The 287395-nt window shown below is 42.8% G+C and overlaps 5 protein-coding genes and 1 long non-coding RNA gene across 15 annotated transcripts; 4 read left to right on the top strand and 2 right to left on the bottom strand.

The window, feature by feature from the left end:
* Positions 1-18876: 18876 nt before the first annotated feature.
* MANBAL (mannosidase beta like) lies at positions 18877-46222 on the bottom strand. 3 transcript variants are annotated; one of them, XM_047853812.1, is made up of 3 exons: positions 46182-46222; positions 35288-35500; positions 18877-19812 (listed from the first exon to the last, which is right to left on the bottom strand). In XM_047853812.1, exons 2-3 carry the CDS (start codon positions 35435-35437, stop codon positions 19705-19707), a joined length of 258 nt encoding a protein of 85 aa, XP_047709768.1. In that variant the 5' UTR covers positions 35438-35500; positions 46182-46222; the 3' UTR covers positions 18877-19704. The 3 variants fall into 3 exon arrangements, with proteins under 3 accessions (XP_047709768.1, XP_047709770.1, XP_047709769.1); XM_047853814.1 differs by having other exon boundaries at positions 35288-35497; positions 46182-46206; XM_047853813.1 differs by lacking the exon at positions 46182-46222 and adding an exon at positions 40087-40139.
* Positions 46223-46290: 68 nt separating this feature from the next.
* Positions 46291-52687, top strand: LOC125162591 (uncharacterized). Its single transcript, XR_007151090.1, has 3 exons — positions 46291-46406; positions 47138-47313; positions 50767-52687. It is a non-coding gene; the product is annotated as an uncharacterized LOC125162591 (long non-coding RNA).
* Positions 52688-67169: 14482 nt separating this feature from the next.
* On the top strand, positions 67170-75674 carry GHRH (growth hormone releasing hormone). The gene is made up of 5 exons (XM_047854575.1): positions 67170-67224; positions 71602-71702; positions 72031-72135; positions 73549-73668; positions 75611-75674. Exons 2-5 carry the CDS (start codon positions 71623-71625, stop codon positions 75624-75626), a joined length of 321 nt encoding a protein of 106 aa, XP_047710531.1. The 5' UTR covers positions 67170-67224; positions 71602-71622; the 3' UTR covers positions 75627-75674.
* Positions 75675-82390: 6716 nt separating this feature from the next.
* On the bottom strand, positions 82391-143410 carry RPN2 (ribophorin II). 2 transcript variants are annotated; one of them, XM_047852645.1, is made up of 18 exons: positions 143279-143410; positions 138737-138930; positions 127028-127123; positions 126303-126478; positions 121059-121134; positions 119698-119832; positions 117046-117222; positions 115349-115467; positions 113196-113301; positions 99169-99260; positions 97425-97539; positions 94198-94392; positions 92915-93001; positions 90830-90925; positions 88672-88747; positions 87021-87150; positions 85444-85491; positions 82391-82720 (listed from the first exon to the last, which is right to left on the bottom strand). In XM_047852645.1, exons 1-18 carry the CDS (start codon positions 143289-143291, stop codon positions 82708-82710), a joined length of 1944 nt encoding a protein of 647 aa, XP_047708601.1. In that variant the 5' UTR covers positions 143292-143410; the 3' UTR covers positions 82391-82707. The 2 variants fall into 2 exon arrangements, with proteins under 2 accessions (XP_047708601.1, XP_047708602.1); XM_047852646.1 differs by lacking the exon at positions 85444-85491.
* Positions 143102-202348, top strand: MROH8 (maestro heat like repeat family member 8). Of its 4 annotated transcripts, XM_047852643.1 has the most exons (24): positions 143102-143425; positions 146261-146382; positions 148927-149072; positions 153072-153194; positions 159724-159803; positions 160776-160920; positions 167539-167634; positions 169114-169218; positions 173607-173742; positions 175261-175379; positions 176692-176844; positions 178464-178624; positions 183013-183148; positions 185789-185979; positions 187317-187454; positions 187880-187994; positions 188525-188665; positions 189752-189916; positions 190575-190730; positions 192877-192999; positions 194478-194577; positions 194828-194893; positions 199365-199522; positions 202060-202348. In XM_047852643.1, the coding sequence occupies exons 1-23, from the start codon at positions 143139-143141 to the stop codon at positions 199511-199513; spliced, it is 3153 nt and encodes a 1050-aa protein (XP_047708599.1). In that variant the 5' UTR covers positions 143102-143138; the 3' UTR covers positions 199514-199522; positions 202060-202348. The 4 variants fall into 4 exon arrangements, 1 of the variants encoding a protein (XP_047708599.1); XR_007150887.1 differs by lacking the exon at positions 202060-202348 and having other exon boundaries at positions 194478-194573; positions 199365-199449; XR_007150888.1 differs by lacking the exons at positions 199365-199522; positions 202060-202348 and having other exon boundaries at positions 192877-192965.
* A 13108-nt stretch (positions 202349-215456) lies between these two features.
* On the top strand, positions 215457-276665 carry RBL1 (RB transcriptional corepressor like 1). 4 transcript variants are annotated; one of them, XR_007150812.1, is made up of 22 exons: positions 215457-215906; positions 220383-220516; positions 227313-227513; positions 227879-227943; positions 228045-228173; positions 228285-228445; positions 230298-230347; positions 231744-231930; positions 233017-233183; positions 237894-238006; positions 238197-238300; positions 243210-243347; positions 244830-244994; positions 247525-247672; positions 253743-254009; positions 254811-255022; positions 261955-262131; positions 263599-263670; positions 265579-265669; positions 270786-270845; positions 272575-272739; positions 275176-275313. XR_007150812.1 is itself a non-coding variant. In XM_047852235.1 (22 exons), the coding sequence occupies exons 1-22, from the start codon at positions 215751-215753 to the stop codon at positions 275344-275346; spliced, it is 3222 nt and encodes a 1073-aa protein (XP_047708191.1). In that variant the 5' UTR covers positions 215463-215750; the 3' UTR covers positions 275347-276665. The 4 variants fall into 4 exon arrangements, 3 of the variants coding, with proteins under 3 accessions (XP_047708191.1, XP_047708192.1, XP_047708193.1); XM_047852235.1 differs by having other exon boundaries at positions 215463-215906; positions 270786-270934; positions 275176-276665; XM_047852236.1 differs by having other exon boundaries at positions 215466-215906; positions 247525-247657; positions 270786-270934; positions 275176-276665.
* The last annotated feature ends 10730 nt before the right edge of the window (positions 276666-287395 follow it).

Genomic DNA, 287395 nt, shown 5'->3' on the forward strand with positions numbered 1-287395 from the left:
TGAGGGTGGCTGAACTTGTGCTCAGCTAATGGTAGCTCTTATGGTCGGTAAACTGAGGCCAGAGAGGGAAGTGGCTGCCCGAAGTCCCACAGTAGGCCAGCAGCAGAGCCAGCACCAGAAGCCAGCCCGGGCTGGTAAAATGGCTTGCACTTGTTTGCAGGGCTGGCTTAAAGATTAACCGCAATTTCCTGGGATTCTGGGCGGGCCCCTTGCTGGAGGAGCAAGTTTCTCAGCCCTTATTCACTCCTGAAGGCCTCTCCAGGCCCCACTGGGCCAGGGACAGGATATTCATCCAGTGGGTGCTGGAACCAACTCTTGGCACCCCTTGCAGGAGCTAAATGGGCTCATCTCTTTCCAACAGTTCAACGATGTCACCTTGGTAGCCTGATATTAGCCACGGTCGGTGGGAATAGTTTCACCTTGGAAATAAGCAAAAAAAAAAAAAAAAAAAAAGGCTTTTTTTTTCCCTGCCAGTGAGCTAATTGTTAAATATTTACAAGTACATCACATTCATCCCCAGGAGTTCAACTGAAAGTTCCGGGCCTCTTCTGGGCCTGGGATGACAGAGGGCTTTAAAAGCACAGACTTTGGACCCACATACCTGGTTTCAAGTCCCAACTCTGCCACTTCTTGTATATGTGATGTTTAGCATGCCATTTCTGTAAGCCTCGGTATGCCAATCTGCAATATGGGCTAAAGATAGTGCTCCTTTCAGAAGACTCTCATGAAAATGAAATAGGTGATATACACTTAGTATGTGAGAGCCCTCATTAGTCATACCCCTACCCACGCTCTTGGAGGAGTGGGGGACGACTGGGGCAAATGTTGGCTCTCAAGCACAGATGTGGCCTTCCACCTGGAGCCATCACTGGTTTTGAGGCTTGGCTCAGAGGCTGAGGTTCTCAGGAGGCCCTTCAGGAGGATGTGGCCAGCACAATGGTTTCATTATTGAGTGTTGGAAGTGTTTGTTATTTTCAAACCACCCCTCTGGGCCTTTGCTCAGGCTGTAAGCCAGCGGAGAATACTTGCCCCATATCTCCCGCTTCCCAACCCCTGCTGTTCATCAAGGTCCTGAAAAAGTGCCACCTCCTCCGGGACATGCTTCCTGACAAACCCCTGATGGAGGCACACTGCAAGTCCATCTAGGGTATGTCTGTCCCCACCCCGAGGGCAGGGACTATGGCCTGACCCGTGCCCAGCACAGAGCAGATACTGCCCAGTTGGCCGGAGAGATAGGGACATCCACAAAAGCTCAAGTTCCAACTCTCCATTGACTGCATGTCCCTGCCCTCTGAACCTCAATTTACTCCTCAATATACTGGGGGAAACAACCGTACCAACTTCCATGATTATGCAGATACAAGAGTCCCACTGGTCTAGCCTGGTGGATAAGTGGCTCTTTGTGCATTATTTTGTTTAAAACCTTGTTAGTAGAACAGCAACTCATTGCTTAATACCTGCAAAGTATTCATCATCGTTAACGGACAGCAAACGTTCATTGACCACCAACAGTATACAAAGCCCTGGGCCAGGCCTAGAAAGCCACGAGGACAATCTCCCAACCCAAAGCACCCAGCAAATGACAGATATTATGGATATCAACATGTTATGTCTCTGGAAACCTCCTCATCCCTCTGACACCCAACCTGAGTCAAAGCTACACAGAGGACAGGTTGGAAGGTGTGGGGCAAGGCCTGGCTCCGCACGACTGGCGACAGTCCCCTGGGTGAGACTGGTTTCCCCGCCACGTGGGATCTGAGGCACCACCCCCCACCAGTAACTCTGACTCAATGGCCTGTTTGCCACGCCCACCCCCAGCCCAGCTCACCCTCTGACAGCCACAGCGACAGCAGCGACTGGGAAGCTGACCCGTCACAGACTCTCAGCGGGAAATTCCAGACCAGCCCTGTCATTCCCCAGAAGATCTACTACAAATTGTCTGTTCAAAACCACTGGGCTCAGTGTGAAAGAATAGGGTGGAAGAGTAGGCAGGCTCTAGCTTGAGGCTCTGGAGTGGGCTTGGCACCTTCCGTGACACCGCACTTTACAGTTTACACAGAGATGCCCAGTTCTTCAGTGCCTCAGCCTGATCTGGCCCTTGCCAGCCACTCGGGCCTCCTACGCAGGTCCTGGTGGCCTTCCCTCCTTGTCAAGCCTGCCTCCCTGCAGCCACTCCGTCAGAGCCGATCATTCCACCCGGAGGCCTCGTACCTGCTGGCCCCTCTGCCAGCAATGCTCTCCATGCCCTAGTGCCTGGCCAAGCCTTACTCTTCCATCCTCTGGCCACTCAGTATTTACCAAGCATCTACCGAGCATCTAGGTGCTAGGGTCTGTGCTGGGGGCTGGGGATGCAGCGGGGAACAAACCAAGTCTGGTCTCTGCCTTGGAGTTGCTCACATCCTCGGGGAGAGGCGAGTGGGACCCGCACACTGGGCATGGTGATGGAGCAAGCACTGGGGGCTGGAGGGGCCCAGGGGAGCCCCCCAGCATGTGTAATGCTATACTCTTCTATGGAGAGTGTAGGAGCCTGAGGAGAGATGGTGTTCCAGGCGAAGGGAACAGCATGAACAAAGACACAGGCCCACACCACTGCTGTGTTTGGAACTATGGCCGCGGCAGCGCTAATGGAGCATGTGATGGGGGCTGGAGTTGGGGAAGTGAGGTGGGAAGTGTGGCTGGGGTGAGCCCCGAAGATCCCTGAATGCCAGGCTTGGCTTCTATCTATCTCAGAGGCCCCGGGGAGCCATGGAGGGTCGTGGGCAGAGAAGGGCTTGAGGAGATAAGCGATCACTGAGTGGGAGACAGATTGAGGGGTGGGGAGGAGCAGTCTGGAGGCCTCTGTGCTGACGGCAGCCACGGCTGAGCCAGTTAAAGCCAGGTCCCTGGCTCACCTGGTGTGTGTGCACCGGAGTTCCAGGGAGTCAGGCCAGACCAGCCTGAAGGCATAAACACGAGACACTAGAGAAGTGTGCCTCGCCCCAGGAGAGTCAGAAGGACTAGGAGCAGGTGAGCCTGTTCTCCCTCAGAGGCCAGCTGCCAGGAGTGTGGCCAATCTCCAGCATGTTCCTCCAGCATCCACCCACCTTCCAGCCAAGGGAAGCGGGTGGAGCCCAAGCAAACCAAGGTGTTAACCACTGAGTGCAGCCCCACACAATCAAAATCCTCTCAGCCCCACCTTCTGTGTGTGCACGGCCAATTCACAGACGGGAAGCCTGAGGTTCAAATGCTTCTCTGTCCAGCCCAGGGTCTGGTGACAGGACAGGGGATGTCACAGGCAGAAAAGACCTACCCATGTGAAGAGAAGGGAGGCACCTGGCCCCACCAGGCTCCTGTGAAGGCCAAGAGCCAAGAAACTCAGCCACACACCCCACCACTCTCTTCAGGCCACGGTGGAGGACCAGAGAAGGACAGACACTCTCCCAAGGTCACACGGGGCATCTCTGGCAGGCAGGCCCCACTCCAGCCCAGGCCTCCTTCCACCATGTCTCAGAATGTTTGGGAGAAAAGATGAAAAAGAGCCGGGCCCTTGATCCGCCTGGCCTGGCGGGAGGGCAGAGGGCAGGGAGGAAATCTGCAGCCAGAGCCGTGACCCCACAGATCAGAGGGGGTTAGGAGCCTGCTGAGCACACAGGAGACAGCCTGCAACAGGAGGGCTTCAAAGAATACTTGTAAAAATAATCATCATAGCACCAGCTCACCGTCACTGTGCACAGAGCTTCCTGCCCAGTGCTCCGTTCTGGGGCCCTGTGTGTACTTGTTTGTTCTTCACAGCACTATGGGGTAGGAGCTACTGTGATCCCCATTGTACGGATGAGGAAACTGAGGCTCAGTGAGGGGACATGCCACAGTGAGGGAGTGCAGGACCTCGAATGCAAACCCAGGCAGAATTCAAGCCCCTCTGAGAATGATACTCTGGCGGTTCTGTCCTGCCCAGACCTTCTGTGAGCCTTGGCCTTCACAGCCTTCACCTATTTCACATCCAGAAGGGAGAGGTGGGACACATGGAGCCTGGCCCAACTGCTGACCTCCACCCCAGTCCCCTCCCTGAGCCTCCATTTCCACCTCATCTCCAAAGGCTCCCAGGCTTGTTGGAAAGACGGACCGTAGCAATGTTTTGTGGGAGGGCTTTGAAAAGTAGATACCAAAGAAGCAAAAATGTTAATACCATACTCCGCCTTCAAGGAGGACAGCATGGAAGGTGGGGCGGGGAGGTAACTTTGCAGTAGAGAAACCCAACAAACATTGCCTCAGCCAGGTGGTCAAGGTTGACATCAACAGGGATAAATCATGGTGATAACATGTGCCCGTGATAAGATGTGATGAGAACAGCACTTCACCTCTGTGGTCTTCTTCCCAGGAATCCATAATCCCAATGTAACCATGAGAAAAACATCAGACACATGCCAGTAGAGAGATAATTCTACAAATATTAGCTCACCCGTTCTCCTTAAAACTGTCAAGGTCATCAAAAGCAAGGAAAGTCTGAGAAATTGTTACGGCCAAGCGGAGCCTAAGGAGGAGACACGATGATTAAATATACTGTGGCATCTGGGGCGCCTGGATGGCTTAGTAGGTTAAGCATCCGACTTTGGCTCAGGTCATGATCTCATAGTTCATGAGTTCAAGCCCCATATCAGGCTCTCTGGTGTTCCCCCTGCCCCCCCACCCCCACCGCCGCTCCCCTGCTGGCTCGTGTGCACACGTGCGCGCTCTCTCTCTCTCTCTCTCAAAATCAATAAACTTGAAAAAGAATGTTTTAAATAAATAAATTAATAAATAAATAAATAAATAAAATGGGGCATCCTGGATGGGATCCTAGAACAGAAAAGGGAAATTAGGGAAAAACTAAGGAACTCTGAGGGAAGTGTGGACATTAGTTAATAATAATATACCACTATTGTTTCATTAGTTGTAAGCAATGTACCATACCAAAGCAAGATGTTAACAATAGGGGTATATGCCACATTATGTTCTAGAGCCAGAAAAAAGAAAAAAAGGGGGTTTTAGGACAGGCAGGAAGCCAAGAAAGTGGTCTCTAAACACTTCCTTCTAAAGCTGGGGAAACTGAAGACTGAAGAACGGAAGGGACTTGCCCAAGGTCATACCGCAAGTTTATGACAGCCTGGACTAGGATAAAAGTTTCTTGATGTCACAAGAATTTATTAAATGTCTACTGTATACAGTGCACCAGCCTATGTCCTTATCATGGTGAAGGTGGGTTGAGAGGTTCAAAGATTTGTCCTTGGCTCAGTGACTTCTTTGGGCCAGGTGTCCAAGGACACAGACCCTGCCCCTTGGGGATTCTCAAATCAGAAGGGGAAACAGACGCTGAAACATCCTGAGCTAGAGGGCCAGGAGCCATGAACTTCCATGACCGAAGGATCCAGCCCCACCATCTGCAACCCGTGGGACTTTGCGAGGCCTCACTCTGCTGCTGGTGACGTCGAGCACCTGGTGATTGATTGTACCAACTACCAGTGACGCTGAGAGATTCCAATAAAGTGTCAAGGCTGAGAGGTAGCTAGCACGGTGCCTTGTGCACTGCACAGACTCAGTGAACGGTGATTCCTTCCGTCTATTTTTTTAATGTTTGTTTATTTTTGAGAGAGAGTGAGTGCAAGTGGGGGAGGGGCAGAGAGAGAGGGAGACAGAGGATCCAAAGCAGGCTCTGTGCTGACATCAGAGAGCCCGACGTGGGGCTCGAACTCACGAACCATGAGATCATGACCCGAGCCGAAGTCGGACACTCAACCGACTGAGCCACCCAGGCGCCCCGTTTCCATCTGTTTTTAAGTTCAGTCTGAGGGCTGGAGGAGCTGAGAGAGGTAGCCATTTCTCAGCTTGCCTAGATGGAGGTTTCTCCGGGAGGCGCCCAGATGAGGGACATTTAGGTTGGGTCTTGAAGGATAGGAAAGGGTTTGCCAGGCAAAGAGGAAGTGGAAACTGCGGCCCAGGCTTCCGGAATTCGCTGTCTGGTCTGGCAGAGAAAGAGACGTCAGGGCATTTCCACACGACAGGACTTCCTCTGGCCTCTCCCTGGGCTTTGGGGCTCACCACTACCTGAGCGGAGGGCAGAGGCAGCAGGGGATGGGCCAGGGTGGGGGCGGGCACCAGAGCCAAACGACTCCAGGACTCGGTCTGGAAACGAAACCAAGTCGTGCCTCCCACTCACCAGCTGAGTGTCGCTTATAGAACTTCCTCCTTCTGTTCCCGTTTAGGAATTACCAGGGCAGGCTCTGTGGTGGCTAGGGGATTGCCCCAAGGGCCAGGCCTGGAGCCTCTGGGTCCTCTCTGGCCCCTCAAAGACTCCCAGACCCTTTGTCTGGTCAGTCTCCTCCTTGTCCTATTCCTGCCCTTCAACACACCCTTTCTCCTTTCTGCCTCCACACATCTGCCTGTGCATAGGGTCCACCGTCTCCTCTCTCTCTGCTTGTCCAAACCCTGCTTGCCCCTGGACCCCTCCTGGAAGACTTCCACGGACACCCCTCCCCATCCTGGCCTCTGTATCCCATTCACAGGTCTCCTATATGGCAAGACTTGCGCCAGGACAGATGTAGCAGTGATGGTCCTTTGGAGCTTGGGCCTCTAACCCCTATGTCCTTGTCCGTCCATCCCGTACGCTTTGTTCACCCCCGGCGGACAGAATCGAAAACCAGGACCCCAGTCCAGTGCAATCTCTCCACAGTGCAGCCTTAGGCACGTCCCTTCCCCTTTCTGGCCAGCATTGTTTCCATAGCTGCAGAGGGAAGAGGTCAATGACACGTCCAGGATGCCATAAGAAATCGGCAGGAAGGATGACGAAGCCTGCCCTCACCCCGCCCTGCCAACCCCAATATAAAGCCTCCCCCTCCAAGTGGAACTCGGAAAATGCATGCACAAGGCTCCAATTCATGTGAATTTCTGGGTGGAAACAAATATGGGGGCCCAGGAAGGAGTACCAACCAGGCGGCCAAATATCATTGTTAAGAGCAGCTACAGACGCCTGGCTTTGAATCCTGCCTCAATAGCCCTGTGGCCTTGGGCAAGTCACTTGACCCCCCCCCCCACCCTCCCTTCTCTCATTTGTAAACTGAGGGGAAAGGACACATCTCCTGTGGCTCTTCAGTGATTAGCTCGACATGCGCATGTTAGATGTTTGGTAAACGGATATGTTGTTGTTGTTACTATTATTTCTGGTGCAGCTGGCCCAAGATTTCATTAATAAAGTGGACAACATAGCTCTGTCTCTCAAAAATGAATAAACATTAAAAAAAAATTTTTTTTTAAGGGGGGGCGGGTGCCTGGATGGCTCAGTGGGTTGTGTCCAACTTCAGCTCAGGTCATGATCTCACGGTTTGTGGATTCAAACCCCACGTTAGGCTCAGTGCTGACAACTGAGAGCTTGGAACCTGGTGCAGATTCTGTGTCTCCCTCTCTCTCTGCCCCTCCCCTGCTCATGCTCTGTCTCTGTCTCTTAAAGATGAACAAATGTTACAAAAAAATTTTTTAAATAAAATAAAGTGGACAACGTTGGCAGCCTTAAAATTAACAATGTAGATCTATATACTTTGCCATGGAAAGAGTTCATGCTGTATTAGTAAATTAAATTATGTTACAGTATTAACATATAATCCCATTTCTGTTAAAAAAAAAAAAAAAAGTGGGCATAGGAAAAAGAGACAAACATCAGTAGGTTTCTAGCAGTTGTCCCAGGGATAGAGGATCATACATGAGCTTAATCATTTTTTTCTTTTGTGCTTGTCCTTACTTCTTTAAAATTTTTTTCTTTAAAAAATTTTTGATGCTGTTTATTCATTTTTGAGGGAGACAGAGACAGTGAGAGGAAGACACAGAATCCAAAGCAGTATCCAGGCTCTGGGCTGTCAGCAGGGAGCAGGGAGCCCGACACAGGACTGGAACCCATGAACTGCAAGATCATGACCTGAGCTGAAGTCAGTTGCTTAGCCAATTGAGCCACCCAGGTGCCCCCATGCTTGTCTTTACTTTTTAAGTCTTCTACAGTAAGCTCATGTTCCTAGGGCAATAGGAAGTAATACAGGTTATTTGTGACTCTGACCACAGTGGGTCTTTGCTCCCCGACTGACCTGGACACGCAGTACAAGGCCTGGTCACAGAGCTCCACAGCTCAGGGCTCCTGGGAATCTAAGTCCTCAAGGGTGAACTGGTCGTGCGCTTGACCTCTCTCTGCCTCATGTGGGCTGGCCCCTGGAGGTGCATCTGTCTGGGATCTTGGTGCTCATTTTGCTCCTGGCTCCATCTGATGAGGAAGAGAGAAACTCCCAGGGGAAGTGCCCAGTTCTCTCCCAGGACGTCCCAGAACCCCCTCTTCCCCTTCCCCCTTCGCCTTGACTCACTCTGTTTACTTCCACAAATCCTTCCTGCGGGCGGAGGCAGTAATGAGTGGGGGGGCTCTTTGGCCCTAGGCCTAGGTTTAAGGCCAAGGACACAGCCAGTGCTAGCCCAAGAGGAGCCCACAGTCCCGAAGCTTCAACTAGACTTTACCTTAGCCCTCCCCGCCCGAAGCAGAGTGTGAGACAAGCACTCACTCGGGGAGGGATCTAAGAAGCTGCAGAACCTAGGAAGGAGAGAAACCAAGAGAAGATGTGCTCTCCAGGTCACTGCTACAGGCCACAGGAGCTTCAGTCCTCTGCGACGTCCAGTAGGTTTCCACATGCGTCCCAGAAATGTTTCATCCATCCTAAGCTGGGGGCTGGACCCTTTGTCCCCCACTCCCGTCTCCCTTGGCTTTGGGGTGCTCTTAGGGCCATTAGCTCCCTCACTTCCTAGCCAAGCCTGCTCCCTGCCTCCAGGGAGCCAGAAGGAGAAGATCTGAGAAGGGACACCACCCAGTTTTCCCCCCCACTCCCCAGCCCTCGTCTCCCCAATGTCCTGCAGACCGCTACACCCATCCATTCATCATTCTGCAGGCCTTTCCCTATGACCTCCCCAACCCCCACCCTGGTCTCCCAGGTATCCCTCTTTTCCTAAACAAACACATCCTCCACTCCCCGAAACTGGCCCCTCCTGTGCCCCCCAGTTAGAGATAGCTGCTCCGTCCTCCCAGGCACTTCAGCCAGAAACCAGGCATTCCAGCCTCCCCCCCCCCCGCCAACACACACACACTCAAGACCTGCTGCCTCTACGCCTCCAGCCACCCCTCCTTTGGCCCCCTCCCCTGTGCCCAGGAGGAGCCTGGCTCATCCACACACCATCCCGTCCTCTGAGCTCCTGGCCTCTGGTCTCCTGTTCCCGATTCATCCTATAACAGCCCTTATGCTCCTCTTTCCAAAACACAGCTCTGGTCCTTCACTGACACTCTGTGGCCTCTGGCCAGAGCCCATACTTAGGAAGCCACACAGGACCCCGCCAGCCTCTCCAGTCCCAGCTCCATCTTGGTCACCCCCGCACCTGTGCTACTGTCTCACCTCCAGGCTTTTCTCCTCTTTTCCCTTTCACTTGGGGTGTCCTCCCTGCCTCTCCTCCCTGGTTAATCCTGTTCATTCTCTGGTCCCTCCTCTGACCTTCCAGCCTAGGCCAAAGCTTCACAGACCCCATCTGTTCTTCCTACAAGGAATGCTCAGTTTAACCCTTCCACTCCCCACCCCCCCACCCCCCACCCCCACCTCTACCCACAGACCTAGAGCTCCAGGAGTTAAGAGTTGGGGCCTGGGTCATGCTTGTGCCCCAGCACTGCCCAGACCAGGGCTTGACACTGAATAGGCCCCATGCTTGTTGGGACAAGAACTTCAGGCCTGGATTGCCCCTGTCTGCTGGAACAGTGCCAGGCCTATCCCAGCCCCTGCCTGAGGCTAGCATATTAACACAGGCTTTCAGACCAGGAACGGAGCCAACCCTGCCCCAAGTCACGCCCTGAGTCTGGCCTCACCTTCTCCCCAGACCCATGCCAGCTCAGTGGGGTGGGGATCTCAGGAGGAGCCAGGAAGGATCCCAGCCCCCGTGTTGGCCCAGGCTTCGGCTCCCTGGGGCCACGGTCCCTGGCTAAGACCTCCCCCGTCCAGATGGCTGGATGGGGGAGGCCCGGAGCTGGCAGGGAGGCTTCTCCCCACAACACGAATTTGAACCAGGCCTCTTGCCGCTTGCGGTCTGTGCTCTACTTCCCACTACAGGTACTTCCCAATAATTAAGCATATTTAATCATCCAATAGTTAAATTAGCTCCCTGGGCCTTGAACTAGCTCCCCTGTAGGCTTCCCATTCCTAGAGGTGCTGGTATCTGTGTTTCCAGGGCCTTGGGGCAGGACTATTTGACTTGATTCAACTCAGCAAACACATACAGAGTGTTTTCTGTGTCAACAAGAGGAAATGTGCCCCGGGAAATATACAGCAGGTGAAACGGCCAGCCTGGGCGGCATCCCCACCCTGCTGCACCTTGCGCCAAGGCAAGGAGGAGTCCATCAGCAGCCAAGCCCCTCTATCTGCCAGACACTGGAAACTCAAGGCCCAGAGAGGGTGAGTAACTTCCCCAAGGTCACAGAGCCCAGGTCTGGATATCCACTTGAGGCCTTGAGAGTTGATGAAACATTGCCCGTCTGGTGGTTGCACACTGGCTGATAAAATACACACAGCTCCTGCCTTTAAGATCACAGGTTGAGATCTTGGGAAAAGTGAGAGGTAGTCAATAAGCCAGAGAGCAACCTGCTGATGCAGAAACACAGACTGTGCTGTGTGCCAGAGCAGGAGCCAGTGGGGGGAGGCGGGCAGGCTGGGGGGCAGGGGGCGTGAGGACAGGAGGACAGGAAGGGCTTCACCCAGGAGACGGATTTTGGTGAAAACTTGAAGGACAGAAAGAGTGGCCTTACAAAGATTGGTGGGGTTCAGGCAAAGGCCCTGGGGTGAGACTGACCTGCGTGGGGGATGCAGCTGGAACCTAGAGCCTCGTGGGCTGTGCTAAGGGCCAAGGAGGGAGGCACCATCCCGGGGATGTTTTTGAAAGATCTCACTGGCAGCTGCGTGGAGGGGGAGTGGAGGGGCAGAGAGGGGCCGGGCAGCCCTCTGGGAGGGGGTGAAGTGCTCAGCCCTGTCAGGAAGGTGAGCAAGGAGCACCTGATTCAAGTGCATGGAGGAAGCACCCAGGGTCCTCAGTTGGATGGGGAGTGTGGGCGCACAGAGAGGCCGAGTCAAGACCGGTCCCCAGGCTTTTAGTTTGAGTGGATGGAGTTGCCATTTACTGAGATGGGGAAGCCTGGGTAGGAGCCCGCTGAGGGGAAAAAGTCGAGTTCAGTTTTGGCCAAATTATGTTGGAGAAACCCTTTAGGTATCCATGGAGATTTTGAAAAATTAGTAATACTTCAGCCAACAGTTATTGAACACACTGCTTCAGGCACTAAGCGCCTTATTTGTGTTAACTCATTTGATCCCTGCATCATCCCCTTGGCAAAAGGTGCTTTTCTGTGTGCTCATTTCGCTGATGGGGAAACTGAGGCCCAGAGTAGGACATTGTGTATAGGGTGAGAAGAAAGCAGGCAGTGTCCCAAGGAGCCCTCGTGTTTAACAGGCTGAAGGGGGGGAAGGTGCCTGGGTGGCTCAGTAGGTTAAGTGTCCGACCTTGGCTCAGGTCATGATCTCATAGTTCGTGAGTTCAAGCCCCATGTCAGGCTCTGTGCTAATAGCTCAGGGTCTGGAGCCTGTTTCAGATTCTGTGCGTGTGTCTCTCTCTCTGCCCCTCATCCCACTCATGTCCTCTCTTGCTCTCAAAAATAAACATTAAAAAAAAATTTAAAAGGCTGCAGGAGGAGGCCTCTGAAGGGGTCAGATGTTGCCAGGAGGCCATAGGACTGAGGACAGGAACACAGGGTGTTCAGGGGATTGAGCCACAGGGCAGCTGTGGCTGCACCCCAGGGGAGCAGTGGCAGGGGGGTCGGGTGGAGGGGCAGAGAGAATGAGAGGAAGGGTGGAGAGCAAGTGGGCACTTTCCCGGGGGCTCAGCCTGGCTAGTAAGGGCAGGGGTGAGATGGGGAAGCTGACAGGACTGAGGATCCTGCCCACCTGGGGTCAGGGACTCCTGCCATTTGCCAGAGGGACAGACACTTCTGAATAACAATTTCCTTTTTGATATCATCCAGCCCACTGTGCGCCTAATCCCTTTGTCAGCCTTGAGAGCTCTCCCCCTCCACCCCCGGCCAGGGCAACTCTGCAATTCTCCCGTGGACTGAGGACAGGGCGCGGGGTCAGGGGAGGGAAGGGTGACTCACTCCAACCTCTCAGCTTGGGCTGTTCCCACATGAACTGGGACTTGGTCGGAGCTCAGAGGGTGGCAGGCGGCCCTGTGCTCCCTGAGGAGTGTGGGCCTAGAAGATGCGGAGGGCAGAGGCATTGAATGCCAGAAAAAGGCAGGTCTCTCCTGGCTGCTGGACAAAGCACTCTCCAAGCTCAAAACTATAATCGACACTTTCCCCACCTCAGAAAACCAGACTAGGGAGACCACGGCCATCAGAACAGTCAGCCACCCCCCACAAATGCATTCTAGGGAGGCTCAGGCCCAGAGTGGGAGAGGGGCTTTCCCAAGGTCTCATTCCGTCCCCTCCTTTCATCAAGGCCACCTGATGTTAATCCTCTGACTGTCACCTCCCTGGAGGCTTCCCCTGACTCTCCTCCAGGCTGAGGTCCTTCCTCTGCAGTCCCAAAGCCCCTCAGGAATGATATCACCAAGCTTGCCACAGTCTATTGTAATTGGCTATGTGTCCATGTGGCCCCACAGGTTGAAGGCAGGGGCCACATCTGACCCACTTTGGCGTCCCCAGTGTCCAGTTTAGGATCTGGAGAGAGTTGGGGCTTGGGTGTGTTTGTTGAACCAGGCTCAACTGAACTGAACCACTAGGTGCCTTATGAGGGCCACAGACCTTGACCCTTCTCTGGCTTTGGAGGCAGAACACCATATTTCAGGTTCAGCCTTTCTATCAGGTGGACGTTTAGATGCAGATGGCCCCCAGATGATAGAAAACCAAAAGGGATATCAGACTCCCTGCCCTCATTTTCCAGAGGAGGAAGCTGAAACTCAAAGCAATGAAGGCACAGTCCATGGGCCCACGACCAGTGGGAATGAATCATACTCAGATGGCCTTGGCCCTGCTCCACGGCTCCCCTTCTCTAAGTGCTAAAACCTAGGGTTCCTTGTCTGCAACACTGGGTTAGGCCCAGCAGTCTCTAAAAGCCCAGCCTCGTTCAGTTCTATGAACCCACAGGCCCCGGGGCCTGCAGTGAGGGGAGGAGAGATCATTCAAGAGGCTGTTTATCATCTTGTTGTACCCCCCCTCTGAGCTCTTGGAGCAAAACATTCCCAAGAAACAGGGTGATTCATTCACAGCACCATTTGCCAGTTCCAGAGAAAAGGCAGACCATGAAATACATTCTGCAACTTTGGAAGAGAAGACAAAATAATCTCAAGATGAAGTTTCTCTTTAGTGGACTCAGGCTGGGAGAACATATATATTTTATATATTTATAGACTGTAAATATTTATATATTTCTATTATACATTTATATATTTTTCCTCTCAGAGAGCCATACTTTGGGGGAAGGAAGTTGTCGTCGTTTAAGCCAAATTCCCCCCAAACACAAGGTACGGCCCTCTAAGAACACCAAAGACTGCATGGCTTTTAAAACACTCTTAACACCGATTGGATGTGAGTTAAGGCCAAGGGAGACGAGCTGTTTGGTTGTTCTTTTAGTTTGTTTGTGGGGTTTTTATGTGGTTTTTTCTTGTCATTGTTGTTGTTCTTGACGCTAATCCCTGTCTGAACTCCAACGGTCAAGGAGAAAGTGAGAAACTCATGCGTGCTCCTCTTAAATTAAGTAGACAGAAGCTTGCTGAATGTGTTGGAGGCCTTGGACATCTTGCAACCAAGAAGACACAGTGAGGGGGGCCTGGGAGGCTCAGTTGGTTAAACGTCTGACTTCAGCTCAGGTCATGATCTCACAATTCATGAGTTCGAGCCCTAAGTGCTGACAGCTCAGAGCCTGGAGCCTGCTTCATATCCTGTGTTTTCCCCTCTCTCTGCCCCTCCCCTACTCATGCTCTGTCTCTCTCTCTCAAAAGTAAACATTAAAAAATTTTTTTAATAAATAAATAAATAAAGAAGACACACAGAGCGGTAACAGGTGAGCCTGGTGATAGGGGGCGGTGTTTGGGGGTAGCATGTCTTAATTGCAGGGAGAGTGAATGGCATATGTCCACGAGTCACAGGAAACCTCTGGAACTATTCTAGCAGTACAAAGACAGATGGAAAATTCAGTCTCTCATTTTGAAGTCACAGTGCCCTGAGTTTGGGTCTCCCATAATATGAATGTTATACTCAACTCTTTAAAAATTGTACTTTCAGGGGCACCTGGTTGGCTCAGTGAGTTGAGAGTCCAACTTCTGCCTAGGTCATGATCTCGCCGTTCCCGAGTTCGAGCCCCGCGTCAGGCTCTGTGCTGACAGCTCAGAGCCTGGAGCCTATTTCAGATTCTGTCTCTCTCTCTCTCTCTCTCTCTCTCTCTCTCTCTTTCTCTCTCTCTCTCTGCCCCTCCCCCACTCATGCTCTGTCTCTCTCTCTCTCTCTCTCAAATAAATATTTAAAAAAATTGTACTTTTAGCTCCCGACCCTGAGCTGAGTAGGAGTGAGCTTGACCTCTTCAAAGCCCAAGTAAAGATGTGTGCTACTGTAAGGAAGCCCCAGAGATCTGGGTTCTAGTTCAACTCTGACTCCAAAGAGCACAGGTGGCATTGAGCGTGTCTCTGGTGCTCATATGTACCACACATAAAAGACATACATTTCACTAACGCACTTTGCACACGCAATTTCACAGCACATACACCACACAGACACGATAATGTCACCCCATCTTAAACATGTACTACAAACACACATACCACACATATGCCAATCATTACCAGACACATCACACAATTTCCCCATCTGTAAAATGTTAGGGAAGAAGATGGGTTGAGGGAAAAGTGGGAATCTTGGAGGCATGGGCTTTGGAATCATACTGCCTGAGTTCTAATCTAATTTTTTTTTAACTGTGTCCTGAAGCAGATTGCTTAAACTTTCTGAGCCTTGGTTTTCTCATTTGTAAAGCAGAGACAATAATATCCACTTCATGGGATTTGCTGACAAGGTAAACAACATAATGTATACAAAGCACATAACTTAGTGCATGGCCCACAGGAAAGTGTTTTAGTAAGGTGTAATTTACACATAATGAAATGCTCTAATCTTAAGCATTCAATGTAGGTAGCTGCGTATCAAGATGCAGAATATTTCCATCACCCTAGAAAATTTTTCTTGTGCCCCTTCCTAGTCAATCCTTCTCCTGGGAACCACCACCGATCTGATCAGTCTATTTTAGATTTCCATATGATCCAGACACCATTTATTGTACTTCTGTGTTTGTGGGTATATTGGCTTGTTTTATTCAGTATAATAGTTTTGAGAGTCATTCATATAATACTGTGTGTAGAGTAGATCATTTATTTATTGTGTGTAGTATTTCACTGTATAACACGCTACAATTTATCCATTCTACTGAAGGTGAGCATCTGGGCTATTTCCAGTTTTGGCCTTTTGTGAACAAAGTGGCTATGAATATTCTAGCTAGAATTTAGTGTAAGACTTTTATGGACGAATATTTTCTTTTCTCTCGGGTAAATTCCTAGGAGTGGAGTGCTGGGTCACAGAGCAGATATGTGGTGAACTTTTTCAAGAAACTCCCAAACGGTCTTCTAAAGTGGTTTTACCATGTTCCGTGTCCAGCGGCAAGGTACAAGAGTTAACTCCATGTCCCTCCCAACATGTGGTGTGGTCAGTCTTTTCCATTTGTCATTCCAGCATCACATTGTGGCCTTAATTTGCATTTCTCTGGTGACTAATGAACTCCCTCCATGTGCTCATTTAGAATTTCTTTCAAGGTAGCTCCTCTCCCCTTTGCTGCTCTGTAGCTTTCCACCTCCATCATTTGAAAAACGAGGAAGGGAAAAACTGATAGCAAAATCTACTAGAAATATGAAGAGCTCTGCAAATACAAACACAATTATGAGCTTAGCCTCAGAACCCTTCCCTTACCTCTGGTTTCCCAGGACTGAAAAGCTAAGGACCTGCTTGTCTTCCAAAGAAGCTAAGATCATGGCTAGCTGGAGGTCAGAATGTGTGTGTGTGTGTGTGTGTGTGTGTGTGTGTGTGTGCGTGTGTGTGTGTGTGTGTGTTTAATATTATTTATTTAAAGCAGGCTCTGTGCACAATGGGATACTCGAACTCAAACCCCAAGATCAAGCATCACATGCTCTACCAACTGAGCCAGCCAGACACTCTGAGGTCAGAATGTTTTCATGATACATTTATCTGATCGAATAATCATTTTTAGTCATTTTCATTTATAAACTACCCACTATGCTCTAGGCACCTCAGACACACACAGCATGTCTAATCTATTTTAAGACTTTTATTTTTAAGTAAAATAAAGTCCCAATGTGGGGCTCGAACTCACAAACCTGAGATCAGGAATCATACTCTCCACCGACTGAGCCAGCCAGGTGCCCCCAACATGTGTAATTTTTACAATAGCCCTGCAACATTATTGTACGATCTCCATTTGGTGGACTGAAAATCAGAGATGTAAATTCCTCGATAGCACCACACAGCTACATCTCCACCAGGTCTAGGTTAAATGCTGTGGGCACCTGTGCGCACGCCCACCTCAGTAATCCAGAACCATCCCCCCGTCTCAAGATCCTTAATTTAATCACATCTACAAAGTCCCTTTGCCATGTAAGGTAATATAGTCACGGGTTCCAGGGATTAGGGTATGGACATCTTTGGGGGGGCCCATTATTCTGTCTACCATATGAGACATAGTATCCAGAAGAAGTGGGGACAGCAAGTTCAAAGGCCCTGAGGCAGGGCTCTTCTGACATGCCTGAGGAAGATGGAGACCGGTGAGGATACAGTAGAGTGGGCAAGGGCAGCGTGACGTCTCACAAGGGCAGAAGGGTGAAGGAGGTAGCGTGGCTCTTGCAGGCCCTTGTGGGTCCCAGTGGGGCTTTGACCTTTCCATGAGTGAGATGGGAGAAAGGGAGGGACATGGTATTATAGGTTTTTCCAGGACCCCTCCAGCTGCTGTGTGGAGAGAGGACTACCCACAAGGAGGCTGCTACAGTATCCAGCTGAGAGGATGGTGGCTGGACTGAAGCAGCAGAGGGAAATGGTGAAACAGGTATCATTCTGGACTTCGAAGGTTGAGTCACAAGGAACCACTTAAGGGTCAGGAGTGGAGAGGAGCTGGAAGAGGGGAGACGTCCAAGGTTTTTGGCCTGAGCAACTGGAAGAATTAAGATGCTCTTAAAGCTGGGGAAATCTACAAAAAGCTCAGACTTGGGACTGCCCATGAGAAATCAGGAATTTACTCTGAGATGCGTGTTGGGAACCCGGATGGAGAGAGAAGTAGGAAGTCGGATATGGGAGTTCCGGAGCTCAAGGCCAGGAATCTGGAGGGACTTGTTTGGGAGACGTGAGCATGTATGTAGGTGGAATTTAAAGCCAAGAGCCTGGATGAGGTCTCTGAGGGATATTTGCAGAGGTGAGAGGACCAAGAACGGAGACCTAGGGCCCCTCCAATGAGGAGGACCAGTGATGCAGGAGGAAAACCACGTGAGGGGGCGGTTCTGGAAGTCAAGAGAGCAGAAGGCAACAAACTCTGTCCACAGTAAGCACAGCATGAGGGGCTGGTGGAGCACAGGATGACCCTTTTGCCTCCTAGGGCTGTTTTCTGGCAAAGAGCCTCCAAGGGAGACAATTTAAAGGAGTTTGGCCTACTGAGGCAGCCTTGTTCGTGCGGGCCAGAGGTGGCCTCCCCTGCAGGAGGCTCAGCACATCCGCCCCAGCGGTCTGGCCCCGTCTCCCAGCATGATCTCCTTCTGGTCTCACCTCCAGCCAGGCTTTAAGACTCAGTTCAGTCACCTCCCCTCTGCCAGGTGGCCGTACTGACCACCCGGACTGAGTTGGGTGCCCCTCTGCTCGGCTCCTGTAGGATCTGCTGCACAACACCCCCTTTGGACAACTCCCCACCCCAAGCCAGTTTCCACATCTGAGTCTCCCACTGGGCTAGGCGCACCTGGGTTTCTGGCAAGAAACCTGGTTCCTCCTTTCTGCAACCCTGGTGCCTCCCTGGTGCGAGGCACCCAAGAGACTCAGTGTCTGGCCACTCCCGGTCCTGTTACACGGAAGCTCCAGCCCCTAGACTTCCCAGACCTTAGTGGGGACATTTACGCACTGCGCCTACGGACATTCACTGAGTATTTGTTAAATACCAAGGAAAGGGCCGTGGACTCTGGTCCAAGCCTGACTTCTGGCACTTTCAATCACTTTGGACTTCATTCTCCCATCTCCAAAATGGAGGTGATACAGGCTCCTCACTGGTCATGACAACATTCGGGAAAGTGTTTGGCAAACTGAAAAGCAGTCTGGCAAATCGGAGTTACCGTAGCTCAGGGCTTTTCCTTGGCAGATGATTCAGGGCACGTGACTGGACCTGCATGACCCACTCCACGCCATGTGAGCCTTCTACTTGGTTTTTTTCAAGCCACTTGGAGGGCAAGCAGCGTCTTCCTCTGGCAATGGGAACTGGGGAGTGAGTGGGGCCCAGCCCCGAGGGAAACTCTCACACACGCATGGACGTTCACGACTGTTTCCAGTGACTAAGGACCACATGAAGCAGTTGGCTGGACCCTTCCTGAAACCTGTCCCAGAACGGCTTGGTCTAAAGCAATGCTCTGGCCATCCTCGGCCCCACTGTCCCACTTCTCTGGGGGAGCCCCTTCCCTATACCCAGGGCAGGGACCCAGCCTCCCCCTTTCCCTCAGCAGCAGGCAACACACAGGAGGTCCAGCGTGGGAGGCAGTTTATTGATGTTTATTTGCCCAGATGACTCTTCCTCACTGTTCTGGGGTTGAAAGAATTAGGGGAAGTGGAGACGTGTCAGATGGAAGCCAAAAGGCACACACTGAATGTACCATGATGGGCTAAAAAGAGGTCGGTCTGAGATTGACAAGCCCCCCATTTCAGAGGCTCAGAAAGACTGGGCCCAAGAACATGGGCCAAGTCCCTTCCATTTGCCAGAGAACCAGGCACAACCCTGGCCGGCTTTCCTGCAGGCTCTCACACCAGGCATCTTCGGGCCTGGCTGTTGTGCCTGTGGGACCACCAGCATCACAGTGGCCATGGTGTCTTGACCTAAACAAACAGGGAAGGCCTGGCTTGGCTCCTTCTGTACTAGGGGAGACAAAGGTGACTGATGAGCAGATCTGCGGTGCACGAGTAATGGGAGGGGCAGTGCTTGTCAGCGTGAGATCATGACTCTAGAATGTAGTGTAAATCCACAAGGTGGGTAAGTAAAGGCTGGTCACAATGATTAAGCATGGAAGTGTCACTCTGAGCCAGCCCAACTTCTGAACAGGCAGACTTCTTAGACAGCCTCTGCTCGTAGGGGGTTTCAGTCCCCTTGGCTCTAAACTGTCACGGAAGCAGAAGGAAGTGGAACTGCCCAGCTGGGGCCTGGGGACTGCCACGATTGTCCAGATCTCTGTGGTCAGAGAGCGGCCCAGCCACCTCAGCCCTGCCCCTGGGATGAAGGAGGGAACAGGACGTTGAGTCCCGGGAGGGCTGCCCCCTGGGCCCGCGCCCCGCCTGCCTGGCTCCGCAGGCCTCTTCTTCTACCGCTTCTTCTTGGCCTCCTTCTTGGGCCTCTTGCTGGCAGAAAGAGCAGCAGCCTTGGGCTTCCTCGTCACCTCCACACTTCTAGGCTCGGAGGGTTCTGCCTCCTGCATGGCAATAGAAAGGAGAGTCCCGTTTAGACGAGTCAAGCCTGACACCAGCAAAACGAGACTGTGTCTGAAGGGGGCTTCGCAAACTAAAGCACACTGCCACAGAAACACCAGGGACAGGAACCGTCAGCGCCGGGACCCCAGACCGCAGGTCTGCAGGGCTGCCCCTGGGGGAGCAGGGCGGTCCTCAGTGAAGAACAGAGGAAGAGGCCCCAAGGGAGGAGGCAGCCTCTGGAGTCTCAGGAGGCCTGGGTGGCGTTGAGGCTCCTCCGCGTACCAGCCAAGTGACCTTGTGAGCAACTCACTTCCCCTTCCTGTGTCTTTGGTTTACCCACCTCTGAGATGGAAATAGTGATACACGCCCCGGAGGGCTGAGGTGAGGAGGCAAAACGCATGGAAAGCGCCCCGGGGCCGGCTGGCTGCTGGCCCTGTGCTGGTCCCGGGCAGATGGCAGGTGGGGAGCCGGCTGGGGGACAGACCCACTGTGGCTTGCTCTCCTTCGGCCCTGCTGTTCTCCTTCTCCCGTTCAACCCACAGACTGCCAGGGCCGGGAGGGGTGGAGAGTGCCGGCCGGCAGGTGGGCAACCCCCACACTGTGTTCTGTGGGGCCTGGCAGAGGTGCCCTGTGGGGGAGGGCAGAGGCCAGCCTTGGGCGGAACTCCAGACTCTCCCTACAACTGGGGCAGCCCTGGTTTGTATCTGTCGGGACTCGTTCCCTGTAAGATCTGGTTTACACAGAGGTCCCGCTGCTAAAAAAAGGTTCAAACCCGCAGATCCAGCCCTGGCCTTCGTTGCACAGATGAAGACAGAGGACTCCAGGCGAGGCGCTCGGCTTGCCACAGCCACAGAAGCCTATGTCCAAGAATCTGGAGTGGATTCAGTCCTGTCAAGTGCTCCCTCCTCCCCTGGGTGATAAGTCACGCTGTGCCTCGGCCAGGCAGGATGCTAGCGAGGCAGGTCCAGCCCAGAGAACACTGACCACAGCCCCTGGGCCTCCTCCGGCCCACAGGCAGACTTCAGTTGGCCTGCAGTGTTTATTTCTAAGCATTTGAGCCAACTGGTAGACTTCCCATTCAATCTGGACTCCTAGCTTTTCTTGAAAACTTTAAACACCTAGTAACGCTGGCCCCTAATCCCCCGGTGGAAAAAAATGGGCTGGGCAGCGGCTGCCCCTTTATTCAGGTGCCCATGCTCCCCACACCCCCCACGGCCCGCTGTCCCCAGCACTACAGAAAGGAAATGTTTCTCAGTACCTGTGTCCTTTTATCAAAAACGGGAAAATAAAAAGCAGACTAAGAATACTAAGAAGGAGCACACTTCTGGAAGAGAAAAATATTTCCCCGTGTTTAACCGGCCGACTCCCAGCTTCCAGCTTGCTTTGCTCTCTGCCCTTCCCTGGCCCTGCACCTTAAGCTATGTGCTCACAGAAGCCGCGTGACCGTGGCTGGGAGAGGCAGTTCACACCTATGTACTGGCCTACTCCAGAGATCTGTCGGCTCCCTCTCATCAGCCATCACTGCCTCCTCTCCACCCTGCCAGCCTCCAGCAGAGACACCAGATATAAAGGCCCAGACCAGCCCCGGGTACCCGCGGGTGACCTTCCCAAGATAACGAGGGGGCTGGTCCCTCCCCTGGCCAGGTCTCCGACGGTGGCTCTGGACTTTCCCAGCCTATCTACTTGTGTGATACTGTTAATGTAACTTGGCTAAAAAAAAAAAAAAAAAAAAGGAAGAAAGAAAGAAAAAAAAAAGTTGGCCTGTTAGAAAGACAAACAAACAAAACAAAACCTCAGAGGAGCCAGTGTGTCAAGTGCAGGAGTTGCCGGCTGCAGAGCACAGCAGGAAGGCTACTGTTTAAGGCAAACCCCACAAGGCACGATGCCTTTGAAGACCTTGGGAGCTGGAAACCGTCCCCACTGCAGTACCTATGAGGCCAGAGGAAACCAGTCAGTCCCTGAGTGCCCCAGGCAAAGGCCCCATGAGACGATGGCTTATGCACAGGGAACTTGCCAAGCCCGCCAGGATCTCCACAGATGGAGCCCCCCTCCCCCGCCACTCGGAGCTCGAAGCTGGGTGCCTCCTCCACTTTCAGTAGGGCCCAGTTCAGAATCCACAGGGACGGTGACACCCGGCTGCCATCCCCAGTGCTTCCCTCAGATCCTCTCTTAGGCACCTTATCTTTATCTCTCCTGAGCAGACCTCGCTCCCGATCCAGCTGTCTGTCAGATGACTGGACTGGCACCTTCCAGGCACCTCCAACCCCACTGTCCCAGACCAAGCACGGCTCCTCCTCCAGCAGGCCGGGTCCTCCTCCCCACCCGAGGCAGAGCAACTGGAGTCCCAGTAACCCCAGCCCTCTCTCCTCCCAACTGTCCAGTCACCAGGTACCGGTGATTCAACAACCCCTTCCACCTCCTGACTTGGTCACCCTCTCTAGCACCAAAGTCCCTCCTTTGGTCCCTCCACTGCTAACTGACCTCTCTGCTCAGTGCCACAGATCCCCCCACCTTAAACCTTCCAGGGGGCTCTCTATCCCCCATGGTCCCATGCCCCACACACGGGATGGCATCTAAGGAGGCCACATCTCCAGCTTCTTCTGGGCTCTTCTCTAGACCTCACACTGGGACAGGTGTCGGGGCTTCTGCCAGTCACTCTTAACAAGAGGAGCACCCTTCCTGGCCACCCAGCAAAGCCCTCCCTGTGGCCCAGGACAAGAACACACTCCTACTCACCATCCAGCCTTCCTTCCCTGCTCCTCCACCTCCAGCAGTGTCCATCCCTCCCTCCACCCCTACCCCCTCCCACCCCCAGTACCGAGGAACTGTGCATTGCCACTGTTACCTTACCACAGTAACATATTCTCCTGTTTGTCTCCCCTACCAGCTGTGAGCTCCTTGGGACAGCTTCAATTGTGAAAGAAAAGAAAAGAAAAGAAAAAGGAAAAGGAAAAGGAAAAGGAAAAGGAAAAGGAAAAGGAAAAGAAAAGGAAAGAAAAGGAAAGAAAAAAGGGAAGGGAAGGGAAGGGAAGGGAAGGGAAGGGAAGGGAAAGGAAGGGAAAAGAAAAGAAATGGAAGATCAGGTAAGATCTCCCATAACCATGGGGACTTCACTCTTGTTTATCATCATGAAAACAGAACACACTCAAGGGTGCCTGGTTGGTTCAGTCAGTAGAGCATGTGACTCTTGATCTCGGGGTTGCTGAGTTCAAGCCCCACTTGGGGCATAGAGATAACTTCAGTAAATATTTACAAATATATGTACATAACGTTTAGTGCTGGGTCTCAGTTTTCCCATGGGCACAGAGGACATAAGCAGCTTTGAAACCCAATATACATTCCCAGAAGCATGGCCAGACATAGCCACCAGTAATAATAACAACAACAACAGCCACAACGGCTGCTGATACTACTGTTTACAGGAGGCCGGGCCCTGGGTTATATGGTGTGTACATACCTTATTTTAGCCTCACAAAGTGCCATAATGAGTCCCATTGTACAGATGAAAGAAACACTCAGATCGTGTGACTTGCCCAAGGTGTCACTTGGTGAGCAGCAGTGCCAGCATGTGAAGTGCGGTCTTTAACGGCTCTAGGATATCATCTGTCCCCGGTTTCCTCGGGACCTCAGGGCTGGAGACTGAGAACCAGAGTCAACTGTGAAATCTATTCTCTATTTAGTAGCGGCTGGAACCACAGGTTCCACAGGTGGCCGTGTGGAACGACAAGAATGGCTTGTTCCAGATTCTGTCGATGGGTCACTCGGACCCCTTGTTTGTGACTGAGGTTCCCACAGGAGTCAGGAGGGCGGGTGAGTGCTCCCCGCACCAGGCTGTTTCCCACAGCTGAAAGCAGCTCTCTGTGGGCGTATGTACATGTTACCGTCATCAAGTCATCTGGATGCATGATCTGTCTCCTCCTCACCCCAGACCTCCTCCTCTCCTCCCCATCAAAGATTCTGGCATCGTCACCCACCCAGTTACCCAAGCTAGTAACCTCCAAGCCGGTTCTGAGTTCTCGCCGCCCCCTCGTGCCCCCCCACATCCCATCGGCCCCAGGTCCTGCCCGCTCTACGTTCTGAGGGTCTCTCAAATCCACCCGGCCCCCCTGGACACACACTGCTGCACCAGGTCACAGCCCGCGGTCTGCCCCCTCACTGTGTCAGCCTCCCACACGCTCTCCTCGCCACCTACCTCACCGCTTTCAGTCTATTCTAGAACAACAGTCCCAACCGTGTCTGTTTTCCGCTTTAATATGTTTCTGGTTCCCTCTTCGTAGGAGACAAATTCCAAGACCTTCCTTGTGGCCTCCAGGGCCACTCCACTCCAGAGCCGGCCCTGCCCCCCGGCACGCCCCCTCACAGAGCCCACTCCGTCACCCCAGGCTGCCGGCCCGCCAGTATCGCCCACTGCTTTGTTCCCTTTCCTGCTCTGCCTAGGTCCCCCGCACCCCCACCTATCTATCCACACCCAATGGATGCAGGTTCCGTGCCAGGCACCACGGGGTAATGAAGAGAGCACATGCTTAGTGATGCGCACCAAGCGTCCGCTCACTGAGCCCCCATCACCCCAATGAGCCAGCCACTGTGAGCTCACTTGACAAGAAGGGAAACTGAGGCTGAGTCTCGGTGACGGGTCCAATGGGGCACAGCCACCTTCCCCCCCAAGCTATAGGGAAGAAAAGGCAGCTCTTATGCACATGATAAGACTCTGGGGTCCTAGCCACAAAGAGCTGTAGCTCCGGATTCTTAGCTAGTAAGGACGACTCTGCATGAATGACTGACTCGTAAATTCTCTTCAAACGCACGTTGCTGGTACAAGCGAGGCAGACTCCGAGTACCACAGCCCCACCTTTAAATCTGGGAACTCCGGGCCTCGCCTGAGGCAAGTTTTAAGTCTCCTCAGCGAGCATGCCATGCCCAGCCATGGCCACCACCACCGGGAGGATCAGGAAACCTCCCCTGCCAGGTGGCTCCAGGCTCTGCGGAGGCACCCGTCCTCTGTGGACACAGGCCTCATCAATAATGAAGCAGTTCCACAGCTGCTTACGAGGCCAGAAAATTGCTGCTATTCATCAGATTCAAATAATCGAATCTGTGCCACAATGCATCAAATCCCTTCCAGCAGGGAAGGCACTCAGGATTTTATGATTTCCACTATACAGTTCAGTGTGGATTGAGTCCGATAAATCAGGACAGAATGTCATTCCATACGGGCTGAAACCACTCTCTCCTCTCAAGTGGTCCCGGGAAGGAAAACCACTGTGCTATGCTCAGGCACCCTCACGCACCTTATCTCACTTGATCCCCAAGAACTCTGGCTTGGGTCTGCATGCCCTCCTTTTATAGCTCAGGACACAGGCTCAGGGACATGAAGGGCGTGCCCAGTGCCGATGCTCCTGTTGGTCCCGGTCTCTTGCCCCAGGCCTGGGTGGGGTGCCCCCCCCCCCCAGAAGACCTTGCAGGGGTAGAACTAGCACTGGCCTTGAGGGGGAGAGAGGACTGGCCGAAACAGGGCGTGGGGGAGGCCTTCCGTGGCGGCTCAACAAGGCGCACGAAGACGGAGTGTCCAGGATGCGCCTGGCAGGCAAGAACTGTGATTACAGAGAACAGCCTTGGAGCTCATTCCAGACACAATTCAGCACGACTGCAGGCCCGTCCCACCGGCTGGGCTGTGGCCCTTTGCGTCCGGCTGTCTCTCCCATGAGACGGCACACATCTCGAGACCATGTTTATACCGTCACCCTGCCCGCCACACAGCAATCTCTCCAGAAGGGCTCGTTAAGTAAAAAACACCCTGCTGCCCAATTCAACTGCAAACTGCTCCCAAGCTTAAAAAAAATACAGGGCAGAAGTGCAAAGTTAGTTCTACGAGGCTGTCTCCTAAGGTGTTGAGAGTAGGTATAATATACACTTGCCCAAGTTAATTATTTACTCTGGCAATCCCAGGCAGAATTTTCCAACAGGCTCCTGAACTTCCAGGCCACAGCCAGAGCTGGGAAGCCTCCCTCATTTTTAGGGCTCCAAATCTGCAGAGCTTTCTGGCTGACAGTGAAGTCTACGTGGGCATCACACTGAAAGCCACCACTCTTGCTATCAATTCTGGTGAGTTCTCCACTGGATCACAATGCTGGGCATCAGTTGTCTCTGTCTGCCCAACACCCCCTTTTGCACTGGGGCTCTGCCATTTCTCTATCCCGTACGGTTCTAGGGGGACTCTCAGTCACGGTGGCCACTCCTGTGGCCAGTTAAATGTGGCCTGGCCAGAAATGGTACCCACTGCCCCTTCCTATCGATGGAGCAAGGTGCAAGCACGTGGCCAAGCCAGAGCCAGGCAGAGGACTTCCATGAGACCTGGAAAGTGAGCACAGGCAGAGAGATGGCTTCTCTTGCTTATAAACCATGAGCAGTAAGGATGCAGACTGGGGCTGCTGCAGCCATCTTCCTGACTTGTGACAAGTGCCTAAGAATGAGGCCAACACTCACAGGAAAGCCAGGAGATGGAGACAGAGCCCTGAAGACCTTTTGAGCCTCTGAACCCAGATGTGCCTTGAAATTCCCAGTTCTGAGAACCAATACAATTTCTTTCTGGAAAAACTGCTGGAGCTGTTTCTGACTTTCAACACAGAGTCCCCATTACTGCAGGAAGAGACTGTGGCAATCCACACAAAGACAGCAGAGAGGGAGTTGAAGGTACTGGCTAGGGGCTGGCAGCCGGCTGGGGAGACATGAACCCAACACATGAAGAGATGGGAACAGTCAGCGTTCGAACTAGTAGGAGAGTCTGTGATTCACTGCCAGAGGAACCGTTCCTATCTGCTAGGTGAGTCGCTGAACTAAAAGTCAACACCCACTTGCTTAGGGTTAACCGGATCAACATTCTGTGTAGAAACTGATCCGAAAGAGGCTGGGAGTAAGTTCCAGCAGGCTTTTGGGGAAGGGGGAGGAGCGTGCTGCCTTTATTGCCTCACTACCTGCTCCTTAAACTCCTGGAATTTGGCTCCCACCTCATCAAACTGAGAACAGCTATAGCCTGTCTTCCCAGAAAATGTGCCTGAGCATAAAGATATCTAGCACATTTTTGTTCACAATTTCAGGGACCCTGTGAACTTCTGAAGCCTATTCAGGGACCCACAGGGACCCAGGAACTCTGTTAAGAACTTTGCTCCACTGAAGCCGAACTCTGGAGGAGAGCAGCCTTTCCTCGGTCGCTCAGGAGTTCTTGTTGTGCGGTCCCCATGGGGACTGGGTTGTACACGTACTCTCCTTGAACCACGGCGGTTTTCAGGGAGACCACAGTCCCCTCTGCCCGCCGCTCTGCCCTGTCTCTCCTGAGACAGCGACAGGAACGGAGACCCCAGCTTTGTCTGCATGGCACCCCTGTCCCTCCTGGGGCGGGACCCTCCCCTCCCGCCACACTGGCCATAGCTGTCCCAAGCTGGGTCAGCCACAGTTCCTTCCCTGGGGATTCTGGAACTGGGACCAAGCAGGAAGGCAGCCTCCAGATGCTGCAGCTGAAAGACATAAACTTTGGAAGCTGTCAGTGGCCATGTTTCATCTCACCACAGGGACAGTGAGCAGAGGAAGCAGGGCCCTGGTAAGATAAATGAAAGACAGGAGATGGACAGGGAGGGGATACAGAGGAGATGCAGATGGTGAGTGACAGAGTCCCTGGTTCTCACCCCTTCCAGAGGCCCAGCTGCACCCCCGCTCTGGGACAGCACCCGCTGTCTTTTCAGTACATCTTTTCAGTATACCCACACTGCACAGAAACCACTTCAAGCAGGTTGGGAATGCCCCAGGTTCAGGCCTTTTCTGAATCTTAATTTCTGTTGAAAAGCTCAGCAACACACTCTCAGGGTTTCAAGTAATAATGCCATATTGATAAAATAATTCCCAGGCCTCTATCCCCAACTTCTCACTGGCTGTTTCTTTCCCACTTGGACGTCTTGCTATTATTTCAATCTTAACACATGTAGAACTGAACACTTCCTACCCTCCCAAAATTGGTTTGTGCTTCAGGGAAATCGTCTAAAGATTGGACCAGTGGCTGCATAACAGAATCACCAGAACACTTCAAGAAAATACTGATCCAGGCTACAGTGAACAACAGAATCAGAATCTCTATGGGGGCAGTCCAGGCCTTTGAAAACTCCCCAGGCAGGCGCAGACAGATGGAAAGTAGTGGACCAGCCCGAGGACTCCCTAGGCCCTTACTCACAGCAGACATCAATGAGGCTTTACCTGGAGCCCAGAAGCAGCCCAGAAGCCTTTCACTATGGCCACCACAAAATCAATCAGAATGGCATGAGAGATGAAATGTACCTGCCAGCCTGGACTAGAGAGAAACGGTGTAAGGATCTACGATCTTATACTTTAGAATCCAACCTACAAGAAAATGCTTGGATTAAGTGTGGCCCAGGCCTCAATCATTCTCACACAAATGTTTATTTTCTCAGGTCTTAGTTTAATGAGGTGTTGACGAGAACAGTTCTCATTTGGCTTAGGACTGGAAGGACTTTAGTTTTGATTTTGCAAATTGGTTCTTACTCCCACTATGAAAAGGAAGGGGGTGGGGTGGGAAGCATTCGTATGTGTTCCTTCTTTCTTCCCTGATTACCCCCAAAAGAGCTTTCAAAATAATCTGCTAAGTATTGAAGTACTGAAGTCATAAACTAGTTGCAAAAAATCGGCTTACTGGAACAACAGGAAAGACATTCTTTCGCTTTTCAAAGGCTTTCCCATCATCTAGAGCCAAAAATATTATCTTCTGACCCAAAAAGCCACTAATAAACCTTGTTTCTATAGGCCAAGCAAGAGGGATGATTTTGCCCGAAGCAAACTGTCAAAAAGAGCGAGATTGTTCTCTGGGTCCTCCCACCCCCACTTCTGCCCTCTCCCACCTCCTGGCACCCTCCACTTCCCTCCTGCCCTCAGGCTGCCCGGGGTCCCCACCAGCTATTCTCACTCCACAGGTACCCTTCCTCCCTAAGAGCTCCCTGGCTCCAAGCAAAATCTTCTTTTCTCCATCCCCATTCAAATCCCACATCCCAGCTAGCTGCCAGGCTCAATCCCTGAACACAGGCTCAGCGCCCACCCTCCCTTCATGAGATGGCTTGTGCGCAGAGTGCCGTGTCCCCTTCTATCCATTTAGGAGTGTGGGGAGTCCGAGAAGGCTGCCCGATGGGGGCACCCTGAGGAAAGCTAGCAGCAGAGTCTCTGCATAACTGGGGGCCTGAGGCTCCAATAAAAAGTTTAATGACCAGTACTGTTATTTGTTGCTACTGATCCACTGAAAAGCTTTAAAAAGCTAAAACAGTAAGCTTCAGTCATGAAGACAGTTCACTTATGCGAGCCTTACTGCTCTAAACTGCAAGATAAATTAAAACGAGATGTTATGTACTCTATTTATATTTTAAAAGACGAAGCTGTTGTCCCAAATTAACCTCTAAATAGCAGAGTGGGGAAGTAGGCATATTGCTGAGCCCTTTGTCAACTCCCCGTCTCAAAAGACCGCCACCCACTGCGCCGCTAAGGACAGCAGAGAGAGGAGGGAAAGGCACCCCTTTTCCCTTGTTTGCTGAACTGACCCAGGCCTCTGTGGCTAGCCTGGAAGGGTTAAGAACATGACAGGAGGTGAGCAGCAGCTCTCCAAAAGGCCACACACCTCTGACTCTACATCTCTGCCTACAAAATAAAAACATTCATCACCTCCCTCCCTTAGGACTCTTGGCATTGGCTTCATCAGTGGCCAATGACAGTAAAAATGTTTGTTATTTATAATCGCCAATAGCATGCCGAGGCTGGGAGGACAGAGCCCCAGAGCACAGGGATTACGCTTTTAGAGTGTGATACAATTGTGGGTGGAAACACTCCAATCGTGACCTCCTTCTCCAAATACCAGAATAAGAAACAGAGATGGACAGAACCATCCGGAGGCCACGGGCCCATGTCCATGTTCACCAAAGTTCTCGATGCCCTCACTGGCTCTGCCTTCCCCCCGCCCGCCCTTTAAATGCTAAATCCTCGCAGCTGTAGCCTTGGACCTCTCCTCATCTCAGCCCATGTTCTCAGCCCGGAAACTTCGTCCTCGCCCCAACTTCAAGTACATCTCGACTCTCACGTGTCGATGGACACTCAGCCCAGACCCTCCTCCTGCTAGAGACCTTCTGCATACTTGGCAGAGCCACCCGGTATCTTTTCTTTCTTTTTTTATTTTATTTTTTAAGTTTACATCCAAATTAGTTAGCATATAGTGCAACAATGATTTCAGGAGTAGGTTCCTTAATGCCCCTTACTCATTTAGCTCATCCCCCCTCCCACAACCCCTCCAGCAAGTTCTCCATATTTAAGAGTCTCTTATGTTTTGTTTGTCCCCCTCCTGTTGTTATATTATTTTTGCTTCCTTTCCCTTATGTTCATCTGTTTTGTATCTTAAAGTCCTCATATGAATGAAGTCATATGATATTTGTCTTTCTCCGACTAATTTCGCTTAGCATCATAATACCCTCCAGTTCCATCCACGTAGTTGTAAATGGCAAGATTTCATTCTTTTTGATTGCTGAACAATACTCCATTGTGTGTGTATATATATATGTATATGTATATGTATATATATATATATATATATATGTATATATATATATATATATATATATATATATATATACACACACATCTTTATCCATTCATCCGTCGATGCACATTTGGGCTCTTTCCATACTTTGGCTATTGTTGATAGTGCTGCTATAAACATGGGGGTGCATGTGTCCCTTTGAAACAGCACACCTGTATCCCTTGGATAAATACCTAGTACTGCAATTGCTGGGTCGTAGAGTAGTTCTACTTTTAATTTTTTGAGGAACCTCCATACTGTTTTCCAGTGTGGCTGCACCAGTTTGCATTCCCACCAGCAATACAAAAGGGTTCCTGTTTCTCTGCATCTTCATCAACATCTGTTGTTGCCTGAGTTGTTAATATGAGCCATTCTGACAGGTGTCAGGTGGTATCTCATTGTGGTTTTGATTTGTATTTCCCTGATGATGAGTGATGTGGAGCATTTTTTCATGTGTTGGTTGGCCATCTGGATGTCTTCTTTGGAGAAGTGTCTATTCATGTCTTTGCCCATTTCTTCACTGGATTATTTGTTTTTTGGGTGTTGAGTTGGTAAGTTCGTTATAGACTTTGGATACTAACCCTTTATCTGAGATGTCGTTTGCAAATATCTTCTCCCATTCCATTGGTTGCCTTTTAGTTTTGCTGACTGTTTCCTTCGCTGTGCAGAAGCTTTTTATTTTGATGAGGTCCCAACAGTTCATTTTCACTTTTGTTTCCCTTGCCTCCGGAGACATGTCAAGTAAGAATTTGCTGCAGCCAAGGTCAAAGAGATTGTTGCCTGCTTTCTCCTCAAGGATTTTGATGGCTCCCTGTCTTACACTTGGGTCTTTTATCCATTTTGAGTTTATTTTTGTGTATGGTGTAAGAAAGTGGTCCAGGTTCATTCTTCTGCATGTCGCTGTCCAGTTTTCCCAGCACCACTTGCTGAAGAGACTGTCTTTATTCCATTGACTATTCTTTCCTGCTTTGTCAAAGATTAGTTGGCCATCTTTTCTTTTTTAATGTTTATTTTTGAGAGAAAGAGAGAGAGACAGAGAGAGAGAGAGAGACAGAGGCAGAGAGAGAGGGGGACAGAAAATCCGAAGCAGGCTCTGCACTGATAGCAGCGAGCTTGATGTGGGGCTCGAACCCACAAACCGCGAGATTGTGACCCCATCCAAAGTCAGGAGCTCAACCAACTGAGCCACCTAGGTGCCCCCCGAACCACCTGGATATCTTAAAGGCACCTGTTTAAAACTGAACTCAGCACGCTCTTTCCCCAGCTACACCCCAAGTGGCTCCTTTGCCTGGGCTCCCCACTGCATCAGTAAATGGCTATGACTCTCCCAGCTACGTGAGCAGGATCTCTGGGACAGAGTCATCTCCAAGAAAAATTGGTCTCCAGAATATCTTGTACGTTGTTTAGCGAAAAAAGAAACATGTAAAGCTGTATTTAATAGTATGCTATCTTTTACGTGTCAAAGGGGAGAATATTTATATATGTACGTATGTACATACACATCACACACACATATATACATTTGCTTATGTTTCCAAAAAGAAACAAAAGAAGAATAAATCAAAATAATAAAAATGGGGGTGCCCGGGTGGCTCAGTTGGTTAAGTGTCCAACTCTTAATAAATTGGCTCAGGTGATGATCTTGCAGTCAGATCAAGCCCTACATCAGGCTCCTCACTGAACACAGAGCCTACTTGGGATTCTCACTGTCTCCCTCTCTCTCTGCCCCTCTCCAACTTGTGTGCACACATGCACACGTGCTCGCTCTCTCAAAATAAATAAATACTTGGGGCGCCTGGGTGGCGCAGTCGGTTAAGCGTCCGACTTCAGCCAGGTCACGATCTCGCAGTCCGTGAGTTCGAGCCCCGCATCGGGCTCTGGGCTGATGGCTCAGAGCCTGGAGCCTGTTTCCGATTCTGTGTCTCCCTCTCTCTCTGCCCCTCCCCCGTTCATGCTCTGTCTCTCTCTGTTCCAAAAATAAATAAACGTTGAAAAAAAAAATAAATAAATAAATACTTATTTAAAATGCTTATTTATGGGGGGGGTGGGGAGGAAGAGAGAGAATCCCAAGAAGACTCCATGCTATTGGCATAGAGCCCGATGTAAGGCTCGAACTCAAAAATGGTGAGATCATGACCTGAGCCGAAATCAAGAGTCGGATGCTTGACTGACTGAGCCACCCAGGCACCCCAATAAACTTTTCTTTTTAATTTAAAAAAAATAGGGGCGCCTGGGTGGCGCAGTCGGTTAAGCGTCCGACTTCAGCCAGGTCACGATCTCACGCTCTGTGAGTTCGAGCCCCGCGTCAGGCTCTGGGCTGATGGCTCAGAGCCTGGAGCCTGTTTCTGATTCTGTGTCTCCCTCTCTCTCTGCCCCTCCCCCGTTCATGCTCTGTCTCACTCTATCCCAAAAATAAATAAACATTGAAAAAAAAAAATTTTAAAAAAATAATAAAAATGGTTACCTATGGAGGGAGGAAGGGAATAGGGTAGAGAATATTGATATTAAAGGAGACTTCTGTTTCTGAAGACAATTTTATCTTGTATCATTTTGATGTGGGAAAATGGTGTACGTACACATTTTATATCTTTTAATTAAATCAAAAAGGAAAAACATATAAAAGTTCAAAACAAGCTGAAGCAAATTAAGCTAAATTTGTATGACGATGGGAGTATAACTATATGAAAAAAAGAATTACTAAACACAGTACTCTGACCATACATCCCTACTGGGACATATTCTAAGGCCAAATAGAACCTCAGAAAAATCTTAAATTTCATTCTGAGTCTTACTGTTAGTAGTAGAAAACAATGCAGTTTTAAGTTATAATAAATATATTATAAGTGTGCAGAATAGAATCAACATTAAAAAAAAAAAAAACAAAAAAAAAAACCCTGCTTTCTTTAGAAAAGCTTACTTGCAAGGTTGGCCCTTGGAGGGCACCAGTGAAATTGGATTTTGGGTGGTTCCTACAATTCCCAGAACTGGTAAGGGTGACTCACTGTACCTAAACCAAACAATATGGTTTATGCTGAATACCTGCTTTCCTGCTATAAGTCTAGAATTTTGTCCATAAGCAGCTTATGTAACGTACACTCAATATTATTAAGTCCTAGGCAATGAGTCTCTAATGAACTTCCCTGGTAGACAATATTTCACACAACTTGATGAGGCTCCCATTGAGACCATCTGAGCATTAAAAAAACTAAAGGGGCACCTGAGTGGCTCAGTCAGTTAAGTGTCCGACTTTGGCTCAGGTCATGATCTCACAGTTCGTGGGTTCGAGCCCCGCATCGGGCCCTGTGCTGACCGCTCAGAGCCTAGAGCCTGGAGCCTGCTTTGGATTCCGTGTCTCCCTCTCTCTCTGACCCTCCCCCACTCATGCTCCGTCTCTTTCTCTCTCAAAAATAAACATTAAAAATTTTTGTAATTAAAAAAACTAAAAACGTGTCAAATGTATAAAAATATATGTTCAAAATGATACAAAAATCAAAGTTTCATTGGTCAAGATTGGAGGTTGCTGGAGTCCAAACTTACTGCTCTGAAAATTATAAAGGGAAAGAAGCAATAATTTATCCAGCCGTTACTATGAATAGCATTTCAGAATAACCATACAGGCAATGAAGAAAAGGTCTTCTTCACTGAAGAATTCCAGCTAGTAAAAGCAGAAGGAAATAATGGAACTTAGCAATGATCACCGAGGGATGCTAAAACGACTTAGGTGAAAGACTGGTGGGGATTTTTTTTTTTTTCAACGTTTTATTTATTTTTGGGACAGAGAGAGACAGAGCATGAACGGGGGAGGGGCAGAGAGAGAGGGAGACACAGAATCGGAAACAGGCTCCAGGCTCTGAGCCATCAGCCCAGAGCCCGACGCGGGGCTCGAACTCACGGACCGCGAGATCGTGACCTGGCTGAAGTCGGACGCCCAACCGACTGCGCCACCCAGGCGCCCCTGGTGGGGATTTTTTAATAGAGGGATCAGCTAACACCACCTGAATCCACCGATCAATCCTAGAATCTCTAAACGGGTGACAACCAGACACATGTCCATTGATGACATACAACAGGAAGTTCACAGCACCAGCTATGAGGTGTTCTTACCAAATAACCTGATCGGAGCTGACCCAAGCCTCTAGACTGAATTTCCAATTAATAGGAAGTATGGGGAACAGAGAAACATGTTAAATGACACCACACAGAGGCAATCAGCTAAATCCTGGATATGGATATCGTAGATGACAATGACCTGCTTTCTCCAACAGATCAATGTCATGAGCAAACAGAGGGTAGTAGAAGGAGTGTGAATGGCTACAGGATAAAGAGACCTATAGGAAAACGTCAAAACCACAAAAAGCCCATCTGATCCTGTCAGTCTCCTACTTAAAACCCTCTGGGCCCTGCCCGCTCTTCTGGCTGCACCTCTCATCATGACCCCTCTGTGCTCTGGCCACAGTTACCTTCATTCAGTTACTTGAACTAGAGTCCTTGCAAATGCAATTCCCTCTCCCTGGGGGAGGGGCAACAGGCGGGCCCCTGCCCCAGTAAAATCAGGCCCTTCCCCTCGATACACACCGGCACAAGTGCCCTGGACTTATGGCAACATGCACGCTTGTTCCATATCTGCCCTTCTCTCAAGGATTAGAAGCTCCGTGAAGACAGATACTACATCTCGAAGCAGGATGACAGGTAGTAGGCACTAAATAAAAACCTGCTTCACACATGTGAACAAAGAAAATACTGGTCACGTGGTTCGAGGCCACTGGGTGGGAATGTGACATCGTCCCAACCAATCTTCTCTGCTGTGCTGTTTTTAGTACCTAGAACCCCGTCTGAGGAGTGGAGGCTCACAGGGAAGAACTCACCACCTCGTGGGACTTGGGAACAGGTACGATGATGGCCAGCACACAGATGAGCTGGAAGATGGCTCCCAAGAAGAGTCCGTACCGTAGCAGGTTCTCCAGGAAAGTAGGCTCGGGCACCTCGGGGGGTGAGAAGTCCAGGTCGGAGGCCATGACCTCAGCCGCCTGCTGCCTTCGGTCGGTCTCCTCTGACTCACCACCCTCCAGAGCCAACTTCTAAACACAAAGGTTAAGTGTCATGTTTCTACAACTGACTTTTAAATAGTTCCACTTGCACAAACACACACAAACTTGCAAGAATACATAAAGCAATTATAGTGAAATGCTAACAATTCTTGAATCTAAGGAGAATACATATGGATAGTCGTTGGACTATTCTTTCAACTTTTTTGTGGGTCTGAAATTTTTCCAAGTTAGAGAAAATAAATAAGTAAATGCAAACACTTCAACACAAATCTCTAATCAACATACGTTTGAAGGCCAGCTATGTTTCAGGTTTTGTTCATTCGTTCACTTATTCATCCAATTATCCATTCAACAAACACTTACTGAACACCAAGTACTGAACAGAGGGCAAAAGAGACAAATCCCTGCTCTCTTGGGGCCTACATCTCAGGGCACAGGCAGGCAATGCATCCAGACATGCTACGTCAGCTAGTGACAACTGTTTTGAACAAAACTTGAGGGTACTATTTTAATCTGTACAGGGTGACAGACAGGAAGGGCTCTGAAAGAGACAGGAATCGAGTGGCAGAGACACAAAGTGTAAGCAAACCACTGGAACGCATGAGAGAAGCACATCGAGGCAGAGAGAAAGGCAAGTGTCGAGGCCCTGGGGTAGGGAAATGAGTCCAAAATGTCAGAGAAGAATGCTCGGGAAGGAAGAAAGATCAGAGAGGAGTGCAGGCTGACCCACTAGGACCCTGACACTTCCGAACTGACTGAAGCCACTGAAGGGTTCTGAGCAGACAAGTGACATGATCTGACTTACGTTTTTATATATATACATATTTTTTAAATTTAAATTTTAGTTAACATACAGTGTAATATTGGTTACAGATGTAGAATTCAGTGATTCATCACTTACATACAACACGCAGTGCTCATCACAAGTGCCCTCCTTAGTACCCACCACCCATCTAGCCCATCTCCCACCCACCTCCCTCCATCAACCCTCCTCGGTTTGTTCTCTATAGTTAAGAGTCTCTTGCAGTTTGTTTTACTCTCTCCTTCCCCCCATCTTCCCATATGTTCATCTGTTTGGTTTCTTAAATTCCACATGAGTGAAATCACATGGTATCTTTCTCTGATTGAAAAAGTATGCTATCTTATTTTGCTTAACATTATACATTCTAGCTCCATCCACGTCATAAATGGCAAGATTTCATTCTTTTTGATGGCTGAGTAATATTCCATTATGTACATACACTACATCTTCTTTATCCACTCATCAGTCGAAGGACACTTGGGCTCTCTCCATAGTTTGGTTATTGTTGATAATGCTACTATAAACATTGAGTTGTGCGTATTCCTTCAAATCTGTATTTTTGTATCCTGTGGGTAAATACCTAATACTGCAATTGCTAGATGGTAGGGCACTTCTATTTTTAGTTTTTTGAGGAACCTCCCCACTCTCCCCTAGAGTGACTTACATTTTATTTTTTATTTTTTTTAACTTTTTAAAAAATGCTTATTTATTGAGAAAAAGAGAGAGCAGGAGAGGAGCAGAGAGAGAGACAGACAGACAGACAGACAGACAGACAGAATCCCAAGCAGGCTCCACAGCACAAAGCCAGACACGGGGCTCAAACTCATGAACCGTGAGATCATGACCTGAGCCAAGAGTCAGACGCTTCATCAACTGAGCCACCCGGGCACCCCGAGTGTCTTACATTTTAAGTGGTGGGATGAGGGGGTACAGAGTAGACACAGGAGGCCAGTGAGAAGGCTACTGCCAGTAACCCAAATAAGAGATGCTGGGGACATGAATGACAGGGGGCACGGTGGTGGCCAGTGGTGACAGGTCCAGCCTCAGCCAGCTTCTGCTTTCAGCAGGGACCCCACTCCTAATACCCTGGTCAAGCCGAAAGAACTGCCTGTAGTTCTCCAAGAGCCCGGGCTCTTTCAAAATCCTGGGCCTCTTGGGGCACCTGGGTGGCTCAGTCAGTTAAGCGTCCGACTTCAGCTCAGGTCATGATCTCACAGTCCACTAGTTCGAGCCCCGCGTCAGCCTCTGTGCTGATACCTCAGAGCCTGGAGCCTGCTTTGGATTCTGTGTCTCCCTCCCTCTCTGCCCCTCCCCTGCTCATGCTCTGTCTCTCTCTGTCTCAAAAACAAAAATAAAAACAAAATCCTGGGCCTCTGCCCAGCTGCACACTCTGCCAAGAGTGCCCTTTTCTGTTCTGACTGCATGGTGAAGCCCCCACTGTACCTCCAAGGCTGAGCTCAAGGGTCACCTCTCCAGCATGCCCTCCTTATCGCCATCCTCTTACCCTGGTATGACTGAACTGTTTCCCCTCGACCACGGCACCTCCTGCCCACCCCAATGAGAAAGGGGCAAACTTACTTTGGAACCAGGCCCACCTGACTCCAAAGTCCTCTGTATTTTCAGAGATCTGTGCCACAATGCAACTTCATGCTAAAAGTGAGCTGTCCAATATGGTGGTCATGAGCCACATGTGGTTACTGAGAGCTGAAACAGAGCCGATCCAAACTGAGAGGGCTGTTAAATATATACTCCATTTAGGAGCTAGCAGGAACATAAAAATGTAAAATATCTCATTAACGAGATTTTTATATTGATTACATGTTGAAATGATATACTGGATTAAGTTGTATTATTTTCACCTGACCTTGAAAAAGAACAAAATTGGAGGATTTACTTTCTGAGTTTAAAACTTACTAGACAGCCACAGTAAGCAAAACAGGCACTGGGATAAGGATATAGACTAACGGAATAGGCAGCTGAGAAATACATCCTCACGTGTAGTCAGCTGATTTTCAAACAAGGGCGCCAACACCACTCAATGGGGAAGAACAGTCTTTTCCACACATGCTGCTGGGAAAACTGCATAGCAACATGCAAAATAATGAGGCCAGACTCTTATACCATATACAAAAACGAACTAAAAAATGAGTCAAAGATATGGGGCACCTGGGTGGCTCAGTTAGTTAAGCGTCCAATTCTTGATTTCGGCTCATGTCATGGTCTCAGTTTGTGGGATTGAGCCCCTCATCAGGCTTTGTGCTGACAGCATGGAGCCTGCTTGGGATTCTCTCTCTCCCCACCTCTCTCTGCCCCTCCTCTGCTCACGCTCTCTTCCTCTCTCAAAATAAATAAATGCGCTTAAAAAAAAAAAGAATCAAGGATCTAAACTTGAGAGCCAAAACTATGAAACTCACACAAGAAAACGTAGGGGAAAATCTTCATGAAACTGGACTTGGCAATGATTTCCTTGATGTGACACCCAAAGCACAGGCAACAAAATAGAAAATAAATTGGACTTCATCAGAATTTAAAAATTGGTGCATCAAAGAACACTATCAAAATACAAACTAGAGTGAAATTATACTAGAGTGAAAATAGAAACTAGAAAACAGTTTGGTTGCTTCTCAAAAAGTTAAACCTAGAACCACCACATGAAGGGGTGCCTAGGTGGCTCAATCAGTTAAGCATCCAACTCTTGATTTCTGCTCAAGTCATGACCTCACAGTTCATGGGTTCAAGCCCCATGTCAGGCTCTGTGCTGATACTCGGAGCCTGCTTGGGACTCTCTCTCTCTCCCTCTCTCTCTGTCCCTCCCCTGCTCACGTGCGCTCGCTCCTGCACACTCGGCTCACGCTCTCCCCAAAAATAAATAAACTCAAAAAAAAAAAAAAAAAAAAGAATTACCATATGATCCCGCAACTGCACTCCCAGGTATATGCCCAAAATAACTGAAAGCAGGAGCCCAAACTGATACTTGTACACCAGTGTTCACAGCTGCATTCACAACAGCCAGAAGATGGAAACAACCAAGAGCCTATCAACAGATGAATGGATAAACAAAACGAGGTACATACATACAAAGGAACACTATTCAACTATTAAAGGGACTGAAATTCTGATACACGCTATAACATGGATGAAGCTTGAAAACATGATGCATGATACTCAGTGCAACAAGCCAGACACAAAAGGACAAATATTGTATGATTCTACTTCTAAAAGGTACCTAGAATAGGCAAATTCTAGAGACAGACACAAATTCTAGAGGCAAAGCCTAGAGACAGAAACTAGACTATAGGTTAGCAGGAGCTGGGGGAGGAGGAATGGGGAGTTATTGTTTAATGGATAGAGTTTCGGTTTGGGATGATGAAAAAGTTCTGGAAATAGATAGTGATGATGGTTAGACACCACTGTGAATGCTACTGAACTATATAGTTAAAAATGGTTAAAATGAGGGGCGTTGGGTGGCTCAGTTGGTTAAGTGTCCGACTTCTGCTAAGGTCATGATCTCACAGTTCACAAGTTCGAGCCCCGCGTCGGGCTCTGTGCTGACAGCTCAGAGCCTGGAGCCTGCTTTGGATTCTGTGTCTCCCTCCCTCTCTGCCCCTCCCCTGCTCATGCTGTCTCCTCTCTCTCTCTTTCTCTTTCTCTCTCTTTCTCTCTCTCTCTCTCACACACACACACACACAAATAAGCATTAAAAAAAACCTGTTTAACAAAAAATAATTTAAAATGGTTAAAATGAAAGAAAAAAGGTTAAAATGGTAAATTTTATGTTATATATATATGTTACCACAATAAAAACATTTTTTACCTTTTTCTTTTTACTTTTTTAAGTAGGCTTCACACCCAGCAGGGAGCCTGGCATGGGGCTTGAACTCATGACCCTGAGATGAAAACCTGAACGGAAATCAAGAGTCAAGACTTGGACACTTTAGGGGACTAAGCCACCCAGGTGCCCCTGTTTTTACTGTTTAAGTGTAGCTACTAGAAAATGTAAAATGACCCCAAGTGGCCTGCACTGTGTTCCTGTGGCATAGCTCTGGGCTAAAGAAAACGTTCTGCTCCGGGCTGAAGAAAAGGTTCTAAGACCTTCCTCCACTTTGGCTCTGCAGCATCACTGCTTTGCACGACTGTCCCAACGCCAGGGAGTGACTAAAGGATGACAAAACCACCTTCTCAGTAAACAGAGTGGGACCTATGCAAATTCACACTGTCCTGCACACACAGGAAGGTCACGTGCCTGAGCCAACAGGGTGGCCACTCTCCCATCACTTCTGCTCTCTTTGGGAGCTGCCTTCAAAGCCCAAGGCCCCTCTTAAAAAAAAAAAAAAAAATCCTCAGAGCTGGCAGATCTTCCTCCTCCCAGGAAGGATTTGACTTCTGGAAAGAACCCAACCTCATCTGGATCCAAGTGTGGTGAATCAGGTGGGGCCTCGAGCTCAGGAATACCATTTTTGGTCAAATACAAGGTATGCCGCTCAGACACCAGGCAGCTTGTTTGGGGTGGCTCATGAACTGGCCCCGAAGTGAATTCCAGGGTGGCCACGAGAACAGCTTCTCTGGAGGAAACACGCGGCTCTGCCAGGGCACCACCACGTGAACACCAAGGTGTAAGAAAAAGCTCACATTCCTTCACAGTGGCAGCTCATAAAGTATACATTTTTAAAAATGCCCTTGGTCCCAAAGCTGTAACAAGCCTATTGAACTTATCGATACTTAGATGAACTATGCTGAACAGCAACACTGTTAATGAATATTTGGAATATCATAAAAAGATGGGGCCCGGGGGTGGAGGCAAAAAGCCAGACTCTATCAGCAATTAGCTACACTTTGGGCCCATCTCTTGACCTCCTGGGGACTCGATGTTCTCAGGAGCCAAACGACAATCATCTCTATTCTGAGCTATAATGCATTTAGGATTCTTTTTTTTTTTTTAATGGCAGTAAGACAACCTATAACAAGAGCCATAAAAGTGATTATATCCTTTGACTGAATAACTCACTTCCTAGAATTTACAGCAAGGAAACAATTCAAACCAAGAAAAAAGGCTTCAGGTACAAAAAAGTTCATGGCAATGCTATTCATTATGCTGCAAAACAGGAAGCAACCAAAATGTCCAACAGTAAAGCAGTTAACCCGATTATGGCGCATCCCGGCCCAGTCCGCCTTCACTACAATGGCAAATATAAACAACACGTATCAGGCCAGCATAAAGTCTTTGAGAATAACATGAGCTGAAAAAAGAAAACAATTATATAAACCCTGTGGCCGTGACCACGTATAAAGTGATTTCACCGGCCAGAGATCAGAAGAGACTAGGAAAATGTAAATCGCTGCTGTTCAAGCGAGGACTCCTATACTGGACAGCACAGGTGTCACGGGAGGGTGGCTGTAAAAGGGTCCTGGGAAACGTCAAACGCTCTACACATGTAGCGTATGCTTTAGAACGCTTCCCTAGCTTTCTCTGCACCCCTGTGCTTGACCTCCCGGCCTTCCTGCCAGTCCTCTGGGTCTTCCTTTCCTGAGTACAGAAGTCCCATGAGTCCGACTCATCCTTCACATCTCAAGCGGGAGGCGGCTGCCCTCAGGCTGCCTGGTGCCCAGTGGTTCCCCGGGCCACTGTTGCGGTAGCAGCAACAGCAAGGAGCGAATCACTTGCCGGATACGCACGACACTTCCCAGTCAGTATCTCATTCGCTTCCCAACCAGTGGGGAGGTGGGTATTACTGCTGATGAGGATGAGGAAACTGAGGCTTCAAGAGGTTACATGGCCTGCCCAGGGATTACTTGGTGGATGAGTGGTAAAGTCAGGGTTCAAACTGGCTGGCTCCTCCAGAGCCTGAGCTTTCCCCACCAGGTCGACGGCTTTCCAGCTGCAGGCTGTGACCCATTAGGTGAGCTATGGAAACCACTTAGGGGGCTTTATCCAGCACGGTTTCCCTTTCCCTTCGTTAGCTAGCACTTTAATTAAATAAATAACAACAGAAAATACCGTAATAGTAAGGATCAATATTGTCTCCTGAAGCTTTATTTCAGTTGTAGCCATTTACATCCAAGTATGTGTGCCCTAGGCCAAAATTCAAAACCTATTGCTTGTTATCTGAGAAGTAAGGAGTCTGGAGTCTTAATGTTTTTCACTTGCTCACTATAAGGCCCTGGTCCGGACCTGACTCAAATATTTGGTAAATGACGATGCCTATGCCTGTCTCCCACCATGAAAGCAAGAGCAGATGCCTCAACCAAATGCCTCATTGAACAATGAGAAGTAGGAGTTGAGAAGCCTGGGGCCTGCTTAGGCTTTCCCGGTGAGTCAGGGCAGAGCTGACTATCCTCCGGTGTGACTCTAGCCAGAGTCACTTTAAGAGCAGAGGTTTTCACACGTTGTGGAAATCTCTTACCCCTACCAGAATTTAATAAAAACTACTTACTCATCTATTACCAAACATGGCAAATAATTTCATAAGCTACTAGAACCCTTGAGGCTCATCCCTGAATGCCAGACTCTAGTGGTCTCAGATAGTCGTTCATTGGATACATATTTATTCAGCGCCTATTATGTGTCGATATTATTCTGACTCCTGCCAGGGAGTTTTCATCCAAATGAAATTTCATCCAATCACACACACACACACACACACACACACACACACACACACACACACGTAATACAATGTCAAAGGTATTAGGAGAAAATATAGAGGGAGTGCTGTTTTATGTGAGGCGGTGAGGGAAGGACCTCTCTGAGAAGGTGACATTTCAGCAGAGGCAAAAAAAAAAAAAAAAAGGCACAGGAATGAGTCATTTAAATGTCTGCTGGACTACCCCAGGTTGGAGGAACAGCGAGGATAAGGTCCTGAGTCAGGAATGAAACTTGATGATCCAGGAGAACAGTAGAGTGAGCAAGCTGTGTAGGGCTAGCAGGCCATTATAAGACCTTTGGCTTCTCCCCTTAATAAAAGGGGAGCCACTCGAAGCTACTTAGCAAAGAAGATGATAGGGTCTGACTTATTTTAAAATGGTCCCTCTGGCTGCTGTGTTGAGAACAGACTGCAGAGGGGTAAGAGTGGAAAAGAAACACGGAGACCACTTAGGAGGCTGCTGTAACAGTCAAAAAGACCTGCTTGCACCCGGTTGTAAAGTGGAGATGGTAAATTCTGGGGTTATGGACATATTTTGAAGAGAGAGCTACTGGCATTGCTGAGGTGAAATCTGAAAGAAGTTAAAAATTGGGGCGCCTGGGTGGCTCAGTCGGTTGAGCGTCCGACTTCAGCCAGGTCACGATCTCGCGGTCCGGGAGTTCGAGCCCCGCGTCGGGCTCTGGGCTGATGGCTCAGAGCCTGGAGCCTGCTTCCGATTCTGTGTCTCCCTCTCTCTCTGCCCCTCCCCCATTCATGCTCTGTCTCTCTGTCTCAAAAATAAATAAACATTAAAAAAAAAAGAAAAAAATTAAAAAAAAAAAAAAAAAGAAGTTAAAAATAATCCCTGAAGGTGAAGCTATTCTGTATGATATTGTAATGGTGAATATAAGGATTTGTCAACATGCATAGAACTTTATAGCACAATGAGTAAACTTTAATGGATGCAAATGTTTAAAAAAAAATCATTTAGGAGGTCAAGGTATCCCAGTAGGGAACACAAAATGTGACATTCTGAATTGAAATGTTTTACAAATGTATGGGGCGCCTGGGTGGCTCAGTCAGTTAAGCATCTGACTTCGGCTCAGGTCATGATCTTGCGGTTTGTGAGTTTGAGCCCCGCGTCGGGCTCTGTGCTGACAGCTTGGAGCCTGGAGCCTGCTTTGGATTCTGTGTCTCCCTCTCTCTCTGCCCCTTCTCTGCTCGCATTCTGTCTCTCTCTCAAAAATATATATATATATATTAAAAAATATTAAAAAAAAAAAAAAAGAAATGTTTGACAACTGTATTAAACAACTTCACTGAAAGGGCAGGGGGAGTCAGGTGTTGACCTCAGTAACTTTGGAAATGAGTGGAGTCTGTGGGACTAAAGATAAAAGGAATTGCACTTGCACAAGTCTAGTTGGTAACATTATTTCCCAAAGGGGATAGAGGTTAACAATTCTGAAACCATTACATAGGTATACTGAAACTGAATTGGGTAAATGGATGGTAGATGGTGGGAGCTAAGATTAGTCACAGATAAGCCAGAGGAGGAGGCTAGAATGATCCACGTGGAATGGATGAGAGTTGCAGATATCAGTATGAACCCCTATTTAGCTTAATATAGATACAGGTGACTCCACAGAGAAATATTTATAGATATGCGTGTATATATACAAGTTAGTACACACACATCTGTCTCTGGCACCAAAGGCCTGGAAACATGGGCATAATGATCACACCTAGCACCGAGGTCTTGGCATTTAATACTTTCTCCAATAAAAGGAACCAAGCTCCTTGGAGAAATGGTTGATTCTGGGACTGAGGCATGAAATGTACAAGATGAACCTGGAACAGAAGGTGTTCACAAAATAAAACAAAAAACGCATGTGCCGGGGTACATCAAAGGGATAAAGGAGTGCCCAACCGCCGAAGCTGGGACAATCTGAGCAATAAAATAGAGCAGCACTGGATTGTAATCCAAAGTATGAAAATAAATATGAGACCACACTGATATAAACTGAATAAGTTAATAAATAAATAGGGCAGAGTTGACAAATTTCCTATGGAGAATTCCCAAAAATTTACATAGATTTATCTGACTTCAAGCGTGAAGCATGATTCCACACTCAAGTATGGGTTCCATGTAATGACTTTCTTCCAAGAGTACAATATGGAAGAGGGAAGGGAGTAATTTTACTGGAAAAACCTGACTGCCTCAAGCTAGTGATCCAGGTTAACACCAACAGTGACCATTTATATTGATAGTACGTACCCTTGATATGATGTCATGAGAATGGCCCTTTACCTCTGTGGTTTTCCTCCCCAATCCCAGTAACTTCAATTTAGTCATGAGAAAAACATCAGACAAACCTCAGCTGAGGATCACTGTACAAAATATCTGACCAGTAATACTCAAAACTGTCAAGCTGACGAGGAAGTCTGGGAAACTGTCACAGCCAAGAGGAGACAAGCAGACGTGACTACTAAACATAACAGAGTATCCTGGATACGATCCAGAAAAAGGACATTAGGCGGAAACTGAGCAACTGTGAATAAAGCATGGACTTTAGTTAACACTAACTTATCAATATTGGTTCATTATGACACATGCACTACCCTAAGGTAAGATCTTAAGAACAGGGGCAATTCTCAGGGCGCCTCCCTGGCTCAGTCGGAAGAGCAGGGGCTCTTGATCTCGCGGTGGTGAGTTCCAGCCCCAGGTTGGGTGTAGAGATTTAAAATAAATAAATAAATAAATTTTTAAAAGAATTCACCCAACACACACGCACTGTGCACCTACTAAGCGCTCTGCACTCGCCAGCTCATTTGATTCTCAGATCAAGCTATGCGCCCATTTTACAGAGAAGGAAACTGAGGACCAGAGGGGCAACACACAGCAATATGGGGCCCACTCAGCAGTCGAATTCTGGCCGGACTGATTCCGGCGCCCGAGCGCTTCCCATGCTCCACGGATGGAAGGAAAGGCCAGGTCCCGGCAGCGAGCGCTGGGGTCGGGCCCGGGCTCGGAACAACGCTCGGGGCGGCAGAGGCGAAGCCGTCCATCTCCCAGGGACTCAAACTCCCCTCTGCAAGCAACTTCCTGAGGGGCGCCCCGGGAAGTTATTCTCGCCGCGCGCCGAGCGTGCCCGGGACCGGCGGAGCAGCGCCGCCGCCGGGAGCAGCAGGGCCGCGGGCGCCGGAGTCCAACCCCCTCAACGTTCCCGCCACCCCGGCGACTCCGCCCCGCCCCGAAGCCCGAGCCCGGCCGCCGCGCCGCCGCACTTACCTCCCGCGCCGCCGGGCCGCTCCCCCGGAAGTGGTTCCCCGCGGCGGATCCCGGAAGTGACGCGTGGAGCAACCGGCGGGCTCCGCTCCGCCCGCGCTGCTGGGGTTCCGGTCTTTGTCCCCGCTTTGTGGGTTTGATCCCAAGGGAGAGCCCTGGGGAAGCGCGGTACAGACGTCCTCGGTTCTCTAAGCCCGTTTGTCCTCGGCCCATTTCGGCAGATGTTTTGTACGTCTATAACTTTATCGCTTCTCGGCCTTTTGGCTAAGATCAAGTGTACGTCTATAACTTTAATTCTATACTGGATCCTGAAGCTAGGAGCCTACAATGCAGAGGCGAGACAAGAATTCTTATCATTCAAACAGAAGCATGTTATAGAATTCGTTCAAAACTTTCACCCAGGGGCGCCTGGCTGGCTCAGTCAGTGGAGCATGCAACTCTTAATCTCGGGGGTCGTGAGTTCGAGCCCCACGTTGGGTGTAGAACCTACTTTTAAAAAGCGAAAAATTTTGCTGAACACGTACTCTATGCCCTGTGCTGGTTTTTGGAGATGAAATGAAATTGTGAGATAATACATGTTACTGCTTTGAGCTACGGAGTTTCAGAATAATTTGTTACACAGCATAGATAACTAATAAAAGTTAGTAGACTTTTATTAGTCTATTCTATTAGTCTATAGACTGTCAAAGAGAAGGGATTGGATGGTAGAGATCCAAAAAAGAATTGAGACCTAACCTGGGGTGCCTGGGTGGCTCAGTCAGTTGAGCTTCTGACTTCAGCTCAGGTCATGATCTCACAGTTCATGCGTTCCAGCCCTGCATCTGTCTCTCTGCCATCATCTCAGAGCCTGCTTCAGATCCTCTGTCTCCCTCTCTCTGTGCTCTCTTTCTCTAAAAAATAAGTAAACGTTTGAAGGGAAAAAAAAACAAAAAGAATTGAGACCTAATCTTACCTTCAAGGAGCTCACTCTTAGAGGACACGAAAATAATGATAATTCAGTCAACATCCACCAACTCCATGCTTTATGAGGTGATACAGAGGCTACAAAACTGTAGCATTCATTTATTCATTCAACAAATATTTATGGAGTTTCTACGCTGGATCGTGTACCATGGAACTGGGAAGACAATGGCAGGTAGGTGGGTTCCCAGCCTCACTGTGCTTACAGAGTAGGGGTTAATGTCTGACACCCCCATTAATCACACAGAGAAATGTATATGAATCAGGAGATCTGTTGGGAGGAAAGGGAAACCACAAGAGAATAAATGACATGGGAGATACAATCAAGACAGGGTGATCAGGGAAGGCCTGTCTGGGGACGTAACATTTAAGCTAAGAAATGAGGAATGCGTAGGAATTTTCCAGGCAAAGAGAGGAAGGAAAGAGCATGGCAGGAGGTTGAAAGGCTGTGGGAAAGACTTGGAGCATAAGAAGGGGGAGAAGCTGAGCTTGAAGGGTACAGATATATAGGACAAGACTTGGTATTTGCCCTTAAAGGGACTCACTGCGGGATGTGGATGAGGAGGGTCATAGGAGACGGAGATGTTTTATGTGTTGAAATGTATTCCCTACCCCACACCCCACCCAAAAAAATCTATGTTGGAGTCCCAACCCCCAGTACCTCGAATGTAATCATACATGGAGGTAGCGTCTTGACAGAGGTAATCAAGTTAAAATGAGGTGATTAAGATGGGCGTTAATCCAATATGACTGGTGTCCTTATTCAAGGGGGAAATTTGGACACAGATGCACACACAGGGAGCATGCCATGTGAAGATGAAGGAAGATCAAGGATGATGCTTCGGGGCAGCTGGGTGGCTCAGTCGGTTAAGCGTCTGACTTCAGCTCAGGTCATGATCTCGCGGTTTGTGAGTTTGAGTCCTGCGTCGGGCTCTGGGCTGACAGCTCCGAGCCTGGCGCCTGCTTTGGATTTGTGTCTCCCTCTCTCTCTGCCCCACCCTTGCTTGCCCTCTGTCTCTCTTTCAAAAATAAATAAACATTAAAAAAATAAAAATAAATAAAAAGGATGATGCTTCTGCGAGCCAAGAAGTGACAAAGATTGCCAGCAAACCACTGGGAGCCAGGGGAAAGCAATGGAACAGATTCTTCCTCCCAGCCCTCAGCTTTGATTTCAGATTCCTAGACTCCAGAGCTGTGAGAAAATAAATATTTGTTGTTTAAGCCACCCAGTTTGTGGTACTTTTTTCGGGCAGCCCTAGCAGACTAATATGGATGTGCAGGTGCTTTGAGACCTGCCACTCCATCTCCAAATGTAAAAGATATCCAATGTGGCTGCTGTAGACATAGCTACTGTTGCACTCTCTGGAAGCTCCTGGAAAAGGCTCCGGCTGAGTCTTGCTCATCCCTGTGCCCTGCATGGCTCCATCAGCACCGCAGCACGGTGAAGAACTCTGTGCCATGCTTGCTCCTATCCATAATACCCAGGCAAGGCACACTGCTCGCACCGTGAAAGAAAAAGTTGAAAAAGATATGGTTTCTGCTCTGAAAACAATTTCTAAACTAGATGAACACATGACAGCATAAACTGGTTTATAATTACCTTTATTCCATGTTCACTAAGTGCCAAGCACTTGCCATATATCAATATTCTCCTGCCAGCAAGCCTTATAAGGCAGCTGTAATTATTCTCGTTTGCAAGACACCTAGGGATGGAGAAGTTACGCAACCTCCCAAGGTCCCACAGAGACTCTGTGCATAACCAATGCACACCCGGCCAACCTGTGCAAGCCAGATAGGTGCTCCAGGAAGAAAGGAAGGATCCACAGGGACTGAGGTATCTGAGAAGGCTTCTCGAAGGAAGCAGCTCAATGTGGGTCCCAGATAATGGGTTGGATTGAATATGGGAAAAGGGAAGTCGAGGTGCCAGATTTGCTACTTCTGAGCTCTTGGTTTTGTTGGTCTCTTTGCCTGGAATGCTCTCCTCTCTTGGCTTTTCACAAGACAGGCTCTTTTTCATCCCTTAGGGCTCAGCCCAAATACAACATTTACCGAAAAGGCTTCCCTGACCACCCATTCTAGCTGGTGGTTGTTTTAAAACATGGCTCCAGCGTATTACCCATCCCACAAGCTCTTCTGGCCCGTAACTGCTTCGGCCAATAGCCTACTCTGGAAGAGACTGTGTCAGCCTCAGGCATGGCACTTACCTGGCCTGGGAGTCAGCCACGTAAGAAGCGTGACTAGCCTGAGGTCAGTGAGCTGTGAGAAGTTCAAGCCACATGGGAGGGAGAGATTCCGAGGAGCATCAGACACCAGGTCAGGGAGTCAAGAGCCATCTTGGAGAGGTGAAGAGATGGATAGATACGAGATAAAGGGAAGATGGTAGAATGTTAAGTGTACGACCCAGGTGGTAAGTATAATGTTGCCTGTACAATCCTTTTGATTTCTTTATATGCCTGAATGTTTCACTACAAAGTTCGGGGCAAAGAGAAGCCATCTTGGAGGTGGATTCTCCAGCCCCGGATACCTCAGCTGATACCACACGGAGCAGAGATGAAGCTCCCAGTCCAGCCTTTTCCAAATTCCTGACCCGCATTATCATGAGCTAAACAAATGAGTACTTTAAGCCACTAATTTTGGAGTTACAGAAAACGGAAACTAAGTAGACTTCTCTTACTCTCCATCACAGCTCCCTGCCCCTTTCCTTTATAGCATTACCACAGTTTGAGATTGTCTCGTTTCCTTGATTATTCATCATCAGCCTCTCCCCCACTAGAGTGTAACTTCTGTTTCCTCTGCTCACTCCTTCTGCCAACACCTAGCACATTGCCTGGTGCGTGGAGGTACAAGTGAATGTTTGTTGAGTGACTAACTGTGCCCGGGAGATGGAACCCTTCTGTAGAGTAATGGGGGAGAATATAGAGTTCGTGGATGGGGGAAAAGCTGGAATTTGTCAGTTGGGCTGCCCAACCCCCATGGGTACAAATCTCAAGAAGCAGAAAGAGGCAGCCCCCTCTCCCACTACGGCAGATGCATGGGGTAAACACACCCTTACCTCAATTCCTGTTAGAGCATGGATGCTGGATGTACTCATGATGTGTCAGAGTCCCCCATCCCAGACCAAGTCCGGAGGCAGAAATTCCAGCCGTAAAGGTCAGCCAGAGACAGAGGCGAGTCCAGAGTTGGGGGCCTTGTTTGGAGCAGGCGGCTCCAGGGGCAGGATCTTAGCCACTTGGCTTTGGGTGGTTCCTGCCCGAGCCCAGTTCTGCAGTGTCCCATCACCTCCTTCTGTCTTAGGTTCAGCTCAGGTGTGAAACCCAGAATGCTGAGTGTGGCAGATCCTGATAAATCTAGGACACAGGGCTGAAACAGGTGATCTGGACATCTTCTACGTGCCAGAGAGGCCAGGGACGTTTTCCCCTCTGAGGCAGCAAGGCCCAAACAGCCATGGAGACTCGTCACATCCTGGTCTCTTGCTCTGGGCCTCCAGGAGCCTCATAGCAGGTAACCAACTTTGATTGACAAGGCCTGTTCTCTTGCTTTCTGCCACGTATGAAATGGACTCAGGGCTGGATTCCACGCTCAGATGTCTATAAACACAAGGTACCCAAGTCCTATTCCTATGCTCTAGGATCTTCCAGGAGCAGAGCTGCTATAAGGAGGGGAGGTTCACATTCCAGCGTGGAGCTCATGAGATTGGTCAGCAAAGAGAATTTCCATCAGAAGAGAGATTACATGTCAACACCAGCCTGCCTTCCCAGGAAAATCCAAACACTCCAACTTGTTCTTGAGACCCAGGATCTCCCACAGTCCTGAGACCTGAAAAGCTTTACTCAGCAGACATTCTTTGAGTGCCAACCGTATGTCAGGTAACCACTGGGGACAAGATCTTGGGCTCTGGTGGGGGAGAGACATAGAAACAATACAATAGGATATTTTGAGTTCTCCAAAAGAAGTGTGTGCAAAGGGACATAATAACCCAGGAGAAGCCTCAGATTTCTGCCTTTGGCAATCATGGAAGGCGTCCCAGAATAGGTGATATTCACTCTCCAGAAGGAGATTACAGCAGAAGCAAAGGACCAGGCCAGGGCTCGCACCTCTAGCTCTCCCCTCAGGGAGCGAGTCCAGAACTTTCTATCTCTGAAATGCTTCAGTCATAGGAGCAGCACAGACGTCACATGCACCTAGCATCTGGGTGATATTAATTACCGCCATGTTTATTAAGTGCCCCATTAAACTTGATTCTCGCCAACAGCATGGTTGGCTCCCTGGGCTAAATCCATGCTAAATATTCAATTACACACAGCACAAGCAGAATCGTATTTGGCAGGGATTAGTTCACTTGTCCTGCGAAGGCACTTTTCCAGCTGAATAATAATGGTGTCTTTTAATTGTGTGGTTTCCTCATCTTGAGGGACTTTAAGCCAGAACATCTCCTCAGAGGGAGACAGAACCTGGGTGTCATCATCTCCATTTTGTACTTGGATGAACTCGGTAAAGAGATCTGGCGCTAGCCACATAAAGCTCCAATCTTTCTTCTCTTTCGGGGCCCAGCTCAAATGACCTCTTCTCTGAAGGTTTTTCAGCTCCCTCATCAGAATTTCTCTGAAGTACACGACACTGAAAGAAGCTGAGAGCATCGGCAGAGCCTTCACTGTGTCCAGGGCCCTGTGATGGATGCTTGGCCTGCATTCACTCACTTGGTCGTCCCCTCCCCCCACCAACCCTGAGAGAGTGCTTCCATTGCATAGCGGGGGAAACTGAGACATAAAGAAGTTGAGAGATGGGTCTTGGATTGTGCAGCTAATAAGTGTCAGAAGTCAGGATTCAAACCCAGGCCTCTAAGCCCATTGTCTTAACCACACACAATCCTGGCCCACTTGTTCTTTCATTCAACAAGTATTTATTGAGCGCCTACTGTATACCCAGTCTTGCTAGGAGTATAGTACTTGGTAGGGATGCAGTGGTGAGGAAAACATCATCATATCCTAACAAAGATTATTGTCTAGAAGGGAAGACAGATTTAAAATCCTTCCACAAACAATTATTTAATTAGACACATCGATCATCAGCCAGTGTTAACAGAATGTAACTCAACTGGATAAGACACTTAGCAGGGTGAGAAAAGAAATCAGGTGCCTGGATGGCTCCTTGTTTTCTATAATTCAGGGTCAGTCAATTCGTCCTTTCTTCTTAGACTCTGTGGCTGAGCAATGCCTACCGATTCCCACATTTGCTTTGGGAATATCCACAAATCAGTTCCCTCTCTAAATCACAGTTTTCCCAGCTATAAAATGGGAATGGAAATAACAAAAGACTGGAAGCAACCCAAATACCCATCGACAGGGACTGTTTACATAAATGATGGTACATTTACACCATGGAATATGCAGCTATTAAAAAGCATGAGACAACCCGAAATGCTAGAGAAGGATTGCTAAGACATCAGTGAGTGAAAGAACAAGGTCAAGGATGGTGGGTATGGAATGTTCCCAGCTGCTTACATAAAAAAGGAGAAAGGATGAGGCGCCTGGGTGGCTCAGTTGGTTAAGCGGCCGACTTCAGCTCAGGTCACAATCTCGCGGTCCGTGAGTTCGAGCCCCGCGTCAGGCTCTGGAGCCTGGAGCCTGCTTCCGATTCTGTGTCTCCCTCTCTCTCTGCCCCTCCCCCGTTCATGCTCTGTCTCTCTCTCTCTCTCAAAAATAAATAAAAAACGTTAAAAAAATATTTTAAAAAAAAAGGAGAAAGGAGATAAAGGAACATGTTTATCTATACATGGGCTATCCCAGGAAAGATGCACAAGAAACAGGTAATAGGACATGCCCCCCCCCCCCCCCGGAGGGGACCTGGACACCAGGGGTTATGGGGAGACTTGCTCTTTTTTTTTTTAATTTTAGAGAGAGAGAGCACACTCAAGCGGGAGAGAGGGGCAGAGGGGGAGACAGAATCTTAAGTGGGCTCCATGAGCCTGGGATCATGACCCGAGCCAAAATCAAAAGTTGGACGCTCAAGCAACTGAGCCACCCAGACGCCCTGACACTTCCTCTTACTGTGTGCCATTTTGTACCTTTTGGATCTTGCACTCTGTGCGTGTAATGTCTTGAAAGATAAACTAATCGATTCTTTAAAATTTTTTATGGGAATACAAATGCAGTCAAATAGGGCTGCTCACATCCACCCCACCTTACGGTGTTATTGTTGGTTTCAAAGGAGAGGTCAGATTTGGCAACCCTTGGAAAACAGAAAACAATTAGAACACATGTTGCTCCTAATGAGACGAGGTAGGAATAAGGGCCAAACAGAGAAGAAAGGAGAAGAAGGAGGAAAAGCAGAGAGAAACAAAGAGGCCGTGCCTAAAGAGATTGACCCCAGCAGAGAGAAAATCACAGTTACTTTAGTGCCACTGAGACCCCAAGGCTGTGTGCTACCTGCTTCTTTCTAGCCAGCTGCCAGGTTGCCATGGTAATGTAATAGCCTGTGAAAAGCTTATTTATGAGTCTGAAAACATTAAAAAAAAAAAAAAGCCAACAACAGCAAGCTGCAGATAGGCAGCAATGAGCAGAGAAGGAGCCTGTGTGAAAGGAAGCATCAGGGTGACCTTCCTGGGGCTTGAGATCCCCCCTTAAAAATTGTCCGAGAGGGGCGCCTGGGTGGCTCAGTCGGTTAAGCGTCCGACTTCAGCTCAGGTCACGATCTCGCGGTCCGTGAGTTCGAGCCCTACAGGTCATGATCTCACGATCTCGGGGTCCTGCGGGGCTCTGGGCTGATGGCTCAGAGCCTGGAGCCTGCTTCCGATTCTGCGTCTCCCTCTCTCTCTGCCCCTCCCCCGTTCATGCTCTGTGTCTCTCTGTCTCAAAAATAAAAAAAACAAAACAAACAAACAAAAAACAAAAAAATTGTCCGAGAGCAGAGGGTTGCAAACTGGAGCACATATCCAAATCACCTGGAAGGCTAGTTAAAACACAGACTTCTATGTTTTAACCAACCCCAGAGACTGGTTGGAGGTCTGGAGTGGGGCACTTCTTTTTTTTTTTTTTTAATTTTTTTAATGTGTATTTATTTTTTGAGAGAGACAGACAGACAGAGCACGGGTGGGGGAGGGGCAGAGAGAGAGGGAGACGCAGAACCCCAAGCGGGCTCCAGGCTTCCAGCCGTCAGCACAGACCCCGATGCGGGGCTCGAACTCAAGAACTGTGAGATCATGACCTGAGCCGAGTGCACCACCCAGGCACCCCTGGAGTGGGCACTTCTAACAAGTTCCCAGGAGGTGCGAATACTGTGGTTTGGGGCCATATTTAGAGAACCACTGTCCTAAAAGAGCTCTAAAGGCCTCTCCAACTCGGGGATTCCGTGAGCCATGTGCTCCAGCTCCCGTTCTCCCTGAGCACATCCATTCCCTCCATCAGCTCCTCTGTTAACTAAGCAGCTACACCATCTCAAAGGATGGCCCAACACAGGTCTCAAGGTAGCTCAAAGCAAGTAGCGGGCCAAGAGCTTACAGGGCAGTTTCCGAGGCAGAGGCCAACACCTCATACGAGCAATTGCATGGAAAGATTGGCTGGCATTCCAGCTGCCTTTGCCAGAACTCTCTCATGGGGCTAATTAACTGGGTGCAATAGCCAACAGGTGCTGCTGGGCCAGAGGAAGGGTGGCTGCCAGTTAAGACTGAGGCTGAGCAAGGGCCAGGGCTGGTTGGAGAGGATTTGAAAAATGACAGAAGCCAAATCTTCAGGCATTATAATTTACCACAGTGGGCTTCCCGTTCCCCATAGAAATGGAAACAGGCAGACAAATCCAAACCCCCAACCCCATCCAACACACAGAACGTGCTCAGCGAGAAAGTTCATGGCTAGGGTAGAATGCAACCCTTGAGGACAAGTCCTTCCCTATTCAGGTTTCTAGCACATTCAACAAATATTGAGAGAGTGCCAGACATGTCAGGTGACCCACACGTGGGTGATGAGCCAGGGTAGCCCCTGCCCTCATGGAGTCTACATTTAAGTGAAAGGAGACAGACATTACTCAAAGAATCATACGATTTAATTGTGCTGCGGTTATGCAAATGAGTGATCTGGTTCTTAGGAAATAATCCTTAAAGATGTAGGGGTAAAGGACCAGAAGCCTGCAAGGTTTTCTCAAGTAGTTCAAAAAAATAACAATCATGTATATAGTGTATTAGCTATACATGTATGAATGTAGATATAAACTATATAATCGATCATGCACAGAGAGAGAAACAAAATAATAAAGCAAATGTGACAAAACATTAACAATTGTTGAATCCGGACCAAGAATGTGGGAGATCTTTGTACTACTCTTGCAACTTTTCTGAAAGCTTAGTAACAGTACGAAGCCTTGAAGATTCTCTCTCAGGTCTTCAAATGAATATACAGTTATCTCCCTGGGTTGAAGAGGTACCACTGAACTACAACGTATATCCAGAAAAGCATATTGACAGAGAAGCTCTTGAACAAATTCATCTGTATAAGATTCTGTAACATTAAAATGGTCCCATCTAGTGTCATGTTTTCTTGTGTGTATTACAAATTGATTTTTTAAAAAGCATCACCTCCCCTCCAAAAAAAGAATCACATAAATACTTACAGATTGTAACAGTGACGGGTGCTTTTTTTTTTTTTTTTTTTTTCAGTACAGAATGATGTAAGGACCTAAAACTGGAGTGGTTCGTCTTAGGTAGGGAGGCCAAGGAAGGCTTTGTTGTAGTGGCAGGTTTGACCTCAGGTCTGAGCAGAAGTTGACCGGGAGAAGAGAGCCAGCTGCCTTCCAGGCAGAGGACAGGGCTCCGGCAAAAACCCTTTCACGGGAAACAAAAGCACATTGGAGGAACCGAAAAAAAAATGAAACCTGGGCCCTTGGGGCTGAGAGCTGCCACACCCTCGCCTTCTAGCTCAGCATGTTGGTGAGGAGCTGGGGCACGGGGCAGGGTTTCAGGAGAGGGCCGCTCTTCTGGCCCGGGGAGGAGTCCGCATTGTTTCTCCCCTGCCCCTTTCGATCCACTTTCTTGTGTGTCTTCCTCTGGCTCCCCTCTGCCCTTAGTTCTTAAAGACTCTGCTCGAATGCAGCTCCCCAGGTGCCACTGGGCCAGAATGCCACAACATACGGCACCATATGGCCACCACTGGCCTTTAGCTCCATTTCAGCCCCAAATCCCTGGCTGCAGTTCACCAACCTCTTTACCTGCCATAGAAAGAACATCGGGCTGTCCTTTACACTTATTTCTACCGTTTGCTTCCAGGGCCTCAGGCCACCGGCTCCATCTGTGGGTGGCTTGTGCGGTTTCCAGCTGCTCTTCAGCCACCACTGGTTTCCCAAGAGTGGCACATGGAGCCACCTCCTAGATTTCCTCTGGGGGGTCAGCCAAGTGCGACCCTGGGTGATTTGGAAGCACGAGCCTGCATAATAAACACGTGGCGTCTCCACGGCATCTTTCATCCAAGCTATCCAAGCGTTTTGCTGACATGGGGTAACATCAAACCAAATCCTGAAACTCAGGGGATGAGCGACATTTCACTAGGTGTTCTTTGGATCAGAGAATTCAGAACTTTTAAGAAATATTTTATTTATTTTTAATGTTTATTTTTGAGAGAGAGAAGAGGGGCGGGAGCACAAATAGGGAAGAGGCAGAGAGAAGGAGACAGAGGATCTGAAGAATCGAGCTCTGTGCTGACAGCGGAAAACCTGGTGTGGGGCTCAACCTCAGGAACCGGGAGATCATGACCTGAGCCGAAGTCAGATGCTTAACCGACTGAACCACCCTGAGTTCAGTCCCTCTGAATTCAGAACTTAAAGGGAACTTTGAGATCTTGTGGTCTAGCACCCTCACGCTGCAGATCAGCTCAGAGAAGTGAAAGAACTTGTCCAAGGTCACATTGCAAGTCTGTAGAGGAGCTGGACCCAGAATCCAGGTTTCCTGACGCCTAGCAGAAGGGCAGAGCCCAATTACTAAACCATATACAGGACCTCCCAGGAAGCTAGCATTCTGAACGGCCGCAGGAAGCAGAGCAGTCGTTAGCTAGGAAGTGAGCAGTCTGGGGAGCCTTGGTGGGAAATGAGCCCCAGAAATCTGTCCCGTTGCATTCAGCAACTACTCCTCGTGCTATTTTTATTCTGTTTGGTTTCACTTTAGACCCGGTTCCTATTTCACATTTATGACTAGAGGCCTCTGAGTGAGGAAAAGGGAAGTCAGAAAGAAGGATCTCTTCTTTTGTACTCTGCAAATCTTTCCAGACTTTTTTTTTTTTTTTTTCCCTTTATAACATTTCCTTCCCAGGGCCCCGACAAGCTTCGCAAATCTGCATTGCCAATCCCCTGTTCCCTTCTCTGTAATTATCTTGGGAAAATTTAAATTCCTTATCATGGCTTTGTGACAATACCGGCTCAAGATAAGCAAGCCAGGCTTCCATTCTGAGGTCTTGTCAAATTGCCCTCAGTAGGTTCGCTTAATAAGAATTATTGTTAGAGGGTTTTTTTTTTCGAGTGTGATAATGACATTGTGACTATGTCAAAGAAAGCGTCCTTATCTTTTTTGTGTTACATACTTAAATATTTATGGATGAAATGATAAGAGGTCTGGGATTTGCTTCAAAATACACCAGTGGGGAAAGGTAAAGAAAAATACGCTCCTTAATACGCTGTTTTCTACCCCGTTCCTCTTGTAAGCTCTTTTTGCAACATCTTCCCCCAGCCTCCCACCCCCAATCTATGAATCTGGTTATTTTGTATCTGGGGATGGGCTTTGCCCCTTGGAGTCTCAGCAGAGAAGACAGTGTGGATGCTGGAGCCAAAGAGGCTCAGATTCAAAACCCTGGCTCCGCCCCGAGGAGCCCAGTGACCAAAGGCAAGACATTTATCCGTGACGTGGAAGTCATAAACTGACAGCAACCGGCCTCCTTTTCTGATTGTCTTCTTGCCCGCTGTTTCTCATTCTGCTGCCAGCTGCCCTGGGATGTGCATTCTAAGATCCCGCCGATGCCCCACAGCTTGGCTACCTTCTTCTCTGCACCGGCCCCTGGCCCAGAACCAAGCTCCAGACTGGGTCCAACTGACTGTTACCTGCTTCCTTCTGGACGTCCTTTGAGTCCTAAAAACTCACCGCATGGAAATCGGAGCTCACCGCAACCTGCTCCCCCAGAGTACCCATCACCCCTCAGGCCCCCAGCTGGAAACATCAGCTTATTCTCAACATCTCCCCCTCCTCCACTTCCCTTGTCCTTTCTACCCCAGGCCCAGCGGTCCCATCTCCCAGGGCCCTCTCGCATCCAGCCCCCTGTGCTCCCCGCCACCTCCTTGCTGGGCCTTGGCCCAGACCCTCAGAACCACAGGCCTGAACACCTGTAAAAGCTTCCCAGCCAGGCTCCCTCCCTGTGGCCACTCTGCTTTTCAGTACCCGCTCCGGGCTGCTGGCTTGAAAGCCTCCCATGGGGCTCTCTCCACTGAGAAGGGAAAAGGCCCAAATTCCCAAGCGTGGTGTTTGACACCCTGCACGCCTGGGTCTTCACATATCGTTCCAGAGTCGTTTTCTGTATTTCCTGCCAATGAAGTTGTAGGCCTGGGTTTCTCAGACTGTGGTCTCTCACACCTGCATCAGAATCACCTGAGGCCTTGGCTAAAACTGCAGAACCCCGGGCCCTACCCCAGACAACTGAACGTGGGGGTCCAGGCCCAACGCAAAGGCTTGAGGACCCTCACGGTAGCCACCCAAACGACTTGCCACGCGCTGACCGTGCAGCCCGGCCTCTGCTCATGCTGTAGTAGAGTTTCCCTTTTCTTCAAGGCCCAGCTTAAACGCCATCTCCTCTGCAGCTTTTGCTGAGCCCTCGCAGAGCAAACTCTCCACCCACCCTGCTCCTTTAGTACATGAAACACACCTCTGTTATAGACCATGTGTATCACACCATATCTAATTATCTGTTGGCCTGTCTGCCTTCCCAGCTGGAATGAAGTCTCCACCAAAGCAAGCCCACGGAATGCCTGGAGCCCCCAGCACAGCGAATGGCACACAGCAAGCACTGAATACATATCTATTCATTTGAATTGTATCTTACCACTCCTTGGTTCCCGGATGCCAAAACACAATGCTTAACACCCAGAGGGCAAAATTACAGAGAGGTCTGAGGGGTGAATTGTCAAAGGATGGATGAAACCCTGAATGAATGATGAAATATGCAAATGTATTGGTGATGAGTGTTCATCGTTCTGAAATGCTTGTGCCTGTCCGGGTCTATTTCGAACCTGAAGGATGTGTGAATTGGGTCAGATGTGAGGCTGGGACTTTTGGTTCCAGGTTCAACGGGGGAGATCACCAAAGTTCTGATGTTAATAAGAAATGTCACTGTCACCACATCAAATGCATGTGCAAAGTACAGTGCCACTTGGTCATCAGACATGGGAAATCCTCACTCTTTACACCTCACAGGGTCCACAGAGACCCTACTGATACTGCCCAAAGGGAAATCTGGTATCTGTTGTGAGGAGTCGGCAGAAATCAGCCTTAAGATGCTGAGGCTGGGGGCATTGGGGGCGCCTGGGTAGCTCAGTCGGTTAAGCATCCCACTTTGGCTCAGGTCACCATCTTGCTAGTCTGTGAGTTCAAGCCCTGCATTAGGCTCTGTGCTGACAATTCAGAGCCTAGAGCCTGCTTAGGATTCTGTGTCTCTGTCTCTCTCTGCCCCTCCCCACTTGCACTCCATCTCTCTCTCAAAAATAAACATTAAAAAAAAAATTTTTTTTTTAAAGATGCCAAGGCTGGGGCGGCAGTAGCACTGCTCCAGGGCACTAGGGCATGTCTGGAGGCAGACCTGTGCCACTTCTGGCCATGGCTTCCCCATTTACTGTCTGAGTGAGATTAGATGAGTTACCCAATGGCTCCAACACTCAGCTTCTTCCACAATAATTGGGGCGCCTGGGTGGCTCATTCGGTTGAGTGTCCAACTCTTAATTTCAGCTTAGGTCATGATCCCAGGGTCATGGGATAGAGCCCCACATCAGGCTCCGTGCTGAGTGTGGAGAGTGCTTGAGAGTCTCTCTCTCCCTATGCCCCACTCTCTCCCCCACCCCATCTTAAAAAAAAAAAAAAAAAAAAAAGCAACCACTTTGTGCTCCTAACCCTTAAATTTGTTGAATGAGATCATGCATGTTACATGACTGGTACATAGTAGGCATCAAAAGATATTATGGCTATACTGCTGTGCTGTGATCCAAGACAACTGGATTCCTATAAGGAGTTGGGTGGGGGTGAATGGGGCTGACCCTGGGGCTGGAGTGACAGGAGTTAAGCAGAAAGCCAGGTGTCAGCCGTGGATTAGGGGTGGATTGTGGGGTTTTTAGAGGAGAGTTCCAGCTCCAAGGGTGGGGCTGGGTGTGGAAGCTGAGCTTCATTCTGCTCTGTGGCCTGGGTGTTCAGGGACCAGATGACACGGGATGGGGGGAGGTCAGGAGGAGGTGGCTAGACTGGAAACTTGAGCTCTGGAGAGAAACTAGCAGCTCTACTTCCAGTCTGGAAGTGTCTGAGGGCACTTTGGCCCTACTCTGGAGCCCAGGTTTATGCATCCATGGCTAATGGAGCTCTGTTAACTGCCCTATCACCACCATGGGGAAGTGCAGCCATATCCTGGCCCCGACACTGGGCACCCAGTTCAGATGGGAACCAGAAACTGGAGTCCCAGGCAGGCTGCGGGGTTTTCCTGTAGACAGTCAAATAATGCGAAGTTCCTCTGGCTGTGTCTGCAGGTCCCGTTGTCACTAAGATCCTCCAACTCAGCTTCCAAGTGAGAAGGGGCCTCCCGACAGACAGATGTCCCCTCCTCTGCCGGGCCACATTGTTGCCTGATGAGCCAGGCTTGAAGAAGTCTCCTTATGCTGGGCTTTCTCCTCTGGGCTTTCTCCTGGGGATCCTGGGGCAGGAGCTGAGTTTGGGGAACACACAGCCTTCCCTAACTGGAAACACAACTGAGAACCCAAGGCAGGAAATGGGCAGAGAGAGATAGGCGGCCCAGGTGGCTGAGGAGGGGGTGGCCTGAATACATAACGGACCTGGACCCCTCGGTTCTCCTGGATTTCACAAGAAACAAAACCCGGCACTTGGGGCCTCTGGTGTTTGCAAGGAAGCCTGACATCTCCCAAAGACTGGAGAACAGCGACATCTCCCGGCTGTCTGTGGTCAAGGCCCTCCTCCCTGGTGAGAAAATCGCAAGGCCTTCAGAAACCATCTTAGGGACCTGATGCCTTTAAAATCCTAGAACAAAGAGGATTTGGCCTCTGATTCAGTCAATCTGGGGTGGAGCCCAAGATTCTGCATTTCCAACAAACTCCCAGGAGATACTGTTACTGTTGGTCTAGGAAACACACCTTCATTATCAAGCTTTATATATGCCAGTCACATCTTTTTAAAAAAATTTTTAATCTTTATTCTTGAGAGAGAGAGAGAGGGAGGGGGAGAGAGAGAGAGAGAGAGCACGTGCGAACAAGCAGGGGAGGGGCAGACAGAGAGGGAGACACAGAATCTGAAGCAGGTTCCAGGCTCCGAGCTGTCAGCACAGAGCCTGATGCGGGGCTCGAACTCACAAACTGTGAGATCATGACCTGAACCGAAGTCGATGCTTAACTGACTGAGCCACCCAGGTGCCCCTATGCCAGTCACATCTTAATAAAGCTGGGAAAAGAAAGAAGGCTTTAGGGGGCTCAAAAATTAATCAGAGGTGGGGCACCTGAGTGGCTCAGTCGGTTGGGCTTCTGACTCTTGATTTTGGCTCAGGTCATGACCTCACGGTTCATAGGATCGAGCCCCACTTTGGGCTCTGTGCTGACAACGTGGAGCCTGCTTGGGATTCTCTCTCCCTCTCCCACCCACCCCCTCACCCCCAGCTCATACACCTTCTCCCTCTCTCTCTCTCAAAATAAATCAATATATATTAAAAAATTTTTAATTAGGTCTGGTTGCAGACATCCCAAGTGTCTCAGGAAAGGAGACGCTTCCACATATAAAATCGGTCAACCGCCAGGCAAGGCCAGGAGGGAGGAGCAGGGTGTGAGAATGCTTCTTGGGGAGGTAGGGTCCAAAGAGGTCTTTATTTTTTATTTTATTTTTTTTTTCAATATATGAAGTTTATTGTCAGATTGGTTTCCATACAACACCCAGTGCTCATCCCAAAAGGTGCCCTCCTCAATACCCATCACCCACCCTCCCCTCCCTCCCACCCCCCATCAACCCTCAGTTTGTTCTCAGTTTTTAAGAGTCTCTTATGCTTTGGCTCTCTTCCACTCTACCCTCAAAGAGGTCTTTAAAGGCTGGTCAGATCTCCACCAGGGAGAGCTTGCCTACAGGATCAGCTGGGGACAGCCTTCCCGCACGGTACCTACCAACCCAGAAAACCAACCTGGTTAGCATTCATAACTGACTTGGGACAGGCCTAAAGATTCCATGCAAGGTGAGTATCTAAAACACTTATGAGAGTAACATTTCCAAGCAACCCAGAATTGCTTAATTGATTTGCTAAGTACAATCAACTTCACCTCTTTAAAAAAGCTCTCCTAATGATCTTCTCAAATGCAGACTTTTCCAGAAAGAGATGAACTTCTGATGGTTATTGGATCACCAACCAATCACGGGCACTTCTGCTTGGGTAGGATATGAAGTAGGGGGAAGGACCCCATCAGCCCCATTTTACAGAATGTGAAACTGAGGTTCAGGAAAGTCCCTTGACTTTGCCTGAGGCCCCCCAACTGGGCCAACCATGTGAACCTTGGTCCCTCGCCCTGACATAGCACTCATGAGTGCTCATGTGACATCTGCTGCTGCTGACTCCGTAAAAACAGGCCTAGAAGGCACACTAGGTGGGGGGGTGTCAAGGGAATCTGGGAGTCTAGGGTCCAGGCCTTCCCCTTCCCTGCACACTGGCCTCGGGCTGGGAACGCTGCCATCATCCAGGGAGGGCGATGAAAGCAGCTTTTATAAAGCAGGGTCTGAGGCCCTCAGACAGGCCCCCTTTGTCGACTTCCTCTGCCCTCCCCACCCGCAGGCCCACTGCCTTTAGCATCACCCTCCCTGAATGGCTGGCTTCAACACACTGGAAATTTGCAACACAAACGCGCGGCTTGTCTCTCTCCCAGCGGAGCCTCTCTGCCCCAGCCTTTTGGGGCTTTTTAAAGCCTGCCTTTCTCTGGGGCATTTTTTTCCACAGCTCAAGTCCCCAGCCCCTAGAGCAGGCACGATCGCTAATTAACTCTGGGTTAAAACCCGTCCTGGGAAGAAAGCCGGGTGGCAAGCGAGGCGTTCCCACCGCCTCTCAGAGGATAAGGACGAGGCGGCTGGCTGTGGGGATTGGTGGAGGGGGGGCTGCGCTCTCACTGTCAAGGCTGGTTCTGGCTTCTTCCCTCATCCTCCGCCTCAAGGGCTTTGAGAATACGCTGCAAATGAAGCCCCTTGTCCCAGATGGCTCCTGCTCTTCTGGCCACCACCCTGCCCAGCTTTCAGAGCTCCGCTCTGATCAGTAAGAGCTACAGTAACAGCTGCCTTTTGCCTGGTGCGTCAGACACTTTACAAGCATATTCCTGACCCTCACAACAACCTGAGGAGGTAGATGTCATCGCCCCCATTGTACAGATGCGGTAACTGAGGCTCCGAGAAGAATAAACCCCTCACCCAGAATCACACAGTTTGCAAGTGGCAGAGCTGAGTTTCAAATCTAAATCCGTGGGCCTCGTGCTTCTCTCTGCTTTAGGCTTTAGGCTTCTCTCTGCTCCTCCCTGAGGCTCTCCCAGCTTTAGCGTGACTTTCCCCTTCTCTCAATTCTTGGGACATTTAACCCACATAACCGTGTGCCTGTCTCCATCTCCTGCCTGAGGTAAGTCACTCAGCTCCTCACATGCCTGCCTCCTGCAGCTCTGAGTACAAGCACATGCCACTGTCTTCCTAGTGCTCAAGAAAATGCCATGCAGGGGGAAAGGCCCAGCCCACTCTCCTAAGAGGAGAATAGGACCGGGGCTTCAGAGACTGACAAACTCCTAATCCAGCGAGCTCTGTGTGGGCCTAATTCAGTGCTTCGGAGGTGTTTGCGGGGTAAAGAAAGGCTGGTTTAAGGACTTCCCTGGGGGACTCTCCATCACAGCTGGCAGAAATGGAATGGGGGTGCCACTTCAGAAAACAGCTTGGCCGCTTCTTAAAAAGCAAACCATTTACTTACCACATGACCCAGCAGTTCCTCTCCTAGGTAATCACCCAAGAGCAATAAAAGCACACGTTCGTACAAAGTCTTATACACGAATGTTCATAGCAGCGTTTTTTGTAACAGCCCCAAACTGAAATCTACCTAAATGTCCATCACGGTGAATGGGTCGACAAGCTGTCAGACTTTTGTACAACGGAACGCTACTGAGCAATAAAGTGGAACAGGCTGCTGATATGGATCCAACACAAATGAATCTCAAAAACAGGTGGATGAGTGAAGGAGACTGACAGCACAGAGTACATATTATGTGACTCCATAATTCACATGAATCCGTATGAACGTTCTAGCAGAGGAAACAGTATAGAGGCAAAAGGCAGATCAGTGGTTGTCGAAGGCTGGGGTTGGAGTGAGCGTTGATAGCAAATGGGACTGGAACTTTTGGGCTGACAGAGGTATTCTAAACGGGGTTGCGTGACAGTGACACAATTTTATAAACTTATGAGAACTTGTTGAACCATAGGCTTCAAACAGGTGCCTTTTATGTTGTATGAGTTATATATACGTCAATAAAACTGTTAAAGTGCTCGGGGCGCCTGGGTGGCTCAGTCGGTTAAGCGTCTGACACTTGGTTTCAGCTCAGGTCATGATCTCCCCGTGTCATGGGTTTGAGCCCCGCGTTGGGCTCTGTGCTGACAGCTCAGAGCCTGGAGCCTGCTTGAGATTCTGTGTCTCCCTCTCTCTCTGCCCCTCCCCCGCTCACACTCAAATAGAGTGTCTGTCTCTCAAAAATAAATAAATGTTGAAAACAAAAATTTTTTAAATTTTGTTTAAAAATAAAATAAAATAAAAGTAAAGTAAAGTAAAAAGCAAAACTGTTAAAGTTCTTTAAAAAAGAGTAGAAGACCCAGTGGGCCACGGAAGGGCCTTAGGAGAACATTAGCCTGGTGTGGGGCACTGGATTCGGGAGTCGGAAACCTTTGTTTGAGTCCTGGCTCTACCGCTGCCCAGGTGTGTGCCTGTGGATGAGTGGGTAACCTCTCTGTGCCTCTGTTCTCTCCCGCTTATTACAATAGTAGCAACGGTAAGTGAGAGCTATTTTTTTTTAATTTTTTGTTAACATTTATTCATTTTTGAAAGGCAGAGAGAGACAGAGCACAAATGGGGGAGGGGCAGAGAGAGAGGGAGACACAGAAACAGAAGCAGGCTCCAGGCTCTGAGCTATCAGCACAAAGCCCGACGCGGGGCTCGAACTCACGGACCAAGAGATCATGACCTGAGCCAAAGACAGCCACTTAACCGATTCAGCCACCCAGGTGCCCCTGTGAGAGCTAATTTTTGAGACTTACTCCATACCAGGCCTGTGCCTTAATCCTCACCCAGCAGCCTCATGAGTCGAGCCCTATCACTCTCCTCTTACAGATGAGAAAACTTGAGAAGAGGCATGAAGCCCTTAGCAACAGAACTTCAACTAAGGTTGCATTCTGATCCCCATGGCTTCTCCAGGCAATTCCATGTGTCCTACATCTGTACTCTGGCCTGGTGTCCATTGTGGGTACTCGAGCTGTAGGTGGTCCCCACCTTGCATTCCCTGAGATAACCTCACACCTCCTGACTGTATGAGAACCTATTGCCCGGGGGGCTCCCAAACGCTCCATCTGCCCACTCTCAGTCCCTAGGGACCTGGCCTGACCTGACCACTTTGTGTCCAGGCCGGCACGGTGACAAGCCACTCAGTCCCTGCTTCTATGGGAAACACCCCTTGTGTGCTCTGTGCCAAGAACATGGCTCGGTGCAGGCTAAGCAGAGGATCACAACATAACATTTGCTAAGAGGTTCATTCAGAAGCTACTGGTTCTGTTGCCCATGGAGGTACCCCAGGTGCAGCCAAAGGGAGTCTTCACTCCCCCCTTTTCAACCAGAGCAGTTTCCTGTTTTAAATCTGCTTTATATACTGCACTTCCATAGAAGATTTCCGAAGAAAGTTCTATGCCACCTTTTTTTTTTTTTTTTTTAAGTTTGAAAGCTGCTATTCTCTGGCAGCCCTCGCTTTTCCAAGTTTAGAAACTGAGATCTGGAGGGTAGAAGTAACTTGTTGAGGGTCACAGAGGTCATGACTAACAGACACAGGAGGGCTGGGCAGGGCTCTGGACTTGAAGCTTATGGCTCTTTCCACCCCTCCACAACAGCCTCGTGGAAAACTGGTGTTTCTGACTCACACGCTTTTAGACCATTCTCGAGGATTCTTTAGCTACAGGCTAGCAAAATCAGGAAACACAACAACCCTCCCAAGGTTTTCCATCTCCTTCCATGTTTGGCTGCCTTGACACATGAGAACAGGTGCTCCCCGGGCTAGCTGCCTACAGTGGCCTATGACTGCAGCAGATGTAGATCGAATAGGGGGAAATCGTGATAATTGGATGCTGCGCTAAGGAGAGAAAAACACTTATCTGTAATAAGTGGACTACCTGAAAGTGAGATAAAGTTGCACACGGACAAAAAAAATTATATCAACTTTTTAAAACGCACATTTAACTCAGAGAGTAAATGAACCTTTGTTGTTTCACTGTTATGATTACTCCAATTATTAGAGAAGCAGTATTATATTCTCTATTCCCCTCGGAATAATATCATAACTTTGCATTCTGTCCGTAAAGGGGAAGTTCCATACAGGTCTTCATCTGCAAGGGGAAAACCTCTTTCTCCTATTAGGGTTTGTCAGTATGATGCTAAAAACGGTCCTTTGGTTGACTTGTGGGTAATTGATTCTCTGACGCTGGCGACGCTTAGGAAAATGAAGGTATAAATGATGGAAGCGTCACGCAGTCACCGAACAAACGCTGAGCCCCAGGTCCAGGCAGCTGGAGCAGCGCCTCATAGCAGAGGGGACACCTGCCATATCGGAGGTGAGAGGGGGTGGTCCTGGGGGCTGGGCTGGATGGGGGCAAGACGGTTGACCTTCTCACCAACTCAGAGACACCGAGTCAAAGAGGCCCACCATCATCCTCGTCGCCTGTGGACTAGTGAGTACACTCAGGTACCTGGTTAGGGGCTCTGGAACACGCTTTTGATGGTTGGCTCCATGTTGAGGTTGTTTTGGATACATGGCACCTCAACCATGGAGAAGGGGCAGGCAGACGGATGTGTTCCAGGGGTTTGTCAGGGGGCGGATGAGATCTCAGCACTCCTTCTCCGGTGTGCAGGCAGGTGTCTGGGGCAAGACACAAGCTGGCTAGATTCTCCCATCAACAATGGGGGTCTGCCATGGATCGGAAAGGAGCCAAGTGGCTGTGCAAATCAATACATCCCATCTATCGCTCTGAACCCATTCAACATAATTGCCTGGAAATTGATAACATTTTGCTTTCTTGCTCAATTGCTGCTGCGCTCCTTACTCGAGGGTTCAGACACAATTATCTGCCCCTGGAGCACTCCATTACCCCCACGCTTGTTTCTTGATCCATGTTTTGATGGTCTCGTAGTATTTGTGTCTTTCACCATAAGCCGCCTCAAACTCTTTCAGGAAGGAGGTGGGGTGTCTCTCTTTTGAGTGACAATTCAAGATGCTTCCTCATTAAAAACTTAGATCTCTTTCAATTTGGAATGCTATTGCTGAAACAGTTTATAAACTAAATCAGGACGTCAGTGCCTCAGCGTTCTTAAATTACAAAGCAGAATGTTTGAGAAAGGTAAACAAGAAGCGCCTGGGTGGCTCTGTTGGTTAAGCATCTGACTCTTGGTTTTGGCTCAGGTCATGATCTCACGGTCCATGGAGTTTGAGCCCCAAATCGATCTCTGCGCTGTCAGTACAGGACCTGCTTGAGATTCTCTCTCTCCCTTTCTCTCTCTGCCCCTTCCCTGCTCGCACTTTCTCTCTCTCTCAAAGTAAATAAATAAACTTAAAATAAAAAAGAAAGGTAAAAGATTTTCTTCCTAGTTGTCCAAAAGTGGCCTTGCTAGGTTGGGCACATGAGACCTGACCTCTGTCATTAGCAAAAGGTGCATCTGGAGAATTCTCATAGCATTCTTGGCATAGAGGCTGGCAAGAGGTGCCAACTAATGTAGGTCAAGTGTCCATTTATCCTGAATCCTGATGACCTCAATTAGATCTAACCGCAGAATTCACTTGTCAACACTGCAGAAAGCTAATTGATACTCATGAGGATAGATGATAAACCTTAAAATACCTTTGGAGCTATCAAGGAGTTGTTGAGGATGCTGTTGAATTTGTACTACACTTAATTCAGTGGGATTCTGTCTCTGTAGATTGCTCGCGTGGAATACGTCTGTCAATAGCTACTTTATCCGTGGTGATACAACATCTAATTCTCATCGGACCGTAAGCAAGAGAATTCTTGTCGTTTCCCAAATTTGTCCAGTGGAATTTTGCAACCCCAAGGATCAGAGGTTGCAACCCCAAGCCTAGAGGTTGCAATGGTGTCTTGACTCACCCCTGGGGCACACAGTTTGTAGTAAATGTGCCTCTTGGTTGACCAGACTATACAGTTGCTCAACCTCGTTCCAAATAAGCTAGGGGTTACAGAATTTACTGTGACTTGCCCTCCAAAGTCTGCCCTCGTATCAGGTTATTTTCAACTTCCTTGGCTGCACATAGGAAGGCGCCAAGCAGGCAGGTGTTCCTGTGTGTGTCCCTTTTTTTTTTAATTTCCCTGGAGATCCAGTGACAAAGAGCAAAAGCTTTCTGTTTTTCAGAACGGCTTCCCATGTGCAGGTGATGAATCCTGCAGCACCTCCCATGAACGGGGAGCTGAATAGGGAGCTGTGAATAGGGTATTGTATCTGGGAGGCAGCCTCCACGGAGCGGGGGGGGGCCTGCTGGCCTGGGAACTTTGAGGCCCATTCTGAAGTGTCCAGTCAGAAACCAATGTGATGGAGGACCATGGAGAAAAGGTCCTTCTCCTCTCTGGGCTCGTTTCCTCAGCTGTAAGATGAAGACCCTGATACCTGCTCCAGAGGGCGAGTGTGAGGGTGGGCTGTGCAGGCCAGGGGAGCACAGGGGCTGCGAAACACACGAGAAGGGGCGGGAGGTGGGGAAGCCAAGGGAGAGCTTAGCCCAAGAGCAGGGGGTTGGGCTTTGCTCTGGAGAGAAACCAAGGGCCTCTGAGCAGGGGAATGAAGTGATTAGGGGCCTGGACGTGCCCAGGTCTTTCAAATATCCGCAGCGGGCACCTGGGTGGCTCAGTCAGTTGAACGTCTGACTCTTGGTTTCATCTCAGGTCATGATGTCACGGTTGGGGGGTTCGAACCCCGTGTCGGGCTCTGCGCTGCTGGTGTGGAGTCTGCTAAGGATTCTGTCTCCCTCTCTCTCTGCCCCTCCCCTGCTCGCTCTCTATCTCTCTCTCTCCCAAAATAAATAAATAAACATTTAAAAGAATTTTTTTAAAGATCAGCAGCACAGAAGGCAAGGAAGTCCAGCCAAGAGACAGAAAAAAAGAGGGCTCGTTACAAGGGGCCCTCCTTACCTCCAAAGAACTCCCTGCTTAGGAAACTCCATTGCTAGAGAGGCAGCCTGGAACCGGGCCGGGAGACGGGGGGCCAGATGTGATATGGTGTGACAAAGAGGCCAGATGTGATATGGTGTGACGAAGAGGACAGAAGACTGAGATCCTTGGTCTGGAGAGCAAAGGCCTAAGTCAGATCCACCTCATGTGGATGAGGGTGCAGAAGCTGTGGGTGGCACAGAGGGTGGATGTCAAAGCCGGGGAGAGGGAGGGGCAGGCAAATGCCATGTTCTCATCTTTCCTCCAGCCCCAGTCCTTCCCAGAAGAGTAGAAGCTTAACATGTCTTTTTGCACTTGACACAATGAGAAAAAAATCCTAACAAGAAGAGCTGCCTGGAGATAGCACGTCCTGGCTCCGGGGTAGTGAGCTCTCTGCCACTCGCTGGCAGAGAGCATTTGAGCAGGAACTGGAGGATTGTTGGGGAGACAGTGAGGCCTGGAGGGCTCCTCCCTTCTGCTCTGGAGATGCAGAGTCACAGGTTGCTCTGAGCCCAGCTCTGCAGATGCTCCCTGGCTTAGTCAAGACCCTGGTGTCTGGTAGAAGGGAGGGGTTGCCCTAAGAGGGCGGGCGAGACCAGAAAAGGAAGGTGGATTCTGTCAGTGCCGGCCCTGCTTGCTGGAGATCACTCTTCAACAGGACAGGAGAGAACACGGAAGACAGGGGGTGAAGTTGGGCTAGGATGGGTTCCTGCCCTTCTCTGGGCTGGCTGGGTCCCTGCATGGGCCTGTAGCCCCATGGAATGGATATTCTACTGAGGGGGGCATGAGAGTTGGGGAGACCCAATTCCTAGGTCTCCTAGCTGAGCCCCTGCTTCCACACTGGGCAGGTCTGGGTTGACCGTGGAGCCTCCTCCCTGAGCCCAGGCGGGCTCTTTCTCACGTTGCCTGTTCTTTCCCTGATTGCAGAGCACGGTGTCAGCAGGCCCCAATTAAGGGTAATTACATGATCTATTAGATGATTCTGCCACACTGGCTCCCCAGGCTCCCTGGTCTCTTCCAAGGCTAAAAGCCTTCAGCGAAATCGAAATGTCTGGAGCGAGAAGTAGAGCTTTCCCTTCCCTCTGACTTCACACAGAACCAAACAGGACGAGAGCCTGCCCCCTCGAGTGGGTCTGATCTGAGGTCGTCGCAGCAAAAGTGTTTGGGAGAATTCCTTATGCACCAAGCAACTCTCATCTCATCTCATCCTCACAAGGGCCCTATGCAGTCAGTATAGTCATAGACCCATTTCATGGATAGGGAAACTGAGGCCCAGAAAGGAGAAGCCACGTGTCCTGGGACACACAGCTGGTGACGGTGGAGCCCAGATAGGAACTGAGATTTGTCTGACTCAGAGCCTGAGCTATTGGCCCTGCTCACTGTTGTCAAGTGTCACAGTGGGCGGGGTGACTTAGGAGACTAGGAGAAGGTGTAGCCCCCAACCCTTGCTGAGGCCTGAATTCCACATATGATGCCTTACAGCAAGGGGCATTTTCACCAATGTCATTAATTTTCCATGCAACCCTATAGGGTCAGCAGGGTAGTTTATCAGGCCCATTTTATAGATGCAGAAAATGAGGTCAAAGCTTGTGACTGGCAAAAGCAGGACTTGAATCTAGGTCTGTTTGACTTCCAGAGTCTGGGTTCTTTTTCGTACCTCACCACCTCCAAATGACGAGGACTAGGGCTTGTATACAGCCAAGCCCAGAACTGGGCCCAGCCAATAAAAGGCATCCTTGTGGCTATGGCTGCAGTTGACCTTCTCCTTCTGTCGTTTTCCAGGAGCCACCGCAGGGGTGAAGGATGCTGCTCTGGGTGTTCTTCCTGGTGATCCTCACCCTCGACAGTGGCTCCCACTGCTCCCCGCCATCCCTGCCCCTCAGGTGAGCAGTCCCGCCGCCAGGGCCTAGATACCCAATGTCCCAGAACCATCCCTGCAGCCCAGCGGGGGATGATTTAGGGCGTGCAGAACAGAGCCCTAAGCAGGCCCCAGCCATCTCCTCAGGCAGCCCCCACTGCCTATCTTTGGGAGGGGGGCAGATCCTGAGTTCCAGAGAAGCCTCCCAGCCCTGGGTCCTACCTTCTCCGGGGATGAGTAGGGCAAAGGGCAGAAGGACGTTACGGGGACATGGTGAGTACCCCTCACCCCACCCCCGTTTCCTCACCTGGCCCTGCCACCCAGCCCTTTGACGTCTGACTCCTTCCATATAGAATGCCTCGGTATGCAGATGCCATCTTCACCAACAGCTACCGGAAGGTGCTGGGTCAGCTGTCTGCCCGCAAGCTACTGCAGGACATCATGAGCAGGCAGCAGGGGTAAGCAGGTCTAGTGGGTTTTTTCCCAGTCTTCCAAGCATCAGAGTTTGGAGGGACTTTTGGTCCCTTGCCTGGCACAGCATCTATTATTTCTGGATTTGCCACAGCAGAAAGGCCCTAACGCGAAGCCCCAGCTTACCTCTAATTATGCTATGATTGTTGAACACCAACGATGTGTTTCTCCCCATGTTAGGCTCCAACAGGAATGATACCAATGATAGTTACCATCTGATCATGATTCTGTGCTGGACACAGAGGCTGTGCCCTCAGACATTTCCATACATTCAGGACAGTGCTGGGCTCACAGGAAGCCCTTGGTAATATGAGCCATTACTCTTGGTTTCTTGCCTGTAACAACCCTACAAAGTAGGTACTGTTTACTCCCATCTTACGGGGCAGTTCATAGCTTCTAAAGGACGCATACCAGACAGCTAGCATCCAAAGAGCCTGACATCACAGCCTGTATATTTTTTATTTTGAAAAAGTTTGGCGCATACAGAAAAGCTGCAACAATAATACAATGGAATTCCACATCCCCTTTCCCTATCTTCAGCAATTGCTAATATTTTTATCATATTTGCTTATATACACACGCAAACACATGTGCACTTTGTCATTACTTTGTTGAACCATATGAGAGTAAACTGCGATCATCACAACCATTTACCCTTAAGGAGCTCTGCACGGTGTCTCCAAACAGCTAACAACAGGACATTCTCTGATATAATCACAGTGTAATTATCACTTAGTGTATACATTCACCTTTCACCAGTTTTCCCAACATGTCCTTTATGGCAATTTTTCATTTTCCTGATCCAGGATCCAAGCCAGGGTCATGGATTGCATTTAATTGCCATGTCTCTTTAGTTTCTTTTAATCTGGAACTGCTCTTTGGTCTTTCGGGACATTGACATTTTTTATTAGTAAAGTTCAGTTATTATTTATAGAACGTCCCTACGTTCCTCATACTGGATTTGCCTGATGCTTCCTCATGATTAGATTCAGGTTATGCATTCATAGCAGTGATATTGTTCCTTCTTGGTGCATTACATCAGGAGGCACATGATGTCAATTCATCCCCTTATTGGTGATGGTAACTTTAATCGCCTGGTTAACATGATGTCTGCCACGTTTCTCCTCTGTCCAGTTAACATTTCTCCTTTATCATTAACAAGTAATCTGTGGGGAGGTATTTTGTAAATCTATTTCGCAGCCTATGCTCTTCACTACTATATTGAGCACCTTCCTAAGTGTTGCTGAATCTAGTTCGATTGGGTGAAAGAGTCCACACCAGATATTGGAATAGGTATAAGGACATACCTGTTCTGCTTACTTGGCCCTGGCCTTTCCCAGGCTTCTCCACATCCTATCCAAATAGTCCCCTCCACTGCTGCTCTTTTTCTAATCTAACAGAGAGAGAAACCAGGAGCAAGGAGCAAAGGTACGGCTTGGCCGTCAGGTGGACAGCGTGTGGGCAGGTCAAAAGCAGATGGCGTTGGAGAGCATCCTGGTGGCCCTGCTGCAGAAGCACAGGTAGGAATATGTGTGTGCATGCACACGCGTGTGTGTGTGTAGTTAGGGACCTTGCAGGCTTCCTTCCGCGTGGGTTGCCAGGAAAAGGAAAGAATCTCCTCCTCTCCAAAGACATGGGTTCCTGCCAAGGAACAAGGTTCCTTCCTACACACATGAAGGACTGGAGGAAGGGGAGCAAATGCATAATAGAGACCAGATCTTATCTACTGCTGTATCTCCAGTGAGAAGCAAGAGGCCAGGCTCAGCGTCTGTGTACAAAAATGTTACCTCCTCAGTAGTTCTGGGATAGGAACCAGGCACCTGAATTTTAAAAAATGTCCAGGGGATTCTGATGCAGACGATGTGACAGGCACATCCTGGGTCCATTGGCAAGTTTCCAAAACTACAAGGCCAAGGAAAGGCCAGCCCCTCCCAACACCCTCGGGCAGACTAGCGTGGGCAGCACTCACGACCAGGAAAGTTGGGAAGGACAGTCACCCCTCCTCTCATGGCCCCTCATGTTCCCCTGGGTATCAGGGAAGATCAGGGAGTACTCTCGGCTTAGAGAGGAGGGAAACTGAAGGAAAGAGGGGCAGCAGCTGGCCCCAAGTCAGGGACTGGAAAGCCAGACCCAAGACCTGTTTTCTTCCCTTCTTCACACGGAGTTCCACTTCACAGACACAGCTCCCCAGGGATGACAGGACTGTTTGTGGAGAAACTGCTGTATTTTTGAGCCTGATTTTAACTGTGAGCACAAACATGTCCCAGCAGGGCTCTGCCAGTCACCTCTGGATGAGCCTTTTAAGCAAATCCATTCCCAGCAGAGCTCTCCATGTGCTCCCGCACCTTCCTCCCAACCTAATTAGACACCAAGAGCCCAGAGATCTCACCAACCACAGTCCTGTGGAGACACGAGCGGCAGGCAGATGGGCAGGCTGCAGGAGGGGCGAGAGCCAGCCTGGGAGGCACACACAGCAAGTTGCCTTCCTTGTCTCCTCCTTTGTGAAGGGAGGAGGGGCTCCAATCACCCCTAAGGATCCTAAGACTAGAATTCTAAAAATAATGCCTCCCCCGAGCAGCCCACGCTGGGATTAGGTCATCATTCACCTGCTTTAGGGCTCCCGCCAGGCCCTGGTGGGATAGGGTGTAGTGGCCCCAAGGAGGGCCAAGTGCTAAGAACACAGGCTGTGTTCCTGCAGGTTAAAAGCCAGAGACAGTTGCAGAGCTCAAGGTCACAGAGCGGGCAGGAAGGGGCCTGGAGGCTGCTCCAAACATTGTTCCCCCTCCAGCTTAAGGGTTGCAAATCCTAGGATCTCCTGGTGGGCCTGAGGACACATAACAGAAGAATGAATTCTTAGAGCTTAGAGTAGAATGATCTGGAAGACGGCACATCTGTGCACCCACCACACTTTATGTCCACCTAATGGCCCTGTGAGGAAACCGAGATTCAGAATTACCTGTCCTCCTCTCTCTGGAATATCGTCCCCTGACTACGACGTGCCAGGCCCTGGACTGAGGGTTACAGCAGTGAATAGGACAACAGTGGTCCTTGCTCCCGTGGAATTCACTGACGCACTGAGGCAGACAGAAATTAAGCAAGTCCCCGAACAGTGGATTATTTAATCTGTGATAAGTGGTAAGAGATGTAAGGGGTGTGGTTGAATGTACGTGCCGGAAGGAATAACCTAATCTAACCCTGTCTGGGGATTAGAGGTGGCTACTTCAAGAGGAAGTAACTGGCCCAGGATCTCCGTGGGAATAGGTGAGCAGAGCTGGGGCTGAGACTGATGTTCGCTGTGTTGGAACCCGTGAGATCCTTCCCTTCCTCCCATAGTCCCTCTTCTGGAAGCCAGACAGCTAGGCCTGACATTGGAGCACCTGTCACCCTAGTTCCGGGTGTCTTGCCCAAACTCACCCTTGCTTCGGTCTCCCTAGTTGAGCTTTATCTTTCTTTCCGAAACAGGAATTCCCAAGGATGAGGATTCCACCTGTGTCTCATGCCACCTGCAGCCAAAACACAACTGCATCCAGTTACTCCTATTTAATTTCTGACCTACCTTTTTCCTTCACAGATACAATAAAATTCCCCCATACTGTTCTGCATCTCAATTTCCTTTTATCTTCTGCCTAATTTTTTACGTGTCTTACACAGTTACATTTCCCAAAGAGGTATTACAAGGGATACTACAAAAATAGCTAACATTTACCAAGTACGTGGAGTGGTAGCCGGGAAGCTTCATGCATAGAATCTCATATGCTCCTCACACAGCCTAATGGGAGGTCTCGATATCCTTATCTCACAGACAAAACACTGAGGCACAGAAAGGGTAACTGAACTGCCAAGGCCACTGCTGACAAGTGAGAGTACAGGGATTCAAACCCAGGCGGGCTGGTTCAGAACCAGGCTCTTAATCATACCCATCCACTCTGGGCCAAAGTCATCCTTCATCCACCGGTGGCTTGTTCATCCACGAGCAATATCATTTATTCATTCAACAAATATTTATACAGTACCCATTATGTGCCAGGCACTGTTCTAGGCACTGGGAATACAACTGTGAGCAAACAGGCAAAGACCTTATATTCTAATAAGGGGGAAGAATAATAAAAACAAGTAAATACAGAAATGTTAGATGGCAGCAGTTGTAAAGGAGAAACATTTAAAGGGTTGAAGAGTGTGGGAGGGTATTTTTGTACCTAGAATCCATACTTGTGCTGTGCTGTGGCCAGGGAGGGCCTCCGTGACGGGGTGACCTTTGAGTAAAGGCCTGAGGGAGGAGAGGGGGGTTGGCTGTGTGAGTATCTGGGTAAAGAACATTCCAAGCAGAGTGAAAACCCAACACAAAGGCCCCGAGGCAAGAGCATGGAAGGAGAGGAATCAGAGCTGGTAGTTATAGACCTGGCTGTCCAATATGGTAGCCATTAGCCACATGTGGATACTGAACACTTGAAATGTGTCTAGTACAAGCCGGAATGTGCAGTAAATGTAAAATAGACATTGATTTCAAAGACAGTATGAAAAAAGAATACAAAATACCACAATGGTTTTTTTTATATTGGTTATGTAATAATATTTTAGATATACTGGTTTGAATAAGATATTAAAATTAATTTCACCTGTTTCTCTTTTACTTTTTAAAAAAATATCTTTCTTAAAAAAAAAAAGAAACCGGGGAGCCAGGGTGGCTCAGTTGGTTGAGTGGGTGTACAACTTCGGCTCAAGTCATGATCTCATGGTTCATGGGTTCGAGCCCTGCATCGGGCTCTGTGCTGACAGCTCAGAGCCTGGAGCCCACTTCAGATTCTGTGTCTCTCTCTCTCTGCCCCTCCCCTGCTGGTGCTCTGTTTCTTTCTCTCAAAAATAAATAAACATTAAAAAAAATGTTTTAAAGAAACTTATTCTTTAAAAGATTTTATTTATTTATTTATTTATTTACTTACTTACTTACTTAAGTAACATCTACACACACTGTGGGTCTTGAACTCACAACCCTGAGGTCAGGAGTCCCATGCTCCACCAAATGAGCCAGGTACCCCCCCCCTTTTTTTTTACATTTTTATGGTGGTTACTAGAAAATTTAAAAAGCACCCATGTGGCTTGCATTACATCTCTATGAAATAGTGCTGGTAGAGCTAATCCTTTTCAGTTAAAAAAATTTTTTTTAATGTTTATTCATTTTTAAGAGACAGAGAGAGAGAGAGAGAGAGAGAGAGAGAGAGAGAGAGACAGTGTGAATGGGGGAGGGGCAGAGAGCCAGGGAGACACAGAATCCAAAGCAGGCTCCGAGTTGTCAGCACAGAGCCCAATGTGGGGCTCAAACCCATGAACCTTGAGATCATTACCTGAGCCAATGTCAGACACTGAACTGACTGAGCCACCCAGCACACTGAGGTTTTGCTATAAGGGAAAGCAAAGAACTGAAGCCACTGACCACAGGTACCTAGGCCAGTGACTACTCAGCTTTTTCTATTGATGAACCATTTCTCACCTGGGCCAGATACCCTCGCGTATCATCTACCCTACACATGCCTCTTAGAATCCATCAGCTTCCCGGGGGGATAAATTATTCTATATTTTGCTTTGAGCAATGGTTACACCAGTGTAGTTAGATATAAACATTCATTGAGCTGTACACTTAAGATTTGTGTATTTTGCTGTAATTAAAAAAACAAAACAAAACAAAAAACCAACTATGAAAAGTCTGGGTGATGGGAAGTCTGTTTTGATTAAAAGTGTAAGAAGAATCACAGCATTTTGGAGTTGATGGGGACTCAGAGACAAGCAATCCCTACTCCCATTCTGCAGCCAGGGACACACAGCACTGACCTGGGGCCTGGCAGGCAGGTCTCCTGTCTCCCTGCACCAGAACTGTAAAGCCAGCTTGATTCTTCACAGGGTTTAGACCACCTGCTCTCCCTGGGAGTCCCCAGTTTACCCTCCAAGAAAGAATGTCAGGCGTGGGAAAGGCTCTGCAGGGGACCACTGTGGCGGCTCTGCCAAGGAGACCATACCAACAATGGGGGACAAAAGCCCTCTCCAGAGGAGAAGGCTGGCCATTGAGGGCTGGCAGTCCACTTCAACCAAGAGAGGCGGGCAGGCCGAGAACCTGCCAAGGAAGGAGAACAAAGGAGGAAGCTGCTGAATGGTGGGCTCGCCATGGCCAGCCCCGAGGCCCCCTCCTTCCCCCAGACCCACCTGCTCATCTCTTTCCTCCACCCCGACAGAAACAAACACTGAGGACTCTCCCAACTTCCAATTAGTTTTTCAAATGAAATAATGACCACTGGGACCCACTGCTACTTGTGGTTTTCAAGGCGAATACAATTATAAAGGAAAAAACCATGATGGCCACAATTCCGGTGCTTTATCACCATTAACTACAACACTAATGGTCTTAAAAGACTTTACCCCTCCCCTCAGAGGGGCTGGGAGCTTTCCATTCCCGTGGGGGTCCCACTTAAGACCCAGTGTTATTTTTTTCCCCCTAAGGAAATGCTCTAATCAATGGGGGACTTGTCGCTTTTAATAACAATCCCTTATGTTTGTATTAACTTAAAGTTCACAGAGAGGTTTCCCATCCATTACTGCATTTGCTCCCTCCCACAGCCCTCTGGAGAAAGGCAGGGAGGGGTGGCCTCACAGAGGTCAGGCGCCCTAGCCAGGTCCCACCCGCGCAGAGGGAGCAAAGCCGGGAACCGACTCCTCATTCCAGGGCAGCGCTCTTATGTGGTTTCACGATTCCAGGTCCCTCAGGAAATGCGAGCTGGGGAATCGAGTGAATTAAACAATCAGACAAATAAACACGTGGACCTGGTACAAACTGCTTTCTGTGATCCTACTAATGACACACGGGAAATAACGGTGATACTGATATCTGCGCTGACCAGAGCAAATACGGAGTCAATGCTAAGCGCCAGGCACTGTGGTATGTGTTTTGGCTGTGACCTCATTTAATCCTTCTAAAGCTCTCGGAGGTATTATCCCCATTTTTACTGATGGGAAACTAAGACCCTGAGGGGTAAAGAAGGGCACAGAGCTAATCAAGCAGGTCAGCTGGGCTCTAAATCACCATGTTTAATACTTCTTAGAGAAAGCCAGGCTCAGCACTACTACATTGTCAAAGAAAAACCAGAGCCACATAGTAAAAATAGTAAGATTTCATTCAGGACTACTGCAGTAGGGCGAAAGAGACCTCGGCATAGAACTGGGCTCAGTTCAGAATACGGCATCGGCAAGGGGGGATTTATAGCCAAGGAGTAGGGTGGGGATAGGTGGATGGCTTCTGACCAAACGGACCTTAACAAGATCCCTGCTGTAGACAGGCCAGGGTGCTCAGACACCACCTGGGGGTTGGTAGAGGATGAAGGACCTGATCAGATATCGAGGTGGGGGGTAGGTTCTGGTTAAACTGACTTAGCAGAATTCTTATTAAACTAGATTTTACAAGAAAGTGCAGAGATGGGTCCAGGAGAAGTTTCAGGAGCCTAAGAGACTCTTAAACACAGAGAACGAACTGAGGATTGCTGGTGGGGTGTTGGGTGGGAGGTTGGGCTAAATGGGCTAAGGAGGGCACTTGCTGGGATGAGCACTAGGGGTTATATGTTAAGCGATGAATCACTAAATTCTATTCCTGCAATCATTATTACACATTATTACACTCTGTTCTGTCCCAGCATAAAATTCAAGTTGCCTAAAATTTGCCATTGGTCCTAAAATAAAATCTGTGACCTTTACCACAGCCTTTAAAAGCTGTACTTGTTCTGGCTTCCAAGGATACTCTCCTCCTTGCTAACTACACCCTGGTTATACTGGCCTGCCTTCAGGTCGAACATGCCATGCCAAGCTCTTGCCTCAGCGTCTTTGCATATGTTGACCCTATGCCCAGAGTGCTCTCTCCCAGCTCTGCACAGGCTCCCTCTTGTCCTTCTGGTGTCAGCTTAGCCTTCCCAACCCCACTGGGTAAAAAGTGCTTCCTTGAAAGCCCTTCAGATTTGCAGTCTGTTTCCCCTGTCTCCTCCGATTTTAAGTGGATCAAGGGCAGGGAACTGTCCGTCTTGCTCCTGGCTACAGCTCGACACAGCACAGAGCGTGGCACATAGCAAGTCTGCTGTGCTTTACTCCCCAGCTCCTTTCTGGGTCCACAGGCCAACCCTCAACCAGCCTGGAAGCTGTTTTCTGACTTCCTTTCCTGCAGCCCCTATACTTCTGTTCTCAGGCTTTACCCTTTCTCTACACCTCTGTCCATCAGGTCTCATTGATCTGTCTTCCAGAACGGTACCCATCTGGTTCTAGGTGTAAGTCCCAGCTGGGTGGACTCCCCCTGCTGTCATCCCTCCCCCACCACGGAGCTGGTGTGGTGCCAGATTAAGTAGGGTCACTAGGAGCCACTCTAGAGCCCAATATTACCCTTTCCCCACAGAGTGGGATAAGAAACAAACACTTAAAAGCAAAGAAGGCTTCCAAAGTCATAGTCGACAGGAACCAGGCAGGTGAAATTGGCAGGTGGAACAGCAGAGGCGCCGTGCTGTGGTGAGAGGCACAGACACCTGTGGGGACGGAGCTCCGGCAAGCTGGAAAGAGCAGGCCCCACCGACAGGGAGTTGCTGCTGCTCGGCTCCAGCTGATTGTTGCCATGTAGCGATCAGGCCCAATGTCACAGGCTCAGATTTTCTTTTTTAAGAGAAACGAAAACCCAGGGAGCCTGGGTGGCTCAGTCAGTTGAGGGTCTGACTCTTGATTTCAGCTCAGGTCATGATCCCAGGGTCATGGGATTGAGCCCTCGTGTGGGGTTCTGTCCTGAGCATGGAGCCTGCTTTGAATTCCCTGCTCCCCCCCCCCCCGCCCCCCCCGTCCCTCTCCCTCACTTACATGCTCTCCCTCCCTAAAAACAAAAATAAAAAATGAAAAAAAAAAAAGAATCCAGCACCCCAAACCTGTATTTTTATTACTTTCTCAGTTAAGTTAGCAGCTTATTCAGTTTTTGAGAAAACATATGGATCAAATAAAACCTATCAATGGGCCACCTCTGGTTGCAGCCTCTGGGAAAGGTGAGGCCTTCTTCCCACCTTGGAAGCAACCCTGTAATTGCCCACATCACCCTCTCTCACCTGTAGAATCCCATTCAGAAGTAGTCCAAAGTTCCAGAATCTCTTTTCCCCAACCAAAAATCCCAATTTCCTCACTGTAGTGAAATCCAGCTTGCACTGGAATGCAATCTGATTCAAATCATTTCTGCCTCCCAAATTCAATAAATACCATGAGGATTACCTGCTTTTCAAAAGCAATCTAAATGTATTTATGATGTTTCAATTAATAGAATCAGAGGTGATGAGCGAAAGTATGTAACTAGGAGCTAATTGGGGAAGGTGCCAAGAGCTGAGCCAAGCACTTTATTTTTTTATTTTTTTTTTTTCAACGTTTATTTATTTTTGGGACAGAGAGAGACAGAGCATGAACGGGGGAGGGGCAGAGAGAGAGGGAGACACAGAATCGGAAACAGGCTCCAGGCTCTGAGCCATCAGCCCAGAGCCCGACGCGGGGCTCGAACTCCCGGACCGCAAGATCGTGACCTGGCTGAAGTCGGACGCTTAACCGACTGCGCCACCCAGGCGCCCCGAGCCAAGCACTTTAGATGCAGGAAAACTCCTTCAGTCATATGATGTAAGTACAGTCATTATCTCTCTTCTACAGAAGAAAAGGAGGCTTAGAAAACTTAAGCCACCGGCCCAACGTCCCTCACCCTAACAAGTGGTGACAGCAGGTTTGCTTAACACTGAAGTCTATACACTTAACCATATTATTCAATATTTCTTCTCTATGTGATAGTATATAACCTCCAGGTAATGGTGGTCCTGGACACAACTTCAAAAGGGACATCCTTGAGATATGTGTGTCCCTCTAAGAGCCTAAGAATACTCATGTGGCCCGCCTCCTTTTAAGACAATTCCTCCCCTTCCCCACTGCATGCCAAGCCCATACTTTGAAGGCAAAAGCAGAGGGGCCTTCAGATATCAACAGGGTTCCTTTGCAGACAGATGGTGCCCACTACTAGAGAAGAAAAAATGCCCACTTTTCCAGGCAATTCTCAGTCCTGTTAGGAAAGAGGCAAAAAGGACTAAAGTAAAAAGGCCTGGAGAAACACCCTGGCCAGCTTGTCAACAATACTTCCCAACTAAGTCCTCATGTTACGTGCCCCCGGGATCCCACCAGCCCCAAAGTACTAGAACAAACTCTCAATCGGGCCGTTGTTCCTGTTATTCTCTTTATTCCAAAACAGATTAATTACAAATTTCAACTTTTCAAATGCAACATCTGGCTAAGTTAGGAATATTCACAGCCTCTTGCTAAGGCGCCATGCCAAAGAAACAGGATATTTGGGCTCACAGGTGTGCGCTCTGTGTCGGGGAAATAGAAAAACAACAAGCAAACGTATAACCACAATTCTGACTTTTTTTTGTTTAAATAAAGTTCTTCATTCCTCTTTACGAACTGTGAATTGTTCTTGACTCCTTTTCTTGATATTCATCTCAGCTTGCAAAATTTCTTTCCTTCTTCTGGCACTAATGTGCTGTTCTGAAAGAAAATGGAGACAAACACCCAATTACTGAAGGTTTCAGTTCGCTGTTACAGTTCCTAACTGGTGACAACAGAGAGACCCAAGGTTCTCTGCCGTTTTAAGATCCTATTTATATATTCCTATTTATATAGGAATAATCATTAATCTATTAATTGTATTTATTTATCCCCCATCTCATTTCACAAGAGATTGTGAGACCACTAGTTCCAGCAAAAGCTGATGATAACATAAATACGAACAACAGCGCAAACCTGACGACTAGGAAAGAAAGTGGCATGTGGAGCTCTGACATGAGGTAATTCCAGGCACACCTCTCACAGTGCAAGGCCAGAAAGACAGTGTAAATTTCAACTAGGGGAAGAAAAAGGAAAGCCTAAAGAATGTCCATCTTCAATTTCCCACGCTCCGGGACCGCCAACCAGCACGGGCCCTCACGTAGCTTGGACGATGACATTCCGGCCACTCAGGACAGAAACCCGCACCATACTCCTGCCATGCAGGTCTCCAGTCGTGTTCTTGCCAATGGTCAGCCTCAGTGTCTAAACCTAAGAACGATTCTCAAAAATGGAACTCAGCTCACAGAAAAACTCTGAGACAAAAACCTCTCTATCTCTTATTCCTTCTTTCCCCATGGCTGCCCTACCCTCGACTCTACGAACTGAGGGGAAACGTGAGAACAGAAATGACAATCTAGACAGCTGCTGTGCAGGTAGGAGGGTGAAGCAGCAAACAGGTGTTTCGGGCAGCTCCGGCAGGCAGAGGCACCGCGCCGACACGCACACCGTCCTTAGCGGGCAGTTCTACCCAGTGGTGAGGGCTGACGCGATGGCGATGAAGTCTTGCAGAATGGTAGGCTCCAAACCGATTAATCCACAGTTCCAGGGGACACACACACAGGCACAGAACTAATCCTGAAGGCTGAAGTGAGTGCCCCTAATCCCCTGCCAACATGCAGAGGTTCCCAGGTGCACTAGAACGTGTGTGCTCCGGAACGACCATGAGGAGAGGAGAGCGTGAGTATGAAACAGGAGGAGCTGAAAGGGCAGCGGCCCACCAGCCTCCGTCTTGGCTAAGAAGGTACAGCCTCTATTGTGCCTCATCAAATCGATGTCTGTCCTCAGATCAAAAGCACTTAGCTACCACAGACTTTCCTTTAAAATACTAGGCCCCGACCTCTGAAGTCCCAAACGTCCACATGATCAAGCATCTTTCCTCTCTCTCAAGCAGTGTGATTTGGGGGTAGCAGCAGCATGAGGGTAGACTATCTAAATAGCAAGAAAAAAAAAATCAATCCAGAGTTATTTTCAAGAATTAAAGAGCTCAATATTTAGCAGAAAGGACTAGTTCTGAAAGTAAAATCTCAGAACAACTCTAATGCGGACAAAATCAACTGGGTATGTTAGGGAATGGGGGAGGACACAAGGGACTGACTACACAGGGGAACTTTCTGGAGTGTAGAAATAGTCTATACCTTGACTGAGGTGCTATTTACACGACTGTGTAATTTGTCAACATTCAGATTGTACTCAAAAAGGGCAACTTTTACTGGATATAAATTGTACCTCAATTAAACCCAAAACAACAAAACCAGGACAAACGCAGTCTTTGTGTTGAGGATTAGATGTGCCAGCTTATGCTCACACATCAGTGAAAAGGCTCTACATTCCATGCTTTTGTTGATCTCCCTGATCTGCAGAGGATTAAAAATTAGATGGTTCTGCTGCCTTGGCAGGGAAGCCACTTCCAAGGCAAGGGATCAGGGAACATGACTTGAAAATTCAAATACTTTCCTTCTCTATATGTTGGCCTAGTACAGGTGTCAGCAAATGATGCCCCATGGGCCAAATCCAGCCCACCACCTGTTTTTGTAAATAAAGTTTTACTGGAACACAGCCATGCTCATTTGTTTAGTCTACGGCTGCTTTCACATTATAGTGACAGAGTTGAGTAGCTGTGACGGAGACCATATGGTCTGCAAAGCCTAAAATACTATCTTTCCAGAGAACTTTTCCTGATCCCTAGTCTAGAGGAACTGATCAATGAAGCGCATACTTTCTCTCCTTCCCTCCCTTCACTTTGCTTTCACCTCCATCCTCATCCTAGGATTAATACCTAGGAAAATGGGTGATATTTCACTTGACATTTTAGTCACACAGGGATCAGCCCTGAACTACACCCTGACTTCTAGAAACCGGGGTTCTGATGCTGGCTTTGAGCTATGGCCATTAGTCCTTCGTAACAGAGAATCTCACCAAACCACACTGTTTGGCCCAACCAAAGATCAGTGTTACAAAAAGGCCTAGAAACAGTGACAAGGTGTGCCAGGATTTGCCATGGGACCATCATTTAATGAAGTGAGATGTTCTGAACGGGGTCCCCTTTCAAGAAGTCCAAGGTTGCATCTGTCTTATCCTCAACTCTGCTTTCCTCATCGAGAAAGGGGCTGCTGTCTATCAAGTACCCCATGGGCATAAGGGAGGATGGAGTCTAATGCAGCCAAAGCCAGGTCAAATTACCCTATCAGTTGGGCTCACTCAGGGAGTTTTGGTTTTTTGCCCTGGTCCACTAAGTTCAAAAATGGCCCCAGAATTCAGCTTTGGCTTGGGGAAGGTGGGGAGGAACGAGTGGGCTGAACATCAGATAAAAAACTGACATGCATGAGGTGGGCAAGATGGGAAAGGGGCCCTGCTTCTGGGATAAGTCCACCCTTCATCTTTACCGTAGTGTCCTATATTTTGCCAATCTACTGCTCTGCTCTGCAGCGATCCTGCCAAAGGAAAGAGGGTTTGAGAATCAAGAAAGGACAGTGGGAAGAGAAATAAGCTTGAGAAAAGAAATGGCAAACACCCAACCAGAGCTTCCATTAGGGTCCGTGACTCCCCCAGTGGCAGAGTTTGTTCTAGGACTCACAGCAGAACTTTCTGTATGAGGGTGCGTGCATGTCTGTGTGCACACATTCTGGAGAGGGGATGAGGACCATGGTCTCTCTCCCCAGAAAATGTACACAATTTTAGGATTTCAGATTAGGAACTCCTGCTAAACAGGATCTAAATCGAATGGTTTCCAGTCCACTACTCCCCTGATTTGTACATCTTGTGTGGGCAACTTCCAGAAAAGAGAGAACTCAACAGAGCACAGCCTTTTGGCTCCCTGGGGCCTGGACTGGCTGCTGCAAGGGAACAGGGCTCTGCTTAGAAAAAACAGCTGAGTCCCTGGCTCTTTCTCAGATGCGATGCATAGCTGCCAAGTTAAGGCTCCTGGAAGGGCAGAGAAATGAACCAGCTGCCACTGCCGGTGCTAAGGGAAGCTCTGGTGGAACGTGGATCACTACAGGGAAGTGAGGGAGCACCTCGGGGCCAGGTCTCCACGAGGCGAGGCACTCAGCGCACAATGGCGACTCAGGCAGGGATGAGACAGGTGGCTCTCCCGCCTACTAATGGTCTCTGAGAAAGCCTCTCTGATCTGCCCAACTTAATTGGCAGCCATGTTGGAGGGCACAACACTATTGAGTTACATTCTTACAGCAAAAGTCCTGGAGAGGAGAAAGCAGGGCACATCTGAAAATGTTAACTTCCAAAGGTGAAAGCAATTCTGACCTTTTCTTACCGACCTTTCCGTGGCTCAAATCACCCAAGTTCTAATAAAGTCAAATCAATGAGAAACACCTATGTGACATTTAAATTTGCTTCTAATCCAGGTTCGAAAATCAAGCTGCCAGCAAGCTGCTGCCGTGCTGAGATCTGACCGTTTGTGTGAACCTAAGGTTGTCTGGTTCTCAGGGACGTGGTACAGGCTACCGAGCAGGGCTCCCTGTTAGAGGCTTCTTAAAACCTGTGGCAGTTGGGGGTGGGGGTGGGATGGGATGGGAAGAGCGTGGACCTCACACTTAGGAGGAAACGCTCCGTGAGTCTGCCAGGGGTTACAGAGGATTAGCTCTGGGGCATGGGAGGAGGACAGAATAGGATTCCCCGTGGCGAGTAGAGAACATTTTTATACAGCCAGCACATTAACAACGATCTTCTGCCACACATGTTCTAATCCATTTTAATCTTCATAAAGCAATTATTTTCTTCCCTTGTTCTAATGTGTCAGGGCATAAATCACTGTGGTTTTAATACATTTAAAACTGATCACCAAGGCCCCTTTCGGACTTAAAAGGCTGGATTAAGGTGTCACACTTGCCCCTAAGGATACGAATCGTTCTGCCACATACCCTTGTTCAAAGAGCTGGGTGAGCAGAGCTGACAAAAATATTTCTAATCCCACTCTGAGTCCCTGGCCCATCCTCAGCCTTACCTCTTGATTGCCTGCTGGGCCAGCATCCGATTGCCAGCCAGGAACGTCACGCTGCCCAAGATGGCCAGGTACTTCAGGGTCTGGAACATGTTGAGCTGAGTCCAGTAGACATACATGAGCCCCAGCATGGCTACAGGAACAGATGTAATGAGAGCCAATTAAACTGCTGGACTCTGAAGAGGTCTCTATTTCTAGACCAGCTCATTTTATTCCTTTTATCTGGTGCCAGAAAATTAACTCAATATACTTACCTTGGCTACCGAGAAATTCAGAGGTAAAAATCAGATGTCAGCTACCTAAACTATCCGGTTCCATGTTCCAGCTTACATCTATTTCCTCTAACGTAGGTTTTTTATTTTTGTTGGGTTTTTTTTTAAAGCATTACTATGATACTATATTTGGCATTCATTTTATTTTTTAAATTCTGAATGAAAGCATGCAGGGTTATATAAATGAATAATTTCCTTTCTGTGAAAAAAAGATTATTAAGGGGATTTTGCCAGTGTGAGTAGGAAGGAAGCAGGAAGCACTGAGGAAGAAGGTTTAATGAAAAGGGCTCAGGCCTGGGCACTGGGAGCCCTGGGTTCTGGTCCAGGCTCTTCCTTGCCTAGCCGCTTCCATTTCTCTGAGCCTACATTCTCTCACTTGTTGAACAGGGAGGATCCTAACTCCTGCCCTGGGCACCCACATCACAGCTGTGATGAAAATCAAATGAGGGAATGTGCACAAAAAACACTCTGGCAAGAAAAGTCATGGCTCTAAACAAATTTATATTCAGGTTCTAGTCTCAGCTTCACTCAGGAGGACTATCATCAAACCCAGTAACTAGGCTGGTGAGAAAGGTCATCCTGTCAATTTTGCCCAGAAAGATGACGGATGAACTACGGCAGGGGTTCTTAACTGTTTCTGAGGTCACGGACCACTGTGAGAATCTGATCAAAGTTACAAACTCCCTCTTCCCTGAGAAAAACACAGACACACATTTGCCTAGAATTTTAACTGATTCATCTGTGGACCGCTACAGAATCACACACTATGGATGCACAGAGGGTGACTCCCCAAAGCGTCAACGAAATCAGAGAATACTGAAATCTCAGTGAAATGCAAGGCGCCACAGATCCAACAGGGTCAAACGTCTCAAACGCTTAGCTGGTTTGTGAATTTACCGTCTTGTTATGTTTAGGTCCTAAGTTCTCAAGAGAATAACACGGGACAGTGTGGCCAACTGTGGAAGAAACTGTTTTCTATTACTGTCCAGACCCAGCCGCCAACAAACGTGAAGATCGATATGGTGGGGAAAGATAACCTTTGGAAACTGCATTAATGCTCTTCAAACAGGAAGATGGCTCAATGTAAAGCTACGGCAAGTGAGTAATCTCTGGAAATGAACAGGGCTATTAAGTATGGGTAAATGGCCAGCCAACAGCAGCCTAGCACAATGAAACCCAATATAATGACAGCTGTTCTACGCTGATGGACCAAACAGGTTTATCATCATATTAACTGTCCTAAAAGGCCAGGAGGAAGAGGGAAATGTTATGCTATTAAGTCATTATAGTTAATAGGTTGTGGGTCTACTTAACAGGGCTTTTGCATGGGCAGGAAAAATGTCAGAGGAGGCTAAATGGAATTAGCAGCCTAGAGTGCTTACCAGCATGTCCCAGGTGAAAGATGATCGTGCTTGGAGCAAAAGTGAAGTTGGAGACATTGGCACCAATCCGGATCCACTGAACGATGGGGAGAGATAAATTAAAAAGACATTAGAACTTGAAAGGGAAGGCAACACATGCTACGTCAATGCTAATCCAATGAACAGCCCCAAGGGCTTAAAAGTTCATGTATACTTGAAGGACAGGAAATTTTTCCAAGTGACAGCCATCCTATTATAAGTCCTCAGGAAAAAAATTGTTCCCTTTTCTCTTTAGGAAGGCATTCCTACACCTGCTCTCAAATGTGCTCGAGTAACTCAAACCTGAACATCCTTTTTAATGACTGCAAACTCTTCTATTTCAAAGCAGGTGAAACCACAAAGCTGAAAGGTCACAGACCGAATTTATGATGAAGTAACTGGCACTCAGGCTAATTCCTCTAAGTACTGGTAAGATAAGACCCTTGGCAGCCGGTAGGGTGCACACTCCTGCTGTGGGTTCCATGCCTTTTGAAATTCTGATCACTCATGAGAACAGGTGCCCATACCCTCAGTCTGGTTTCTGAAAGATTGTGCCATGCCTTCCAGATTTAGACTGACCAATAATTCCTTTACTAAAATCAATGAATAAATTAGAAACACAGGCAGCTAACTTTCCAGAAGTAAGATCTAATGAGTTTTCCATACAGTTATCAAAATTCTCTGAACTTCGAGGATATGCTTCTTATATTTATAATTTGTAAAGAGACCAAAAGAAAATTATTAAAAAGAAATTCAAACAGTACATTGAAGTATAAAAATTTCCTTCCTTTATACTCCCTAAAAGGTCCTCTCCTTAGAGATGACCAACACTAACAGATAATGCCTTTTCAAGGTTTTTACAAAGAGGACCATACTAAATATACTCTTCTACCCCTGGCCTTCTTCACCCAGTACATCTTGGCAATCTTGTCAATACCAGCATACAAATCTATATATTCTTTTATTTTTATTTTATTTTTTTTTAAATTTTTTTTTCAACGTTTATTTTTATTTTTGGGACAGAGAGAGACAGAGCATGAACGGGGGAGGGGCAGAGAGAGAGGGAGACACAGAATCGGAAACAGGCTCCAGGCTCTGAGCCATCAGCCCAGAGCCCCACGCGGGGCTCGAACTCCCGGACCGCGAGATCGTGACCTGGCTGAAGTCGGACGCTTAACCGACTGCGCCACCCAGGCGCCCCTATATTCTTTTAATAAAGTGCATATTATTCCATCATATGGATGTACCATAATTTATTTAACACTTGCTTTTATGAGGGTTTTGGGTTGTTTATGGTTTTAGGTTCACTGAAAGGCACAGCCTCTGTTCTCTGTTGTTATCTTTAAAAAAAAAAATATTTATTTATTTATTTACTTACTTGTTTATTGAGAGAGAGAGAGAAACAGCAGGGGAGAGAGAGAGAATCCCAAGCGGGCTCCGAGCTACCAGCGCAGAGCCCGACACACAACGCAGAGTTCAATATCATGAACTGTGTTATCATGACCTGAGCTGAAATCAAGAGTCAGACACTAAACCGACTGAGCCACCCAGGTATCCCTCTGTACTCTTTTTTTTTTTTTTTTTTAATTTTTTTTTTTCAACGTTTATTTATTTTTGGGACAAAGAGAGACAGAGCATGAACGGGGGAGGGGCAGAGAGAGAGGGAGACACAGAATCGGAAACAGGCTCCAGGCTCTGAGCCATCAGCCCAGAGCCCGACGCGGGGCTCGAACTCACGGACTGCGAGATCGTGACCTGGCTGAAGTCGGACGCTCAACCGACTGCGCCACCCAGGCGCCCCTGTACTCTCTTTTTATATAGCTATCAGCATTGGGCCTTGCCTTCTTCACACTTGACCTCATCTGAACACTCCTGCAGACTATCCCAGTCCATACACTTTTATCATTTTTTAGTGGCTATAAGGTACTTTCTCATGCCTCTCGTTTATGGATCAGTTGGCTGTTCCCCACAGTGGGGAATTTCAGTTATTCTAAAATTTTTTGACCATCGGTTCAGGTCACAGCTGCTGGACCCCTTCAGAGCTGTGCGGAGGCCAGAGCACAAAGCCTCCTTTAGAACAGCTACATCTGCTGAGTCTGGCGCCAGACACACGCTGCCCATGCTAATTACAGCTACTCACCAGAGCAAAGAGCAGGAGCAAGGGCGAGAGGATCAGGGCTGTGAACGTATTGGACACCACGGTGGGGGGCCTCTTCTCAGGCTCTCGGAACAGGTGCTGCCAAAAGAGGACATACCAAGAGTATTTAAGAATGTGCTCTTCCCCAGAGGGGCTGCCATGTATACCAGGAACCAAAATGCCAATGACAGTCAAGAAGAAGAAATGCTTCCCAGAGGCTAAACCCTCCTGGAAGTGAGAGGACACTGGGCTTCTGCCTCTTCTCAGTGCTGGCTTCTAATCCCAGAGGCCTCTTTCCAAAGACACCAGTCCCAGCTCACTACTTGGGCAACCCTCTTTTTCTCGCAAAGACTCACTGCCGTTTAGAGGTTAGAAAATGCAACCCATTCAGTGGCATTTTGCTTAGTGTCAGAGAGGGTGCCCAGGTATATGGATGGTTTGGATGATATATCCAAGGCAGGACTCTGGCTTTCATAATGCTTCTGGGTTCCTAGGGTGGCACTATCATATATTACTGCCCCACTTAAGTTAGGTAACTGGTGGTAACCTCACTCACTGTAAAAGAGCTTCACTACTGATGGTTCCAACCATAACTCACCCCTTCTGCATCCAGCCCATGGCTCTAAGGAAGCCCTAAATGAACCTTCTCTCTTCCTTGTTCTGCCTGATTTCCAGAATTGGAACCAGAAAGCTGGGCAAGCACTGCTCTGGTATTTCTTTGTTTTGCTTTGTTCTGAGAACCTCTGTATGAAGATCTTTGGGAGGCTCATCTAGACAGTGTCACCCAGCAGGGTCAGTGATGGACTAGGGGTCCAGAAGACTTCTATTTGGGCCCAAGTAGAGGGGCAAGTTGCTTTACCAACTTTTTGCCTCAGTTTCTAACTGGAAAATCGGGCATGGGAGGGCAATGACCATCCTATTAGGTTTGCAAGGTGGCTGTAAAGACCAAATGCAATAGGGCATCTGACCGTGCTTTGTAAGCTCTAACATGTGCAAATTTAACTTCTTTTCAGTCTTTCTTCCAATGCACAGACTCATGTCTGTCTTTCCTTGCCAATGTCCAGCCAACCCAGCTCCAGGATGAGGCAACACCACCTGGGAGTCCTGTTCCCAAATTTTCACCTCAGTTCCTCTTTGCTGCCACTACCATTAAGGGATCTCTAACACCGTCTATGGCAGATCAGTCAGCACCCTTCATCCTCACAGTTGTACCTTCTATTTAACTGCATTTTACAATCTTAAACAATGCTGTATCAACATTAGGAGGATTTCAAAGAAGAATCCTACTACTTACACCCTTTGGACCCTTGTCCTTTTTTTAAATAGTGAAACAAGAGTAAGCAGTCTGCTTGGAACATCTCGACATTCATTCAGATGTGGTGTGAATAGTTTCCACATTACTACAGTATGATCATTTCTTAGGACTGCAAAATAGTCCACTGAGTGCGTCCACTTCAGTCTCCTTAACCAATGGCTCAAACTGCTTAACAATTACTATACTTATTTTGTTTATGTTTATTTTGTAAAATGTTTTAGAGACTTTTCAAAGCCTTCCTTCCTTGATCAGTTACTTATTTTGATTCTCACAACAGTCCTGTGGAGCTGAGCTGGGCTGGGCAGAGATTGCTAACTGTGTGCATGGAAGATGAATCCCTGGAGAGAGGATTGCCTGGGGGAGGAAAGCCCTATGCTCCCACCCAGTTGAGTTTTCCACCTATAGGCCCCAATAGCCCTGATTTCTGCAGGAGCAGAGAGGAAGAATGCCAAACCCATCGGTCCTGTAGCTGTCAACTGAAGGCTGAGCCTCCTGAATGTTTAGGAAAAACAGACTCTGATTCTGTGTCCAACTATCTGTTTTCAGGGAGCTGGTCACTGGGCTCTTTGAGCCTGTTTTTTCAAGTTCTAGGTTGGCGCTGATATTTGTCCCGTTTAATTTGCAGTGTGGTGAAGCCAAAACTATAAAATATCGTGTAAACAGGTTAAAGGAGATCCCAGAGCCACAGTTCAGGCATTCGCTGCCCTCTCTCGTTGTGCCCATTTTACATATCTCCTCCATGTTTAGTGGGAGAGCCCTTAGGCTCCCTATACCTGAATTTCCTGTTTGGGGGTGAAAAGGTTCTTGGACAGGACAGTCGATGGAGCATCTTCTTCAGGGAACTTGATGACCACATCAGCCTAAAAAAATAAGTTAGACAGCTTTTAAAGGCACAGGGTAGAGAAGGGGTTGAAACAGGGTAGCGTGCCCTAACTCACATGCAGGCCCATAACTGAAAACAGCTCCTAGCAGTCTAATCACTTCTGATCTATTAGCTGACAACTGAGGCAGTAAAAATGTCAAGAACAAAATAATAAGTATTTGTTGAAACTGCTTTTTAGAGCTAGAATTTCAATTTTCTACTGGTCTGGTGAGCCCCACAGAGCTGCTTAATACAAAAATCCCAGCTGGTATTCAGGCTGTTACAGTTGCAATCAGAAACTGCTGGTGTCCCTGGGAAGTGTGATTTAGTCACAGAAAAAAGAAATGAAAATGTGCTCTCGTACAAAAAGCAGCCCGAAGTCCAGGAGAAGAAAAAAGGCTCTGAATACAACGCAAAGAAATGCAGCCGCCCCTTTGTCTTGCAGAGGGAGCGACCGCCATTCAAGGCCTGGGGTTTGGCCTCTGCTACCTTTCCAACCTCACCACCCACTGCTCTTGACCAGATGCAGGGGCTCCAGCAAAATGGACCCACTCAGGCCTCACCGAAAACATCTTCTGCGGGTCATTCCCCAGCCCCCAGATACAATTCTGATAAACCCCTGCAATTCTTCCACCCCTCACTCGAATGCTGTCTTTTAAGAAGTATTTCGCTCATCACATCCATCAGATGTGAGATATGGAGGTGAAGAGCACTACGTAAACTATAACACAGTATGCAAATATTGGTTAATAGTTTATTAGCATCTTGCATATTCTAGAATTCATCTGAATTATTTTCAAAATTCAAATCTTACCCTTTCCCACCCCACCCTGTGACGCTATACCACATCTCAAAGACCAGGCTTTTATCTCTTACATCTATGTATCCCCCATAGTGCTTTGCTATAAAATGAAAACTTCCTTCGAGTGGAACTTTTATAGAAATTTGCTAGGACCCACGAGGGCAAATTCATGCTTCATTCATTCACTCAGTCACTATTTATCCAGCACCTACGATGTGCCAGGCCATGTGCATACCCCTAGGACCAGCACACGGCCCCTCACCTCACCATGCCTATTTATTGCCCTGCACAGGCAAGGCCAGGGTAAAGAGGCCATGTTCCTGAAAAAGAGCAGTCTCTGTCTGACTGTGGCACAGCCACTCTTGCCTAGGTCAAGGTGCATTAGGGCATACCACATTCCAAAGGATTGGGTTCTTCAAAGTGGCATCTCCGATGATCAAATAGAGAGTGTAGGTGCCGGATGCAGAGTCAAATTCGATCTTTCTCTCAGAAGTATCCAGTTCAAACTTGTACACGTTCTTGCTGTCTGGCTCAGCAACAAACACTACTTCCTGGCCAGTCTTCTGGTTATGGAGTCGGACAAATGTCTGGGTAGAACAATAATAATACAACCTTTCATCTGATAATTTCAAAGTTCCCTCCATACCCAACACCAAATCAACAAGGCAGCAGACTATTGGCTCTTTTGTCACAGTGGAAGCTCTGGGATGTGCCAGACCTGCCTAAGAGCGAGGAAGGAGTGGCCATCCCACTCTGGTTCCCAGCTCAGAGATTAGAGATCACTTTTTGTTAGTCTAAGATATTTAACTTAGGGGTCCAGCCAATTCTCAACTACATGGAGGCTGAATGCCCAGTTTGTGGAAGATTTAAGCCCTTTGCTGCTGCTACAGTTTCTTCTTCCTGCCAGCCTTTTGGCCACTTTGCTGCCCAATTAACTTCTTCACCAGAGGGTGAAAAGAAGGGAAATGAGGTGGAACTGTAAGAGGCCCATTTTCAATTTCCTAGTGCCTCTAGCTAAAGATTTAGTAGAAGAGGCTTGAGGATTGATAGCAAGGCAGAGTTCTAACCAAGCAGAGCAGCCTGGTGTCACAGAGAAAGCCCAGGCTCTGAAGACAGACACATTTGATTCCACTACTTTTTAGGTGAGCAGGTCACTTCACCCCCTCAGGCCTTGATTTCCTCATCTTTATGAGAGAACGATTAACCTCTATATGTGGTGTACCTGTGCAAAGATTCACAATGATAAATGCAAAGCATTTAGCGCAAGACCTGGTATATGCTAGCTAGTTGACAAATAGTAGCTGATACTGTCACCCATGTGATGGTACGAGTCCTTATCCCCCCAATGGCACAAGAAACTAAGGCTTCTGCATATTAGAACTGCAGCAAACTTAATATCCACTCTGAGCTTTCCTTTCAGGTGTTTCAAAATAAAGAATTGAACAAGGCTGGAAGGTTCCAAGGATTAAATGAGTTGCCATGTTCACACAATTCAGCCCTGGCTCCCAGAAAAAAATGTAAATCTCATTTGTCACTGTGCATCTGGGCAACGAGGAACCACCATCAAAGTATTTAGAGAAAAGGCCCAGAGATGTGAAGTATCCTGACTACAGCAGTCTTGGCCAAGAATGGGATTTAGGCCTGACCTTCCTCCCGTGACAGCCAAGGGCACGTGGCAGCCAGGTTCACCTGCACAACGCCATCTCTACCTGGGGGGGTTCTCTATGTCACGGTTCCAAAGCAGAATCTTAAATGAGACAAGTATTCAGTTAAAGTTACACTCCCTCACTAATTCCCTGCCTCAGCCCTAATCCCACCAGTTTAATCTTATTATCTCTTCTCTTCATATTCTTTCTTCCCTTGTGCTGTTTGGTTGGCAAACTTCATTCGGAAAAGGAGCTCGGAAATGTTGAGAGGCTGAAGTGCTTAAAGTCAGTTAGCCATGGCTAAGTGTCCTGACCGAGCTCTCTGAAGCATGGGGGTGGAGGGGAGAGGAGCATGAAGCATGGGGGTGGAGGGGAGAGGAGCAGAGAAGTGCCAGGGGTGGCGGTCTTGGGGGCAGCCACTCTGGAGCCTGGCCACATGTGCAGCAGTTGTAGCTACAAGAAGCAGAAAGCAGGAAGGTTTCCAAGTAAATCCACTCACCTCAGTCATCTGCTCTGAAGCTGTCCCTCGGCACAAACTCGACTCCGCCAGCTCTTGCTAAACTATCCCCACAAAACATCTCAACCAAGGCCCCTATGTCCCATGTTGTTTTCTTTCAGTAAAGTATTTACTGGAATTTCCCATTATAATACTATCATGGATGGGGAAGGCCCAAGAGCAGTTATTCTCAATCTAGGGGGATGATAGGGGCAGGGGAGAAGGTGTCTGAGAGGATAAGGGGCCATATCAGATTCTCTGGGGAAAGGGTATATGGTTTGAAAAAAAATTTTTTTTTAATGTTTATTTATTTTTGAGAGAGAGAGAAAGAGAGAGAGCACAAGCAGCAGGTAAGGGCAGAGAGAGAGGGAGACACAGAATCCGAAGCAGGCTCCCAGGCTCTAAGCTGTCAGCACAGAGCCCGACACGAGGCTTGAACCCACGAACCGGGAGATCATGACCTGAGCTGAAGTCGGATGCTTAACTGACTGAGTCACCCAGGCGCCCCTGAAAATCTTTTAAATAATAATTCTCATGATTTTATATATGGAAAACAAAAATGAAGGCTATTGTTTTCTAATACAAATTAAGCATGAGTTAAAAAGGGCTATTCTTCAGATTCCTAAAAAGAGGAACTCTGCTGTAGTCAGTACAAAACCCTTTGGGCCATGGGGCGCCTGGGTGGCACAGTCGGTTAAGCGTCCGACTTCAGCCAGGTCACGATCTCGCGGTCCGTGAGTTCGAGCCCTGCGTCAGGCTCTGGGCTGATGGCTCAGAGCCTGGAGCCTGTTTCCGATTCTGTGTCTCCCTCTCTCTCTGCCCCTCCCCCGTTCATGCTCTGTCTCTCTCTGTTCCAAAAATAAATAAACGTTGAAAAAAAAAAATTAAAAAAAAAAAAACCCTTTGGGCCTACCTAGGTTCTCCTTTTTCAAAATTATTTCAATCTGTTTTGTTGTTTTTTTTTTTTCCTCAGAAAGGAAAAAAACCTCAATTAAGCGCTAATTTGCCTTAAATTTATCTTCTCAATACCAGCTGATCTTTTAAAAACAACTGTGTTGGGGCACCTGGGTGGCTCAGTTGGTTAAGCAACTGACTTTGGCTCAGGTCATGATCTCCCAGTTTGTGGGTTCGAGCCCAGTGTCGGGCTCTGTGCTGACAGCTCAGAGCCTGGAGCCTACTTCGGATTCTAGGTCTCCCCCTCTCTCTACCCCTCCCCTGCTCATGCTCTGTGTCTCTCTGTCTCTCGATAATAAATAAACATTAAAAAATATAAAAATAAAAATAAAAAGAACTGTGTCCGCCACGTTCAGAGTTACAACCAGTATGAGTGGGGACAGTGCCATGTGGGAAAACGTGCCAGTCCATCAGGGTCCAGAGTGAAGACCTGAAAGGGAGTGTGGACTTTATACACCGTGCCGTACACTCTAGAGCATGGTAAGGCTGCAGGCCAGGAGGAACACCTGGGCTTTTTCCTGACCTGGTGAGGGGTGAGTTCAGCACCAGTGTTCACATCTACCAGCTGGAAGAACAAAGCGAAGTTCTGGTGGCTGTCCGCGATGAATGTGCCCTTGGCTTTTGCTGGGTAGGTCACCCTGAAAGAGACATGTATACAGTAAATCTTCGGAGAGGATCTGCAGGTCTCTGAGAACAGAATAAAAAAGACAAACTGAACTTCACTGCCTAATCCTCCCTCTCCCCACTGGAAAACTTCCCTGCTGCAGACAGACAGGAGTACAGTTGTCTGTGGCCAGAGGGCAAACCGGACTAGGAGAGCCAGGACTGAGAAAAGCACAGGATAAACTCTCATCGGGGTCTGGGGAAATGCTATGCACAGACGCTCCAGGCTGTCACTTCAAGGACCTAAGGATGTCAGCTCAACCAAGTCAGGTACCGGTGGGGCTCACGTGTCCCTCTGCAGCTACAGGGGGGAATAGAGAGTTGGGCTGGCAAGCGGGCAAGGAGAAATAATCACAGGATTGATGTCAGCAGCATGTGGGTGCATGGTTGGAAGATGAGGGGGTAGGGGATGCAAAGGAAAGACGGGTACTTATCACTTTTTCTTTTTTTAATGCTGTATTTTTTCATGGATACAGTTTCAATTTACTTTTCTGCCTCAAGTTGGGTTTTAAAGAGTTATTTTCTCAAAAGGCAGACTTGATGAGAAAACTATTCTTTTCCCAGCCATCTCCTGGGATGCGGTAAGATGGCCATGGGAAAAAACAAGCCAAATTGTTATAAAGTTCACACCTGACTATATTTTATACTTAGGCTTTATATTTACTTGTGAGGAATACCAACTCTTCATCTGTATAGAGTATTAAACTTTGCAAGGCACTCTTACATTATGTCCACGGACTCTCAACAGGGCTCTCATCTCCAGTGTCACTATGAAAATAACTAAGCCAGAAGCAGAAAGCCCAGCCTTTTCACATGACTTAAAAGGAGTGAATGTTTAGCTTCTAGGCCCTGGCTAACATCTCCTGTCTTCATAACAGCCTTGAGGGTTCACCTACTTTCTCTAGCAGCTATAGCCACCCAGTCAAGTTGAGGTCCAAACTATACCCAGAGGTCTAGATGGGCCCCCCCAAAACAAGAATCTGGAAGAGGGCTGACAGGCTTCATATAGTGCCCAGCCTGCTCTGATCAACTGCCAACGATGACCTTGAAGGTTGTGTTAGAAAAGATTCTGAGTTCAACAGGAACAAAAGCTATGACTGATTAGTGATGCCTTCCACAAACTTGAGAAAGGAATTCACAGCCCCAGTGCTAGGTATCTGCCATCTCAATTCTAAGGACCTCTGAGGCTTCCAACCAATTTCAGACCCACTGTGAGCCAAAGGGAGTAGTCATGAGGCCACTAAAAGCCAATTCAGGACTATGAAGATAAATTACCAAAATATAAACACACTGCTTCCTTCGTTGAGAAAGTCTTGCCTTTTTTAAGAAAAAGTCATCCGAACTAAATAATATACTTGGTGACATAGTTGATTCAGACTCAGATGCTCCCTATCCCATTGTGGACTAACTGCTGGTAGAGACAACCCCAAATCTGCTTGGATGCTGTGTGGCACGGTGCCAGCAAAATTGAAGCCTCTTTAATTTAGAGTGCAAGCTGGATTATTGCTGACCCAGAAATGGCATCCAGAGGGGATCAGTGCCTGGGCGTGCTCCTCTCAGCTCAAGCCTAGACTTCCCCGGTGCCCAGAAGGTACCCCACCTACCGGGTGGTTTTGGGTGCGATGCTCTGATCCTTATCCACAGTGGAGAGATCAACGTTCGTGATGCCAACTTCAGTGGAGATCTTAACTCTGAGCTAGAGTGAAACACAGAAGAAAATCACCAAGTCAGCTGATACATCAAGAATTACAGGCATACCCAAGTTTTCCTCATAAAGGTGAGCAAAGGCATGAAAAGATCCTAGGACAGGAGTTTTCAATGATTTTAATAAAGCTGACTCGGCCAGGTAGGATTTCCAGCTCTTTAATCTCAAGGCTTAAAAGCAACTCCGTGGGGCTCCCGGGGTGGCTCACTAGGTTGAGCGTCTGACTTGATTTTGGCTCAGGTCATGATCTCACAATTCATGAGATTCGTTTTCTCTTTCAAAATAAATAAATAAACTAAAAACAAACAAAAAAAGCAACTCCTTGATTCTTATCCCTTCTTCTCTTCTTTGGCATTGGTTGGATGGTACGTACTAAAAGAAGAAAACAAAGTAGGATTTTTCACGTGTCCTTTAAAATAAATAAGGGGGAGGGGCACCTGGGTGGCTCAGTTGAAACTTTGGCTCAGGTCGTGATCTCACGGTTTGTGAGTTCGAGCCCCACATCAGGCTCTCTGCTGACGGCATAGGGCTGGCTTAGTTAAGATTCTTTGTCTCCTTTCTCTGCCCCTCTCCTGCTCGTGTGCTCTCTCTCTCTCATTCAAAAATAAATAAACATTAAAAAAAGGATATGAAGGGGTGCCTGGATGGCTCGGTTGGTTAAGTGTCCGACTCTATTTCAGCTCAGGTCATGATCTCACGGTTTGTGAGTTTAGGCCCTGCACTGGGCTCTGCAATGACAGTATGGGGCCTGTTTGGGGTTTTCTCTCTCTTTCTCTCTCTCTCCCCCTCCCCTGCTCATGCTCTTTCTCTCACACACAAATAAATAAATAAACTTAAAAAAAAAAGAAATTAAAATACATAAGGGGGAAAATTTGTAAGCAGTAACCTTCAAATAATTTGAATCAACAAGTGCTTGATTCTAATGACAGCTATTGTTTGCTTTGTGAAAGACACTGACTTTAAAACGACAATTTCATGTAATCCTCACAACAATTCTCTAAGGTAGTGCTATTTCAGATAAGGAAATTAAAGATTAAAAAGATAAAGCCACTAGCTCAAGTTTTGATGGCTAGTAAGTGACAGAGCCAGTATTCAAGCTCAGGCATTCTGATTCAGTGTCCATACTCTTAGGCACCTGGTTATCCAACTTCCCAGCAACAACTTACTCTGTACCAAGCAGTATTTTAAGTCTGTCCATGAAGATGTAAGAAGCATGGCAGACATCTGCACCATTCACCAGGCACTTCTGCACACATGGTAGGGATGTGCTTCCCTGTTTCCCTGGAATCAGGTGTGGCCACATGACTAGCTTTGGCCAATGAAATGTGAGCCCCCAAATGGAAGCTTTAAGAGTCAGTGTGTGATTCTCTCCCCTCCTCTGCATGGACACAGACAATGCAGAGAGAGGCCAGCTCCTTCAGTCTGAGTCCCAGCCTAAGGACAGCATGAAGCTGAGCCTCCAGTTGATATGCTAAGATACCTAGCATGGGCAAAAAAGAAACTTTTGTTATTTTAAGCTACTGAGACTTGGAGTCTGGCAGAAGCACAAACCAGCCCATCTTGACTCTTAGGGTTTGAATTCTATATATTCCTTGTAAATATTTTCACAAAGAGGAGCTAGATAACACAATAAACACGAACTTTTTTTTTTTTAATTTTTTTTTCAACGTTTTTTATTTATTTTGGGGACAGAGAGAGACAGAGCATGAACGGGGGAGGGGCAGAGAGAGAGGGAGACACAGAATCGGAAACAGGCTCCAGGCTCAGAGCCATCAGCCCAGAGCCCAACGCGGGGCTCAAACTCACGGACCGCGAGATCGTGACCTGGCTGAAGTCGGACGCTTAACCGACTGTGCCACCCAGGCGCCCCTAAACACGAACTTTTTAAAAGATAGACTTAAAGTGTAAAATTCCAAGAGGCAGAAAACATTCTGAAAGTGTATTCATGGGAAATTTTTTAAAGTCCAAGTTTTGGGGTGCCCGGGTGGCTCAGTTGGTTAAGCGGCTGATTTCAGCTCAGGTCATGATCTCCCAGTTGGTGAGTTCGGGCCCCACGTAGGGCTCTGTGCTGACAGCTCAGAGCCTGGAACCTACTTCGGATTCTGTGTCTCCCTCTCTCTCTCTGCCCCTCCCCTGCTGTGCTGTCTCTCTCTCTCTCAAAATTAAATAAACATTAAAAAATTTTTTAAATAAAAACTGTAAACCAAAATAATAAAAATAAATAAGTCCAAGTTTTAATGTGCAAATTATAAAAACCCAAGGTACTTTTTATATGCAAACATATCTATAAGACTTGCAAATATTTGCTAAGCTTGAATGTAATGCTTAAGGAAATCCTTGCCAAATCCACTGGTTTATAGTCTAAGTCAGGATCAAGGAACAGAGATAGAGGGCTGGGCAAATAATTGAAGAATGGCTTTAGCATTTTGCTAAAATGCACTATCAAGGTGTAACAACCTCAAATTGAGGACAAAGAAGAAAAATTAAAAAGGGATAAAGACAGCTATCAAGTAATATAACAGCCTTCTCTCCTACCTCCATAATAACTATTTTGTGACAACAGCCTCAATTATCAGATTGAATAGGGCTATTATGTTTTACTTAAAAAACAAGGGGCGCCTGGGTGGCTCAGTTGGTTAAGTGTCAACTTCGGCTTGGTCATGATCTCACAGTTCATGGGTTCGAGCCCGAGTTGGGGTCTGTGCTGACAGCTTGGAGCCTGGAGCCTGCTTGGGATTCTGTCTCTGTCTCTGCCCCTCCCCTGCTTGCGTGCTCTCTCTCTCTCTCTCTCTCAAGAATAAATATTAAAAAAATTTTTTTAAAAACAACAAAAAACTGAATGTACAAGATTTATTACAGAAGCCGTAAGGACAGTCTTACCTCCTACTCCTAAATACATAGCCACCTATTGGTAGAATTATACTCAGCCTCGCTGCCTGTCACTGAGGTTAGGCAACCGGGTGAATGACAGTGGTAGGGAAGGGAAATTAGATGGCCTTCGAGTTGAATAAATCCCCAGGAAAGAGTTGGGAGCCTCTCCTTTGCTCTTTGAGCTCTGCGCTGAGCAAACAGCTTCGCAACTCACATAGGGCTTGGAACCACATGAAACTCAATGCGGAGAGGCACTGGGACCATTTGAAGAAAAACTGGAGTGGAAGGCTTAAGCAGAAAAGTAGCCAAAGAGCTGTGATTAGACTACTGCTGTTTAGCAAGATACCTCCCACTAAGATCACTTTGCCTACATCCCCCTAGCACAATTGGAGCACACAGGTGCAGGGGATATACAGAGATGGCAAGATGCACTTCTTGTCCTAAAGAGAAGCATAAATGTAAAGCTAAATGTTAACAAACCAGGCTGCTGCTTTAATGGAGGGATGTACAAAGTGCTATGAAAGCACAGGAGAAATAACTGTGACCTAAGCTGGCCTGGGGGTAGCCCTTGCTTGGTTGGGGGGCGAGAGAATGTGCAGCACAACGGCTCAGAAGTCCTCCAGTTTGGGGAGAGGTAGGAGTTTAGCAATATTCCATGCTATAAAAACAATCCATCTTCATAGTTAACCACTCTGCAACCTACCCATCAACACTACCCAGATAATTCATTCCTTACTTCTGTGACTCATTCCCTCAAGGGCTCACCCATTTAATTTGTAAATGTGATCTTAAAATCATCGTCCCACCTAAATTTCCATAAATAGGAGATGGTTACATGACTAATGGTACGTGTACACTATGAATTACCATGGAACAATTACAAAGGACAAGGTAGATGTCTATAAACAGATAAAGAGATATTATCACCTATTTTTGAGTACATCCATTGACATAATTATATTTAACATCACTGTCATGGAGTCTAGGCAACTGGGTGAATTGTGGCAGAGGAATGGTGGAGGGTTGGGAGGAGGTCATCAAGTTAAAAAGATCCCTGAGGGGAAAGCTGGGAGTCTCTATTTTATGACAAGAGCAAAGAATACAGCTGTTTTTAGAATAATCCTTTTTTTTTTTTTAATTTAAATGTTTTTATTTATTTTTTTGAGACAGAAGGAGAGAGAGATGTGGGGAGAGTGAGAGAAGGGAGAGAGAGAGAGAGAATGCAAGCAGGGGAGAGGCAGAGAGGGGGGAGACACAGAATCTGAAGCAGGCTCCAGGCTCCGAGCTGTCAGCACAGAGTCCAACGCAGGGCTCGAACCCACGATCTGTGAGATCACGACCTGGGCTGAAGTCAGATGCTCAACCAACTGAGCCACCCAGGCCCCCCTAGAGTAATCCCTTTTATGTAAACAAGAAAGGATAAACATACATTCATTCATTAATTTTGTATCCTTCTTTTTCTTAAAATGTATAATAATTAACTGTTAGAAATGGATTCCTCTGAGGAGAGGAACTGGATGGAAGGGATGAGAGAAAGCTCTTACATTTCATTATATACTTTTACAAAATTCATTTGCACTTTGGATTTTTTTTAACTACATGCATATTTTACTCCTTTTTTGAAAAAAATAGAGATTATCTCAGCAATGAGACTGTGTGCCATATACTTTTTTCTTTATAAACATTTTGTATTGAAAAGCACCACCCAATAAAGAGAATTGCAAAAATAACCATTCTTCCAGGGTGCCTGGGAGGGGGGCTCAGTCAGTTAAAAATCTGACTCTTGGTTTTGGCTCAGGTCGTGATCTCACAGTTAGTGAGTTCAAGCCCCACATGGGGCTTCATGCCAAAGGTGTGGAGTATGCTCGGGATTCTCTCTCTTTCCCTCTCTCTCTCAAAATAAATAAATAAACTTAAAAAAATAATCATTCTTCCTTTCAGCAGATGGATACATAGAGACAGATGTTTAAAGATTTATGTAAGGCTCCTCAATGTATCCTAATTATAGTGATAGAAAAGTCATCAACTTTTAGCTTTTTCCTTAGAATCCTGACTACAAACTTTCAACAGTAACATGGTCACTAAGGCCCGCTAATCAAGATTCAACTGTGTGTTTTAAAGACATCACAAGCATTCCCAGACAATACACACACATGGATGACAAAAGGGCAGATTGCAGTGAACTCAAGTCATTTTGGGTTTGCTCTCAGCCCTAATTCTAAAAGGCTCCCTAAGTTAAAGGTTTCTTTGTTGCAGAGAAACACTGCAGGGCTGTTCTTGAATAGGGAACAGTTTAAAACAAGTCCTTCTGCTCCTAAAATCTTAATACAAATGAGTCTCTGGAAACACTGAAAAGAAAAGCGTTTTTATACTACTCTTTTAAAGCAAATTGAGAAATAAAAATTATCGTAACTTTTTTCAAAGCCATGTTGTAAAGAATTGAGTAAGATCCCTGTGGGTTAGCTGCTTCTTCCTTCAAACTAACACTTCAAGATTAGTTTTTATAATAGGAAAGGGACTTGTTTAGCCACTTTAAATGCAGCTAAGCCTGCTTTACATTGAATCATGCTAGTCTTTTCTTTGCCTGTACTGCATGCCACATACACCTCAAAAAACGTTTTAACGCCAGGAAATGTAGTCTTTCTGCTGAGAGTAATAACCCCCTTGTTTAGCTCATTACTGTCAAAAATGATGGTGCATTAGGGGCAATTAATGCTAATGACAGCTTCTAAAACCCATGTTTCCCTGACAGCAAGTCCAATGTCAATGAGGGCTATTACAGGCCTTCCACACCAAACCACCGTTAATGCACTCTGACCAATGTCAAGCGTCTCTCAGGAGAGGAAACAGGACCTGCTGACCCGCTCTGAGGTTCTAAGTGTGACTATTACTGAAATTACAAAGTAAAGTTGCGTATGTGACAGAGGTCAGAACGCACACACACACGCGCGCGCGCGCGGACACACACACACGTACATATGCATGCATAAAGCTCTAACATAATGAAGGAGAGATTTTTTAATGCTCACTCCATCACCAGGAAGGAAAAGGACAGCAATGGCCTCAGTTGGGGCTTATTATCATTGCATGAGTAACAGCTATTAGCCATTTCTGCTATTTTGCACTTAAATAATTTTTCCAACAATCACAGAAACACTTGGACAAACGCCAGATTTGATGTTACAAAAAGCCAAGCTGTTAAGTAACCAAGACAGCATAGCATTGGTATAAAAATAAAAATACTGATTAATGGAATATGACTGCAAGACTAGGTATTAACCCTTGCCGGTATGGTCAACTGATTTTTGATGGCAAGATGCAAAGTGTGCCAAGACAATTCAATAGGGAAAGAATGGTCTTCAACAAATGGTGCTAGGATTTCCACATGCAAAAGAAGGAAGCTGGATCCCTACCTCACACCATATACAAAAACTAAGTCAAAATTAATCAGACACCTAAATGTTAGAGTTAAAGCTATAAGAGGAGTAATCTTCATAACCTTGGATTAGGCAATGGTTTCTTAGATATGACACTCAAAGCAGAAGCAGTGAAAGAAAAATAAACTGAACCTCATCAAAATTAAAACGTTTGTGCTTCAAAATCCAAAATCAACAAAGGGAAAAGACAACCTACAGACTGTGAGAAAATATTTGCAAATCATGTATTTGTCAAGGGACTTGTATCCATAGTATAAAAAGAACTCTTAAAATTCAAGAATATATGGGCCCCTGGGTGGCTCAGTCAGTTGAGCATCCAACTCTTAATTTTGGCTTAGGTCATGATCTCACGGTTTGTGAGATTGAGCCCTGTGTCGGGCTATGTGTTGACAGTGTGAAGCCTGCTTGTGATTCTCTCTGCCCGTCCCCTGCTCTCCTGCGGGGATGCACATACATATGGTCCCCCTCCCTCTCTTAAAATAAAAAAATATATATACATACAAAAACACCTCAAGAATATATAAAAAGATAATAATGTATCAAGAAGGGGAAATAAGAGGTATATAGATTGGGACGGAAGAAATAAAAAGACAAAAAAAAAATTTCTTTTTAATGGGCAAAGGGTCATCTGTACAGACATTTCTCCAAAGAAGATATACAAATGGCCAATAAGCACATGAAAAAGCTGCTCAATATCATTAACCATCAGGGAAATGCAAATCAAAATCTCAGGGAGATACCACTTCATACCCACCTAGGAATGCCAGAATGAAAAGACAGATAATAACAAGGATGCAGAGAAATTGGAATCCTTATACATTACTAGTAGAAACATAAAATAGTGCAGCTTCTTTGAAAAAGTTTGTCAGTTCCTCAAAAAGTTAAACATAGAGTTTATCATATGACCTAGTATTCCATTCGTAGGCATATACCTCAAAGAACTGAAAACAGATGCTCAAACAAAAATGTGTACATGAATGTTTATAGCAACATTATTTTAAAAAGCCAAAAAAGTGGGAAAGCTCCAAATGTCCATCCACTGATGAACGGATAAACAAAATGTGGTATGTCCATACAATGGAATATTACTCAGCCATAAAAGGAATAAAGTACTCATACATGCTACAACATGAATTAACCTGAAAAATATGCTAATTAAAAAGGCCAGACACAAACAGCTATATATTGTATGATTCCATTTATATGAAATGTCCCAAATAAGCAAACCATGGAGACAAAAGTAGTAGTTGTTAGGACTAGAAGATCTATTCCTGTAGAATAAGGAATATCTACTATAGACGCAGGACTGCTTTCTGGGGGGACAAAAGTGTTCTGGAATTTGAAAGTGGTGTAAATATAAATAAATAAATATCTGTAAATATACTAAAAACACTGAATTATAAATACTTTATTAGATATGTGAATTATATCCTCAAGAAAGCTGTCACCAAAAAAAAAAAAAAAAAAAAAAAAAAAAGGCCAAGCTACTTTGTATAGAATAAAAAGCTAACCCTTTGCAGATGAGTTACCATAGTTTTAAGGGCCCAGGAATGTAAGGAAATATTTTTACACCACTCCATCCTTTTCTTCTCGAATGGTCAGAAATGGAGAATAAGCACTCAAAAAATAAGATTTGGTTTCCACTCACAGGGAGTTCTCAGCCCAATGAAAAAGCAAACATATAAGCAAACAACGGTAATAGAATACAATAAGAACAATTATAGATAGGATATAAAATACTACAGCAACAAAAATAAACTTTAAGTAGATTGAAGTCCTAAATATAAGGGGGAAAAAACTTAAAAATTTGTAGAAGAAAATATTGCAGATTATCTTTTTGACCTTGGAGTTTTTTAAAGACACAAAAAGCATAAACAACATAAGCAAAAAGGCGTTTAAATTAGGCTTCACTGAAAATAACTTTTGTGCATCAAAAGATGCCATAAAGATAACACTGGGGAAGACATCTGATGCTTATAAGTAAAGCTTACTTTCCAGAATATAAATAGCTCCTAAAATTCAATAATAAAAAGACTAACAAACCAAAAGAAAAACAGACAAACAAGACAACAATTCACAGAAGAGGAAAACTAAAAGGCCAATAAACACAAGAAAAAAATGCTCAATCTCACTAGTAACCAAGGAAAAACATTAAAACAAGAAACCATTTTGGGGCACCCAGCTGGCTCAGTCACAAAAGCATACAACTCTTGATCTCAGGGTCATGAGTTCAAGCCCCATGATGGGTGTAGGGATTACTAAAAAAAATAAATAAAACCTTAAAAAACAACACACAAGACACCATTTCATATCCATCAGATTATCAAAAATTCATAATACCAAATATTGGTAAGAATATGAAGAAAAGAGCAATTTGGCAATATTTAATAAAGCTGGAAGACAAACACACTCTATGACTTCACTCCAGATAAATAAACAAAATGTGCACAAGGAAACGTACCAAGATGTTCACAGTAGCACTGTAATGGTGAAATCTAAATGTCCAATAGGAAAATGAATTAATAAAATCTACTTCGTTCATAAAAGGAAGGCAATTACATGACAATTATCCACAGTTACGCACATAGCTCTAGTTCTACAGGTATAAGTGTAACTAACTGTCATATAATATTGAATGAGAACAAGTGCGTTGCAAAAGGATGCATACAAGACAATGTATAACTTTTGAGAAGAGGCAAATCAATGCACTGAATTATTTAAAAATATGTACACGTGTGGGGCACCTGGCTGGCACAGTCAGTTAAGCATCCGACTCTTGATCTCGGCTCAGGTCACGGTCTCACAGTTCACGGGTTCGGGTCCCGCATCAGGCTCTGGGCCGATGTTGCAGAGCCTGTTTGGGGCTCTGTCTCTACTTCTCTCTGACCCTTCCCCACTGTGCTCTCTCTCTCTTTCTCAAAATAAATAAACTTAAAAAAAATTGTTTCAAATATGTACATGTGTAGCAGAAATATAGAAGTTTCTTACCAAAACAAAAGGGAGAGGGTGGAGCAAATATAGCAAAATGGTAGGGTTTGAAGGAGATGAGTGGCTGAGAACGAGTGAAGGAGATGAGGTACATGAGAATTCACTAAATTATTTTCTGTTCTTTTCTGTATATTTGAAGTAGTCCATACTAAAAAATAAAAGTTTTGTGGGAGCACAGATGAAGGAGTAACATTTGAACTAGACTCCATAGGATGAGCAGTTCAGCATATGAGCAAGAGAGGGGAGGGGCATTTCTTATGCAGGCAGCAAGAGTTGAAACCCAAAGACATGTGCATGTAAAGTATATCTGAGGAGCAGTATGCAGTCAAGAGCAGCTAGCATTGAGGGGGTGGGGACGCACCCACACTGAAGCATATGCACGTGCCTTGTGGAGGACCTTCTAAGCCATTCTCAGGAGTCTAGACCTCACTCACAAGCAATGGGGAACCAAAGAACAATGATTTTATCATTCTAGTGGCACTTAGGGAAAATTAAATGAAAGAGGCAGAAATCTGAAGACAATGGAACTATAGTTGGCACTTAAACAACGAAGGGTGAGGAGTGCTGACTCCCACCCAGTACAGTTGAAGATCCATCTAGAACTTTAGACTCCCCCAAACCTTAACTACTAATAGCTTGCTGTTGACCAGAAGCCTTACTGATAACACAGTCGATAAACACTTATTTTGTATATTATAAATATTGTATAGTGTATTCTCACAGTAAAGCTAAAAATCAAGAAAATGTTATTAAGAAAACCGTAAGAAAGAGAAAATACATTTATAGTACCGTATTGCTTTTGTCGGAAAAAAAAATCCACATGTAAGTGGACCCCTGCATTTTAAACCCTCATTTGTTCAAGGGTCAGATGTAGTTAGGAACTCCCTTATCTACAGACAATATAGGGCTCTACCCAATTGAGAACACAGGGACTAAACAACCAAGAACTCATGCAAAAGACATTCAAAGGTGGAATCAACAGGACTTGGTGACTGACTGAAAGAAGTAGAAAGAAAGGAAGAGGTTAAGAATGACTGTGTCATATGGGTATGGCACTTAAGCTGGATATGTTGTTATCAAGACTGTAAAGGTAGAAGGAAGAAAAGGTTTCAGAGGGGGAAAAAAAAAAGAAGGAAAGAAAGAAAAGTCTGCCTTTTAATGTGTTCAGTTGCAAATAGGGACCCTTAATGAGGGGAGCTAAAACTCGTAAAGGTTCAAGGTGCACACTACAATAGCTTCTGTCCAAATATTGCGTTAGTAACGGACTGGGATCAGATGTCTCATGCCCAAAAAGGTCAGACATGAGGTGGAGAAAAGGGAGAGATGAGAGTTTCAGAAAGTATCTTCCTTTCTGACAAACTTTAAATATAAGTATTTAATCTACTATGTTAAGTAATGCCCCAGTTTTGAAAAGGTCAAACTTTCTAGCTGCCTTGTCCTTTCATTTAAAAAAAGTGAGTGTCATAGGAACCAACTTGAGGAGCTTCCGAAAGGTCAAATCTGGGATAATGTGAGAAACAAAATAAATGATGACAGTAAGGTATCATAACCTACAGAGTAAAACAAAAATCCATGAGCCCAAAGTGTTATAAATAATTGAATAAATAAATGAAGACAGAGTCAGTCAGGGGAGGGATAGCTTTTTCTTACAGAATTCTAATTAATAAATGTAGACAGAGTGAAAAAAAGAGAAAATCACCTTTGGGCAGACAACACATGAATAATGGTTGCAAGCTAGGCCATCAGGATATTTGCAGACTCAATTATAAAGCAGAAAAACAGCAACTTTACAGTAGAGACACCTAGCAGACACCACTGAAACTAAGTGATCAAGGTTAACATCACCAGCAGTGAGACATATCAGTATCATATACTTCCTAAGAAGATGCACTGAGAGGGACAGAGTTTCACTTTTGGAGTATTCTTGCAAAAAATAAATTTAGGGGCGCCTGGGTGGCGCAGTTGGTTAAGCGTCCGACTTCAGCCAGGTCACGATCTCGCGGTCCGGGAGTTCGAGCCCCGCGTCAAGCTCTGGGCTGATGGCTCAGAGCCTGGAGCCTATTTCCGATTCTGTGTCTCCCTCTCTCTCTGCCCCTCCCCCGTTCATGCTCTCTCTGTCCCAAAAATAAATAAACGTTGAAAAAAAAAAATTAAAAAAAACAAAACAAAACAAAAAATAAATTTAATCTTGAGGAAACTCAGACAAACCCAAAGTGAGGGCCATTCTACGAACTAATTAGAGTACTCTTCAAAAGTGCCAAAGTCACGAAAGAAACTATCCTAAATTAGAGGAAGCTAAAGGAACATGTCCGTAGGTAGAATCCTGGATCAGAAGAGGGACATTGGTAGGATAACTAGTGGAATTTGAATTACAGTCTACAGATTACTTAATAGCATTGTATCAGTGTTCATTTCCTGATTATTATCTGGATAGTAATTACTGATATATTACAGTTATACAAGAAGCTAACATTTGGAGAAGCTGGGTAAAGGACATTTTTTATACTACTATACTTGGCTAAGTCCCACAAAGCATCAGAGAAATGAGGAATAGTTTTCCATCCTTAAAAACTAAAAACTTTAGGGGTGCCTGGGTGGCTCAGTCGGTTGAGTGTCTGACTTTGGCTCAGGTCATAATTTCGTGGTTCATGGGTTCGAGCCCCACATCAGGCTCTGGGCTGACAGCTCAGAGCCTGGAGCCTGCCTCAGATTCTGTGTCTCCCTCTCTCTCTACCCCTCCCCTGTTCACACTCTGTGTCTCTCTCTCTCAAAAATAAATAAATATTAAAAAAAATTTTTTTTAACCCAAAAAACTAAAAACTGTATACTTTATATTTTTGCAACTTCGAAATTATTTCAAGATGAAAAAAATGAAAAAGTATAATTTAAAAAAGTGAGGAATGCCTGGCTGGCTTAGTCAGTGGAGTATGTGACCCGTGATCTTGGGGTCATGAGTTCAAGCTCCATGTTGGGCACAGAGTTTACTTAAAAAAATAAAAATAAATTTAAAGAAAAGCGAGTGGGAAATGATACTTGAACAGTGAAGAAAAGAGTTATCACAAACAGCACATATTCAATTACTCAAAGAAAGGCACAGGGCCACTCCAAATTCCCCCTCATCCAACAGAATAAATGACAATGTAAGCAAGTAGATGCAGCAAAGACACAGTGACAAAAACATTGAGAAGTGACAGCTGAAAGGAGAAAGTAATATCATAAAAAGGCCAGCTGCTGGAGCTGCACACAGCTCTTCAGGCTCTATGCCAGCTGTATATTCACCAGAGAACACTAACCAAACTATTGTGCAGGGAATCCACCCAAGTACAGGCTGGGTGACCTTGGACAAGTTACTCTACCCCTTTGAGCTGCATCTGTGAAATGAAGATGGCTCCACCCATGCCTTAGGGTTGTCAGAAGACTAAAATAATGTAAGCAAAAGCATAAAGACCTATGCTTCTCATGTCAAAGGACTTCAATAAAGGGTTTGTACAGATGATTCTAATTCAGAATAAGAAAAGGTTAAACCATATCCCATAGTTTAAGAAAGTAGGAAAATGTAGGGGCTTCCAACTTTAGTTCAGGTCACGAGTTCAAGACCCACCTTGGGCTCTGTGCTAACAGCTCAGAGTCTCGAGATGCTTCGGATTCTGTGTCTCCCTCTATCTCTCTGTCACCCCAACTTGTGCACTCTCTCAAAAATACATAAATAAACATTTAAAAAATGTATTTAAAAAAAAGAAAAAAGAAAATGTATAATTCATCTTAAATAAACTTCTGTGAAACAGGTTGAAATGAAAGCCACAGTGCCTAAAGGGGTATACTTGAATTAGCTGGGAAAACCACTAATGTGAAGTACCTCCTTTCCAAGGCATCAGATAAATGAGGCATAGTTTTCCATCTTTAAAACTGCTTTGGGGGGCGCCTGGGTGGCTCAGTCGGTTAAGTGTCTGACTTTGGCTCAGGTCATGATGTCACAGTTTGTGAGTTCGAGCCCCTCATCAGGCTCTGTGCTGACAGCTTAGAGCCTGGAGCCTGCTTTGAATTGTGTCTCCCTCTCTCTCTGCTCCTCCCTGCTCAGTCTCTCTCTCTCTCTCTCTCTCTCTTTCAAAAATAAATAAAAAACATTAAAAAAAAATTTTTTTTAACTGCTTCAGATTTTCAACACAACTAGAGGCAGCTAAACACAAATCTGAAACACAATTCGTTATGAAACTTACTGACATTCTTTTGTACTTTACCCAGATAGCCTTGCTACAGTGTGTTGTCACTTGATGATTTTCGTCACCTAATTTAGCATCAAGCACTTGTCTAAACCTATCAAGACCTACCATGTAAAACATTACAAGAATATTTATGTCTCAGTGACATTATGGGTGGTTTTTATCTTTCTGTTTCCTAAATTTTATGTAAGATAGTAACACTAAATTATAATAGAAAATGAGTAATTTATAAATAAAACCCACTATGATCAACATCTTGGAGAAGTCTGTCAAACAGCATAGTTTAAACCTACCCTTCTCTTAACATAGTCACATTAACTTGGTAGTAAAGTGAGGTCAATATTAATTAATGCTGTGTGCCCACTTGGTCATTTCATTGGATTTAATGGGGACGAAAGAAAAGCACTCACCTCTACACTATTTGCAATATAACGGTTGTCACCTTCAACTTTGACAGAGAAGTCATAATAACCACTGGAAAATTTGACATTCATGAAGTTTAGTTCAAAAACATCCCTGTTAAAAATGACAGCAGGGTTAGCAAGAACTCACACAGCAAAGCCATGAATGTACCAAATGGGCCACACGCCGCCCTCCTTGAGACCGTCCAGGGCTACACCACTTCACCTTTTAGCTTTCCACCCCAGTTGGGCAACCTCCTGCTCAATCACGGAATATGGTGTGGGGAAAACTTTGACCAATCTCAAACGACCTCCTCTTTCAAGGGGCGTCTGGGTGGCTCAGTCGGTTGAGTGACTGACTCTTGATTTCGGCTCAGGTCATGATCCCAAAGTCGTGGGATTAAGCCCCACATCAGGCTCTGGGCTGAGTGTGGAAGCTGCTTAAGATCCTCTCTCTCTCCCTCTGCCCCTCTTCCCTGCCTGCACTCTCTTCTCTCTCTAAAATAAAAAATAAATAATAAATAAATAAAATAAAATGACCTCCTCTTTCAAGATTCTAAAGTCCCTTTTTTCCCTTTGTTTCCTCCTCTCAGCTCCTAAAACCCACCTCCTTTGGGTAGACTTCCACAATTAAATGCAAAACAGTCTACAGTATGAAACCTATTATGTTTAAAAAAAAGAAAGAGAGTAGAAATGTTAAAAAAGCTGGATGTAGAGCAGTATAATCGTAGGTAATTTTATGTATTATTTCTACTTTCCTATGTTTTGTGAATTTCCTTAAAATGGCATATCTTACTTTTATAAAAATATCAGTAACTTTTATTTTAAAGGGGGAAAAAGGTAGAGAATTCTTAACTCTAATTACATAGCAAAACCCCCAATGTCTTTTACCATTGCGCTCACCATTCCTAAAAAATTTTTGCTTTTTAATTTCACATATTGCCTGTGTATTTTTATCATGGTCTAAAAAATGCATATTCTCGGGGCACCTGGCTGGCCCAATCTATACAGGATATGTATGACTCCTGATCTCAGGGTTGGGAGTTAGAGCCCCATGTTAGGCCTAGAGCTTCCTTAAAAGAAAAAAAGAAATGCATATTCCTGATCTCATTAGCTTACTAATTTAACACTTAACAAAGTCTCTTATAAAAATTGATCCTTAATTCTTTTAAAATTTACCTAACAATATACAGCCATTACAAATAAGACTAAAGAAGAATATTTAATCCTATCGGGGAAATGTTCATGACATATTGTTGTAGACAAAACATAATCCTTATTCAATTAAAAATATATTTATTTGCAGGGCACTCGGGTGGCTCAGTCAGTTGAGCATCCGATTTCGGCTCAGGTCATAATCTCACAGCTTGTAAGTTTAAGCCCCACATGGGGCTCACTGCTGTCAGCACAGAGCCTGCTTTGGATCCTCTGTCCCCCTCCCTCTACCCCTCCCCCGCTTATGCTCTCCCAAAAATAAATATTTAAATATTTAAAATATTTAAAAAAACATGTACATACACACACACATATATATATACACAGACACATATATGTATGGCTTTGTATATGCATATATATATATATATATATATATACACACCTATTTGCATAGAAAAAAGGTTGACCAAAAAAGACAACAAAATGTGAACAGTAGTTACCTCTAGATGGTAGAATTATGGGCGGTTTTTGTTTTATTTTTTGTGTTTTTCCATATTTTTACTACAATAAATATGTATTACTCATACATCAGAAAAAAAAATTAAATATTAAATTTAAAACCAGCTACTTACATCACAATGACAAGACAGAGACAACTAGAAATAGATAGGGAAGGAAACAATAAAACTAAAGCACAATTCTTCTAGTTGGCTTTTTTTTTTTAAGTTTATTTACTTATTTTTTTAGTAATGTCTACACCTAACATAGGGCTTGAACTCATAACCCCAAAATTAAGATTCCCATGCTCTACCAACTAAGCCAGCCAGGTACTCCTCTTTTGGTTTTAAAAATCCTTTTCTTCTATGACTGTAGGATTTTGATATCAGTAAGTCAAATTTACCTAACCATGGGGACATTTTGTAGTATCCATATTAATTTGGGTTATATTGGCTACAGACAAAACAAGTCTATTGGTGCCCTGCAAAAATAAAATCAGCACTTACCCTACAGGGGTAAAAGAAGTCTTCTGGAGGACAGTGGCTCTGGAAGCAACAGATTTAGCATGTTCTAGTTTCACAGTGGCCTGAGTCAGAGGCTGAGACAGAACATTGGTGACCTGCAACTAGAAATAAATTTGAAAATTATCTGTAGCAACAAAGACTGAAGGAGTACAAAATTTCATTTCTGGGGTACTTTATCCATAGGAAGCCAGCTCTGCAGGGGAAAAAACACCTCATTTCAGGACATCTTCACTGACTCTGGTCTACGGTCTATCAGAAATCAAACACAGGAAACACAAGGAGATTGGTAATGGGATAGATTATAGAATATTAGAGGTAGGGAGGATATTAAAGATGACCTTGTCCAATAATCTCATTCTTCAGGTGAGGATAGGCTCTTTACATACACCCCCCTTTATTGATCATCTGAAATAAACAGCACCATCTCTACTTTACAGATGAAGAAGCTGAGGCCAGTTAAGTGGTTGGTCTAAGACTCAACCTCAAGCCTATCAAGCTACGAAACCAATACTACTTTGTTCTCTTAGCCGCCCACTCACAACTCATGGTGAACTATGTTAATCAGGCTATTTCTCACACTAGCCTTTGCTGAGGGGGTGCGGGTGTAAGCAGGGAGAGGAGAGGCGGTTTTGAAGGAAAGGGCACTTCCGCAGGAGAGCATCTGGAGAGGCCACCAGGGTAGAACTGATGCAACTGTCCTGTGTGGAACCCCCATGTTTAGGCATAAATAAAATGCTAATTTCTTATGAAGATCTTAGCTTACCACAGATTTCCAAACAACAGCAACAAAAGCCCCATTTGAGATGACAACTCTATGCGTATTCAAGATCTGTACATTTACTCAGAGATTCAGGCAGCATAAAAGTTCAGAGAGTCAGCATGAGCAGTCTATGCTTGCTGCTAAGTGAGAGAGAGGGCTGTGCTACGAAGAGGCAGAAAGACATACTGTCAACAGCAGGAGGAAGAGACCTGGTGTTAACAACTTCAAGCACCAGAATTACTGGGAAATTTAAAAAGTGGTCTTTAAATAACATAGTTAGAAAGTTCTGGTACTGGAAAATGCCTTTTAGAAGTAAGCCTTCTCGGGGTGCCTGGATGGCTCAGTCAGTTAAACGTCGGCCTTCACTCAGGTCATGATCTCACAGTTCATGGGTTCAAGCCCCATGTCAGGCTCTGTGCTGACAGCTCAGAGCCTGGAGCCTGCTTCAGATTCTGTGTCTCCTTCTCTCTCTGCCCCTCCCCTGCTCATTCTCTCTCTCTTTCTCTCTCTCTCAAAGATAAATAAATGTTGAAAAAAAAATTTTAATTCAAAAAATAAATAAATAAATAAAGCAAGCTTTCTCTATACACCTGGTGTTACAAACCCTGAAATGCAATTTTCTTGCATTTAATTTCTTGAAAGCCTTACTGTTTAAAATCCTCTGGAGGGCGGGGGGGGGGGGGGGGGGGGGGAGAGCTTTTTTTGGATGGAGTTGAAGGGTTCTGTGACTAGTTCACCCAGGGGTCATGTCCCCAGTTTCAGGCTAAGGGAAATGAGCCTTGCTTTACATTTAATGGGTGTGTCCTGGGGCGGGGGTGGGGGGGCGGTTAAGGCCAGGTTTCTATCAGTCTTTGGTTTCTGAAAGCCTTACACTGGAAACAGCAAGAAGAGTGACACAGTTTGGACGTGGAAGCCATACCCGAAGGATAGCCTGCTCGTGAGTGTCAGAAGGAGAGCCCTCGGGCACAACCACAACTGGCACATGGTAGCGATTTTGAGAGAGTGCAGCAGCAGCAGAGGCCACGCTGAAGGCTTCTGAGAGTGACTCGAAGTTCTTCTTGCTAAAGATCGCATTCATTAGTTGGATGACCTGATCCTGAAAGAAAAGAGAAATGCAGCTTGAGATCCTCCTCCGGCAGGAAGGTGGGAGAGCCACCCCTCGTTCCCCACTAGCTGAAGTCATTCTCTATCTGCTTCTTGGTGTTCACAAGGAGGATCTTTCAGCCATTAATCCAAACTGACCGAGAAGGTGAAAAGCAAATGTTAAGATTAAAACCTGGGACGCCTGGGTGGCTTGCTCGGTTAGGCGTCTGACTTCGGCTCAGGTGATGATCTCACGGTCCGTGAGTTCGAGCCCTGCGTCGGGCTCTGTGCTGACAGCTCAGAGCCTGGAGCCTGTTTCGGATTCTGTGTCTCCCTCTCTCTCTGCCCCTCCCCTGTTCATGCTCTGTCTCTCTCTGTCTCAAAAATAAATAAACGTTAAAAAAAAAAAAAATTTTTTTTTTTTAAAGATTAAAATCTGATTTGGTTGTTTTTTTCCATCTTCTGGTTCAAACTGAAATTGACACATTTATTTGTCAACCTTTTATTGAATGCTTACTGTACAAATGCAAGATAACTACTGAGATATGAAAGTATATGACAAAATACATACAACAGTAACCTTATGTTCCAGGTTACCATATGTGCCCTGCACTGTAACAGGTGCTTGACATGCATGAACTCAAATCTTGATTAAAACCCTGAAAAGATTGATATTATCAATGTTTTTCAAATGAGGAAAGTGAGGCTAAAGAAGGTTGAGTAAGTCCTACAAGTTGTAACAGGAGGAAAAAAAAAAAAAAAAAAAAAACCCAAATTTATATGGAAGTCTATTTGTCCCGAGTCCTTCCAGAATAAAATATGTTCTTTCCTGATTCTTCTCACTCTCTGAGCTAAGCCAACTTCTCTCCCTAACCCCCTCTGGGCAGTACACTGGGGCTAAGTTTGAATTCATAAGACCAAACCTTATAACCAACATATACATTAGAAACAAACTAAAATAACTTTCCATTAAGAACTAATGGGCTGTTTAGAGGAGAAAAGTGAAAGCAGTTTTTTAAAAATGTGGAACCTAAAAGGCATTATTAAAATTCTGGAGGCTGTGTGCTTAAGAGGAAACATTTTTCACTTCAATCAGTTTTGTTTTTTAAAATCTACAATCTAACAAAAGAGCTCCCTTGTTCCCGACAGTGTTATTCACAGTCGACATGAAATAATTTTCTTTAATTGTACCAATTACATTTTTCCATCACTAGGCTGTTGACATGTTAAAATGGAGGACTGTTCACCAGAATGGTTATGTCAAAAGCAGTGACAGCAAAATTACTCCAACCAAAATACCTGGTGAATAGAAGCTTGGGAATAAAGCAAGAAAAAGTTTAAGTTGTATATGTAGAATATTGCCAATTCATCTACTCTGCTGTGTACAGGAGAGTTCCTTAATGATTTGTACCATAAGACCCACATTCCTGCACTTTCACCCGTCATAGAAATTAAGAGTATGGGATCTCCAGACCTTCTACACTTAGGGTCAACAAAAGACAACAGAAGAATGCTAACACATGAATAAATTATTAGGTCATATCCTCCAGAGAAAATATAAAATTAATTCAAACTACCCAACGCAGGTAAGTATTTACTATTTACTTGAAGAAACTCAGCACAGAACTCAAAATGCTTAAAAGAAATGAAAGTTCTAACTTGGAACCCAGATCTCTTCTCCTAAAATGAAAACAACAGCATCTTGTATTTTAAATCCTGTAGTTAAGGGTTGGTAACCTTCTCACAAACAAGGGGTACAAAGAGGGCCCAACTCAAAAAGATTTCCCACACACATTCCCGCCGAAGGTTCTTGCAGGTTAACCAGTTCCTCTTGAAACAAACAAACAAACAAACAAACAAAGAAAAAAGAAGAATTAACTCTTGGTAGATGTCTGTAGAAACATATGCCTCTCAGAAAACTATGTCAATCGGCAAAGATTAGCTAAGATTTAGCCATTTAGCCACTGCTGAGGCTGAGGTGGGAGGCAGAAGAGGCAGTTTTGCAGTACAGGAACAAGAAAGCTGGACATCCATTTCATAACACATGGGAAGGAGAGAGCCTGTAGCATGGGGAGACCTGGTTTAGAGGCATCTCTCCCACCTATTATCTGTGTGTCCTCACACATGTCACGTTGCCACTCTAGAGAGGGACCAAATCTGACTGAGCATATTACTCACAGATTTCCTATGGTGATCAAATGAGCCACACATAAAAATGCTTTATAAACTGTTAAGTGTTGTGAGAAAATAAAATAAAATAAAATAAAATAACGCAAGCGTGACAATTTGTTTACATGTCCATCCCACTGACAACCAGTTTCTTGAGGACAGGCATTACATCTTTCTGTTTCTCATTTTCAATGCCCAACTCAAGACACTGGGTGACTACGTCCCAAGGCTAACTCAACAGCCCCCTCTGAAAAAAGCTGTTCTTAGCAGATAAAGTCAACAACCCCTTTGGCTTTCATGCTTGAGAATTATCAGGTACCTCCTTAATGGATGGCTCAGTCCCCACGTGGTCCATGAGCTTGTAAGTGGCAGCCACGAATAATGCTGTTGTTTCCAGTCCTTCTTCAAACTGGAGATACACACCTCCCAGTTCATCCAGGCGAGCAACAAGATCCTGTCACAACAAAATGGACGCATGTTGGAAGTCAAGTGGTAACAGAAACAAGATGAACAAACCTGTCGCCCCAAGCAGACAGTTTTGAGAAATCACACTCCAAATCTGGAGAACACCTCTGACATTTAGCACTTTCTCAATTAAGATGCTTAGGCACAGAGTGAAGAATATCACACAGGCATCTGAAGAGAACAGTATCTGCTGCAGCCCTGGGAGTGTTCCTTCCCTGACCCCTATACTCAAGCCTAAGCCCTGCTCTGGGCAGAGGGCCAGTGGGCCAGGCCGCAGTGCACCCAGGAAGCATCGTGACACAGGCGGATCCCATGGCCATCCTTTTGGATACAACCTACAGAGCAGAGCATTTCTCTTATTCAATGCTCTAAAGGATGAACAGAGACATATACCTCTTCTGGGCAATATGAGGGGGCAGCTAATGTGCCCACACTGGGTGGGGCACCCAGTGATGACACTGTGTGGACTGCCTGTCATCACTGACTATGCAGTCCATGAGAGTAGGCTCTGAGCAGCAGGAGGTCCTTGGTAAAGGAAAAGGTGGAGTAATAAAAACACAGTGACCACTTGCTGAGCACTTATTATGTACTAGGGACTTAAGAACCTCACTTGTTCCTACAACCCCATACAAGGAATTGAGGCTCAGACATTAAAAATTTGCCTGAGATTACAAAGTAATGAGTAGCATTAAAAAATATCTGAATTTGAGGTTTGTTAGGCTCTAAAATCTGTGGACTATGAACCTATACCTACAAAAGGCTGCAAAAGTAGCCTGTTGCCTTATTGATGGTGTAGCTATCCTACCTGAACAAATATCTCCTAGGACATATTGCTCTGATACAAAGAACATAAGTGTGCCATGGATATGAAAAGAAATGTAACTGGCCAAAATAAACCATGCATGTCTCTCTGCAAGACTCTTCTAATTTTTTTTTTTTTTTCAACGTTTATTTATTTTTGGGACAGAGAGAGACAGAGCATGAACGGGGGAGGGGCAGAGAGAGAGGGAGACACAGAATCGGAAACAGGCTCCAGGCTCTGAGCCATCAGCCCAGAGCCCGACGCGGGGCTCGAACTCATGGACCGCGAGATCGTGACCTGGCTGAAGTCGGACGCTTAACCGACTGCGCCACCCAGGCGCCCATCTGCAAGACTCTTCTAAAGGGTTTCAAAGACAGGAGCTGCGAAATTCATTTGGCAAAATAAATTCACACCTCAATCTCCTCCACAATGCTCCTCAAGTCAGCCTGCTGGGACAGGTGGGATGCTGTCTGCAGAGCCTGGACCGTTCTGGAAGATAAAGAGTACAACCCCAATGAATGGCAAATCTCTGTTTATCTACTCTTTCCTATATTGGGACGCTTTCAAGAATACCCCTTTCCTGTTCTTTACAAGTATAACAGTCTCAGTCTTTAAGGAACTTAATCATAATCCAGTTGGGAAAGGACATCATATTACAAAGATCATAACAGCAAGAGAAGGCAGTCCAGGCAACATGACCTGAAATAAGTACCGTGGGCACAGGGAAGAGAGGGAGCACAGGTTCACTCTCCTCTGAAAATATGTTTTGCTCCTAGTGTCATCACACACAGAACACTGAGACTAAGACTTACTAAGTTTTAAAAGAGATACGCTCTTCGGGAGAACAGAATTGAATTCAACCAAGCTGTATGTTGTACAAGAAACTGTGCTACGCAGAACTTAGCTGCCTGTTAACTTTCTACTTTTCTTACTCTAAGACCAAAGAATATTATAGAATCTACATATGCAGATTGTTGGGTAGAATTTGGAGCAAACCAGATGAATGTGTTATAAACAAGAAGGCTTCAGGAAACACATGTTGAATGTTCAATACTTGTGCTATCATCACCCTGCTGGGAGACCTGAAAGTCACTTAATCCTTCAGGCATTAAATAAGATAAAAGGAATTCAGTTCTGAAACCAGAATGTATTCCCTTTTTCTTTTCCTACCATTTATTTCTGATTATAAAAGTACATATTTGTCAAAACTTCAAGCAATACATTACTAAAGAAGAAAGTTAAAATTCCTATAATACCTACTCCTAAAAGATAATCGTTCTCCAACTTATTTTTAGTTTAATGATATGTTGTATACAACTTTCCACATGAGTACATATACATGTACTTCATTCTTATTAACCATGACATAGTACGTACTGTTTAGATGTACCAGAATTTACTCAATCTCCAGTTGATAAACATTTATGTTGTCCTAAGTCACACAATGCTGTAACAGATAGCCCTTACTCATCTCTCTAAATATTTTTAAATTGAAGTGAAATTTACATTAGAAAACTAACCATTTGAAAAGTGAACAATTCAGTGGTATTTAGTATGTATCTCGCAATGTTGTACAATCACTAATTCTATCTAGTTCCAAAACATTCCCATCAGTCTAAAAGATAACCCTGTACCCATTAAGCACTTGCTTCCCAGCTTAATGGGCACAGCCCCTGGTAAACGCCAATCTGCATCTGTCTCTATGGATTTACCTATTCTGGATATTTCATGTAAATGGAATCAGATAACATGTAACCTGTATTTGGTTCCTTATACTTTCCCTTAGCATGTTTTCAGGGCTCACTTATGTTGTAGCATGTATCAGTACTTCATTGTTTTTATGCCTTATTCATATAGTTTTATCCACTCATGAATATATTCCTGTAAGACAAACTTTCAAGGCAGAATGTGAAAGGTATGTATGCATAAGATTTTTTTATTAGATTCTATTCTCTTAGTGCAGATAACCCGGAAAATATAAATGCTGCTTTTCTAGAATGCATAAAGCTGAGGACCCCTGGTGGTGAAGCCACTGCTACTCAACCCCAGAATGGTTACCTATTTCCCAAGACACGACTGGGCCTTTATATAAAACCACCATTTATCAATCAGGTCGATGTGTTGGGGAATGTAGAGAGAGAATTTATCTGCTTTCATTGAGATCATAACAATTTAGATTCCCTCTATGGAAAATTAATTCCATTAAGATGACAAGTTGGAAAATAGGGGAGTTACAGTCCATGGACAGGAAAGCCCCAGAGTATTCAATGACTCCCATGGGATCTTTGTTGTTAAAAAGCACTAGAGAAAACGAAACCTGAATTTCCAAACAAGATAAAATCCCACATCTGCCCGTGATAAATGCTGAGGCCAGAAAAGGTTGCTAAGACAGCCAAGAAAGAACTTTTCAATTAAGGTATCATTTTTCTCTTCTTTAGAACGAGTAAGTGTCATGCTGGTAACAACTTCAGAAGTTTTTAGATTGAAATTAATCCACTTAGCTTTTGAAAAGTTTTGTCACTGGCTTTAATTACTTATTCCCCAGTCAGCAATTTCTTTCCCTCTGAAGTACTTTTTCAAACACTAAGAAAGCCAATCTTGTCTTGCTAATATACAGCAAATGATTTAAAGAAATGAGGTTATAGGACACCACAATGGCATCTTTTCAGATGGTTCCTTCAAACCTACAATTTTTTTTTTCTGCATTCTACACAAGTTTATGAACATTCATATCCTAGAATAAGTCCACTTAAATGTAAATGACCCATTTACAAGTCCTAATTTAGATCCAATTTCCTTACACAGGGCAAGTCAGTAGTAATGTTATATAAGGCACCCTGCCAGTTTGATCTTCACAATAACCCTATGAGACAGATACCACTCTCTCCATTTTACATATGAAAACACTGAGGTTTAAGGGGGTTGAAGCTCCTGGTGTTGGTCACAAAGATACTAAGTAGTCTGGATTTGAACATAGTTCTCCCCGATCCCAAGCATGTGCTCTTTCTACCTGCACACTTTCTACAAGAAAACAGAAACATGTTATATAAGGCACCCTGCCAGTTTGATCTTCACAATAACCCTATGAGACAGATACCACTCTCTCCATTTTACATATGAAAACACTGAGGTTTAAGGGGGTTGAAGCTCCTGGTGTTGGTCACAAAGATACTAAGAGTCTGGATTTGAACATAGTTCTCCCCGATCCCAAGCATGTGCTCTTTCTACCTGCACACTTTCTACAAGAAAACAGAAACATCAAAGTACAGTTTCAGCCTTTATAAACTCTTTGTTGGGCACCTCCCATGCACCATGCTGTGTGCACACCACAAATAAAGCAGCTTACAATCTAAAAGAGAAAGAACTACAGTAAACCAAGGAAGTAACCAGCTTCCTAAGAAAGAGACTAAGAAGGAAATGCTCTAGAGAAGGAGCTTTTGGTGCAAGCCCGCTAAGAACTGGGCACTGCAAGAGCTCCTTCACATGCATTATCTCATTTAATCCTGACATTTATTCTATGATGTAAGCATTATTGGGCTCATTTTATAGATGCGGCTCAGGGAAGTTAGTAACTAACCCAAAGTCGGAGCAAGAAAGGAACAGAGCTGGTGTTCAAAGTATAACCATATAACCAAGTATAACTGACTCCAAAATAGATGTACTTTCTTTGTATTTTTTCCTGTTCTGGGATTTTGAGGAGGGAAACTTTCTTTTTTGCTTGGAGGGAAAAGGAAAGTTTTGCTGTAGAAGATGGCATCAGACTGAGGCACTGATGACAGGGATATCTGGACATGATACTATGGATCTCACTGGGGATCCCTGGGGATTTCTCCCAAGGGATTATGAGAGGAGATCAAAATAATGTGACCTGAAAGCAAAGGACTGCAGGGCCAAGCACTGGACAAAGTGTGTACAAGACGTCAGCCCTGGGAAAAGTAGCCCCAAAGTCACTGATTACTTACTGACCGTGTGCAAATGAACAGGGTGTGAGTGAGAGAGAATGTCAACTGACTGTGAGCCCTGCCCTTAACAAAATTTCAAGTTTAAAAACATTTTGATCTTACCCCTTCCCCACAAAAACAAACAAACAAACAAAAAACCCAAAAATCTGGGAAGCAACTGAACTATCTGCAATAGGGAACTGGTGTCACCAACATCTTGCTAAACAAATAACAAGAGGCCAGGTGCTCCCCCTCCTTTCAGGGGTTGCAACTGAATGGGGGACAAATACAAAACAAAAACTACATGTACTGTTATAAGTGGGGAATTTCAGTGTTAAAGAAAAAAACTACATATAGAATCACTTTTAACTTTAATAAATATCCTGGGCGCCCTGGTTTCGGTTCAGGTCATGATCTCATGGTTTCGTGTGTTCGAGCTCCACACAGGGCTCTGTGCTGACAGGGCAGAGCCTGCTCGGGATTCTCTCTCTCTCTCTCTCTCTCTCTCTCTCTCTCTCTCTCTCTCTTCCTCTCTCCCTCCCCCTCCCCCGCCCTTTCTCTGTTTCTCTCCTGCTCACCTTGTCTCTGTCTCTCTCAAAAATAAGTAAATAAACTTTAAAATGCATTTCCCTAATCAGGGCACCTAGGTGGCTCAGTCGGTTAAGCGTCCAACTTTGGCTCAGGTCATGATCTCACAGTTCATGAGTTCAAGTCCCGAGTCGGGCTCTATGCTGACAGCTCAAAGCCCGGAGCCAGCTTCGGATTCTGTGTCTCCCTCTCTCTCTGCCGTCCCTCCCTCGTTCGCACTCTGTCTCTCTCTCAAAAATAAACATGAAAAAAAATTTTTAAATGCATTTCACTAATGACAAAAAAAAAGTTTAGTAAACATCCTTAAGTCCGTTAAAACATTAAATTTATAATAAACAGGAAAGTTGCTCAGAGTTCCTTTCCTATAAGTGCTTCTCCTTCACCTAAGCTTTTGCAGAGTAGTAGAGTCTGATTCCTAGAATGCTCTCTCCTCCAAGCACACACTTGTCCCAGCAGATGTTGTCTGTCACAGCTTCAAGGGATCCTATAAGCCCTCCTCCAGTGCAGGGCCTCCACTGCCAACAGCTCACTGTGCCCCGGCCAAACCTCAACAAAGATGCACGTGGCTTGTTGGCTTCACTTTCCCTCGGTTATCTCCTCCCCTGCTTCAGCCTCTAACCTCAAAAGCAATTCTCTTTTTTTTTTAATTTTTTATTTAAAAAAATTTTTTTAATGTTTGTTTATTTATTTACTTTTGAGAGAGAGCGAGCACAAGTAGGGGAGGGACACAGAGAGAGAGGGAGACACAGAATCCGAAGCAGGCTCCAGGCTCCGAGCTGTCAGCACAGAGTCTGATGTGGGGCTTGAACTCACAAACTCGGATCATGACCTGAACTGAAGTCGGACGCTTAACCGACAGAGCCACCCAGGTGCCCCTGAAGCAATTCTGTCTTTATATGGCAGTGTGTTTATATTCTGACTCAGTATCTTGAGGAACACGGTGTCCAGATGAGTCCACCAAGACAGGGACTTCCCTGTCTTAATTTAATATCGTGTCTGCAGCGCCTGGCAGAGCACATGGCACATAGTAGGTGCCCAGAAAATATGTGCTGAAATCAGCGGACGAACCCTCTCAGGACAGTCTCTGACACAAACGAAGTCTGAAAAGTGCTCGACACGGTGACTTACGCTAACACAGTCTCTTCCTTGCTGAGGCGAGCGGTAAGGGCACCGAGTGCTTCTTGGGAAGCCAAGGGAAGGCCAAAGCCACTTAGGGCTGCCACTGCATGGTAGATCTGGGTAACAGATGAGTCTTCACTGACAGCTGCCAGAAGCAGATCTTTGGTCTCATTTGAAATAGAGATCTAAGAAAGGATTGGCAGACATAGAGTTTAGAACAGGTGCTGGTAGTTTGTGGCAAACAACACACAGAGAGACCGCCAAAGTCATACCACCCGGCTAGCACACGGTTGTCCCTCCTCAACTGCTGGGACACCAGAATTCAATGTCTGTAGGAACTCAGCATAACACTTGAAAAGATTCTGGCAAGTCACTTGTCTACTTGTACGGTTCTCCTATGTTCAATGAAACGGATTTCCAGAAATCTGGCATGGGGACATTCATCTTTTACTCTGAACATTTTTAAAAGTTAAAGGGAGTTGGAGAGAAAAATCTAGGCTTCCCAGAAGAGAGGCAACTATAGGAAAAATTATTGAAAAGCCACGAAAAGTGAAAACTCGGAGAAAGAAATAAACTCCATTTCCTTAAGAAAAATAAAATCACAAGAATGGAATTCCCACCCACACTTATGGATCCTTATCGTTAAAAAAAAAAAATTAATCTGACATGACCCTCCCCTTTTAAAAATACACATTACAGTGTAAAGCATATAGAAACGTAGAAGCTGGACTCACCTCACACCCTGAGAGGGCCTGGCTGGACTGGGCAGCATAGAAAAGGGAATCCACATTGCCTGGATCAAGGTTTGACTTAATGAAGGCGCATGCTTTCTAAACAGGAGGGAAAGTCAATGATAAGTGGCAATATACACAGTGACTGGGAAAGCATACATGTTTTGTGAGGACAAAATGCTAAGCAATCTGTGATGGCTAAAAGTATGAACTATACAAGATTTTGTGTTTTAAGCAGGTATTTTCCATAGAACACTGTATTACACAACACTGTAGACTTCATATCAAGAGCAACAAACCTAAAGTACTCTCGTCCTTCTGAAGCCTAAGAGAAAAGAATAAAGAAAAAAAAAACAACAACATTTTCACTGATCACCTGCTGTGGCCATAACCTGTGCTGGGTGTTTATGATGCTCTTCCTTTTAATGAACATAAGGACCCAATGGTAGAGATTACCATTCCCATTTGACAGGAAAAGAAACTAAGCTTAGAGTTGGTAAGTCACCTGATGAAGGTGACAAAGCCACAAAATGGCAACGTCTCCACCGATTCTAACTGTACTGGGGTCTCCACTTAGATGTCTCCAAAGTTAAGTCAGGTTCAACACATCTAAAATGAGCTTGAAACCTTCTATTTCTTCACCTGGACCTTCCAGCTCATGTACAGGCACCACCACATACCCTACTACCTGAAGCAGAAACCTAGGAATCATTCTCGACTTTTCCGTTACCCTACAAGCCTGGTGACCCTATCTCCTTTCATTTTTCCAACCCAATCCCCATCCTCTGGCTTCCCTCATTGCCTTATTTCAGGTACTTGCCATTTGTCACCTAGTCTGTTTTAATCATCTCCTAACTGGCCTCAAGCCATGCAGTTCATTCTGCATACTGACTGCTTCAAGGGTGGTCTTCACAAAATACAAATGTAACCATGTTATTCTGCTATCAAAACCCTCGGGTGGTTCCACATTATCCTCAGAAAAAGAGCCGAAGTTTCTGATACAGCATAAAATGCCCCCGTGACTGGCACTTTCAGTGCCAGCTTTACCACCACACCACCTCCGACTCCAAAGTCTTACCCTCCAGCGTGCTGCAGCTACCCAGAGACACTATGATCTCCCCTTGGCATGTATGTGACCCTGCTACTCCCCGGCTGGGAGCACCCTTCCCTTGTCCCTCCAGTCTGCCCAACCAGGTCTTATCTTCATCTCTGTTCAGATGTCACCTCTTCCAGAAAGCATTTACAGACATTCATCCCAGGTTAGGCCAGGGCCTTCCCTCCCAAATGCTTCCCCAAAGTGCTTATCACACTGTACTAACTACCTCCCCCAGTGACCAGTTACTGAAGAGCAAAAACTTGGATGAACCCCAATCATAGTGTCTGCCACAAAGTAGGCACATAATAAAACTCATGCTATTCTCACTGTATCAAACCACAAGGAATACTAATAGTTACATTGCTAAATATTTTGATGGAGGTAACATAAAATTCAGCTATTCAAAATTAAGTGGCAATAAAACCAGTTAAAAGTGGGTGCTTCTGAGGAGTAAGACAGGGTGTAGAACAAGGTGGGCCACGTAATGGGTTGATGCTTTTCACTAACAGTTGTGCTGTATTATCTGATTTTTTCCTGTGTGTGTGTGTGTGTGTGCTACTTTAACCAAAAATCTATTTTTAAATTTTATGAAAGAAGTTAAATAAGAGTCTCAAAACAAATGGGTTTCAACCAGAAGTTCGAGAAGAAAAAAAAACACACAAAGAAATACTTCACACTGCACAAATTAGGGATCTGAAAAAGAAAACAATCTACTCAAGGAATCCTTCAGGACAATGTGGGTAAACTTAAGACATGTACTTTATCGCCATCTGGTGCTTTAACAATAGAACAACAGCATCCAAGACCACCCCCCCCCCCCCCCAAGGATTATGGTCACTGCTACCACTTTTTGAGCACTTAAAATGTGTCAACATTGTTCTAAGCGTTTTATGTGCATTTCTCCTTAAGTATTAGGTCCTCCTCTTATCTTAAGTTTACAGACAAGAAACCTGAGTCATCAGAGAGGCAAAGTGACTTGTCCAAGGTCACTCAGCTCTTAATGGAGGAGCTGGAATTCAAACCCAGGCAGCCTGGCTCCATAGTTTGAGCTTCATACAACCTCTGTCTCTCAAGGTTTTTCATCTCTAGTGAAAAATTATTTGTCCTGTAGGAAAACCAGCATTGTGCCAATTCCCTAATTCTTTGAACAGGCAAATGAAGGTAAACAGTCCCAGCAGTCAGTGGCTTTTCAGCTCCCAATGTGTACTAGGTTTTAACAGCAGCAGCAGAAGTGCCAGAAGACCTCTGGAAACACACCCTGGACTCTTGGAAGACCACCCAATGCTGAGGCTTCAGCTGGCCACTTCCAAGGGTTTGTAACTCTGACTTGAGCTGTCCTCATCCTACATTCATTTTCCCAACTGAGGCCTGCAAATCGTCCCCTAAGTGTCCACTCCCTATCTGCTCCTCTCTAACCTTCTATGCCCTATATTAATACTCCCAATTATCTAAACATCCTCCTGAGCAAAGAACATCCGTGCTTTTCTCTACCCATTCTTCCCTACAACTCCCTGAACAGAATCAGGGGCCAAGAAAAGATAGCTAAATCTCTCTCATCTGCCCTTACCTCTCCCTTATTTTCACCATTAACATCTCCCAACTACTCTGAACTCCTCTCACACCACACTCTGTAATCTCGCCAGACTTCGTCACCGTGTTGTGATATAGAGGCATTCCAAGGCAAGAGTTCCCACACCAGGTCCTTTGTAACGGGGCCCACCTTTTCCTCTTAAAAAAAAAAAATTATATGTATATATATATGTATATATACAATATATATTACATATATATATGTATTATATACATATATACTGGACATATATATACATATATGTATATAATACATACATATACACACATATATATGTATGTGTGTATGTACATATATATTATTTATTTTGAGAGAGAGAGGGAGTGAGCATGAGCAGGGGAGGGAGAGAGAGAGGGAATGAGAGAACCTCAAGCAGGCTCCACACTGTCGGCACTGTCAACATGGAGCCCGCTGTGGAACTCGAACTCATGAACCATGAGATTATGACCTGGGCTGAAATCAAGAGTTGGACACTTAACTGACTGAGTCACTGAGGCGCCCCTTGGGCTCACCTTTTTCATACATACTTCTTACCACACTTCCCCCCGCACCTCTGTTCTGGCTGTCCCGGACAACCGACTCACTGCTCCCAAAACACAAGCACTTTTAAGCCTCCAGATTAGTGTGAGCAGTTCTCTCCATCTGGAAGCCCATTCATCTCATTCAACTTGTCAGCTAAACTTCTCCCTCTCAATTGGTAACTCCTGACATATTAACAAAATTCAAGACTTCTTTTACTTTATTTTATTTTTTAAAGTTTATTTATTTACTTTGAGAGAGAGCAAATGGGGCAGGGGGAGAGAGAGACAGAGACCCAAGCAGGCTCAGTACCGCCAGTGCAGAGCCCGATGCAGGGCTCAAACCCACAAACTGAGAGATCATGACCTGAGCCAAAGTCGGATGCTCAACGGACTGAGTCACCCAGAAGTCACCAAGACTTCTTTTAAAATAAACTTTCCTTGGGGCACCTGGGTGGCTCAGTCGGTTAAGCGTCCAACTTCGACTCAGATCACGATCTTGCGGTCCGTGAGTTTGAGCCCTGTGTTGGGCTCTGGGCTGATGGCTCAGAGCCTGGAGCCTGCTTCTGATTCTGTGTCTCCCTCTCTCTCTGCCCCTCCCCCGTTCATGCTCTGTCTCTGTCTCAAAAATAAAAAATTAAAAAAAAAAAACAACTTTCCTTGGGGGCGCCTGGGTGGCTCAGTCGGTTAAGTGCCCAACTCTTGATTCTGGCTCAGGTCACAATTTCACAGTTTGATTTCACAGTTCATGGGGACTGAGCCCCTCCTTGGGCTCCACGCTGTTAGCGCAGAGCCTGCTTGGGATTCTCTCTCTGCCCCTCCCCAGCTCAGGCTCTCTCTCTCTCTCTCTCTCTCTCTCTCTCTCTCTCTCTCTCAAAATAAATAAATAAACATTTTTTTTTTAATATTTATTTATTTTTGAGGCAGAGAGAGACAGAGCATGAACGGGGGAGGGGCAGAGAGAGAGGGAGACACAGAATCGGAAGCAGGCTCCAGGCTCTGAGCCATCAGACCAGAGCCTGACGTGGGGCTCGAACTCACGGACCGCGAGATCGTGACCTGAGCTGAAGTCGGACGCTTAACCAACTGAGCCACCCAGGTGCCCCATTAAACGTTTTTTTTAAATAAACTTTTCTTGATCCTTCTCTCCCCCCAGCTGCTACCTTCTCTCCGCTACCAGTGAGTTTCCAAGTCGGAAAAGCCAAAAGAGACTTTCCAGTGCTCACTCCCTCAGCACTGGACAGAACTGATCACTTTCTCATTCTGAAACATTTGCCTCCCTTCGCTTCCAGGATTCTCCAGCACTCTCCTGGCTCTTGTCCGACTTCTCACAGGGGCTCCTTACTTTCATCCTCTTCTACCTGACCTTTCAACGCTGGAGTTTTTCAACTCCTAGGCCCACTTCTCATCCATCCTCTCTCTCCCAAGGCAATCTCACTCATGCCCACGGCTTCATCCAGAACTTTTATGCAGATATTCTCAAGATTTTTACCCCCAACCCAGACTTCTCTCAATGGCCATTTACATGACTCAAAGCCATTTCAAACTCAACAGGTTTAAGACCAAATTCATGAACTTGCCTGCACAAACCTATGTTCCTGTCTTACAGAATAGCTCAACCATCTACCTGTGCAGCAAACGCTGGAAGTCCAGGTGTTAACTTTTTTTTTTAAGTGTATTTATTTTGAGAGAAAGAGCACACATGCATGCAGAGGAGGGACAGAGACAGAGAGAGGAAGAGAGGAAATCCCAAGCAGTCTCCATGCTGGCAGCACAGAGCCCATTGCAGGGCTCAATCCCACGAACCATGAGATCATGACCTGAGCTGAAATCAAGAGTCAGATGCCCAAATGACTAAGCCACCCAGGCGTCCCCGGGTATTATCTTTTGCACCCCTTCTGCATTCAGTGTTGCCCCATATTCCCCTGCCAAAGTCTGTCTTCTATAGAACAGGAAAGAAACCTTTCCAAAATGAAAATGGATCGTGATACTTGCTGCTTAAAATCAACTGCTCTTTAGAGAAAAAGCAAAAATTTTCCTGTGGCTGCCAAGGCACTTAGACTTAGCTCCAGCCTTTCTCTCTGGCTGCACGCCTCTCTCTCCCACTGTCTGCTTAACATGCGGCCTCCAGTCAGTCTCTCAAATGTAACCTGCTCCCTGCCTGCACAGGTCCCTTGCACATGCCATTCCTTCTGCCTGAAGTTCCCTCCCCTGTCCCCGTTAACTCTTCTTCTCCCTTTAGACTTCAGATCAGTCATACCTTCCTTCATTTAATAAACAGTTACTGAGTGCCTACCACATGCCAGCTGCTATTCTAGGAACTGGAGATGTACAACAAATAAAATGGACAAGGTCCCTGCCCTCAAGGAGCTATAATTTAGAGGGATACAGAATGAGATTTAAGTTCAGAGATTTCCTTGGGAAAGCCTTCCCTGACCAGGTCAAAGTCCCCTATTTATAAATAGTATATATCTCTTGGGGCACCTGGGTGGCTCAGTCGGTTGAGCGTTCAACTTCGGCTCAGGTCATAATCTGACAGTTCGTGAGTTTGAGCCCTGCGTCAGGCTCTGTGCTAACAGCTCGGAGCCTGGAACCTGCTTTGGATTCCGTGTCTGCCTCTCTCTGCCCCTCCTCCACTCGCACGCTGTCTCTCTCTCTTGAAATAAATAGACGTTAAAAAAATTTTTTTTTAATAAAAAATAAAAATAAACACTATATACCTCACCTTCGTAAAACTTACCGTAGTTACAAACATTCATGTATACATTTGCTTATATGACTAATGTCTATCTCCACTATTAGAGTATACATTCCAAGAGGGCAGAAGCTTTCTTTCACTGTTCAACACTGAATCCCCAGTGCCAAGCACATGGCACGAATTCACTAAATATCTGTTAAATGACTAAATGAATCGTGCAGCAGCCAGTACAGATGGCAACCCCCCTGTACAAGGTTAGGGCTTATGGCGAGCTTTCTCAGCAGACAGTGTGAGTGAGCTTCTCCCTCTGCTGAACTCCACACACCACGTGGGCCCGGGACTTTCTACATGCTATGCATCCTTTTGTACTCAGCACCTGATCTCACTATCGTGGTACCTGTCCTTCACTAGGTAATGAGCTGTTATCTTTTCTGCACTTAGTATAATGCCTGGCACATAGCAAATGCTCCACAAATAATTACTGCCTGAAGGAATGTCTGGCTGACTGCTATCCCTAGCAACCAGCTGAGTACCTGGCCCTCAACAAGCACTCAGTACTCAGTGAATGGTACAAACATCCTGTCCTTCATATGTACTCGCCACGTACCAGACACTGAGCTAAGCACTTTATTCTTTTTTTTTTTTTTTTTTTAATGTTTATTTTTGAGAGAGAGAGAGAGAGAGAGAGGAAGGGGCAGAGACAGTGAGACAGAGGATCCCAAGCAGAGAACCTGATGCGGGCTCAAACTCACGAACCAAGAAATCATGATGTGAGCTGAAGTCAGAACTCAACCAACTGAACTACTCAGGCGCCCCAAGCTAAGTGCTTTATACAAATCATCTCATTTAATCCCCATAACAACCCTATAAGATAGGTACCATTTTCGCCTTTTTACAGACAGGGAAAGTGTGTGATTGTCTGACAACCTGTAAACACTGCCTAATGTTTCCTGATTTTAGTCATTCAAACACTACATCGCAAGTTTTGCCATAATATATAACCTATTTACTTCATGTTTTCATTATAGTGAATACAAAACAACTTTCATTATTCTTAAATCTTAAAGAAGGCTAAGCAGTAACATCTATAAAACCACCATTCTCATGTGCTTATTATTTTTATTTAAGTTTATTTATTTATTTTGAGGGAGAGAGAACGAGCAGGGGAAGGGCAGAGAGGGGGAAACACAGGATCTGAAGTAGGCTCTGTGCACATAGCAGAGAGCCCGATGCAGGGCTTGAACTCACGAACCATGAGATCATGACCTGAGCCAAAGTCAGACACTCAACGAATTGAGCCTCCCAGGTGACCCTCATGTGTGTATGGCTTTTAATTATACATATATAGAACCTGATTATTAAAATGAAATTGTTCACTCTTCCTAACACCTAAAACTAACTCTCATTCCACATTCTGTTGTTCCTACAACTGCCTTCTACTCATATTCTTATTAAACCCCATCCCTCTCAGTTTTGCTAGGAAAATCTCTTATGACAAAATAAGCAAAATCTCCCCTAAGGATCTACCTGTGAGAGCAGCCAGTTCGGTGCATCTAGCAGGGCTGAGGGCATTCTCTCTGCTCAGCTGAAAGCAACAACAATGGAGCAGGATGCACATCACCACATGGAAGTGGCAGTAAGGGAGACTGTCCTCAGTGGATTTATTTAGTGTGCATATCTAATAAGGCAATTTGCTAGCTTGAACCTTCCATACAACTCCCTTCCATTGTTTACGATGTGCACATCACACAATCACCGCAGCACATTCCACAAGCGACTTGAAGAACAAAGTGTGATTAACCCATTTATTTTCTGGTTAACAGGCACATTTGAGAGCTTCCATTTCTAATAAGCTAACGTTTACAATTCATTCAACAACCATGTGTCGAACACCCTCTGTTTATTAGCCATCAAGCAATGGGGATGACAGTCGAGAAAAATGTCAATCGATGTCCATCACCCACTACTACTACATAATAGAGCTGAGAGCTAATACTTAGTACATACTCCATGCCATCACCATGTTAACTACGCTAACAGACTATGAGTGGTGAGTGGACTGTTATTATCTCCATCTTACAGATGAGAAAACAGATTCTGAAAGGTTCGGTAAGCTGCACAGTTAACTCAGCTATGTAGTTCTGAAGTCAAGAACTTGAAGCCAAGCAGTCTGACTTTAGAGTCTGTGTTATAAACACAAAGCCATAGCTGGCCCAATTATGCAATTACCCCATATCACACTGCACTGCAGCCATCCAGATGGCTTCAGTCTGCATCTTCAGCCCTGACCAACGTCCCCTCAAACTCTGGACATCACCAGAGAACACCCTTAGGAGTATGTGTTCAACCTAAATCCATGTGGAACCCCGAATCATGAGACAGATAAAAAGGCACTGCTCTAGCTAACGTGGAAGTGGCTCATTCTTCCATGATCTCCCTGGACTGAATCCTACAGTTCCATACAAGCTTGAAAATGACCAGTAGAAACTGCTCTTCCTGCATTCAAATCCACCAAAATTTAATATTAACCTAATATTCCAATTTTGTCTCCTATATCTCACAATATAAAACCTCTATAGGGCAAGACTGTTTCACTCTGTGTCTCCCAATCTGCTCTGTCTCGTCCCCAGGCCCTCTACAGACTGCAGCCCTCTGTACATTGCAGTATCTGTGCCAGGCATTGTCTGAACTCCCCTGAACAAATTATAAATAGAAGCAAAACTTTTAAAATATTGACGATGATGATAATAATAATAACAATAACTACCACCTGAAGGGCCTTTTGTAGGCCGAACACTTACTAGGCTTAATAGGATTTCACTTTATCTTTATAATGATCCAGTGAGGAAGGGATCATAACTCCCACTTTACAGAGAGGTGGAGCCAGAATCAAAAACTTGGGCTAACTAGCACCGATGCCTGCACTCGTTCTTTTGAGCAAAACTAATTTTACTAGGAAGTACATTCACCTTGAGGGTTTATAACAGTATGATCACAAGGAAAAATTGTCTCCTTAATACAGTCATATGTTAAGGAAGGAAATACTGGGCAGGAAACAAGAGCTAGCTGTCAGGAAGAAACCTGAATGAGTGTGGACCTCATACAGCAGGATTAACAAACTTTCTGTTTGTAAAGGACCAGAGAGTAAATATTTTAGGCTTTTCAGGCCAGACGGTCTCTTCAGTAACTACTCAACTCTACTGCTAAAGTGCAAAAGCCGCTACAAGAGTGGGCATGGCTGTGTTTCAATAAAGCTTTATTTACAAAAGCAGGATTTGACTCTGGGGGCCATAGTCTGTCAACACTTCTGCCATACAGTATTCAGATGATGGCTGGCAGACATCAGGCAAATTACCTAACCTTTCTGAGCTTCCATTTCCTCCTCTATTACAGGATACTATTTTTGGCCACGTAGAATTAAGACAATTAACTCAAGCTAATATATCCAATGTACCCAGCACACAGGAGGCACTCAATAAATCAATAGCAGTTACTGATTTTAGTGTGGGGCAGGAAATGTAAAAGTAAGCCTAAGACATCACAAACTCTCCTACTAGATCACATAAAAACAAGCAAAAAATGCACATAGAACGGCATTTTGGCCTACTGGCTAAAAGGCGACATTTTGAGCATCAAAAAGCATAACAACTGTTATTGTAGGTCAACTATACTTCAAAAAAGAAAAAAGAAAAAAAAGAATAACAACTGCCATGGATTGCAAAACATTAACCGGGACCACCAGTTCTGGCCGTGGCAGAATTAAAGGCACTGAAGTTACCTCCTGCCGTCAATAACGACAAAACTAAAAAAATATACGAAGTTGAGACACTGGACAACAGACAGTACAAGGTTGTCATGCTTAAAAGAAAGTAAATAGTATGAAAATGATAGCACAAATGACAGGATTTTAAATAGAAATATCTCGTTATATGGTCCTTTTGTTATTCGTGACATAGCAAAATAGTAATTCAAAGTATATTGATGAAGTTCAAAAGCACATTACAATCTCTAGAGCAAATACTAAAATAATAAGTAGAGCTAAAAAGCCAACAGAAGAGATAAAATGGAATAATCAAAAATTAATTCAATCCAGGGTACCTGGGTGGCTCAGTCGGTTAAGCATCCAACTCTTAGTTTTGGCTCAGGTCATGATTTTACGGTTCGTGCATTCGAGCCCTGCATCGGACTCCATGTTGACGGTGCAGAGACTGCTTAGGATTCTCTTTCTCTCCCTCTCTCTGCCCCTCCCATGCTCTCTCTCTTTCAAAATAAATAAATAAACCTAAATTATAAAAAATTATTCAATCTAAGACAGGAAGGAAGGAGGAAAAAAACAGCTAATCAAAAAACAAGAGGGTAGACTTAAACTAAACAATATAGTTACATTACATATAAATAGACTAAACTCCCAATTAAAAGATATTGTCAGATGAGATTTTACAAAAACAAGTCCCTACTAGATACTGTTTACAGAGAGAGGGTAATCTGACAACACCTGAATCCACTGATCCAACTTTATCATAACTAAAACAACCAGATATTACACACCCATTGATAGGAAGTACACATAGGAAGTACCTATGAAATGTTTTTGCCAAGAAAATTGACCTGAATACAAGTAAGCCTCAAGAGCTAACCATCAGTTTACAGGAATACAAGAGATAAGGAGGTGTGTTCAAAAACAGTATGAAGATGCTATCAACCAAAGGCAGAATGTGGAAACTTCTCCAGGATGAGTTGATCTGGCTTGTTCTACAAGTAAAAGGTACTGGGGGAGGGGAAGATGGAAACGGTTATTAGACGAAAAAGGTCTTCAAAGCAAAGTTTTCTCCAACTGGTAGCAGAAGAGGCCAGAGAGATTTGAAGAGTAAGAACTCAACATGACATTACTGACTTAAATGGGGAGGGGACAACATGAGAAGTAATGTGGGTCGCCTTGAGGAACAGAGAGCAGCCCTTGGCTGACAGCCCACAAGAAAATGGGGATCTTAGACTTAAGACTGCACAGAATTGCATGCATTCCGTCAATCACCTGAAGAAAACTGAAGCACATTCTTCCCCAGAGCCTCCAGATAAGAGCCCAGCCTTGGCCAACACCTTTACTTGGACCTTCTGTGACACTAAGTAGAGAGCACATACAAACCTGCCTGGACTTCTCACTACAGAATTATCAGCTAATAGATGAATACTGTTTTAAATGCTAAATTTATAGTCATTTGTTATGCAGCCACAGAAAACTAATAACCCAAGGCTTATATGAGAAACCTGGCCTTAACCCCTTTACCCTAGCTATCCATGCTACTATAATAAATAAAATGTAAATTCACTTAAGACTGTTCCTAAAACCAGGTAAAGTTTTAGTCATGATGCATGTTCCTCATCAAAGGTCCAAAAAAACAAAAACTCAAAACTGCCTGATACAGTGTCAGTGTTTAATAAATATGAATGCTCTCATCTTGAATTCCTTTATTATTTATGAGTCACACGTACAGGGCACTTAAGAAGTCCATGTGGTATTATACAGTCTCACTCAGAACTATAGCAACAGTTTCTGGAGGTAAAATGTCAAGTTTAAAGTAAAATGTCAAGTTTCTAAGACTCACTCTTCTTTATATTCTACTATAACACCTGGCATGGTCCTAAACATACATTAGGCATTAAAGAAAAAAAAAAAAAACATCTGGCAGATGGAAATAAGTATTTTTTACATTGGATTTGCCTTGGTCTTCCCCAAATGAGCAAGAGTTAGTTCTGAAGTACACAAAAGGAACACAGTCAAGGGATGAGGCCAAGACAAAAGTAGCCTTACCTTTACATCTGGCACCTGGGCACCAAGGCTGCTGAGTCCCACGATGGAGTAGAAAGCAGTTTCCAAACTTGTGAAGGGGCGGTCCAGTGAGGCTTTCAGTCTCTCCACATCTGGCTTGGTGAGGTAGTGAGTGGGCGTCAGAGCCTGGGTGCTGGCTATGATTGTCAGAGCCAACAGGAAGACAGTGCTTGAACCTTGGGGGGAAATGACTATTAAATACACTCCACAAACGATTCCAAAGTTCTACGTACAGTTCCAATGATGGCGTACACCAAGGTCTGGGAACCAAATCATAAGAGGAAGTGGGAGGCGACTGGGAGGTTTAAACTGGAAAGAAGTCCTAGGGAAGTGGTGGGTACTGTCTCCTTCATCCATCTGAAGGGCAGTCCTCCTGGCAGCCTCTGTGAGCTGAAGCACAGAACCCATCATGCCACTCCATTTCAAGCACGTTTGTAACTCCTATGCCGCTAGGACAGGCCCAATCCTGACCCCTCACCACGGCCTTGCCTGCCTCTCACAGGATCTCTTCCCTCACTCTTCCCTCCTTCTGTGGCTCTCTGGCTCCCTCTGTTCCTCTAATGAGTCATGTTCTTCCCTACCCAGCACTTTTTCATGCTTTCCCTTACTTCAACTTTGCTTAAGTTTTACTCAGATTTCAGTTCAAGTATCTCTTCCTTAAAAAGCCTCCCAACAGCCCTCAGTACTTGGGTTAGGTCCCCAGTACTATAGTGACTTCTACAGCCACACTATAAAGTACTATAAAGAATGTGACCTCTGAGGCCAGGTTTAAATTCTAGCTCTGCCACTTATTATAGCAGTGTGGCTGTAGCAGTTACAATGTGGCCAACCCATGCCTTAGTTTCCTCAAGTGTAAAGTGGGGAGTAACAGTACCTACCTTAGGGGTGTAATGAGGATTACATGAGTTAACATAGAAAGATCTTAGAATAGTGACTCTTACAGCAAGAACTACATAAATGTTAGCTGCCTCTATTAGCACTGCTATTGTTGCCAGATCAATGCACAGCAACCGGTACTTCTTGCATGTAGTCTTTTTCACAACCATAAGTAATAGTGTAATGTCTGATTCCTCTGCTAAACTGTAAGCTCCAGGATAGTTTCTCCGATACATCCCCGTATTTCCAAGTATTACACATCACTCCGCATAGTACTAAATTAATATCTGCTAAATACATGGAAAGAAAAGTTAATCCTTGTCTATTATGCTCCAGGAGACAGGAAGCAGTTAGGAATGGTACATTCTATGGACTGTTTCCTGAATTGCCCGCCACCCGTTTGTACAATATCCATCCTTCACCACCACCACCTTATCCATACTTTTCATGGTTTCAGTTACCCATGTTCAAACACGGTCCAGGACTGTCAGGTCAACAGTAGCCTAACGTTACATCACAATGCCTGTGTCATTCACCTCACTTCATCTCATCACGCAGGCATTTTATCATGTGGTTATCTCTATATCAAGAAGGGTGAGTACAGGACAAGATATTTTGAAAGAGAGGGAAGACCACATTCACATAGCCTTTAGCACAATGTATTGTTGTAACTGTTCTTTTACTATTAGTTATTGTTGTTAATCTCTCACTGTGCCTGATCTATAAATTAAACTTTATCATAGGTATGCATGTATAGAAAAAAACACATATGTATAGGGTTCAGTTTTAGGCATCCACCGGGGTTCTTGGAAAGTATGCCCTGCAGATACAGGAGCACTACTATAATCATGAGGCCAATAGAAATGGTCCTAAACCTCTGCCTATAGTGTCAAATTTACTTTGAACTATAATCCCTTAAGAAAGGCATTATTAGGGAGAGCCTGGCTGGCTCAACTGGTAGGGCATGTGACACTTGATCTCGAGGTTGCTGAGTTCAATGCCCACATTGGGCATAATTACTTTTTTTAAAAAGCATGATTGTATCTATTTTACAAATAAGAAAATTCAGAGTGAGAGTAGCCTGCAGCCAATCTTGGACTCAAACTCAAATCTAACTAAAGAGGTTAGATAATTATTTTTTGGAGTATATTATAGAAATGATGCCTACATTAGTGCTACTCAGAATCGTTCTTCTATGAATGCTAGTCTATTTAAATCCTTGTGTATGTGTTAAATAATCTAAAAAATGTGAAAGTTCTTTTTAAAGCACTAGAAAGAGAGGTGCCTGGGAGACTTAGTCATATGAGCATCCGACTCAATGTTGGCTGAGGTCATGACCTCATGTTTTGTGAGATCAAGCCCCACATGGAGCCCTACATTTTGGGATTCTTTCCCTCTCTCTCTACCCCTCCCCTGCTCACGTTTCCTCTTTCTCCCTCTCAAAATAAAAAAAATAGACATTTTAAGAAAACACTAGAAGGGGTGCCTGGCTGGCTCAGTCAGTTAAGCGTCCGACTTTGGATCAGATCATGATCTCGCCATTAGTGGCTTCGAGCCCCGTGTTGGGTTCTGTGCTGACAGCTCAGAGCCTGGAGCCTGCTTGGGATTGTGCCTCTCTCTGCCTTTCCCTGTTCACTCTCTGTCTGTCTCTCTCTCAAAAATAAACATTAAAAAAATTGTTTTTAAAAACACTAGAAAGAAATCTATAATACATTCATTAATAAAATATTTATTGGATGCCTACCAAGCACTATTTTTGGTATTAAAGCAGGAAACAGAAAAAACAAAACAAGACCTCACGGAGTCTACATTCTAGGGTGAAAAGAAAGATATCACACAACACAATTAAGAAACGTTACTTATCAGGTTAGGTGGCAATCATTATGGAGAATAAAAAAGCACAGAAGAGATTAACTGAGAAGAACTACAATTTTTAATATGAGAGTCTATGAAGGTCTAACTAAGAAATAAAACTACTGTGTATAGACCTGAAGGAAAAGAAGGAGCAAGTCACAAAGACATTTTTGGGGAAACTATCCCAAGAAGAAAAGCAAGTGCAAAGACCCTGAATCAGCAGTATATATGGTATTCTTGGATATTAGCAAAGAGGAAAGTATAGCTAGAGTAGCATAAGCAAAAGATGAAAAGTATGGAAGCGGTGATAAAGGCAGCAGAGGTTAAATCTGAAGGGCCTTTAACATCTTTGTAGGGCCTCTGGCTTTTAATGAGTGAGATGGGAGCCACTAGAAAGTTTTGAGGAGTGACTTGATTCACATTTTAACAGGATCAATGACACAATTGTCAGGATTTAATGGGATCTTGACACAACTGTCAAGAATAAACAAAACTGTGTTGAGACTATGCAGGAGAAAGGACCTAAAAAGGATCACCAGTTAGTAATAACCCAAGTAAAAAGATAATGGTGGTCACAGCCAGGGTGACAGTAGTAGAGGTGAGAAGCAGTCAGAGTCTGGCTAGAATTCAAGGTCAAAGCCAGAACTTTTAAAGGATAGAAAAATGCAAGAAAAATCTGAATCTCCAGTGCTTTGTATACATGCATGTACTCAATATATTAAGATCTAGTAAATGACTATGAAAACATGTGTGGGATATGCCCATACTATATGCTAAGTACTTGGCATGCACTGAGTCATTAAATCTTCACAACATGCAAATGAGTGTGGTTTACAGACCAAGAAATTGAGACTCAGGAGTTACCTGCCCTAAAAAACAAATGAGAATCAAACTGCAGGGATTTTGAATCCAAAGTTTGTTTTTAACCACTCTATCACCCTCAACTTTTCAAAAATTGGAACAATGACCCAGTATCTTAGTCACTGTTATCGTGGGCAAGTTACTTCTCTTCTTTGAAATTCTGCCTTCCTATCTGTCAAATGTAAATAATAGTACACATGCCCCACGCCGCCGCGGTGAGACTACATGAGGATTCCATTCTGCACAGTGCTCACTCAATAACTTAGCAATGCGGTTAACTTTATTGATGCTTGCTTAGTGCCATATACTATTTTAAACTACGCCAAGGGAATCAGCTTATTTTGATACAGCAATTTATGCAGCGGATAATGTGACTGATCTAGTTTACACATCAGAAACTGAGGTGCGGAGAGGTTAAGGAACTTGCGCTGGAACACAAAACGAACACTTGGCAGGCTACAAGCATGCACCAGGAGAATCTAACTTCGGAATTTATACCCTACGTTCTCAGGTGAGTGATTTCCTTCCTCCTTTTTACTAAAAAGGAAACCACGGTCCAAAGAAGAACGATTTGGCCGAAAGCTTCCACTCAGGCACCCCCCCGCCGGCCCGGGAACCGCCGCGAGTCAAATGAATGAGTGAAGCCAGACCTAGGGTTAACCGCGGCCCCCGGTTGGGCCTCGGGGGCACCCGTAGCTCCACGCCGCACTCACACCCACCCCACCTCCGCTTGCCTGCAGTCCCACCAGCTAGACAGCCCTCCATCACACGACCCCAAAAAGAGCCCAAGCACATGCCCTTTCCCCACAGGGGAAGAAGCTCCCGCCTGGCCGGCTCCCGAGGGGCGAGCACTAGCCTCCCGCGGGCTACGGCCCACTCGCCCAGGCGTGCCGGCCGCGGGGCCCCGTTGCCGAGCCATGCACAACGCCTCACCCGGCGACGCCATTTCTCCGAGCAGGTCCCACCAGGGCCCGAGCCGCAGGCTGACTTCCGCTCGGGAAAGTGGCGCCAAGAGCGCGCCGGAGGGGACGCCAGGGACTCGCGGCGGTCTGCGCGTGCTGGGATGGGATCTAGACACAGGTTAGTCCCTGCCGTCCCGCTGGGTCGGGCCAGTCCCAGCAGCTTGGGCCTGAATGCCAGTCCCCACGCGCAAAGGGCGCCGCGGTCCTTCTGTATAGGCCCGCCTCCCCCCCGCAACCTGGCCCATTTGGAACCGGCCGCCTCGCAATGGTCTTGATCCGGGCGCTACCGGTACGCGGTTGGATGAGGCTTTGGGGAGGGCCCGAAACGGGGCCGCCTCTGATTGGCCAATCGCGTTGATTGGCCGATCGCGCCGTCACTCAGTCTTCTCTCTGCAGCCCGGCCAATTTTAAAGGAATGGGTAGGGTCCCTTGAGGAGAGGCGGTTAATATTCGAGGGCTTAGGTTTTCTTTTTCTTTTCCTTTTAAGTTTTTTTTCCTTTAAGGAATTATGGCAGTTTCCTCCAAAGACTGTTTCGCTCGTTAGTAACTGACCTATAGGTGACGTTTAGTACCTCCCAAAATAACTCTGAGCCTATTAGCCCAATTTTACAGAAGTAACAGGGTCAAAAATAGAAGTGACTCCTGAGACAAAAGCAGCTTGTTTGTTTTAAGATAAGAAGAATCTCGTAATAATAATAAAAAAAAATGAAAGTGTCTTATCTAAGAACTCAATAATAACTAATTGTAATAATTGAGCGTTTACAGGATAGCCCGAGTGTAGTAAGCATTCTCCGTACTTTATTTACTCCTTATCACCATTCTGTGAGGTTTGTACTGTTATTCCCATTTTCTAGAGAAAGGAACTAAAGATTTGAATCCAGACATTCTGACTCAATAATCTGTGTTTTTAACTGTTAAGAACATCTAAAAGCATGCACAATATGGTAAATATTAGTGTCCCCAATGTCATTACCCCAAATAGGGAAGAGTGAGATCTTTCTGTCTGCTACTGTGCTATTAAATAAAATAGATACTTACATACTAGTTATATGTGAATATCTGAATTTGACTTTAAATTAATTAAAATTAAAAGTTCCTTAGTTGTGCTAGTCACATTTCAAGTGCTCAATAGCCACATGTGGCCACTGGATATCATTTTGGACAGCACAGAATTATAGAAATTTCCAATATCACAGAAATTTCTAATGGATGGTGCTGATAGAGAATATATATATATTATATATATAATATATATATTAAGTATATATATGTTTTATATATATAATATATATATATAATATACATATATATATATATTATATATATATAACGCTTACTGGAGCACCTGAGTGGCTCAGTCGGTAAGCCTCTGACTTTCGATTTATATTCAGGTATTGATTTCGTGGTTGGTGAGATCGAGCCCTGTGTGGGGCTCTAAGCTAACAGTGCAGAGCTTGCTTGGAATTCTTTCTCTCCTTCTCTCTCTGCCCCTCCCCTGCTCAGGCTTTCTCCCTCTCTCTCAAAATAAATAAACAAATACTAAAAAAAATCTTCCAACTCAATAATAAGACAACCAGTGTTGTGCTGGAACCATCTCATACTGACTTGTGAGACTCACTTAGTAAATTTAGCAAGAACTTTTCAAATTGGTTGTTAAATACAGCTACTTGGAAAAATTAAATTATACAAACTTAACAATGAAATAAAATCTATTGAAAATGAAACTCATCATTTCGTTATTATTTTACTACATTTTACCATTGTGTATGCTTTTATGGTTGTTTACATCTATTGCAATCATGGTATAGGCACATTTGCAGCTTTACCAGATAATGCCAAATTATTTCCAAAATGGTTGTACCAATATACACTACCAACTCTGATTTATAGGAGTTCTGTGCTCCACATCTTTGTTTTTTTTTTAATGTTTATTCATTTTGAGAGAGAGAGCGAGAATGAGAGGGAGAGAATCCCAAGCAGGTTCTGTGCAATCAGCACAGAGCCTGACGTGGGGCTTGATCTCACAAACCATGAGATCATGACCTGAACTAAAGTCAAGATCTGGACACTTAGCCAACTGAGCCACTCAGGTGCCCCCCCACCCCCCCGCCCCGTTCCGCATCTTTGTCAACATCTTATATACATGCCAATGTAAAAAAAAAAATTCAGGCAATATAAAAGTTTAAATACCATAAGTTTTCCTACACGTATCCCAACATTTGTGTGTGTGTGTGTGTGTGTGTGTCTGTCCATATGTACACACACAATTTACACACATTGCTCGACAACTTGCCTTTTCATTCATTACTATATGCTAAACATTGAGAAAATAGAGATCTATTCAGTCACTCAGTCAGTTTTTATTGAACATTATCTTGTGCCTGGCAGTATTCTAGTCTCTTAGAATACATTCGTGGACAAAGCAGCCAAAGATCCTTGGCTTCATGGAACTTACATTTTTTGCAAGAGGAGATGATAAACAATATCATAAGTAAGTGAATGATACATTAAAAGGTATTGCATGCTATAGAAACAAAAAGTAGGAAAGGGTAAGGGAGATTAGGGAAGGGGAAATTGTTCTACCTCAGTTTCTTTTAACAGCAGCATGGTATTTCTTACCTATCCATTCATGCCCCATGAGGCTGACAATGTGCTAGGTGCTGGGAATACAGCCATGACTGTAGAGAAGGTTTCTGTCCTCATGGAGCTTACGGTCTGATGGGAGACAGTCAACAAACAAACACAAATGAACTTGATAGTTGTAGGTAATGGTTAAATACTATGAAAAAAAAATTAGAAACCAGCTGTGGGACTGCGTGGGGAGAGGCTACTTCAGTTAGACTGGTGACCAGTAAATGCTTCTCTGAGAAGGTGACATTTAAGCTTTCACCTGAGTGATGACATGGAAGCAGTCCTAAAATACTAACCTTTCTAATCCCCTCTTCATTCCTAGGATCTGTAGTCGGGAGGAAATAGTGATCCCCTGTGCTTCTGACAATGATTCAGGAAGTGTGGATTTGCAGCTGAGCAACTTAGAGGATGTTAAAAACGATGCAAGTAGCCTTGAACTTACAGGTGAAAGGAGGAAAGGATTTTATTTATTTATTTATTTATTTATTTTTTTTTTTTTTTTTTTTGGCAGGGACTTTTCAAGTCACATTGCTGGATAAGAGCCCTCAACTAGACTTTGACAATGAATTTGGTCCCTGCATTTAAGAGCTTGGAATATGGTTGGCAAAATGAGATAAAATATATTTGTGTAGACATATAAGAAACTGTGACAGGCAATCCTGCAGACTTGCACAGAGTCTAGGTGCTGGAAGGATTCTGATAAGAGAAAGATGGTTGTAGATGGAAACTTTATTGGGCTACAGAATATCTATCTTTTATTCTGCAAACATTCATTGAGTACCAGTTGCTGAGTGTACAGTAATGAACAAGATTGACATGTTCCCTGTCCTCAAAGAATTTGCTGGAAAGGACCAAAAAAAGTAAACATATCAAATAAAGTATGAGCTGTAGTTAATACTCTAAAATAATTATACAAAGGGCTGAGACAAAAAGTAAGGGAGATGGGAACCGATTTTAAGCCATGGTCGTCAGAGAACACCTATCTGAGATGGTGTGGTTCAAACCTGAGGGAGTCCTCCAGGATATGAAAGAACAACCCATGCAAGAAGTAGAGGAAGGAACATTCCAGGTGGATATAATAGCATGTGCATGAGAAAGGAAAGACTATTTAGGAACTACATTTACTCATTTCTACACTCAATCAACAAATATTTATTGAAGCCCTACTATGCTATAAACACTGATCTAGCTGCTGGAGATCTACTAGTGAACAGAACAAACTTATAAATAAATGACTGGAACTCAGTTTAATATGGATGATTGGGAGTGGGGATAGGGAACAGATATAAAGAGGTTTTTTAGCAGCTAGGAGGATACTTAGTCAAAACGGGCAAAGAGAGGATTTAAGAAAGGCATCCTGGCGCAGAGCCCTGAAAGATGAGTGGGTGCTAGCTAGGCAAACAGGGTAGGAAGTAGGGAAGGTGGGGAAGAAGGAGAAACATGCAGAGAGAAGGAAAGCCCATGCAAAGATGAGAGGTGATTGAGAACAGGGCTTCTAGTGCATGAGAAAAATGTGACAGTGAGTTGCAGGAATCTGCAGGAGAGGCTATAATTCAGGAGAGCAAAAAGTGTACAGAAGAAGGGTGGTAGAAACCCTCAGATGATGGGTATGTAAAGGGGGAAATAGTAAGACTGTTTCCCCGACAGGAATAAGGGATTTGGTTTAGGAAAATAGAGGAGGTAAGGATGCAAAGCAATACGAAGAGGGAAAGGATGCCACCATAATTGTCACTCAACAAAGGAATAATATTTACCAACACTTCCTTGGTGCTAGCTCTGTATCAACCAAATGAGGTAGGCTCTATTATCATCCCCATTTTGGAAATGAAGAAATATGTCCGGAGAAAGTAAGATCACACAAGGTCAGAATGCTAGAAAGAGGCAGAGCAAGGATCCAAGCCTAGGCAGACCTACTCCATAGCCTGTACTCTTAATCAAAGTATATCCCAGGTCTGGAAGGAGAGACTTCAGATATTTACTGCAACCTGGTCCAGTAGGGAGAGATCAACAAGGGGCTGCTACTATATTTTAAGCTGTTGTCACTACAGAGTCATAGACTTTTTTTTTTTAATGTTTATATTTGAGAGAGACAGAACATGAGCAGGGGAGGGGCAGAGAGAGAAGAGAGGGAGACACAGAATCCAAAGTAGGCTCGAGGCTCTGAGCTGCCAGCACAGAGCCCAACGCAGGGCTCAAACTCACAGACTGCGAGATCATGACCTGAGCCGAAGTCAGATGCTTAGCCGACTGAGCCACCCAGGCACCCCAGAGTCATAGACATTTTAATAATAAAATCTAGGGGCGCCTGGGTGGCGCAGTCGGTTAAGCGTCCGACTTCAGCCAGGTCACAATCTCGCGGTCCGTGAGTTCGAGCCCCACGTCAGGCTCTGGGCTGATGGCTCAGAGCCTGGAGCCTGCTTCCGATTCTGTGTCTCCCTCTCTCTCTCTGCCCCTCCCCCGTTCATGCTCTGCCTCTCTCTGTCCCAAAAATAAATAAAACGTTGAAAAAAAAATTTTTTTTAAATAAATAATACAATCTACTATTTAAATGCTTATTGGAGGCCACATACTGAGATAAGTCTTTTGTATTTATTACCTCACTTAATCCTCATAATAACCCTGTCTTACAGGTGAGGAAACTAAGGTTCCAAGAGGCAAACTAACTTGATAAAGATCATACAACTAATAAGTAGTAGAGCCAGGATTCAAATTAGTCTCAAACTGAGATATAAAGTCCGTGCTCTTAACCACTCTGTCATAGCTCACACTTAAAGGTTTTTGTAGCTTAGGAGGCCCTTAAAGAATGTTAAATTTGTAATTGAGAAAATTGAGACTCAGAGAGCAGAAGGGACTTAGTCAAGGTTGCAGAGCAGATAGTAAAGGTGAGACCAGGACATGCCTAACCTGATGTCCAGTGGCTCTCCCCACTAGACTGTATAACTTTACGTAGTATGGAGGCATCACCTGCTGTGTTCGTTTTGGTATTAGACTCGGACATCTCTGACATCGCTGGACTCCCTCAGGAATCGCTCACAGATAGCTTCAGACACCTGACCCAACAAGGCCCCCTCAGTGAGCCCATTGTTGAGAGGCTGATCCAGTCTATCCAGGAGTTTTTTAATGGTGACCTACAGGTATGCGCAAGCAGTCTTACCTAGTTATCCAACTTATTCCTCCATTTTAACAAATATTTTAAACATTTATTGTTTTGTTAACATGCAAATATAACTGATATTCTACACTATAAAACTTATTTATGATTATATTTTGATAATATACATATATTCATTTATAAATTGTATTTATACTTGTTTATAAAAACTATAAAATTCCTATTAAAGGAAGAAAATAAAAATAAAAGTCTTTACAAATCCCACTCTCCTAAGATAACTAATGTTAACGTTTTAGTGTATTTATTTTCAGTCTTTTTCTTCAACACATATAAATGCATGTAATTAGGCATGCCTGGGTGGCTCAATTGGTTAAGCATCCAGCTTTGGCTTGGGTCATGATCTTGCGGTTCATGGGTTCAAGCCCCGTGTCAGGCTCTGTGCTGACAGCTCAGAGCCTGGAGCCTGCTTCAGATTCTGTGTCTCCCCCTCTCTCTCAGAGCCCCCCTCTCACATCAGAGATGGTGGGAGGAAAAAAGTTTTCTAGGTCAATAGCTATAGATCTATATTTTCCTACTTAGCACAGTATTCTGTTGTTCAGGCAAAACATCCATTCATTAGTTTATTCTGTGAGAGCACATAACAGAAGAATTTATCTTAACCTTGGGCATTTCTTTTTTTTTAATTTTTTTTTTAACATTTATTTATTTTTGAGACAGAGAGAGAGCATGAACAGGGGAGGGTCAGAGGAAGAGGGAGACACAGAATCTGAAACAGGCTCCTGGCTCCGAGCTGTCAGCACAGAGCCTGACACGGGGCTCGAACCCACAGACCTCAAGATTATGACCTGAGCTGAAGTCGGACGCTTAACCGACTGAGCCACCCAGGCGCCCCAACCTTGGGCATTTCTGAGGAAGGACACCTTGAGCTCAGATCTGAGGAATGACTAGGAGACACTAGGAGAAGTTAGAATTGGAGGAAGTATTCCAGAAATAGGACATGGTATGTTTAACAACCTTGAGGCAGAAAGGAGAAGAGCATGTTTTATGAACTGAGAGAAGCCTGGTATGTTTAAGTGACAGTATCGAAGGTGTCTGTCATTTGTCAACAGACACTTAGGTTGTTTCCATATCTTGGCTGTTGTGAATAATGCTGCGGTGAACCTGGGAGTGCAGAGGTCTCTTTGAGATCCAGATTTCATTTTCTTTGAATATATATATGCAGAGGTTTTGGTTTGTAAAAATTATTCAAGCTTTACATTTCCTTTATGTATAATGCTAATTAAAAATTTTTTAGGGGCCCCTGGGTGGCTCAGTCGGTTAAGTGTCTGACTTCGGCTCAGGTCATGATCTCACGGTTTGTGGGTTCAAGCCCCACATCAGGCTCTGTGCTGACCACTCAGAGCCTGGAGCCTGCTTTGGATGCTGTGTCTCCCTCTCTCTCTCTGCCCCTCCTCTGCTCACACTCCATCTCTCTCTCTCTCTTTCTCTCTCTCTCTCTCAAAAATAAATAACATTTAAAAAAAATTTTTTTAAAGCCAGAATGTTGGTCTTCACTTTTTTTTTTTAATGTTTATTTATTTTTGAGAGAGAAAGAGAGAGGGAGGGAGACAAAGCAGGCTCCAGGCTCTGAGCTGTCGGCACAGAGCCCGATGCAGGGCTTGAACTCACAAACAGTAAGATCATGACCTGAGCTAAAGTCGGACACTAAACCGACAGAGCCACTCAGGCACCCCTGTTGGTCTTCACTTTTGACTTAAACTGTTCTTTACACTTCATGGCAGCAGAGCTTTATATAAAGCATTTCTTTGTAATTAATATAGGGATTGCATTGCTGCAGTGAATTGAAAAAAAAAGAAAATCCATTCCCTGCCTTGATCTGAACCCACAACCAGGCAGGAAAATAGATGAATAAGAAGATCGTTTTGTCAGAGTATCACAAATACCATGATAGCAATATACACATGAGGTTTATGGATACTCTTAGGAAAGGCACCTAATGCTGCTTCAGGAGGAAATGCATTTTCCAAGTCTTAAAGGATATATAGATTTTAGTCAGTAAACAAAAAGAAGTGTAGAGAATTCAGAAGGTGCAAAGACCCAGAACCAAGAAAGGGCAGCATAAAAATTCATTTGTCTAAAGCTCAGAATGCTGCAGGGCAAGGAAGAGATGAATTTGAAGAGGTTAGCTGGGGTCACACTGGGAGAGCCTTGACCTCCATGGGTTCTACTGAAAGATACTTGATAGGGAGTTACCTGATCAAATTTGCACTTAATAAAGATGAATCTGGTGATGGCTAGGGAAATAGATTGGAGGGGAGCAAACTGGAGCAGGGAAACTCAGTGTTGGATTGTTGTACTAATCTAGATGAGAAAGAATTAGGCCATGAAGTCAGCTTCTGGCTGTATGTATTGCTACTCGCTGTCCAGAGAGCTTATACCAGTTTATACTATCTCTAGCCCAGTAGAGAAAGATTAGAAGAAATTCTCTCAAGATTGTGAAATTATTGGTATCTTCTTTATACTTTATTTTCCAAGGTTTCTGTGATAGATACTATTTTTACAATCAGAAAAAGAATAATACAAAAGATTTTTATTCTTCAAATAATGACTTGTTTTTTAAAAATATTTACTTCTTTTGAGAGAGATAGAGAGCATGCATGCATGTGGAAGCAGGGGGTCAGGGGGTGTGGAGGGGCAGAGAGTGAGAGAATCCCAAGCAGCCTCCTCGCTGTCAGCACAGAGCCCCATTTAGGGTCTGTCTCATGGGCAGTGAGATCATGACCTGTGCCAATATCAAGAATCGAAGGCTCGGGGCGCCTGGGTGGCTCAGTCCGTTAAGCGTCTGACTTTGGCTCAGGTCATGATCTCACTGCTTGTGAGTTCGAGCCCCATGTCGGGCTCTATACTGACAGCTTACAGCTTGGAGCCTGCAGCCTGCTTCAGATTCTGTCTCCATCTCTCTGCCCCTCTCCAGTTTGTGCTCTGCCTCTCTCTCTCTCAAATAATAATAAAAAAAAAAAAAAAAAAAAAAAGAGTTGAAGGCTCAACCTACTGAGCCACCCAGGCTCCCAAGATCTTGCATTTTAATAGGAACCCTTAAAGTCTCAAAATAATCTTTAATGGCATGAAGAGAGCTAGAAGTGGGGCACCTGAGTGGCTTAGTTGTTTGAGTGTCTGACTCTTAATATAGACTCAGGTCATGATCCTGCGTCATGGGTTTGAGCCCCACATCGGGCTGCATGCTGAGCCTGGAGCCTGCTTAAGATTCTCTCTCTCTCTCTCTCTCTCTCTCTCTCTCTCTCTCTCTCTCTCTCTCTGTCTCTCTCTCTCTCTCTCCCCCTTCCCCCCTCTGCCCCTCCCCCCAGCTCATGGTCTCTCTCTCTCTCTCTCTCTCTCTCTCTCTCTCTCTCAAATAAAAACTAAAAAAAAGAGAGAGCGAGAGCTGGAAGTAACAGCATCAAAGGTCACATTTAGAAAGTTTAATCAGTTAATCAGTATACAGACAGGGTGGGTAGGTGGGGAAGCAAAGACTAAAGGTGGGGAGAGCCATCATGGAGCAGTTAGTAATTTAGCATTTAATCTAGCTGAGAGGGAAAACTAAATCGTAAGCCCAAGCAGGACCAGCAGATGAGGAATTTCATTCCCCTGTAATTTATTCATTACTTATAATAAAAGACTGATGCTAGAATTAATGAGATGTCAGATGTTTGAAACATTACAGGAAACTTCCCCAACGCCCTCTACAGGGGTGCCTGGGTGGCTCAGTTAGTTAAGCATCTAATTCTTGATTTCTGCTCAGGTCATAATCTCGTGGTTCGTGAGTTTGAGCCCTGCATCAAGCCCCACACTGATGGTGCAGAGCCTGTTTGAGATTCTCTCTTTCCCTCTTTCTCTGCCCCTCCCACATGTGCTCTCCCTGTCTCTCAAAATAAATAAATAGACATTTTTTAAAAGCCCTCTACAATTATCAAATGAGATTATAATATGTAATTGTGTTTTTGTCATTTTTCCACAAATTCAGAGTAAACTTGAGAAGCTGACATTCCTAAGATCTTTGTCTTCTCTCAGCCGAGCTTTACCTTATGATGAAACCGTAGGAGCATTCATCCACAGCCACATAGAGGACATTGTGCATATCCTAAATGTAAGTATTGTGACCTTATCACAAATTATCCGGACCACACAGAATCAGTGACTTGACTAACAAATGTTTTAGTGGCTTTGTATACATTATCAAATCGCTTGGCCTCTTTCATATAAATATCTGTGCATGGAGGAGAAATACTCAGGAATATCCACAAATATAATTACCCTTGAAAACCAACTAAAAGATGAGTAGAAAGGAGAGGAACAACATTTAAAATTCTCAGGAAGGGCAGCACTGCATTCTCATTAATCACGCTATAGTTGTGAGGCAAACTCTATAATCAGATGCCTAAGTTCAAGTGCCAGCTCTGCCTCTTTCTAGCTGTGTGACCTTTGGGAAGCTATTTAACTTCTCAGCACCTCAGTTTCCTCATCTATAAAATAAGAATAGCTGTATACTTCACAGAGCTATTGAGAATACCAAATAAGAAATAAATGTAAGTCATGTAGCATGATACCTAACACATATTTTACATTTGAGAAACATGGTTGTATTCATTTTACTGTTGTATTTGTACTTAACTCCAGCCACACTCAGCCAAATTCATTTATTGACTTATTGAGTGCCTCATAGTTCCAGGCAGTGTCCGGGAATTGAGGCTACAAAGATAAGACATGAGTCCTGTTCCTAAAGCCAAGCAAGGTGTAATCAAGTGTCTTGGGGACTGTGACAAAAGTTTTAAAAAGTATAGTATGAGTATGGAGGAGTTAGTGAACGGTCGATTCCATGTCAAAAGATCCAGAAGGGCTTTACAAAGGAGGTGATGCACTTAAGCAAGTGTTTAACTTTTTGATGCTTTACTTTTCTCGTCTATGAAATATCCCCTTCAGTTTCTCTGAAGCCTAAAATTCTGAATCTGAGATTTCTCACACACTTCAGGAAAATGAGTAGTTTTTTTTTTTCCAACCCACAAATCTATAAGGCTAATTAGACTGGTGATTAGTTTTCAGAATTGAAGGCTAACCAGATAACAGGTTTGTTAAGCAGTAGACAGTTATCAAGGGTCTTCTGTATTTAGAACACTGTGGTACTTTAATGAAGTATACAAATTTCCTGGAAGTATTCATCTTTGCCCTCCAAGAGTTTACAGTCCATTTGGAAGGGACCACACTTCATAAATAGGTTGAGAACTATTCCAACTAATACATCAAGAAGAGTAAAATGATATTAATGCAGATTTAAGAATGAATACAGTTTCCTACTCAGCTTCACTCCACAGAAAGAGGGTGATAGGCAGCCACAGGACTCAAAAAAATGTCACAATACCAGAATCTCACTTCTACAAGAATTGGCAGCAGTGGGCTGCCACATTTTCGACCAGCCAGCTCAGAAGATCCACAAATGCAAGTCACAAACAGCAAAAGTACACTGAATTTCCCCATACTCTGCATCTAGATCTGTCCAGCCAGTAGTAAAATACCCACTGTCAAGTATCAACCAAAATTTGAGCTAAGAAGGGGTATAACCTAGAATTAAAGATAGTTGGTGTCCATGAGAGAATTGCATGGATCATTGCATCACTGGACACGTCTACAAATTCCCTGAAAGTCCATGTGCAGGGAATAAAAGAGTACAGCTCCCAAAAACCAAGAAGAGAGGTACCTAAGAGGAGAGGCACTTCTGCTGAGTAACCTACAGGGAGGGGAAATCCATCATAAAGAAGAATCGTAAGGCATTTGCCAGTCTTCTCATGACCCATGCCAATGCATGCCTCCTCAGTATTTAAATAAAAAGAACCAAAGAAGCTATGAACACAATATGGAAAGGATGGGGGAAAAGATCTATTATGATACTCCACGAAAGAAGATTTATAAATAAGCATATGAAAAGACGTTCCCTCACTGTGATTAGGGAAAAACAAATTAAAACCGCAGTGAGATTCAACTATACACCCACTAGAATATTAAATACTGACCATATGACCCGGCAGTTCCACTCCTAGGTAAAACAAAGCACGTGCCCAAACAAAAACATGTACACAAATGTTCATAGAAGTTCAATTCATAATAGCTAAACCCTGGAAACAAATGCCCATCAACAGATGAATGGATAAACACATTATGGTATATCCTTACAATGGAATACTATCAGCAATAAAAAGGAACAAACTATTGATACATGCTACAACTTGAATGAATCTCAAAATAATCATGCTGTGTGAAAGAAGCCAGAAAAAGAAGATCTATGTCATATGATTCCATTTATATAAAATTCTAGAAAATGCAAACTTATGTAAGGTGACATCAGATCAGTGGTTACCTGAAAATAGGAGTAGAGTGGGGAGAAACAGGAGTGAGAAGTTACAAAGTAACACAAAAAAACTTTAGGGAGTGATCCATATGTTCATTGTCTTTTTTTTTGTTGTTTATTTTTATTATTTTGAGAGAGAGAGAGCAAGCCCGGGAGGGGCAGAGAGAGAGGGAGACAGAATCCCAAGCAGGCTCTGTGCCGTCAGTGTAGAGCCTGATGGGGGGCTCAGACTCACAAGCCGTGAGATCATGACCTGAGCCAAAGTTAAGAGTTGGATGCTTAACCGACTGGGCCACCCATACACCCCCATATGTTTATTATCTTGATTGTGGTGATGGTGTTTCATGGATGTACACATAAGTCAAAGTCATCAAACTATACACTTAAATATGTATTGTTTATTGTATGTCTATTATCTCAAAGTCAAAAAAGCTGTAAAAATTCTGTTGAGAACTTTAATAGAAAAGAAAAAAATGCAATGGCAACTGGGATGTAGAGTAAAGAAATGATAAGATTGGGCCTCTGGGTGGCTAGTTGGTTAAGCACTCGACTTCCGCTCAGGTCATGATCTCACAGTTCACAAGTTCAAGCCCTACATCAGGCTCTGTGCTGACAGCTCAGAGCCTGGAGCCTGCTTCGGATTCTGTGTCTCCCTCTCTCTCTGCCCCTCCCACTTGCACTCTGTCTCTCAAAAAAATAAAAATTAAAAAAAAAAAATTTAGGGGCACCTGGGTGGCGCAGTCGGTTAAGCGTCCGACTTCAGCCAGGTCACGATCTCGCGGTCCGTGAGTTCAAGCCCCGCGTCAGGCTCTGGGCTGATGGCCCGGAGCCTGGAGCCTGTTTCCGATTCTGTGTCTCCCTCTCTCTCTGCCCCTCCCCTGTTCATGCTCTGTCTCTCTCTGTACCAAAAAAAAACAAAAAACAAAAAACAAAAAAAAGTTGAAAAAAAAATTTTAATAAATAAATAAATAAATAAATTATAAGATTGATGTGAAATTAATCCAGATAGATCTTCTGATTAAGCTTGAAGGATGTGATGGATAGGGTAGACAGAAGGGACCAGTGGGTAGGGGCTTTGACTGGCAAATTACTACATAGCTCTGTCCAGGCCAGGGTTCTAGAAATAAGCAGAATAGCAGTGGGCGTGCTTTTTAGATGCTGTTGGTGGCCAACAGCAGACACAGGCACTAAGACCTACTCTACTGGAATTTTAATGGAGGCAGACCTGTCCTTAGTGCCTCTTACTTCTCCTCTGCCTGCTAGGGGCTCTACCCTAATTCTGTACCTGGGGTCCTCCACAAAACCCAGCTACTATTTTGTTGTTTGGTAAATAAAGGTACACTTAGTATTGAACAGGCACTGTATTTACTTGAGCAGCAAGGCAGGCAATGGATGAGAATGATGTGTCAGAAGACTGTTCAGTTGTATGGGTAATAAATGCTGAAGGATTTCAGAGTAGACCGAACTAATATGAAAAGACTGTCCATTTGTGCCAGCGAGAGTTTGAGCTCCCTGAAACAGAATGGTGGAGAGGAAAGAGAGCTATTTTAGGAATTAGAAGACAGAATTCTAGTTCCAGTTATGTCAAGCGCAACCCATGTGATCTTAGACAAATCATTTAGCTTCTCTGAACCTCTAGCTCCACCTGAAAAATGGAGACAATAATATCTGTCTGGCTTTCGTTAAGGCCTTTGAGACAAACTCCGTCATTTTGTTAAGACTTGTTAAGATTCTTATTGGAGAAAGCAATACAAATCAACTCTGGCTCACTTAAGTTAAAAGAAAAAACAAAAACAGCATGCTGGGATATCTCTCTTAGAATCTGAGGAAGAGGTTTAACAATCAACCCTCCAGAAGAGCATGTTCCAGGACAACTCCTGGGGTCTCAAAGGCAGGGGTTGCTCTCCAGTGACTATGACTCAAACCTCTAGCAGCTCTCAATCTGTGTCTGTCATTCTCAAATTCCAGATTCTGGGGGGCGCTTGGGTGGCTCAGTCTTGGGTTCAGTGTCTGACTTCGGCTCAGGTCATAATCTTGCATTTCATGGGTTCAAGCCCCACATCGGGCTCTGTGCTGATTGCCCAGAGCCTGGAGCCTGCTTCAGATTCTGTGTTTCCCTCTCTCTCTGCCCCTCCCCAGCTTGCACTCCCTCTCTCTCTCTCTATCTCTCTCTCTTTCTCTCTGAAAAATAAATAAACATTAAAAAAATTAAAATTCCAGATTCTGGGAGAGGGAATCCAATTGGCTCAGACTGGGTCTGTTCTCCACTCCTTCATCAATTAGGTATGTTTGGGGGCAGCATCGTATAGTAATGACATGATTTCTGGGCATCCCTGTCTGTGTATTGGAGGCAGTTCCCAGAGAAAGAATGATTGCTGTGCTCTGGATAGTCACCCAAGAGGTTTCTACTACACAAATACTTTACAAACAAAAAATAGCCTCTCACTTCTGAATTCCCTATAGTGGTTAGCATAATTGTGAACAAATAATAAGACTTTCATACCCAACTGATTGTAAAAAGGGATTGTAGGCCTGGTGGTTTAGTTACGAGGCGCTGCCTTCATCCAGTGTGAGGGGTGTGGCTGCAGGAATGGAGAATCAGATATTGTACAGAGCAGGCAGTGGCTGTCATCATGATTGATTGGATGTGGGAAATGAATAAAGCAGAAAAAGAAATCATGTCTTTTATGAGCCCTGGGAAAGAGCACCATTGATAACAATGGAATGCTGGGAAGGTGTGTCCTTTGAGGGGAAAGATAATGAATCCACTTTTAAACACCAAGTTTTCAGGTCATAGCAGTGATCTTAGTGGTGATGCCCTTGAGATAACTGGATGTGGGCAAGGAGAGCCCTGGGGGGCTGAAGGCAGAGTCTTATGCTTTGTCCCTTCTAGACTATAAAGCCATAAAATTAAGTGAACTCCTTGAGGAAATAAGGAAGAGCATCAGGCCACCAGCAAAATTTGACCAGCGTTGGAAAGTGAGAAGAGAAAGAGAAAAGTTGGGAAGGGTCAAGAAAGAGAACACAGTAATATTTATTGATCACTGCCTCCTGGACACTATTCTAAGTTCCCAGTGAGGCTTTTTGGTGGCAGGTAAGAGACATCCACTCGAGGCAGCTGAAACACAAAAGGGGAGATTTGTTCTTAGTTCTGAGAACTGAGTGCTCCCAGAGTTCACATACTCAGAACTTTCTCTCCATCTCTTATCTTTGCTCCTTTGCATACATTTTCATTTCTCTCTGTCTCTCCCCTCCCCTCTCTTCTCCAAATTCTCCCTCTCTGTTACCCTGTTCATAGGGCACAGTGTTCCCAAATTTAAAATATTCTCCTCTTAATAGGCCAGCTACACTGAGATTGAAGCTCGTGGTCTCAATTCCAGAGTGCTGAGACAAAGAATCTAATTTACCTTAGTGTGTACTCCTTTCTGGATAAGCTGGGATTAGTGGGACAGGACGACTTAGCAGAAACATGGCTGTGAGGTACCCATTCCTATGACCCAGTTTCCAAAGAGTCTGGCTAGACAATCCAACAAGGCTTCCAGTATAACCATTTACATTTGCTATTTATATCAGCTCCTGAGACGGATCTCTATACAGATAAGGAAAGTCAGGCCCAGGGAAGTTAATACATTCAGGGTCCCACAAGGAGTGGGTGGCAGAGCCAGTGCCCAAACCCAGCTGCTGTCTAGCTCCTAACATCTCTGTTTTTTCTTCTCTGTCACTCTGCAGATATTTCCAACAAAGCAAGGCAGCTTTCCCTCTGCCAATGTGGACTTTGGAAAGCTAGTCCTTTTCTAGGACAGCCAACATAATAATATTAGGCACTATAGCAGAGTGCTGTTTAGTAGAAACAGGGGTTCAGATGCCTCAGCTGGAAATAATCACAAGTAATAAAAATGACGAATAACAGACACTAACAGTTATCAAGGGCTACTAAGTATTATGAACTAGCTCCTTTAGTATCCACAACCACCCTGTGATGGCAAATAGTACTGTTACCACCTCATTTTACAGATGAGGAAACTGAGATACAGGAGGTTAAATAACCTGTGTCAGCTCAAATGACTAGTAAGAGGCAGAGCCAGGCCTCAGGCTCTGGCTCCAGAGAATAATCTTCTAGCCTGGCCACTGTCCTGCTGCCAGTCCTGTGGAACAAAGGAGCAGGGCCCAATGAAGTTCCTGCTGTTGTTCTTGAAGGCCATCTACATTTCTGATCATCTGGCCCAAGGACTTGGCACATTCTTGACTCTTTAAAGTTCTTTCCCTCTCATTGCAGATGCTGGTAGAAGAGGAGCTTCTGCATTCTCTCTTCAGCCCTGTGCACCAGGAGGTCTTTGTCACCATTGCTGACCTCAGGTGATACCCATATGCCCCCGCCCACTACACATGCCCCAGTTTTTCATTCAGGGTCAATACCAGAGCCAACTGACATGTTCCATATTTTGAACTTTTGCAAACAGTTTATATAGGGAAGGGGAAGCCAAATCCATGTTTTGTGTGTGTGTGTAAGAAATTTGATTTCATATATGCTACCGTCCGTATCTGAAAGACCTTATTGGAGCCTCTTTGGAGTTCAGTTTTGTCCAAAGTATATTCATTGGAAAGTTACTCTCATTTATGTTTCATGACAGTACAGTTCCATAGTCCAAGAAATTTGGAGGGGCCTGCTGTTTGTCTTTCTTGGAGATTTGTATGGCATACTAACTTATTAATGATCCCAAGAAATCCTGTAAAGTTTTTTTCATATTTATTTTTTATATATCTGGAGAGAGCACAAGCAAGGGAGGGGGGCAGAGGGAAAGAGAGAGAATCTTAAGCATGCTCCACACTCAGCACAGAGCCTGATGCAGGACTTGATCCCACGACCCTGGTATTATGACCTGAGCTGAAATCAGGAGTCAACCAACTGAGCCACTCACTCACCCCTGTAGTTGAAAAGTATTTTTGAACTTGGCCCAACCCACCATTCTCCAAACTAACAAATGTTCAGCAGAACACCCTTTGGCAAGTTGTGGTTTACTATGTTAGACTGTAGCAGGCTTTTCTCCATGGTTGAACTGGAAAAACCCTGGAAGGATGTCACTCCAATAACCTCTTGGGAAGGCGGGGAGGGAGAGGGGAGAAGAATGGAGCCTCTGAGCCCTGAAACTCTTCCTCTAACCTTTTATGAGATTTGTCTAAACAGGCTAACAAGCACGCCATTTGTCTCTTCCATCAGAATGATACACCAATTGGTCCACCCTTTCCTCTTGGGTTACTTTGATCCCTGCTTATCAATGTCAAATCAGATTCTTCCCAGCTCACTACTCCCAAACTGTCTTTTTTTAGTTACCAAGATGTCCATTTGCTACTTGGCTCTGAAGATCGAGCTGACTTTTTCAGTCTTCTCACAAAAAGTATAATCACTCTGCCCCCTGTAAAGACTCTTACCCAGCTGGAGGAAATCGTGCCAAGTGGATCCTACAACACAGAGGTAGTAACCCATGCTTTGCTTTAATAACGTGCCATCCACAGCGTCAGCTGATCATGGCCTTTGATAGTGCATTTGATTTTTTGGAACCAGCCAAAAATCATTTAAGCCAAATCTGGTGAATAAAATAGGGAGTTAAATTAAATAGCTTTTTTTTTTCCTCTTTGTCTTCTTTCTTTCTTTCTTTCTTTCTTTCTTTTTCTCTTGGCTTTTGACTTTGAAGTAGGTGGGAATGGTCCATATACTTGGCAGATATTTAGGATTATCATGTGCTAAGTATCATGAGAGACAACAGAAATACAACACTACACTCTCTAATCTGGGGAGCTTACATCCCAGTGCAGAGATACAAACCACTGATAAATATCATATCTGGTGGTAGTAAAGTGCTATGAAAAAAATAAAACAGGGAAAGAGGAGGACAAAGAGTAGTGTGATTGGGAGGCACAGGGGCTTTTTTACGTAGGTGGTTAGGGAAAGTCTTCCTGATGAAGGGACTGTTGAAAAGATGGTATGAATATCTCTGGAGGGGAAGCTTTCAGGCAGAGAGGGAAAAAAAATTCAAAGGCCTTGATTTTCATCTGCAGCTAGTAAACTGGTTGGTAAAGCAGTTGCCAAAGGGGACTTAAGTCCCCTTTGTTTCAAGATGTCAGAAAGAAGGAGCACCTGGCTGGCTCAGTCTGTAGAGCAGGGGACTCTTGATCTCAGGGTCACGATTTCAAGCCCCATGTTTGGAGTAGAGATCACTCTAAAAAAAATGCAAGATGTCAGAAAAAGTCACAAGTCACACTTTAAAACTATTTTGATGGCCCTAATTTCCCAACTGTAGTTAGAATCAGTTAACTGTGTTCCCAATAAGGCTGAAATGTCTATTTAAAATTAATATATTGTATATGGAACATTCTCCAGAATAGATCACATACTGGGACACAAATCAGCCCTCAACAAGTACAAAAAGATCGAGATCATACCTTGCATATTTCGAGACCCCAATGCTGTGAAACTTGAAATCAACCACAAGAAAAATTTGGGAAGACCATAAATACTTGGAGATTAAAGAATGTCCTACTAAAGAATGAATGGGTTAACCAAGAAATTAAAGAGGAAATTAGAAAGTACATGGAACCCAATGAAAATGAAAACACGAGAGCCCAAAACTGATGGGATGCAGAAGGCAGTCATAAGAGAGAAGTATATAGCAATCCAGGCATTCCTAAAGAAGGAAGAAAGGTCTCAAATACAGAACCTAACCTTAAAGAGCTAGAAAAAGAACAGCAAAGAAAGCCCCAAACCAGCAGAAGATGGGAAATAATAAAGATCAGAGCAGAAATCAATGATACCAAAATCAAAAAAACAATAGAACAGATCAATGAAACCAGGAGCTGGTTCTTTGAAAGAATTAACAAAGTTGATAAACCCCTAGCCAGATTGATCAAAAAGAAAAAGGAAAGGACCCAAATAAATAAAATCACAAATGAAAGAAGAGAGATCACAACCAACACTGAAGAAATATAAACAATAATAAGATAATTTTATGAGAAATTATATGCCAATAAATGGGCAATCTGGAAGAAATGGACTAATTCCTAGAAACATATAAATTACCAAAACAAACAGGAAGAAATAGAAAATTTGAACAGACCCATAACCAGTAAGGAAATTGTATCAGTAATAAAAAATCTCCCAACAAACAAAAGTCCAGGGTTGGATGGCTTTCCAGAGTAATTCTACCAAACATTTAAAGAAGAGTTAACACCTATTCTTTTGAAGCTATTCCAAAGAATAGAGATGGAAAGAAAACTTCCAAACTCATTTTATGAGGCCAGCATTACCTTGATTCCAAAACCAAAGACCCCAATAAAAATGAGAACTACAGACCAATTTCTCTGATGATAATGGATGCATAAATTCTCAACAAGATACTAGCCAACTGGATCTAATAATACATTAAAAGAATATTTCACCATGATCAAGTGACATTTATTCCTGGGATGCAGGGCTGGTTCAAAATCTGCAAATCAATCAATATGATACCTTATATTAATTTTAAAAAAGGATAAGAACCACCTGATCCTGTCATAGATGCAGAGAAAGAATTTGACAAAATACAGTGTCCTTTTTGATAAAAAAAAAAAACAAACCTCAAGAAAAGGATATATGGATCCTATATATGATATAAGGATCATACCTCAAGATCATGAAAGCCATATATGAAAGACCCACTGCTAATGTTATCCTCAATGGGGAAAAACTGAGAGCTTTCCCCTAAGGTCAGGAACATGATAAGGATGTCCAGTCTCAGCACTGTTATTCAACATATATTGGAAGTCCTAGCCTCAGCAATCAGACAACATAAAGAGATAAAAGGCATCCAAATCGGCAAGGAGGAAGTCAAACTTTCACTCTTTGCAGACAATATGATACTCTGTGTGGAAATCCCAAAGGATTTCACCAAAAACCTGCTAGAACTAATCCATGAATTCAGCAAAGTCGCAGAATATAAAATCAATGTACAGAAGTCGGTTGCATTTCTATACACCAATAATGAAGCAGCAGAAAGAGAAATCAAGGAATTGATCCCATTTACAATTGCACCAAAACCCATAAAATACATAGGAATAAACCTAACCAAAGAGGTGAAAAATCTATACACTGAAAACTATAGAAAGCTTATGAAAGAAACTGAAGAAGACACAAAAAAATGGATAAACATTCCATGCTCATGGATTGGAAGAAAAAATATTGTTAAAATGTTGATACTACCCAAAGCAATCTACATATTCAATGTAATCGCTATCAAAATAACACCAGCATTCTTTACAGAGCCAGAACAAAGAATCCTAAAATTTGTATGGAACCAGAAAAGACCCTGAATAGCCAAAGTGATCCTGAAAAAGAAAACCAAAGCCGGAGGCATCACAATTCCAGACTTCAAACTGTATTAAAAAGCTGTAATCATCAAGACAGTATGGTACTAGCACAAAAACAGACACATAAATCAATGGAACAGAATAGAGAACCCAGAATGGACCTACAAACTTATGGCCAATTGATCTGTGACAAAGCAGGAAAGAATATCCAATGGAAAAAAGACAGTCTCTCCAGCAAATGGTGTTGGGAAAACTGGACAGCAACATGCAAAACCTGGACCTGGACCACTTTCTTACACCATACACAAAAATAAACTCAAAATGTATGAAAGACCTAAATGTAAGACAGGAAGCCATCAAAATCCTAGAGGAGAAAAAATAGGCAACATCCTCTTTGACCTCGGCCAAAGCAATGTCTTACTTGACATGTCTCTAGATGCAAGGGAAACAAAACAAAACTATTGGGACCTTATCAAGATAAAAGCTTCTGCACAGCGAAGGAAACAATCAGCAAAACTAAAAGGCAACAGATGGAATGGGAGAAGATATTTGCAAATGACATATCAGATAAAGGATTAGTATCCAAAATCTATAAAGAACTTATCAAAATCAACATCCCAAAAACAAATACTCCAGTGAAGAAATGGGCAAAAGACATGTTTTCCAAGGAAGACAGCTAGATGACTAACAGACACATGAAAAAATGCTCAACATCACTCATTATCAGGGAAATACAAATCAAAACCACAGTGAGATACCACCTCACACCTGTCAGAATGGCTAAAATTAACTCAGGCAACAATAGATGTTGGCGAGGATGTGGAGAAAGAGGAACCCTTTTGCACTGCTTTGGGAATGCAAACTGGTGCAGCCACTCTGGAAAACAGTATGGAGGCTCCTCAAAAAATTAAAAATAGAGAACTACCCTACAACCCAGCAATTGCACTACTAGGTATTTATCCAAAGTTTACAGGAGTGCTGATTTGAAGGGGCACATGCACCCCAATGTTTATAGCAGCACTATCGACAATAGCCAAAGTATGGAAAGACCCCAAATGTCCATTGACTGATGAATGGATAAAGAAGATGTGGTGTGGGGTGCCTGGGTGGCGCAGTCGGTTAAGCGTCCGACTTCAGCCAGGTCATGATCTCGCGGTCCGTGAGTTCAAGCCCCGCGTCGGGCTCTGGGCTGATGGCTCAGAGCCTGGAGCCTGTTTCCGATTCTGTGTCTCCCTCTCTCTCTGCCCCTCCCCCATTCATGCTCTGTCTCTCTCTGTCCCAAAAATAAATAAACGTTGGAAAAAAAAAAAAAAAGATGTGGTGTGTGTGTGTGTGTGTGTGTGTGTGTGTATAAAACATTCATTTTATATATATATATATATATATATATATATACACACAGGTGTGTGTGTGTGTATATATATATATACACATACATATATATATGTATATATAATATGCATTGTATATATACACACACACAGTGGAATGTTACTCGGCAATCAAAAAGAATGAAATCTTGGGGTGCCTGGGTGGCTCAGTTGGTTAAGTGCCAACTTCGGCTCAGGTCATGATTTCATGGTTCGTGGGTTCGATTCCCATGTCAGGCTCTGTGCTGGAAGCTCCGAGCCTGGGGCCTGCTTTGGATTCTGTGTCTTCCTCTCTCTCTCTGCCCCTCCCCTGCTGTGCTCTGTCTCTCTCTGTCTCTCAAAAATAAATAAATGTTAAAAAATTTTTAAATAATGAAATCTTGCCATTTGCAATAACGTGGATGGAACTAGAATGTATTATGCTAAGCGAAATAAGTCAGAGAAAGACAGATATCATATGACTTCACTCATGTGGAATTTAAGATACAAAACAGATGAACATAAGGGAAGGGGAGCAAAATAATATAAAAACACAGAGGGAGACAAACCATAAGAGACTTTTTTTTTAAATTTTTTTTTTCAACGTTTATTTATTTTTGGGACAGAGAGAGACACAGCATGAACGGGGGAGGGGCAGAGAGAGAGGGAGACACAGAATCGGAAACAGGCTCCAGGCTCTGAGCCATCAGCCCAGAGCCCGACGCGGGGCTCGAACTCACGGACCGCGAGATCGTGACCTGGCTGAAGTCGGACTCTTAACCGACTGCGCCACCCAGGCGCCCCCCATAAGAGACTTTTAAATATAGAGAACAAACTGAGGGCTGCTGGCCGGGTGTTGGGTAGGGGGAAGGGCTAAAGGGGTGAGGGGCATTAAGGAGGGCACTTGTTGGGATGAGCACTGAGTGTTTAGTGATGAATAACTATTCTATTTAGTTATTTATAATAGTTTATATTTAGTTATCATAGTAACTATAATATATAGTTATATATATATATAACTATATATATAAATATATATATAACTATAACTATATAATAATAATATAAATAGTTTATATTTAGTTATAATTCTATTCCTGAAATCATTATTACACTATATGTTAACTATGACGTGATGTAAAAAAAAATAATAAAAAAAGAAAATAAATAAAGTGAATATATTATTTCACCTCAGCTCACAAACTGCCTACCAGTACTTTTACATTGGTTCTGTGCCTTTACTCAAAGATAATGGAGCCTTAAAAGTGTACATTGTAGTTGATGGGAATGCAAATGGGTGCAGCCATTCTGGAAAACAGTATGAAGGCTCCTTAAGAAGTTAAAAATAAAACTACTCTACAGGGCACCTGGCTGGCTCAGTTGGAAGAGCATGTGACTCTTGATCTCAAGCCCCATGTTGGGTAAAGAGATTGCTTAAAAATAAAAACACTAAAAAAAAAAAAAAAACAAAACAGACCTATCCTATGATCCAGCAATTGCACTTCTAGGTATTTACCCAAAGGATACAAAAATAGAGTTTCAAAGGGATACATACACCCTGATGTTTATAGCAGCACTATCACCAATAGCCAAATTATGGAAGGAGCCCAAATGTTCATAGACTGACAGATGGATAAAGAAGATGTGGTGTGTCTACACACACACACACACACACACACACACACACACCACAATGGAATATTACTCAGCCATAAAAAAGAATGAAATCTTGCCATTTACGAAGATGTGGATGGAGTTAGAATTATGCTAAGTGAAATAAGTCAGAGAAAAACAAATACCGTATGATTTCACTCATATGTGGAAGTTAAGGAACAAAACAAACAAACATGGGAGGGAAGGAAAAGAGATGAAAACCAAGAAACTGGCTTTTTAAAAAAAAAATAAGTGTTTATATTTATTTTTAAGAAAGAGAATGCAAGCTGGGGAGGGACAGAGAGAGGGAGAGAGAGAATCCCAAGCAGGCTCCATGCTGTCAGCACAGAGCCCAATATAAGGCTTGAACTCATGAACCGTGAGATCATGACCTGAAGTCAAGAGTTGGATGCCCAACCAACTGAACCACCCAGGCCCCTCAAGAAATAGATTCGTAACTATAGAGAAGAAACAGTGTTACTGGCAGAGGGGGGGGGCTGGGCTAGATGGGTGATGGGCATTAAGCAGGGCACTTGTTGGGGTGAGCACTGGGTGTTGTATGGAAGTGATGAATCATTAAATTTACACCTGAAACTAATATTAAACTCTGTTAACTAACAGGAATTGAAATAAAAACTTGGAAAGAAAAAGAAAAGTAAAATTCTATATAGAAGCAAAAAAAGTATAGTGTTGGGGAACTTCATGGCGGGGGTGTGGGGGGGGACATCACTGATCCTATGCCTTTTCAGTCTCTCTACAGGCAGACACTTCAGGCATTCTCTGAGATGCTCCAGAGTTTGGTAGTAAAAGACCCACATTTGGAAAATCTCGACACCATTTTTAAGGTAAATAGGATATCAGAGAGAAGGGGAAACTATTTTTATTAACTGGTGAAAGTGGAAGACAAAAATGTGAAAGGATTAAGTTTTAAGAGATAGCATAATAGTTAAGAGTATCAGCTATTGGGGCGCCTGGGTGACTCAGTCGGTTAAGCATCCGACTCTTGATATCGGCTCAGGTCACGATCTCACAGTTTGTTTGATTAAGCTTTGCATTGGGCTCTGTGCTGACAGCATGGAGCTTGCTTGGGATTCTCTCTTGCTCCCTCTCTGCCCCTCCCCTGCTTGTGTTCACCCCCCCGCCCCGCCACTCTCAAAATAAACAAACATAAAAAAAAATTAAAAAGAGTATCAGCTATCAGTGTTTAGTCAGACTTGGGTTCAAATTCTGACTCTGTGCCATTCAGTGGTTATAAATTCAGCAGAAATGAGCCTTCTCAGAGTCTCATTACTTTTAAATTGAAATAGTAATTACAGTGAGTATTGAATAAATGGCCTTCAATATGTGATTTAAAAGGTTGCTATAATTATTCCTTAAATTACTATTGCTTACTACCATAGCAATGTTTCAGTCAGTGACCAGAGAACAGAGTGAGCCTCATGAATGAGTAAATAGGTGCCTACCAGGTAGGATTCAAGGTCATTGATAACGCCCTGTCCTCACCTGTATCCATTCCAGCGTATGCCATTCCATCATTAGGAATTTGCTCATTGGAATGCATTCACTGCAGTTCAAGCATCTGCTCCTCTTGCCCCTTATTAAAATGCAGATATCCCAGAAAGGAGTAGCCCTTGAAGCTATTAGGAATCATCTGTGCCTAAGTGCAGATGGACATTTATCTTTGCCACAACTGACCTTCACCTTATTTCTCCTTCCTCTTATATTTGTAAATCAGCACTCCAGCCATATTGGCTTTCTCTCCTTTATCCAGTTGTGCCTTGTACTTTCTTTCCTATGTTGGCAGCTTTATCCAAGCTGTTTCTTCTACCTAAAATGCCACTTTTTTTTTTTTTTTTTTTTTTTTTTTTTGCCACATGGGGCCATGAAATGTAACCTTTATGAAGTTCCTAATTATGAATGTTTTCTTCTCTGGGAATCCTTCCCTGACTGTTACAAGCAGATGCAATTTCTCATCCTCAGAGTTCTTTAATACCACAGCCTTGATTTTCTTTCCTTCCGAAGAGATTTCAGAAGGCTAGAAACACAGGAGAATAGGATAAATAATGGAAGAAAGTGGGATGAAGGGAAAAATAAGTCTAGAAAATAAGCCTCTGTAGAAGCCAGCCCATCTGACCCCAGGTCTTTATGCCTTGTTTGCCTTTGCACCACTTTCATTTACAACCCTAACTGATCATTTAGGAAGACCTTTTCAGATACAGTGGTGACATGTAGAAATTCTCTCTCCGTATTTTCTTCTAAACAGAATAAAGATGTTATCCCAAATCATTCTGGTAAACCATTTAGTCTCCCCTATTTTTTCACAGCAAATGGACCCCTGGTTACAATCAACCAAAGACCATGAGCGGGAACGGGCCACAGTCAGCATGGCTGAAGTTCTAAAGTGCTCATCCAGACATCTCAGCTTGAAGGTAAGCAGCCCTTCAGTCACACAGGAAGAAGGATCCATAGCCACCCTACTACTGCCTATTTCCCCTCCTATGTATGACTTCCCAAACTGATGACTTCTTCGTGCTCCATGTATAATACCATAGCACTTAGCATTATTCACGTATCTGCCCCTCTAAAATTTGAGCAGTTTGAGGCCAGGTACCACGTTTATTAATTTTGCATCCCTGTTGCTTAACACAAGAGCTAGAACATAATAACATAGCAAATATTTTTGAATAAGTGAGTAAATAAATGTAACAGTGGCCTAGACTCTGTGCAGTGTCATATTTGAATTAATAAAGTCAAACAGCAAATGTAAGTAAATCAACTTTTTTGAGGGTGGGGGAAGTGGCAGAATCTTAAGAAGCCTTCATGCCCAGCACTGAGCCGATGCAGGGCTCAGTCCCATGACCTGAGCCGAAATCAGAGTCAGACACTTAACTGACTGAGCTACTCAGGAGCCCCTAAATATCTCCCAGCATCCTACAGAAGAAGGTTCTGTGGCACCCCTTTTTAAATCCTCTCATTTGTCTCTTTCACTCACTCACTTCTCAGTTCTGAATGCTTTCCCATAACTCCTGGAAAGAGTTCATCAAAACTAAGATCCTCTTTCCGGGATCTATTCCTTTTTTAATCTGTGAATCTTTTTGCTCTTTCCTAGTAGATCTTCCAGGCACTAGAGCTTCTGTCTCCAGCCATCATTTCTCCAATCTAATTGGAAGAGAAGTTAGTGAAGAATGCTAGATCCTAATGCTAGATTTTTTTCGTAGAGATTTTGTCTTTGGTATAAACATTCTAACAGCCATGCTTATTAAAAGGACAGCATTCCATTAACTTTTTTATTTCTCACATTGGAAATAAATCCAAGCTTTCCACCTCCTTATTGAAGTAAGTTCAGTCCCTCAAACTATGCTACTTCCTTTTTTCTCTCGGGTCAATGCAGCCATCACTGACTACCCTACTATTCTGTCATCACGTTGGTCTTCTTTCTACATGCTTCAACCTCTAATTTTGGCTGCAGACTAAAGAAGAGTTTCAGGGACACCTGGGTGGCTCAGTTGGCTGAGCATCTGACTTCAGCTCAGGTCTTGATCTCACGGTTCATGGGTTCAAGCCCCACATCAGGCTCTGTGCTGACAGTTCAGAACCTGGAGCCTGCTTCGGATTCTGTGCCTCCCCCTGTCTCTACCCCTCCCCTGCTCGCATCCTGTCTCTGTTTGTCTCAAAAATAAATAAAACATTAAAAAAAATTTTAAGAAGAGTTTCAAATGATCTCTTATATATAATCTTTCTATAGGCCCTGGAGATCATCCTTAGTGTTTTCTTCCTAGGGAGAAGTGGCAATACAAGGTTGCTAAATATAGGTGCCATTGGAGTCTGTGAACATCCAGGAAGCTATAGGCAGAATTTTGTGCAGTGGAGTCTTCTAGAGTTTCCTGAGGAAGGTCCATAGCTTTTCTTAAACCAACTTTATTGAGTTATTGTCATCCAGACATAACAATTGTATTTATTCCTTCTGAAAACATTTGCTGCATGAATGTGATGGATTGGGGGCTTCCACTTTAGTTCCTTCTAGTTATCTACATGTAGCCAGAGTTATTATCTTGAAACCCATGTCACTCTTTTGATCCAGTGATTTCCAGCTGTGCCTAGAATACAAGGTCTTATACAATCCAACTCCTACCTGTCCCCTTGCATTTGCTGACTTACTTTGGCCACACTGGCCTCCTTTATATTCCTTACCATATAAAGTCCTTCCTGCCTCATGGCCTTTGCACTTACTACTTCCCTCTGCTTGGAATGACTTTCCCCAACTCTTCACATAGCTAACTCTTTCTCATTCTTTAGTGCTTAGTTCAAATGTTTCCACCTCAAAAAGGCCTTTGCTTACAAATAGATATATACTTATGCTCTGTCTTATCACTCTCTTTCCTTCTTAGGGCTTCTTAAGATCAGAGATTATCTTGTTTGATTGTTTCTTTATTGATTTACTATCTTTTTCTCTCTTAGAGAATGTAAATTCCATCAGTGATTATGCTTGTCTTATTCACTACAGCATCTCCAGTGCCTAACACAGAATATGCCACACAGTAAATGCTTAATTAAATATGCACTGAATAATAAGTGTGAATCAGCTCATGTCCCTTCTCTGTTCAAAACTCTCCAATGACTGTGGCGTCTGGGTGGCTCAGTCAGTTGAGCAGCTGATTCAACTCAGGTCATGATCTTGCAGTTCTTGAGTTTGAGCCCCACACTGGGCTCTGTGCTGACAGCTCAGAGCCCGGAGTCTGCTTCAGATTCTGTGTGTCTCTCTCTGCCCCTCCCCTGCTTGCATTCTCTCTCTCTCTCTCTCTCTCTCTCTCTCTCTCTCTCTCTCTCTGTCTTCAGCACAGAGTCCAATGCAGGGCTCGAACTCGCGAACCACAAGATCATGACCTGAGCCGAAGTCGGATGCTTAACCGACTCAGCCACCCAGGCGCCCCTCTCTCAAAAATAAATAAGCATTGGGGCGCCTGGGTGGCGCAGTCGGTTAAGCGTCCGACTTCAGCCAGGTCACGATCTCGCGGTCCGTGAGTTCGAGCCCCGCGTCAGGCTCTGGGCTGATGGCTCAGAGCCTGGAGCCTGTTTCCGATCCTGTGTCTCCCTCTCTCTCTGCCCCTCCCCCGTTCATGCTCTGTCTCTCTCTGTCCCAAAAATAAATAAACGTTGAAAAAAAAAAAATTTAAAAAAAAAAAAAAAAAAAAAAAATAAATAAGCGTTAAAACACCCAATGGCTTACCATCTTACACAGAAAAATAGTCAAAATTCTTACAGTGTTCTCTAAGTTGCTATACCCTATACCTAATCTACCTCCTATTTCTTTTGTTTTTTAACTTGTTTCCTTTGCTCCAGTCTACCTAACCTGTTTGTTCCTCTGAAACACCAAACACACTCCTTTCCCTTTGCACTTGCTATTCTTTCCACCAGGAGTGCTTTTCTCCCAGATATCTACATGGCTGCATCCTTCATTTCAACGTGACTGAGGTCTTCCCTGATAATCCTAAAATAGCAATTCCTGTCCTTTTTTGTGTATTTTTCTTCATCATAGTATTTATCACCATTTAACACGTAACAAATGTTACTTCTTGGTCAAAGTTGGTTAAGCATCCAACTCTTGATCTCAGCTCAGGTCTTGATGTCAGGGTCATGAGTTCAAGCCCCACACTGGGTTCCATGCTGAGCACGAAGACTACTTAAAAAAAAAATTTACTTCTTTGCTATTTTATGTTCTTCCAACTAGAATATCATCTCCATGAACAGGATATTGTCTTTTGTTCACAACTTGTATTGCCAGTGCCAGTTACAGTGCCTTAGCCCTAAGTGTCATCCTCATAACCAGTTCCTGGTTCATAAGTACACTCAGGATTTGTTGATTGGGTGAATGAAGGTTCTATCAGTGAATGAAAGACATTACATGGCTGTGTGTATGTGTTGCTGTGTTGACTGTAAATAGGTGAAACAGGCTGTTGTTCGCAATATCTCAGTCCATTTCTCTAAAGAGCCACATGAGGAATTTCTCTCTGCTTCAGTCCTAAGAACAGTTGTGCTTCCTCTGCATGGGTATTTGCTTCTTATCTTCTAGGCAATGTGAATCATATTATGTGGGACATTGTACGTACCTCCACATTAGCCCTGAGAAAGTTCAGAACCTAGCTCTGTGTCCTGCCTTGAGCAAATGATTATGCATTCTGCATGCAACCAAATTCTTCACATTTATCTTTTCTACCTTCATTTTTTAATTGTCTTTTTTAATTTACTTTTTTTAACTTTTTTATAATTTCCTTTTTTCAGTATTTTAAATTATATTTCTTTTTCTGGTATGGTTTTTTCCAGCTACCTTTTTTCCCATAATAAGGTAAAATATCAATAAATACATTTTTTAGTTTTATTAAATAGTGCACCTCAACTTTGCATCCAACTTTTTCACTTAGCAGACTAGTACATTTTCCTACCTTACTATAAATTCCTAGGATACTTGACTCCTAATGGCTGTATTCCTAAAGTGGTTACACCATAGTTCTCTTTACTATTGGACAATTATTTCCAGTATGTCTTTAAAAATAGTACTAGAATGAACACCTGTATATATAAAGCTTTTTCATTCTTTAGACTGCTGACTTAGGTTAGAATTTGTCCTATTTAATACCACCTGATGGACATAGTGTATCCACACATGTTCAGTGTTTACCCTAAAGAGATCTAAGGGCTGCATGTGACTCTTGCACTTTCCTGAGCAGAAGGTGGAAGTAGAATTACTTTTCAGTAACTCAAATCTAAGGCATCAAATGCACCCGTATGCTAATGGTATTTTTCTTTTTCTTCTAACTAGCTTCCACTGCAATTCCAAAGGCTTGGGCGCCTGGTGGCTCTGATGGCACTACTGTGTGGGGACCCAGTGAAAGAGGTAGCTGAGGAGGCTGCAGAGGGCACGCACTACCTACTGCATATCACGCTGAGGCTGAAGTGTAAGGCGCTGCTGATGGCAGCCAGTTCTCCTTGTGCCCTCATTCCCTATATTCTAGAAAGACTTTTTATGGTGGGTTTCAAAGAGAAAGGCACATAGTCCACAAGCATAGATGAACCAACATTGACTTGATAACCTGAATCAGAACCCTGGATGATCCATTAGTGTCAGCCATCTGCATGGCCATGGAGTTGAAATAGCTAAACATGTAGCCTCATGTACAAACTAAAGTTTGTTTGTTAAAGTAAGTTAGTTTGGTCAGAAGTGGAAGTTCTGCCATCATCTGGGCCTTCATTATTATTTATTTATCCCATAAACGTTTTCTGAGCACTTACTTAGGATCTAATGGCAACCAGAACACAAGTGGTCCAATCCTTGTATAACACATTGTCTAGTGGGGGAATCAGACAATCAAAGAATCAACAAATAACTCTGTAATTATAAATAAAGAAATCTGCTACAGGGAAATTGCAGGGGCCATGAGGAAGAATCCCATCTAGCTGTGGCATTCAGCAAAGGCCTCTCTGGAGATAACCTGAAAAATAAGAAACATTAGCCAGATGAAGATGTAGGAAGAGCATATTGGGCAGAGGAAACAACAGGTATGAACTTGAGGAGTTTGAAAAATAGAAGAGGGTCATTGAAGTCAAGGAATGAATCACTGACCGCCCCCAGGTAGGAGAGATTTTAGAAGATATCTAGCCCAGTGCCCCCAGTATTTGAATCTCAGTCTAATCTACTCCCACCAAGGATTACCCTGCCTGGGCTTGCTCATCCCCAGGATAAGGAAACTCTGTGCTTCCCAAAACAGCAATCACATCTCTGGGCAGCTCTGAGTATGAGGAATGTCTACCAAGACATATATAGCCAAGAAAATACAACTGATTATTCATTCAACAAATATTTATGAAGCACTTACTATTCTAGGTGCGTTGGTGAACAAGACAGACAAAGTTGCTTCCCCGAAAGAGTTTATTTTCCAGGTGGAGACTCTGTATCCTCAACCAGATACTCAAAGACTTCCCATAGATAATTTCCAGCAAACACGAGTCACAGAGCAACATGAAAACAAGGCACTGTGAGGGAGTACTGGCAGGCTCAATAACCAGCAAAACTAGACACAGAAAGATTTCTGATACTGGAGTTATCAGACATCGTGAAAGTGTGCAATTTTTTATGGGGACCTAAGCTTCATAAGGAGACCCCTCAAAAGTCCTCACCAATGGGGGAATGGTTTAGTGTGTCTCAGTTATACTCTCAAATCACTCAAAAGCTCTGTTCTCAAAAAAGCTCTTTTCTTTTTCTTTAAGCCCTTTTGATATATTGTCTGACCACAGAGGGGGAAAAATCAGCCTTCAGATTAACACACGCTCCTTCCCCCAGACACTCTTATCCAAGTGGAAAAGATAAGAAGAGTGAGATCTTTGGATTCACTTCAGCCTGGGGATCAACCAGACTTGCAAACTCAATAAGAAAGACATAAGCCAGAAAATATTAATATTCCATGTTTTCTTCTCAGATGTCACTCATGACAAGAAAAATCACCCAAGCTTGAGGAGAGCAATGAAAAAGTGTCAAGAACTCCTAGAACTCTACAGTATTAATCAGTTCTACAGTTGTCCCTTCAAAATTGCCCAGGTAATCAGAATGGCTGCAGATGTAAAGACAGATAACTGGACACGTGGGAGAGGATGGGAAATACCAGAAGTCTCATACATTTTGTTATGAGAATATAAAATGGTAGGTAAAGCCACTTGGGTAAAAGTTCTAATTTCTTATAAAACTAAACATACAAGGGGCACATGGATGGCTGTCAGTTAAGTGTCCAACTCTTGATTTCGGCTCAGGCCATGATCTCGTGGCTCCTGGGTTCGAGCCCTCCGTGGCATTAGGCTCTCTGCTGTCAGCACGGAGCCTGCTTCAGATCCTCTGTCCCCTTCTCCTTCTGCCCCTCCCAGCCTCAAAAATAAATAAACATTAAAAAAAGAAGAAGAAAACTAAACATACAAGATTGCCTGCAGAATTTCCTCTCTAATCATTCCACAGTTTGGAGACGAGGCGCCATGGTTGTGACTGTTATACAGCTGGCCCCATTAGTTTAATGGTTTAGGTCAGCCTGTCAGTGGGGCCAGTATCACTGTTTGGATATCTCTTCAGACAGGCTTTGCTCTCATTGATTGCTCTTCTAACCTTGGCCAGCCTCTTGCAAATGTAGATTCTTGTCACAAAAAGGAGCTGCTAGAGAGTGTAGTTGACCCAACAAGCTATACATTTTTTAATTAATATATGTATCCATTCTTCAACAAATATAGGTATCAGGCACTATGTTAGCAGATGGGGAAAAAAGAAAACCTACAGATTTACTCAGGTAGGGTCTAAGGTGTCAGGTAATTTAAATTCCCTGTGCATCCGTTTCACCTGTACAGGGGATCTGTAAAAATTGGGTTGTAAGTGTTAAAGGAGATATTGTATGGAAAACCCTTTGCTTAGTGCCTGTCATATAGTAAGTGCCTAGTAGATTACACGTATCATAATCATGTGAAGGACTTTATACACCACCAAGCACAATGAGAAACAGAATGAAACATTCTTTGACTATATCATCACCAGCCAAGGTATTTTAGCTATGTCTGGGACCCTGTGAGCTGTATAGCACTAAGGCCTTTATTTTAGTTCTGTTCCTATAAAAGGTGATTCTTTATGAGGATCTTGGTAATAAAGCCTCTTTCTAAAAATCAGAACTGTAAAAGGCCATGCACAGACCCTAGCAGTGGACATTTGCACCTGCTTCCAGTTTTTCACTTTTGTAAACAAGACCGAAATAAACAGCCTTGTCCATATTTGTATGCCTCTCTAATTAACCCAACAAAATTAACATAATATTTCTTATTCAGGGTTCTTTCTATTGTACTAAGTTTCCTGGAAGTTCATTTTCTCTAAATCATTTCAGGTCTTTGAAGTGTTTCTCAATTCAAACGAGCTCTGCCAGTTTGTAATGACTATATTGGATGGCCTGAAAAATCTGAAACATCCCTGCACCCAAAAATCAGCAGGAGAATTGCTGATAACATTGGTGAAAAATGCAGAGTCCCGATTTGAGAAGGTAAAAAGCTCAGTGGTCGTTTCCTGGGTTTGAAATATCGGCAAATGCTCTCCCCTCTTGCAGTTACTAAGGTCTCTTCTGCTACTCCTGTTCAATGGAGAGTAACCACTGTTGGCCCAGGGTCCATTGTTCAGTGGACTCCCCTTCAACAAGCATGTAATAAAAACAGTCACTTGTATGCAACTAGGGATGGATAGTTTTAAAATCCAAGATGTGCTCCATGTTTTCCAGAATAGAATAGTTTTGAGAGAAGATATCATTAGCACTTATGAGAATGGTAACTTCTACCTAGATCCTCATCCAGGTCAATTCAAGGTGCCAAATTTTTGAAAAGCAAGCCATGAGCAATCATCAAAGGAGGCCAACTTAGCTTAAAATCAAGAGATTTTATTTAAATGTATCTACAGTTGATACATCAAGAAACAACACTGTAATTATATCATTTAGCAATATGGGAGGACAACTGAAAGCGATAAAAAGGGTAAAGTAGTAGTCCCTGGAGAGCAGGCCTGGGGAACAGGCAGGAGAGAGCCTTGAAATAGCACCGGACTTTTTAAATTGTGTACATGTTACACTTTGATAACAATAAATGTTGATTTTAAAATGATGAAAACCAACTTTTAACCTATTAAAATAGCAAAGATACAAAAAGAACAACGTGATGAGAACATGGTGAGATGGGCCCTTGCATCAGCTTTCAGCTGTAAAAAAGACCAACTCTGAGTGGCTTGCACACAGCTGAAGTTTAAAGGGTTTGTCTGCTCGTACAATAAGAAGCCTGGAAGTGAAGTATTTTCTAGGACTGGCTCAGCCAGTCGACAGTGTTATCAAAGAGCCAGGGGCTTTTCCATCTGCCACTTTGCCTGTTCACATAGTCATAAGGTGGTCACAGCAGTTTCAGACTTTACGTGCAGATAAGACTGTTATCCAGCAAACAAGAAAGATACTGCCTTCCTTTTGTCCCTTTAATCAGGGAGGAAAGTGTTTCCCAAAAGCCTCCAGTAGATTTTTTTTCCCCGTGTTTCATTGGTCAGAATTGCAACACATGCCAGCTTAAAAGCGGCTCTGGCAACTGGTGATAATGAAAGCCATTTTATATGAGGGTGCTGAGGACTGCCTTTCTGAGAAGCTGACATTTCCACAGAGACTTGAAGCCATGAGTCTATGGGTGGGCAGAGAAGGCCAAGAAGAAAAATTGCGCCAAAATCCAGTGGCTGCTGTTTCCAGAGATGGTAGACATCTCTGGGTGAAAGGCAAGTATAGACTCCTCTGGCATTGTCAGAGTCAGAGCAGAAAAAAAATCCCAACTTCCTTGGAACACTTTTACTAGTTTGGTTTATTATAAAATCAATACATAGTCATTGAGGAGAAATTAGAAAAATATGTAAGCAAAAAAATCAATATCCCATCATTCAGAGTCACATTATTAATATCTTTGTATGTAAGTTCTTCTAAATATTTTTATATACATATACATACATAAAGATCTATTGTAGATAGTTTTTAAATACTAAACATTCTTGTCACCCCCTGAATCTTTCAGAAATAGCCACAATATCCTCAGTAACCATCACTGTCCCATAGGATCAAGGTCTTAGTGATTTCTTTTCCTTCTTCAGGTGCCAGAAATTATGGGAGTGATCTGTGCCCGGCTATCTATAATTAGCCAGCCTAGAGTCCGCCAACAAATCATAAATACTGTGAGTTTGTTTATCTCCAGGCCCAAGTACACAGATATAGTGATCAGCCACCTTCTGTGTCATCCAGTACCATATGACAGGTAACAGAACCTAGTATAGCCTCTAAATTAAATTGGAGTGTGTGACACAGCCCCTGGTATTGTGGAACATGGCTGCCCTCAAAAATCGAATGATATTCTTGTAGAAGAGATAAGATATAGACAGATAACCGACAATATAAGTCAGAATATAACGCATAAACATAAAGAAACAATCCAACAAATCCAGAATGAAGAACACTGTATAAGATAGTTGGACTAAACTCTTCAAACAAGTTAATGTCATGAAAGAAAAATGTGCTGGGGTCACTGTTCTAGATAAAAAGGCACCAAAGAGATAAAGCCAAATGTAATACATGAACTTGATTGGATCCTGGATGAAAACATAAACTATAAAATAAAATTTTGAGGAAATTTAAGTATAAACTCTGTAATAGATTACTGAATTAATGTAATTTTCTTAGGTGTGAAATGATAATGTGGTTATACAGAAAAATGTTCTTATTCTTAGGAGATCAAAGCTGAGTTATTTAGGGGTGAATATCATGATTATCTGTAATGCACTTGAGAAAGATTTAGCCAAAACATACATACATACAAAAGAAAATATGAATATATCCATAAATAGGAATAAATCACATAAAGAATAAAACAAGATGCTTTTTTACATACAATTGTGGCTTTCAGAGTTGGAGGCACCCTGAAAGTTCCAGGAGATCCTTATGGGGAAGATAATGAAGCATTATGAGAAGGTTCTAGGCCCCCACTTCCTTTATCAGAGCAGCATCTTTTTTTTTTTTTTTTTTTAATGTAAGCTCTGTGCCCAGGGTGGGGCTTAAACTCACCACCCCAAGATCAAGAGTTTCATGCTCTACCAACTGAGCCAGCCAGACAAGACCAGCATCTCTTTTTGTCTGCTTTATATATTGTGATTCTGGGTAATTATTATATTTGAAAAAAAGATTTATTTGCTTTTTTTTTTAATTTTTAAAATGTTTATTCATTTCTGAACAACAGAGAAAGACAGAGCACAAGCAGGGGTGGGGCGAAGAGAGAGGGGGACACAGAATCCGAAGCAGGCTCCAGGCTCTGAGCTGTCAGCACAGAGCCCAATGCGGGGCCCGAACCCACGAACCGCAAGATCATGACCTGAGCTGAAGCCGGATACCCAACCGACTGAGCCACCTAGGCGCCCCAAGATTTCTTAGCTTTAAACTGTTTGAAAACCACTTCCAATGAATGATTCTCACAATGTCTTGGTGCAGTGCTGATGTTTTCTGTAAGCTGAACTTAAGACACTTTACCACTAAGTCAAATAAAGGAAGATGTTTACCCATGCAAAAAAAAAAAAAGAGTTCATACAATTTTTTTAAAAACTATTATTTTGTATATTTCTGTAATCCGTTACTTTTAAACCTTTACTGCTTGCTTCAGCTTACATGAAACGTATAATTTCATACAAAATATTAAATATAGATTCTTATATGAAACTTATGATTTCATACAAAATATTAAATATACTTAATCATTTTAAAGTGTAATTTTAGCATAATTTTATTGTTCTAGCTCTTGGAACAAGAGTTGGTTTAACTGGGGTGATTGTTCTTAGGAGTCTGTGCAAAGCAACTACTATGTCCAAGGTGCTGTTGGGCCTGTAGAAATAAGGGATAGGACACAAGCCCTGTCCTGGAGCAGCACACAGTCTGATAGCAGACCTAGACGAATAACAGAGGACTCCAAAGCAAAATAAAAGAGTTCTGTGGAAGCTCCTGTAGGAGGTGATTTTATTAGATGAAGGATTGGGGAGGGAGTTTTAAAAGAAGGGCAGCCACAAGCTAAGTGTTTAGTGTAAATTAGCCAAGTAGAAGGTGGGACAGGGCAGTGGAAAAGGCATTCTGGACAGGAGGAATAGCAAAACTAAACACAAGGAAGGTATGAAACAGCTTGATGAATGCATACCCCCAAAGGGATGATGCAAACAAAAACCACTGAATCAGTATCACTGGAGGGGAAACCGTATTTTTAACAAACTCTCCAGATGTATTTTTCACACTAAAATTTGTGAACCATTGGCTTATAGGCTAATGTATGTGTTTTCCTAATTCAGATGCATTCCCAGCACTTACAAATTTACAGACCAAAAGCATTTTTGAAACACTTCTTTCACAATAAATAGCTTCTCAAATTATTTCATTTACTTCCTAGGGAATTCAAAGAAGGAAAAAAAAAAGGATGGGTAAATATAGGAATTTCTTAATTTCATCCCAAGAAGGAATGTTCATTTTCTACAATCTGTTGCCCCAGCTAGGAGCCTTTTCAGTATTTCATATTGCCTTTATGGCCTTCCCTTTAGGAGTCCTTTAGGACCTTCTCAATTTGTTTTATTCGTGGATGAGAATTATCAGAGGAGTGAAATTATCAGGGAGTGAAATGTTGGAATAGTCTTTAAGCCTCTCAATTTTTAAAGAATTTTTTTTTCAACGTTTATTTATTTTTGGGACAGAGAGAGACAGAGCATGAACGGGGGAGGGGCAGAGAGAGAGGGAGACACAGAATTGGAAACTAAGCCTCTCAATTTTTAGAGTGATTCTGATATAGACAGTTGGAAGACCATACTTGCTGTAGCACACAAAGATACCTAAGTAGATTCCGGAAATAAGAGAATGAGTTAAAACCAGGAGTAACTCCCAATGTTCCCCTGATAATGCTCTTCTACAGTGTTTATATAAATGTCAGGCCCTACCTTTGAGTCAATTATAGAAGAAGAAAAGTTCCTACACACTATCTTTCTTCGAGAAGAGACCTGGGGCGCCTGGGTGGCCCAATCGGGTAAGCATCCGACACTTGGTTTTGGCTCAGGTCACGGTCTCACGTTTTGTGAGTTCAAGCCCCGCATCGGGCTGTGATGGCAGTGCTGAGCCTGTTTGGGGTTCTCTCTCTCCCTCTCTCTCTGCCCCTCCCCCACTTGCTCTCTCTGTCTCTCTCGAAATGAATAAATAAAATTAAAACAAAAAACAAAAAAAGAGGGGCACCTAGGTGGCTCAGTTGGTTGAGCGTCCGACTTCGGCTCAGGTCATGGCCTCACGGTCTGTGAGTTCAAACCCCCCGTCAGGTTCTGTGCTGACAGCTCAGAGCCTGGAGCCTGCTTCGAATTCTGTGTCTCTCTCTCTGCCCCTCCCCCGCTCATGCTGTCTGTCTGTGTGTGTGTGTGTCTCTGTCAAAAATAAATAAACATTTAAAAAAAAAAAGAAAAAAAGAAGAGGAGATCTCTTCTGGGGCACCTGGGTGGCTCAGTCATTTGAGCATCTGACTCCTGGTTTCAGCTAAGGTCATGATCTCACAGTTTGTGAGTTCAAGCCTGAGTCAGGCTGTGTGCTAATAGCTTGGAGCCTGCTTGGATTCTCTCTCTCTCTGTCCCTCCTCCTCCCTCAAAATAAATAAGTAAACTTAAAAAAAAGTCCGGGGGCACCTGGGTGGCTCAAGTATCTGACTCTTGGTTTGGGTTCAGGTCATGATCTCGCATTTCATGAGTTTGAGCCCCACTTCAGGCTCTGAGCTGACAGTGTGGAACCTGCTTGGGATTCTCTCCCTCTTTCTTTGTCCTTTCTGCTCTCTCTCTCTCTCTTTCTCAAAAGAAATAAATAAACTTGAAAAAAAAAAAAAGTCCAGTAGTAAAAATTTTAAAATAAGTAAATAAAAGAAGAGACTTCTTCTAAGGAGAATCAAAGCTTTATTTCTCAGCTTGGACATGTCCAAAACTTGAGGACCATAGACTGGATTGAATAAATATATCTTTGAATTCCTTCTGTAAGCCTGGCATTGTGCTAGACCCTGAGGGGTTCATAGAAGAAAAGCCAAATATAATCCCTGCCTTCAGAGGGAACAGATGGACACATACAAAGAACTGAAAATAGTACATGTAAGATCGAGGCAACCTCTATACAGAAGAAATTGTGAAAGTGTTATGAGAACTCTCATGAGAGACATGGTAAAGAAGCAGCAAAAGTTTCACAGAGGAGATGACATTGGAGCTGGACCTTGAAAGGATTTTGTCAGGCAGGGAAGCGTTTGGGAAAGGGCCTTCCAGTTTAAGGACAGGCAATAAGCAGAAGTGTAGAGTTGTCAAAGTCCATTGTTTGGTAAAGATGAATGGTCTGGGGTAGCTAGAGCGCAGATATGTGACAGGGATCTGAAAAGATCAATTAGGACCAGTTTGTCTTGAAGTCCATGCTGAGGCATGGGAATTTGAGATTATAAAACCTTGGGACTTACTGTTATGAAATCAGAGAGTAAGTCTTTTGATAGCCTGAAAACCTGAGCAGAGAGGAAAATCACTTACAGATTGGATTCCAGATTTTAGGAAGGTCATGGTCATGGTGGGCCTAGGATAAGCCATTCTCCTGAACCCTCTTGTTCTTTGGGATTTCTAGGCATCTGGCTGAATTGTGGAGAACTCTGGATGTAAAACTGCCCAGCACCACCTGGATTCTGTGGAGACTCCTGAGGAAGTTGCAGAAATGCCATAATGCACCCACCCACGAGAAGATGGCCTATGTGGCTGTTGCTGTAAGCCACTGAACTTTGCCCTTCCAACTTCAACACCATACGCTCCCCCTCTTGGGATGACTGGCCCAACACCCCATCTGTAGTATCCCTTCTCATCACTCTCAAAAGTTTGCATCTGTCATCCATTTATAAATCTACAATGTCTCTGCCAAGGGATTGATATGGAGGGGGCTTGGGAGAATGAAGGAATCAATATGGTATAATGAAGTTTAGTTTAATCAGTATGGTTAAATGTTCCTTTATCCTTTAAAAAATATGTATCATCATAGTAAAAGAGTAATATACACTTGTGAAAAAAAATGTCAAATAATACCGAAGAGTATAAATAACAGAAAAGGTCCTCCTTGAGCAGAAGTCGGCAAACTTTTTCTGTAAAGGACCAGAAGGTAAATATTTTAGGTCACATATAATCTCTACATATAGAGATTATATTTTAGGTCTACATATAATCTCTATTTACCAGAAGGTAAATATTTTCAGGTCACATATAATCTCTATCATATATTCTTTGGATTTTTTTTTAAATCTTTTAAAAACCTAAAGACCATTCTTAGCCTAGCTGTATCATCTCCCTAAAAATGAACTTTCTTTTTTTTTTTTTTTTAACGTTTATTTATTTTTGAGACAGAGAGAGACAGAGCATGAAGGGGGGAGGGGCAGAGAGAGAAGGAGACACAGAATCGGAAGCAGGCTCCAGGCTCTGAGCCATCAGCCCAGAGCCTGACGCGGGGCTCGAACTCACAAGATCGTGACCTGAGCTGAAGTCGGACGCTTAACCGACTGCGCCACCCAGGCGCCCCAGAAATGAACTTTCTAGAAGTATTTATACATATATAATTTTTTTTTTTGTATTTGGTATACTTTCCCCCATTTTTTCTTTTCAGTAATACTTTTTAAAGAGAAGTTTTAGGTTTACAACAAAATTGAGTAGAAAGTACAAAGTTTCTATATACTCTCTGACTCCTACACACACAGCCTTCCCCACTATCACTATATACTTTTTACTTTCTTTTCTTTCCTACCAGCTTACGGTTCAGCTCTCTCTGACCTAAGTTATTATCATACATGTATTTTTTAGCTTCCAAAATTATTCTGACGTCTTTAATCTGCCGTAGTCTTCTCTCCTATTCTCTTTGTTTTTGTGGATTTATACCTTTTTAAAAACCCCTATAATGTTAACTTAGTGTAGTTTTAGAAGTTAGGGCAGACAAAGGTACATGTTTAATCATGTTAGTCTATAAAATTGTATGTATGTATTAATAGGATCAAATTACATGTACTGTTTGATGATCTGCTTTTTTTATTTAACAGTATATGAACTACTTTCCATGTCAAAACATAAGCCTCTCTGTTATTCTTTTCATGGCTGCATAGTAATTCATTCATTTTTATTACCTTTTTAAAAATAGATAACACTTCATATGGCACAGAACCATTTATTTCATTTCCAAGTTTCCTATTAATGAACATTTTGACAATTTTCAAACTTTTGCCATTAAAACAGTGCTATAATAAATTTAATCACACACACATGAAGTCTGTTATACATATCCAATTATTTTCTTAGGATAAAGGCCATTGTAGGGGAATTTCTAGGTCAAGGGGTGGGCTGATTTAAACTTTTGAGAATTCCCAGATGGTCCTCTAAAACATTGGCCTTCTACCAGTCATATGTGAGAATGCCCATTTACCCACACCCTTACCACACTGAGCATTCCTAGCCTTTTTATTGTTGCCTAGCTGATAGGTAAAAAAAAGGAGTATTATTTTAATTACAATCTTGTTATTGGTGAGAGTGAAGTAGCCATTTATATTTTGTGACTTGTCTGCTCATGTTCTATGTACCAGTGCTTCTCATATTTAATATGCATGCAAACCAGGGCACCTGGGTGGCTCAGTTGGTTAAGCATCTGACTTTGCAGGTCATGATCTTGCCGGTCCCAAGTTCGAGCCTCACGTTGGGCTCTGTGCTGACAGCTCAAAGCCTGGAGCCTGTTTCGGATTCTGTGTCTTCTCTCTCTCTGCCCCTCCCCCACTCATGCTCTGTCTCTCTCTCTCAAAAATAAATAAACATTAAAATTTTTTTAAAAAATAAAAATATGCACACAAACCACAATCAGCTAGGGATCTTACTGAAATGTAGGTTCTGATGCAGCAGGTCTGGGGTGGGGCTTGAGCTTCTCCATTTCTAACCGGGTCCCAGGCGATGCCAGTGCTGCTGGTGTGTGGCCCATACTTTGAGTAGCAAGCCTTTACCTTTTTTTTCTTACTGATACAAAAAAGGACCTTATATATTAAAAACATCACATCAGTGCAAATGATTTCTCTAGGTTATTTGTAATCTAACTATGTTTACTACAAATTTTGCCATGGCTTTGTATTTGTATGTGGTCAAATATGTTAATAGTTTCCTTTATGGTTCTGGATTTTAGACTCCCCTCACTCTTGGGTAACTTTTAGTAACTATTGTACTCCTATTCCTTTTCCCCCTCACTTTCATGTCCCTGCACCGTTTACCACTACTGTTCTGCCTATGGGATAGTAAAGCCAGAAAGCATGTTCTGGCACAAGCACAGATAAAGCAAGTAAGGGATAGTGCTAACAGGTGTTCAGCCCTCTGGTGTGTCTTTTCTACCACAGGCAACAGACGCCCTTTATGAGGTGTTTGTGGGAAACAGGCTCCGAGCAGCTACATTCCGACTCTTCCCTCAGCTTCTCATGACACTGCTTATCCAGATACACCACAGTATTGGCCTTACCATGTCTGATGTCGCCATTCCAAGCGGTCTGTACACAGAACAGGAGATGTCTTCACAGGTCACCCCTTTGTGGTACTGCCTTTTGTGATTTCATTGACCTTAACTAACACTAAGCTCTCAGCACTGTGGTAGACAGAAGGATAGCCAAGATGTGGTCCCAATCATGGGAGAGTTTACAGTCCACTATCATGAGACATCAAGATGAAAAATGCCCAGGAATTATTCTGGGCTCTCACTGGTTGGTGGTCTGGTTTTATTGGTGCCAAGGTAAACTCAGTATAAATTCATTAGTGTCACCTTGGCCCATGACTTTCTTTCAGACGAAGTGCTATAATGTGGATTATTAAGAACACCTGACTAAAAGTCAGGAGAACTGAGTTCTAATTCTCATTCATTTAATTAGCTATGTACCCTGGGCAAATCTTTCTGTTGTTCTGTGCCTTGGTTTCCCTATCTGTAAATTAGGTCAGGCTCAATACTCTCCAAAGACCCTCTAGTTTTAGGATTCTCTGGTGTTATGTCCAGCATACAAGTTCAGTAAGTAGTAAGGGTAGTTTATTTTTTAAAGTAATCTCTCCACCCAAAGTGAGGCTCAAACTTACAACCTGGAGATCAAGAGTTGCATGCTCTACTGATGGAGCCAGCCAGGCATCCCAGTAATGGGGGTAGTTTAAAAAGCAGTGTGGGTAAGAGCACTGGAGGTGGCTCAGTTGGTTGAGCATCCAACTCTTGATTTCACCTCAGGTCATGATCCCAATTTCATGGGATCGAGCCCCTGTGTTGGGCTCATGCTGAGCATGGAGCCTGCTTGGGATTCTCTTTCTCCCTCTGCCCCTCTTCCCCACTGGTGTGCTCTCTCTTTCTCTCTCCAAAAATATAAAAATAAAAATAAAAAGCCGTGTGGGTAAATTTATGGAGGGGGTAAATTGTATCTAAATAAAGCTTTAATTTTTTTAAGTTTATTTTTGAGAGAGAGAGAGACAGAGAGACAGAGAGAGCAAGTGGGGGAGGGGCAGAGAGAGAGAGACAGAGAGAGAGAGAATCGTGACCTGAGCTGAAACCAAGACTCGGATGCTTAACTGACTGAGCCACCCAGGCACCCCTAAATAAAGCTTTGGAGAAAAGCAGTGGGTATGGGTTTAGCATTCCATATCATTTGTTTTATCATAGATTTCTTTTCAAACTCCCAGGGATACAAAATTTAGTTAGATTTCTTTATGCTAAAAATTTGTGTGAAGGGCTTTTCAAGTTGTTACATCATTAAGAGTCTTTGGGGAAATCTGGAAAGAAGAGAATTACTGTCCAGCAGCTATCAGTGCATGACCCTCCTCAGTGAGAGCAGGGTGATCATGTGCTGATAAGTTGGAGGGACCTGTTCTATTCACGTGTACTGGTTTTGTTTGATTTAGCTTCGCCATACAGGCTACAAAGACTCTCCTTCTCAGAACATTGTGCTGGCAGGAATTCAACATCATGGAAAAGAATAAAGGATGGACCCTCTTGGAAGGAAAAGATGGCCATCTTCAGGGAATATCTCTCCTTGCCAAGTAAGGCTTCCTTGCCATGTACACCTGCTCTAAATCAGCATTGATTTAGGTACTTTTCTCCCTTTTAGTTAAAACAGCAACCTAAGTTGGATAACATCACAGGTTAGGGAAATACCCACTATGCCAGGCAAATATTTTAGAGGTCCTGACAGTGCTATACCCTCCTGTGCACCTGAAGCTGGGCAAAATCCTCAGAGGACCCCGAGCCCTGGGAATAATGCAATCTGGATAGGAGCATTTATTTCCACCACCACCACCCCCTTTTTTTTTTTGGATTTTAATTTTGAGTAATCTCTACGCCCTCCATGGGGCTCAAACTTAAAACTTAAGATCAAGAGTCATACTCTCCACTGACTGAGCCAGCCAGGCACCCCAAGAATAGGAGCATTTCTAAGAGGTGTCCTATTGGGTGTTCTGTTTTGCAGTGCATTGCTGGAAAGAAATCACCTCTTTGCAAATAAGATCATGTACTTGTTGGTCCCTCTTCTTGACCGAGGGAATGATAAACATAAACTCACATCTGCAGGATTTTTCGTGGAGGTAAGATTCGTTAGAAGCTGAATTCAGGAAGCCTGTAAAGCAGCACTGCCTGCCTTCCTGGGCCCCATCCAACTTCATGGCAGGCTGGGATCCATAACAGACATGGGATAGAAATAGTTTCAGGTTCAAGCCTACTGAAATACTTCTTGTCTTATGTACCTACAGTGTAAGCATCACCCTGTAATATAGTACAAGTTTCAAAGGAAAATGTGTATTTTGGAGTTGGTGGGAAGGTGGTTCCCCTCCTGAAAAAGGGCTTAAAGGTAACTTCTACAGGGGTGCCTGGATGGATCTGTCTGTTAAGCGTCCAACTTTGGCTCAGGTAATGATCTCACAGTTTGTGAGTTCAAACCCCACGTCAGGCTCTGTGCTGACAGCTCAGAGCCTGGAGTCTGTGTCAGATTCTGTGTCTCCCTCTCTCTCTGCCCCTCCTCTGCTCACACTCTGTCTTTCTCTCTCAAAAATAAATAAACATTAAAAATTTTTTTTAAAAAAGGTAAATCCTTTGGCTTATTTCTGGATTCTTTCAGCTTCTCCAGAGTCCAGTGGCTAGGAGACTGCCCAGCATATACTCTATTGCCCGCTTGAAAGACTGGCTACATCATGGAAATAATGTCTTCAAAACTCTTGCCCTAAAGGGACTGCGCTATCTTACCAGACACCAGGAGATGGTAGGAGGGGCCCTGAGAGTACTGATTTATAAGTCACAAATCAAACATACCCTAGAAAGACACCCAAGAAACTGGTAAGGAAAGCTGAGAAGGAAATTGGGTAGCTGGGAATAGGATCGAGTGGGAATGCATCCCTTTGAACCATTTAAATTTTATACCTAGGAAATATGTAAGTACTGACTATAAAGTATTTCATGAAATTATAAGAACTAAATAAAAAGTCCAAGTCACATATATTCATAAAATTTGAAACCTACAATTTGTGTAAGGAGGTACCCTCACTATCATCAACAGCCTGGGTGACATTCAGGTGTCCTTTTATGTCTTGAACCATGTTGCTCTAAGGAATAAATTGGATATGCCATGGTATCTATCCCAAGATGTGTATCATCTAAACAAAGATCACTGACATTCATGTTGAAAGAGAGCATTTTCTGCAGGGCTAGCTAGAAACTAGGCCTGGGTCAGAAAGGAAAATTAATTCCGGGCCTTTGACTTTATCATCTGAGTTCCATTTCTTTTAAATATTTAAATATGTGTGTATGTCTGACACAAGAATGACAGATATTAGCATGTTAATTGTTAATACTTTTTACATGTATGTCTTACACTTTGAAACTCTGAGATTGCTTCATTTTGGGTTTTCAGAAGAACAGAATCCCAATTCAGAATGGGAAGGACCCTTAAAGGTCCTCAGTCAATTTCTGCTTGAATTCCGGCAAGGAATCTTTCTGCTCTGGATACATTCCATGTTGGAGAACTCACTATGAGTTGAGCTAGCCATTCCACTTTCTCTCTCTATAAGCAATTCCTTACATTAATCCTAAGTCTCTGTTATTGGACCATCTCCCTCTTGGTTCCATTTTTTCCCTATGAGGCAACTTACAACAGCTCTGCTCCATTCTCTATCAGCCCTGCCAATACTGAGAGGGCAATCATGCCCTCTTTACTTCTCTATTCTTAACTAGCCAGCCCTACCAAAAATTCAACAAGCACCAGGTACTGAGTTAAGCTGGGGAGCCCTACTTTGGTAACAGATGAAGTGCTATCAGGAGAGGTGATGGTGCACTCCCTTTGGGCACACAGAGAGAAGGCATCAAGAGCCTGTTGCCGTGCATCTTAGACCTCTTATGTGAAACCGATGAGAAGATTGTTTTGTTGGCCATCCAGATACTCCTGCAACTCGTCGAGACAATGGATTTCACTACCCTGACTGCCATGATGAAAACCCTGTTCTCCCTATTTGGTGATGTAAGACAATGAGAGAGGAGAGACTTTCCTAGGGGAGGGTAACTGGCATGACAGCAAATAGAAATTGGGATCCTTCCAGGTAACCTGTGATGTTAGCAGGACTGGTGTTACTGTTTTCTCAGATTAAAAAACAAAAACAAAAACAAAAAACAGAGATGTAGAGACTTGCCAAGGAGAGTCTCTACAGAGATGTAGGGACTTACCCTGATCATGGGGTGGGGAAGGAGTTTGTATAAGAAAAGATGTCTTTCAAGGAACAATCAGGATGGGTCAAGGTGGTGGACTATACATATGTCCCCATCCCAAATCCCAAAAGATTTTTCAAAAAAGAAATACATGGAGCACAATGAACCATGTCCTTGGAAGAGTCAAATATGCCAAGGTTGGGTTTTTGAATTTCAGCAAAACAGATTGTGTGAGTAGTTAATACTAGTATCAGGCACAAACTGTGCTGACTACATTTCTCATATGCAGAGTGAGAGAACAACCAGTAGTACAAAGCAGCAGGTCTTGCTAACTTTACCTATATTTGGCTTCTTGCCCTCAGCTACCTACAGCTAAATAGCCTCATGTTAGGACTGGGTTTTCAACTGACCTAGTCCTTGCAAGTTAAGCATGAACACTTTCGATGAGTTGCTTCCCTTTGGATACTTTATAGGTAAGACCTGATGTTCATCGTTTCTCCATGACCCTCTTTGGAGCCTCCATAAAGTCTGTGAAATACACAGATAAGAAGGGTATAGAGAATCAAGTCCTGGACAGCTTGGTCCCACTACTTCTGTATTCTCAAGATGAAAACGATGCCGTAGCTGAGGTAACACCTCTGTCAAACTTCTTTCAGCCCTGAATAACTTCCAATCCAGAGCCAAATATGCAAATAAGCTTTTATAGCTTTGAGGGCAGGGACTTTGCGGTATCATCTTTATTCACCATTTCCTCTAGCACAGACTACCTTTCAATTATTTTACCTAAGTGAATTATGTAAAAAACCTTACTCCTTATTTCTGTATAGGAAATTATGGCCCTTTGTGGGTAAGAACAATAAATATACCTTGTTGTTACCCCACCCCAATATTTAGCCTAGCACAGAGGCCTAAATACCGTGCCCAATTCAACAAACTTTTTGTTGATGTCAATAACAATATCCCATTACCTTTCTTTTATTTAAGAACTGCCTCATGGCCTTTGGACAAATAGACTTGTGTTCAGGCTAAGTCAGAAACAGTAGCTCCTCTGACAATCTAAAGAAGGCTCTGCATCTCCTTAATCTTCCACAAGTTTCTGTCATAGAGTTGTGGGTGGGATGTCATCATCTTTACTACTTTCCCTTACCTCAGGAGCCTATCCATCCCAAGGTGCTAACTATGACGACCAATTACAGCAAACCAGAGAGGTGCGCAAGGATTCTGGAAAAATGCTGAACTTGCCCTTATTTATGCTCCCCATTAAAGAAATGAAAGCAGAATCAGAAACAAGATTTAAGATTATAGTGGGCCCTGGTGTCTTGATGTGGGGGAAGTGTTATGGCCTCATAGACAGAAATATGAAATATTTCAGACCCCAATAAGGTATGGAGTAGAGCTTCCCAACCGAGTGATGGAAAAGTATGTCCTGTAGGGGTCATAGATATGTGGATGCATTGATACCCATCCCACCCCACCCCCACCCCTGTCAGCCGTTGGCAATCAGGCAAGGCATAGAGCAGCCGAGGCTCTGGGCTTATTTTCTTTCAAACCTTGAATGATCCCTAGCCTTGTCTTCAAGGCTAGAGAGGTGGAATCCAACATTAAACAGGTTGGGAGTCACTAACACAGAGAACATAATAAATACCCATATATCTACCACCCACTGTAAGAAATAAAATAGGAATAAATCACACGCCTATCCCCAAATGAATTCCCTCAACAACTATCATCCTGAATTGTATTGTTACCAACTTCTGTGGTAATATGTTTTCATGTTTTAAAACTTTATATGTAGAAAAACACTTCGTATGTTGTATCATTTGTAAATCTGTCAGCAACTTGCTCTTTTTTGCATATTTAGCATTATAAGACTTGCCCGCATGGGGGGCTCCCGCTCATTTATTCTTCCTGCCGTACAGAATCCTCCATCTTGAGGATACCCTCACACTTCTCCCTCCTATGCTCGGACATCTACATCGCCTCCAGTTTTTCATTACTACGATGCTGCAATGAGCATTCTTTTATGTATTTCTTTGCATACCTGTGTGAGAGTTTCTTGAGGGAATAAACTCAGAAGTAGAATATCTGGGCATCTTTAACTTTACTAGATATTTACAAATAAACAGAGTAGCTGAACTAACTTGTATTCCTATCAGTCTCCAAAAGAATGGTCCAAATCTAGTGGACGTGGGACAAAATACTTGCTTGGATACTCATCTGAGGTGGTGTGTGGTACATGGGAAGCATTCTGACAGCAGTGAATAGAGAAGAAGCCTACTTGCTAAATTCTGCTCAAGCATCTGGATCAGGAAGGGATCAGTGCCTTCCAGAAGTCATTCCAAATCAGAGATTCCACAAGGTCTGGGAGAAGAGAAGCTATACTTCCCTGTATAAAGTGACAGGAGAGTATCACAGGAGCAGCACGTGGGCAGAGGAGCCCTAGGTCTAGGAGTGGGGGAGTGGGAACTCCTGCCCAAATCCCTGCTCTGGGTATTACACCTGACAGCTCTCACTGTTGCCCTAAACCAGTGGCTTCTCCATCCTCCCCACAATTCTGCAGGCTTTATGAGTCCCCTATAGGAACTGACTGGGGAAATTGAAGGAGGACAGGACTCTGGTTCCTTTCCATCCCTGCCCTCGCTTTAGCCAGGATAATCCTTGAGTTTATCAGCTTTTCGTATTGGACTTCAGTATCAGTTTTATTTGAAGAAAAGTTAGGTCAGCTAAAAAGAGAAATATTTGAAAAATGCTGATCTCTGATAATCCTTTCCACAGGAAAGCAGGCAGGTCCTAACTATATGTGCCCAGTTCCTGAAGTGGAAGCTGCCCCAAGAAGTGTACTGCAAAGATCCCTGGTACATCAGGTGTGGCAAAGTTGGAAAAGTCTGCAAGTTCTTTGTACGTGATCAATAATGGCTTTGTTAGCTCTTTCATATGCTAGCATACTTATTTTTTCTGATGTAGTTTTTAAGGGAGGAACACGACATAAAGGAAATATTTCCCATCCCCTTTCACATCAGCAGCTGTTATCCATGAACCATCTTGCTTTGGGAACCTATTTTTCTACAGTTTCCTCCCAACTGAGTCACAGATGCACTTTCTATTACCACCCTTTCTCATCAGAAAGACTCTCTTGAATTCTTGGGAGCCCCATTAACCTGGGTCAGAGGCTCATATAGGGTATAGGGCTGATGGTACATGCTCAAAAAACTGCTTATGGAGTGAATTGAAATGGAGTTATGTATTGCCTTTACAGTGATCTCTAATCCTTTTCTTGGGTGTAGTGGTTTATTTTACCCTCCATTAGAACATGTTTAGGGAGCCGCAAGCAAGGGTTGCTAGGCTATCATGGGCCATGCAGCATGCTTAGCAGCATGCCACTGACTCTGCTAGGACCCAGATGGCATCCTTTCTCCTCCCAGACTTAACTAAGGCTACTGGGGCCAATCTCAGGGGAAGGCTTGAGCCAGGGCAGTTTCAGGGGGCCTATCCATGGTTTTCTGGACATCTGACTCTAGAACTGCTGGGATCCTACTATGAAGACCCTAGGACTGACTATTCCCACAGGGATCTTCCATTTGTGTAACCTATTTAGGACCCAGTGGCGGGCTCCTCCGATCAGAGTTACAGGGCTAGGAAGCCTCACAGTGTCAGGCTTTCCACTGGGGATGATCTCTCTGACCTGTAGGCAAACTTACATCTGAGGCAGTGATAACAATATTTACAGCAGAAATTCTGATTATAGATTATCCATGTACCATCGTAAGATCTATAGGAATAGATTCTGATTGCCCTCCTCCTATCCCAAGCTGCCTATTCCTGTAGCAGACCCACTGAGAGGCACATTTATTCAGCCAGTAGGCACAACACATCCAATGTGCAACAGGCCATGGGGAACCCAGAAACATGCCAAGGATACAAACTTCCCAAGGGAGCTGGCTAGCTAGGAAGGGGGATAAAACTTCTGTGGGAAGTTAAATGGAAGCTCAAGGTGGAAAATGATATGTGCCAAGAGAGGAGTACCTGCAAAAATGCTCAGAGCAGAGTAAGGTCAGGAAGGCAAGGGTGATGGGGGAAGAGCTGATAGGGAGGCAGAGCTCAAGGCAGAGAAGACTTAGAAACAGAGAGGTGGAGATGGACTTAGAGGCATCACGGGCACAGTATGTGGCATGAGTGGCTGTGAGCAAGGTGTATTCAGAGGATTTAACTTTGTCTAGGGGCTTGTTATTGTGGCGCTAAGCAACCACAATCACTATTTCAAGCGCTATGCTATATGTGTCCGATGTCTGACATAGTCCCTGACTCTGGAAACTATAGTGAGGCTGACAAAAATAGTCGTGCGTTTCACTCCTTTCTACTCTTTTTTCCCCACTTAGGGAAAAAAATGCAAGGGTAAAGTTAACCTTGTAGCCCAAACATTGATGTTCTCCAAGAATGCAAAGCTTCCTATCAGAAGAGCAGCAGTCTTATTTGTAGGTATAAATAATCTTTTCATTTCTACAGTCACGTTACCCTATATTCTCCCAAACTGTGTTGTTGAGTATCCTCATTGTTTATGAAGATAACTTCAAAAATACTTTTTTTGAAGAAAGGGGCTATTGTCTTTAGGTAACTTTCAGGCACTTGGAAGTCAAAGTTTTAGAATCTAATTATCAAAAGGCCAGTTCTGCCAACTGCTTAGAGCCAGAGCCAGACCACAGACTCACTGACTTTATCCTACATTTAGGGCTCTTATTGAAGTATGTGGATCACAGTGAGCTCAGGATGAAAGGCACTGACTGGATAGAGAAAGGTGAGTGACAACACACTTGGGTTTGGTTTGGGACATCTCACATTTTGAAAGGGATCTGAGGCAGTGACAGTGGGCAGGCTCTCTGACAGAATTTAGACCCTGGGAACCAGAGAGCCTGACTTTTGCAGTAAGAAAGCCCTTAGTGACTTCAAGTGAATGATGGTCTCATCCCAGTCCAACTACCCGATTAGGAAAGGACATGACCCTATTTTTCTGGAAGCCAGCTTTGATGAGTGTCTCAGGAACAGTTTCTGAATTTTTTTCGGGAAATAAGACATTACCTAGAAATACTATCTTAGTAAATTACGATGATACCTCACAAGCACCACAGAAATGGCTGTAGCACTACTTTCCATAAGCAGTTGTCCTGTGAGATGGTAAAACTTGGTAATACAGATGTTTTATAATCATATAAGGCAACCATAACATAAATGGCTTTCTGAATTGTCAGTGAGTGGAAATTTTCTGTAACTGTACAGTTTGGAGGATTTAGCACTCAGAGAACTATTTATTCCCATTTAAGAAGTAGTCCTACAATTAGAAATGCCATGAAATGCTAAGCCTCACACCCAAAAGTATGTACTAAGAGAACCAAATTAAAATCCTGGGGGTACCTGGCTGGCTCAGTCGGTAGAGCATGAGACTCTTGATCTCGGAGTTGTGAGTGCAAGCCCCATGTTGGGTGTAGAGATTACTTAAAATATTTTAAAAAATAAAATAAAATCCTGAACAATTCACTGCTTTTAAAGTAAGAATATACAACTGGTAAAATAGCCAGAAGCTGGACCTTATTTAAGAAAGATTATGAGAGGGGCACATGGCTGGCTCTGTGAGTAGAGTGTGCGACTCTTGATCTTAGGGTTGTGGTTTCAAGCCCCATGCTGGGTGTAGAGATTACTTAAAAATAAAGTCTTAGAAAAAAATGATGAGAGGGGCTCCTGGCTGACTCAGTCAGTAGAGCATGCAACTCTTAGTCTCGGGATTATGAGTTTGAGCCCCACATCAGGGGTAGAGTTCATTTCAAAGTAATTAAGTAAATTTTTTTTTAAAAGATGATTTGGTGCTCGCTTTGGCAGCACATATACTAAAAAAAGATAATTTGTATAAACAAATTATGAGAAATGTTACCCAGATTTGTTGTAGTGATCATTTTACAAAATATATAAATATCAAATCATTATGTTGTACACCTGAAACCAATATATAATGTATGTCAATTATACCTCAACAATAACAAAAAAAGCAAAAAGCTTTAAAAAAAATGGAAGATCATGCCACTTTTCTAAATTCTTCTATCTCCTCACAGCTATCAGAAGCAAGAAAAAAAAAAGTAAAAGTAAAATAGATTCTTTTATTCTATGAGGTAGGCCTGTGCCTGGTTGATTCTGTTCAATTAAAAAGAAATTATTTTCTTTTTTTAACTTTTTTTAATGTTTTTATTTTTGAGAGAGAGACAGAGTGAGTGGGGGAGTGGCAGAGAGAGAGGGAAACACAGAATCCGAAGCAGGCTCCAGGCTCCGAGCTGTCAGCACAGAGCCTGACGTGGGGCCCGAACTCACAAGCTATGAAATCATGACCTGAGCTGAAGCTAGACGCCCAACTGACCGAGCCACCCAGGTGCCCCAGAAGGAAATTATTTTCTAATCTAACACAAGGGGAGCAAAAGTTCCTTTTTCATTCTAAAGTCATTTATGTATAGGATCTATATATGAACCTTATGAAATTGCCAATCTGTAGGGCGAAATCAAGTCAAATAACATTCTCATGTGGTTCAATCTAATGGAATAATCCCACCCTCTTCCTTCCCTAACAGTGCCTGATCTGTCTTAGAATAGGGTGTTCCAGAACTCCTGAACAAATTTATGTCATTTACTGTAGGTAATTTTTAAGCTAAATTTAAACAGAAAAATAACAAAATTTTAAATGTGAATTTAAACTGACTTCATGACAAAATAAAGTTCCATTCCTTTAGATTCTAGAATTGATGTGTACTCCTTCATGTATTCTGTGAAACAGATCTTAATGCAAGAACTGAAAGAAATTAAAAATAGTTAAGCATTCCCTTTTGGAAATAAACATGAGTTTAAAGGCTAAAATCCTACTGAAAAAATAAAAAGCTTCAAACTGTGAAGAGGTCTTGAGCATTTTTGAGACCTCGGAGAACTGGAAATTAAAAAGCTTTATCTAGGGGGCCTGGCTGATTCCATCGGAAGAGCATGCAACTCTTCATCTCAGGGTTGTGAGTTTAAGCCCCAGGTTGGGTGCAGAGATTTATTTATTTTAAATAAATAAAACTTAAAAAGAGAGAGAGAGAGTGCCTTATCTAACTAAATATGATACCAAAGACAGATCCATAAAGTAAAAGAATGATAGATTTATCTATATAAAAATTTTATTTCTTTTAAATATTTATTTTGAGAGAGAGAGGGGGCAGAGAGAGAGGCGGAGAGGAAGAATCCCAAGCAGGTCTGTGCTGTCAGCACAGAGCCTGATAGGGCTCTATCCCACAAACCATGAGATCATGACCTGAGCTGAAATCAGGATTTGGATGCTAACCGACTAAGCCACCCAGACTCTCCTCTATATAAAAATTTTTTAAATCAACTTTGATTAAAAAAAAAAAGAAACACAGCTAAAAACCAAACAATAATTTAGGAAATATATTTGTACTATGATAATGAGTTAATATCCTTAAATCAGTACATCTCTCTCTTTTTTTAAGTTTATTTATTTATTTTTTTTAGTAATCTCTACACCCAGCATAGGGCTCGAACCCACGATCCCAAGATCAGGAGTTGCCTGTTCTACCGACTGAGCCAGCCAGGCACCCCAACAAATTAATACATCTCAAAAGACAAGTGGCAAACAATATGAATAAGCAGTCTATAGAGGATAAATGGCCAGTAAATATATGAAAAATATTCATTATTCCTAGTAATCAAAAGTTTGAAAACAAAACAATGATGAGATGCCAGGATGACTTTTTCTGCCAAAATGGCAAACGTTACTAATTAATAGTCACCATAAATGTGTTAAGGGAAAACTGACATTATTGTACACTGCACTGGTATGAGCATAGATAGATATACCTTTTTTATATTTAAGTTCGGCAATATGTATCAAACCTTTTAAATAAATATATACCTTGACTTATCAATCTCACTTCTAGGAATTTAACCTATGAAAATAAGAGGGGTGCCTGGGTGGCGCAGTTGGCTGAATGTTCAACTCTTGATTTCGGCTCAGGTCATGATCCCAGGATGTGGGATCAAGTTCCACATCCAGCTCCATGTTCCATGCTGAGTGTGGAACCTGCTTGATTCTCTCTCTCTCTCTCTCTCTCTCTCTCTCAAAAAAAAAAAAAAAATCAGCAGAAGGGTACCTGGGTGGCTCAGTCAGTTGAGCGTCTGACTCTTGGTTTTGGCTCAGGTCATGATCCCAGGCCTGTGGAATTAGACCCACAATAGGCTCCACACTGAGCGTGGAGCCTGCTTAAGATTCTATCTCCCTCTGCCCCTGTTCCCCACTCACACTTGGTCTCTTTCTCTCTCTAAAAATAAAAATACTCAAAAATAATAAATAAATAAATAAATAAATAAATAAATAAATAAATAAATAAATAAAATAGCAAACATGGAAAACATCCAAGATTAGAAATACTGAGAAATTGCTTTCATAAAGTATAGCATATCCATATTATAGAATCCCATGAAGCCATGAAAAAAATTTTTTTTAATTTTTTTTATCAAGTAATCTCCATGCCCAACATGGGGGTTCGAACTCATGACCCCAAGATGAAGATTCACATGCTCTACTGACTGAGCCAGCCAGGTACCCCAAAGCCATGAAAATATCATAGAAAAAAAAATTTAATGACTTTGATAAGTGATGATGCAATATTAAATAAAACAAGCAATTATTAGATAATCTGCATGACCTGGTTTCATTTTAACAAAAAAGCACATGTATGTAACTGAATAGAAAAAACAGAAATATAACTGTTTCTCTGGTGGTGGAATTATGGATAACTGATTTTCTTCCAGTGCTTACATGTATTATCCAAATTTTCTAGGCAATGAACATGTATTTATTTTATACTAAGAAAACAAAAGGTAAAGATTAAAAAAAAAATAAAGTACACTTAAAAGAAAATAATGATTTAAGAGTAATCTCTAGGACCAACACAGGAATTTAGAAATTAGCAGTTTTAGACATGGCTTGACAGATGATTTGACTGCAGGTGGACTACTTGGCATTGTGGCTATTGTAAAGGAGTAAACTATTTGGAAACTCAAAAATGAATGCTTTGTAGGTCACAAGTGGAATTGATCTACAAATGTGTAATTTTCAGACAGATTCTTAGAAATAGTCCTTTACCTCACCTACTGTAGGCTTGTTGGCTGTTTGGTGTCTGGATCAGTGATCATTTCCATAGATATTCACCTCCCACCTGTGTTTTCTGGCCACATAGATCTGAGAGATCTGCTGTGTGACCCTGAGCCCTCTCTGCGCATCATCGCCTCTCAGGCTCTCTTCCAAGTCCGGGAGGTAGGGACTGAACAAGACCCCAGGCAGACTGTTTGCGGCTTGAGGAAGCTCATGGGCTGTCTTTCTACTTAGAAATGCAAGGCAAGTAACATCAGGTAAAAACTAATCCTTTCAGAAACCATAGAAGCAATCACGCCCCATTTTTTTTTTTTCAGACTGAAAATAATGCCAGCCCGAAGCTACCTCCTGCCATTTAATTACCTCAGAACATATTTTTTGCTGTCAAAATCTTTAATGAAATAGAATATATGAGGGAGGGAAGCTCTCGGTGTAAATTTGCAGAAATCACGAAATTCTATGGAGCTTTTGAGGCATGCCAGAACTTCCATAAAGTTCCAGTCTTGATAAACAGGTCTAGCACAGCTTCAAAAGAGATTCTAAATAAATGTTAATATAGCAATTTTAGGGGGCGCCTGGGTGGCTCAGTCGGTTAAGCGGCCGACTTCGGCACAGGTCATGATCTCGCAGTCTGTGAGTTTGAGCCCTGCGTCAGGCTCTGTGCTGACAGCTCAGAGCCTGGAGCCTGTTTCAGATTCTGTGTCTCCCTCTCTCTGACCCTCCCCCATTCATGCTCTGTCTCTCTCTGTCTCAAAAATAAATAAACGTTAAAAAAATTAAAAAATATATATATAGCAATTTTAGGATGATTGGGTCTTCTGTCGAAGCCCAGTCTACTTGTCAACAATCTTAAGAATAAATTTACAACCAATTCTTATAGTTTGATATTATTGGTGTATGTTTATGAAATCCCTGTGGCCTTTCTACTTCCTTTCTCTTTCCCTTAAAAACCTTCAAGCAAGAAAAAATTTCTGAAGTGGTATAATACTAAATCTACCCCAATTATGCAAGACTTCCACTCTTTCCCTCCCCTTTTCATTTTCCTGATTCCCTCTCCTACAACTACTGTCAGATCCTCAAATGGCTCTAGGATGGGAACTATTATTTGTTGAGCACCCACTGTATGCTTTAAGCATAGATAGAGAACATTTTCTTACAAGCAGAAGTTTCCCAAGAAAGAGGTTAGTTTGTGTTGGGTGAATACTTTGATAAGCTGCATATAGAAGGGTGGGAACCCCCAAGAGGCATACCAGATTAAGTAGAAATTGATCTAATTCCCAGGCTTTTGTCTGGTTGAGGAACATAAGTGGAGAGCCACAGGTGAACTCTCTAGGGCAATGGAGAGGCCTCTGGGAGGTAGTGACATGGAGTGACATGTAAGAGGTTGAAAGAAGCCTTTCTCTTCACTCATATATATGCCAGAAAGAAAAGGGGCAACTGGCATGTGAAAAAGAGACACACCCAATGGTGAATTGCATTAGGTTTTTGTTGTAAAGCAAGCAACATGAATCTTACCACCCTGTCCTCTCGATTTTCACCTTTCACCCCCAGCCCTCTGCCAATACATCTTTACAAACAAATTTCTTTATGATTCATGGTGAGTTGGGTTTGTTTTCAGGGTTGTGGCAGCATGCCGAGTGTGACTTCAAAAGGATCCCTGGCCAAGAGAGGTCTTCATATTTGGGACTAGCAGTCAGGAGTTTTGAGCTAATTGCAGGCCAGGGCTATCTGCTGATCTGCTGAATTAAATCTTCACCCTTGAGCAGAGCCAAGAGGACACCTTGAAGCTAGCTGCTGGATGCTAAACTTGAGTGCACTGAGCACAGTTGAGTTAAACATGTCTCTTGCTGCTCTCTCCTTGGTCTCACTCCATTAAACCACTTTTCACTGTCTGCTTTTGAACTGTCCATTTTGTGGATTATCCAGTGAAAATGACTAACACTCATTAAGTGTTTACAATGAGCCAGATTCCTAAGTACATTATATGATTAATCTTTAAATCCTTATAACCACTCCATATATTATTCTCTCCATTTTACAGATGGGGAAGCTGAGGAACAGAATTTGAAAAAGTGACTTGCCCGAAGTCACATAACCAGTAAATGCCAGAATTCAAACTCAAGTAGTCTTGCTCCAAAAGCCACATCCTTGGCTAGTCTCCTCCGCTCTGCTCTTTTCTCTTTTTATTTATTTATTTTGGGGCATGAGGGGCAGAGAGAGAGGGAAAAAGGGAATCCCAAGCAATCTCCATGCTGTCAGCACAGAGCCTGACATGAGGCTCAATCCCACAAACCATTAGATTATGACCTGAGCCAAAATCAAGAGTCAGACACTTAACCGACTGAGTCATCCAGTCACCCCTGCTCTGCGCTGTTCTAATCTGCTCTGTCCCTCTAATGTCAATAAATGCAGATCCACTCTACAATTAAATCCCAGTTGTTAAACTCATACCTCAAATTCAAAAATGCTGTAAAATGATATCGAGCTTCAAATAATAAAAATAAAGTTAGCATACCTTATTTAATAGGATACTATGTACATTGTACACTGTAGAGGAGTGTACTTAGACAAAAGCTCGTGGTTATTCTTGAGGAATATTGTTTGAGTCCCTGGTTTGACCTCATATGCCACCCTGTCTCACAGCAGTGAAGACATATCTCTTCACTCATATTTATGCCAGAGTCCATTTCCCTCCAGGAAGATTTTTATTTTCTGAGTAATACTACCAACAAGGAGGGGCAAGTACAATAATACTTGTTTCATTGTGTTAAAATTCACAGAGAGAAGCATCCATTAAGAAGCAGAGGTCGGGGGCACCTGGCTGGGCCTGTCCGTGGAACATATGACTCTTGATCTCAGGGTCGTGAGTTCAAGCCCCACGTTGGGCAGAGAGATTACTTAAAAAAAAAAAAAAAAAGCAGAGGTCTGATTTTTTTACTGACTACCTCCGCAGTTTGGGAAAGGCTGAAGAAGTATTTAATAGTGATTGTATTAACAAATTCAAATATCCAAATATTCCAAATATCTCCATTATTTTTATACAAGGCTCTTATCAAACATAGTTTTGTGTTTTCATGGAATTTTTTAAATATATAAAACAAAAATTTCTGGACATATAATTTTGTTATACTATGTTAAAAATTCAGTATAAGTCAATAGGATTTCAGTTTTATCTTCATCATATACTATTAAAAGGTATTGCTCATTATCTATTGCTGGCCTAGCCATGTCTTTATTATTTTAGATTCTTACTTTTTTACTCTTAGTATTGCTTTTCTTCCTTATACTGAGATACATATTTTATTAAAAATTATTATTTTGGGGGGCACCTGGGTGGCTCAGTCGGTTAAGCATCTGACTTCGGCTCAGGTCATGATCTCATAGTTTGTGAGTTTGAACCCCGTATCAGGCTCTGTGCTGACAGCTCAGAGCCTGGAGCCTGCTTCTGATTCTGTGTCTCATTCTCTCTCTGCTCCTCCCCCACTTGTGCTCTGTCTCTCAAAAATAAAATGTTGGGGCGCCTGGGTGGCGCAGTCGGTTAAGCGTCCGACTTCAGCCAGGTCACGATCTCGCGGTCCGTGAGTTCGAGCCCCGCGTCGGGCTCTGGGCTGATGGCTCAGAGCCTGGAGCCTGTTTCCGATTCTGTGTCTTCCTCTCTCTCTGCCCCTCCCCCGTTCATGCTCTGTCTCTCTGTCCCAAAAATAAATAAACGTTGAAAAAAAAAAATTAAAAAATAAATAAATAAATAAATAAATAAATAAAATGTAAAAAAAAAAAAATTATTTATTTTTTCTTATTGAAAGATTAAACTATCATATAAGTAAGAGATGGGCTTAGGGAATGAGAGCATCTCCTAGACATCAACCCTGCCAAGTAAACTTGCACTGGGTAAAATTGTAAAATCTCTCTCTCCTTCCAGCTTCCCCCTCCTTCCTGGCTCGAAGCTCCTTTTTCTATCTCTCCCTCTCAGGAAGGGATCTAATGAACTGGCTGTTATGCGAAAATGATTAATAATGCAAGTTTTTTTTTTTTTCAACGTTTATTTATTTTTGGGACAGAGAGAGACAGAGCATGAACGGGGGAGGGGCAGAGAGAGAAGGAGACACAGAATCGGAAACAGGCTCCAGGCTCTGAGCCATCAGCCCAGAGCCCGACGCGGGGCTCGAACTCACGGACCACGAGATCGTGACCTGGCTGAAGTCGGACGCTTAACCGACTGCGCCACCCAGGCGCCCCAATAATGCAAGTTTTAATGAGCCTAACTCTTCCAGGGATGTTTGCTTTTTTTTTTAATTTTTAATTTTAGAGAGAAAGCATGCAAGTGGGGGTGGGGCAGAGGGAGAGAGAGAAAAAGAGAGAATTTTAAGCGGGCTCCACGCTCATTGTAGAGCCTGACGCAGTGCTCGATCCCACAACCCTGGGATCATGACCTGAACTGAAGTCAAGAGTTGGAGGCTCAATGGACTGAGCCACCCAGGCACCCCCAGGGATGTTTGCTTTTTAATAAGGTAGATCTCTAAGCCAAAGGCATGAACCTTTAATTGAGAAATGTTAGGCATTACTAAGCAGGATGGAGAGGAGGTATTTGGAAATGAGTTTGAAGGTAAGGGTGGGATATAGAGATTTTCCTGTCATCCCTGAAACCACATCATATCAGCTGCTTTCCCTACATCTTCAAACCCTTGTCAGAACACAGCAGAGGAAAAGCTTTAGAAAGGATAATTAACAACTGCTTTCTGTTACAGAAAACACAGAGGGAAGTGATGGATTTTATTCTTCCTGAACAACAGTGATGACTTCCCAGCACAAAGAATGACTGAGTGCCAATTGTTGAATGATTCAGTGATGTCTCTTTCTCTCACCCTGTAGAGTTTATAGTCTGAAGTCCAAGGGAGACAGCACTGGTTTAAAGTGGTTCCTATGGATACCAAAGAATCTTTATGAGGGACCTGTCACTCCAACCCTCCCCCCTTTTCTTTTGACAGAGGTGGTGGTATGAATACAGCAAGGGACATTTTTAAAGGGAGCAGGGATATGGGAAGAGGTTAGGAAGGAGGTGGAGCTGAGATTCTAGAAAGGATGCTTATGTGAATTAGATTAAAAGGTGGAAGGTTGAGACAGTATAGAAGATATACCAAACATAGAGTCCAGCTTTTATGACCCCCCAGACACTAGTTTTCAGTGAAATCTTGCCCCAGACTGGTCAGAAGACCACAGGTAGAGAATCTGTCTCTCCAGACACTCAAATATTTATGAGGTCATGGTTCTTATGCCATACAAGGCTTTATCTCCCAAACCTTTGTCTTTCAACCACCCACCAACCAAAGTAAACCTAGTAAATCCTGAGTTAAACTCTGGTGTGCATCAGGTAATCTTAGGAAATCACTTTTGTAGCAAAAAGGGCAGGACACTAAAAAGGATAAGAATTTGTAGGCAGTTCAGGGCGCCTGAGTGGCTCAGTTGGTTGGGCATCCAACTTCGGCACAGGTCATGATCTCACAGCTTGTGGGTTTGAGCCCTGTGTTGGGCTCTGTGCTGACGGCTCAGGGCCTGGAGCCTGCTTCAGATTCTGTGTCTCCCTCTCGCTGCCCTTCTCTCTCTCTCTCTCGCTCTCTTGCTCTCTCTGTCTCAAAAATAAATACACATTAAAAAAAATTTTTTAAAGAATTTGTAGACAGTTCAAATCAAGTATTCTGACCTTAAAATTAAAGAAATTGATTTTTTCAGGAAAAGACCTCAAGCTTTTCCCCTGCAAGAGCTTTGGTGATTTCTAAGGAGTTTTGGATTATATTACAACCCAGATTATCATTTCAGTTCAAGACCCCACAGAATTATACAGTTTGGCCAGTCAATCCCACCACATTTTAATAGTTTCATATGAAAAAAATTTTTTCAAATAGGCTGAACACATTTCCATAACTTCCTTCGTGGTATCCTGTTTTAGAGCTTCAAATAATCTTGTCGGAAATTTTTTCTTTTTCAGATTTCAAACCCAAAAGTCTTTTGCAAAACTTTTTTCAGCAACTGAATTATTAAAATAATTGAAAATGGAACTTGGGGCACCTGGGTGGCTCAATTGGTTGAGTGGCCGACTTCGGCTCAGGTCATGATCTGACGGTTTGTGAGTTCGAGCCCCGCATCAGGTTCTGTGCTGACAGCTCAGAGCCTGGACCCTGCTTCTGATTCTGTGTCTCCCTCTCTCTCTGCCCCTCCCCTACTCATGTTCTGTCTCTCTCTGTCTCAGGAATAAATAAACATTAAAAAAAATGTTTAAAAAAAAGAAAATGGAACTTAAAAAGTTTTAAAGGGGTCTTCTAATTCAGACCTTCAGAACCTCAGACCTTTTTACTACTTAACAATGAATTGTTATAGCATTCTGGTTGTTATAAGAACCTTTTAAGATGTTTGAAATATTAATATCATAACACTACCCAGGCCTCATCACTGCCAAAAGTGAAATAAAAGCATGAAATAGACATTAGTTAAGTGGTCTTATATTGAAAAATCAGTAAGTGACTAAATCTGAAAATAATCTCAAGATATTCATCTGTGCATCTGATTGCTTATGTAAAAACCCTGTGCCTCAATACTTTTCTAATCAAAATATTAAATCAGGATTTATTTGAAATTAAAATACAGGGGCGCCTGGGTGGCGCAGTCGGTTAAGCGTCCGACTTCAGCCAGGTCACGATCTTGCGGTCTGTGAGTTCGAGCCCCGCGTCGGGCTCTGGGCTGACGGCTCGGAGCCTGGAGCCTGTTTCCGATTCTGTGTCTCCCTCTCTCTCTGCCCCTCCCCCGTTCATGCTCTGTCTCTCTCTGTCCCAAAAATAAATAAAAATGTTGAAAAAAAAAATTAAAAAAAAAAAAAGAAATTAAAATACAGTATGTAAAGAGAGAAGTTCAGAAACATTTTTTTCTTGACTCATGATAGATTTATTAAAGTGGTAATGCATATATATACGTATATATATATTCAAAATTCAAAAGTTACAGAATATTCCTAGCCATCCACTTCACCACCCCAGAGGTACCATGTTATCAATTTCTTATATCTCCAAGACATAATTATGCATTTATGAGTAGATGTGTGTATTCTCTTCCCTGCTTTTTTCACAAATCAATTTTATTTATTTGTTTGTTTATTTATTTATGTAGGCTCCATGCCCAACATGGGGCTTGAACTCACGACCCTGACATCAAGAGTCACATGCTCTACCAACTGAGCCAGCAGGTGTCCCTTTTTTCACAAATTATAGTATTCTATACATATTTTTCTGCACCTTGCACTTTCTCTCCTTAATATCTTTGAGATTTTTCTATACTACTCCAAAAAGAGTTTCCTCATTCTTTATTCCTGGCCAGTATTTATTACATTAATGGACACTTAGGTAATTTACAATTTTTTTTTGAGAGAGCACTACTAGAGGGCAGGGGTACAGAAAGAGAAAGGATCTTAAGTAGGCTCCATGCTCAGCATGGAGCCCAGTGCAGGGCTCAATCCCACCACCCTGGGATCATGACCCGAGCTGAAGCCAAGAGTTAGATGCTCAGCTGTCACCAGGTGCCCTGAGAAATTCCAATCTTTGGAACAAACAATACTGTAGTGAGTAACTCCAGACATACGTATTTCACATATGGTCAAGTGTGTCTTTAGAAGAAAATCCTAAAGTGCAGTCACCAGGTCAAAGGATATGTTATTTCATATTAAAATATTGCCAAATGACTTCCATGGAGGTAATAACAGTTACCCCCCAGTGATGTAAGAGCATGCTTTTCTCCCTACATCCTTGCCTGCACAATGTGATATTCATTCTACAGATATTTATTGAATTCTTGCTATGGCCCAGGCACTATTCTAGGTAATTAGGAAATATGAATAAAATAAACCAAAATCCCTAGTGGGGTTTGTATTCTACCAGAAGAGAAAAAGAATATAATGTATCATAATATATAGTATAAATAAATATAAAATCATATAGTATCTTAGAAGCTGGAATATGTTCTTGGAAAACGATCAGGGTATGAGGAATCAGTAGTCTGGTGGTTGTGGGGACCAGGGGGTATAATTTTAAATAAAATGGTTAATAGTAGGCTTCATTGAGGTGATATTCGAGCAAAGACTTGAAGGAAGTGAGGGAGTTAATTATGCACACCTGGGGAAAGAATATTAGCAGCAGAGGAAATAGACATTTCAAAAGCCATAACGTGGGACACCTGGCTGCCTTAGTCAGTAGATGGAGCATGTGACTCTTGATCTCAGGGTTGTGAATTTGAGCCCCATGTTGGGCATAGAGATTACTTATGTAAGTAAATCCTTAAAATACAATTTTTAAAAAGTCATAAGGCATTAGGGTATTCTAGGAACCAGGTATTCTAGGCCTAGGTATTCTAGGAACCAGAAGACCAGGATGACTAGGGTGGGATAAAAAAGGAGAGAAGCAAATGAAGGCAGAGGGAAATAAAGTTATATAAGGGACTAGATCCAGATTCCTAGTGACTTGTAAGCTGTGACAAAGAGTTTGACTTAACTCTGAAATGGGGAGTCACTGAAGCTTTCCAAACTTTCGGGTTTTGACAACTGAATAGATTTAAAAAAAATGTTTTTTGGGGGGCGCCTGGGTGGCTCAGTCAGTTAAGCGTCCGACTTTGGCTCAGGTCATGATCTCACAGTTCATGAGTTCGAGCCCCATGTTGGGCTCTGTGCTGACAGCTCAGAGCCTGGAGCCTGCTTCAGAATCTGTGTCTCCCTCTCTCTCTCTGCCCCTGCCCCGCTCATGCTCTGTCTCTTTCTCAAAAATAAACATTAAAACATTTAAAAAAAAATGTTTTTCGGGGCGCCTGGGTGGCTCAGTGGGTTAAGCGCCGACTTCAGCTCAGGTCACGATCTCACAGTCTGTGAGTTCGAGCCCCGCATCGGGCTCTGGGCTGATGGCTCAGTGCCTGGAGCCTGCTTCCGGTTCTGTGTCTCCCTCTCTCTCTGCCCCTCCCCCGTTCATGCTGTGTCTCTCTCTGTCTCAAAAATAAATAAACATTAAAAAAAATTTTAAAAAAATGTTTTTCAGTGGTGTCTGTGTTTTTTTATTAGGTTGAGCACCTTTTGATGTCTTAAAGCTGTTATTTCCTTTTCTAAGTATTCAAATCCTTTTCTCATTTTGAGGATGTTAAGTCTTTTTCATGTTGATTCATAGGAACTTTTATATATTGACGAAATTAGTCTTTGGTCTGTTACTTTGTTACAAATTCAGTTAATATCTGCAATGGTGGGGGCGCCTGGGTGGCGCAGTCGGTTAAGCGTCCGACTTCAGCCAGGTCACGATCTCGCGGTCTGTGAGTTCGAGCCCCGCATCAGGCTCTGGGCTGATGGCTCAGGGCCTGGAGCCTGTTTCCGATTCTGTGTCTCCCTCTCTCTCTGCCCCTCCCCCGTTCATGCTCGGTCTCTCTCTGTCCCAAAAATAGATAAACGTTGAAAAAAAAAAATTTAATATCTGCAATGGTCTAACCACATGAGTTTCACTTTTGTCTGTTGCATTTCAAATTTTAGGACCATAGAAGTAACAGTGTGATTGTACATGGAAATTAATTCATGATTCTCTATTCCTGCATCTTATTTTTTAAATCAAATATACAGAGAAAAATAGTTTCTGAAATGAACAAAATGCTTAGAAGTCCTTAGGTGCATTTTTAAAAAATGTTTATTTATTTTTGAGGGGGGGGGTGGGGAGGAGCAGACAGAGAGGGAGAGAGAGAGAATCCCAAGCAGGCTCCACACTATGATGCTTAGCCAACAGAGACACCCAGGCACCCCTTAGGTGCATTTTTTTAATTAACAGAGCTAATCAATAAAAGCAGGTAATAAAAAAAGTATCTTAAGTATCATAGCAAACATACATGACAGTCTATCTCCTTTATAGCATACATTTTATTTATTAGGTTATTTTTTGGAATAAGTACAAAGTTCGAAGGATACCGAAGATACACAGTAAAAGGTAAATTTCCTTATTTTTATCTCACCATTATTGAATTTCTCTTTCCTTAAGCACTACAGTTCTTATATTTTTCAGTTTCTTATACATCCTTCCAGAGACATCTCATATGGATGTGTGGGTACATATAATCTTCAGTCTGTTTGCTCTAAGTAGACCCATTCCTAATCTCAATTATTCAATGTAAATTCATGCATTTAAGAATTAACTATATTGACAGGGCTAACGTTTTAAGATGTGGAAGTGAAGATTAGCGTCAGGTGTTTCTGGTGCGGTAGGAAAATAGTAAAGGAAATAGTAAGTTATAATGTTATTTGTATGGAAGTTTCACATATTTTTTTCCCTTGCATTAGTTGTATACTTTAGACATTATTGTTATTGCCATTTTACAGATGAGGAAACAGGCTCAGAGAGGTTAAAGAATTTGCCAGAGAGCACAGAATCAGTAAGTAGCATTACTAGGACTTAAACTCAAGTCTCTTGATTCTAATTCTCTGTACTTTCTTTAGTAGCTCCATAGGGAACAGCCTTAGCTATTTCAAAGTTTCTCTAAACTAAATGAGGAAATTGAAATGAGGCAAGAAGCCAACAGGTATAATCTCACCAAGACTGTTTGCTATTACTGTCTTTGAATGTTACATACATCTCTCTCATATGGTTTGATTTTCCATCAGGTTCCTCTGCTTTGGGCTAATATCTGGGGTGATTTTTAGTTAATAATGTTCAGCTTCCCTGGGATTAAGGGTGAGCAAGATTATTCTAGGTATGCATGGGTTCAGGAAACAAAAATGATCATAAGTTTTGGTCCTAGTAGAATTAAGTCTGTGTCAGTGTAATCTCTTAAAGGAAAACTTAAAATGCCGTCCTGAAATATCTTCTTGTGACCAAATTGAGTGCCCTAGACATAGATTTTGATGGATAAAGACCTTAGAATTACATTTTTAAGTTAAATTGGACTTTTTAGTTTCTTGTTTCCTTATCCAAAGTCCAAAGGAAGAGGAGCAAAAATCACTTAACTGCCCTTGTGAGCAGGACTGGTACTACTTTCCTGGGAGGGACCCAACTCACCAACCACCACTTTAGTTTTTCTTTTGAGGAACAAGAATAGGAAGAGTGAGGTCAGGTTATGCTCCTCCCCACAACTATCAACTGCTTTATTTTCTGACAGTTAAAAGGTTAGGTGGTTAGTTTTTCATTAGAGGAGCATGTTTGTGCACACCAAGTACCTGCTTAGGGCACAACATAGCTGGGGGACGAAAAAATAATTTTTTGAAAGAATTACAAAATGAAATAGCCATGTTGGAAAAAACAATCAGAACTTTGTTACACTTTCTTTTTGTTGTTTTTTTGTTGGTGTTGTACTTACTTTGTTTAGAATTGTTTATATTTTAAATTACATCTGGAGGAGGTACACAGTAAATGTTTTAGTTTTGGAGCCTCTAAAGGCCTTAAGAGGTTCTGGACGCATGCTCTGGAGAATTCTGAAATATTAAACACCAGGGAGGCTAATCATAGGGCCCTATCGCACAGTGGAATCAAAGCAGAGACAACTTTCACAATGTATCTGGATTCAGTACCCATACTTCATTTTCTATTCGAAATTCAGTGTAGTGTTAAATGGGAATTCCACTGGATAATAAGAAAAAATAAAAACCAACATGAATCCTGATAAAAAGCAGGGAGAGCGTATTGATGAAAGAAAAAAAAAAAGCATGTAGGTGAGGCTGGATGTGACAGACATGTCCCCAATGCTCAATGCTGAGCTGTCTAAATCTGATTCAATTATAATAGTGAACCCCTGAAGAGTTCTGAGAAAGAAAGCGACATGGTGTAAATGTTGCTTGAGAAAAACTGGTCTAGTAACTAAACATAAGATGGATTGGAAGAGAAAACATAAAATGTTGAAAGACAACCAGAAACCTGGTGGAGGAGGAATCCACAAGATTTAGTGACTAGGTATAGGGCATGGAGTGGTGACTAAGAGGGAAGCATGGCTGGTTTTGCCAGGGCGGGGGGGTTGGTGACTACGGCAGTACTGTTTATTGAAAAGCAATGACATAGTTTAGTTACAGTCCGAAAGAGGAGGAAAAAAAGAGTACTGTTTAAATAATGCTTTATTTTATAAGGGAAATAAAGGAACATAGTTTTTTCCTTTCATCTTGGCCTCACTGCCAAGGCATGTACTTTCTAATAATTCGGTTTAGAACATTTGAAAGAATTACAACATGGCAAAAGAAAGTCGTAAAAGTAAGTCATTGATGGGGCGCCTGGGTGGCTCTGTCGGTTTAAGCGTCCAACTTCGGCTCAGGTCACCATCTCGCAGTTCGTGGGTTTGAGCCCCACGTCAGGCTCTGTGCTGACAGCTCAGAGCCTGGAGCCTGCTTTGGATTCTGTGTCTCCCTCTCTCTCTCTGCCCCTCCCCTGCTCATGCTCTGTCTCTCTCACTGTCTCTCAAAAAATAAATGAATGTTAAAAAAAAAGTCATTGATTTAATGTAAAAGGTGACAGATCAGGTGAATCAAAAGATAGGAGATGAAAGTGGAAGGCTTTACATAGACAGGATATGACTTACTGAAAATCCAAAGTTAGAGCCTAGATCCAGTCGTAGAAAGAAGGAAAAATGTGTGTTTCTCAATTTTTCTTTGCTGGATGACATTTGAAAGGTGCTTATTTTGTTTCTTGGATCATTTTTAAGCCAGCAGTGCCCCTCAGTTCAAGTCTGGATGTTCTGAAAGTCACATCAAAGGAAGAATCAGTATCTTGCACAAAGCAGGCATTCAGTAGACATCATGGAATGAAGAAATTAAGGATTTTCAGGACTCAGTATACATGAAGTGAGAAAAGAATCAGGAGAATCAAATCCAGTAGCAAAGATGAAATGGGCTAGAGTCCGTATGCTGCAACTCAATGAAAGCCAAACTACTAGAGAAATGAAAAATGAAAAAAAAAAAAAAAAAAAAAAAAGAAAAATGAGGCAGTGAGTCTCTGGTTTGGTTTGTAATTCCTGAAGCTCTTTCCTTTTATCTTGGTTTCTTGTGAGGTCAGAATCACCCTCTGCAGTTTAGATCTGGATCAAAAAGTGATTAGTTATGACAAAGGCAAAAAACTTGACATTTCTCAGCTCTTGTGATCCTATCCAGGACCAACTATGAAAGCCAGGATCCCATGGGGCAGAGTTAGTTTTATTCTATTTTTCCTCAAAAACTTACGACCAATATGTTTGCATTTGATAGACCAAGTGATATTTCTCAGCAGTTGTTCCAAACAAACCTTTACCACTCTCAACTCCCTACTGCATGTTGCTCTACTTTGCACTCAGCAGAGCACCTAGCAGTTCTGCTTAATCTAGATGTAAGGTGATAACCTTGCAGACAAGAGCTACCTAGAAAAAAACCCAGGCTCTGGATTCTTGGCTTGGCCAGCTTTTCCAGGGCCTGGCTAAATCAATGATCTCTGTATCTTCAGTCTCTCTCTGCCTGCCCCTGTTGCTGATTATTCACAAACTTGTGTTTCCCCTATCCTAGAAAATTCCCTTCCTTTTGCCTCTCCACCACAAAACTTCTTAGAAGCTTTTATTTCCTACTTCCAACTTTCTGACCTTCCTCCCTTTAGCCCCTCAGCCACAGTATTCTGGCTTCCACTCTCACCGTGCCAAAGAAAACTGCTCTGGCAAAGGTCACAAAAAACATATGAATGATAAGATATGAGGTCTTCTTTGAATTCTATTTTAATTCTCTGCGGTGTTGGGCTCTATGGAATACTTCTTTCCTGGCCTCTGAGACGCCACTCCTTTATTTTTATACCTGTTTAGAAGTTTAATTCATTCATTCCTCAAATTCTGCCCATCTCTGAAATGTAGGTGTTCCTAAAGGTTCTACCCTGGAATCTCTTCTCATGCCAACACACCCCCTACCTGCTCCGTTAGCATCAGGAATTGCCTGAATATTCCCAATGCCTCATATCCGGGCTGTCCCCACTCCTGTAGCTCTCTCCTCAATAAGCATAGGTTAATCAGAAAACAAATGAGCCACTACAAGAGGAATTTCACCCATTACCTCCACTCATCCTGACATTTCTTTACTGACACACCCCTTGGCACTGGAGATAGACCTCCCCTCAACCACCCATACCAGCCCTCTAAGTAAATAAAAACCACTGGGAGGAGATTCTCTGTGCAGACACTGTGTGCCAACATTCCCTCCAGAGATAATGAGATGGTCCTAAAGTCAGCTGCAGTAGTAGCTTCTAGAAGGAAGGAGAGAGTTGGAAGTACCACATGGGTGTTTCAGTTTGATTTTGAGTTTGAGGGGTAAGAGGAGTTTGAGTTTTTTCTCCTTTGAGACCTGGCTTGCAGCTGGTTCCCAAATCCCACCCCTCTGCATGTGTGGACAGTATAGAAGACTGAGAAATTGTCAGGAGAGAGGAGAAAGGGGCTACCTTCCAGGTTCCAACAGCCTCCTCTTAAACTTCCTGCAAGCATCCCAAACACAGCTGCTCTGCGACTGAGCTCATCCCTCTGCTTGCACTCCCATTCCAGGAAACCGCATCACCTTTCACCCTCTTGGCCTAGATGGAAACTTCTGTTTGGGGGGACTTCCCTCTTTAGCAGTGTCCCACTCAGTTCTGAGGCAGCGACCTCTCTTCAGACTGGCTCCTTCCCATGCTGGACCAGCCCCCTGCCATCTCCATACCTCTGGTCTCTACCCCGTCCAACCTGTGTCCCACTGTAGCCAGAGGGACGTTCTCAGAACATATATGGATCACTCATTACCTCCTTTCATTAAAACCCGCCACCGATGGGGCGCCTGGTGGCTCAGTTGGTTAAGCGTCTGACTCTTGATCTCGGCTGAGGTCATGACCTCACAGTTTTGTGAGTCTGAGCCTCGAGTCAGGCTCTGCGCTGGCAGCACGGAGCCTGCTTGGGATTCTTTCCCTCCCACTCTCCGTCTCAAAATAAATAAACATTTGAAAAACACACTGGCAATGTCTAGGCTTTCGGTGGGGCTTATGAGGTCCTTTGTAACCTACCTTGACTTGTCTTCCATTTTCATCTCTGGTGACTCCTTCCCTCACCCAAGCATCAATGGACATTTTGTAATTTTTCAAGTACTATGAGCTAGGCACTAATCTAAACATCGTAATACTCTGAACATGGAAAAAAAAAAAAAAAAGGCCCCTGCTTACATTCAAGTCACATTTTAGTAGGAAGAGCCAGTGAATAAACAAGATAATGTCAATTGTGATATGGTACTAAGAGACAATGAAAAGGAGTATTGGCGGGAGGGTCAGCTATTTTACATACAGTGCTCAGGAATGGCCTGAGAAGTTAACGTTTAGTTGAACTTGAACCAGGAGGAGGAGCCAGACAAGCAAAGACCTGGTGTTGAGTATTTGGGGCTCTCTGAACAGCATGTGAGAAAGGCCTTGAGGCAAGAACTAGCTTGACAGCATGGCATTTTCAAGGTTCCAAAACAAAGCAGTTAGGCTGCACCTTATTATATACTCGTGAGGGGGGCAATGAGGTGAGGCCAGATCACAAGGAATTTGGATACTATTTTAAGGGCAAGAGGAATCTTTTGAAAGATTGTGAGTAGAGTGACATGCTCTGGATCACTCTGGCTCTTCCTGCAGAAGGGGTTTTGGTGGAGCAGAAGGGGAAGCGTGGAGACCCGTTCCATGCCTTAAGGCTTATGCTCAGGCCATTTCTAAGCCTGGAATGACTGTCTTGACTAGGACGGTTCCCAGGGTCATTGATTACTGCAATTCTCTCAGCCCAGGTCTAGCCTGGTTTAGCAACCGAGAAGAGACAAGGAGTAGTTCCCTGACACCCCTGCCTCTCCAGCCCTTCAGTCATCCAACAGACCACTCACTGGCCGCTGGAGACAGGAATCCCGAGGCCTCCCGCTGTCACGAGACCACTTTTTTCAGTTCGTGCCTCGGTCTCTTATCAAGCGGCAAGTCTGAGACGAAGTTTGGCGAGGCAGTGGAAAACACACGCCCATGGGTTAGTGGTACAGAGGAGGCTTCTCCCGAAGACGATCGAGAAGACCACCTCACAAGAGACAGCTCCGTCGAATCCGAAGAGCAGCCGAGACCCGGGTAGCGCCGCGGCCGTCAAGGCAGGATATGGACTACAATTCCCAGCAGCCTCTGCGCGCGGCTGCCGATCCCTCCGCAACAACTTGCTGCGCTGGCTGTGCCCCTCGCAGCCCGACAAAGACCACGCCCAGGGTGTTTTTGTTTTTGTTTTTTTCCCCAGGAATTGAGATCAATCTTCTTATCACACATCTCCAGAGAGAGGCCACTGGGTGCCCTGGAGGAGAAACGGACTTTTTTGAGGGGAAACGCGGATGCAGACTGTCGGAGAGACGTCGTGCTAAAGTCACCGACTTTCGCGCGCTTTGGCGCAGGGGGTTGTGGGTAGCGCGCCCAGAAAACGAGAAAGGAGCCGGGGGGCCGTGGCTGCGCCGCCCGCAGGGCCTGAGGGGATGTTCGAGGACGAGCCCCACGCTGAGGGGGCGGCGGTGCTGGCCGCCGCCGGGGAGGCGCTGCAGGCTCTGTGCCAGGAGCTGAACCTGGACGAGGGGAGCGCGGCCGAAGCCCTGGACGACTTCACCGCCATCCGGGGCAACTACAGCCTAGAGGTGAGCGGCGGCAGGTGGGGCGGCCGGACCAGACCCCTGCCAGGCCCCACCCTCGCCCCGCCCCTACCCCACCCTGTGGGGCGGTGGGAGTTTCCCCGCCGGGAAGGGTCGCTGCCCAGCCGGGAGCAGAGGAGTGCGAAGCTGGAAGGGCGGGTGTAGACCAATCTATCCGTTTTCTTTCTGAGGCGGGAAACCGAAGTCCGGAAGAGGAGCGGAGGGTCACACGTCACTCGGGGGTCCCCTAGACTCCAGACCAGCTTCCCTCCGCCCCGTCGAGCGCCGCAGAGGTCATGATAGTGCCCGTAAACCTGTTAAAAAACCAAATGCCATAATGGTAAAAGCTAAAGTGAAGTTAGTGCCTACACCACTGCCCAGCTCTTTAAATCTGTTATCTCACTTAGTTCTCACCACGACCCTGGGAACCCGACCTGGGATCGCCATTCCACGAAAGGGCTTACGCTTTGGCCTCCACCCTTTGGCCTCGTCCGGGCGGAAGTGTGGGGTACTCGCTTTGAGGAAAGGCTCTCAGCCCCAGCTTGCTCCTGTGTCCGTATCCTGATGCTTAGCACAGTGCCTGGTTCTGGATAAAATAAGTGTAAACCGTCATTAGATTCTTCCCAACCATTCTTGCATTGAGTCCTCCCCCACCGCCCTGTGAATATGGCAGGGCCGAATTATACCTGCTTTCCAGGTAATAATATCAAGGCCCAGAGAAGGGTCTTCCTCAGGGTCGTTCTGCTAATTATTATAGGAATCCAGACAAGGAATGCAGTGGAGCGATGGCGTTGCGGCGGAGTGTATTTCATTATATTTAAATTCATAGGTTTTGTTTCATGATCCAAGGGGTCTAGACACACACACACACACACACACACACACACAGCGCTCCACCGACTCACCACCCAGTGAAATAATTAATTGGTGGGTTCAGAAGCATACAGTTGGATATTTGGAATTGAGTGTGTGTGTCTGTATATGAGGGAAAAATACCTAAGAGACACTCTTCGTATGTCTCTACGGTAGGACTATTGTAGACTGGATAAAGGACAGTGACCTGCATCCATGAGTGGCATGACTGGAAAGCTGAAGGAAGAATAAGAAAGGGAGATGATGAATTATGGCCGCTCAGTGAAAACAAACTAATTTCTAAAAGCCCAAGAAAGTGTTTCCGACATCCCAAGTCCTCTTTTGGTCTGTCACTGAATAAGCATTTACTGTGCAAACTGGTCAGGGCATTAAACCGGACACCTCTTTCAGATTCTTGAACATGCCAAGTTTCTTCCCACTTGTGTACTTTCTTCATGCCACACCTTCTGCTTGGAAACTTTTCCCACTCACCAACAGGCAAATTGAAGAACTAAATCTCCAGTTAGGGGAAGTTAATCAGGACATCTTGAATGTTTGATTTAGAGAGCACAGATCTGTGAATTAAGATTTGGTGAGGGTTTATTCTGTCCAGAGTCTTTTATATTCTTCCTCTTCTTTTATTTTTTAAATTAACTTATCTATTTGAGAGAGAGGACGAGCAGGGAGGGGCAGAGAGAGAATCCCAAGCAGGCTCCACACTTACAGCGCAGAGCCGGAATCAGGCTCCATCCCACCAACCATGAGATCATGACCTGCACCCAGAAGCAAGAGTTGGACACTCAACCAACTTAGCCACCCAGCCGCCCCTCCTTTTTTTTCTCTTTTGTTTGTTTTTGGTGAAAGACTCTTAGAGTAGGTATTTTCATAGATCTGGTTTTTATAGGGCAATCTTTAAAAAAATTTTTTTAAGAGAGAGATCATGCATGCAAGCAGGGGAGGGGCAGAGAGAGAGAGGGACAGAGGTTCTGAAGATGTGGGGCTGGAGGGACTGAGATGTGGGGCTGGAACACGTGAACTTCGAGATCATGACCTGAGCCTAAGTCAGACACTTAACCAATTGAGTCACCCGGGTGCCCCTCTGTTAAGAAGCCCTGTCCCCAGCTTCCTGCCTGTCAGTATGCCTAACAACTTCCTGCTTACATTTCTCCTTTGCCTTTTCCTCTTACATTTTGGTGTCTCCCTCTGTGAATCCTTCTCTGACCTCCACTTAACATCAGTTATACTATAGTCTCTCACACTTTATCTTCAATTCTTACAGCATGTCTCACCAACTATAGATCATGGTTTTCTGTTCCTTTTCTTAACTCTAAATTTGTAATTCCATGAGGTCAAAAACCATCATTGCATTTCTAAGGTCTAGCATCAGAATAAATAATAAAGATGACTTTTTTCTTTCTTTTTTTTTTTTTAGGAAAAAGAAGCAAAACTTTCAGTACTTACTTTCTTTATCTCAATGGTGTTTTCATCTAGTAACCTGTATCCAATGGCTCTTTTTTTTTTTTTAACGTTTATTTTTAAGAGAGAGAGAGCATGCGCGACTGGGGGAGGGGCAGAGAGAGGGGGAGACACAGAATCTGAAGCAGGCTTTAGGCTCTGAGCTGTCAGCACATAGCCCAATGTGGGACTCAAACCCACGAAGCACAAGATCATGACCTGAGATGAAGTCAGATGCTTCACCGACTGAGCTACCCAGGTGCCCCTCCAGTGGCTCTTGTAATACTTGGATGCTATTCCCAAATAATTGGTTAATCAAGGCTTGCTAAAATTATCCAAACTTAAGCTTACATGCCTCATTTAATACCTTGAGCAAATAAGATTTCTCACTACTTTAAGGTAGTAACACTGGGCTTTAACTCTATTGGTGCCCACCCCATTTCTGCCCACCCCTTTTGGGTTACTACAAGAAATCTTTCCATGTTTTTATCCTTCTAGAATCTGGTCTTAAAGAGGATCTGTAGAATAGTAAATAGGAACAGTAATATGTTGTGCTGTATTGTGTCTAATTCTTAAACCTTAAAATCCATATATAGTTCAGTAGTAAACTTATAAAGTGATTTTAAGGGGCACCTGGGTGACTTAGTCGAGTGTCTGACTCTTGGTCTTGGCTCAGATCATGATTTTACACTGTTTGTAGGATCAAGCCCTATGTCAGGCTCTGCGCTGACAATGCAAAGCCTGCTTGGGATTCTCTCCGCCCCTCCCCCACTGGCATGCATACTCTCTCTCTCAAAATAAATAAACTTCAGGAAAAATAATAGGGATGCCTGGGTGGCTCGGTTGAGCATCTGACTTTGGCTTGAGTCATGATCTCATGGTTCATGGGTTCAAGCCCTTCATTAGGCTCTGTGCTGACAGTGCAGAGCCTGGAGCCTGCTTCAGATTCTGTGTCTCCCTGTCTCTGCCCCTCTCCCATTCGGGCTCTGTCTCTCTCTCTCTCTCTCAAAAGTAGATAAACATTGGGGCGCCTGGGTGGCGCAGTCGGTTGAGCGTCCGACTTCAGCCAGGTCACGATCTCGCGGTCCGGGAGTTCGAGCCCCGCGTCAGGCTCTGGGCTGATGGCTTGGAGCCTGGAGCCTGTTTCCGATTCTGTGTCTCCCTCTCTCTCTGCCCCTCCCCCGTTCATGCTGTGTCTCTCTCTGTCCCAAAAATAAATAAAAAACGTTGAAAAAAAATTAAAAAAAAAAAGTAGATAAACATTAATAATAATAAAGTGATTCTAACTTGGGAGATATCTCAAGTCTAAAGCAGACAATTAAGTGTTGAATTACCAAATGTCATCTTTTTTATAGCATTATAAATTGAGATATCTGCTAAAATAGGCTAAATTACTATTTTAAAGATTGGGTAAATATGGGTGCTTGGGTGGCTGAGTCAGTTGAACATCTGACTCTTGATTTCGGCTCAGGTTGTGATCCCAGGGTTGTGGCTTCAAGCCCTTTGTCAGGCTCTTCACTGAGCGTGGAACATCTTCAGATTCTCCCTCCTCCTCCCTCTCTCCTTTCCTCCTCCTCTCCCTCTCGCCCTCCTTCTCTCCCTCTACCCCACTCCCCTGCTCATGCTCTTTTTCTCTAAAATAAAAAAAATTTTTAAAGATTAGGTAAATAATTCCCCAAATTTTTACCTAGCAAAAATGACAGTCTCCTTTATGTTGCTTGAGATAGATATGAACTTTTTATGTGTCTCCCTGGCCATCTTTCTACTCAGTACTTTCCTTTCTCTGCCAAACTGGTTAAAGAAGAGACATAAAATTAACATGGTGGAGAGGAACTTAAGCATCTTCAAGGCCATGACTCACCGGTGTTATAAAATTGAGAAAGCCAGTGCTGAGAAATTTTAAGAGAACTCTTTGGATAATATTAGATTTGGGGTGTAGATGAAAGATCTGTTTTTAGACTAATGCTGATTTAGCATCTTACACAGGACTGATGTAAGGAGTTTTATACCCATTACTGCAAAACTAAGCTTCGTGACCTTGGGCAAATATCTTCATCACTTTGGCCTGTTATATACATAATGTAAGATCAGACAATTCCAAGATCTTTTTTGGTTCTAGAATTCAAGCATTTTAACATAATACATCCATTTTACTGTTTGTCTTTTGCCTGCCAGGGAGAAGTTATACACTGGTTGGCATGTTCATTATATGTTGCATGCCGCAAAAGCATTATTCCTACTGTTGGGAAGGGTATCATGGAAGGAAATTGTGTTTCACTTACCAGAATACTACGTTCAGCTAAATTAAGGTAAAGCACTTTGATTTTTCAAACACTGTTTTATAAGTCCTAAATTTAGCTTTAGAATTTAATTTCTGTTTAACTCCATTCCATTTTAAGTTTGTTATCCTATAGGTCTCCTTTTCCAATTCTCACATTGTTCCATTGCCCCTTTTCCTCAAATTCTGACTTCAGAGGTCTCTGTACCAAATCTTTTTTATCTGTAGCTTTTTTTATTAATTTTTTTAAATTTGGAGACAATTTCAAGCTTTCAGAAAAGTTGCAAAAATAAGGAAAGTAGAAAGAACACCCATATACCCTTGACCCAAATTCACCTATTAACATTTTACTCCATTTGCTTTGTCATTTGATCTTTCTCAAATAGTTTTTCCTCAACTATTTCAAAGTAAGTAACATACATTATAGCCCTTTGTCCCTAAATAGTTCAGTGTATAAACTTAGATAACTACAACAGTTATCAACTTCAGCAAAGTTAACATTGATACAATAATTTAATCTATTATCTCTATTCTAGTTTTATTAGTTGATCCAATAATGGTCTTTATAGCAGCTTTTTATTTTTATTTTTATTTTTTTTTAATTTTTTTTTTCAACGTTTATTTTTGGGACAGAGAGAGACAGAGCATGAATGGGGGAGGGGCAGAGAGAGAAGGAGACACAGAATCGGAAACAGGCTCCAGGCTCGGAGCCATCAGCCCAGAGCCCGACGCTGGGCTCGAACTCCTGGACCGTGAGATCGTGACCTGGCTGAAGTCGGAGGCTTAACCGACTGCGCCACCCAGGCGCCCCTATAGCAGCTTTTTAAAAGAACAATTTCCAATCTAGGATCAGTTATTACATTCACTTATCATGTCTGTTTAGTTTCCTTTAATCAGGAATATTTCCACAGCAAGAATATAGTCCACAACCACCTTACCCCCGACTTTTAAAAAAAAAATTTTTTTTTAATGTTTATTTTTGAGAGAGAGAAAGACAAAGTGCTAGTAGGGGAGGGGCAGAGAGAGAGGGAGACATAGGGTCTGAGTAGGCTCCAGGCTTGGAGCTGTCAGCACAGAGCCTGTTGTGGGTCTCAAACTCATGAACTATGAGATCATGACCTGAGCTGAAGTTAGATGCTTAACCAACTGGAGCCACCCAGGCACCCAATTACCTCCCCCTTTTTAATAGATTACTCCTCATTTTGGATTTGTCTCATATTTTCTTATACTTAGAAGCAAGTTACATATCCCCAGATAGAAAACTACATAAGTAGTTTTGTGTCTTCACTATATTACATCTGGAGGCACGATATCCACCTGCTTCTCTTTGGTGATGTTAATTTTGATTATCTGCCTAAGGTGTTGTCTTGTTTTTCTACTGTATAGTTAGTATTTTTTTACCTTGCAACAGGTAAACAATCAGAAGGTCTTAGCTATAGCTTTTACTTGCTCTAGTATTAATCATCTGGAACTATTTGCCTGGATACAAAACAAAAGAAATGGAGTGAACCAGATATAGGTGGTAGTGTTCTCAATTTCTGGGATTTTCTACCCATGACAAGACTACTTGAGGTTGTTGTCAATTTGCTGTCATGGGTTTCCAGCATGGAAGAGAAACAAACTTTGAAAGACCTATCCAGGGAGAGCAATTAGGTTTCAATTCATGCTAAATTAAAAACCAAAATTTTTTTTTCTCAGGACAATTTTAGTTTTCATAAGTGGAAAAATAGTACATTAAAGACAAAATTTTTCCCTGAAGGCAGTTTTTAAAACTTTAATAGGTATGAATTTTTGTCATTAGTGATAAAAATAAAATGAAAGTATAATTAAGATTGAATTCACATAATTTTTTTAATTGAGCAGAATATCCCTCTTCATTGTAATATAAAATAATCTGACTTTTCTATCAGTGTTTCTCATTACTGACCATATAAAAATTTTTAAATATTTAGAATATTAGGTTGTTGGGGAAACTGAACCAAAAAGAAGAACTTAAAATTTAGAGCAGTATAAGTATATGGTAAAAATTTCAAATAATGAAAACATTCTGGAGATGTATGGTGGTGATGGTTGCACGTTGGGAATGTACTTAATGTACACTTAAAAATGGTTAAAATGGTAAGTTTTCTGTTATGTATACTTTTACCATCATTTTTTAAAAGGTTCACAAATTTTCAAATAATACAGAAAGTTTAAAAATGTAAAGATACCTCTTTCTTTTTTTTCCTCATTCCCCAGAATTAACCACTTAAACAATTTACTGTTAATAAATTATTAAACAGAAAAAAAAGCCTGTTTTTTAGTGTTTTGGTTGTTTTTTAAAACATAAATGCGATCCTACTATACGTATTGTTTTGCAGTTGCTTTTGTTAATATTCTGGTAATCCTTCCATATCACCATAAGTAGCTCTTCCTTACTCTAGGATTTAGGGTGTAAGGATGTTTCATATAGTTAGCCAACCCCTTATCAATGACCATTTAGGTTGTATCCAGTTCTTTGTGATAATACACAGCTGAACATCATTGTGAAAATGTATTTCCGCTAAATTTCTAAAAATGTAGTGAAGGGTCAAAAGATACTAGTTTTTTAAATGTAGATTGATATAAATTAAAAAAAAATTTTTTTTTAATGTTTATTTTTGAGAGAGAGTGAGCAGGGGAGGGGCAGAGAGAGAGGGAGATAGAGAATTCAAAGCAGGCAAAGCCTGTCAGCACAAAGCCCAGTGTGGGGCTTGAACCAACCAAACTTGAGATCATGACCTGAGCCAAAATCGGGCACTCAACCACCTGAGCCACCCAGATGCCCCTGATATAAATTTTTTCAGGTGTCAGATTCTGAACTACTAAAAGAGCATAGACCAGCTTCATCATGTTCAGACAAATAAAAAAGAATTATAAGTGATGTTATTATTTACATTGATTTATAATAATTTGGGCTATTTTCACAATTTGAACTTTAAGGATAATTTTAAATGATTAAATCTTTTTTTTTTTTAATGTTTATTTATTTTGGTCATGGGGGAGAGAATCCCAAGTAGGCTCTGCACAGAGCCCTACATGGGGCTTGGTCCCACGAACTATGAGATCATGACCTGAGCCAAAGCCAAGAGTCAGACATTTAACCGACTGAGCCACCCAGGTGCCCCTGATTATTGCTCATAAATCATACTGCAAAATACTGTGCAAATTTAGATTCTAGATGTACATGTAAAACTAGAAAATTTTTATTGAGAAATTACCTGTATGGTAGGCACTTACTATATACAAAGGGTTTGTATTTTTTAATTCAGTTAATCCTCACAGTTAATCCCATGAAATGAATCTCATTTTACAGATAAGGAAACCAAGTCACCAAGAACTTAAATTACTTCCCAAAGGTTATACCCCTAGTAAGTGGCGGAGCCTCCCAAGTCCATGCTGTATTACATATGCATCCACCCACAAATATTAGTATGTTTGTTTTGAACTGTATTTATATATTCAGCCTCAGTTTGTGAAAAAACTTAACCAAAGCAACTTTCAACTTAAAATGAGTTCCAACTAAAAATTTATTTGGCTATTAAGTGTAATATTAAAAAATAGTTACTGTTATATAATTTGAATTTTTTATTTTGTCTGCATCTTATTGTATTAAGTATTGAGAAGTAATTTTTCCACATTTTTCACAAGTTTTTCAATAACTTGCGATTTAAATCAAGATGACATTCATTATTTTCATGTTATAATAGAACCTGAATGAATATTTAGTTCATGAAAATTTTTTTCTCATAATTTTAATTGGAACATTGATGATGTTAACTTTTTACACAATAATTTCTTTTTTATTTTTTGAGTGCCAGTAAAATTCAGTAGTGTGCTGCTATTGGGACGTATGCCCCATGTTTACCATCCCTACTCTATATTTGTTTTAGGGTGTGTGTGTGTGTGTGTGTGTGTGTGTGGTAAAATCTACATAACAAAATTTACCACGTAACCAGTTTTAAGTGAATATAGTTCAGTGGCATTAAATACATTTACATTGTGCAACCATCACCACTATCCATCTCCAGAACTTTTTCAGTTTCCCAAATTGAAACTCTGTAACAATTAAACAACAACTTCCTTCTTCTCCCTCCTCCTAGCCCTTGGCATGTATCAGCACTTCATTCCTTTTTATGTCTGAATAATATTTACATTGCATGGATATATCACATTGTGTTTATCTACTTATTAGTTGATGGATACTTGACTTCTTTGTACCTTTTGGCTAGTATGAATAATGCTGCTATGAACAGTTGTGTACAACTTTTGGAGACATATATTCATTTGGGGGGTGGTGTATATGTATGAATGGAATTGTTGAATCATATGGGAATTCTTTGTTTAACCTTTTGAGAAACTGTCAAGATTGTTTTCCAAAGTTCACGAGTTTACATTCCCACCAGCAGAGCTTGAGGGTTCCGTTTTACCACTACCCTTGCCAATACTTGTTATTATTTGTCTTTTTTATTATGGCATTCTAGTAGGCATGAAATGGTATCTTGTATTTCCCTGATGGCCAGTGATGTGGAGTTTCTTTTCATGTGCTTTTTGGAATAATGTTTTCTTTACAACAGAATCCCAATGAACAGGATAGTTTTGAAAGCTGTGAAGTTTACTTTGCTTCTTATTTTAGTTTTAAAAATCATAATCCTAGTTTAAGTAATAACAATGCTGTAAGGTTTTTTTTTTTGTTTTCAAACATTTGATGTACTTTGTTCCACGATAGAACAGCCATTTTGGGGGTAACAGTAAATACAGTGGATTTATATGGGGATGTGTTAGTCAAGCCCCTTGTTTATAAAAAAAACAGATACCAACTACCAAGTTTGGCTAACTTAAGAAGAGAAATTTACTGAAAGGATATTGAGTAGCTGACAAAGTCTTTAGAATGACTTGAAAAAATAGACTTGGAAAATGTCCAGGAACAAAAGGAGCCTGGCTATAGCGAAAAGCATATCACAAAAATTTATCTAACAAGGATAGATCATCATGTACCATCCCTGGACATTGCGACTGTATTTGCCTCTAAGAGCTAATTGATTGTAAGAATTAATCAGTTGTTGTGTTCTCTGCGCCACCAGCTCCATATTCAAAATCCCAAACATATATCAAAGACCTCAGGTTTTATGCCTTCACCCTGACTTCCAGTGAAGGTGATCTATCTAGCAGATGGCAAGACTCAAAATTGGGGAATTCCTCAAACAAAGGAAAGGATTTCACATGCTGAGCATCCCTGCCTCCCCAAACAAAGTCTCCTACAAGAGACTGTAATCTGTCAGCCCAAATAAATATTTAGCAACCTGGCAATAATGTTTTTGGCTATTGTTTATAATCTTTTTTAAAATATTTATTTAATTTTGAGACACAGAGAGAGAAAGCCAAGGAAAGGCTGAGAGAGAGGGAGAGAGAGAATCACAAGCAGATTCCAAGCTGTCAGCACAGAGCCTGACACGGGGCTCAGACTCACAAACCATGAGATCATGACCTGAGCTGAGATCAAGAGTCAGTCGCTTAAGCGTCCGACTTCGGCTCAGGTCATGATCTCACGGTTCATGGGTTCGTGCCCCAGTCGGGCTCTGTGCTAACAGCTCAGAGCCTGGAGCCTGCTTCAGATTCAGTGTCTCCCTCTCTCTCTGCCCCTCTCCCACTCACACTCTGTATCTCTCTCTCTCTGTCTCTCTCAAAAATAAAGAGTAAAAAAAAAATTTGTAAAAAAAGACTCTTAGAGTCTCAGATTTCAGTCAGCGTATCTGGAGTTTGAGTACCTGTGGACTATTAGCTGATGATGTCTTCTATCAACTTTTTTTTTTTTTTAAGTATCATTCCAGGGGCGCCTGGGTGGCTCAGTCAGTTGAGCATCGGACTTAGCTTCAGGTCATGGTCTCACGGTTTGTGGGTTCGAGCCCTGCATTGGTCTCTGTGCTGGCAACTCAGAGCCTGAAGCCTGCTTCAGATTCTGTGTCTCCCTCTCTCTCTGCCTCTCCCCGATTCGCTCTCTGTCTCTGTCTCTCAAAAAGCTAAATAGCATTTAAAAAAAAATTGTTTTAAAGTATCATTCCAGGGGCCCCTGGGTGGCTCAGTCAGTAAAGCATGCAACTCTTGATCCTGGGGTTGTGAGTTCAAGCCCCACGTTGGGTGAAGAGATTACTTTTAAAATCTTTTATAAAAAAAGTATTCTGTATATAGTGCTAGACACTTAAATGGACTTTAGCACTACATATTTTCAATCTAAGACCATACTAACATGGGGACATAAAAAATGTACCCATAATTGAATAAGCCAGAAAGGTGGAGTAATAATCATTAAGTGATTTTCTGGATATGTACTACCTTCTTCGTTTATATTTGGTGGTAGAACCACACATTGGAACACGAACACTTGAATTTTATTCCTAAACTGTAGCTGTCTGGTGCTTTGTGATCAACTTCCAGAATCCACTACTTGGGAGATTATGTCTGTCCTCAAACTAACTTTGTGAACTCAACAATCTCTTGGTATTTACTCTGTAATGTATATACAAATTACTGTCTAGGTGCTGTAGGGAATAAAAGAAGTAGGTAGGTGTCATTGCCCCTTGCTTAGAAGACATTGATGTAATGACCATAATTCAAAATCTACGTTCCTATAGTGATTCTGGGAGTCAGAGTAATTTCATAGCACTTGGGAGCGAGATTTTTTGGTTGTTTTTTTTTTTTTTTTTTTGATAAATTTAGGTTTTTAAATAAAGATTTGTAGGTGTAAATAAAATGTTAACTTGTCCATTGTATGGACTCCTTTTAAAGTTGCTTTTTTTTAATTTGTTTAGCTTAATACAGTTTTTTAATAAAATGAAGAAGTGGATGGACATGTCAAACCTGCCACAAGAATTTCGTGAACGTATAGAAAGGCTAGAAAGAAATTTTGAGGTGTCTACTGTAATTTTCAAAAAATTTGAGCCAATTTTTTTAGATATATTTCAAAATCCATATGAAGAGCTACCCAGGTTACCACGAAGCAGGAAGCAGAGGTGAGAACCTTAATCGTTATATAATTGATATTAAAAAAACATAAAGCTTAGGAAATTTGCATTTTTAAAGTCTGCTTTTTACCATAAGAATTCATTTGTGGAAAAAAAATTTTTAAAAACCCATTTATAATTACCATATCTGGAAATTCAGGGTAATACTCATTTTTTTATGTTCTGATTATTTTGTGCAGACTAAAAAGGCTTATTTAAGTCCATTTAATGGACTGTAAATTGTCCTTTGTGAATGGAATTTTACATGTAATTTGACTTTCTAGTTATTTATATTTGCTATTTCAATTTAAATGACAAATGTGGAGTGATATTTAGCAAATTAGTCAATTAAAAAGTACATTTTTTCTTTCTAGGAGGATTCCTTGCAGTGTTAAGGATCTCTTTAATTTCTGTTGGACCCTCTTTGTTTATACGAAGGGTAAGGTGATACTTTCAGTGGTTTTACATTTCTACTGTGGGAACTGGTTATTTGACATGAGAGGTTTCTGGTCTTCGTGTCTTTTTTTTTTTCTTATAAAGGTAATTTTCGTATGATTGGAGATGATTTAGTAAACTCTTACCATTTACTTCTGTGCTGCTTGGATCTGATTTTTGCCAATGCCATTATATGCCCAAATAGACGAGATTTGTTAAACCCATCATTTAAAGGTAATAACCTTATTTATTTTTAAAAATTCGTCATTAGTTTTTAGAAAAAGTTTTGAAAGTTGACCATATTCTTCTTCCCCCTCTTTTGCTCTTCATACCCTATCAAACTAGGTTTACCATCTGATTTCCATACTGCTGACTTTAGGGCTTCTGAAGAACCTCCCTGCATCATTGCTGTACTGTGTGAACTGCATGATGGACTTCTAGTAGAAGCAAAAGGAATAAAGGAGCACTACTTTAAGCCATATATTTCAAAACTCTTTGACAGAAAGGTACTGTACTTATAAGTGAATGGCTAAGATTTTTAAGGGTCAGTAGCAAAAGCCTCAAAGGCAAAAACAAGGTTTTAAGCAAGTTCTCAGTGTTACAGGACTCAAGGTCAAGATTATCAGGGTTCAGTCTCTGCTGTGATGTAGATTGCTGTGGTGCAGAATTGCCCTATGATCTTTTGTGGTGTGCAAACTGAGCTGTTAGACTATGACCAACTGTATGTACTGTCAAGTAAATTCATAGGCAGAGGCAGCTCTAAGAGGCTCTGATAAAAGAATTACGAAGAACAGAATGTAAAAAGCAGGAGGTCAGAGTAAACTAATTTACTGCCACAATTTGAGTAACTGCTGAGTATTTTCTAAAGGTGGGATGATCTATAACAACTATAGCTTTAATTCCATATAAACAGAGCAGGAAATCCGTTACAGTTTTGTAGCCGCTTACAGGCTATCTGCATGCATTCTGGGTTTTCCTCTAGGTAATTCACTTAGCTATTTCTGTATTTATGAAATGGCTTATTCCTCTTGGTCTCAATGTCTTCCCAAACATTGAGTCATTTAATCCAGCTAGTCCTTGAGTTTTCTCTTTGGTGAAAAAGGGTTTTAAATTAGGTCATCACTGTGGTACCCTTCTTTGTAGATATTACGAGATTTTTCTTTAAGCATAGTCTTTCCTACATGGTGGCTCTTCTTTTACACAAACTTTTGTATTTAGTGTTATCTTTCTTTCAGTGTGTGTGTGTGTGTGTGTGTGTGTGTGTGTGTGTGTGTGTGTGTGAGAGAGAGAGAGAGAGAGAGAGAGAGAGAGAGAGTGAGTGAGTCGTGGCTCCTTATCTGTATGTTAAACATCTCCAGCAAAGTAAACTTTGACAGGAACTCAAGGGTTATGTCTTTTGTGCTCTGCAGCAGCAGCATACTAGTAGCTCTAAGGTATAATGACCATACACCTTGGTTTGCCTGGATTATCTAGTTTTGGGTTGTTGTCTTGGCATAATTATTATAGGACTTCATTTCACTCCTGAAGTATCCTGAGTTGGACAATTGTCCTTCTGCTCTTGGGCCACAGATATTTTGTTTGGCCTGTGTAGGACGTTCTTTATTTTAATTTCATTCCATTTTAATTTACATATAAAGACTTTTTATGTGACAATCTCTTTCAAAAATCAGAAGCTATGGCAAAACAGGATTGGAATATCTACATGAATTTCTACATGGGTAACTCTGATCAAGTTAAATGATGGCCACGTCTTTTAAGATGGGAAGTATGCTTTCTACCCTCTTCATTTATGTATGTTGAGCTTTGACCCCTGAAGGCATTTGAGTTTGCAACCCTGATGTATAGTAGTCTAAGCATAGTGTGGGGTACATAGAAAATATTATAAACAGTGTACTTTTCTTCTCTCACCAGCAACAGTACCTATATTCCCTTTGAATCTTTTTCTTGCCTGATACATATAATCATTCAATAAATGTTAGTTTCCCTTCTCCATAGACCAGTGTTTAAAATTGGACTGCTTTTGTCAGAATCACTTGGGGAATTTATATAAAATGCTGCCTCAGCTCAGACCTTGGGGTCCATCAATCTGCATTATTTATAAGTTCCCCTAAGTGCTTCTTATGTCACTAGAATTTATAAACCACTGCCATAGGCCAACTTCAAAGTATTTTCAAAATGGACTTTAAACTTTTATTTGCACATTATATAGGTTTTACTGGTTTGAAAGAAATATTCAGTAATTCTCTTTTGTGTGTATATTATTTATAACAACTACCAATGTGAAAATTTAGATAAATGTCATGTTTTTGTATGTTATTGTGTTTAATTACATGTCACAAAATGACTTTTTCTTCCCAGATTTTAAAAGGAGAATGCCTCCTGGACCTTTCCAGTTTTACTGATAATAGGTAAGTATCTAACACTAATGGTATCTGCCATATTATAGGCTGTCAATAATGATTTATTGCAACTTATTAAGTGGAACATTATATCAAGTTAACTCCTTCAAACTCAAGTTCCTTCTGCATTAGCGGTATTAACTAGATGTTGTTAACTAAGCCTTGTTGTCTTTAAGTACACTTATTTTAGGAAACCTTTGCCACTTAAAAGAGCTCCTTCCAGAGAAACACATAAACAGACCCAATGACTTCTGGCAAATTCAGAATGTATATATATTCAAAGCAACTATTGTTCTCTCAACGATCAGATCTTAATTAGGTTCAGCTAGTTTTGAGATTAAGTTTATACTCTCTTTTTGCTCATCTTTCAGAGTAATTTATTATCGTTATATATGTGAATGTGAAGCATGTCCATAATCAGATAAGAACCTTCAATATTGTTAGATGGGCAGAGTTAAAAATTTGAAAGTCATCAGCTTTTCCAGGTCTTGGAGTCTAAATCTATCTTGAAGTGAAGATAAATCCATTGTGGAGATGCCTAGCTGTTTCAGTTGGTAGAGCATGCCACTGTTGATCTTGGGATCATGAGTTCAAGCCCCATGTTGAGTGTAGAGATTACTTTAATAAATAAAAAATTTTTTTAAAAAAAGGTAAATCTGTGTGTAACTTAGTTTTATTCTAGCTACTTAAAATAATTCTTGGGGTGCGTGGCTGGCTTAGTCAGAAGAGCACAAGACTCTTGATCTCAGGCTTATCAGTTCGAGCCCCATGTTGGGTGTAGAGATTACTTAACAATAAAATCTTTAAAGGGGCACGAGGGTGGCTCAGTCAATTGAGTGTCTGACTTCAGCTCTGGTCATGATATCACAGTTCATGAGTTTGAGCCCCAGACTCACTCCTGTCAGCACAGAGCCTGCTTTGGATCCTCTGTCCTCCTCTGCGCGCTCTCTCTCTCTCTCTCTGTCTCTGTCTCTCTCTCTCAAAAATGAATAAATATTAAAATAAAATCTTTATGGGATGCCTGGGTGGCTCAGTTGGTTAAGCGTCTGATTTCAGCTCAGGTCGTGATCTCACAGTTCATGGGTTCAAGCCCCACATCAGGCTCTGTGCTGACAGCTCAGAGCCTGGAGCCTGCTTCGGATTCTGTGTCTCCCTCTGTCTCTGCCCCTCCCCCACTCATGCTCTGTCTCTTCTCTGTCTCAAATAAACATTTAAAAAAAATTTTTTTTTTTTTTTAGTAAAATCTTTAAAGGGGCATCTGGGTGGCCAGCGGGTTAAGCATCCAAGTCTTGATCTCAGCTCAGGTCATGATCCTTTCTCTCTTTCTCTCTCTCAAAATAAATAAACTTAAAAAAAAATAATTTAAAAAAATCTTTAAAAGTAAATAAAATAATTCTCTTTTCAGCAAAGCAGTGAACAAGGAGTATGAAGAATATGTTTTAACTGTTGGTGATTTTGATGAGAGGATCTTTTTGGGAGCAGATGCAGAAGAGGAAATTGGAACTCCTCAAAAGTTCACTGGTGATGCCCCATTAGGGAAACTGACAGCACAGGCTAATGTGGACTGTAATCTTCAACAACACTTTGAAAAAGTAATATAACTTAGCCTGGCCTCAGTCTTGAATGATCTTTTTCTCTCTGTGTGTGATTCTACTAACAACAGACACATCTTTCAAGTTAAATCTTGAGTTTCTTCTACTAATTTATATTTTCCATGAAAGCCTTAAAAGGTAATTTTTAAAAGTGGCATTTAGGGGGCACCTGGGCAGCTCAGTCAGTTAAGCATCTGACTTTGTCTCAGGTCATGATCTCACAGCTTGTGGGTTCGAGCCCCACGTCGGGCTCTGTGCTGACAGCTCAGAGCCTGGAGCCTACTTTGGATTCATATTCTCTCTCTCTCCCTCCCTCCCTCCCTCCCTCCCTCCCTCCCTCCCTCTCTCTCCACCTCCCCCTCTCACACTCTGTCTCTCTCTGTCTCTCAAAAAATAAATAAACATTAAAGAAAATTAAAAGTGGCATTTAGTATTACCTCATTTCTTGATGCTTTTCATATTTTTGATGTATTTTCCCAGAATGCCTGGACTTTTCAGTAGGGTGTGTGTCTTTTGACATAAAGAAGGGTTTATGCTTTCTTATCATTCTTTGCATCAGTTTAGCCACTTGCTTTAAAATTTAGTTTCCTTCTACCCATGACAAACTATGTGCTTTCCCTGAACTTTAGCCATACAACTCTGGGCTTGATTGTGAATAGTGAAGGCTTAATTCTGTATTTATGTGTAAAATGGGTTGGAGAATGAGGTCTAATGGAAAATTTACTGGTCTAGAAGGTAGAAAACCTGTTTTAGACCAAGCCTCTTCCATTAACTTTATCAGCTTCAACAGTTTTTTAAACTTTTCTGTGCTTGTTTCATATGTAAAGTGAAAATGTGTATATTTCAAATGAGTATTATGATAAAATGAGATAATAGTAAGTACTTTGAAAAAGTGTTTTTTTGAATGTGAGGATGTTATTAGCATTATATTGTTAAAAATTTGGTGGATAACCAGAGGAGGGAGGAAAAAAGTACTACTAAATATGAATAGAGAAGGTGATACATACACTGAATTAAACACATAATGAGGGCAAGGTAACTTTTTAATCTTTTTAAACTTTTTAAAAGGTTTTTCTTTTTTGACAGAAAACATCATTTGCACCTTCTACCCCACTGACAGGACGGCGATATTTACAGGAAAAAGAAGCAGTCATTACTCCTGTTGCTTCAGCCACTCAAAGTGTGAGCCGGTTACAGAGTATTGTGGCTGGACTGAAAAATGCACCAAGTGAACAACTTATGAATATTTTTGAGTAAGTATAATATGATTATCTTTCTAAATAAATTTTAATTACAAGGTATGTTGACCTAAAATCAGATGGAAGTACCTATTAAAGTTACAGAGATATTATTTCATAATATTATAGACCTTGAAGTTTAAATAAATACATCTTAAGGTTATTTAGCCCTGACATCCCACTCTTATATCTACCCCTAAGTTATGCATTAATTGGTTTTCTTCTTACATTGACTTTAAATGGGTTCAGTCTAAATGTTCATCAAGTGGGAGACTGAATACATATTGATGGTGCAGCAGTAAATGGAATTTTAATGCAGTTGCTTAAGATAAAGAGGCATGTGTCCTAGTAAAAATGGTAAATAGAAGCCAGATCAGAGAACTTTCTTTCCTAATACTTCGTGAAATAAGAGAATAGTAAAAACCAGCAAACTACTTACTAGCAGCAACCAAATGAGGAGAGGGATATGATTTCATGCTATAAATTTCCAAAATGATGGTAAGGAAAGGAATGGATGGTTCTTATATGCCCATCTCCAAGAAGCATTACTAGGGAAAGAAGATATGTTGATGGATCTTGAGAATGTTTGTTAATACCCCAGATGTAGAGAGAAACAAATGGGGTTAGCAGGAAAATGAGTAAAAGGTCATAGATACCTTCCCAGGTGAAAGCCCCTATATTCCACCACCAAGATCGCAGCAGAAATATGAAAAACTCCCAGGGCCTGTCCTTTTCCAAGGTTCTGTACCGATTTGGGGTGAGATCCTAATCCTAATAGAACTAGAAGATATCTCTGACTAGATATAGTGAACCCTGGAATAGGGATATTTAACTAAATCTCAGAAGAGTAATAAGCAAAGCCCCGATCTTCTAACAAAAGCTGAACATAACACCACCTGAGCTCTCTTCTCCCCAAACCTTTAGTTTACAGAAAAGTAGACAGAACAATCCTAACCTCAGACACAGCTCAAAAGATATGCAGACTGCTGATAGGGTGGGAAGACTGTCATGGAGAGCTTCAATCCTCATAGCACTTGAATAAAATAGATCTGGACTAAACTGTGTAAGCATGAACAAGTTGAAAAGAAGTGTCAAGGTAATGATGCAAGCATTTTTTAGCAACAAGAGAAAGTGGGAAGCAAGAAAACATAGTATGCAAAACACAAAGGACCTAGAAACAAACAAATGGGAAGACATTCCATGTTCATGGGTGGGAAGATTTAATATTGTTAAAATGTCCTTATTACCCAAAGCAATCTGTAGATTCAGTACAGTCCATATCAAAATGCCTGTGGCATTGTTTATAGAAATAGAAAAAAAATTCCTATAATTTCATGTAGAATTTCAAAATACCTTTAAAACAATAAAGCAAGAACAACAAAGCTGGAATGCTTCCTGACTTCAAAATATATTGCAAAGCTACCATAGTCAAAACAGAATTGGATTGACTTTAATAAAGACAGGCTTGTAGACCAATAGAACAGACTAGAGAATGCTAAAATAAATCTTCATGTATTTGGTTAAATGATCCTTGACAAAGGTGCCAAGACTACGCTATGGGGAAAGGATAGTCTCTTCAACAAATGCTGCTGGGAAAACTAGATGTCTACATGCAAAATAATGAAGGTGGACTCTTATCTTACACCATATCCAACAGTTAACTCAAAAAGTTACTTAAAAACCTAGACATGAGGGGCACCTGGGTGGCTCAGTTGGTTAATCATCCAACTCTTGATTTTGGCTCAGGTCATAATCTCACAGTTCATGGAATTCTCTCTCCCTCTCTCTCTGCAGCCCCCCCCCCCCAAATAAATAAATAAACTTTAAAAAAATAGTTTAAAAAAATTAAAGACAATCTAATTGGAAGAAAACATTACTCAAGAGGCACAGCTTGCATTAGAAGAACTTGATAAAAACAAAGTATTTTTGCCATATGTGTTGCTTACCTCTCTACACATCATACTCGTCTGTTTGGACATGGAGTTGGGAGTCCTGAACACTGCACTCATTATCTGGTTTCAGGCAGATCACTTTCTTCCTCATAGTCTGGATTTGTTTTTCATTTCTTTTTTTTTTCCTAATGTTTATTTATTTTTGAGTGAGAGAGCACAAGCAGGGGAGGGGCAAAAAGAGAGGGGGACAGAGGATCGGAAGAGGGTTCTGTGCTGACAGCAGAGTGCCCAGTGTGGAGCTTGAACTCACAAACCATGAGGTCATGACCTGAGCCAAAGTTGGACGCTTAACCACTGAGCCACCCAGTTGCCCTTGTTTGTCATTTCTGAATTAAGATTCTGTGTTTGAATGACAGAAAGGTAACAATATAAGGGTAACAGTTATTTCTTGCTAAGTGCCTTTTTAGTGCTGTATTTTTCTATTTATTATTATTTAGGCTTTGATGAGAATTACATGCAGTTTATTGTTCCACTACTATAAATATATATAGTTGACCCTTGAACAGCATGGGGGTTAGAGTCACCAACCCTCCACACAATCAAAAAATATGTATATAACTTTTTTTTTAAGTAATCTCTCCACCCAACATGGGGCTCAAACTCATGATCCTGAGATCAAGTCACATGCTCTACCGACTGAGCCAGCCAGATACTCCATAACTAATGATTCCCCAAAATCTAACTAGTAACAGCCTACTGTTGACTAGAAGAAGCCTTATCAGTAACATAAACAGTTGATAGACACGTTTTGTATGTTGTATGTATTGTATACTGTATTCTTAGAATAAATTCAGCTCGCAAAGAGAAAATGTTATTAAGAAAATCATAAAGAGGGGCGCCTGGGTGGCTCAGTTGGTTAGGTATCTGACTTTGGCTCAGGTCACGATCTCATGGTTCATGGGTTCTAGCCCCACATCAGGCTCTCTGCTGTCTGTACAGGGCCCACTTCGGATATTCTGTCCCCACTCTCTCTTTGCCCCTTCCTCCATTCCTCCCTCTCTCTCTCTGTCTCTCAAATATAAACATTAAAAAAATTTACAAAAAAACCATAAAGAGAAAATACACTTGCAATACTGTACTATATTGAAAAAAATCCACTTATAGGTGGACCTGCACACTTCAAACTCATCGTGTTGAAGGATCAACTGTATCTATTATATATATATATATATATATATATATATATAATATATAACATATATATGAATACTGCTATAGCCTCTATTTTTCTTTAAATCAGGTTTATTGGAGTATAATTTATATGCAATAGGAGTCATCCTTTTAACTGTATAGTTGTATGAAATTTGACAAATGCATAGTTATGTAACCACAACCGTCACAATCAAGATGTAGAACAATTCCATTAGCCCCCAAAATGTATGCCCCGTTTTAGTCAACCCCTATGTCATTCCCACCCACTGGCAAATACTGATTTATTTTTTATCCCTATAATATGGCCTATTATATATTATATATATAATATATGTAACTGTATAGTTGTATGATTATATAATATATAATTAAAATAATAGGTAATATATTATTACAATTATATGTAATTATAATGTGTAATGTTTATAATATAATTATAATAATATATTTATAATATAATTATAATTTGGAATTTCAACTTTATATTTACTTATATAAGTATATTTTTATATATTAATATATATAATTATATATAATATATAATTATATAATGTATTTAAAATCATAATTATATTAGGAATTAAGTCTGGAATTTCAACATTATATTTATATTTACATAAGTATATTTTATATATTAATATATATAATTATAAATTATGTATTTAAAATTATATTTGGAATTAAATTTGGAATTTCAACATTTATATTTATAATTATACAATTATAATATAATTATAATAATATATTACATTTATAATATAATTGTGTTTATAATTATAATTATTTATAATACATAATTATATATGTAATATATATAAATATATAGTAAATTATATTACATATTATAATATGTATGTGTAATATATACATAAATACTGCTATAGCCTCTATTTTTCTTAAATCAGGTTTATTGGAGTATAATTTATATGTCAATTTATATATAAATTTATATAATTTTATATAAATTTGTATATATATTATATATATATAAATTTATATAATTCACAATAGGAGTCATCCTTTTAACAATTTCATCAGCCCCTAAAATTTATGCCCCTTTTAGTCAACCCCTGTGTCATCCCACCCACTGGCAAATACGGATATATCTTTATCCCTATAATTTGGCCTTTTCTTTTTTTTTTTTTTTTTTTAATTTTTTTTTTTTTTTCAACGTTTATTTATTTTTGGGACAGAGAGAGACAGAGCATGAACGGGGGAGTGGCAGAGAGAGAGGGAGACACAGAATCGGAAACAGGCTCCAGGCTCTGAGCCATCAGCCCAGAGCCCGACGCAGGGCTCAAACTCACGGAGCGCGAGATCGTGACCTGGCTGAAGTCGGACGCTTAACCGACTGCGCCACCCAGGCGCCCCAATTTGGCCTTTTCTAAAATGTCATATAAATAGAAGAACAAAAGAGATAATATTGACACTGCTAATGTTGAAATTCCAAAACAGTATGCCAGATGATTTTGTTTAAAAGCTGTAGATTTATTTGAAACATGCTTTTAACATATCTAGATTTACAGTTGGGAATAAAACTGTGGTCACTAAAACCAAATTCTTGAAATGTTGGTAGTCTGGATTTTTTTCCTGGTAATTAGGTTCCTCTTCTATTTTATAGATCTTGTATACGTAATCCTATGGAAAACATTATGAAAATAGTGAAAGGAATAGGAGAGACTTTCTGCCAACACTATACTCAATCAACAGATGAACAGCCGGGATCGCACATAGGTAAGAAGACAAAACTAAAGTTGACACAGCATTGAAAGTAGATAGATTGGCCCTAAAAAAGTAGAAATTAAACTTTTTCCTTCCTTGCTATTCTTAATGTATAAGATTTAAGCTTATATAAGTTTTGTCCTTCAGTGCTTAACAGTTACATTTCAGTAGCAAATATTTTCCCTTTTATTCCCCTCCCTAGACTTTGCTGTAAACAGACTAAAACTTGCAGAAATTTTGTATTATAAAATATTAGAGACTGTAATGGTTCAGGAAACACGAAGACTTCATGGAATGGACATGTCAGTAAGTAAATCCATTCTCCCAGCCACTGGTAAGGTTCAAAACTCCTAAGCCTTAAAACAGTGTATTGAGAGGCTCTAAGGGTGTTGTGGGCATCAGCAGTTAATAGCAAACTTAGCCAGTATGACTTGCTAGTTGGCCCTAGTTGTGTTTTGCACCTGGCCACCTCTAGGTAGAAATGTAAAGTACATGAAATTCATCTCTGGTACATCATTAGTATCCTTTCCCTTCAGGTCCTTTCATTCCCAGCTAGCTAATAATGAGTCACCCCCCTCCCCCAACTATTAACCCGACTGATAATTAAGATACTTGCTCATACCTCCCAAGAATTTTTGAGGTATAAACTGTGAGTGGCTTGTTAAGAAATTGCTTTGTGTCCTTTGATCATTTGATAAGTCTGACCATTCTTTCCAACAGCTATTTAAAGGAATTGTTCAAAAAAGTCAAAGTTGTTGGGGTACATGGCTGGCTCAGTTCACAGAGTATGTGACTCTTGATCTTAGGGTGGTGAGTTTAAGCCCCATGTTGGGCACAGAGCTTACTATAAATACATAAGTAAATACATACATATGTACACACGTACATATATACATACTGTTTATAAAAACTCAAAGCTGTTAATATCATCTTTCAGTTTCCTCCTCCTCCTCTTTCTTGTCACTCTTGGAGTCCTCTGACTTTCAGTTCCATTAGCAACAGGTTGATGTCTAGGGGTGCAGCATAACTAATATAATAAAATTTCTTTTAGTTTTCATTCTGGAAATGTTCATCTCTCTCTTGTGTTGGTCCACCTTTTTCCTGGATTTCATGGCTTTCTCTTTTGTGATTTATCTTAATATTTGATAGAGCATATGGTTCCATAGCTTCCTGAGAAAGAAGTAAATTTTCAACTTTTTATTTTGAAATAATTATAGATTCACAGAAAATTACAAAAGTAGTACAGAGAGGTCCTATGTAGTCAGTTGCCCCCAGTGGCTACATTTTACATAGTGTAATATCAAAACTAGGAAATTAATATTGGAACAATGTATGTATCTTCCTCCTGACCATTGCATCACTTGTAGATTAATGCTACTACCACCAAAATCAAGATACTGAATTGTTCTGTTATTACAACAATCTCCCTCATGCTACCCTTTTATAGTAATGCTCATTCTACTCACACTCTTTATGAGTTCAATTTTTTTTAATTTGTTAAGGCTCATTTTATGACCCCTAGTGTATTCTGCTGTTGTTGGGTAGAGTGTTCTGTAAATGTCAGTTCTATAGTATTAATTGTGGTGGTGTTGACTTCTTCTGTATCCTTGTTCATTTTCTGTCTGGCTCTATCAGTTGTTGAGAGCAGTATTGAAGTCTCCAGATATAATTGTAGATTTATCTATTTCTCCTTTCAGTTCTTTCCTTTTTTTTTTCAGATTTTATTTTTAAGTAATCTCCCTACCTAGTGTGGGGCTCAAACTCACAACTCCAAGATCAGGTAATCTACCGACTGAGCCAGCCAGGCACCCCTCTCCTTTCAGTTCTATCAGGTTATTTTTTATTCATATATTTTGAAGCTCTGCTGTTTGATATATACACATTGAAGATTGCTATGTCTTCTTGCCTTTTATCATGAGATAATGTCCTCTCTGAAGCCGTTAATTGTTCCAAAGTCTTATCTTTTGTTCATATATAGCCACTCCTGCTTTTGATTGTTTGCATGGTATGTCTTTTTCCATCCTTTTCTTTTTTTTTAAGTTTATTAATTTATTTTGAGAGAGAGAGAATGCGCTCAAGTGCACTTGAGCAGGGGAGGGATAGGGAGGGGGAGGGAATCCCAAGCATGCTCTGTGCTGTCAGGATGGAGCCCAGTGCAGGGCTCAATCTCACAAACCCTAAGATCGTAAGCTGAGACGAAATCAAGATTCAGTTGCTTAACTGACTGAGCCACCCAGGCACCTCTCTATCCTTTTATTTTCAAGCTACATGTATCATTATCTTTGAGGTGAATTTCTTATAGGCAGCATGTAATTGAGTCACATTTTTTCATCTCAGTCTCTTTAAATCAGTAAATTCAGACTTACATTTAATTATTGATCTGTTAGGGCATATGTCTGCCATTTTATTTCTTGTTTTCTGTTTGTACTCTTTGGTGTTTTGTTTGTTTTTTTTCCCCCCATCTTCCTCTTGATTACCTGAACATTTTTTATTTGTTTTAAAAAAATTTTTTTTAACATTTATTTATTTTTGAGAGACAGAGTTGGGGAGGGGCAGAGAGAGAGGGAGACACAGAATCTGAAGTGGGCTCCAGGCTCTGAGTTGTCAGCACAGAGCCCAACGCAGGGCTTGAACTCAGGAACTGTGAAATCCTGACCTGAGCCGGAGTTGGACACTTAACCGACTGAGCCACCCAGGTGCCCCTATTTGTTTATTAAGCTCTATGCCCAACATAGGGCTTGAACTCATGACCCTGAGATCAAGAGTTGCATGCTCTACTGACTGAGCCAGCCAGGCACCCCTGCTTGAACATTTTTTAGACTGTGATTCTTTGTATGGATTTGTTTTAGTGGTTACTCTAAGTATTAATGTTATATATGCATATCTTCACAGTCCACTGGTATAGACATTTTACAGTTCAAACAAAATGTAAAAGCCTTAAGGCCCTTTTTTAAAACTCTGCATAAAGGCTTTATTTTATTTTATTTTATTTTATTTTTGTTTTGTTTTGTTTTGTTTATTTTTTAGAGAGAGAGTATGTGTGAGCTGGGAGAGGGGCAGAGGGAAAGAAAGAATCCCAAGCAGGCTGTACCCTCAACACAGAATCCGACGTGGGGCTCAATCCATGACCCTGGGATATTTAAAGTTTATTTATTTATTTAGAGAGAGAGCACGAGTAGGGAAGAGGCAGAAGAGAGGGAGGGAGAGAGAATCCCAAGAGATTTGTGCAAACCCAAGGCTCAATCCCATGACCTTGAGACCGTGACCTGAACCAACCGACATCAAGAGTCGGACACTTAACCAACTGAGCTACCCAGATACCCCTTAAAGATTTTAAGTAACGCCTCCACCCAACATGGGCTCCAACTTACAACGCTGAGAACAACCGACTGAGCCAGCGAGGTGCCCCTTTTGTCTCTTTGTTTTAATTTTTGTCTTCCAGTGGGAGGATTTCCTTATATTGTTGGATTGTTCTTGGATATCCATTTACATTTAAATGAGGCACTAAAAATGGGACATTAATAAACCCTTATGGTAACTGAACAGTTTGGTTCAAAGCTTTGTTGGGGCTCCTGGGTGGCTTAGTTGGTTGGGCATCCGACTTCAGCTCAGGTCATGATCTCACACACAGTTTGTGGGATCGAGCTCCGTATCAGGCTCTGTGCTGACAGCTCGGAGCCTGGAGCCTGCTTCCGATTCTGTGTCTCCCTTGCTCTCTGCCCCTCTCCCACTTGCACTGTGTGTGTGTGTGTGTGTGTGTGTGTGTGTCTGTCTCAAAAAATAAATAAAAACATTAAAAAAAATTTTTTTAAAGCTTTGTTGGCAAAAATAGGAATATAAACCCAACAGTCTCATATAATCATGTAGTATTAGAGACCCTCAACATTTGGTGTCTTTAAGATTCTTCTGGAATATTTCAGTTTCTGTAAAGAAGTATCTGCTAATTTTTTGCTGGATGTTGGTGTTACTGAACAGAGCAAGAAAGGGAAACTTGATCTCACAATGCAGTCTGCAGACTTTTGCCTAAAACCACAGTTTCTCCTATGTCTGGTGTTCTCAAGCTCTGAGTCTCCCTAGTTCAGTCTTAGAATAATTCTCCAGATCCCTGTTGGGACAGACTAGAGGCCTATCATCTGCTTCATTAGAGTAGGGGTTGAATGGGGACCTGACGAGTTCTAACTACTACAGACTTTCAGATCATCCATTCGTGTCAGCCCCTACCTAGCCCCTACTTTCCATTCCTCCTGTCCCTTCAGTTGCTATGTTTTCCCCAGGTTGCATGGAGCAAATTAATTAGGTCCAAGTGTCTCTCTTCAGGCCCTTATGTTTGACCATCCTACTTTCTACTGAGTAATTTGTCATCCTTCCATCCACTTTCAGTTTTCATGTATTCTAATTTGCAGTTACAGCTGACTTCTAGTTTTATCCAAGGAGTTTCTGTTTCTTATCCTTTTTGTTGATTTGGAGTGATATTTAAAAGAAGGATGGCAACAAACACTTTTTAAAACTGAAAATTTTGTTAAATCTTAAACTCGAAAAAAAAGTCTTAATGGTTAACACGACTTTTATCTTCTTAGTAAATTATTTCTGAACTTTTTTAAGTCTTAGCTGTGACATAATACCTTTGATTTTAGTGTTTTGATTAACAAATATTTTTTTATTAAGTTTATTTGTTTATTTTGAGAGAGACAGAGACAGCGCAAGTGGGGGAGGGACAGAGAGAGAGAGAGAGAGAGAATCCCAAACTGGCTCTGCACTGCCAGCACAGAGTCCAGTGTAGGGCTTGAACCCACAAAGCCGTGAGATCATGACCTGAGCTGAAACCAAGGGTCTGAGTCTTAACTGAACCACCCAGGCACCCCTGATTAACAATCTTTATGTTAACAAAATAGTCGTTGTAAAACTGGCATTTAAAAACAAACGGAACAAAAAAAAAAAAAATGGAACCGATCCTAATACTTCCTCTTGATGGGAATATTGACTGTTTTATTATTTCAAAGCAGATTGTTGTGTATGCCTCATTTAAATTTAAAATCTACCATTGAGCAAGATTATGTTATAACAAAACTCTTTACCAGTTTGAGAGCTCACATTATTATCTTTGATAATCTGGTATAATATAATGTACACATTATCTTGTTTCTGTAGTCTTTATAGAATGGCAAAGGCTGAAATTGCGGAGAAATATTAAACTGCAGTTTTTCTGTTCTCCAAGGTTCTTTTAGAGCAGGATATATTTCATCGTTCCTTGATGGCCTGTTGTTTGGAAATTGTGCTCTTTGCCTATAGCTCACCTCGTACTTTCCCCTGGATTATTGAAGTTCTCAATTTACAACCATTTTATTTTTATAAGGTGAGATGAGAGCAAAGTTATGATATGGTGCACCTCATAAACGTTCTGTTTATCTTAGTGTTAAAGTTACAGGCTGTAATGATGTCTGGGAAGTATTTCCAGAGGTATTCTGAAAACATTTTAGTCCTTTGGGTGGAATCAAAAACAAAAGGGAAAGGATGAGGATATTAGTAAATTCAGCCAGTCTCAAACTGCAGTCCTTTTTCCTTCACTGACTTGCAAATGTGACCAGGAATTAAGTAGTTAGCTTTGAATTTTCCATATTTATAAATGGAAATCATAATCCTATTAAACAGATGCATAATGAAGAAGAAAAGCTCTTTTCCCCAGGAGAAAGAAAAGGTATAAAATGGTTTGTGGTTATGGTTTAGCTAATGAAGCTGAAATAAAAGATTGTGCTCCTTCCTTAAATTTGAACTAATTCAGTGTGGATCAGTCTTACTTAGCTTTTTTTTTTTTTTCCTGCTAGAACTATTTTATTAATCTTTTTCTTACACAACTTAAGGGTCACAACTACAGTAACATTTAATGTTACCTAGTATCCGAATTTAAGACTGATGCTACTACATTACCCTTATTGGTATGATTTAGTTAATATTTTGCTGTATGTGCTATTTTCAAAGTATTTATAGAAAAGTTAGTTTGAAGAGTTCAATTTTTATACCTAAAATATGTCTCAAGTAATGGAAAATGCAGATCATTAGAAAGCTTATCCATTTGAATTGCTGAGTGGGATTTAAATATTTTTTTAGTGTCTTAGGGAAAATTGCTTCTGATACTTGTTGATGTGTGTTTTTAGATTTTCTGTTAGGAAATATAAGTAATTTTATTCAAGGACAATGTTGGTTTTGACCTTATCTGATAGCAATTCATTTTTATTTGTAGCATCCTTTTTTCATTCAAGAAGTTAAATGCCTTTGTTCTTTAACCACATAAATAATATAGCCTCCTTGAAGAAAAACAGGAAAGTACATATAAATGTGAATATTAAAACCATACAATATAATCCTAATTATAAATAATAATCACTTAATATTTTTGTGTATATACCTACAGACTTTGTTCTAGAATTTACCCTTATTAAAATAGAATTATATAAGCAGAATTCCTTTTAAATATATTATTCATCTGTTCTCTTGATCTATTGGGAAGAATTGTCTGAGAAAGACAGTGAATTCAAAATAGCACTGGACTCAGAACCCAAGACCCGACTTCCACTATTGGCCTTGGTTGACCAGTTTCTCCCTATCATTGCCTCATTTCTCCATGTGTAAAAGAAAACATGAAAAACAGAAATATATGTGAAAGTATTTTGGACATCTTAAGAAGTCCTTTTAAATTAAAATATATCGATCAGCCATTGAATCATAGTTCAACAATATCATTAGTTCTGTGTCCTTATAAGACCAAAGCTAGTCATACATGAAAGCCTAGAAATGACCAAGACTACCTATATTACCTTTTCAATTTTCTCTTTACCAGGTTATTGAGGTGGTTATCCGCTCAGAGGAGGGACTTTCCAGGGACATGGTGAAACACCTGAACAGCATCGAAGAACAGATTTTAGAGAGTTTAGCGTGGAGTCACGATTCTGCACTGTGGGAGGCTCTCCAGGCTTCAGGAAACAAAGTTCCTACCTGTGAAGAGGTGAGTTAGGGCAAGGCTGATGATCCTGTCATTTTAAAAAATAATAGCTTTATGGGGTGCCTGGGTGGCTCACTAAGTGTCCAACTTCAACTCGGGTCATGATCACGCGGTCCATGGGTTCGAGCCCCACATTGGACTCTATGCTGACAGCTCAGAGCCTGGAGCCTGCTTCGGATTCTTTGTCTCCCTCCTCTCTGCTCCTCCCCTGCTCACACTCTGTCTCCCTCTCTCAGGAAATGAATAAACATTAAAAAAAATTGTTTTTAAACATATAATTTAGTGTTTAGTACATTCATGAATAGGTACACCCATCACCTCAGTCAATTTTGGAACATATCCATCACCTCAACAAGAAACTGTATCATTTAGCTGTCACTTTCCTTACCCACCTTCTTCTCCTTAGCCCTAAGCAACCTTAATCTACTTCTGTCTTTATTAATTTGTGTATTCTGGACATTTCAAATATGTGGAAGCATATGATATGTGGTCCTTTGTGTCTGGCTTCTTTCACTTAGCATTATGTTTTCAAGGTTCGTCCATGTTATAGGATATATTAGCACTTCATTGCTTTTTATGGCTTAATGATACTCTCATTTGAATATATCATTTTGTTCATCCATTTATCAATTGATAGACATTTGGGTTGTTTCTGCCTTTTGGCTTTTATGAATAATGCTGCTATCAACATTCACACACAAGTTTTGTATGGACATGTTTTTATTTTTCTTAGGTACATTTCTAGGAATAGAATTGCTGGGTCACGTGTACCTCCAGCTGTGTACCTCCAGTTTGGGGAAACCGTCACACTCTTTTCAAAGTGGCTGCACCATTTAACATTCCTACCATCAGTGTATGAACATTCCAGTTTCTTCACATCTTCTCTAAAACTTACCTTTGTTTTTTCTTCCCTGATACTTATCTTTTTTATTCTAGCCATTAGTAGACATAAAGTGGTATTTCGTTATGGTTTTTATTTACATTTCCCTGTTGGCTAATGATGTGCAGCATCTTTTCATGTGCTTATTGGCCATTTGTGTATCTCCTTTGGAGAAATATCTATTCAAATCCTTTGCCGTTTTTTAATTGGGTTATTTGTCTTTTTATTATTGAATTATAGGAATCCTTTCTATATTGTAGATATGACTCCCTTATCTGTTAATAGGATTTTTAAAATTTGCCTTTCATTTCATGGGTTGCCTTTTAATTTCTTGATCAAGTCTTTTAGAACACAAAGTTTTTAATTTTGATAATGTCCTGTTTATCTATTTTTTTCGTTTCTTGTGCTTTTGGAAGTCATATCTAAGAAACCACTAATTTTATCATATTTAATTTTTCAAATGTCTGTGTAAAAAATTAAATGGTTTTTTAGTAGTATTTAGAATTTAAAAAATCAGAAATTTGTGCCTAATACAAGCCACACATTTCACAGTTTAGTATCATGTGAGAAACTGAGTTTTTGCTCCTTTACCTCTGTGTTGCTCTTTCGTAACTCTTGTCTTTTCATCTTTCTTTGCTTTTCTGTGTCTTATACTTCATGAAACCTGGTGAATTTTTCCCTAATTCCACACTACTGGAAGGACTATCCAAGACCAGGAAGAATTGAAAAGAAAATGATTTCTTGAAATCTCTCTTCCATGTATCTTTGGTTTTTTGCAACAAACTGTGATTAACTGTGCAATCTTTAGTATTCATCAATACTTCCATTGTAGAATCTCTTGGGAAAGTGAAAAAAGGCAATGAACTTGAAGAAAGAGGATTTGGGTTGAAGCCCTTGCTCTGTTACTTAATAGTAATTGTCCTTGGGGCACCTGGGTGGCTTAGTTGGTTAAGTGCCTGACTCGTAGTTTCAGCTCAGGTCATGATCTCATGGTTCATGAGATTGAGCCCCACGTCAGACTCTGTACTGAAAGCACGGTGTCTGCTTGGGATTCTCTCTTTCCCTCTCTCTCTGTCCCTCCACTCCTGTTTTTTCTCTCTCTCTCTCCCTCAAAACAAATAAAAAATAAACTTTAGTGGTGCCTGTGGTGGCCCAGTTGGTTAAGCATCCAACTCTTGATTTTAGCTCAGGTCATGATCTCACAGTTCATGAGTTCAAGCCCAGCACTGGGCTCTGTGCTGACAGTGTGGAGCTTGTTTGAGATTCTCTCTTTCTCTCTCCCTCTCTCTGCCCTTTACCAAAATAAATAAATAAACATTTAAAAAAAATAAACTTAAAAAATAGTAATTGCCCTCAGGCAAATTTCATATTTTAAGCCTGTATTTTGTCATCCTTAAGTGGAAATAGATGGTGCCTACCTCATCAGTTTACTTGTAGAAGTGGTCAATAAACTTAAGGAGATAAATTATAAAATTAAGTGAGATATGTGTAACAACACAAACTATTGAGCACTTTATGCAAGTTGTTCTATTTTGTGAAGAAGAAAGAAGGGAAATAAAACAGTTGAAGAAGACTTTTTTCTCATTTTTCTGTTATAAGTTTTCATCAGTAGGTTTATCTATATGTAAAGCAAGAGGTTTTTATTTTTTACAGGTTATATTCCCAAATAACTTTGAAACAGGAAATGGGGGAAATGTACAGGGACACCTTCCTATGATGCCGATGTCTCCTCTAATGCACCCAAGGGTCAAAGAAGTTCGGACTGACAGTGGGAGTCTTCGAAGGGGTAGGTTCAACACAGGTAAAACAAAAAAATAACAAAGATAATTTTCTCAAAATTTCAAGTCTTGCTAATATATTATTATGAAATCTAATTTCTTCATCAAGATTGAAAAAGGGGCTTCTGGGCTGATGGCTCGGAGCCTGGAGCCTGTTTCCGATTCTGTGTCTCCCTCTCTCTCTCTGCCCCTCCCCCGTTCATGCTCTGTCTCTCTCTGTCCCAAAAATAAATAAAAAAAAGTTGAAAAAAAAAATTTAAAAAAAGAAAAGAAAAAGGGGCTTATGAAAAAGAATTTTTAAATTTAAAAGATAAACAGGGGCTAGGACACCTGGCTGGCTCAGTCAGTAGAACATGGGACTCTTAAACTTGGGTCATGGGTTTAATCTTACACCCACATTGGGTGTGAAGCCTACTTAAAAATAAAAATAAAACAAAATGTAAAAGGAGGCTTATGCTAACACCCTTTTGTGGCTTGTTGTATAGTTTTTCATATCAAAGTAATAAGATTTTCACTCTGTTTTTTAATATTTTTTTACTTCAATGTGAGTTGTTGTGGAAATAGTATTTTAGCCTTTTAATAAACACACTTTTCCTAATGCTAACAGAAAACTGTAAATAGGCAAAATACCTACTTTTCAAATGTGACAAAAGTTATATTCTTTCTCTATGTATGTCTTTATAGAAAGAAAAGTATTTGAAGCAGAGCAAAAAACTCTTTGGGATGCTTAAGTTCATCTAAGAAATAACTTATCCATACTCTCTTAAAATAGTTCATGTGAACCTTATGGGAAGATTTTAGTTCATTCATTCGTCCTTATTTTCTCTTACGATGTGTGCATCTGATGTGTGCATCCTCTGGATTATATGAATTTTTTCTTGAATTTTTTAATCAGTTAAAATCTTTTGATCACATATCCCTGAACAAACTTCAGATGAACAAGTACTCGGGCTTCACATGGCTCTTGATCCAACTTGAACTATAATTTTGTGTACGTGTGTGCAGGCACACATATAGTCTTTGCTTTACATGTAGTCCAAGATGATAAAAATGTGCATGCAAAACAGTCTTCATAAGCAGTGAGAATGATTAGGATTGTTTTATGACCTTTAAAAATCTTGTCAGGAGACAGGGGCACCTGGGTGGCTCAGTCGGTTGAGTGTCTGACTTCGGTTCAGGTCATGATCTCTCGGTCTGTGAAGTCAAGCCCCGCATCGAGCCCTGTGCTGACAGCTCAGAGCCTGGAGCCTGCTTCGGATTCTGTGTCTCCCCCTCGCTCTGCCCCTTCCCCGCTCATGCTCTGTCTCTCTCTCTCTCTCTCTGTCTCTCTCTCTCTCTGTCTCTCTCTCTCTCAAAAATAAATAAACATTAAAAAAAATTTTTTTTTTTTTTTTTTTTTTTAAATCTTGTCCAGAGGCACCTAGGTGGCTCAGTCCATTAAGCAGCCAACTCTTAATTTAGGCTCAGGTCATGATCTCATGGTTTGAGCCCTGTGTCCAGCTCCACGCTGGCAGCATGGAGCCTGCTTGGGATTCTCTCTCTTTCTCTGCCCTTCCCCTGCTTGCTCATGCTCTCTCTCTCTCTCTCAAAATAAATAAGCTTTTTAAAAATATATAAATAAAAGCCTTTAAAAAGGAAAAAAATCTTGTCAAAACTTGTATGTATCTATTTGTTTCATCAAAACTTTTAAAAATGATCAGTCATTAGGGGCACCTGGCTGTCTGTCAGTAGAGCATGTGACTCTTGATCTCAGGGGCATAAGTTTGAGCACCACATTGGGTGTAGAGATTACTTTAAAAAAGTGATAATTTTAAAAAAAGCTATGAGTCCTTAATGTTTAGCAAAATGAAAGATAATAAAAGTATTTACATAGTATAGTATAAAGCACTGGAAACATTGAGAATGGAAGTGGTTTGTTTTTCATCTTTTTGGTTTTTGTTTTTTCAAGATTTTATTTTTAAGTAATCTCTATACCCAACACGGAACTCAAACCCACAACCCCATGATCAAGAGTCACACACTCCACTGACTGAGCCAGCCAGGTGCCCTGAAAGTGGTTTGTTTTTTTTGTTGGTGGGGTTTTTTTTTTTTTTTTCAAACTTACAAAGAATAGTTTAAACAGTGCTTGTCTCCTGTAATTTATGCTGGTGAATGAGCATCTTTTCTGTGCCTTGGTGAACTGTCATGTTCCTTTCTAAATTTGGATCAGCTTTCAACATTTTATACTTTGTGTGTTTAATTCTTTGAAATATCTCTGAGAGTTCCTCAAATGTGAAGTTTTTGCCATCATCACTTTCTGTTGGATATCTTCATCCTTTTAATCTCAACAGCTTTCTTCAATTATGTCAACGAATTTCACTTTCAGGAAGTTCTTCAGGCTGTGTATCTAATCTCTTGAACAGTGTCAGTGTCAGTATTCCCAGAGTCAGTTGTTCCTTCTGTAACTTTACTGACGTTCTAAATTAATTCAGTTTCAGTATTATCACTTTCATTTCTTTGTTGCAATTTTCTTTTTTTTTTAAGGTTTCTTTTTTTTTTCTTTGATGTTTATTTATTTTGAGAGAGAGAGAGAGAGAGCACAAGCTGGGGAGAGGGGCAGAGAGAGAGAGAATGAGAATCTCAAGCAGGCTTCATGCTCAGCACAGAGCCTGATGTGGAGCTCAATGCCACGAACGTGAGATCATGACCTGAGCTGAAATCAGAGTCAGACATTTAACCGACTGAGCCACCCCAACACCCCCGTACTTTTTTTTTTTTGATGATTCCCCTCATGTGTCTGTTTTTAATAAAATGTCATATAGGGTTTTTCACTGGAGACAGACAACATAACTGTATGCTTTCCTGTGCTCATGAATTGAATAGCAGATGTGCCCTGATCAATCAGTGACAGACTTTGAAAGAATTAACATGATTAGTTACTGATCATGATTCACATCTTTTAGTTATATAATGATTTGTAAACTAAAGTTTGTTTATGCAGTTATAGTTAGTACATCATGGAAACTGAAATTTGAACCATTTTGTTAGGCTGTTGTTATTTTAACTAAACTATGGTAACTTAAATTCTTGCATATTGGAACTGAACAAAGTATGAACAGTCTGTGAGAATGTGTGCATACGTGTATGTATCCTTGACTGTAATATATATGTATATGTATACGTATGCATATATATTTTATATGTGTGTGTGTGTGTTTACAGCCTAGCTAGACATCTCAGAACTAAGATCATGAATAATGGTCACCCAAATATGATTCTCTCCAGATGGTGGTGTTTTGAGTGGATGTTACTTTCTATATTACAGTTTTTTGGTATTCTAAGAATTTTCTTTCAGTGAGCTCTTTTGTTCATTGGGTTATAATTCACATACCATAAAATTCACCCTTTTTAACATGTACAGTTAAGTAGTTTTTAGTAAATTCATAAGACTCTACAATTCTCACCATTATCTAATTCCAGAACAGTTTCATCAGCCCAGAAAAGAAACCCCATATTCAATAGCGGTCACTGTCCAGTTCCCCCACCCAATCCCCTGGAACTACAATCTGCTTTTTGTCTCTATAGATTTGCCTATTCTAGAATTTTATATAAATAGAATCATATAATATGTGGCCTTTGTGCTTGGCTTCTTTCATGTAGCATGTTTTCAAGATCTATTTATATTGCAGCATATATCAGCTCTTCATCTTTATGACTGAATAATATTTCATTGTGTGGATATGCTATATATTGTTTGTTCATTCGTTAGTTGATGGACATTTGGATTATTTCCACTTGTTGGCCATTATGAATAATGCTGCTGTGAACATATAGGGCATATACTATTTTTATAAGTAGAAGAAAAAAGTATTTTCTCATAGGGGTTCAGGCAAGAGAATCAAATAATGGAAAATCCTTAGAAAACAATATTGAGCCTTGACTCTAGGAAGAAAAAGACATAATATTAATTTCTGTATTTATTAAATGTAAAGAGTTGTTCACTGTATCTTTTCCACTTCTGTGCTAACAAAAGATAATTTGAAGGGGTTTGCAGCTAACCTCATGGCTATAATATGAATCCTCTCTTGAAATGTCAGCTTTAGGAGCACCTGGGTTGCTCAGTTGGTTAAGCGTCCGACTTCAGCTGAAGTCATGATCTTGCGGTTTGTGAGTTTGAGCCCTGTGTCAGGCTCTGTGCTGACAGCTTGGAGCCTGGAGCCTTTTTCGGATTCTGTGTCTCTCATTCTCTCTGCTCCTCCCCACTCACACTCTGTCTCTCTCTCTCTCAAAAATAAACTTCAAAAAAAATTGTTTGAAATGTCGGCTTAAACATTCCTAGTCAGATTCTAGGGCTGTGTTGGATTTCTTATGTATAAAGGATCCAGGTACACTCCTATTAAGTGATCATGGGAGTTACCACAGAACTTTCTATCTGCCACTGAGGTTGGGAAATCAGAGCTGTTTTCATAAGCCCCAGAAATATGCAGAGATTTTTATTAAGACATAACTGTTTCTCCTCTCACCTTATTAATACAGAGAGCTGTCAAATCATTTCCAGAAGTTATTTTTATACCTTGTAAACATGTTTAATAAGTCATCTTTACACCCAACATGGGGCTCGAACTCACGAGCCTGAGATCAAGAGCCACATGTGCCACTGACGAGCCAGCCAAGTGCCCTGAAATGCTTTCACTTTAAACAGCACATTATAGGTAGGACATCTGAGTGGCTCCATTGGTTAAGCGTCCAGCTTCAGCTCAGGTCATTCATGATCTCAGTTTGTGGGGTTGAAGCCCACATTGGGCTCTGCACTGTCAGTGCTTGTGATTCTGTCTGCCCCTCCCCGACTCCCACTTTCTCTCTCTCAAAATAAATAAATACACTTAAAAAAAAAAAAAAAAGCATACCATAGGAGTGTCTGGCTCAGTCAGTGGTGTGTGCAGCTCTTGATCTGGGGTTGTGAGTTTGAGCCCCACAATGGGTATAGAGATTACTTTAAAAAAAAAAACTTTTAAAATAAAAAATACAAGCGCCTGGGTGGTTCAGTTAAGCGTCTGACTTTGGCTCAGGTCATGATCTCACAGTTTGTGAGTTCGAGCCCCATGTCGGGCTCTGTGCTGACAGCTCAGAGCCTAGAGTCTGCTTTGCATCTGTGTCTCCCTCTCTCTCTGCCTCTCCTCCAGTAATGCTGTGTCCCTCTCTCAAAAATAAACATGAAAAAATAAATAGATAAAAATAAAAAGTATATTATATACCTGTAAAGAATCAGTGGGTCAGGGAAAGTGGGGAAGGATTGTGGAAAAAGATGTAGGGTTTTTAGGGGCTAGGAGAACCTTTACACACTTGGTATATAGGGAAAGCCACTCCTATGGAAGGATAGCATTGAAAACTAAATATAATCTTTTAATCAACACACTACTGCCAACCCTCAGATTAAGGCAAGTTAAACAGAGTCTTATCACCTTTGCTCATCTTTATCTTCTCGTGAGCTTATAAAAGATGATTCTGTACCTACTAAATCAGAAAGCCATAGGGGCACCCGGGTGGCTCAGTAGGTCAGGCGTCCAACTCTTGATCTCAGCCCAGGTCTTGACCACAGGGTTGTGAGTTCAAGCCCCATGTTGGGCTCCATGTTGGGCGTGCAGCCTACTTAAACAAAAGAAAAAGCCGAAGCTACTGCCTTAAGCTGCTTGAAGTATGGGTGTGTAGGAGGGGCCAAAACTGTGAACCAAATCACTGATTTTTCCTTCTCAGATGTTATTTACTAGATAAGATTGGGAGACAGAAGCTAATTGGACTGCTCAAATTTAGTGGTCACCTAATTCTACCTCTCAGCTTCTATTTTACCCTTAATATTTTGCTCCTTTAATAGTAGGCAGAGGTTCAAGAAACCAGGAAGATGAGCTATCATAATTTTCACATGTAGTAACTTTTTCATACCTCTTTTGCTATACTCTATATTCTGTGAAGATAGAAGCCGTGTTATTTACTGCTGAATACCGATTGCTTAGCATATAATACCTCAGTATCTATTTTTTGAGTGAATGAGTGAACCTGATTTATTATTTTAGAATACATATCAAACTATTTTAAATTTATTTTTCTCTCTATTAGATATGCAACCGTTGTCTCCAATTTCTGTCCATGAACGCTACAGTTCTCCTACTGCAGGGAGTGCTAAGAGAAGACTTTTTGGGGAAGATCCCCCAAAAGAAATACTTATGGACAGGATCATAACAGAAGGAACAAAATTGAAAATTGCTCCTTCTTCAAGCATTACTACTGAAAATCTATCAATTTCACCTGGGCAAAGTCTTCTAACTATGGCCACAGCCATAGTCACAGGGACAACGGGACATAAAGTTACAATCCCATTGCACGGTAACATTTTAATGTATTTGTTTTATTTTTTTTTCTGAGTTGGTTAGTAATTTAAGAAATGCCTTGCTGGGTTGAATCACATGGCCTTTTTGATCCAGTTTTTTTTTTTTTAACCTATACCATTTTTTTAATTTATTATTTTAGAGCAGTTTTGGGTTCACAGCAAAATTGAGTAAAAGGTATAGAGATTTCCCATATACCCACTGCCCACACACACACAGACCTCATCACCATCAACATACCAAAGAATGGTGTATTTCTTACAACTGATGAACCTACACTGACACATCATTATGACCCAAGTCCATAATTTACATAAAAGTACACTGTTGATGTACACTTCTATAGATTTTGATGAAAGTCTGATAACATAGATCTACCATTATAGTATTATACAGAATAGTTTTACTGCCTTAAAAATCTTCTGTATTCCACCTTTTGTTTTGTTTTGAACTTATACTGGTTTTTGAATTTTCATACTTTTATGAATTTACCACCCTTTTCATTGGACTTATTTTCTTATCTGAGCTTTACAAATGAGCGTGTTAAGCAAAAATCTTTTTTCTTAATTACAAACATCTCCTTAAGAGTTCAAAAGAAAACATTGTTTCAGAGCAGAAATAGAAAACAAGAGTATTATAACCTAGAATTACAATTTTTGTAGCTTTCCTCTTTTCTAACCTATTCCTTTGTTTGGATAGCTAGGTAGATAGGTAGGTAGGTAGGTAGGTAGATAATTGACAGTTTTTCTGGAACACATGCAACTTATTTCTAAAATAGAATTCTTGCTTATACATTTAGGTATTGCAAATGATGCTGGAGAGATCACACTGATACCAATTTCCATGAACACAACTCAGGAGTCCAAAGTCGAGAGTCCTGTGTCACTTACTGCTCAGTCATTAATTGGTGCTTCTCCAAAACAGAACCATCTGACTAAAGCACAAGAGGCACATACAGCTGGAATAAGCAAACCAAAGAGAACTGGGTCTTTAGCACTGTTTTATAGAAAGGTATGTGATTTTATGACATCTAAAAAGATCTCATTTGACGCACCCGCCTGGCTCAGTTGGTAGAGCATGCCACTCTTGATCTCAGGGTTGTAAGTTCGAGCCCAACATTGGGTATTGGCTGTAGAGATTAGTTACAATATTTAAGGAGCACCTGGGTGGTTTAGTTGTGGCGTCCAATTCTTGATTTCACCTCAGGTCAAGATCTCACACTTGGTGAGATTCGGTGTCCCGTCAGGCTCTGCACTGGCCGCATGCAGCCATCTTGGGGTTCTCTCCTTCCCTCTCTCTCTGCCTGCCTCTCTCTCTCTCTCAAAATAAATAAATAAACTTCAAAAATAAATATTTTTAAAAATTAAAAAATGAAAATAAAATGTCATTCAATCAATGCAAGAAAGATTAACAGCAATTTTAGCCTTCTTTTTTGGGTGTGTGGTAAAATGGACATAAAATTTACCATCTTAACCATCTTTAAGTGTACATTAAGTACAAAAGTGTCGGGGGGCCTGTGTGGCTCACACAGTTAAGCGTTCAACTTCGACTCAGGTCATGATCTCACGGTTCATGTGTTTGAGCCCTGCATCGGGCTCTGTGCTGACAGCTCAGAGCCTGGAGTCTGCCTCAGATTCTGTGTCTCCCTCTCTCTGTGTCCCTCCCCTGCTCACGCTCTGTCTCTTTGTCTCTCAAAATTATTAAATAAGCATTTAAAAAAATTAAAAGTACAAAAATGTCATTAAGTACAAAATTGTCATTGAGTACATTCATATTGTCGAGGAGCTTTCACCACTATCCATCTCCAGAACTTTTTTATCTTCCTAAACTGAAACTCTGTCCCAAACAATTACAATAATTCACCATTTCTCTCCCCACCACTGGCTCCTAGTAACCACCATTCTACTATGAATTTGACTATTCAAGGTACCTTATATAAGTGGAATCATACAATATTTGTCCTTTTGTGACAGGTTTATTTCACTTAGTGTAAGTCTTCAAGATTATCCATGTTGTAGCATCATTCAGAATTTCCTTCCTTTTTAAAAATTTTTTTAAGTTTATTTATCTTGAGGGAGAGAATCCCAAGCAGGCAAGCTCCATGCTGTCAGCACAGAGCCTGACGCAGGGCTTGAACTCATGAACCATAAAATCATGACTGAGCCAAAGTCAAGAGTCAAACACTTAACTGACTAAACCATCCAGGTACTCCTGTAGTAAGTTTTGAAATTAGGAAATGTGAAACCTCCAACTTTGTCTTCTTTTTCAAGATTATTTTGGCTATTCAGAGTCACTTGAGATTCCATACGAGTTTTAGCATGGATTTTTCTTTTTCTTCTTAGAATGGATTTTTCTATTTCGGCAAAAAACATCTTGGGGATTTTTTTTTTTTTAAGTAGGTTCTATGCCCATCATGGAGCCCAGCACAGAGCTTGAACTCACGACCCTGAGATAAAGACCTGAGCTGAGATCAAGAGTTGGATGCTTAACCAACTGAGACACCCAAGCATCCCATCATGGGGATTTTGATAAGGATTGCATTGAATCTGTAGATTGTTTTGACTGGTATTGACATCTTAACATTATTAAATTTTCAGTCCAGGGGCACCTGGGTGGCTCAATTGGTTGAGTGTCCAACTTTGTCTCAGGTCATGATCTTGTGGTTCGTGGGTTTGAGCACCATGTCAGGCTTACTGCTATCAGCATGGAGTCCACTTTGGATCCTCTGTCCCACCCACCCCCCATCCCCCCACCTCTCAAAAATAAGTAAACATTTAAAAAAAAAAAAGTCTTCCAGTCCATGAACATGGGGTGTCTTTCCATTTATTTGTGTTTTGAGCTTTTTGTTTTGCTTTTTTGTTTTTTAGTTAACATGCAGTGTTTTATTATTTGCACTTTCTTTAATTTCTTTCAGCAGTATTTTGCAGTTTTCAGTATACACTTTCATATACTTGGTTAAGTTGATACCTAAGTATTTTATTCTTTTTCAGGCTATTGTAAATGAAATCATTTTCTTTATTTTTGGATTATTCATTGTTGGTAGTATAAGAATGAAAGAGATTTTTGTGTGATTTTGTATCCTGCAACTTCATGGAATTCATTTATTATTTCTCACGTTTTTTAAGGACTTTTTAGAGTTTTCCAGTATTCTACACATGTAAACTACACACAGAGGTGATTTTACTTCTTTTCCAGTTTGGATGCCTTATATTTCTTTTTCTTGCCTAATTGCTCTGGCTAGAATTTCTAGTACTATGTTGAAAAGTGCTGAAATTGGGCATCCTTGTCATGTTCCTAATCTTAGGGGAAAAGCTTTCTTTTCTTTGTTTTATTTTTGAGTATGATGTTAGCTATGGATTTTTCATATATGGCATTTATCATGTTGAGGTAGTTTTATTCTATTCTTAGTTCATCGAGTGTTTTTATGGGGAAAAAAGGGGGGGCTTTGGGGGCAGCTGGGTGGCTTAGTTGAGCAACTGACACTTGATTTCAGCTCAGGTCATGATCACAGGGTCACGGGATTGAGGCCCAATATCAGGCTCTGCCATAAGCATGGAGCCTGATTAAGTTTATCTCTCTCTCTTTCTCTCTCTCTCTCCCTCTGCCTCCTCCCCAGCTCACACTCTGTGTAAAATAAAAATTTTTAAAAATTAGAAAATAAAATTTAAAAAGAAAAAAAGCATTTTGGATTTTGTCAGTTGGCTTTTTCTGCATCAATTGAGATAATCATATTTTTCCCTTTATTCTGTTAATGTAGTATATTACTCTAATTGGTTTTTCTATGTTAAACTATCCTTCCATCCCAAGAATAAATCATAATTTGATCACACTGTAAAATCCTTTTAGGGTATGCTGTTGTGTTCAGTTTACTGGTACTTTGTTGAGGGTTTTTGTATCAATATTCATGAGATGTTGGTCTATATTTTTTGTAGTATCTTTGTCAGCTTTGACATCAGGTAATATACACTTACCCTTTTAAAAGAAACATATTTGACCTCCTAAGAAAACATTATGATTTTGGTGAACTGTGTTTGACTCAGGCTTATATGGTGTGACTCCATTTCATGATATAACTTATATATCCTACCACCTTATGTTCTTATATCACTTTGAGCAGTTGGCCATCCTCTGAAATTTAGTGGAACTACATTGTGTTAGGTTGCTGTAGATTAGAGTTCATTGTGGGACAGGTGCTTCTTGGATCTTACAGATAAGCTTAAATTATTGAAGAATTGTTATAAAAATTGGTGGAATACTGGGTGGCTACACAGTTTTTATCATAAATCCAATGTGTTACCTTTTATTTATTTTTTTAAGTAAATTCTGTTCCCAAAGTGGGGCTCAAACTCATGACCTTGAGATTAAAAGTCACATGCTCTATGGACTGAGCCACCCAGGCACCCCTTACTGTGTTACCTTTTAAATTAAGATTTGACCAATTTCCATTATAATACATGCATTACTGTAGTATTAATGAAAAAGGACTGAAAGATTTAACATAGAAATAATTTCAATTTGCCCTACCCATTTTTACAAGCACTGTCAACTTCTGATAAGACAGGTAAGTTAATTAGATTTTTATAACCAAACATGATTCTTCTCTAAAATAAATCCCAGAACTGAAAGTACCTCTGTAGTCTACTCCATAACTACATGGCTGGCTAGCCCATTCTCAAGAATTATAAAGGAGGGGCGCCTGGGTGGCTCAGTTGGTTGAGCTTCCAACTTCAGCTCAGGTCATGATCTCAAGCCTCCTGATTTCGAGCCCTCATCGGGCTCTGTGCTGACAGCTCAAAGCCTGGAGCCTGTTTCAGATTCTATCTCCTTCTCTCTCTGCCCCTACTCCACTCACACTCTCTCTCTCAGAAATAAATAAACGTTAAAAAAAATTGTAAAGGAAAAAGAAAGCACTGTTTTTTGTCTTAGCATTGTGATTAGGGTTTAAGACTTAAAAATTTTTTTTTTTAATTTTTTTTTTTTTTTCAACGTTTCTTTACTTTTGGGACAGAGAGAGACAGAGCATGAACGGGGGAGGGGCAGAGAGAGGGAGACACAGAATCGGAAACAGGCTCCAGGCTCTGAGCCATCAGCCCAGAGCCTGACGCGGGGCTCGAACTCACGGACCGCGCGAGATCGTGACCTGGCTGAAGTCGGACGCTTAACCGACTGCGCCACCCAGGCGCCCCAAGACTTAAAAATTTTAAGAAATTATCTTTCCAAATTACTTTTGATGCAAATTTAAATTTATTTCCTCTAGTCTTTTTAATCATAATTCTTGAGAGACTTGCCATTTTCTCCACTTCCCACTGCCTCCTCTACTCTGCCTCCATGACTACTGCCTCCACCTTGTGCCTATGTAAGGCCTGTTTTTTGTTTTTGTTTTTAAAGTTTATTTATTTATTTAGAGAGTGAGGGAGCACGAGCAGGAGAGGGACAGAGGAAGGGAGAGAGAGAGAATCCCAAGTAGGCTCTGTGTTGTCAGTGCACAGCCCGATGTGGGGCTCAGTCCCACAAATTGTGAGATGATGTCCTGAGCAAAAATCAAGTCGGACACATAACCTACTGAGCTACCCAGGCGCCCCTAGTTCTGAATTTTTAATTCTGCATTTATTTCAGAATCTTGGGTTTTTTTCTTTCCATTTATTTATCTATTTGAGAGAGGGACCAGACAGACAGAGAGAGTGCAAGCTGGGGAGAGGGGCAGAGGGAGAGAGAGACAGTCCCAAGCAGGCTCCATGCTCATCGAGGAGCCCAATGCAGGGCTCAGTCTCACAACCCCAGGATCATGACCAGAGCCAAAATCAAGAATCAAACACTTAACTGACTGAACCACTGAACCACTCAGGCATCCTTCTTTCCATTTAATTATAACCTGTTTGACATAGATTAGAAACTAGAAAAACTCTATCCTAAAAGAGAACAGGATGTCTGTATAAAGAACATATGTGTCCGTGGGGCGCCTGGGTGGCTCAGTCGGTTGAGTGTCCGACTTCGGCTCAGGTCACGATCTCGCGCGGTCCGTGAGTTCGAGCCCCACGTCAGGCTCTGTGCTGACCGCTCAGAGCCTGGAGCCTGTTTCAGTCTGTATCTATAGTGAATTCAAAATAACCATTCCTTGAGTAAGTTGCAGCTATTATCTATGCTGAATTCAGCGTGGTGCTGGTGTTCCAGGACTGAATAGAATGTACTCTGAATTTTTTTGTCAGAATCAGACTTCCAGAGTATGTGTTTCTTTAAGGGATTGGATCAACTCTGTAAAAGATACTTAACAAATATTACTTAATGACTTATTATTTTTAATCTTTTTAACTAGGGCCATTATCTTTTATTTTCTGTGACAAATGTAAAGTTCTGGCATCTTTCCCACTGCACTGACCCAAATGGATTCTGTTTATCTTTTGGCCAGATGGACTAGAAACAAGGGGATAGGATGCAGAAAAAATGAATTTGCTATAAAATGTATCACTTGTGGCTTTGGAGTCTACCATTTGACTTTCTATCAGATTAGTGTATTGGATAGCTTATGATTTGTTTTTAAACTCTTATTTGTGGATTATTTTCCTGCCAAAGATACTTTTTTTTTTTTTTAATTTTGAGGGAGAGCGGGGGAGGGGGCAGAGGGAGAGAGAGAATCTTAAGCAGGCTTCATGCCCAGCACAGAGCCTGACACTGGGCTTAAACTCAGGACCCTGGGATCATGACCTGAGCCAAAATCAAGAATCAGATGCTTGGGGCGCCTGGGTGGCTCAGTCGGTTAAGCGGCCGACTTCGGCTCAGGTCATGATCTCACGGTCCGTGGGTTCGAGCCCCGCATCAGGCTCTGTGCTGACAGCTCAGAGCCTGGAGCCTGTTTCAGATTCTGTGTCTCCCTCTCTCTGACCCTCCCACGTTCATGCTCTGTCTCTCTCTGTCTCAAAAATCAATAAATGTTAAAAAAAAAAAAAATTTTTTTTTTTAAATAAAAAAAAAAAAAAGAATCAGATGCTCAACCAACTGAGCCACCCAGGCGTCCCCAAAGATAATTTGCTGTAAGGGATGCCTGACTCTTTTTCCCTGAACATTTAAATTTGAAGACTTAGTTCAAACAGAATAGTGTGATTTAGGAATACCACAGCAGGGTCACCAGTTTTTAAAACAGTAAAACATAATGCTTCCTGGATGATTGGAAGCCATTTTAGAATCTTGCAGGACCTTCAGGTCATTTGCATTAGTTATCAATTCGTATAAAAGTTGTATATGAAAGGTTTAGGGCATTGAACTAAATTTACTCTGATGTACTTAGAAACAACAAAAACAAAAAACCTTGTATCTCATTTACTTTAATATTCCATTTATGTGCTCATAAAAACAGTGTAGAATATAGGGGAGGTTTTTTAAATGGTTTTGCTTTCTGACTCATTCTTGAAATCAAACATTTTAGTTCTTTATTATCTGACTTTTTTTCAAAAATTTTTAAAGATTTTACTTTCAAGTAATCTCTCCACCCAGCATGGGGCTAGAACCCCCAACCCCGAGATCAAGAGTCACACTCCACCAACTGAGTCAACCAGGCACCCCTATTATCTGACATTTTAGACTTCCTAGTAATCTTTTCTGAACAAAAAAAGGTATGGGGGATTTCTGAACACTTGAAAAATTATGTATTCATAATGATCATGATGCAAGTAAATCTTGCATTTTAGTGTTTCTTAACTTTACATAGATGACAGGATAGAGGACATCTTTTCCAACAGAGTTTTTAAGACAGTCTTCTGAAGAGAATTGAAGTCTTCTGCCAGTGAACTAGTACTATAGAACAGAAATTTTATGTAATTTTACATACATTTATCAACAGCCTAGGTATTTGTTAATCTTGGCCTGAAAGCCCATGTTCATGGTAAGACATAAATTCGAAGAATTATTTACTGGTTTTTTTTGCATCAATGTGCTACCTTCCATCTTAGGTCTATCATTTAGCAAGTGTACGATTACGAGATTTATGTTTAAAACTGGATGTTTCAAATGAGTTACGAAGGAAGATATGGACATGTTTTGAATTCACTTTAGTTCATTGCCCTGATCTAATGAAAGACCGACATTTGGATCAGCTGCTTCTTTGTGCCTTTTACATCATGGCAAAGGTAATGTACAAGTTGGGGGAAGCTCTTTGCCCTAGTTACCCATTTTTGAAGCACAAAGTGAAAATCTTTTGCACTTAATTGTTAGTTTGTTCAAATGCCCACTATTGTTAAGTAGTAAATTCCAGCTACTGCATCTATTCTCTGGACTCTCCATTTCATTTTGTAATAATCAGCTTTCCCACATCATAAGAATACATTGGTTGTAAAGAAATTGGAAAAGGTCTTAGAGACCATTTGTATAAATGGTTCTCCATACTGTTAATGTGAACATCATTTTTACCGCCATCGCTGTGACCCCTCTCATCTAATACTTTACAATAAAATGATCATTATGTTGTAGGTTAGTAATTGAGGCCCAGAGCTGAAAGTAACTTGGTCAGTTATACAATTAACAAATGGCACCCTAGGATTTCTTATTTCATAATTTAATGAACTCATACTTCATAAAATAGCTTCTCTAATATACTGCTTTCCAGTGATTTTTTGCACCACCTCAGAAAAGCATTTTACTTTCTAGGTGCTACAACATGCTTTCATTCATAAAATAGTGTATCTTACTTGCTTTTTAAAATTCTGATATACCTGAAACAATCATCTATAACTTTGGTCTGAACCATATTGACCACACTGGCAGTACTAGCAGATGTACATAGTTAAGACCTAATTCTTAAGCTTTTTGAGGCAGAGGACATGTTTTCAAACTCCTTTTGACTACTCTCTCACAATGCCTTTAAGATCTCTATACAAAATAGAGATTAATAAATGTTATTACCTAGTATTTTGTGTTTTCCATGGAACTCTCAGAGTTCAGGCTTTGCCATTTTTAGCTCATCATTATGGAAGAACAGGTTTAGTGCTAACGGACAGTAAAGCAGAGAGAAGGGGTAATTTAAGTAAATTTTATAATAACAAATAGACTGGAAGGGATACTGTTATGGATCACCAATTCATTTCCTTCCTTTCCTTCCTTCCACCATAACTTTTCTGTCTAAGTATTAGAAACCATATAGTCTGTCCTAAAATATTAAAAACCTAATCCTGTAATAATTGTTCAGTTTTCTTGTGAATCACCATAAGACATTTTTTATCCTTTAGTAAGTGGCTACTTTACTTTTAAGAGGGTACTTTAAAAGTCAGTAAAATCAGAGACTGCAGGTGATGCAGCAGATCGGAGTTTTCTGGTATCATTCTTTTTATAAAAAGAAATGTATTTTCAGTAAAGTTATACCATAGCGATCTCAGTGCTTTTGATTAATGAAGCTATTAGCTGAGTCCCCACAGGCCACAAAGCTTGAACTTTAAAGGTAGTAAAAATCATAAATGGTAGTGGTTTTTAGTCATGGACTGGCCTGGGGTTAATGACTTTCTGCAGGACTGCTCTCACTGCCAACCTATAATTGAAGCTTTTGTTCAGAGCCATTTTTCTTTTAAGAGCAACTGATAAATGCAGAATTTACTTTTCCTTAGGTAACAAAAGAAGAAAGAACTTTTCAAGAAATAATGAAAAGTTACAGGAATCAGCCCCAGGCAAACAGTCATGTGAGTAACATTTTTCCTCCCATCCAAAAGTAGATTTGTACTAGTTCTCTGTTGACAAGTCATAGAAAAGGTAAACTTCTTTTATAGTTTTACTGTACTTTAGATTTTTTGGTTTAGTGGATATCATTAAACTCTAAAGAAAATTTCAGTAAAAGCCAGGAAATTGGCTGTTTATATACTCTTCGATATATTTGCATATATTTGTCATGTGTTTTCCTATTCCATTTATTTGTTCATTTGTTGACTGGGGACATTTTTCACAAAAAATCTAATGAAGGGAAGTACCTGGGTGGCTCAATCTATAGAGCATAAGATTCTTGATCTCAGGGTGGTGAATTTCAAGCCCCACGTAATATATGGAGCCTACTTTAATGAAAAATCTAGGGGTGCCTGGATGGCTCAGTTGGTTGAGTGTCCAATTGTTGATTTCACCTCAGGTCATGATCCCAGGGTTGTGGGAGCCCCGCATCTGGCTTTGCACTGACAGTGCAGAGCCTGCTTCGGATTTTCTCTCTCTGCCTTTTTCTCTTTCTTACCCTCTGCCCATTCCCCACTTGCACACGCACTCTCTCTCTCAAAATAAGTAAACTTTAAAATAAATAATCTAATGAAAATCATCTATAATAATGCCTGGCTGGCTCAGAAGAGCACGTGACTCTTGATCTCAGGGGTCATGAGTTTGAGTCCCATGTTGGGTGTAGAGATTACCAAAAAAATAAATTTTAATAATAATAATAATATTCTCTAATTGTGTGGGACTTGATTCTCAAATGATGTTTAAAATCCCGTGAAATTTGAGGATTTATTAGCTCAAGTCTAGCTTCATTTGCCACCTACTAAGAATCTTAATGTTTGAATCTTTAAATAGATACTAAGCATATTTGATAATGTCATTTTATAATAGCCATGGTAAAAATCCTATAAAACCTTTCAGTCATGGAAATATAAAATGCTAGCCTAGTGGCCGGACACATAGTAAGTATTTAATGACTATTAGTTCCATATTGTTATTATTACAGCTGAAGAACATAAAGTTGGGCTACCTTAAGGTTTTGACCACTCAGGAGCTTAGTTGCTGAGCTCTAGGGAGCATAATGACCTCTTTTCTATCCTTGGTGATCTGCCATCTTAGGAAAAGAGATGTGATGTGATGTAGCTACTCAGATATCCCATGCTTAAGTACTGGTAGTCACACCCCCTTCTAAGAGAGCCCCACATAGAGTTTCACTTCTTTTAGCTCTAAAATACATGGAAGAGCCAAGTACAAGCATTTGTTATATCCTTTGATAGGCTAAGAGTGTCTGGACCTCTTCAGAAAAATCCTTCAGGAACAGATTCTAGAAAGGTCCAGATTATCCCTAAAGATCATTAAGGTGAAGTTAGTGTGGGTCCAAAGTGGACCGAGCCATAGCTTCCTACATATCCTCTCATACCTACCACCCATAGGATGAGGGGAAATGGATTATGCCTTTCAGCTGTCTTGGAGGTAGGAAAGAATTTAGAAGAAGGAAGGGAAACAGATTTTCATGTGACCATCTGAAAGGAGATGGGAATGGGATGGGAGTAGGAAAACAAGCCTTAATGAGATCAAATGATTCTTATGCAAGGAATTAAAAGGAAGAACAAGCTCAGATATTTGAAGTTGCTTTTATTTGGCAAAACCTGCTCATCAGTGTTTAGTTTTTGTAAACTACAGTGGCAGTATTAGGTGGTAGGCTCTGTTTCCATATCCCCTCTACTAAGATGGTTGCTATAATCTATATTTACCAGCCTAGTAACATTTTGCCCTCGATTATCACCAATACAGACAAATACCTTTTAACTGGCATGATATTCTGTTCTTATTTTGGTTTTGCTTAAACTGTGCATCTTTATGACTTAGCAGTCTTTTTCCACTCTAACCTGTAGGTCTATAGAAGTGTACTGTTGAAAAGTATTCCAAAAGAAGTTGTGGCATACAATAAAAACATAAATGGTGATTTTGAAATGACAGATTATGGTAAGTTGCCCAATTTAATATTCTATATGTAATATACCTTTGATTACATTGCACATAATGCAGTGGATGTCAGGCAGCATGGAGTTAGTGATGTAAGTAGAATGGATAATGCATATGTGAAAGCATTTGGGAAGAAACAAGTTTGAGATAAGTATGAGTCAGATGCCTCCACCCAAAGAGGTTGTGAATTGAAACCATTTTTCCCCTATTAATTGTGCTTTAGAAGAAGTTTTGTGGGGCGCACGAGTGGCTCAGCCAGTTGAGTGTCCGGCTTTGGCTCAGGTCATGATCTCACCGTTCATGAGTTCGAGCCCCGTGTCGGGCTCTGTGCTGACAGCTCAGAGCCTGGAGCCTGCTTCAGATTCTGCGTCCCCCTCTCTCTCCGCCCCACCCCTACTTGTGCTCTGTCTCTCTCTGTCTTTCAAAAATGAATAAACATTAAAAATTTTTTTTTGTTTTAAAGAAGTTTTGTAGTATACTTACAACATTAATAAAACACATAAAAGGCTCTTAATAAATTTTAAAAATAAATCTGAATTACAGGGGAAGTAAGGTAGCTGTCAGTGATCTGCCCGGGGTGACAATTAAGGAAATGTCTTGTTCATTAATAAGTATATAAGTATTCTTCCACCACCAACAAAGCTGCCATCCTGTTGTTAACCATCATGATATGTAAGACTTGAGGCACTAGGAAATTTTTTTCAAAGAAAGGAAAATCAATTATTCATATTGTCAAGGTAATTATTCCTATGTTGATAAGCTGTAAAAATGCTTCTTCTGCCCATCTTTTCCTTGTCTCATCTTCCCATTACTTAATGTGTACATGTGTAACACATGTACTGTGATGTATTCTACAGTGTGGGACATTTAGATTATTAACCATTATACATAGCTTTGTGAGGAACATCACTGTAGCTTAATCTTTGATCCATATCCTTAGGATAAATTCTTAGAGAAAATTGCCAGAGTCAAGGACTCTTTTTTTAATCACGTAGATATCCGTGATCATTATGGTGTTTTTTGGGATCTGAACTTTTAAGATCTTACTCACCAAAAATATTTTTAATAACAATGCCCTAGAATCTGCCCTATTTAAGGATACATAAGCCAAGCTCAATTCTTTTTACATAGATATATTATTCCTGAGCCTTTTCAAGGCAATGGAAGTGTATTAGACAGTAAAACTGAAAAAATGCATATATATTATATATACATACATATACATCAACTACAAACGTGTGTATAAAATACACACACACACACACACACACACACACACACACACACAGCCTTTCTATTTTTGTAACACATGTTGCTCATCTGTCCCAGGTAGTTTTTCTGTCCATACAAAACCAGGCATGTGGGGTGGGGGTAGAGACAAATAGGCACCAGAGGTTAGCTGGAAAATAATGTTCTCATGAGAAACAAAGTAACTACTAGCAAGTATCTGGCATACAAGGAGTAGTGAAGTTCAATAGATACAGTATCTGCAAATGAAATTTGAGGTCAATGAAGGTTAGCTACTCTCTACAACCTAAAGGTTTCAAATCAACTTCTGTTGTATATACATTTATTAACTAGATATTTATTAGCAAGCAAACAACCATTTTTAAGATTTTATCCAATGGTGATGGCACAGAGCTGCACAAGTATCCAGTGATAATGGACTCAGGAATTCTGGCACCAAAAAGGAAAAAGTTACAGTGGAGGATACAGTCAGGCAAGTTTATGTTCAGATAAGGTATGTTAAAGTTTCTCCAGCTATGGTTGGTTGCTATGACTTAAACATAACAAAGAACACCACATAGTGAAGAACAATTCTGGTTCTATAAAATTCTTAATTAGGTATAAAATGATTACTATTTAGAAGCACACATAGTTTATGCATCTTATATAGATTGTCCAAACACCCAGCTGTCCAACCGCCACCTCACACATTAAAGGTTCACTTGAAGCAGGTGCCAAGATTCCAGATTCAGGACTCTGTTAGCCTTAAAGCCAGGATCAAGCAAATGACATGCATCAGAGTTCAGGGCTGGTCTTCATTATCATCCATAGTAGAGCTCCACAGACTTCAGTGAATCACTCATCTGTATCATGATATTGTGGACAGTGTCTCAAATATGTTAACCAGTCTATTTAAGTACTTCTAATTTCCCCAACATGCACCAACTTTAAGCATTAGGCTTTCATAACAGTCACTATTTTCATCAATAAAAACCAGATTCTTAAATTTTTAAATTGCTTTTTAATGTTTGTTTATTTTTGAGAAAGAGAGAGACAGAGTGTGAGCAGGGGAGGGGCCAAGAGAGAGGGAGACACAGAATCCGAAGCAGCCTCCAGGCTCCAAGCTGTCCGCACACAGCCTGATGCAGGGCTCCGGCTCACAAATGGTGAGATCATGACCTGAGCCAAAGTTGGCCGCTTAACCAACTGAGCCCCCCAGGCGCCCCTTGAATTTTTTTTTTAATGTTTAAGAGAGAAAGAGCACAAGTGGGGTAGGGGCAGAGAGAGAGGGAGACACAGAATCCGAAGCAGGCTCCAAGCTCTGAGCTGTCAGCACAGAGCCCATTGTGGGGCTCAAACTCACGAACCATGAGATTGTGACCTGAGCCAAAGTCAGACTCAATCGACTGAGTCATCCAGGCGTGCCCACCCCCCCCTTTTTTAATGAATAAAAACCCATTTCTTACATTGAGTATGTTAATTAGCAAAGCATTGGCCTTTGATTAAGATAAACCTAACAGAAACTCTTATAATAGCTACCTGTTGGGAATGAGCTTCCTGATCAAAATACCAATTCTTCACCATTATGTCAGCAGACCACCCTAGACTGGCATTATTGACTAGAACACTTGAGAGACCCAGATTACAGCTTAATCTCAGTAACAAATATAATACTCAAGTGTATAATGGTACACTGACAAGTTTACAGTACTTCCTCAGAGACTTGTTTTAAGGATTACAAAGAATGACGTAAGTATGATGTTTAACACAAGACCTGCTTATAGTAAGACCTCAGTAAGTAACAGCTGTTACCTATTTAAGTTTTTTTTTAAGTTTTTTTTTTTTTTGAGACAGCGAGCATGAGTGGGGGAGGGACAGAGAAAGAATCCCAAGTAGGCTCCATGCTGTCAGTAAGAGCCCAATGCACGGTTTAATTCCATGAATCATGAGATCATGACCTGAGTGGAAACCTGGAGTCAGACAGTCGACCAACTGAGCCACCCATGCACCCCTATCATTTTTTAAGCAGTATAAAATTTATGGTTTTTTATTAATGAATATTTCTCTTTAAAATTTTTTTTCTTTTTCTTTTTCACGCTAATTTGTCTAAGGCCATATTCCTTATTTGCAATACTTTAAATGTTGTTGGGGTGCCTGGCTGGCTCCGTCGTAAGAGTGTGTGACTTTTGACCTCAGGGTCGTGAGTTCAAGCCCCATGTTGGGTGTAGAGATTAAACATAATAAAAACAAAATACTTGAAATGTTGAGTAGGTCACATTAAAGGAAAACAGTAAAAGCAAATTCTCTCATGAGACAAAAATTCTGTTTTCATATGAGATATATAATATTGGTAACTGCATATTGAAAATCAGGTAACTTTATTTCACATTATGCCCATCTTAAAATCACCAGATAGACAATGAAGATATAAATAGAGCACAGTTTTACTTGTTTTTATATTATGGTCATGCCTTTTAGAGTTCACAAGAAACTGCCAAAATATCACTGTTTCTTTGTTTTTTGTTTTTTTAAGTAGGTTCCACACCCAACATAGGGCTTAAACTCACAACTACCAGATTAAGAGTTACATGCTCTGCTGACTGAGCCAGCCAGGCATCCCACCAAGGTCCCAGAGAGTTTTAAATGTTTGGTTCCTTCAAAATAAATAGAGCCCATTACTTTATATAAATATTAATGACTAGAATTGGAATGACACACAAATCTGAAGACTGTGTATAGTCTCTGTGTCCAGAAATTTCTAATCAAAGGAGGACCTTAAATAATTTTGACTGATCCATGTAGTGAGAATAACCTACAACAGCTGATACAAAGCCAATATGGCTTGGAATAGCATTTATTAGGATGGTAGTAGGTGTTACAGGGAAAGGGGACTGTGCATAAAAAATTTGAGAAGAAGGGCCTGGGTGGCTCAGCCAGTTAAGCGTCCGACCCTTGATTTCAGCTCAGGTCATGATCTTGTGGCTCATGAGTTCAGGCCCTGCGTTGGGCTTTATGCTGACAGCATGGGGCCTGCTTGGGATTCTCTCTCTCTCTCTCTCTCTCTCTCTCTCTCTCTCTCTCTGCCCCCCTCCACCAATACATAATGAATAAATCAATAAACTTAAAAAGTATCGTTGTGAAAAAATTCTTGCTGAAATAGTATCTAGAGAAAAGAGTATTAGCCTTGGGGTGCCTGGATGGTTCAGTCGGTTAAGCTTCCAACTTTGGCTCAGGTTATGATCTCCTGGTTTGAGTTTGAGTCCCACATCAGGCTCAGAACCTGGAGCCTGCTTTGGACTCTGTCTCCCTCTCTCTCTGCCCCTCCCCCACTCACACTCTGTCTCTTGCTGTCTCTCAAAAATAAACATTTAAAAAATTAAAAAAAAAAAGAAGAGTATTAGCCTAAGTACATGTATTTGTATTTCTCAAGTTTCCAATTTAATTTATACATAATATAGATGGGTTTCAAACATTTTCTAAAAACATTAATTGCTTTATATAAAGATTTGTGTTTACTTTTTTTTCCCCTTAAGTTGGTTCCAAATCCAGCATGGAGCCCAATGCAGGACTTGAACTCACGACCCTAAGATTCAGACTTGAGCTGAGGATCACCTGGGTGGCTCAGTCAGTTAAGCATAGAACTCTTGATTTCAGCTCAGGTCATGATCTCATGGTTTGTAAGTTCAAGCCTCACATCAGGCTCTGCTGTCTCTCTAAATAAATAAATGAACTAAAAAAAACAAAAAAGATCTGAGCTGAGATCAAGAGTCAGATGTTTGACTGAGCCACCCAGGCGCCTCTGATTTTGTTTTTATATCATAGAGTTGTGATTCAGATCACCACTTTGTGTATTATAATACATCTGTCATAACCCTGAATCTTTTAACAGAATTGGAAGATGCTACAAAAACACCTGACTGTTCTAGTGGACCAGTGAAAGAGGAAAGAGGTGATCTTATCAAATTTTATAATACAATATATGTAGGAAGAGTGAAGTCATTTGCACTGAGATATGACTTGTCAAATCAGGACCATGTGGTATGTTTTATATTTTACTATGATATGAATATTCATAGTCATAGTTAGATTACTATAATTTTACTAGATAAGTGCTTCAGAGTTAAAGTGTGACTGATGCATTTTATAGGAGAAAAAAAAAATACCAGTAATTAATTAGAGAATGATTAAAACTATCATACAACACAGACCAGAAGAAATCAGGGAAATTTTATCCGTATTATGATTATGTTGCTGGAAATTACGTTAACATATGGGCAACTACTAGATGAGAATGTGGAAAAAAGAAAACAATTCTGCTAATTTTTTCTCTTAATTTTAATTTCTATTGTAATATGTATATATGAGATAAATGTTTTTCTCAAGATAAAGAGAAAAGGAAATAAATAGGTCTGAATCATTAGTAGAGGCAACACTAAGACATTTTAATGCAGATTTGGCAGTACTAGCAGGCCTGTGAAAACATCATCAGTGTATAAGCTGAGGTTGGTTCCCAGGAGAGCAGACTTTAGTTGTAAGAGGAACCAAGTGAAACTGCATCTAGCCAGTAGCCATATATGTGTATTTTGTGTCTCCCTTTACATTTCAAGGAATGCAGTCTGTGACTATTCTCAGAGGCCATGACTATTCATTCAACTCCCATCAGTTCCACCTCTCCTTATCGTGAATATGTCTGTCATGAGCCAATTGAAACTAGTTTTATTAGCTTCAGTTGAAGATCATGAAATTATTAATTAAGGAACCATCTCTATTTATTCCTAGAATGGAAACATTGTCGAGAATATTAAAGGAAAGTGCAGACCCTGCTTCCCTAATTCTATTTCTAAATAATTTGCATTTCAGTATAAAGTCTTAATCATTTCACTAACAAATTTGTTTTATGGTGGACCCATCCTTCTGGCTCATAGAGTTCTGTCTCTCTTTTATTCTCTCTGCTATGGCTTTGGTTATGGGGCAGGAGGTGTATGTTATGTATATAGAGAGATTATCATTGTGTTAGAATACTGATTACTCTTTGCCTCTCCTTTCTGGCTTATTCCTATATACTATACTATTCTCCCGGCTTATTACCACTTCTGGGTGTCTCAGAATTCTTCAGTATTTCCTGAAAGATGCAGGAAAATAAATTTTAGTTTATCTGTTAGTAACTCTTGAAAAACAAGGGGTAATGGACCATGTCTTTGCTTTTTTTCAGCCATTAATAGATTCTTATGGTGTAGCTGACACATAAGAAATGCCAATAAGAATAAAAATAAGGGGGCACCTACCTAGCTCAGTTGGTAGAACATGCAACTCTTGATCTTGGGTTTGTGAGTTCAAGCCCCATGTTGGGCACAGAGCCTACTTAAAAAAAATAAAGGATGGGGCGCCTGGGTGGCGCAGTCGGTTAAGCGTCCGACTTCAGCCAGGTCACGGTCTCGCGGTCCGGGAGTTCGAGCCCTGCATCAGGCTCTGGGCTGATGGCTCAGAGCCTGGAGCCTGTTTCTGATTCTGTGTCTCCCTCTCTCTCTGCCCCTCCCCCGTTCATGCTCTGTCTCTCTCTGTCCCAAAAATAAATAAACGTTGAAAAAAAAATTAAAAAAAAAATAAAGGAATAAAAATGTGGTGGGATTCAAAAAAGAACTTTTATCATACAAAAATTTACTTTTGGATTATTTCAGATGGAAGCTCCTCCACTCTCTCCTTTTCCACATATTAAGCAACAACCAGGCTCACCACGCCGCATTTCTCAGCAGCACTCCATTTATGTTTCCCCACACAAAAATGCATCAGGCCTTACACCAAGGAGTGCTCTGCTATATAAGTTCAATGGCAGCCCTTCTAAGGTAAGGTGTTACAACAATCTATGTACTTGTGTTAAAAATTGGATTTCAGGGGCCCCTGGGTGGCGCAGTCGGTTAAGCGTCCGACTTCAGCCAGGTCACGATCTCGCGGTCCGTGAGTTCGAGCCCCGTGTCGGGCTCTGGGCTGATGGCTCAGAGCCTGGAGCCTGTTTCCGATTCTGTGTCTCCCTGTCTCTCTGCCCCTCCCCCGTTCATGCTTTGTCTCTCTCTGTTCCAAAAATAAATAAACATTGAAAAAAAAAATTAAAAAAAAAAAAAAAAAAAAAAAAAAATTGGATTTCATATTGCCAGTTAATAATCTTTAATCTTGCTCTTTGTCTGCAAAATTACTAGTAATAAATATGAATTGGGGCACGTGGGTGGCTCAGTCAGTTGAGCGTCTGACTTCAGCAAATGTCATGATCTCTTGGTTCATGAGTTCAAGCCCCACATCAGCCTCTGTGCTGACAGCTCAGAGCCTGGAGCCTACTTTGGATTCTGTGTCTCCCTCTCTCTCTGCCCTTCCCCCACTCACGCTATCTCTCTCTCTTTCTCTCAAAAATAAATATTTTTTAATTTTTTAAAACACGTAAACCCACAATATTGGTCTTCACTTTTGACTCAGACTGTTCTTTACACTTCATGTCAGCAGGGCTTTATAAAGCATTTCTTTGTAATTAATATAGGGGTTGGATTGCTGCAGTGAATTGAAAAAAAAGAAAATCCATTCCCTGTCTTGATCTGAATCCACAACCAGGCAGGAAAATAGATGAATAGAAGGTAGTTTTGTCAGAATATCACAAATACCGTGATAGTAATATACACATGAGGTTTATGGATACTCAGGTCATGATCTCACTGTTCGTGAGTTCGAGTTGTGTGTCTCCCTCTCTCTGCTCCTCCCCCACTCACGCTCTGTCTCTTTCTCTCTCAAAAATGAATAAACATTTAAAAAAATTTTTTAAAAATATGAACTGTTACTGTGGCAAGTTTCCTGTGATTAAGAGCAGTGTATTCAACTGCTTCAGTAGCTTAATCCATCACTATTGTTGTGATATTAGGGAAGTTCACTGCAAGAGTCCAATGTGTCACCCTGCTTAAATACGATCTTGAGAAGGGACCAGTTAAGGCAGGTGGTCAGACACGAGGAATATTGACTTTAAAGGAAAGCTTTCAAAGTGGAAGTTTCTTTGGTGATGGAATAGTGAAAAGTCTAAAAACAGAGGCCTTCTCTTATTTATGCAAAAAGTTCTGTGGTTATCCTCATCTTAACGCCCATACAGGGATGAATATGTGACAGTCATATGATTGATGTTTTCAGATACTTGAAGGGCTATCAAGCAAATATGTTTAGTATGTCTCCAGAAGTCAACCTCACTTGAGATAGAATACCTCACAGATTTGCATTTCCTCTTCATAGAAGTCGATTTCCTACAAGGATGTTTAGAAGAGATTCTTAAATGAAATCAAAGATGGGACCACCTGACTTCTAAGGCAATGATTTCAAAACCATAGACCGGAATCACCTGGGGGACCTTGTTGAACACGGATCTGTTCAGTAGACCTACTGAATCCCAAAGCTCTGCCAGTCAGGTTCTCTAGACAGTTATGATCCACAGCTTTCAGGAGCCACTACTCTAAGGCCTTTCTACTCAATATAGTTTATAGACCTTCAACATCAGCATCACCTGGGAACATATTAAAAATGCAGGATCTTGGGGCACTTGGGTGGCTCCGTCAGTTGAACAACTCTTGATTTCAGCTCAGGTCATGATCCCAGGGTCTTGGGATTGAGCCCCACACCTCAGTACGGAGCACACTCAGTGTGGAGCCTGCTTGAGATTCTCTCCCTCTACCCCCTCCCCTGCTCACACGTGCATGTGCGCCCTCTCTCTCTCTCTCTCTCTCTCTATCTCTCTCTTTCTCTGTTAAAAAAAAAAATTAAAAAGTAAACTTAAAAAATGCTTGATCTCAAGCCTCATGCCAGCCCTGCTGAATCTGAATCTGCATTTTAACAAGATCTGCAGATGATTAGTAAGCACATTAAAGCTTAAAAAGCATTGCTCTAGGAAGAGGATTTCAAATTTCAAGTTGCTCAGAATCACCTGGAGGGCTTGATTAAACATAGATTGCTGAACTCCATCCCTAGAGTGTCTGATTCAGTAGGTGTTAGGGTGAGGCTTGAGAGTTTGCATTTCTAGTAAGCTCCTTGATATTTCTGTATCTGGTCCAGTGTCTTTGAGTACTACTGCTGTAAGGTAAATCCAGTTTTTAAAACCATGAAAAGATTAGATCTAATCGCTCTTATTAGGTTGGCCTAGATTCAAAAGATAATCTCTACCCTAGTGTTCAGCTTTGGGTTGAGTGCAGGAAAAAGCAGTTAGCTTAGTTCTTTGCTTTTTTTCCCCTTTTACTCACACATATCCTCTATTTTTGCAGAGTTTGAAAGATATCAACAATATGATAAGGCAGGGTGAACAGAGAACCAAGAAGCGAGCAATAGCCATCGATGGTGATGCAGAATCACCTGCCAAACGCCTCTGTCAAGAAAATGATGATGTTTTGCTTAAACGACTACAGGATGTTGTCACTGAGAGAGCAAATCATTAACGCCCTTCCTGTTTCTACGCTAAAAGCACTTTCAGGTAGCAGAATGCTGGGGCTCTATCCCTCAAAACTTTCAGCCCTGTAGATGGAAAGTATCACTGAATTACAAGAAAAATTGCACCAAAATTATGCGCTTTTTTTATGTCCAAAATTAATTGACAGTATATTTGAGTTGGATTGGAAAGCAATATTTGAAGTGCCTTTTAAACATTTTAATAGTTAAAGAATTTTTTAAACGTCTATTTCTTGGGTTAGTTTTAAGATGAAGTAAGGAGATACCTCATAACTTTTTAGCTCACTTTTTAAAAATAAATGTCTCCTTCTATGCTTTGTAATATGAAGGTACATAATGTGTTTTTGGTAAGCACACTTTGAAATATTTCTGTTCTCATTTAATATTGAGCAGGGGGGCACATGGCTGGCTCAGTTGGGAGAACATGTGAGTCTTGATCTCAGGGTTGTGAGTTCAAGCCCCATGTCGGGCATAGAGATTACTCTAAAAAATACATATGTATATTGAATAGGGATTGGTTCCTATAGCACCTGAGCCAAAGGATGATACACCAGCCTGTCTCTGACCCACTATGGCAACTCCACATCCAAGTCCCACTACTATCCTGGGTTGTCTAGCTCCCTTCTCATGGCCTTTCTCTCTTTGAGCATAAGTAGATTCGTACCTGAGCTCCAGCTCCTTGCCTTCCAGACCTAATAAAGGCCCTCTTAGCTGATGTCACAACCTAATAAAAGGGGTACTTGGGTGCAGCTTTCCAAAGAATCAGCTGTTCAATATTCACTTTTTCTAATGTGTTTCCAGAATCTGGAAGGACATGGATAAACCATTCTTAATTAATTTTGAGAAAATGTTATGAAATGTATGTTTTTTAAACTGAAAAACTTATTTTTTTAAATACAAAATGTTTAACTTAACTTATGTCTAACCCTGGCTAATTTGACTTAGTCTAAGATTTGGCTGTAAATTAGTAATTGCTATTGTCAGGAATTTTATTTTTAAATTTTAAGAAAAGTGATTTTGGTCACATTTTACTTTTCTGCAAATTATATCCTCATTTTTTGTGTAGTATCTACACATGTTGTAAACCAAATAATATCAAATGTGTCTTAAGTCCTTGTGTATATTTTTATGTAGCTGTAACTATTGTGTCATTTTTATCTTCATTATTAATGTAGAAAACATACACGAGCATTTGTACAGTGACTATATAAGAAGCTTTGGACATGTTTTTATTAGTTTTCAAGACGATATCAGTGTACATAAAATGGTTAATAAAACATTGGAGTTTTTGAGATACTGAAAAAAACTATATTTGTACTCTTTTCTGTGTGACTAGAAACAATTGTACAGCCATCTAGAACCTAGACCTTTTTAAATACCTGCTTTATATCTTTTAAATACCTTAGTGTAACTTAAAAGTTAATGTTCCTGGTGGTTTTCAGGGGCTAGGAGGAAAATGGGGAGTGACTAACTACTTGAGTATAGGGTTTCTTTTTTTTATTCCTTTTTTTAATATAATTTATTGTAAAATTATCTAGCATATAGTGTGTAAAGTGTGCTCTTGGTTTTGGGGGTAGATTTCCACGGTTCATCGCTTACATAACAACACCCAGTGCTCATCCTAACAAGTGCCCTCTGCAATGCCCATCACCCATTTTCCCCTGCCCCCCACCCACCCCCATCAACCCTCAGTTTGTTCTCTGTATTTAAGAGTCTTTTATGGTTTGCCTCCCTCCCTCTTTGTTTGCATTTTTTTTTCCCCTTCCCTTTCCCCGTGGTCTTCTGTTAAGTTTCTCAAGATCCACTTATGAGTGAAAACTCATATCTGTCCTTCTCTGACTGACTTATTTCACTCAGCATAATACCTTCCAGTTCCATCCACGTTGCTGCAAATGGCATGATTTCATTCTTTCTCATTGCCAAGTAGTATTCCATTGTATATATAAACCACATCTTCTTTATCCATTCATCAGTTGATGGACATTTAGGCTCTTTCCATAATTTGGCTATTGTTGAAAGTGCTGATTCATAGGGGCACATGTACCCCAATGTTTGTAGCAGGGTTTCTTTTGAGGGGAGGGAAATCATTTTAGAGCTTAATCTAGATGGTGGTTGTATAACATTGTGAATTTACTAAAATACACTTTAAAATGATTATTTAAAAAAAATAAAAATGTAATTTTTAAGTTAGGTGAATTTTACCTCAGTTCAAAAAATGCCTTAGACACATAAAGAAACAGGATTATTTCAACTCCTTGGAATGAATTTGTGGACCAAATTATGTTACTGAATTAAGGAAAGGGTTTATTTCTCTCTTAGTGCCTTCATGCATATTTCTCCAGATGAAACAGCTTAAAGTTCTTTTCTAATTAAGATTTTAATGTTAGATTATATTAATTCAGATTTTTAAAGAAAGTAATAATATTCCTGCTCATTTTTATTTTCTTCTTTTTTTTCTTCTTTTATACTACTTTCACTAAGTCAAAAATGTTACTAGCTGCCTACCATATTCCTGGCCCTTAGCTAGGTGCTAGGGATATAAAACTAAACCAGCCTTAGTTTTCATTCTCAAGATATAATAATTGTAACCCATTACTACAGTTGATCTTTGAACAACGTGGGTGTTAGGGACACTGACATCTCCACACACACACCTCATGCCCTGCCATTAAAGATCCGTGTATAATTTTTGACTCCCCCAAAAACTTAATTATTGACCAGAATTCCACCTTACCAATAACAAATGGTTGATTAACACATATTTTGTATGTTTTATATGTTATAGATCGTATTCTTACAATAAGAGAAAAAAAATGTTAAGGAAAATACAGTACTGTTCTGTATTGAAAAAAAATCTGCCTGTTAAGTGGACCTGCACAGTTCAAACCCACGTTGTTCAAGAATCAGCTGTATAATGTAGTAAGTATAGTAATAGAGCTCTACACAAAGAGGCATGGTATTAGCACAGAAAAGAGAATGAATTACTCTGTCTGGGCAGGTGTGTGAAGGAAATCTAAAATTACTCTAAAGGCGAAGGAGCTAAGTGGTAATTCAGTCCTTAGGGATGAATAACTGCCATTCAGAGAGCACAACCTGTAGAAAGGCCCAGAGGCATCACTGTACCATAGGTTTGGGAATTACAGGTAGTTCAGTGAGGTTGGAGTGTAGTATGCACAGGCAAAAATACAACACAAAATAGGGCTAGGAACGCAGGCAGGGGCCTTTCACAGTTGGGTTTTCTAATCTAGGTTAAGCAGCTCAGGCTTGATCATTCCCAGTGGTTCTTAACATTGGCTGCAACTGGGGAGCTTTGAAAAATTCGCCAGTGGATAGGTCCCTCCCCTAGAGTTTTTAGTGGGTTTGGGGAACAGCCTAGCATCCAGATTTCTAAATACTTCCTAGGTAAGCACCTAAGGTTGAGTTGAGAATCACTACTGTAGGCCGTGGAGAGTCACTAAAGAGATTTTAATTTTAGGTGGATAATGACAAAATCTGATGTTTATTTTAGAGTAGCAATTACCAAATTTGCCCAAGGATGAGAATTACCTGAGCCACATGATAACAATACAGATTCTTAGGTCCTGCCCTTTACCATGGAATGATCATCTCCAGAAATTTTGTTGAACTGTTAACCTCTGTTCCAAGTGATAGTCACCCCCAAGTCAGTTAGAGACCTGGTAGTGCTTCTCAAACTTAATGTGCATAGGAATCACCAGGGATTGTTGATCCTGGTAAAACTCAGATCCTGATTCAGTAGATCTGAGGTTGGGCCTAATATTCTGCTTTTCTAGCAAGCTCCCTTAACGCCAATGCTGCTAGTCCAAGGACTATACTTTGAATAGCAAGGTTTAGGAATCTGAAGCTGTGGAGAGGCTGGAGGAGAGGATGGTTAGACTGATATGAGACACAAATTTGTAGTTCTTAATTTTGGAGTAATTTTGTCCCTTTAAGGGACATTTGGCAATGATTGGAGGCATTTTTGCATTTTTGGTTATCGCAATTCAGGGGCGAGCGTGCACCAGTCCCTGAATTAAGTAAACACTTGTCAAGAAGATCTGTACACTTTCGGATGCTGGTAGTGGGGACAGAGAGTCACCTGACTGAGCATGTATGGGGTCACAGTCAGGGATGACTTTCCAGGAAGGATTAATGATGATAGATTCCAGGTGGGGTAACTAATATATATGTGAGGTTATTTGGCATCAATGACAGACCCTTAATATGTTAAGAAAATGTTCAGGAGGTTTCAGATCCTCAGATCCTACATCTAGGCAATAATCCCATCAAAATTCCCAATGGTAAGAATCACTGTTGAAGATTTATGAACCATACAGATTCAATAGGATGATGCACAGTTTTGTTAAGCATCCCAGGCTGTTCTTACCATGGAAGTCTGAAGCCAGCAGAAGAGTATAATGGCCAAGAGTATGGAGATCCAGGTTCAAATATCCTCCTTGACGCTGCACTGCCAAACCAAATTGAATGTTACTTCAGTTAGGTCATCATCATCATCATCACTTCGGGAAATAATTAATTATAGAAAATCACATTTATTGTAGAGAAATTAGAAGATACATAAACAAAAGCAAAACAAACTATAGTCCCAGCACTCAGACGTCATCTTTCTAAAGATTTTATTTTTGAGTAATCTGTACACATGACGTGGGGCTTGAACTCATAACTCTGAGATGAAGAGTCTCACACTCCACCAACAGAACCAACCAGGCGCTCCTAAAAATTTGTTAAATTTAAAAAGATGACCTCTTTAATAAAATTGGCCAGAGCTTGTTTTAATAAACAAACGACCTCAAGGGTGCCTGGCTGGCTCAGTTAGTGGAGCATGAGACTCTTGATCTCAGGGTTGTGAGTTCCATCCCCACATCGAGTGTAGAGATTACTTAAAATCTTTAGGGGGGCCTGGGTGGTTCAATCGGCTAAGTGTCTGGCTTCGGTTCAGGCCATGATCTTGGGGTTCATGAGTTTGAGCCCCGAATCAGGTATGCTGGAGCCCCAGTTCTGGTGAGCACGAGTCCCTCTTCTCTCTCTCCCGCCCCCCTCTCTCAGACCCTAGTCACTTGTGCCCTCGTTCTCTCAAAATAAATAAAATAAAATCTTAAAAAAATGTATTACAATTATTTTTCACATGAAGGAAAATGTGTAAGTCTTAAGTTGTATATGCTACACTGAATTTTTTCCAGCTTTGTTGGGGTATAATTTACATAGAGTAAGATGTACCCATTTTCAGTATACAGTTTGATGAATTTTAATAATAGTATATAGTTGTATAACTACCACCACAATCCGTATATAGAATATTTCCAGGGGCACCTGGGTGGCTCAGTTGGTTGAGCGTCCGACTTCGGCTCAGGTCATGATCTCACAGTTTGTGAGTTCAAGCCCCACGTTGGGCTCTGTGCTGACAGCTCAGAGCCTGGAGCCTGCTTCAGATTCTGTGTCTCCCTCTCTCTCTCTGCCCCTTCCCCGTTCATGCTCTGTCTCTCTCTCTGTCTCTCAAAAATGAATAAACATTAAAAAAAAAAATTTCCATCACTTCAAAATGTTCTCTTGTGCCCTCTGATCTTCCCTGCCTTCCCCACATCCTTCCCACCACACACTCTACTCAGTCAACTGTTGACTCTTTTTTATCATTATAGTTTTGCCTTTTCTAGACTTTAATATAAAGTATATGCACAATATGTAACCTTTTATTTGTTATTTGTTGTTTTAATTTTTTTTTAGTGTTTATTTATATTTGAAGGAGAGAGAGACAGAGCATGAGTCTCCAACCAACTGAGGAACCCAGGCACCCCAGTATGTAACCTTTTGTATTTGAGTTCTGTCACTTAGTGTAATGTTTCTGAGATTCATTCATGTTGTATGTGTAGATAATTTCTTTCTATTGCTAAATAACTGCCCATACTATGGATTGTTAACAAAAACAGGTACCTGTGTGGGTCAGTCGGTTAAGCGACTGACCAGCTCAGGTCATGATCTTGCCGTTTCCGAGTTCGAGCCCTGCGTCAGGCTCTCTGCTGACAGCTCAGAGCCTGGAGCCGGTTTAGATTCTGTGCCTCCCTCTCTCTCTCTGCCCCTTCCCCACTCATGCTCTTTCTCTCTCAAAAATAAATAAACATTAAAAAAAACAAAACAGAGGCCCAAAATAGTGTTACTTAGACCAAGTTCCCAAATCAATGCTTAATTAATACATAATCTAATTGCAGTTTCAAGTTCCTCTAGAAATGTAGTCTTAACTGGTCAGTCAGGAATTTTTCAATTCCTGCCAATCAGGCAGGCACCTGGGTCCTCTTTTCCCCTCAAAGTGAAATGAGGTAGTCTGCATGATAAGACACCTTGCTTTTCCCCCTAAAAAGCAGCCTTGCCAGGAACACTTCTTTTCTTTTGCTAATAACTTTCTTGCCCCACCATCCTATAAGAACGATCTCCATTTTGAGGTGCATGTGGGTGGCTCAGTTGGTTAAGCCTCGGGCTCTTGATTTCCGCTCAGGTCATGATCTCACGGTTGGTAGGTTTGAGCCCGCATCAGGCTCCGTGCTGAAGGTGGAGCTTGCTTGGGATTCTCTCTCTTCCTCTCTCTCTGCCACTCCCCTGCTTATGCATGCTCGCTCGCTCGCTCTCAAGAATAAATAAATAAATTTTAAAAAGACAAAAAAACCTTTCCATTCTGTACTACACCATGGAGCACCTCTTTTGCTAGATGGGGTGCTGCCTGATTCATGAATCATTTAATAAATCCAGTTAAATCTTTAAATTTACTTGGTTGATTTTGTTATTTACCAGATTATACATACACCACAATTCATTTATCTATTTGCCAGTTGATGGACATTTGGGTTGTTTCTAGTTTTGTGTTATTAATAATTATGAATATCTGCATTCAAGTCTTTGTACTTATATTTTTATTTCTTTTATTATTTTATGAATTGGATTGCTGGGTCAAATGGCAAATATATGTTTAACTTCATAAGGTAATGACATGTCCTTTTTCAAAGTAGACCATTTTGAATTCTCACCAGCAGTGTATAAGGGTTCCATTTGTGGGGTGCCTAACTGGCTTAGTCGGTAGAGTGCAACTCTTGATCTTGGCGTTGTGGGTTCAAGCCCCACATACAGTGTAGAGATTACCTAAAAAAGAAAAAAATCTTAAAACAAAAAAAAAAGAGTTCCACTTGCTCCACATTCTGGCCACGTCTTGATGTGAATCTTGCTAGACTTTTTTCAATACATATATTATGTATTTTTTTTAGTAAGAAATGGATCATATATCCATTTATATCACATACTATGGCAGATTTATCATTGTAATGTCTAAATTATGCCCCAAGATGATTCTTCTTTTGTTTTTTAAAAGTTTATTTATTTATTTTGAGAGAGAGAGAGATAGCACATGCACACATGAGTGGGGGAGGGGCAGAGAGAGAGGGAGAGAGAGAATCCCAAACAGTCTCCCTGCTGTCAGCACAGAGCCCAATGTGGGGCTCAAACTCACAAACTGTGAGATCATGACCTGAGCCGAAATCAAGAGTCTGATTCAACCAACTGAGCCATCCAGACGCTCTGACAATTCTTTCTCTCTCTCTCTCTCTCTCTCTCTCTCTCTCTCTCTCTTTTTTTTTTTTTTTTTTTTTTTGAGAGAGAGACAGAGACAGAGACAGAGTGCCCAAGACCGGGCACCCAAGAAAGGACAGGCAGAGGAAAGAGAGAGAGAGAATCTTAAGCAGGCTCCACACCCAGCATGGAGCCAGATGTGGGGCTCTGTCCCAGGACCCAGAGGTCATGACCTGAGCCGAAACCAAGAATTGGACGTTTAACTGACTCACTCAGGCTCCCCTTCTGTAACAATTCTAATGGTTATGTTCCAATGTATGGATGTATCATCATTTATGTTATTTTATCATCAAACAAGAAAAGATTAAAAGGGTGTTTGAGAGGTTTTGTGTTTGAATGTGTTTCAAATATTAGAAATGAGGGTTGATGGGGGGTGGGAGGGAGGGGAAAGTGGGTGATGGACATTGAGGAGGGCACCTGTTGGGATGAGCACTGGCTGTTGTATGGAAACCAATTTGACAATACATTTCATATTTTAAAAAATAATAAAAAAAATAAATATAAAAATAAATAAACATTAAAAAAAGGGGTTTTTTTTAAGTAAAAAATACATAGCAACAAATGAACAAGCCAAAAAAAAAGAACTTGGTATAAATGTTGGTGAGTCTAATGTTTGCAAAGTTAATCAGGCATTATTTGTAACATTATGATATTAATGATATTAATGATATTAAAATACTAAAGATACTCATCATATAATGGAGTACCACATAGGCTCCCTTCACTTGGGTCTCTGTTCCCATGCCAAAGCACAGCACTTCCTAGACCAACCAGCCTTTCCTGTACTTTTGGTTTCTTTTTTTTTTTTTCCCCAGAACTTATGATCTACTCGTGTTATCTGAATCTACCACTAGTAATTTAGTAAGTGCATATAGTTGAATATATAAACTTCAAGTGTGTATAAGCTCCATGTAGGTAGTACTTTTTCCCTGTGGTTTCCCCAAAGTGTGGAATGATGCATTAAAGAAAGTATGATATTGACATTTGTTGAATTAATGAAGAAGGAGGCTTAGGGATGCTTTTTATAATAATGATAACTCATATGTATGGAGCATTTTCTATGTGCCAGACTCAATTCTCATAAAATCCTATAATAAAACTTTTGTACAAAATTGGAAATTAAAGGCAGTGGCTGGCTGGCGAAGTTGGTAGAGCATGTGACTCTTGATCTCTGGGTTGTGAGTTAAGCCCCATGTTGGAAATAGAGCTTACTTTAAAAAAAAAAAAAAGGGACATTCCTATTGTTGTGCAATCAATCTTCAGAATTTTTCATCTTGCAAAACCGAAACTATACCCATTAAACAACTTTCCTTTTCTCCTCTCCCTGGTTCCTGGAAACCACCATTCTAATTTCTATTAGTTAGACTACTCCAGATACCACATTACATATAAGTGGAATTGATGTGGAAATGTTGGCATTCGGAGCAAATGGTCAAGAAAGAATTCTTGAGATGTCTTCAGTGCAAAAAGGTGGTTTTATTGGGGTGCCTGGGTAGCTCAGTCAGTTGAGCACCCAACTCTTGATTTCAGCTCAGGTCATGATACCAAGGTCATGGGATCAAGCCCCACGCCAGGCTCCTTGCTGAGTGTAGAGCCTGCTTAAGATTCTCTGTCCATCCCTCTGCCCCTCTCCCCTGCTCACAATCTCACTTTCTCTTTCTAAAAATAAAAAGGTGGTTTTATTAAAACACGGGTCCAGACTCGTTGACAGAAAGAGCTGCACTGGGGTTGTGATGGGTGACTGATTATATATTTTCAAGTTGGGAGAGGGTTAGGGAAAGCACAAGCCTCCAAGGAATTTGGAAAACAAGGTTTCCAGGACCCTGAGGAGGCTAGCTATTGTTAGGAAAAGGTCAATGAAAAATTACTGTGTAGTAAATCCTCAGTCATGAGACCCTTCAGATGTGTATCAGTGAGCCATATGCTTGGAGGATGACTGCTAACCTATGTTTGAGGGGTTAGAGATAAAGGAAGTTTCCAAAGAAATTTTTATATGTTTATTATTTTTTTAAGTTTATTTATTTATTTTGAGAGAGACAGTGTGAGTGGGGGAAGGGCAGAGAAAGAGGGAGAGAGAAAGAATCCCAAGTAGGCTCCACACAGTCAGCACAGAGCCCAACGCAGGGCTCGGATTCACGAACCCAGGAGAACATGCATAACCTGAGCTGAAACCTGAGTTGGACACTTAATCGACTGAGCCGCCCAGGCGCCCCAGAATTTTTTTATGTTTAAACTAGACTCACAGGATCCTGGAGGGTCAGGATAATGTTGAGATAAGATTGCCTTTTGCCCTTAGCAAAGTGTCAACACTGAGGGAGCTGAGCTCTCAGAGGAGTTCATTCCGCCTGTTTGAAGGACTTGTCAATGGGCTGTAGGTAGTAAGGAAATTTAACTTTTTCTTTTGCCTTTGTTTCCCACATCATAAAGTATTTGTCTTCTTGTGACATTAACATAATGTCCTCAAGGTTCATTCACGTTGTAGCATGTCAGAATTTCCTTCTTTTAAGGTTCAGTAGTATTCCACTACAAGTATATACATTTTCTTTATCCATTCATCTGTCTTTCGATTGCAGCCTAATTTTTAATCTGTATGATATACAATGTCTTTCAGTATTAGTCTTGAGTGACTCAGATTCATGTAAGGATCCCCTGTATTCTGGGAAGTCTGTACTCTTAAGTTTCATTTCTTCCTTTGCTCTGGAAAACTGTCTGTTTACATTTGAGAGCACATCCTCACACTCCCAGTTCCCACAGAAGGAACTCTGCCTGTTGAAAGATTCCCAGATAACAAAAGTGTTGGGCAGGGGCGGTTGTGGTAATGACCTTCAATGACAATCTTCTCCCTTCACTCAATTTTCTTCTAAACCCTGTCTCCCAGTTGCCTCCTGCAAACCCCAAATGCTTCACCTTTACTGTGTCTTCCCTAAACTTCCCACTTTGGAAGCCTTAGCACCAGCTTCCACCAACACCCTGAAGATTCAGTGCCCCCTTCGCTACTTTCCCAAGGAAAAGGGTCTTTTCACCAAGGAACACTGCTGTCCTCCTCAGAATCTGGTGCCAGTCCCCGCCCCCCCCCCCCCCCCCAATGCTCAGAGAGGACTGGGTAAGGGAAAGTTCACTTTCCTGCAGCTGCTTCACTTTTTTTTAAATTATTATTATTAAAGTAAGCTGTATGGGGGTGCCTGGGTGGCTCAGTGGCTTAAAGTGTCTGACTTCAGCTCAGGTCATGATCTCACAGTTTGTGGGTTCGAGCCCCGCATCGGGCTCTGTGCTGGCAGCTCAGAGCCTGGAGGCTGCTTCAGATTCTGTCTCCCTCTCTCTCTGCCCCTCCCCCACTCATACTCTGTCTCTCAAAAATAAATAAATGTAAAAACAAAACAATTTTTTAATAAAAAATATAATAAAGTAAGCTGTATGCCCATGCCCAAGGTGGGGCTGGAAGTCACCACCCTGAGATCAAGAGTGGAATTCTCGACCGACTGAGCCAGCCAGGCACCTCTCTGGCAACCACTTCAAATGTATGTGGTACTTCTCTTTCCTAGGGATAGAGGTTTTTCTCAGTCCTGTAAAAAGCTAATAAGAGCATCTTAAACACTATGGTTATTGGTCCACTTTAACTCACAATATAGGTAAGTTCAGTATGCTTGTTATGCACGTGTAACTCCAATCTCACCCAAGTTACAGGCTTTAAGTCCCACCTTTATAGGAATCCTGAAACCCTTATCCTTGTTGATAATAGAGACACCCACCCTCCAGAACAAGTCCCAAGAATACAAATGCCTAGAGAAGAGCCCAACATGGGGCTGGATCTCATGAAATGTGAGATCACGACCTGAGCTGAAATCAAAGAGTTGGACCCTTAACTGAGTGAGCCACCCAGGCACCCCAAGGGTCGAGTTTTTAAGTGAGAAGGATCACAATGTAAACAAGATATTTAACTTGGGGAAGGAATGTAAAAAAAAAAATGAACAAAACCTTCCTTAATACTTGAATCACTATGTGTTTTGTTACTAATGACAGCACCCTTAAGAGTAGAGAAATAGACAAATACATGTGACTTTATTTATTTATTTTTTTATCTTTATTTTTGAGAGAGAGACAGAGCGCTAGTTGGGGAGGAGCAGAGAGAGAGGGAGACACAGAATCTGAAGCAGGCTCCAGGCTCTGAGCTGTCAGCACAGAGCCCGACACAGGGCTCAAACCCACAAACTGTGAGATCATGACCTGAGCCAAAGTCAGATCCTTCACCGACTGAGCCATCCAGGCGCCCCCATGTGACTTTATTTTGCATAATAACCAAGAAGTCTGGGACCCAAAGATTGGCAACCACAAAGTCAAAATGTCCAACCTTAGGCCATCAACTCAGGAGTGGACATAGTACAAACATGTTGGTCATATGTATTAGTCTGCTAG

The sequence above is a fragment of the Prionailurus viverrinus genome, chromosome A3, assembly GCF_022837055.1.
Source record: "Prionailurus viverrinus isolate Anna chromosome A3, UM_Priviv_1.0, whole genome shotgun sequence".
Taxonomy (NCBI): domain Eukaryota; kingdom Metazoa; phylum Chordata; class Mammalia; order Carnivora; family Felidae; genus Prionailurus; species Prionailurus viverrinus.

Coding starts and splice junctions, on each gene's coding strand:
- MANBAL (XM_047853812.1), bottom strand. CDS start 35,437: ATGGCCTCCGACCTGGACTTCTCACCCCCCGAGGTGCCCGAGCCTACT. Junction 19,813..35,287: donor TTCCCAAGTCCCACGAGGTG/GTGAGTTCTTCC, acceptor ATTGCCATGCAG/GAGGCAGAACCCTCCGAGCC.
- GHRH (XM_047854575.1), top strand. CDS start 71,623: ATGCTGCTCTGGGTGTTCTTCCTGGTGATCCTCACCCTCGACAGTGGC. Junction 71,703..72,030: donor CCGCCATCCCTGCCCCTCAG/GTGAGCAGTCCC, acceptor CCTTCCATATAG/AATGCCTCGGTATGCAGATG. Junction 72,136..73,548: donor ATCATGAGCAGGCAGCAGGG/GTAAGCAGGTCT, acceptor CTAATCTAACAG/AGAGAGAAACCAGGAGCAAG.
- MROH8 (XM_047852643.1), top strand. CDS start 143,139: ATGCCCTTTCCCCACAGGGGAAGAAGCTCCCGCCTGGCCGGCTCCCGA. Junction 189,917..190,574: donor TGTTCTCCCTATTTGGTGAT/GTAAGACAATGA, acceptor GATACTTTATAG/GTAAGACCTGATGTTCATCG. Junction 194,578..194,827: donor AGCAGCAGTCTTATTTGTAG/GTATAAATAATC, acceptor TCCTACATTTAG/GGCTCTTATTGAAGTATGTG.
- RPN2 (XM_047852645.1), bottom strand. Junction 115,468..117,045: donor ACGAGCAGGCTATCCTTCGG/GTATGGCTTCCA, acceptor ATTTATTTCTAG/TTGCAGGTCACCAATGTTCT. Junction 85,492..87,020: donor GCCCAGCAGGCAATCAAGAG/GTAAGGCTGAGG, acceptor TTCCTTTGGCAG/GATCGCTGCAGAGCAGAGCA.
- RBL1 (XM_047852235.1), top strand. CDS start 215,751: ATGTTCGAGGACGAGCCCCACGCTGAGGGGGCGGCGGTGCTGGCCGCC. Junction 228,446..230,297: donor CAAAACTCTTTGACAGAAAG/GTACTGTACTTA, acceptor TTTTCTTCCCAG/ATTTTAAAAGGAGAATGCCT. Junction 265,670..270,785: donor TTTTGAAATGACAGATTATG/GTAAGTTGCCCA, acceptor ATCTTTTAACAG/AATTGGAAGATGCTACAAAA.